Genomic DNA, 245,281 nt, shown 5'->3' with positions numbered 1-245,281 from the left:
TTTTTTTATGAATTACCATCGGAATTAAAATCTAGTTATATTATGCAACTAACGTAACATTTCTTCCTCTAAAGATACTTTCATCGATTGTCCCCTCTGTCTCTACATAATCTCTGCCCTTGAAAATAAAACAATAAATGCAGTCCCGAATTGCACACATACATACCACAAGTAAGTCAAGAGTAAGGTCATGGTTACGCTTTTGACATTCGGCCGTTTTCGGTTTCGTTCGCTGCGTCTGGGCATGTTTTCTTTTTGTAGTGTTTTTATTATGTACTTTAGGGGCAGAGTTAGAAGTGACACACCTACATTATTTCTAATTGGTTAGATTTATATATATCCCATTGATGAAATAAATATATTATCAGTGAATTCTGTTTCGTTTTATTTTATTGCTTTTTGAATTGGAAATTATTTCTAAAACAAATATGTCCAGGTTTGTAGTAACCATAGACTATAGAGAAAGGAAATCCACTTTGACCTTTGATTTCAACATTTATCTATTGTCAATTATGTACCTGTAAGTCAATGTGCACTTTAAGAGTATTTATATATAATTATCGTATTTATTTATGAAAATTTCATATGCTACACGACATTTGAAGTATTCTTTTTCGGTTGACTAATGATTCCAGCTGCGTCTTATTTGTTATCTATTATCTTCTTTTCTTTATAATAACGACATCGAAAAGATTACTCATATTTGGTCGTAAAACCGATAGTCAGCCGATGACGTTGTTGTTAAGTACCTAAATTTTTTGGTCAGTATAACCGGTGTGTTGTTATAGACGATGGTCATCGTTATCTGTTTGACTGTATTTCCTATTACCATAAACAAAAGTCCTTGAATAGTGCGTGCATAAGTAATGTATATATTTATTATTTTTTTTAAACTAACCTTTCTTTTACAACAATGGCATTAGTATCTATAATATACTTATGTTAAGGAAATAATATTAAGAAAGTACAAATTTGTTATTTACTATTAACATTTTATTGTAATAATATTGCTTTTATGAATTATAAAAACGATTTAATTGATATTCGTTTTGTTTTTTATACAAGGTGGAAGCGAAAATGAAATCCGTAGAAGAACCCAGATGACCAAAGAGGCATTGATAAACCTGTTAAACAGATTTTTAACATTGATAAAAATGTTCTAAGGAAATCCCTAAAAATAAAGACGAAATTGGTTATTTTATATTTGATTTTCATTTATAGCGCTGAGTCCTGGACAATACGGACAACCGAAAGGAGAAAAATGGATGCTAAGGAAACACACGTGTCCAAATACGTCGGGTACAAGTTAAAAGTCGTCTTTCGACACTTTTTTCATCTTCACTGGCAAGGGCACCAGAACTCGAGTCGAATCACCATCACCCAGGCGCAGTAGTTTGCTGAAGACAGGGAGAGTGGAGGAAGATGTGAGGCGCCACTAATTCGTCTTTCAGAAATAAAGAGTGCGACTGAAAAGATTCCTTTTGAAATTAATTAAATTGATAAATTAAATTAGCATTTAAAAATTATTATGAATGTACTTAGAACAAGAGTTTTTATAACTTTCTATCTAATTTCATGACTCAGATTGATTTTCATGTACCAAAATCTATTTTTTGGAAGTTTAGCAGTTTAGTCACTTACACAGTATAAAAATCTGTCTTATATATTCTAAATACCAACTAATTTTAAGTAACGATACGGTGTTATCTTTTCGACAAAGCTTGTTTTAAAACGTCGTATGGCGATTGATTTGATTTGTTTTGGTTTGGATCACGAATAATCCTTTTTTTCCTTATACAATAAGAATAAAAAAATCATATATTGTCGAGTTTAGTGTTTCGCTTTTTACTCTCGACAAATATATCCACAAAATTAAGGCCGGTTCAAGACGGGTTTTGGCGGCATTCGTGGATCACGTGCGCCATTTTGAATTTTAACATTTGTGTTCTTTTTTTAAAACCTCAGCCTTGAACGCAAGTGGCACCGCCCGGAGCTACGAAAATTTAAAAACGAAATTATTCCAATACTTTGTAGTTTGTGGTTATCTGTTTTTGTTTTTTTGTACGCAATGACAGTTGGCCGATGTGCTGTCAAATTATCGCGTAACTTTTGTCATAACATTTCATTTTCATTCAAAACTGGGTTTTGGGGTTAACAAATAATAGATGGAAGTTTAAATGATCATTAACGAGATCTTGCGGCTTCTGTAAAAAACTTATGGGTATACTAATACATATTATTTTATTCAGATATAGGTAATTAAGGTGCATATAACTTGAATTATGTTTCTTTATTTCAACTTCAATAGAGCGGAGAAGTTTTACTATGGTAAAATCAGGTTTAAATTAAAAGCGGGTAAAAAAAATAGGTTTTTATATAAGTACTGATTCTGACTCTCTAAATTACGAAAAAAGATAAAAAATCTCTACGGATATTTTTTTGACTACGTTGTTATAGAAATTAAAAAGGTTTTAAGAGGCATGAAAAGTAATTATTTGCGTGGGAAATGTCGTAGTTTTTGTTTTGTATAAATGACGTATTATCAAAACATCTTAATTTTATGTATATCCTCGGTAATTTTCCTATGTCTAGGTATGTCTAAGATTTGTTGTAACTATGCTCTGCAGGACCATTTCCCACGTGAATATTTTTTTCAATTCGAATTAACAGTTTCAGTTAAGCTCCAACGAATAAACAAACTTTACCTACTTTCCGCTTTGTAATATTTGTAGATATCATTGTAATTAAAGAATTTTATAAAGGCGTAATTTGACTTTTGACATGGAACGGAGGTAAACCACAAAACAAATAAAACAAAACACATCAACAAATGAAAGAAATTTATTGTATACAGGTTTAAACATCCTTGCACATTCGTACCTGCCTAACCAGCCATTTCATTAAGATTATAACGTAAAATATAAACGTCTTAAGGTAGGTATTACATAATATTAATATGAAAAAACATTTCTCCACTTCGAAATTACAAGATACATTATACGTAAAAAAAGCATACACATGTGTGTACAATTCCACATTCAAATCAATTTTTGCGTCGCCTAGCGACGGTTTTTGGACGTCAATACAATTTAAAAAAAAACGTCAGTCGAATAAGCTTAGCTTTCCAAAGACCTCTAAAAATTTGACTAGAATACAATTTTATGCCAATCACATTTTTCTGCCAATTCGTAGAAATGAAAACCACTGTTTACTGAGGAAGTATAATATAAATAGCGATAAAACAATAAAAAAATTAACAAAGACGTAATGTATATTGAAAATAATATTTAATTAAAACTTGTTAATCAAACAACAATAATAATTTGATCTTAGTTTCCCAAACATTTCCAGTTTAATTGGTCCATTGCGTAACTCATTTATCGCATTAAGAGAAATTCCTCAGCAATGTGATGTGATCCAAGCGTCTAAATAAATACCTTGAAAATATGAATTTACACTATAGGTTCAATAAAGTTAACATTATATTTAATATGTCTAAAATTAAATGCTTTGTGTTGTACATAATTTTTAAACGTAGTTACACGTCCCGTTGCAAAACCCTCTCGCACGATTATTCTATGTATAAAGTATTGTAATACAATATTTTTTGTTTAAAATTAATTGTCTAGAAATACATATAAATGGAAAACAATTAGTGAAGCTTATAATTAGAAAAGAACGTAACTTACGCCATTCTGCAACCAGAGATTGCCAACATCTGCGGTTGAAAAATGACATCTATTTACAAGGTACAGTCACACAAACAAACAACATGTGTTTACGAATGCTTAAGAGCTGGCAATGTCTTTTAAGTTGAAGGATCTTCGTTGCGACTTAGGACCAAGTTTGCGTCTGCAAATTGTCACTTCACGAACGAAGGTCTCTTAAAATGCATATATTAGTATAAGATTGCACACAGACACCACCTCACCTCTATCAATTAAATTTGAATAAAAAATGCATCTTCCTTTCATTGTCTTTTGTTCCTGGAGCGTAGGCTCCTAGACTAAACCTATTCCTTATTGAATTTATGAAAAAAATTAACAAAATAAACTTCTACCGCCCAACTCTTAATCAAATGTTACGTTATAACTAAAATTCTTAACTATGTGGAAAATGAACAATATACAATAAAAACGATTCACTATTAACCCAGTGACCTCTAGGATATTTGGAATGACCAATTATGATGGATTGTTGTGGGTTGGCGTTGATCACTGTTAATAACATTGTAAGGCGGCGTTTATTTGTACAATGTACAGACAGACCCGCGCTAAGCACTAGGCATTTTTCTAGTTCATATCAGTCGCAACTCTCTTTACTCGCGAAGGCGAACCTGCACAAAACAATTACATATAACATCTCAATATAATTATATAATATAAGGTTATTTAGAAATAAAGCCACTTAAAAATTAACTAACGTTACAAAATAAGATTAAACAACATAATGATTTGTTCCCGATGCACGAAAATAATTAAAAAATCTATTAACATTCTAAACGGAATGTCTGTTTTAATCTACATTCTCTTTGCAATGTGTCCCTTCCTATTTCTGTACAAATCTTATACAAAATAACATTCTAGGCTAATAACAAATGTCTAGCGTCGCACATTATTGGAATTCGAAATTTAAAAATGGAACAGCATAAAAACGGCCATCTACTTCCGGTTTCGGCGATGATTTCGCGCCATTTTCGCGCAATTTTTATTCAAACATTTTCGTGAAATGCGGTCTGGTGGAATTGTAATAAACGATAAATGCAAATGACGGTTGTTCATTTCTTACAAAAAAGGGTAGTCAGAAACAAAAGGGGTTGATAAACATGCTTTCGACTAGTAAAATTTTGAATATAAAAATTTCTTGTTATTTTCCTACAGAGCCTTGTTCGACATCTCGGCATTGGATATGTATGGCGATTCGGATATTTGGCGTCCCACATTAAAATAATAACTTCGTCCCCTCTAAAGAAAACCTAGTCTATGTCGAAATGTCGATTACAAACTCCTTATTCTATTTTTACAATCGTGGTCAAGAAAAATGTACGACAATAATTTTTAACTTGTATATAATATATGTATAATTTAGTTACATACACAATACAAAGATTTCTTAATTTTGTTGAGGCTCACATTTACACATAACTTACATAAGTAGTCGTATGATAATTTATATCCAAATATTATTTACCTAATTTATCTCGGGAGAGCGTATACATTTCACATTTCATACCTCCATAATATACTTTCGATTGAACACCAAAAAATGTCACAAATTTGAAGATATCAATTTTTTTGAGATTTTTGCGCTAATTTTTAAAGTTGACAAGAATATATTAATGATTATTCATATTTTTGTATAGTCGATAAAACATTTAAAACTTGGACCATGAAAAATAAGAATATATCTCCTTAAGATACGATAATAGTACATAAAATATATATATAAGTTCACTAGTATGTATTTATGTACGCGTATTGATACGACGCAAACCGCATTCGTAATACCTAAATATCACATTCAGTAATATGGAAATCCACGTGCTAGCTTAGACACAGTTAAAATTACTATTTTTTACAAAATAATAATTGCACATAAGTCCGAACTTAGCTTTCTCGAAGCTCACAAAAGTACGTCTGTCCCTCTCGTACCGATACGAGCCCGTTGGATAGAGAGAGATAGTGTGACCGTTCCCGCCATAGCTAATAATTTCATTCAATATATTACCTATCTAATTATAAAAACACCGCACAAAATCTGCGATTTAATTTACTTAATAACATTTACACTCATAGCTAGCTTTATAATTAATTTGTTACATGATTTATTACTTAAAAATATTTAAATAGTTGATTTCATAACATTAACTTTTGGTTGTCTTTACTTAAAACAATTTCAAAAATCGAGGTTTTTGGATTTGGGTGAATTTTGGACAACCTGTCTTCGTGACACGCAGTGTTATTCTGATCGTTAAGATTTCACAAATAAAACAAATGCAAATAACCAGGCCGGCCTGACGATTATAAATAATAGTCGGGCGTAGCAATCGCAAGTAGTCAGAATAACACTGCGCGCCACACATCCTCGCCCGAAGACCTATCCGTCTCGGGCGTCTGTCTAACACTATTTAATTGTGATATTGCATTAGTAAAGCTGTGTTATATTGAACTGGTTGTGACTTTAGGTAACTATTGTGATATTTGGTGATACATGTGAACGCCGGGCGGGGGGAAGCGGAACTACTAACGCATAAATGCACAAACTAATCCCGTAAAAAAAACTTTATTGTCACTACAACAGTGGAGTAGTATACGCGGGCGCCGCGAGACGGCTACGGAATGTACTTTACATTACTATCACAAGCGGTGAGGCGACGGCGGCTAGGCGGAGTGTGGCGGCGCGGCGGGAGGAGCGGCGGGCGATGGCGCACGCGGCGGTGTCGGCGTGCCGTTGCGCGGTCGCAGCTTGTCGGCGCGTAGCCGCTGCACCGCCTCGCGCATCTCAGCCGCCAACGCCAGGTCGGAGTCCAGGCGAGGGCGCCGGGCCGCCGGCTCGTCGTCCACCTCTCCAGCCAGTCGCCGCGCGAGGCTCGGTGCCTCCGCACGCGGCTCCGCCGTCAGCCGCTGCAGCAGTGCTGCACCCGGCCGTGCCTCTAGGCTCGACCGGATGATGCCCTCGAGGAACCCGTTGGCCGGTGGGGCCTCGCCGTGTAGTCGCCGCATCATATGCGACGTGTAGAGGTCGGACGCGGGCGGCGCAAACCGTGCTCCCGCCCAGAACGGGTAGTTGGCCGGATAGCCCGGCGCCTCAGGGCCGTTCAGTCCGTTCGTGAATGGCTTCGTCGGTTTAGGGGGCGGTTTAGGTGGCTGCGGCTTCGTTTCCTGCGGCGGCTTAGGCTCCCTCTTGCGGGGCCGCATCAGATGCCGCTCTTTGACTTTGTATTCTAGAGTGGAATGAGGTACACCGTAGTAGGAGCCAGCCCGATGCACGGACATCTCGCCCCGCTGGACCGCCTTTACCGCCTCAACGAGGCTGTCACGATCGTAGTTTCTGTATTTACCTCGTTTTGGTCTCGTGCCTTTGCCACCTTGGGCGGGCTGACCGTTATTTGTCGCTTTGGAGTTGCTGGGTACAGCATAATTTCTTTGATTATCCGGTGGCGTTTTTATGACCGAGACGTGTCGATCGGGCGCCCTCATGTAAGACATGTCAGGCTGAAGCGGCCTATCCAGAGGCTGTTGGAACTTTTGGCATATGCTCTTAGCTATGACGTCGCTCATAGACGTGAATAAGTGTTGTGAAGCCGCGGGTGGGTCGGCGTAGACGGAAGCCGGAAGTAGCAAAGGTGATGGGTGATTTAGGGACGACTGTGGAGGTAATATCGGCGTGATGGGCGTCACAGGTGTCGTGACGGATGTGGCTGGTGATGGGCTCTTATCCTCTGGAGGAGGAAAGGAGGGAATTTTGAGGATTACAGATGAAGGCGTGTCTGGCTTCTCGGGGTCACTATCCTCGGACTCAGGCGCTTCTGGAGTAAGGCCATGTTTGTTGACCTTGTTTCGTAGCGTGGACCGTGGGATGCCGTAAAGTGCTGCGGCCCTGCGCGTGCCCAATCCAGATTGGATATCCCTCAATGCAGATTGAAGATCATCTTCGGTGTAGTTCCGCCGAGTGCTATTGCTTTTGCCCTCAAGAACAGCTCGTTTTAATCTGTAACAAAAAAAGTAATTTGTAATTCAAATATGCTCTAAATTGGAGTGCGCTGTAACGTTGAAATTTCAAATAATTCCAACCTAGTTTCAAAATCTTTGTTAATACCACGAAAGTGACAAAATGACGCATCATAATATGACAAAGCGACGATGTTTGAATATGTGTATTTGCTTAATTCAGTTGTAACACATACGTGTTGATTAAATTCAAAACAAAAAGAATCCAGGAGGTAAATGAATCATAAACTATATGGGTCAACAGCTGGTCAACGCTCGGCAATCTCTCATTTTAAAACATAATTCAATATTTCAAAACATTCCCTGTTAAACCGAGATAACGCGAAATGCGAAATATTTACTTGTCCACCCGATAACGGTCTACTATGAATGCATCTTTATCTTTTCCATTCGTCTTTTATTTCCGATTTGATCCCCATCGAAATTGAACACTGAACCTCGATTATACGGTATAAATTCGTTCGCTTTAAATCGACAGTCTTCGGTTTCATCTTGCATTTTACTTTCTTATTTTTCGCCACCGTTGACACGGAATATCGGACCTTATTATAATGTATTTGGGTCATTTTTTCCCTTGTCGCTGTCGCTTGTGCAGTGAGGATACAAGGTCGATGCACCGTCGACTATCACTGGATTTTTATTTGTTTTGGCGAGTCATACGACCCACATCGCGGTCCCCGAATGAATTTATTCAAGTATCGATTTGATATTGCGCATAATATCGAAGCTGAAATCGAGACGTCTTCATTTGATTCCAGATTCTTTGAGATGAATTTAGTTGTCTTATAACGAGGGGCCGTGGTCCGTTGATGCATGTAACGTAATGATGCCTTTGTGCCCTTGTTGATGGATGAGTAATTTTATGAATTCTATTATACTAGAAAATTCAAAAGGAACTCAAAGAAGATACATGATGTATGAATAACATTCAATTCAACTTTAAATTACTTCGAAACGTTAATATTTCAGAAACGTTTAAAAAATATATAATAAGTGGCAAACGAGCCTGCGGGACGCCCAAAAAGGGCAGACATCTCAGCCCATAGAAACCCATTATTAGTGAGTGAGTTGCCGGCCTTTAAGGGAGGAGTACGCTTGATTTTTTAATATGTAGTTGGAGGGGTCTCAGGAAAGACCCCCACCGGAAGTCGATTCCACAGTTCGCTAGTTCGCTGAAGAAAATGCCTTGTGATACGGACTGTGGAAGACTTCCAGCCATCCAGGTGATGTTGGTGAAATTTGGAATTCATACGAACTTTTGTTTATTTCAGCATTGTAATAGAACTGTAGGTACTACTAACTTATACTGACTATAATATCAGTAATCACACAGTAAAACATTTTTTTCGATATTTTATAATATGTAGTTAAATTTGAAAATATATTTTTATATCCCAACAATGAAGAATGGCAAGAAAATTCAGAATTTCCGTGACACCCCATTTCTTGTGAAGGCGAGAAAATTTTTTACGTGCCTCGTCAAGAGGGCCATTGTTAGTTCATAGTTCATACTTGTGTCTTGTAATGTCTAGTTTTGTCACGCGATTAACCAACTGTCAAGAAACTGGAAGGTGTTATGATTATTTATATGGTGCTAGGCATTAAAAAAGTTTAATTTCTTCCCGTCACAGTTTTTCTATCTACAGTAAGATTTATTATTAAAATTAATTAGTCTTAATACACTGTAATGATTTTAGGTGCAAAAAGATTTTGTTGTAAACGATCCGTAATATAGGTATAGCATGTATCAAAGGTTTTTGCGAGAAAAAAATAAACAAAAGAGAATTTTAAAGAGATGCTTTAGTAATGAAACACTAAACTTTTGGAACAAAAAATTATAAAGTTATTTCAGCATACATTTCGAGTACTTGAAAATAAATCTTAGAAAAACAGAATTAATCAAAATAAATAACCCGTCCATATGATAAGCAATTTCTTTCGTCATCCATTACAGGCCAATGACACGGCACCGGTTCTTTCACTCAATATTCACTTGAAATCATCTTTGATGTTTTATGAATATTCTTAAAGATCTTTGAACTGTGTGCCGCCATTTTTAAAACCTAGGTTAACAACACGTTGCTTCAACTGGTCAACAGAGCGGTCCTTGGATCGATTCCTTGGTCAAATAAAATTTGCATTGGTAAATGTTTAGTGAAATTTTAGTCCACCGAAGATTTAAACACAATAATCATTTTTAACAGACTATTTTAAAATGTTGTCGACGTGTTTTATATTGGCGATTAAAAAGAGTGGCGGAGAGTTTATTGCCAGTTCTTATCTTTCTTTCTACGCCCTTGATTTGACAACTGGCAGTAAATGTAATAAGAAGCATTTCAATACATTAAATTTCTTTTTTTTTTTACGTTCATAAGTGTACATTATGTTACCAACATGAATAAATGATTTTGAATTGAATTGAATTGTGAAAAGTGACAGATTTTCAATTTAATTGATATATATAAGTTTGATTTATATCTTTAATGTTTATCGTTAATCCAAATTTACATAAACATACATATATTAGAGAACCTATGAAGGAAAATACTAATTGTAAAGTTTGTTAGTATTATTTATATTCAGCATAGGTACTAAATCGAAAGAATAAATTAATTAAACCAAAGTTGTACTGAAAACACAATTAACGTTGCTTAATTAGTATAGTCTTTGGATATTATGATTAAATAAAAACATTATCAATTATATCCAGACTAATATTAGTAAGATCTTTTTTTTGACTACGTAAAAACATTCGCATTAAAGCGATTCAAAACACTCACCGCCTCATAACGCCTCAATTTACGTGATGTTATTTCTCGTAACAACTTTCCCCCCACCCCCTACTTTTGGCGAAAAGCCTTGCATCCGTGCCAATTTCCCTACATACGTTCCGATGTTTTTGATAACGATGCATTTTATGCGATTTCATAAAAATATGCAATGTTTATTAATATTCAGAGAAATTTTGTACTACACCTACGTATATGATATTTAATATGAACAGTGCTTTTGGCCTGATAAAGAGCCACCTAGAATTGGAACAGTTTGAAGAAAATTTCGTGTATTTGAGTCTGAAAGAGATCTGTTGTCGGATTAGGAGCCGCCTATGGTTTGGTTATGTTAACACTGTTACGTCATAGTTTGAAAATCTTGATACTTAATATAAAAAAAATGATATGACGCATCGTAAATTATATAAGTCCAGATAACTGCAAAGAAGAGCCTCTACTATTTGTTGGAGTGCTTGTGTGTTATTAGTGTTACCTGAGAATAGATAAGTAAAATAATGTTTATAATTTAAACAAATTACATGGTTTTTTGGTTTTTAAACTTTATTCTATAGATCTATAGTTGCAATATTTGTAAATATGTCAGCACGTCTAAATATATATCTCAATAATAACTCAATTATTTGCTGCATTGCTTTTTATAACACCATTTTATCGGTCTTTATATATAACTATCAAATCAATGTATACAAAATATTACTATTTAATTAAATTTATAATAGGACTATTTTAAAAGAGTTAGTATGGAGGTTCTTGCTCATCCTCCATATGAAACTACCTTTTTAAAGGGGGCAATTAGAGTAATTTAAAAAAAAAAAAAAAAATTTGTAATTTTGACAAAGTGCCTTAATAATAATTTGATTATAAACGGAAAATTAATGCTAACTAATCAACGATTTCAACCTGCATAACTTTACTCCATCTCCTACTAAAAATGTATATACATTAAACAAATGAAATTAGTTACTGATAAGATACGAATGGACGTTGAATTATTTTTTCTCTTTCTATCATAGCGTTGGCAATACTTTTTAATTTTCCTTTAAAAATATTCGTGCGTCCAGCAGGTTGATGAACCTCATCAGTTTCATAGTTTAATGGGTACATTCACAGGGCATTGTTTGTGCGATCCGGGTGCAATGTTTCAATAGGAAACGACATGGTGAATTTAAGACTGGATCACACTGAGCCAAAGATGGCAAAAAACGTATAATAAGATCTAGTGTATTACACTGTAGATTTCAAAAAAGGGGATTAATTCAAAATTGGAACAAACGGAAAGTTTGAAATGACAAGTGATATGTCAACGTTCCAATTTTAATCTGACATCGCATATGCTAGAGGTATGAGCGAGATGTAACGGAGACAAAGATATACATGTGTGAGGATGGGGGAACTAAAGAACCAGACGCAGCCAGTTGAAATATATATTTATATATCTACTCATAACATTTACACAATTACACAAACGTAAACAATCGAAGAGAAAACAAAAGACAAACGTGGCTCATGCCATAGATATTGTCAGAAAACTGTCAAAGGTAATAGAAAACTGTAACAGTGTATGCAAGATTATATAAATCATACACTGTATTGTTCTGTTTATAAACTGAAGCCGAAATGCCATATCAGCACTTCCGCTTACTAAATGAATTATAAAAGGCTCAGTGTATAAGAAGCCTTAGTAAATAATGTTCAATATGAGTTGCGTATAATGTAGTTGACCGTGTCAAATTCGTATCGTTTCACCGACAAGTTTGTTGGTTCAATTATTTCTTGCATTGTAGCATAGGTCAAATACCTTACAATTTAAATTAATACTTGATACGTCTACACGGTACAAAGTCTGATTTTTAATACTTATAAAAAGAAAATAATGAGTCTAATCTTCTTAAAGGATTCGAATAATATTTCTCCCTTATCTTTTTCTAATAATTTTATAAAATGTCACATAATTGAACACTTAAACGGTTTTGCGTTCAACCTTCAGGTTTTATGCCATGAAAATGACATTTTTTTTACTGTATAGATGTATCGGTTTAGTTTCCCTTAATAAAAAAATAAAATAGATATTCACAGCCGTACACAATTTGTATTAGACACAAGTATAACATGCTTACATAATTTAACTTACGCGGGAATAAAACCCTAGTTTGAGAGTTGAATATTTGGTGGCTTCAGCGTCCGACTCTCATTTTAAAGGTCAGAGGTTCGAACCCCTGTTGTGCACCAATGGACTTTCTTACTATGCGGGCATTTAACATTCGATACACAAGCGTTAATTTTTTTAAATTTATTGTTTATTTCGGAAAACAAGGTTCCATATCTATGTTGGTAATTACAACTTAATAACTTAAATCTAAGTGTTAGTAGGTTTACATTATATTCATAGTAAATGAGAACAGTTTAGACAAAAATTCAACGGCGTGTGTCAGGCACAGAAAGCTGATCACCAACTTGCCTAGTAGATTGACACGATCATGAAACAGATACAGAGATCTGAAGGCCAGACTTGAAAAGTTTGTAGCGCCATAAATTTATTTATTAATAATGAATAACAGTTGATAATTGCAACCATTTTGAAAAACAAATTGCTATATTTCCCTAGGCATTCGAATATTTTAACACCTATTCAAGTTAAATGGATTACATTAAGTATGACCTTAATGCAAATGCTATCGTTCTGTCGATCTCCTAATTTTATTTCCAACATTCAAGGTTTATAGTAAATTGATTATGTGGGTGCTGTTAGTACTAGTTTTTGTACTTTTGCTTTTAGTTGACCTGCTTTGGGAGATGTGAAAATTGTTTACAAATTATAAAGTAAGCACAGCCTGGTATTGAACGTTTGAACGATGTATAAAAAAATATGTTAATTCGTTATAAGTAGGTACATATGTATTACAATGTAAAAGATGTGGGAAGCCTTTTAAGTAAAAAATTATGTCTTCCAAACCTGGGATACGTAACGACTACGGCAAAAAATCTATCAATCATCAGTCCTGGTTCACATTCACATTCTTTAGGGTTGACAGTGTCTTGAATTTCATGCAGCAAAATTGCTTTTAAAGGTTCTGCAACTAGACATAAGTTAGACGATATATACGAGCCATAGGCTTCTAAGCGAATTCTTAGACATATACAAGGACACTTTGATGTTAAAAAAGTTAGCTCACATACGATATTCGATATCAAGATAATTCAAGCACTCTCGTTAGGTGTCAAAGAAAATCGATCTTAAAAATATACCGTTTGATCGACTATAACCACTCGAGTCGTGACCGCGCCTTTAATACAGATAACTATCACACTTGATAGTTTTAGGTTAAGTGATTCAAATTGCTTCATTATTTTATTTCGCCGTAACATTGCCATATTACATAACGATGATCAAGAAAAACTTATACATAATAAAAAAGAATGTATAGTTAATAGAGAAAGACTAGCTACGTTAAGATTTCCTGTCCGAGGCTAGTTAGTCCATTTAACGTATTAAATACTTGATACTTAAAAGCTTGATATAATAAATTATACATAATGATTTTAAGCCACAATGGAAGGCTATATAAATTTTTGGGTTCACATAACTATAGATTACGCTCTTCCGAAAACTATATCCTTGAAATCCCATCTCATAACTCCTCCTTTCATGGAATTCACTTCCCGTCACTATTCGCTTAGCTCCTTCTCTATCTTCCTTTAAATCTCTGCTGTATAAACATTACCTGTCCACGTCATATCCCTAACTTGCGTACTAACTGACGTGAGACCGATCTTGAATTGGATTATCATGATTCATGTGCAATTTTTACTTTTTGATTTTTTTTTCTCTAGATTAAGGTTCTATAGATTAATATAAATACATTTTGTTTTTTATATAACTTCTGGTTATTCACTTCTTGCACTCATCATTTTTTTATTTATTGTTTTCTTTTCTTACTAGGGTTGCCTGGAAGAGATCGCTTGTTAGCGATAAGGCCGCCCGTTGCATCCCTTGTAATTTATATATATTGTGTTATTTGTGTTTCTTTCTAGCAACGAAGTGTGAATAAATAAATATATACCTAGGCTAGGCTTACCTCGCATTATCCTGTCCTTTGTTTTCCGGCGGTGGTGTGCCGCTGGTGCTGGAAGTAGACTTGGCGCTTAAGTCCAGGGGTTGCTCCGCTATGGTGGGAGAGGCGCTTCCTGCACCCACCTTCTCTGCGTCTAGCCTAGAACGTAATATTATCACATCAAAGTACGTCTTTGAATTCTATAAATTAATTTTCGTATAAGCATGTAAGTAACACTTATTATGTCAAATGACATACCAAATATTTTATGAAACTCAAACACAACATCTTTCACTGAAATTCTTAGCACCAAGCATTTAATTCCTTCCATGAAAATTTGTTAAAAGTTCGTACTTAATATCGCAATCAAAAAATATTACTGATTTCATCGTTATATTCTCTTAAGTATAAGTTTATAAAATGTTTAAAATTCAAATTAATTGAAGTATAATATTTCAAGAGCCCCAAAGCCCAATTAGTAGCCAATTTCCCATAAATGAAAAACGCAAGCATCGTAAGGTTAAGAATTAAAAATTTCCGACTTTCTAATATCTCTTGAGAAACGATTATTTATCTATAAGGAACCTCACCTCTCATCACAATTAATAGAAAACATTATTACTATTTCATTTGCTTTACCGATGTTTTAACTGGCTTTTAGGTATCGGTTGGCTCTAACGATTTTTGTACGCCAACGACTATCGCACATAATGAGGATTCCACATAAACCAACTCATGGTGTCTTGAGACGAAGTTAGAATCACTGACCTATGCGTGGTCTCACTTCATACTTTTTTTTATGCGATATTTAGTCAAACCGAAATAATATTCTCTAGATATCGAATATCGTGACACGGAGATTTTGATGATTATTGACTACGTGTTTTATTAGTTAATTAAACGGTTTAAAAATAAATCAGTGGCGCTACAATCTCTTTAGGTCTTAGCCTCAGATTTTTGAATCTGTTTCATGATCATTTTTAATCTAATAGGCAAGTAGGTTATCAGCCTCCAGTGCCTGACACACGTCATCGACTTTTTGGGTCTAATACATATCGGTTTCCTAACGATGTTTTCCTTCACCGTTCGAGCAAATGTTAAATACGCACATAGAAAGAAACTCCATTGGTGCACAGTCCAGGATCGAACCTACGACCTCAGGTATGAGAGTCGCACGCTGAAGCCACTAGGCCAACACTGCTGAAACGGTTTATATACATATGTATATAGAAACTGTATTTTATGAAGATGCTAGTATAAATAAAAAAGAGCAGGAATATTAGTTTTCCATAAACTTTGTTTACTGATTAAATTTCTCGTCGAATTGATAACTTCCTACAATGTTAAAGTCGGTTATAGCTACACAAAACATTGTGTCGCAAAAACTTTAATTATATCGTTTTACACTTAGCACGTTTATGCATAAATAATCTAAAAACTTAATTAATTTACACTGAATATTTTCCTGCTAAAATGATCACGACATCCTATAGATTAATTTAATTAATAACATTCTAGGTTAGGTATAACGGTAACTAGGGAAATAGGTTATTTATATATTTTTCGGTTTTTATAAAGAGTTGATTTTTGAATAATTACTTAGCTTATATTTAAATTTAAGCTTAAAACGATTAAAAGCACATATTTTTTATTATGACTATAATTAAAAATTATATTTATAAATTAGGCAACGTCTTTTTTAACAGCAAATGGGCGGGAGGCCCATTTCACGATAAGTATCGCCCACGGCCACAGCCTTTGTTATTTTTGCAAGTAAATAAGTATTGTAAATAAAGGGTAGAACCACAAAAAAAAGCAAAAAACCCCATTTCATTTTCACCATCCATCGCGGTCGAACGTATCAATACGAAATATTCAAAAATAGAACTAATCAAAACTGATACAACTCTGGTACACAATAGACCTGAAACGTTGAATGCTGCATTGAGTGTGTGGCAACAAAGCGGTGTTGTTGTCAATAGTTCTGATGTTTCTTGAGGAATATTGAAATTATTCGATGTTCAGCTGACGTAGGCCTCTTTTGTTTGTATTTAGGTTACGTTGACATTATGAATTTAGCAAACGGTGAAAAGTAGAATACAAGTGCACAAAATGCAGTTTTTTGTAAACTAGTTACTGATCGCAGTTACTTGATTAAAACTTAAACCTGTTAAATATGCCGAAAGCCCGTCTCAAAGGATAATTATTCACTTATTTCTAGCTTTCTTGAGTTGCTTATCTTGATGATAGGAATTTCGCTAACTAACTGTATAAGTGAACCTTATTTAAACCATACTTTTTTTATTTTTTACTTTGTTAGTGTCAATATATTTCTAAGAATATTTTTATTTTGAAAGTTCTCCAATACATGTATCTGTTATCGCTTCACAGCTTTTGGTATACGTTCCACCAGGAAGCTTAAGACGCGTATTGTGAGGAATGAATAGGATCGTCGATATTTATCCGAAACCGGCTGAGATTGTCACACATCCGACGGAATCGATTCACATGTGCTCATTTCGATGCTTTCTTAAGGCATTCAAGCATTTATACGCCAACGACAAAATATTATTCAAGAACCGACAACAGGACCTAAAACTGTTGTGATCATCAAAAAGATTTAATTATCGTTTTAATCGATATAGCTTTGAAGTGAGTATATTTAACGATAGAGTAAAAATATGTCTTTGTGAATTTTTCTAATAGCATTTTACTTCACACCAAAAACTATGACTTACAGATTACTGGTTATTCCGCGCTACTTTCGCATGGAAGGAGAAAAACGTGTTTTATTTACTCATTTACTGTTATAGTACTATACATATAAACCATCCTTTTGAATCTATTTGTGTATTAATAAAACATATTACATTCGTTGCGTAGGTAATCTTAGGACTAAGATTCAGAATCTCTATTAAATTAATAGATAATAGAGATAATAGAGATAATAGAGAGACTCTATTAAATTTGTTATTATATGAGAAGCCCCACAGGGGTTTGTATAGCCATTGATGATGATTTGATCATTGATATGAGTTAGAAGTGTGAAGACTACTCTAAATTCTATCAAGAATCACTGATTTTTGCTACTATTTTCCAACCTTTCCCCGCTAAATATTTTATTACATCTTCCCATCTGGTTGGTGGCCGTCCTTTCTATTTTCTTCTCACTGAGCCATTCCTAGAAAGTCTTTTTGATCTGTCATGAAACAACTAAAACCATCCGGTATGTCAAAATTTTGCCGAATATTTTTCAGTTCGCACTAGAAATTTAGTTCAAGACTACAGGTAGCAGAAGGCGACATTGTTTCATACTTAAAGATCTTCCTCTTGAATTACTGGCTGAACTAAATCTAAAAGCCGTGCAGCGGAGACTGGCTGGTCTTCTACTTTGTAATATACATTGGCCAGTAAATAAATAACTAAGATATATGCTATTTCCTGAAGTTTAGTATTATCATTGTCTGTATTCAATAAATCTTTATATAACGCTGGTATTCCCTTATATGAACCAAAAGATACGGTTAAGTTAAAATCAGTGTTATTATAATTAGTGGCACAGTTGCAAGGTAGACAATACCTTTTATCATTTACATAACAAATGGGACTAAATATTCAACCTTGGAGAGCTCCGTCTCAAATTGATTCTTTGTTAATTTATTCGAATTGTCGACTTAATGTTTACGTAATGTGACTGAGTTCATTTTGTTCTAAAATCCTAAACATTTTATTAAACAGTAAAAATGTAAAACTGTTTATTATATAAAGAAAAACGACACGATACCTTGCAATGTTATAATTTTGATATTTTTGCGGCAAATGGTTGATCAGAGCTGATAATTAAAAATACTGAGTTGTTTTATTTCAGAAGTATATCTTTATGGATATTATTAGTTTATGAATATTTTTAAATACTGCTATCGAAAAGATATTTAATTTGTGCGCCAGTCGTTGTGATTGTGACATATTTCCATGGGTCTGGTATCTGGCTGTGCTTTCTTAAGTTCTCATGTTTTCTATTCTATAATATTGTTTTATAGGTTTCTAAATGTCCACCTTGTAACAAGTACGTTATTTGAGTGCAAACAAGTTGAGCCAAAAACCAGATTTAATCATATTTTATTTTACATTTTACCCGACTAATGTCTCGACTCAATAAAAATCGAATATAAATTGAAACTGAATAATTATAATTTTGAAATATTCGTTTTGCTCGTTACATTCGAGTTGCCAACAATCCAATTATATCAAAAGTAGAGTCATAAACCGTTAACGATCCGGTATCGGTATCCGTTCTCCCAAATGTCATTTTTACACCACTTTTATGGACTTTTAGGAGATTACTTTTGGTCATAAAATAATGACGGTAGATACTATGATAAAAGCAGTGTTGGCTTAGTGATGTCAGTATGCTACTCTCATCTCGGAGCTCGTAGGTTCTATTTCCTGCTGTGCATCAATGGGGTTCCTATATGACAATTTAAAGTTTGCTTGTGAAAGTAACATTCTGAGAAAACTGGCGTGCCTTAGTCCCCAAAACCTTGATTGAATCTCAGCCCCGGATCATAAAATGTCGTAACGCCATGATCACATATATAGACACAACTTTTAGTAATATTGACGAGTTAGCAACGAATCTGCATACAACCGATATATGAAAACATATCGTTACATAACTGGCATATGTCATAGCTTTACATCAACATAGTTGTCAACATCTATTTTTATAAATGTAATTGGAGGCAAACCGGAAACAGTCTCTCCTGAAGTTATGTGAAAGCCGGCATTTTAAGAATTAGTACGCTCTTTTCTTGAAGAACCCTAAGTCAAATTGATTTATACTTTAATGGTTTTATGAAATGAAATTAATACTTTAATGGGCAGTTGGTTCCACATAGAGGTGGTACGGCAAATTGCCTTAAAAACTCTAAGTTGTGGAGCGACGGACGTGGTGATACGGATAGTATTTCGTATTCTGTATCGTTTGTCTAACATATTATGCTGACAACGAATTATCTTACGGACATACATTGTGCAGAGACGATGTGAACTTGGGGAAACTGATCGTGTTTTAAAAAACAGAACACCACGTGGCCGTTCACCAACAACAATGGACCAATTCAGTGAATCACTCATAGTCCTTAAAACTGTACTCTGTAATAAAAGCTGGCGCCGGATAGAAAGTGCTGGCAATAGATAGACGTTTAATTGCTGACCATGACGCTAAAAAAATTAAAAAATTCCTTACGATCAAATCATGATAGTATGGGCATTCAAATAGGATAAATAAAGTGTTTCATCTGTGTTCTACACACATGCGTGCGTCACCAATATCTATCCATATCCAAATCGTGGGGTTTGAATCTCGGCTATGGGCTTATCGAAATGCGAAATTAATACCTAGTTATAAGATATAGTAAATACGCAAAAAGAAAAGGCTACCTTACTCATAATAATAATGGTGATATCAAGAACTAAAGAAAACAAATAGAACCTTTAATATCAAGGGTTGAAATTCATTTTTTAAAAACCATTCAAAAGACACTAAATGCTTGTATTACTGTAAATTTATATAATCTAAATAAAGGATCGATTAATCCGTCGGTGTAACGATTGACCTTTAGCGACCAGCAATAAATTTTACACTATTTAATATTCAAAATAAACACTCGTTAATATTAAACCAAACAAGCTGTTTGACATTGACAAATACCTAAACTATATCGTTAACACAGCTTGAAAATCTATAGTCGTTGTTTAAGAGTCCTAATTTTGAATCCTAATGCAAGCAATCAATTTACTGTAGGGCCAAAATATAAGGACTGATTTTATGTCTCTAAAAGAGGCTCATCGCAGAGGAATCAGTCATCCACGTAGTCCTGGATTGCGAGGCTATGGCTAAACAACGTACGAAAATCCTCGGAACAGTGAGGTCGCTCCGTGAAGCCTGTGAATTGCCCAGGAGACTTCTGTGCTTCTGGAAGGAGCTGGGCTGGCTTAAGTAACCAGGGCTTTACGCAAAACAGACCAAATTCGAGTCTAGTTGCGGAAATTGAGCCTACCTACCTAAAACCTAAATCATCGGAGAAGTGAAGTCGCTCAGTGAAGTCTTCTGCACTTCTGGAAGGAGCTAAGCTGGCTTTGTTAGCCAGAATTTTACGCACAACCGATCTATAGGACTCGCTGGGCAGGCTGCTTCTAATTAATTTGCTATATTTGTTTAAAAATAAGTGTTGCTTGATGATTTGCTTTTTCAAAAGAGTATCGAGAGTTTTTTTGCCGGCATTTTCTCTCGGAGTAGATCCTCTGTCTTTGCCGATCAGTAGGGATGCCTACATGTTCAAATTTAATGACGTAGAATAAGTGAAACCTATCTATCATATGTTTCATAATTAACGTATTTTTATTTTATTTTTTATAATGCAGAAACTGAGTTTATCAACCTTTAACCTTCTTTTTAAGTCTCTATTATGTCGCCATTAAGTTTATTGTTAACCCTAAACAAAAATCTCTGTAAAAATCAAAACCGATTTACTGATAGTTTTCATGTGGCATCTGTTATTCGATTTTAAATTAACGATTGGCTGTTTAAATTATTATTTTATTACACGCAATAGTAACGATAATGAAAAACCATACCTAATCAGATTAAAGCTAGTTTGCCCTTGTTAACGATAAACGTGTATTAACGGATTAAAATCAAGTTTAACTAAAGAAAAACCTGCTCTTCCGTATTAAGTAACTAGTCAAGGATTCGTAGTTCATTTCAACTGAGTTAAGATTGCATCACATCGTTAAATCAAGGAAAATATACTGCAACTTTTTTTTCTAACCAGTTTTAAATCTTTATAAATAAAAATAAGTATAAGAATACGAGAAAATGTATGTAATTTTTTAAAATTAAGAAATGAAATTTTTGTTTGTATTACAACAAAAATCTTTTCGTTTGCCTGGTGCGGTATATGGCGTAGAGTCCTGAGTGGTTCGATTTCCGGTGAAATAGTAATTTAAATTTCATTGGCTGATCATCTACTTGCTTGTGAAGAAGAATCATTGAAGTATGTTTTAAGTATGCGAATATGTTTGTTTACTTTATACAGTATTAATTTTGTCTTTAAGACAAGATCTTCTGGACTTACCATTATTTATATTGAAACAAGTTGATATTAAACAATTCAATGCCATTAGAAGGGCCACAATATTACATCGTAAACAACCATTCGTTATTCAAAATATCGTTTATCTAACATCTATCTATAACTGTAGATATGTTGATAATTTAAACTATAAAAGTGGTATTTAGATTTGAATTAAATATTATTTTGGTAATATTGTAATTAGCACCATCAACCAAACAGTTAATATATTCTGTGCTCGCCTAATATCTTACTTCAACAATTGTATTCCACAGGCTATAATAATAATAATAATCTTTATTTATTTTCTCACAAAAACTTCACAAAACTTCATACATGATAAGTTACAACTATTTATTAATGTATGTAAATAATTGTCTTTCTTCTTTTGAGGGAACGAATATATGACGAATAGAATAGAATAAAAATTCCATTTTTGGATTCACCCTGAAATTCCGAACAAATTGTGCCCTTATCTATAAAAAAACTAGCGGATCCGACAGACGTTGTCCTGTCTACACGTCATTAATTTCAAAATTTCAATTTTTAATAAGCCATTTTGATGAAAATTATTATTCAAATGTTATGACAATATCTAACGATCCAGCACATGGTCACACACGATATAACACAATGATAACAAAACTTTTTTTAAATTTCGGGACAGATTAAAATTCGAATATTATTTAAAATTTGACACTGCGATGGTAGCGCCGTCTGTCGGATCCAATGTAAAACATTCCAAAATCAACAACAACTAATAAATTGAAAATTAATTAAAAAAACATTGTCCAGCGGACAAAATTGTGAATCTAAACCATTCCCAGATCCCCTTGAACACACACAAAAAATTTCGTCTAAATCGGTCCAGTCGTTTAGGAGGAGTTCAGTCACATACACACGCACACAAGAAATATATATATTAAGATATCTTGATACGCCACCGAGTAATTTACATCTAGTTAAAAGTGCTGAATAAAACGCCTTTAAACGTTTTAGATAAGTCAGCTTTAACACTATTAAAACAGCTTAAATTTTTAAATGCAACCGCATCAAAGAAATTAGGTCATACGTCATTCATTAAGATTTAAGATTACTGTGGCCTGGCTTCATAATTTTTAAAATATTGATATTTTATAGTGAATCTAAGTAGGTCACGCTTGTATTTATTAATTCTTTAATTTATTTGGATAATGGATTTAAATATTCATGGTGTTACTGATTAAATGCTATGGTAATACAATAATTATAAAACCTTTTTGCACAGTTTCACTAGAACCTTTTGCGAAAACATTTCGGGAAAACAACTCTCCGTGTGAGTGTTTCGAATAGAAAAACCTACGAACATGCAGTTTTTTTAATAACATTTGCCTAAAAAATGGTACCTATTCATTTGTAACTACGTTTATATTTATAACATCTACAACTTTGTCATAGATTTTCAGTAGTAAGTTTTTTGTGTTTAAACGTACCTATTTATTTCTTTTCTTTTAAAGGGGTGTATCTAGAGGTGTTAATATGCCTATATAGTAATTTCGTTATTCCATATGTCACGTGGATTAGGTCAGTTATGCTTAAGCCGCCATTTAAGACAGTGTCGACAATAAAGACAGTGAATACTATTATCGGTTTTCATTTGTATACAACACCAAAGTATGATCTACACAAAGGTACAATGAAAAATGGAAATCAAGAAGATTTTACAATTGGGAAGGTGATTTGTCAAAGGGACAGCGATGGTTATTTTGAAACAGAACAATAATAAGAAGGCACTAGCGGAGGCCTATGTCAAAGGCAATCCCGACGAAAAACCCGTATTTTGTTAAAATTTATAATAATATTGACATTTTTTAAAATACAGGAGTAATTTTTTTCTAAAGGCATATATACTCTAAGAGATTATCCAAATACAAAAACTTACCTATCGAGCGGCGGTCTCGGAAGCCTCTGCATCATCCAGGCCTGCGGCAGCGCCGGCGGAACCAGCCCCGAGCCGAGGGCAGCCAACGCAGCAATCATCTGTTGGAACTGCACACACATCTCCGTGTAAGCCTGATAGATATACCCTTACATTAAACCATAAATATACTTTATGATCTATGTGGCTGGATTTATCCGCGAGTCTTCGTGTGACGTGACCAGTCCATGGGTGGCATCACTTACCCTTTTTTATATAAAAAATGCCCACAGATTTGGGTATACCGTAAAACTGATCAACTTCATTTATCTAAGTTAGTAATACTAAAATGACTCATAATCGTCCCGATAAATTTTTATTTATCATGAATCAATCCATGTCAATGAAAAATTCATTGATGGCACTTCGTTCTTTTATAAAAATTTAATAACAAGAATAATGCTCCAAAAATTAAACGCGGAAATTTATTGTTGTAAAGAATTTTATCCTATTTTTAGCAAAACTTATGTTTACATATATTGTCGTACATATTAGATAGAGTAATATGTATGATGTTGTAGACTAAATAAATAAATAAAATATTGATCTGAACCAGTATTCCATATTCAAACATAAAAATATAAACCCCCCACAATTCCCGATAGCAATCATAATAGAATGTTAGTCCTCCCTTCAAAAGACCATAATAATTAAAACGAAGGTAAACGCACCTTAGAAAACTTATGGCGCATGGGGGATATAAAAAGCATGGTCTTATCTAGGTCAAAGGGGTCTTAGACGTCAAAGGATTCAAGGGGCCACAGATTATGGTAACAACCATTAAAAATAAGTGAATATCTATTGTGAATGTTGATAGCGTTCTGTCAGTAGATAACATACTATGTATTTAGAAAATTGAATCGAACATATATAAAATTCTATCAATTTTAAATAACGATATTAAGCACAACTTCAAAGGACACCTTCTACGTAAGGAGCGGTTTATATGAGGCATTAGTTTTGCTTGTTAAATATCTATGTATAAAAATTATCGATCCAAATTTAAAAATGCGACCTATTTTTAAAGATTAGATATTTTGTATAGATTAAATTTCATAGACTATAACTAAAAACATACAATAATCTAATTATTTTTATTTGTCAAATTCTAAATGCATTAATAGTGTAGTAAATACGTTCGTTATTGTACCACGTGGTTTATCAATATTTAGACAAAACAACAAAACTACCGTCATTTCAAACACGAAATCTTTTTAGTCTTTCAGTTTTCGTTATTTTCAGCTAGTACGTTTAAGCTATTGAAAGAGACTACGGGATTTTAGTTTAGCATGATAAATAAGTTTTTGTAACTAATTTTAAGTTTGATGAGCCGCTCCCTATATTTACATTACTTGCATACCTGTGCTATCGCTTGCGGGTTCTGCCCCTGCAGCTGCAACTGCAGCAATTGCTGCAGCAGTAGTGGCCCGCCAGCGGGACTTTTTGCTCCCGACAAGGAACTGCTATCCGATTCCGATTCGGGACTCTGGAAGAGAGAACATAGATTATACATATGTATTTGTCACACTCTTGACAAATAACTTTTAATATTTTGCGTAATCAAAATCAAAATCAAAATTTATTTATTCAGTTTAGATGCGACTTAAGGCATGCTTATGAATGTCAAAAACGTTTACAAAATTCGCGAAAGAGCAAAACTACGCCATCCGTTCGCAAGACTACCAGGAGGTCTTGTTCTGAGAAGAACGGGCAAGAAACTCAGCAAGTTTTATCCTCCTTTTACATACAATAATTCAAAATAAAATGTCATAAACCACAACGTCATTTAAGTTTTGTAACTTCTACAATCTAGAAGGCATAAAATACTTATTAACCTTACCTAAGCTAATATTTAAAGTTACTGATGTGTCTCATAAGTATGAAGTTCGAAAGAAGCATATTTGTTATATTATATATAAAAACAATTGGATAGTTTGTTACATGTGTTTTTTTAACATTGCAATATTGAAGCATTTCCCATTAATTTTGGACTCTTTAAAGCGGATTTTGTGGCTTTAAGGATTTTGTGGCTTTAAGGATTTTGTGGCTCTGCGAAGTTGTAAGAAGAAAAAAATTGCAAACATTTGGAGCCAAAAACAAAGAAATTAATATTACCCATCACAAGAACCTACTTCTAATTAAATTCCATTGTTTAATGACTTAAAACAATTATTACCAATTGTATTTAATAGATTTAATTATTAAATTAACCTTAATAAAAACCAAATCATTAATACAAAAGGCGAAAATTCGATTAAAAATAATGCAATATAATTAGATTGACGTAAATGCAAATTATATTTAATTATAGTTTGGCGTATTTATTTTCCTATTGTGTTAATTATTTTATAACGTTCCATTCGAGCGTTCATTTAGAGCTTAATTAATAGGAAAATCGGTAATACTAAAAACCGATATTTTTACGTTTTAGCGAGAAACGGAATCGATGTGATGTATGCTAAAGCTAGCGAATTGGACTATTGACTAAACTCCGGTATTAAGAAACTTGTATGGAACACATAAATTTCTATCTGCAAAGGGTACCTTCTAATGTAAGGAACGGTTTATATAAGTGGCATTTGTTTTGCTTTGTTCAATATGTATAAAATTATCGGTCCAAATTTAAAAACACGACTCTATTTTTAATGATTAGATATTTTGTATAGATTAAGTAACTTTCAAAGACTTTGAATAAACAATACGATAATTACCAATTTATATATTTTAGGTCATGTTCCGACCTTAACATTTTAAATTTCTCTTTAATCAATATTAACACTGAGGTTCTTACTTAGGTGTCATGAACTCTGTGAGCATGATTTTGGCTCTAAAATCGACATTGTGTCAGTCACAGTAGGCTAATCACGTACTATATTATAATTTTTAAAAAGTTATATCAGGCACTATACAAAACAGAATAAAATGTTATAATAGCAAGTCTATTTAAATGAGATAAAAATAACATTAGTGATTACGCTGAATTCTTAATATTATCCAAATATTTTATATTTGTCAAATTATGATTATATTTATTATAGAAATGATTATTTCCATGGATCATAGTAGCGACAACATGTACTAATTGAAAGCAAAAGGTGAAATGTACCCGCACGCATTATTAAATAAAATTTGGTTTCATCATTCAAAATTTTCCCTTTTATTTACTTACATATAATTCGTTTTCAATAAAATATATTATATATTCGTTTAAAATGCAATTTAGACAGGCTTAGGAGAAATTTCAGCGAAACATTGGTTTGTACATATTATAAATTTATATATTTGTAGAACGATGTGTAAATTTATTATGGAGATAAATTCATTAAATATTAATATGGAATAGTTATCCAAAACAAACATTTAATTGCGTATCTTGTAAGATTTATTACATTAAATTCCATTCTCACGGATGTTTTTAAAATGATTGCGTTAGATCTAATTTTCCTGTCATGATTTAAGATGATTTTCCGCTTATTACGAAATTATTGTTTGCCCTTACAAGGAAATATGACGTGAATATTTTATTATTATATTTTACGAAGCAAAACTATTTTATTTAATACTAACAATTATAAGAAATAATTTATGAGTGACTCAAAAGCAACTAGACTTTTAGTTCAGGTATTTCATCAGTTATTCAAGAATTGCCGTGTAGTCTAACGGAAAAATAAACCTGAATAGTGTAATTAGCGTTAGCACCGGACCAATCAATAGTTAGATACGTAAATTATATGTAGCAGGATATTCGACGGTTAGAAAAAAGGGCAATTGTGCCTTGACGTTACGAACGCATTAATAAAAATACTATTCTAAATTCAAACCCATTAACCGGTTCTCACGACCGCCATTTTGACTCGTCCTCGACCGTCATTGGTCGAGGCCGCGAGTTTAGAATTAGAATGTGAACCCCACCATTTGGCGAGCGGTAAATTATGTGTGGCCAGTTTTTTTACGTTCCAAGTTCAAATAATGGAGTTCAAACAGCTGCCGTGTAGCGCTATTCTAAGCAGATGGTGCATTACGTATTGTATAATCTATGATTCTACTTTTTTCTATTTAACCGGTTCTAGACCCCTATTTGTTAGATAAATAATGAAACCTGCTGAGACTGCATTTTGTAAGTATAAATTACAAGATTTTAAATATGAGCCTTAACTAAAAAGATTATAAATAAATCATAGATAAACAAGAAACTATACTTTGACAAATGAAACAATTATTATTTCCTCGTGGGTACTTAATGTAAGAATGCATTTGAAATGTTCAGTGGTTTTAGTTGATCAAATATGATTTCACAGCCAGTATTTAGAATCGTATAAAAGCAACACATCTATTTAAAAATACAGTGATACCAGTTTCTAGTAATGATAATTGTATTAATCCATTTTGTTTTTGACTGACATCCATGTCATTTCATATTACATATATAGTATATATATATGAGACATAGCTCGATTTAAATTCTTATTGAGACATTCAGTAATATAGTTGAGAAATATTTTTTATTCCTAATTCATAAAAACTTTTTAAATTGTAATTTATATACTAATAATTATTTTAATTAAATATCAATTTCCAAAGAATATAAAATAAGAATCAGTACGTTTTGTATGATTGATAGATATAGGCGATATTTAAATGAAAAAAAATCAGTGGCGCGACAACATTTTTTGTGGCTGAGCCTCAGATTTCTGAATGTTTCATGATCATTTGTCAATCTTGTAGACAAGTAAATAGTTTGCCTCCTGTGCCTGACACCCCGTCAACTTTCAGACAAGTCTAGTCGGTTTCCTTGTTGTTTTCCTACACCGATTGAGAAATTGCTAAATGTGCACCTAGAAAAGTTTATTCGTGCACAGCCGTGAATCGAACCTACGATGCGATCAGATGCTCCCACGCTAGCCAACATCAACTGCTTATATATGTTATTCAATAATATAAATAGGGACTATTTTTATATGTTAGGGAACATATAAAAATGTTAATCTGTGGTATTGTTCTTGTCTATAGATAAGAAAGTATTTAGTCGTTGTTTGACAAAATTCAAAAACATTTAATTATGTAGGTATCATATTGTACACTAATGAACGTTAAAAAAAGATATATATACATTAAATGCTTCTAATTTTAAATTAACTGACAGTTCTCAAGTCAAGGGCGTAGAGCGGAAGAGAAGAGCTCCGCCACTCTTTTTAATCGCCAAGTTTTTTCTTTTACAGGAAGACAGGAAATCCTTCTGGCCTCTTGGCCTTAAAACAGGTCAAGACTTGACATTAGGATTTTATTTATTTGCAGACTTTCTTAAGAAATCCCTCACTAAATCGAGCTACCATCTAAGACCAACTATTTACGAAACTCGGTTATGTATCGTATACCTACAGATTACAACAAAAATTACCAGCAAATATAGCAAAAATAGCGATATATTTAATGTGACTAAAAAATTCATAAAAAAGATTTAAAAAAAACTCGGGTACTTTACTAATAATGGTTTTGTTTGTTCCTTCATATTAAATATATGAATCAATCAATCTTAGAACTGTGCTTTATGTTTCTGTTTCAATGTGTATTCCGTTTTGGCTTTTGTGTGTAATGTAATTGTTTGAATATTATTTAGTGATTAGCTGTACCAATACTTAAATAAAATAAATTAATAATTTCCAAAATTGGAAATTTGGTTTTAGCTTGGAAATTACTTAAATAATTGGTAATAATAAAATATTTATTGACAGAAACATGGACTTGTTTAATTTGTGAATAGCATTGAGCTAAGCCAGTTCAACCTTGAATATTAAATAATAGATTGTCTAGTATGACGATCTAAATAAATAACACTTAAATGGAAATAATATTCATGTTTTTCTAACTTCATTTTCTAATATGCATAAATATTATTAAAAAACCATTAAAATTTAACAAAAAAATAGACAAAAATTTATTTAACAGACTTGGTGAATAAATATTATTAGTATTAGAAGCGTGTCCTTTTATATACTTATTCGACTTAACATCAATCTATACTATATCTATTTCATTTAATTTATCTGAGTCGGTTTTTAATCGGACTATTTATTTTTTCAACTGTTAATCCTTTTTAGGATGATATTAATACTAATTATTAAATAGTGAGTTATTTTCATTATTATCACATACAAATCATTATCAGAAAAAATAAATTTCATTTTGACAATTGGTATAACTATCGAAGATTAGATGAAACTAACCATGAAATCGCCTCATGTTCTGTTCCCATCCATTTCACACTAAAAAAACTAAGAAAAACAAAACACACTCAATGTACCGACTTTGTTTTCATTATAACATTTCCGGCACTTAAACACGAAAGCGCGCCATTTAAATTAAAAAAACACACTTAGACGTTCTCTTTTCGAAAAAGTCCGAAATGTCAAAAGCGCGCGCTCATTTTTCTTTTTTACGAGCGGTAATGATTAGTAAAGGCGTGCGTACACTGAGGCTATTTGGCCGCACGTGTACGGCCGAGGGGAGGGTCTGACACGTGAATTTTCCTCGGTTTCCACCCCTAGCGGACCGCCCCTGTAGGCTTTTCTGTCCGGCCTATGCTGTTTAACCGATCGGATATTAAGTGCACAGGAGTCGCTCAATCTGTTAATTAATTTATTATACTTTTTTTCGCATCATTTACCCGACGAGAGCTTACGGAAATATAATTGCGCAGATATAGGTACATCTTAATTTATACCAATTAGACTTTTGTATGATTTTATAAACGCGATAAATCCACTTTTTGTACAATTAAAATTTTAATTCGAAGCTATAAAACATACAATTACACCAGTAAATCATTATAGCATGCGATGGTGTTATAACACGAAAATTTAAGATCACAAAAATGAAGAGAACTGAATTAATTTTACGGTTGAGGTAGTCCTGCTGTGTAATTACACAATACATTCCCTTAATAAAACGATAAAACTAAACCTAGCGATAAAGATATTTTTTTATGTAGTCTTCGATTGTTTTTTTAAATTTACAATACTTTTCATAATAGTGAACGCATCCAACAAATTTGAGAACTAAACAAGAGTTGTATTAAAACTATTGAAAAAAGTAGTGAATACCGAAATAGCACTGTAAAAGTAATGTGCGTACATGAAACAGAGTCATTATCGTTTAGTAATAAAATTAACGCATGTTATACGTAAATGAGGAAATTTATAACAGCGCAGTTAAAAATTATCACAAACACAAAGCGGCACTCGACTCAAAAAAGAACAATTATACAATATCCACTCTACTCAATTCTCTGTCCGACCACTGCCTACTTTTATACTGTACGCCTACGCTTACTATTTCAGAACTAGCGCTCGCGAAAGTCAACTTTATACCTAAACTACACGGTTCAAAATAAAACAGAACAAAAATCAAATGCACCCCATCTCTTTCCCGCGTATTAATCAAAATACAACTCTCTACTTTGACGTGGAATCGCAGCAAATGGATAAGGCATTGTTTTGAAAATTGAAACTATGGTTAGCTACCGACCAACGTACCCGGAGCTGCGACAGCCCCCTCGATACGAGCGATCGCGTTCGGATCACTGATTTGTATGAAATCGCGAGGGTCAACCCGGCTGGTTGTTCTTCTTCTTGGTTTAGACAAGGTACCTACATAATTGCAATTGTAAGGGTTTTACAATAAACTGTAATTATGGCCAGACAATGATTAGAAATGTTGATACGGATGCACTGTCGTTATTAATTATAAGAATGCTTCAATATTTTATAATGAACCCTTATTTACTTTGGGTGCAATTATAAAATACCGCGTACAAACTGAACGGCTGCTACACATCGATCCCCGGGAGGTTTACTGAAGATTCGAGAGCAAATATGTGTACAAAGCTTAAGTTTGCAATAAAACCTTACGTCAACGTTTTTTTTTCAAAGAGCTTTCTATAACATTAATTCTATCGATAGATGGCGCTCTAGACAAAGTAAGCTTTGATAATAATTAATGAATAGGGTAATTAACTTAATTACGCTTTACATTGCAATAAATACACAAAGATAGAGAGGCATTTTTGAATTTAGAATGTTTTGTCTTTAAATGTAAGTAATAAAAATATATTTCATTTTATTGACTTTATCGATGTAATAAACATAAAATCAATAAATAATTTACTCACCTGCATCATTAAATAAAAACAATATATTGCCAGTAAGCACTGCTAATGTATATTCCGTTTAAGGATCGAATATTTATTAAGCAAAACAGTAGTATTGTGATGTCATTTTTCCCTGATTAATCATCAACAATGACAAATTAAAAAGCAAAACTTCCAACTTATTTTCATTTGAACCACAGACAATGTTGTCTGTGTGATGCCTGTCAAAATTAGTGAAAAGGTTATTCATAGTCTAGTCTGGAATACTGAAGATATAACTGTATATTTTGTTTTGCTCGTTAAGTTTTTGTGTTGATTTCTAATTTGTCTATAATTTCAACAATTTCCTGATAAATATTGACGTTAACTAATCTTTATACTAAATTATTTGCCTAAACCTATGCAGACTAATAAAATAAAAAAATATAAAGTGGACAAAACAATCGTACTCATAAATATCATCATAATATATCAAAGCTTATATTGTAAATGCTGAAATATTTATTTTGATAGTTAAAATAGATAACAAGTTTATGTTACGGAAATGTCGAGGGAGGTTTTAATACAATCTATTGGATAAATATATATGTAAAAATATATCAACCCGATCAGGAAAAAAAAGCAAACGGCTCGGCCAATGGAGACCGCCGATACGTAAAATGTCTCATTATTTACTTGGGAAAAGGAAGAGCGAACTGTTAAAAAAACTGATTTATTAAAAGTAAACAAAGAAGACCATACTTTGTCAATTAAACAAAAACCTGTAATCAGTGTTTTTTCTTTTTTCTTACATAGAATTAATTACCCCTTTTACTTTTGAGAACTTTTCTTAACTATACTAATATGATGAAGAGGAAAGATTTTTATACACTCGTTTGTAACGAATTGGCTCAATAAGTACTGGACCGAATTTGAAAATTCTTACACCATTTGAATGCTACATTATCACTGATTATTTAATTGCAAATAATTCCTAATAGGATCCCTACTAAAATTACAATAATGTTCTCGAAGGAGTAAAAAAATAACTTTAAAATATCTTTCATCGCATGTGCTGCGTAAACGATTGATGGTAGAACAAAATAATGTTACAGAATATCAAAGAACATATCTACAAAAATATTTGAAAAATAAATATACACCCGTGCGAAGCCGAGACTGGCCGCTATCTTTATCTTTTTATGTGCGCAAGGTATCCAAGCTAACCGTGAAAGAGTTGCATTACTGATGGTGCATCACAAACTGAAGCTTACTGGGGCTGACATGGAGGGAGGATGGTTAATAGAGAGTCCAAAAAATGTAATAGAAGAGTTGGTAGCCCGGCCAAACTTATAGGAAAATACAAGACTGTCAAGGCACCTTGAGCGCATGGGTCAAGTTCAGGCGGTGAAGGAGGTCTACATAAGCCGGCCTAAAGGTCGAAGACCAGTAGGTTAATCTATGTACCGCTGCATCAACAGAGTAGAGGAGGCCCTGCTGCAGCTCAGAACTAGCGATTCGCGGGAGAAGGCTCAGGTCGGAGCGCTGGAAGATTCTCATTCTTGGGGACCAAAGTACTTCTTAAATCGCAGAGTTAGTTCCAAACTTTTTGTTTGTAACTGTAGAATGATTATCAACAACTATGATGAATTGAACATATTAAAACAAAATTATGATTGGCGAAAAAAAAGAAGGAATCAAAAGATCATGAAGAAGATTATTGTTTTCAGACCCAAAAACAAAAAATGAGGAAATTATCAAATTATACCAATCCATCATAATGGCGGTGTAAGAATGTTCGTTAAGTATTTTTTAAACGTATCTATAATGCGGTTAATTTTTAAATTCAGTTATAAAGATGCCTCAATAGTCAAATATTCATTGTTTTTTTAATAATTGCGTTTTTACTTAGTTCGTGACCAAATTGTAAAACAAGCCGTCACAATAAATAAGATTAAAAAGTCTAGATATCGTTTATTTATGCTATCATAAAATTCACACTTCGCTTTTATATAGCTTTTTACATATTTTCAAAACTTGAAAGTTTTTTGCCACTTTAAGTTATGTGATTAATATTCACAATTACACAGTTAATATATTTTAGTCTGTACATTTTTAAAACAGGGTCAGTTGACAGTGTATAAATTGTATTTTTGTTTGATTTAAATATGGTTTACTGCTGTCATAAATGAATTTAATATTAATTACTTATTGATGAATTTATTAATAAGAAAGTTTACTTTTCAACTTGTCAGTAACATACAATTTATATTCTTCTTCATTCTAAATAAGCTGAAAATTGTTTACATAAAACAAAGTTTAAACATATTCTAAATCCTTCACAATTAGGTTTACAAGGCATTGTTTTGGGAGCTACTGTAAGCTTTCCAGCTTTTCCCAAGGAGATACAAACTTTCAAGTGTTTAAAAGTAAGATCACTGCTCCCTTAGGTTCGAGCAACGAACCATTTTTAATTTTATTTATTGAAAAAGATATACAACTTGAACTAAAATTAGTTGAGAAACACTTAGGGTAGTATAACTTACACCTATAAAAACTTATAACTATTTATACAGCTAAGGAACTCAAATGTCAGATATCTCCTTGCCACACTTGAGGCTGATAGTTTAAATTGTTAAACTTTAATTATAAATTAGGTCTCCGATATCTTGTTCTCTAAACTGCATTCTCATGGACGGGTAACTACTGAAAACCGTCACCGCAATGATTACTAGAAGTGTGTGAGCAAAATCATTTAATGACTGACACATTCACTGACATGCTTAGAAACATGCTGGTCCTGATCCATAGGACAATCACAAAGCCCTGACACAATCAATTGGTTGCCGATCTAATTTTACATATTATTTTTGTTTTATAATACTGCAAACTGTAATTATTTTATTTTTATCTCACACTGATTTTTTATTACTCTTTAATGTGTAATATTCTACGGTTTCGGTATATAATCAAAAGCCAATGTGACGTTTTATATTACTTAAAAAAAAGTCGCTCCGACATCTTCCTCCGAAAGCCTAAGATTTCTGAATCGTGAATATATGTTTTTTTTCTAATAAGATGTTTTCCAACAATGTGTGCAAAAAGTTCACATTGACAGGAGGATTGGTATTCAGAAACCTTCAACCTCAGAGATGCTCTCATATCATGCGTCTCTGATGCCAGCAGGCCATCGCTGCTCTGCTTATATCAAATTGCGCGAATTTAACTAAACAATAGTTAGCCATTGTTCGTTTGATGATATAATCGTTAATAATGATTTAACACGAGAACAAAAGGCCAAGGGCACAATTATCATTTTGAATCATCGAATGATTGAAAAATAATAATAAAGTTTAAAATCTAAGAATTCTGAATCATAATGATAAATGACGGCAATTAAATTTGTTATGGCCAATTTTAATTTCGAATAATTTAATTAACACTAAGTGACTTAGGATCAGTAGGATCAGGTTCTATATATGTTCGTCATTTATGCTCAGTCTTTTTGCTATATTAAAACTATTTAATTTCAATCTTTAATATTTTAACTTACCGAAATCATAGAATACTAATCTCTCATGTTAGACGAAAAAGGTTACAATAAATGTTTTCATCATGCTTTCAAGATATTTTCGCGCTTAATTTTGTTTATAAATTAGAGTTAAAATTTATTAATATTAGGTGATAGACAATATTTTGTGCGTTTACAATTTTGTTTATAAATTTGAGTTTTTACTTTTGAAAACCTAAGTTAAGTTATTACTTAGGTTTGAAGACAGGAGTTGTTAATCGTAGGTAAAGGTACTATATTCACAAGCTTCTTAATAATGTGAGTTAGCTAAGTTCAAGATACAATGGAATATATACAATTATACTTGCAATAAAAACTTCAATATACCCGCTTTTTTGCATTCAGTAGAACTATTACTGTGTACTTAGCACCACACTTATACCGTAATAAAATAGACGATTGAAAAAAAAACATTCCTATCGACTTCAAGTGTAGCGAGCTATTAAATTATTTTTTTGGCATAGTTAACAGAAAGACTGAGGCATTTAGGACTTAGTTTCTTTTTGTTCTGTGTTATCTTACATCTTCGTTTTAGTATTGTTAAAATTATAATTTTGGTGGTTTGTTTGTACCCAAAGCCTTCCTAACGTAAGACGGTTCAAACCAGTATGGAATAAACGAAATATTGTTTCAAATATTGGTGCCGTATTTTAAGTTCTGTGTGATTTATCATTGCTGTCAGGTTGGAGATTTTCAACCTCATACAATAAACACATATGTCCTCTGAGATTATAATGACAAGTTACTAACCACCAAACAATGCCGTACAGTTCTGAGCAAATCTTTTGTCTATTTTCACGTGTGTTTTGTTTGAGGTAAAACAATTTTTTTGCATTCTTCCATTTTTTTCCTCTTTTGTTTCTAAAATTCCTACCCAGGCTATTAACTACGCGTGCCCCCGGCATTCTTCGTTAGAAAACTTCATTCAATGAAAACATTTAGACAATGGTATGTTTAGAAATGTTGCTGAAATAGGAAAAAAAGAAATTACTTGTTGCTTAGTAATCTAAATGGCTGCGTAAGAATGGGTTTATTGTGGTTGTTAATTTCAAGGCTTTACTTCGTATTAAATGTATTTAAATTGCCTGCAGGCATGTGTTTATTAAAACTTGTATATTACGACGTTGCTTCGTTATTTTTTTTAATTCAAAGTAGTTAACTACTCGAATTGTTCAGAATAGTATTGATGATTTTACACCAATTTTTTTGTTTTTAAATAATAAATCCAAATGGTATTTCTTATTCGCTATATGCATATGAATGTGTTAAAATGTTAGCTTCCACGACCATAACTGATATATTTTTTAATATTGGAATAGCCTCTATTTACTTAGAATTGCTATCTAATATTTTTTTGTATTTCCTAATCTTTTGAAATAAGTTACACATTGGTTAATACCTACTTTAAAATAGTTAGTTGCTGCACCTTTAGTTCTAGCATATTTTGGTATATTTTTGATTTACTTTTTTACAGTTCTACTCCGTTTTAATCTTGTAGTTACAGTATTAAAAAAGCTAGATATCAAATGTCACACGTAGATAATTGTACCAGAGATTTTTTAAATTGTTGGATTAGACTTCGATAAATTATAGTTAATCAAAGGGTTTTGTGATTTTTCTTATCTATCCTATAACATTAGGTCACAGGCATTTCTAGTGATATAAAATCCATAAATTTGGTTGCACTATCTGTTTAACGAAACACAAGCCGACTTTCACATTCACGGTAGTATAACGACCTCAACATCAATCAGATTAATTAGGTCACCGAAAATGCGAACCGAATTTCCGAGGCGTTACTTACGTTTGCGCCGCCCGCCCTCACGTCCGCCCTAGCGTCCGCCCTGGCGTCCACCCCTTCCGCCCTGTCCGTCCGTTCTCCACGCTCGTCGACGCAGAAGTAGCACTTGTCTGCTGGTTTCCAGTCTGCTGGCTCCTGAGGCTCTACCTTGGGTGCCGTCGCTGGACGTTTGATAAGACTTTCGAGGATTGAGTCCTGTAATATTAAAACCAATGTTTCTGAATTCTATTTTTAAACATATCTTTGTTGTAATATGATATAATCTGCAATAAGGGAACGCCGATAGAACAATATTCAAATTAATCCAATATGAAGCAAGCTAGCATACCTACACGTTATATAATATATTATATTAATATTTATAAAAATGAATGAATATATACGGCCTAAATATAATACACTTCAAGAAAAATTGTAATTGAAATTAAACCTCATCTGAACAAGGTTGGCTAATATTGGTACTTTAAAAATTCACAATTTACAGAAAAAGTTTCTGATTGTAAGTTGAAACCAGAGATCATTTCTCTTAAGTGTCCAACTATTTACTTAACATTGACGCTTGCTATAAAATCATAAAGCCTATAGCCAAATATCGCCAATTTGAAGCTACTTCTACAAATACTTCAAAATATTATTTATGTAAAAACATATCAGGGTCTAACCAAGCATGAACTCTTACAGTCTTGGCTTTCTTGAAGAAAAATTTAAAGCAATTTTGACCTACATTGTAAACCTGTTGTTAGCATCAAATTTGCTCTATTGAAGTAAAGAGCTTCTTAGCAGGTAAGTAGCTACTGCATACCTTGTTCAAGTTTTTAGTAGGAAATATACCAACAAAACTAAAAAGGAGAAAATTATTTTCTGCCATGTCTAAGAGCAAAATTTAAAATAAAACGTTTCTATTAGTATGTAGTAAGCTTTTAGGTATGTTAAAAAAGCAAAGGCTAGATTATATGCTTCAATACACACGTGCGTCTAAATCTAGATACCAACTGTATAGTTCCTGTTTATTGATAAATTTAAATAAATAAATTAAAAAAAAAAAGAACCTTTCTGGCCGGTTCGTCGGCCTCCTCTGACTCGTTTATCTGCTCTATGGTCTTTATCTTGAGAGCGGGCGGGTGGTCTGTGGCAGGCATGGATTCGTCTCCGCTTGACTGCTCGCCCTCTAGCTGCTTTGGAATCAATGCGTCTTGATACAGTTTCCATTTTCTTCGACCCATCAACTCCTCTGCCACCCGTTCTAGACCTGTAAAAACAAGAGAGATTAAAGATTTAAGTTAACATAATTTCAATCATAAATACGCTAAAACAAAAGAACACAGTGATATCATTTTTTTTTATAACAATGGTAGTTTATTATGCAATTTGCAGATATTATCTACCTTTTTAATAATTTAAACATTCACGTAGTGCAAGCCCGTAAAAGCGAGTTTATAATCAACGAAATCCAATAGACCATCTCTTATTTGCATTTGCTTGTTTATTTAAGTTTAAAAAGTAAAAAACTGATTAAATTTGTAGCAAAGGGTGACCTCTAGTAGCCAAGTTATGAACTAATATTTATTAATATAAGTTGCGAACTATATTCATAATTAATGCCCAACGGTCAAGGTTCTTGATAAGTTCGAAGATATCGCTGACGGGTGCGAATTGAATTATGTCTCGATGCAATTCAAAATGTATGCAATTAATCTTATATTTCCAATTATATATTACCAATAGTGTCATTCCTAAGGTATTTAATTAATAATAGTTTTATGTAAATTGACTTAAGAATAACGAGTATTGCTGAAAGAAAATACACGAAATTCACTCTATAATAATTCATATCTTGGATTTTATTTGCTAGTTTCATATACCTATTCAAAGGTTAAAAATTTAGTCGATATCAATTTTAATTGCTTGGAATCACTTTGCTGTAAATGAACAAATAAATACAGTTAATTTTTAGTTAATTTAACTAATATTGCCTCCATTAGACTTTTAATTTTTAATGATAGAAACAGGAATCTTTAATATTCTTTAATAATGTTTCTTAAGAAAACATTTCTTTGCATTGCCTTTCCACGATTAAGTAAAACAACCCCCTTAAACCTCTTCTTTATTCATGCATATGTAAAACACTATGTAATAACAAAACGTGAAGGTATAATCATATAGGTGCAGGTGATATGATGATTGCAGATCAATTACAATATTTCCTATGTCGGTAAATGTCATCAGCGCCATCTATGTTTGCAAAAAGGATAATTTCGCAGCTGCGCCAGCGATTAGGTTGGTTACCTCTGGAATGTACTATTTTAATTAATATAAGTCGTTAATTTGTTACGTTTAAATTTTTCTTGGTAGGTGTTTAATAAATAATGGTAAATACTGACGAACGAATATAAAAAAAATCTATATGGACGTATAATTTCTATGAGTTCAGTTTAGACAATAAGTACAATATTTTACTTTAAATTATGAGATCCATCTATGTAATGATAAAAAAGAGAGCGTAAATTTAGTATAACACATACAAAAATAATGATTTTTCGGAAGATCAGACTTCCGACGTAAAACATTTTTTTATACAAATAAGGGCAAACCGGCAGTTATGTCATATGCCGCCCAAGGACTCTCACACTGTCAAAAGAGTCGCAAGTACGTTGTCGGACTTTTAAGAATTGGTACACTTAAAGGACCTTAAGTCGAATATATCCAAATACCAGCTTAGACAACTAATTTAAAGGATTCGTTACCAAAAAGTGCATAGTATTAAAATGATCAAGAAATAACTGAAGCAAAACACCCACTGGTTCAATATTATAATTAGTGCCAACGAACCTACACGCTGTAATAAAAAAATAATTACACATTACGTATTCGTAGTCGCATTGAAGAGCGTTAACTGTGCTTTCTTGTTAATGGCTTGTCAGAGGTAACCAACCTTTCCATTTTTATCTTAACGGCTATAAACAAGAATTTTGTTTCTCTGACAGCCAATTGACAACACCTTTATATGTTGTATGAGACTTACATCTATACTGAACTCGGTTTTGTACCTATGGGGTATGTGTGATGGCGAAGTTTAAGGTTGTTTGCGATACCATGAACCAGAACCAGTCTGTTGAACAGATCCCCGTCAACAAAGACGTTGCGTCTACTGAATGCTGTCTGATATATATATCCGATACTATCGACATATTTAGGTATGTTCACAGAGTGAGTTCAAGTGCGATAATGTGTATATTATTTATTTAATTTTTGTCGACATTATGGCATTGGCATTGTAAGGATATGTATTTTGTGAATGAATAAATATTTCATTGAGACATTTAAAAGCTTGTTAATATTAATGTTATTGTATATCACGAGCTTAAACCTTAGCAGATAAGTAGATACATTTGGCCTATATCTAAGACAGATAAAGCTTTAACATACATAACAATAATAACAAGTTCATTGAGAATTATAACCCAAAGCAAGTACTTACGTATATAATATGTTAAATTATTTTATCAGCTCTACCCTCACAAGAGTCGTCCCGTAAGATAATAAGATCAATAAATTTTAATGCGATTCACTAACTACAGATTGTTTAAAAAAGGCGCAGTACAGTTGCAGATGAGGCAAAAAGACTTGGAATAACTTGGCGCGAGGTAAAATACGAGGCCTAAGACTTACCGCAACGGAGAGCATTGTGGACGACTTATCAATTTTTTTTATAGAACAGGTGCAAGTGACAAGGCTCATGTAGATACACTATTAATGTCGCGAATGCGTTGCCGGCCTTTTAAGAATTGGTACCCTAAGTCTTTATATAGTACCTAAATAAAAAATGTTTATTTCGCTACTGTTTTTAGTTTCGCTCAAAGTTACGCGAATTTAAACTATAGGTAGAAGAAATAAATGTAGTAATTTAATGATTAAATTTAAGGTAGCGTAGTCTTTATATCTGACAGCTAAATTTCACCACACGTTTTTGGCAAAAAAATTGACTTTACGGAAGTGGTCACAAGTCAAGGTTTCATTTCGGGAAATGGTAATATTTCATCTGTCAATATGTAGGAAATTAACGTGAACACCTCGACTGTTGAACTTACTACCCGGAAATTGATAAATAAATTCAATTCGTAAATTCTTTAACTTATATCTCCAATTATACTGGCAGAAATAATATAAATTCCACTTGACTTATCGAAAATAAGTTATAAACAAAATTCTATCCAAATCCAATGTCATCTGTCAGACATTATGAAGGAAGTTTTAATTCTAACATGTTAATTTCAAACATCGAACTTCCGTGTTTGAAGCTGATTGGCTACCGCAATAGAAGTAACACATACTAGTTGAATAATTTATTGTCAAAATAACATAACAACAGTATACAAAGGACATACGTGCGCTGCCTACTGATTGGCTGAAACTGCGATTAGACTGCGTCAAGGCCGCTGACTCAAACTAACGATTAACATGTTATAGACTTAAGCGATTTGAGGACAGTTGTTATTGTCCATTTAAAGTATTGTTTGTATATGGAAATCTATATCCATTGTGAAGCCCGGATAAATATTTTATTAATAAATAGTTTTAACATATAATGTATGAAGTTTTTGTGAGATAATTAATAAATATTATTAATAAAATTTACTATGAAGATGATATTGTCATCCAAAATTACAATTTACCAGAAAACTGTGAATGCAGAACACTACTAAACAATATTTTTAAGTTTATAAGTTTATTTACTAAAAAGTATAAATAAAACAGAAATAAAATTCTTTAATTCCAAATGAAGAAATAGATATAAATTTTAGAAAATTTTAATTATTAAATCCAACCATTTGTTCACCATGGGTCGATTAAATACGTTGTTATGTCATCACCGCTGAGATCAATAATGGTTATCAGAAAATTTTGCATGTAATAGGTTGATCGTTTATTAAAATGTATAAAATTAAAAATATAAATAAAATCATTTGGCACAACACACAGTTTTTAAATTACTCACTCAGTGTCGCGATAAGCTAATCTTTTGTTCTCAAAGAGCTCTTGTCAGTCGAGCCGCGAAACTCGGCACCTCCAGAGAGACGTGGATTCATCCTCTTTTGTGCCCATTAAGTAGTATTTTACTGTTTAATTTTTGTTGTATTGTCCTTTAGTTTTCGCGATATTAATATCCCTTTGAAATGTTAAAGTTTAACGCTCTATTGTAGCTTTTACAGCAATTTTAAGTGTAATTAAAGTTCAATTGTAAATGAGAAACTGCGTAATTATTGTTACGATTGTATTTTAATCATTTATACATTATCAAACAAGACTATGAGTCAATGCTGTACATTTTTCTCACTCAGGCTTTTTACTTCTGTAACTCATTGCCTAGGTATATCGTAACCCCGAGAGTATCGCCCGACGCAGGCAATTTCTTTAACTGTTATATTGCATTGCAAAAAAACATTTGTTCACGTTTTATTTGACTCTATTAAGAGAGATTTATACCAATAAAAACGTTCTTTACTCGTATTTTTTAATATACATTTTTGGAAATCTTTCATCACTTGCTATGTCAATAACACAGCAACTTATTTAAAGGTTAGTATTTAGTAGTAATATAGTATTATGCAAAAGTTAACAGACAGATTAAAAGTAGCCAAACGGTCAGAACATACTTAAATGCCATTTTTACTCTGAAGTACTAAAACGCCGACCGCGTATCAGTTACCCCACACAACTATGATTCAATACGGAAACACCCGTGTCCTTGTTTGGCACATCTCAAATATGCGTATAGAATTGCCAGCGTTATTAGCGTTTAATTATCATTATTAAGTAATGCCCTTCTGAGGCGATTTTTTAGATTTATGGCCTGACTCCATTCTTGGCTATGAGAAAATATTTGCTTTATTACGAAATTGCATTTTTTATACTTTACAGGAAAAACTAGCTAATTTACATTGAACATATCGAATTGTAATAATTGAATAGACCATAATGGTTATTAGAAACACTTATACAGTGTAAAATACACCGTAATAAAAGATTTCTGTCCTAGAAATCGGTCAATAACGTTCGTCTGTCATTTATAAGTAGTAAATTTTATTATCAGTGAAGCCCTTTTCGGTAGAACTTCGTTATTTTGAACATCGTTTCTAAGCGCCATAGTGCAGAACGTTATAAATTGAACTAGTCTTTAGAGTTGTTAAACTATTTTTTCTGTATCAAGACATTTGAGAGCACTCAAGACTGACTGCAGATACGAATTAGAATGTTGACTTAGTAAGCGATGCTCATTAAAAAAAGGATTTCTTCCATTAGTTAATCAGTTGATATTTAACTGAATTAATGTTTTAAGATATATTATATTTTTTAAATCTTAAATTTAATATTTGTGGTACTGTTTGTGATATTGTTTTTGATACTTTTTTGTTTCAGGATGTTAATGTCTTTTGTCCACATATTAAATGAATACCCACGCACAGAATCAGTTAAATCAAAGCCAAGGCCGGCCGGATACGACGTCTTACGGCCGCCATTTTGTAATATCAGCTGTTCGCCCTCAGTACGTGTGATAACGGTTACAGAGATCATCAACCTTTGTAATTACTGAGAAATGGCAATGTCATCTGTCGACTTACCAGCGTAATTGTTTAGATGTGACATTTTGATAAAGACTTTTCCATATTACAGGCAAATTAGTTACTAGTTTAAAGGCGTCTAGTCAAATTGAGTTTACATGGTAATGAGTCAAATGTCAAAAAAATATTTTTGAAAAAAAAAGAAATAATTTCAATGGTGTATGGATTGTATTTAAAAATTCTGGATTTATATTTGGACATGTATCTAAAAATTAATGTTCCAATACACAACTGGAAAACCTCTATCTACTCAACCCAACTATACCACGTTATATATGTATTAAATATTTTAGACTAGACATAAAAAAACAATATAATTAATTATCTCCAAAAACACTGTTTTTTAATATAATAGGGGAGCAAATGAAGCTACAGGACGCCAAAAAGGCAGTCATCGCAGCCCATGGACACCCTCTAACTTTCAAAAATTGTGGATCGCATCTGACCCCCACCGAGAGATACTATAAATTACTACAAAAGAATGCCTTGACATTGAACAAAAAAAAAACAATAATACCAGAGACGTATAAGTGACCAAATAATACACACTAGTGAAAAGCTTTTAGATGTCAAAATAACTGATTTCCATAATTAAAAGATGCAGTTTTTCTGACATCGCTAATGAAGTGTTTTGAATGCATGTTTGTTTTTTACGCCTGACTGACTATTCGATAACGTTTTTTGATTTTATGAATTATTACGATTTAGGTATATAGTTATCTATATGCTTTTGCTAAATAGTAAACATCTTCTTTAAGACAACATAGTTGTTCAAGTTTTACTCAGACAGATTTTCTGCATTTAATCCCCACCTTCCTCTTGTCAGTCAGTAAAAAGTAAGCAAGGCTCTAAAAAATAATAGTACATACATCATTTGACGTTTTGTAAGAATCCTCAAAAATAAATTTTGTTTGTTTTTGTTTCGAGTCTGTTGTGTCTACCTACATTTTTGTTACTGTATTTGTTTTTGAATTTTTGTATAGGTACCTTCTGTGCGTTCTAGTAATAATTATTTAGTCTCTTGTAATGTTTTTTTCTCAGTAAGCGAATTTTTTTTTTATTCCTATGAGAAATAAAGTTATTCTAACCGTGTGTAAATTTTGTTTTCAAGCCATAGGGTGGGTAGATACTATGTGTAAAAAATTTAATAACTGTTGACGTATTTACCAAATAAGAAAATCAATGACCCCCCTTCCCCCCAGTTTGCTTACGTAATACTTGAACTGCTCCCATATACTATGTTAATCATGAATGCAAATATAATTACGTTCCATGTAAATTTTTTTCACAATTTAAATACAAAATAATAATGTTAATTAAAGTACTAAGAAAAAGTTCTGACTATTTACTTATATCCAAAGTCGGTAATTTTTAATCACACCAAACCGATCGTAATTAAAGCACGTACCTCTTATTACCACAATTAAGAGCAATAATTGTACAAAATAATCACATGAGAACATAGAACCATTACCGACACTGATTATTCACAATTGCATAGCATTGCCATAAATGAAAATAAATAATTAAAGGTTACGCGCCTCTGGAATCCGACTCAAACCATTTGAATGAGGAATTAGAATAAGATGACAAAAAAAGCATTAGAAGAAGAGTGCGATCGATGCGGGAATGAGATAGCCTATAATCGAGCTTTGTGATTGGCTGACCAGTTTTTATGCCTTAGTTCCCCTAATATTTGTATCGCTAACATCTGCTGGGCCGATGGTTGTTTGAATGTGTACTTTAGATTATTGGTATAGAACGTAATTTGCAAGTTAAATTATTTGTCGGTTACGATGTTTTAACACGGAGTTCGTTGTAACCTGTTAGTAATTTTTTTACCCATCTCCAGAGCTAAAAGGTCAGTTTTTAACGTCCAAAAACTTAACATAAATTTCTATTGGTTGACAGTTAACATGCTGGCTAAGACACCACTGAGCTATGATGATCTAATAATTCTCAAAGGAATTATAAAAAAATATTATTATTAAAAAGAAGACAAACACATATTACAAATACCAGACATATATTTTATCAAAACTAATCTTTAAAATACTTTAAAATAAATAGTATCTTAATTGTAATAAATAAAATTATGTCTATATTATATACATTTTGTATGAAAAAACTTTGAAATGATTAATGAACACAGAAACAACCTTATTATTATTAACCTTACCCTCAAAAACCTTATTTTAATTACCAAGTTTTTTCAATAAAATTTTCTTCATTCGTATGTTCTTATAATATGTGTCCCTCAAATTTAGCTCTAAGTAACTGGATATTTATCAAAATCTCATCTTTCGTTTGTATTCTTGGAATACTAGATAATACTTTATACTGACTACGCGTTTCATTTCTTAAACTAGAATATAATTCAACCAGAGGAGAGGAGTAGTCAGAAATCGACAACTGATTCTCTGATATCTCTTCAAGATGATTTGTCAATCTAATAGGCAAGAAATCAGCCGGGGCCACGCCGTCGACTTTTTGGTTCTAAGGCAAGCCGGTTTCCTCACGTTTCTCTACACCGCTCGAACCAATATTAAAGGCAAACATCGACAAGTCCATTGGTGACAGCCGGGAATCAAACTTAGGACTGTGAGTCGCACGCTGAAGCTACTAGACTATCACTGCTCCAGGCAAGCCTGATTCAAGAAAATATAAAAATAACCTCAAACAGTTGGTATCCATAGAAAATATTCATTTCTTTCACAAATATATCTTCGTTATGCTACTGTAACTATGATGTGATTAAAAGCCGTTACGACAATCTATCAATAAATCAAGTATCAATACAAGAACAAAAACATATCCGTTGCTCAAGTAAAAACGTAGCCTTATTCGGTGTGACGCGTCATTGATCGCTGTGAGATTTTAATTTACTATTCTGTGTTTAGTGGTTGAGGCCAACCATTCGAGCCTCAGTTGTGCATATGAATGTATGTCTATAAAAGATTTATTTTGTTTAAATGTTTTCTAGATAATTCCCCAACTACTACATAGGGGGTAATAAATAGCTTACGTAAATTGTATTCGTAACCCGGATGATAAAACACAACTACTACTACTAAGATGCCTCTTAACCTATTGTTGAACATTATTTCCCTTAAAAGAAATATCAAACATTTAGTTGTAACGTCTCTGGTTTAATTTAAGGCTCGCCTGAATAGCTTAGTAAAACGCCTGTTTCATATATGTTAGAATATTTATTAATTCTTGTCGGTGGGTAAAAAATAATTAAAACTAAACAGTTCCGTTTTTATCAACTTACTTGTCATAAAGTAAATGTTTATAGCAGTAATGACACAGTTTTTAGAAAAATTATTAACTTGAATTACGGCAGTACCTACGTGTTATTGTAAAAATACAGTTTACCGGATTACAAGGCACTAAATTAACGTATTTTAAGAATTATTAATGTTAAGCTCACATCCTGGGAAAGAAAGAATGTTTTACTTAAAGATAAAAAAATCCCAAAACTGTAATAATCGTTTAACTGATTTTAAAAATTTGATTAAGTAGACTGTATTCTGAAAAACGATTCGTAACAGCTACTGTCTGATTTCTAGAAACGGTACCCGGTTTCGAAATAAACTAGTCTCAAACAGGTGAATCACTATGTATAATAAATTCATGAATGTTATCTATGACCTATTAAAAATATTGAATTGAAATCATAAACATAGTTGAATGAATGAATAATGAACAGGTGTCGATTGCGTAATGTCACCATGATTAAATATCGCAGTTAGTAAATAACCATGCTATTAAGCGATAATGGCAGTTTCGATCATTTCTTGTTAAATAGCAAAGTGTGTTTATGTCTGAACCCAATTCGACGTTTAGGCTGGCAGCATACGTACGGTTTCCTCATTATGCTTCCTAATCCGAAATTCTGATTCGGAGACACGAATGCATACCTTACATACAACATATTCTACTAGGCGCAAACGTTCTTAAATTTTTCGGACGAAAAAAAGATCCCGATCAGGAAACCTAATTAGGGAACCGTACGTGTGCTGCCAGCCTTAGAGTCCTTCAAAAAAAGAACAGAAAAAAATTCTTAAAACGCACACGCCCTCTGAAATTTTGTCCCTGGGCGATATGACGTAACATCAATTGAGTCTCCTGCCCGTTTATGTTCTAAAAATGGCGCCCCTTCTTTTAAATTATTAATATATTACTCTTTTAAATTATTTCAATTATTAATGAAAAAGAATCGCGAAAAAATATATATCACAATTGTCTCTTGTTGATTTCTGTTCATTATTTAACAATTGAATTTTCTTTATATGTGTTCATACAACACTCGTAAATATGTCGAAGCATCGTGGGGAAACCGCCGTGTCTTATATTCAAAAAGTTTAGACAGATACGGGATTCCTAGGCCAATGATTGCAAGATTCAACCATCATTTCTGTCTTCACTGGAGTCAGAATAAGGTCTTTCAAGGGGCTATTTCTTCAGGCACGTAGATAATTGGTTTTGTCAACAGTATGAATAAACATTTACATCTTTGCTATGACACAAAATCACTCTGCCAGCTGTCAAATTATAGTTATAACAGATTCAAAATAAACAATAAAATGTGTGACTAATTACCAAAATAGGAGGTAACTCTTTGAACTGTATGTGTGTTATTAAGAGACATGTGTGCTAATTTTCATAAGTGTGTGTTTGTCCAGTAATGTAATGTAACAGTCCGAGTTATCCACTCTGGGACATGAATAGCACAGGTAAATACGTGTACACAGATTAAAAAACTTTATTTGATATTTGACACGTTGTTTACTGAACTATGTACTGAATCACCAGACTGATCGAACTATTTTAATAAAGTGGACATTTTGTGCAACTTTTGTGTGCTCCAGGCAAAACTATGTACAACAGATCTGATTGAAATAGTTAAACTATTGTCACGAACTCTCTTTGTAAATAAAACTATAATAATTTTCTATCATTTAAAAGCTTTTACGTGCTTAAAGAATGTTTTTAATATTCTTGAAAATATTAATAGTGAATTAGTTTGAGAGTTTAGGATTTTAATAAAATTAAAATTACATACGATTAAGAAAATTGTTCTTAGTTAGAACTAGGATGCTAAAAATGTATATTATTTTTAAATTTGATAAACATTATAAAAGTATTATGTTATGTTTAAAGAACTTTATTTCTCATTACAAAAACAGAAATATTTTATTTACATGAGAAACTTAATATTAATTTGTATATAGTATATACGAGCGAGATACACGTCGCCATTAGCCGTAACAATTTTAGTCAGCTATGTTCATTCTAACATGCATCTTTAATGCCTTTTTGAATTTGTCAAACACTCCAATATTGCGAATTTGAGATAGTAATTGGTTAAATAATTGCACACCCTCATACCTAATAGATTTTTTCAAATAATTTGTACGCGGCTTCGGTAAGATAAGCAAACTCGCTCGACGAGTATTGCGTGTCGTTGTGTGTTTGATTTTTTTAAACGACAAGCAGCTATGGATAGAGTTATTTAAATTTTTTTTTATCAAAATACAGGTGCTATATACATACAGTTGTTTAATTGTCATAATTTTGGTTTCTTGGTAGATTTTATTAGTCGGTGTTAAAAAATTGTATCTAAATAATGATTTTATTAATTTATTTTGTAGTGTTTGTAAGTTAAAAAAAGTATTGCTTAAATAAACAAAATATTAAAGTACCAATCAATTAGGTACATATTCTTATTTCCGATAAAGAGGCGATCTGTCTTCTGTGCCTATCTACAAACCAGATTTTTTTATAATAGCAAAAAACATTGATTATCGAACCCAGTAGCTTTGCATTCTACGTCACATACGATAACCACTAACCCAGACTGAAAAAGAAAAATATCCCAGACCATTTGTTAACATAATTACATATCATTATGAGCATAACAGATCATTGTCAACTTGGCAGATTAAAATGAAACCACTAATTTCTATTAATAACAATTCAGTAGGAAAAACATTTCACAGACCAAATGGCTTTTTAAATGGCTACAATCAGAGTGCAAAACAACAAGTGCCTATAATTTAATAATTCGAGCATAACTTGTAATTTCGTAATGTTGGCATCAATTGCTAATGACAGTTTAGCGCGCAAACAAAAATGGCGAAGGAACAGGGGGAAATTTTATTGGTATTTAAACAAACAAACATTGAAGGTACTGGTACTAAGGTCTTTCAAGTAATTCTATCGAACAACTAAATAAAGTTGAACGAGAAAAGACAACATTTATTAACACCAAATTAAATAATAATACTTACTTAATACAATGCCTATATATAATAAACAAATACCTAATCATACAAAAATTAAAACTGATGTAAATAATGTAATCAATGCTTAAATAACCGGTTATTGAGTCGGTAAAGCAGATTTGCTTTTAAAATATACAGATTAATAGACAAAATACACGATGTCATAGTAAATACATAAACAAGTCATTGTAGAAATACGCAGTTAAATAAATACTATAAGGTTGTATCTAATTGACGAACATTCTTCACTTTGACATTCGTAAAATACCACTTTACTTTGATAAATTACCTAGCTATAGGATAATAATATGTCAGATGCTAGAATTCGAGGTCACAAAGGTCAACTTTCTACCTAAACAGTGGAATTACGCATTGCACTGGTGGGAAGCGCAGTTTAGTGTAGTCTGTGTAATTTATTATCTGTGAAAAATACATTGTCTTTACCTTTGTGATTAAATTTAAAAATGATCTAAATTTAAAAATCATATTACGTCTACGTTGTTTATGCAAAAGTTCAGGACAATATTTTAAGATTAAACTCTATATTGCGTAACTAGATGGCGTCACTGTTCACGAATTGTTACGAAGTATGTATTTGTTACACCGCAAAAATACGCGTTTTCCAACTACATGGACTATGAAAGACAAAGACATAACTAAACAAACGTTTACGAAACAAAATAATAGTAATTTTCAATACTTTTTCCTTACTATACATAAATAGACACATTACACTAAAAGTTATATTGATCTCGGTTCAAAATATTTTTAACCTAGGTATTATTTAGATAAATAAACATGCGAGACATCATATCGCAGTTGTATTAGAAACGATATTTACCGAAAAACATTTATCACACATTAACGTTATCTGGTCGAAAATTTTGACCAATAGCACGCGAAGTATTCAGAATGGGCGTTAACCGCATCATTCGGTGCGTCATCCTAAATCGTGTGGTCATACAAGGTCACACCGATTTTCCGGTATTCGAAACACTACCTATTTCAATAGTCACATTTTGAATAACAGCTCCATGTTTAACTCAAGTTATAACACACTGAAAAATTAATAACGTAAAAAAAAGGATTCCTAAATTTGAAAATCGAATACACCATGCTAATTATGTACCGTCTGATCACTCATCCCGGTTTATTAGCAGTTTAAGATCTATGCTGTTTAGTCTATGGTGTGAGTCATAACATCACTTTAGGAACTTATTTCTAAATAATGCAAATATATACCTATCTATAACCAAAGACTAAATTCTTTCATAAGACATTAAATAATAGACATGTTTTAAAATATAAATCTGATATCTGTAATTTCATACATCGGAAGATATTATTGTCGTTCGGTGGACATTAATATTGGAGCAAGGCCGCGGCCTTGCCAGCTTCGGTTACATTACAATGTTTATTGTAATTAGACAATTCACACTTGACTATAATATGTTTAGGAGAGAATTGGAAGCCCTATCTTCCTATAGTATTTCGGAGCTCAAAGCACCAAGCAGGCAGGCATCTGCTCATCAGTGTCAGATACGCCAGAGGTAGTGGTTTAATCCCACAACACATTTAGTGAAGAACATCAGAAGTGTAGGCTGCATCCAGATTATTTAGATTATTTAGAAAGCACATTTATCGAAACCAATTGACATAAATATGTATGATGGATAGTACTATATTGAGGTCCTTAATAATTGTAATATTTACCCCTATCAGCCCCATCCACTCAACTAACCCTTAGTATTATTAACCCTACAATATGTCATGTCATATTTTTAATATTTTTGTTGCCGGTACAATTAGTGGGCATTAATCACGCGGGCTCGTTAGGGTTGACAATTGTAATTGGGTCAATACAAAAGCGATGTCTCGTTAGAAATAAATGGAACATTCCGAAACGTATGAACCGAATTATAAAAACCGAACTGTAGACAAAAAGCATTGCAAGATTTGCTATCGTCACGTAAATATGATTATAAAAAATAATTTACGCATGCCTGAAACAATATGTCTGATTTATTGCTCGAGAAGACGAGAAGTTTTATATATCCGTACTTTTTAAGGCATTAAAGGCCCTGAACTTCCCTGGTAGTCCGAGAAGCGGGTGAATGATACCCACTAAACTCAAAATACCTCGGGAATTTCCAGCAACGAGGTAGTACAGTTATAAGTATGTTTCGAGGTATTTAAATTAAAAATACAAACAAAATACAAATTGTGAAATTCACACAATTCGACTTATAGTCCTTCAATAAAAGAGCGTCCCAATAATGCCGGCAACGCACTAGCGAGCTTTCTGACATAGTGTCCAGGGGTAGAGTGTCCAGACCTTTACATCGGGTGAGCCTCCTGCCCGTTTTCCAAAAAAAAAAAACAATATAAAACAAAACAATAAAACATCATAACTAGGTACAGTTTAAACAATAAACACAAATACGTATGCAAAAGCTTTGAAATTGAACTAATATATGTTAACCTTGGTTCGTTAGTATTTAGTCGACAGTCAGAACTTCTATACAAATTGACACAGTGGAGTGTTATTTCTAACAAATGCGTGGCCTTCACGCCGCGTTTAGCACCTACTTAACTGGTTGTTTTATCTAAACAAACATAATACCTAACACAGTTTCCTGTGAATTTATAGAGGACTCAACAAGTGAACTCAAAAGGGTGAAAAAAAGTGCGTGCGTACAAAGTACACATGTCAGAAGTGAAACTTTTTTGTAAATTACTTATTACTAAGGTAAAAGCCCCAATAGATGATCATGTACCAGTATATGATCACTCCATATACATATTTATATATGTGTTAATGATAATATAAATAAATAAAATTGTATTCATTGCATTGCATTCTATCCGTCGCCAAAAATGGATTGTCTTTGTAGTTGCAGATAGGAGATCGATCGACTGAAACGGTCTGATCTCGGATTGTTTTCAATCTGAGATTGTGGATTAATTGTTGGGTTCGAGCGTTAAACTGAATATGGGCGAGCAAAGAGAAACATTGCCTTAATAGGGACTGTGTAAGTCACGGTGGGGACCAACAGATTTTTTCTTTGTATGTACGCAATGTTTTCCCTAAATCACATACAGTTTTTCTATGGAAAATTTTCGATTCGTTTGAGAACTAGACTAATGGATGTACCAATCTCATCTGTGGATCGCTTATTCCAGCTAGTTGGCATTCAAGTATCCTGATCCAGTTACCTGGCGATGAAAGGATCGGCTTAAAGGCGGAGGTTATTTGCAGTGGTACATATGGTCGTTTGGGGTACCGTTTCAATTTTTAACCAATTATTTAAAAGTATTAAAGACATTCGCATTTATTTATGAAACAATTTAGGGGTCAGAAAACAGCGTACCAGTTCTTAAAAGGCCGGTAAAGCGGCCTTGGGACAATATAAGTGTCAATTATCACCATTTGAACCCTGTAACTTAAAATAAATATTGTGCAGGATTTTTAAAACTGACTTATAGGCACATTTTCATTTATCGTACAATCACAAAATGCATATAATCATATTTTCATGCAACACGTTGCATTTAAAACCTGCAAAATCGGCTATACAAAAAACTACTTACAAAATAGTTATATATTAGTGCATAAGCGATAATTACTGAAATTCTAAGTATAATACTTGACATAAACATGTGCAAAACCTTGATCCACATTGAATATTTTTAAAACGCACACAAACAAGTCGCAAATTAGTCTTCTGCTACGCCCATACAAACATATTTGTATACGAAAACGACCAATGCCATACGCGCGTTAGAATCATGTCAACATCTCTATTCCATTGGCATAGAGTTTCAATTACACTAGCCAACTCACGCACACATACACAGCGCCAATGTCACGAAATCTAGCTTGTTTCTAGGTTAGAATATGCGCGGGCGCAGTTGGTGACAATGATTTTGGTATAAACGAAACTTGATTGAAATTTATCAAATACATATGCGTTCAGTATCTATAGGTAAAAATGGTTTTTATGTACCTTTGTACCAGCTACCCGATGTCTCAGTATGTCACTCTAAGATTATGTTATCTGATTTTTTGTTATAGAAACTAGAAATAAAATAGATTGCGCAATATGCACAGACGACGACAATTCACAAAACTTTGAACAAAATCAAAATTTATTTATTCATTTAGGTAACATAATGTACACTTATGAACGTCAAAAAAAGAAATATTAAATGAATTTAATTTTACATACACTACCAGTTCTCAAATCAAGGGTGTAGAACGGAAGAGAAGAACTGGCATTAAACTCTCCGCCACTCTTTTTAATCGCCAAGTTTTTTTTACATAATGTTTGTAAGGAGCTGCAACCACTAGACCATGTTCCATATGACATATTGAGTAATAAAGAATAAAAAAATAATATAATATGAACAGAAAGAATAACAATAATCAAAAGAACAAAGATTAATTGAATGAAATCTAAAGAAACAACTTTAAAGAGAAAGTTTCGAACTGCACAAATTTTCAGACGAAAGTCTTATCTTAAAGTATCCAAATCATGGCTACCACTCAACAGTGACCTTGCTAGCGCGGCCTAGACAACGATGCCATTTATTTGATACTCGGGACCTGTTGTACGAATGCACACGATTTTGGTCTCTATGAATTATTTAAAACATTTTAAAGTGGCGACAATTCCATAGACCCTGTAGTTATAATGAGACCAGCAATTTCTGTACTTGCAATTAAAATCTGTAATTGGTTTTAATAACAGTATTGAATGCTTAGTACTGCGAACGGTATATTTTAGATCTCCCTACTGCGTTTTAATATACGTTAAATATTTTTCGTGTAATATCATCGTGGTGGCGTAAAATGGCCATTATTATATATTTATATTATAATATACCTAAGCATATGCTATTATCGATGCATATACTCTTTCTATTGCTCCTTCTCTCTGCGTATTTTGCAACTATCGCAACTGAGTAGTTATTAATTAGATATGTCAAAGATTATATCTTAATATTGTTTAATAATTATATATTCTTTGAATCTTAAATTTGAACCTTACAAAAATTATTACAAGGAGTCCCTTTAGGCAAGGTTCTAAAGATATGGCAGCGTTGGCAGTTTCAATAGCTAATCTTAATTAATTCTTACATTATATCATATAATCAGGATTACATTAGGTTCATTACATGTACTACACGACCTCCGACGGAGTGAAGGCCTATTCCAAATTCTTCCACTGGTTTCTGAACCTCGCCACCATTTTTCAATCCTTCCCCGCTTTTATTCCGTTCTCTCTTTTTTCTTCCCACTAGGCATGAATAGGTTTCTTTGACTTATCTGTTATTACAAGCACGGACAATGTGGAAAGACTATTTCCACGTTAACTTTTTTGAATGCTTTATGTTTGTAAGTCACCGTTTTTAACTTTCTTTAAATTTCAACCGATATATAGAATGCTCTAAAGCCTTTTGACATACTTAAATCTTCTATATTAACGCCTTATTAAAATCATAAATTCTCAAAATCAAAGGGATATAAGCTAGTATTAAAAACAACCATTCTGGCTCTAACCAGAGACACATTACAGTGTAATGATTACACGGATTTCCCAGTTTCTAAGTACTTTAAATCTTTACATCAAATTATTTGTTGAAATAGGAAAAATAAATTATAAAATAAAAAAAACTAATTTCTAGATTAGCGTGCCCACATCCGGTCGCTAATTAGTTTTTTGTTTTATTAGAAAAACAGATTGGTTATCGCTACGTATAGCTAAAGATATGTTAATTATGAAAACACCTGCTTCCGTTAAAACCAGTTCGAGAGAGCTATATTTTATGATAGTTAAATATCGTTTGCGAATGAGAATAATATGATTTTTATTAAATGTACCGATAGCGTCTAAAGTTCGCCAATGACGCCCCAAATGAACACGGACCATATCCGGGTAACATGGTGCGGCTTTTTACAAATATAACGTGCTTTTTAGAGGGACAAACGTGCGAACTTGACGCCCAAAATGGGCATTCTTCGCAGCCCATTGACACCCAAATTAATAGGTGAGTTGCCATTATTAAACTTTACTGATCCCTGATATCATTGTTCAGCTAATCCTGGGCATCTTTTCACAATTATATATAAATGTCTGTCTAAATAATAATATCTAAATTTATTTCAATAAATAAATTTAGACATTATAAAACTTAGCATTTATCGACTGTTGCTTTAAATGTCATGTCATGTCAGACAAGCTAGCACCACCTATTCCAAGTCAACTACTTATAGTGCCCATCAAAATTGTGACCACGACATATTGTGTTGAATAGGCTGGTTTGAAGGTCATAATTGTACACGAGTTTAAATAATGAAGGCTTATTTAACAGTACTTATGTCTAACGCAATATTTAGCGTAATCCGACATACATCCATACAATAAATGTTTGATATAAGTTTTATGACGTGATAATTTTGCCATATCTGTTAGATTTGTGATAAGACTTTGCGAAATACTTGTGACTTTGAGTATAGTAAGGCAAGTAGATAATATATGAATTTAAACAGCGAACACATTTCGAACAATCATAAAAATTCAAATAAAGAATCCTTCACGCAGTAATAGTCAATTGAGAGACTGCGTAAAATTAATTTGTATTATAAAACAGACGCAAGAATGTTTGATAAGCATTATTTAATCAATTAGGAAGACAGCGAAACAATATATACCTACTCTGTGTCCAAAAATGCCTGAAAAATTCTAGTATAAAACTTATAAAACCTTTAACTCCGGACAGACTCAGTTTGTGACATTTCCCGGATCTAATCAAGTTACAAATTTAAATTTCGAAAGATTTCCTACTTGTAAAATATACAAAACAATTTCCGCAAATAAATAAAATAAGGCGGAAATGTAGCCTTGTTAGTCACCTTGTATATGGGTAGAATATTAGATTTTCCTTAGATCTCTCATTTTTCCGCAGATCTGTTTGGCATTTTGATTAAAGTTGGTAAATTACCCTGTTTTAGTTTATAAACATAGCTAGGTATATAGCGTAAATGGCATCCGAATATAGATAAAGCAAAATGAATTGCAAAGAATAATTTTGTAGTAGATACAATTTTTTAAGTAAAAGTTAAACCTTAAGAAAAATTGTGTATACATATTTAACAAGTACCTATTATATTGTAATAATGCGTTTTGATAATTTATATTTAAATGATTTCGTTGTTACAACTGCCATATAAAGAAAGCAATTTTATTCAGCCCTTTTTTGTAATGCACTGAAATAGATGTCACAAATTTTTGAAATGATGGAAAATATTTCATATTTTTATTTGAAGCGACTGTTTCATATTGTTATATTCAACCAAAAAAAATATATCTTTATTCTAAATAATTCTGAACAATTCTGTCTCTTTTTAACATGTTTCCCAAGAATGTGTTTTCCAACGCATTGCAAAAGCAGTTGAACCCTTGTAATATTAAAAAAAGTATGCAATAATTTATTTTAACGATGCTGAAGATTTTATTAATGATTTTCGCAAAAACATTTGTTTCGATTAATTATTACTGATTAAATATAGACCTACTATGATGTTGAAAAACACTAAAATGAACATAAAAATGTACACATCGCATGTCTTTATGTGTAAGTTAATTTATCATTAAAATAAAAAATGGAGGTTTGGAGGCAATATCATTTAGTTGATCTTATGTCAATTATAACTCGCATTTTTTCTTTAAAATAATAAATTGATATAAAACCTATTAAAGTACCAAGTCAACCAGCAGACGAGGAAACTAATAATAGCTAAGTAAACACCTAACCATTTGTTAACCGATTATTTTAAGGAAAATAGCATATATTTTATGTAAACATGTTATCATCAACCTATTTTGTTATAACGCAAATAATATTAATATAAGTACATATTTTTTATAGCACTCGTTGCACTGGCACTGCCAAAAGGTTCGCACCACCACTAACGAGGAAATTCCGATACAATTCGACTTAGGGTCCTTAAAAAACAGAGCGTAACAATTCTTAAAAGGCCGGCAACGCATTTGCTAGCCTTTTGACAATGTGTGATTTAATATCAGGTAATTCCTCCTGCTCATTTAGCCTCTGCTGTATATAAAAAGTTGCGGCCTTTTTATAATTGGTACGCTATTTATGTCTTTAACAGAAAGAAGAATTAAGATTTGATTGCCTTCATAGAAATCAATCGTGTGATCTTTATAATTAAATATGTACTCAATTTATATATTTTGTGTAAAGTCAGGCGGATGTAAAATTGTTGTTCAAAGTAATCTAAAAATCTTCATGAAGATACTTTTCCTGTAACCTAAACTATTGACAAGCAATGAGAGATGGATTAGTTATTATATTAAACTTTTGACCCACACTATTTTATTAAGCTTTGTGACATTGAGTTTATTAATATCGAAATTTAAAGAGAAGGTAGTTTCAAAAACAAATACCCTCAATAAATAAAATTAACATCAATAAACGTAATTTTATGTCACCTCGAATTTTTGTATGCTTAATTACAGTTTATTAATAAAGTCATTAAAGTAATCAAATTTATAAATATTTTCAAAAGGTGAACGTGTTTACAAAATTATTGAAGTACCTGTTCCTTATAACACAAAAATTAATCACAAAAAATGTTTAAAAGTTTATATGAATGTAATATGTGTGGATCAATTTGAGAATTCCTATGGTTTTTATGCAGAGAAAACTTTAAAGTTTTACTAAGTTTTTCTTCGGGAAAAGCATTTTGCCAATTCTTCTCCACATGAAATTACCTTTTGGAAGGGGTCCCCCTAGTAATTTTTTAAATATTTTAAACTTGTAAATTTGATTTTGTATAGTGCGTTTCAATAGGTCTATTTAAACAAATGATTTGACTTCGAATTTAAGACTTCGAACAGTCTCAATGGGGTGGTATGCGCAGCTACTAAAAAAAGATAGCCTTAGTAGTATCTAATGTTCGCGGAAGCAGCAAATTTCTAAACAAGAGTATAATGAAATAAGATAGAAACAATATAATAACCCGCTTGTTTTTTGTTTATTTTTATTTTATCCAATTAAGTTTAAACATACTAAATTTTCAGAAGGAAATTTTAATATTTCAAAGCATAGTCGGTATTAAATATTAACAAATTAATTAAACATTTGCCCATAATTTCTAGTTTATAGTTTAAAAAGTTATATGATTTTTTAAATACGTTAATTTGAAAGTTTCGTATGACGTTGCGCGATATTGTCACTGTCATTCAACCTACAAGATAAACGTGTCAAAGATTTCCCGCGCTTAGACACAGATTATAATAAATTAAAAAGCAAACGCCACAGAGTAAAAAAATACAGACGCGCTAAACGTCATTAGATAGATAAAAAACAATAAACCCTACAGTGATAATCGTTTTAACACGATTTAAGCCATGACTGAGCAAAATTCTCTTGTAATCAACCTAGCTTGAACGCAATGATCAAACATGTTTCAATTAACCACGCCTGCTCGCGTCGGGATTTGAACCAATGAACCGTTACACTAACACACCACGCTAATTACCATGAGCGTGAGCACTAATTCCGCTTCTGCTCACTAGATGGCGTTGAAAGAAGATAATGTATTTACGGCGCTGTCACTGTAAAATTAATTTTGGATGGACAATTTTGTCACAAAAAACTTAACATTGCAGATGCCCTTTTCAGATCGCTTCAGTTTTTTTTGCAAATATCGTTTGCAATATTTTATATTATCTAATTATTTATTACAAAATCCTTCAGTTTGAAGTTAAATAATTCATTCATATGCACTTAACATATCACATAGAATATTGTAAGATAGATTTTTCAATTATTTAAAAAAACATTAATATCACCGATATTTAAGACGTATTAAACCATAATAATAAATTCAGTGTAACTTAAAATTAATCGAATGCATATAAAATGTATGTAATTACTTAAACATTATAAGCTAGATGAATGACCAGTATAACTTGAGCTCTACTCGTGAGTAGGTCATTGCTAGTTGTTCGAAGGCTTCTAAGGAATTGGCACAGTGTTTTAGGTAGAGGTTAGCAAATAGTTGCGCCGATCATTCGAATGCTGTGTTATTCTCACAATAATTTACTGCTTGAAGGGCACGTGTTTGATTTTTCTGCAAAAGTTCTAAAATTCATCTAATAGGAAATAGAAAGTTATTTTAAATAACTTTCTATTTTCAAGAAAGCCATTTACAGGAGCTTTGATAACAAAAATAAATTTAAAGGTTCTTCATTTAATTTCACACAGTCACGGCCATATATTAAACAAACGTTAGAATCGTTTTAATTCGCTGTAATTATTTTAACCGTAAGTTCAAAATGACCAGTTTGGTGGCGAGCGTAGGTACCTTTCACAAAGCCACTTAGTTTGGCGACAGTACACGCTCCAATTATTTTCTACTGAATTGTGCGCGTTTCTAATAGAAACACGACACTCATGTGGAATTTAATTGGGTTTATAGAGCTGTCTGAGAGATATATTTCTTATTATGACATTTATCAAGTTTGGGATGTGTCTATTTATATTTTAGTCTATGACACGAAGGAGTTCTTAATTTAAATTATATGCAATCCTTTTCCACTAATTTTTTTCATTGTTTTATTTTTTTATGTTCAGAAAAAAGGTTTTATTTCCGCGACTATTGCCCAAAGTTACAAGGGTAGATTGGCACTTAACTTACACATGATAATTTCTTTGCTACTCCGATAGCCGGGTTAGACATACCCAGCAGTACATAACAGCTCGCAATAAAAACACTGTAGGTATTAAGAAAAGTGCTGTCAAAGAGGAAAACTAAATAAATAGATGAAATTATTTAACCTTGCAAACCGACCTCAAACGTTATCAATGCACTACAAATGTAAGCTTTTTATCGCTGAGAGATAGTGACCATATATCTATTTTATTAGGGACAGACATTTTTTAAAATTAATTTCTTGCAAATACATAAATTTTTATAAACGATTGATATTTATATAATGTATTCTTATTTAGTTACTATACCAAAATAACATACATACTTGATTTATTGAAAATAAATTATTATTTATATTATTATTGAAAATTACAAGTATTTTTTTAATTCTCGTTTACTACAATTGTCATGTATTTAGGAATAAATAGATTGGAACTATAGAAAATACATTTTAAATAGTCCAATCGATAACCCTCTCCTTCCTTATTTTGAAGTCGGTTAAAACTTACTATTACCTACAACTATTAGATTTCAAGTATTCCTTGCGCTACAAAGTTTCATATTATGATATTAAAAAAATTCGTGCTTAGGCCACAATTAATGGAAAGAACTTGAACCATCTTTCATTTATCGGAAAAGAGGTTTATCTACTTATTTGTTATGAAATGCATATTTTTTTATAGTTAAATAATTTAATAATAATTAACTGTGGTTTAATAGACAAAAAACCGAAGGAGATTATTACTGGGAGGTTTTTTTCTCTCAACACATTGTCTATAGTATTACATACATAATATAATACATTTAGTATTATATTATTCATAAATACTACGAAAGTATCAAATTTACAAGGTTTTAATACAATAACAGTAATAAGTTAATCACGTTACGATTAATCATGTCGTAAATATATAGTTTCAATACCATTAATAAAACATTATTAATAGTCGCGACAATTACCTGCTTACGGAACTGCGTTTCACTGGTTAACGATACAATATTTATTTTGTATCGTTAATTAAACGCTTATTAATAATAATCTAATTTAATATCTAAAGAAATAAGTTATATAATTTGTTGAAATAATAATAAAAATATATCTGTAGCGCTACAACCTTCTTTAGGTCTGGGCCTTAGAGTTCTAGAAATAAACATAAACATAACATTTATTACAAACAAAACCTACATACAAAACACACATAACCATACAAAATAAAAATAATCAAAGAAAAAAAATGATAGATATCAAAAACCTGTTTCATGTTCCGGTTTCATTCGCTTCGTTTCAAATGTGTAATAAAGGCAAGTGCCTGTGCCTGACGCACGCCGTCGACCTCTTGGGTCTAAGGCAAATCGGTTTCCTCACGATGTTTTCCTCTGGGTATCGAATTTACGACTTCACGGATGATAGTCGCCCGCTTAAACCACTAGGCCAACACTGCTCTTATTAATAGAATCGCAATAAAACATTGTTTTTTTAATTTTATCCCGCGCCCTATAAAATTATATTCACCATTTAATTTCAAAGAGTGTTTGTGCATTTTGGGTTTAGACAAAACTGCACTTGACTGTTATCATAACTGATAAGCCGGTTTATGAGCGACGTCTAATGTTGTATGATAATGCCTAATGAAGCTCACATATTATTTTGTTTAATACCACAGTATACAGAACATTAATAGAAGCAGTAGGGAAATTTTATCTATGGTCTTTATTTTAGGACAAATGTATATTATATATATCTAAGTGTTAAAAAATATTGTTGGTATATAAAATAGGCCACCGATTTATAGGTGAAAGATTTCCATGACATGGTTGCCAACACTTGCCCTATATTTAAATAAACGTTATACACCTAATTGTGTTAAAACATCCATGAAAACGTTTTATTTTACAATAATATTTCATCAACGTATGTGTTACAAATATATTATATGAATATAAAATAAAAAGCTACACACTTATATGTGAAAAACTGTCATATTATATTTTTTTTAAATTTGTAAACACGTGTTACATGTAAATCGCGTTTAGAACTACGATATACTATGTTATGTTAAAGTAATAACAACGTTTATATCCGACCCTATTTGAAGCATAATCTATAATAGCCAGAAATAGAGTATTGTCGATTATTACAACCTTTAGAACACCGCCATCTCTTGTCAATTTGTAGAAAAAGACACCTTTACCCACGTGTCCTATTAAAAGTTTAATTAAAAGTACAATTTTGTGGAAAAGAAGTTCATTTTCCTCAATCGATTGCCAGCGAGACAAGAAAGGAGTCACTTTGCAAAACAAAAGGCTAAAGTCCAAAGAAAAAGTCCCAATTACGTTTCACCCCTCCCCCACCTCTGCCTGACCCTCGTTCGCCTACCTACTCCTTGCCACCCTCATACTGTGTGGCCAGGGAAAAAGCGGTTTCATATTTCACGAATTAGAATTAACTTGAATGCTAACAAAAGTTTTGTGTAGCACTAATTATATATCATTATATAAAAAAATGCATCAATATTATCTTTTATAAGGCTTATATAATGTTGATATTACAAACTATTCCTTATTTTTGGAAAACATAGTACTAGGCTTTTTATTAAGTTATTTTCACGTTAAGCTAAAAATCGAATAAACAATTATCAATTTGAAATAATTAAATACCATTTATTAAAATAACAAATAATTAAATGTATATAATTTATAGAAAATACAAATTTATTCGACTAAAAATCGTTGAAATATGACAATACTATTTTTATTAGTTGTATCGATCCGTAAATAGAAATTATTAAGATTAAAATTTAACAGAAATCATATTTCTTACGACTAATAAATAAAGTAATAATTGTCCAAAAATGGCGATACAAAATTAAGGTCAGATCGTAAAATAATTTTGTATTGTGACTTTCAAATTTACGTAAATGTTCTTGGATATTTTTGGATTATGATTGTATTAAGTTAATTAGAACCAAAATTCGGCTCGAGTATTTATTACTTTACATACTTTATAAGTACATAGTTCCAGTGACCCTTGCTGGTGTTCCTCGTTCAACGTCTAAGTATCGCTATACAGCGGGGAAACGCTTCCCGCGTTAAAGGTACACTGCATCAGGGCCCAAACTTTTTAATTTGGTTTAATTTTTTTATTTATTATTATTATGTAGGTTAGGAATATGAAAAAAATATGTAATTAATAAAATACATATCAATTACATATATGTTTGAGAAAATGAACATCGATAAAATTAATTTTTCTATATTTGAATTTATAGGAACCAATAAACACTAATTAATTATGTTCTTTTTTCACTTACCACAATTAAATTACTAATTATTTGAATCGCGGATGCCATAGCCCCACATGATCCCCAAAGAGTTTTATTGCAGTGTCCGCGGGAAGTAATTTCGTAGGTCCGACTTTTAGTTTTTAAGAAAGTTCATTTTCTTCAGACATTTTTATATATCTCGATGTTGGGGCAAAAAGCAAAGTTTCCTCACTTCGCTTTTTAGCGCTTTCGAATTAACCGACACAAAACTAATTTGTTCAACTTTACAGATTTCATTTATTTTATATACTTTAGTACGTTCCTGGATTTGATTCCCGCGTGGCGCTTAATTAGGGTAGACGAGAAAATTTGAATATAATGTAGTTTATAAGGCGTTACAGTATATTCTATAGTTTATTATTTTGGGTATAATTTAAACGTCAATCTTCAGAGCTAACACTGTGCTTAGTATGACTTCCACATGTGAAATGCGGTTGACAATAATCAAAGCTCGCTTCTCAGAACTTTTATTTTACATATTTTTAATTTTTCAATACAACGCTTCAACCTTTTTTGCCCTGAGCTTCAGAATTCTGTATTTCGTGATCATATTTTGTCAATATAGCAATCATAGGTGATCAGTCTCCTGTAGCGACACACTCCATCAACTTTTTGGGTCTTTATCAAGTTTTCCTCCACCGTTCGAGCGAATGTCTAAGAAGCTTATTGGTGTCCAGCCGGAGATGGAACCTACGACCTAAGTGATGGGAATCATTAAAGCGCTGAATTTAAATTTTCCATTTTAATGTAAGGTAAGGTTTAATTATTTTAGAAACGAGCCACTTTTGATAACTTTACTCGACATTTACCTCGAAAAATGTCTGTCAAAATCTATGGGTATAAAAAAAATGCCTTTCAAATGAAACCTCATAACAAATCAATAAAAGCAGCTCTATATGCGTTAAACATGTAAAGAATAATACAATCATTACCACACGTTACCGCTAAACAGGCAATCAATGCAAATTCTATAGAGTCGGGTACGGGACGGGGTATAATGGAACGATTTAAATGCAAGATACGAAACCGATCAGCGCAGATTTCGCACATTTAATAAAATTGGTCTAAATAAGGGTTCTAATTGTGGTTCGGTTGCTTTAAAAGTATGAAGTGGTAGTAGTATGAACAATGAGATTTTTTTGTGTCTTGACTGTAATAAATATTTATTTACACACAAATATCATATCCAAACCTACATAGTAATAATGATAGTTAAAAAATCGAACCAGCCATATTCGAGTTCTAAATGGTGAAACTACAATCTGGGTTTTTTTACTAAATAACTTTGTTTTATAGGAATATAGGTTAAGCATGTGTTCATAATACAATTTTTTTTGCAGTAATTAATAATAAAATTGTAATGAAACTGTAATAAGTATAAAGATTTTATCTCCAAGAATCAAATCTGAGCATTATGAACGCTGAATTCGGCGAGATTCCTCCAAAATACAGAATCTCAGACACAAAAGAATTTTGTGATTTGTCTCCTCTCTGTTCAGTGAAGTTTGTAATAAAAATGTAACCTTTAAATGTAAGACGTTGGATAATGAAAAGGCTAGTCTTATGTAGCCGCACAAAACGCGAAATTAGTAAAAATGTCTTAATTTTCTTTTGTGCCGCGACGAAAACTGTATCAAAGGAGTCCAATTTTGTAAGATAAAGGAGCTTTGTGCATTTTCGAGCGTATTTCTTACAAACTCGGATTATTTAGGCTGGACTGAAGACGGTAAAAAACTAATACAACCCACTCGCTGCATCAACTCTTTTTTTCTACCCACTTAATTTATTAAAATAAAGAATAAAATATGTTTATTATGCAACATAAGATAGACAGGTATCACTTATTCCACGTCATTAAATTTGAACCTGTAGGCATCCCAACTTATCGCCAAAGAAGACAGGGGTGTAGGCCGAGAGATATTGACAGGCAGACGCAAGTTTGGACCTGACTATCATCATCGGACGTCGTGGCAGAATACGAATTTCCACCCGTATCACTTTCACAACTGATTGTCAATTCGACTTCTTCTTATTCGAAAATACCCTACAAATTCTTACAAGGCAAAGCTCGCTTGCGAGCTCTCTGGCAATGTGAATGTCTATGGGCGGTTTTACTTAACACCAGTTTGACCCCTAGTATACAAAAAAGCCATCCAAAGTTACATGTTATTACTGATATTAATTTTCAGTAATAATTAAAAAAAAAACGTCAATAACTTTTTTCTTAGCGTTTAATTGTTATTCTGTCACGAGTCAAATTCTTGCGATACAATTCTATCAGTTTTATCAGTCAATCTTGCATATGCTTTGATATTAATATACTAGGTATACCTATTATAAAAGAATCTAACAAAATAGGGGTTTAAAATTAACAACAGTTATAATAGTATTGAACCGTATATTTCAGATTCTTCGGAAAAACAATGATTGAATAGACAAAACCGCAGACGAAAATTAATAACATTAAAGGAAATCATTAAAGGCGGATGAATCAAAAAGTTAATTTTCCATCAAATAATTCTAGGAACAAGTCATTAGTACATTCCTAGTTATTTACTAGTTTAAGGATGTTATTTAATGATGAATCATCATTACTATTCATTATCATTAAAACTTAGTTTTACAACATGCATAGTTTAATAAATAGCAATTCTAAAATTCTCATACTGATTTTTAAGGTTCATTAAAATGAAATTTTATCAGTCTTAATGTTTGCTGCATGGTCACCCAGTCCATCAATACTAAAATGCTTGTTTTCGAAGAAAAAATAAAAAAGAGTCGTTCCTTCAACTTTGATTATTCCCTTTGGAGAAGAGTCTCTTGGGCCGTGGGGCTAACACAGGCCCTAATTGTAAGTAGATTTAAGTTAATGGCTGGTGATAGTCACGGTGACCACGAAGCAAAGTATTGCAATACAGTGAGGTATATGCCACGGGGACCAAATCATACAAATTTGTTGCTTTTAATCAATGTAATATACATAATTTTATATTTAAAAAAAAAATGACTGTGTATATTTAAGGACTGAACTTGCGAAAATTTTACAGCATTGTAATTTAATTAATACCCTTGGGTAAGCCCCTTTATAAGAGGATTAACAATTAAAAAATATTAGTGCTTTTTAGATCTGGGCCTTAAATACATATGTTTTATGATTTGGTTTTTTATAGGCATAGCTATCAGCTGTACCTACGCTTCACCTCTGCATCACCGTACAAATGTTAAATGCAACATACACAGAAAGCCTATATGTACACAGTCGGAGTGAACCTACTATCTGAAGGACGAAGGCTGCGGCCACTAAGCCACTGATATTATGTTCTTAGTGTAACTTTTATATAATAGATTGAGGACGTTAGAATCAGGTCTTGTCCAATGTAAATCTACAATGAATGTCCCTATAATGAACTGATTTGCTGAACCAGATACTATAAAGACACAAATAACGCGCGTAAACAGAACAGATATAATCTGTGCGCTGTCAATCACGCACGCTTAAATTTTGTCACGCGTATCGATTAAAAAAGGGTTCTAGAAAAACGCACGTTCGTAATTCAAATCTTTTCGGCACACATTGACACTTAGGCACACATGCAAATTTCTACACCCACACCCACGCACTTACGCACATATGTAAATACTTTATCTACGCGATAGACCCTTGCGATTTTTCGCCTAGGTCCCTGTCTAGGTTTGTAACGAACCTAGGGTGCGCCTAGATCATGTAGGGTCAGCAAAGTAATATTTTTTTTTATTACATTTACTGGCTGAAGAAAAGGTTACTTTTATGGAATTGTACTATGAAAAATGTTTTTTTTTAATTTAGGGCTTCTCCTCCTCTATGATGCGTAACATAGTATGGTGTTATTTTACAATAATATGTTGTGATTTATAATAACCACAGGAAAAATTAACATCATTAATAAGGCATTATTAATAATATATAAAAATAAGATTCGTATATTCTACATATATAATTTTTAGCTTAATTTCACAAGGATAAAATGTTTTGTTCAAACCATAAACATGTTCCAAGACTTTTTTTTAAATTTATCAATGTGTAATTCTTTAAATCCAACACAAAAACTTGACAAAATTCCGTTGTATTAAGACAGACAGCATCGATATCGATACCAAAAAGACTATAATTAATTTGCTGTCCCTACCAAAACCGAACCCTCTCTACCAACGATTTGTTTTAGAGGTCATCGCCCTCTATCCGTCCTCATCACTCATTAGGCACACGCACCCTCCGTCTCGCTCGCACGATGGGGAACCGCCTCCGGAAGGTAAAGGAAGCCATCTGATTTTTTTCTGTAATAATTACCGGAAGTCGTATTTTTTTGGAAACAATGTTTTTCCGGGAGGTTTTTTTAATTAACAAAATGAGGGGCGACCGAAATGGTGATTAGTTTTGGGGTTCACTCGGAAAGGTATAAATCTATTTCTATTTTTAGATGCCTTTTTGCTTTAGTCTATTTTACAAGGGAGACGAACCCGGGGTTTTGTAGTTTACTCATGCGTCAAGTGCCCGTATTATTTACATTTCAATGCAAATCTAACACAAATTACAATTAGTATATACAAATTTGGTTTTTTGTCATACGAGTTTTTTAAAATCGTTTTTAATTTAGATAATAAGCATTCATTACACAATTAACAAATCGGTTTTTACAGAATCCAATTTTAACTCAACATTTTTTATTAAATTTAATAAATAATTATGAAAAATCCATATTTCAAAATTATTTATTAAATGTACAATAATATATACAGAATAATTAACGAAGTTCTCCTTTCAATTAATCAGAATTTACATACAGTAATTGCAGCATGTAATATCAAAACTATTTCCAATATAACACCTTATGTCCCATGGGGCATAGGGCGAAACTTAGCTAGTTAGGGGAAGCCCCTTTGAGAGCAGCAAATTAGGGGCCAATAGAAAATATTAGAAATCGAAAGGGTACTAATGTTTATTTATGAGACACCCATTAAAACCACAGTAAATTAAAATTGTAAGTACCTACCTAGATGTTATAAATACATACAGTAGAAAGTCAATTGACTAACATATTTCTTATACTTCGTAGAAAAAAAAATCTTCTTTATTTAGTTGCAATATTTTTTCTAAATAAAAACTCAGTTACGTATAAACTATTTATATTAATACAAATATGCCATGACGTCATGCAGTCAAAATTATACCTACGGAAACTAATAAAAATCATTAATTCATTTGAAATAGAAGCGTTAAATCGCGTCTGCTAAGTTTCCTAAGTGTATATATGTATGTTTGTACATACATTTCTGGGTAACTCATATCGAGATTTTAGTGTTTAGAAACAACTAAATTATATTTCATAGACATTTAACTATAAGAAAGAAACTTAAACAACAATATAGAATTAACTCTTAAAGCTTAAAAACGGAAAATAAACCGTTCTCTCTCATCCATTTTTAAACAAAGCATCTTCCCAACAAATGTCTCTCGCAAAATTTATACAATATAAAAGAAGACTTGAAAAACGATGCACGATGTTTTCCGAATGACAAATAAACTTTTGTTCAAAAAAAATCTAAAACCCTGAGAATAATGAATCAAAGCCTATCATTAAACTAGTCTATCATTAAGTTTTGTCTATATCGGCATTTTACTGGAAAAAAATTTTTTTTCCGTAACCGATAATTCATTAACATTAAACTTAAAATACAAACACTAAAATATTTTCTCTACATTGTTGTTTTAGTTCCTTTATGAAAGCGATTTAAAAATGGAATACTTATTTTTTATTCAAATCCACGAGCTACGGGACATTGATACTTAAGTCCAAACCTATAAGTAAGAAAAGGCGTAATCGAAAAAGCATTGCCGTAGGTCAGTGACCCACCCGTCATTCATTCCAATTTCAAACTTGGAATTCCGCGCGAAGAAGCCACGCACACACACAAAACGCACACCAATTGAATATTTTGTATTTGTGGGCCACACACATACACACCTTATATGGGTCGTCTCACAAACACAAAGAACGCTTTCATAAAGTCGTTTGAAGACAATATATTTAAATCGGATTATTCAGGGCTACCAACCAAACCATAGCTTGGCGCTATCCGCCACTCAGCTTGTCTATGATGCCTACAAACCTTCACAAAATATATGTAATTATATATTATATATTATGTAGTATATATTATTATATAATAAAATATAATATAAATATATAATATAATAATATATAATATATATTATAGTAGTTAATTAATATTTTATTTCATTTAAATTTGCAGTTTTTTTTTAAATACCGATTATCCTATAATTGTAACTATATCGTCAAGATAGTAAGCTTTAATATGTATAACTTGAAGGATTGTCACGAAACATCCTGTATATTTAAATCAGATTATAGATTTACAAGCCACATGTATGTAATACGAATTTGTTTATGAAGGCATGAAGTACTAGCATATTAGCAATAAACATAATACCGCAGCAATCGTACGAGATCTTACAAGTGCTGGTTCATTTTAAATGTAATTTTACAAGCTATATTTAACTATAATTCAATTTGAGATCTGAAATTAAAAATACTTTGTTGAGCGGTTATTTGTAAAATTAGGCTTGGGTCGAAAATAAAAACTCTGTTGACAGAATAAAGAATCCGTCTCCCCACATTTGGTTACGGAACTCCTTTTATATAATAAGGTCGTAGCTGCAATAATTACATCATACAAAACCAACAAAAAGAATTAAACAAATCAAAATGTATAAACAAAACGTTCGAAATTTACAAGTTCGACGCACACACGTCAAATCGAACGTCTCAATTCGAGCACGCACACTCTTGTATTACACACACAGGAGCAATTGTGCGTGAGATTGGGGTAGGTCTGGGCAGAATTGGGGTGGCCGAATGTTGAGTTAGGTCCGGGACAATGTCGGATTGTATTGTACACATTTTTTCTCCTTTATTTACGCTTTTGTTATATAAGTACTATACTCAATGAAAAATAGAAATGTCAATTATCGATATAATTGAATGCTGTGCGTAATTAAGACATGTAAAATTGTATGCTTAATGAGTCTGAAGGGCTTATAGATTTCGTGAGAGCATGACTGATGCGATGGAGCTACACTTTTTTTATAGAGGACAGACGTTTGGTCACTATCCCAATGTAAAGTTAGATGTGAACTAATGGAGGCTTGAAACAACCCATATCATACTGGATAAGGGGGCAAGTAGTTCCACTCGCTGTTTTTATAAGCAACGTTGAACCAAATCTTGCAGTGCGGAACCTGTCAACAACGAAGGCTTTTTTGTTTATATGGCTGCTGCTAAATAGTTTTCGTGATTAGGTATTAAAATAGTACTTTGCAGTTTGCACAAGCAATATTATGTATTATCTCAATTACATCACGGCCACAAATGCCAATGTTAATAAACGTTGGCAATGAAACTTTCGGAATGTAAATAAACTAGCTAAAACTAACTCCATTTTATAGATCAAAGGTCAAATGTATTAATAGATTATGGCTAGAAAGGATTCTAGATTATTCTTAATAGCTCACTATTTACAAGCACCCAGTTTAAGCCGTACAAAATCGTTTAATTATTAATTTGCTCATAAAATGGCAAGTTTAAGGCAAACATGATATAATTTTTTAAATAAATTTGCCCTTAAATTAAAATAATATTGGTATCTATTTGATGATCATTGATCAATCTAACGAGCAAGTAGGTGATAAGCCTGCTGTGCCTGACACACGCCGTCGACTTTTTTGGCTGTAAGGCATTTTAAGGTTGAATCACGACGTTTAATTTTACTTTTCCAGCGAATGTTAAAATGGGGTAAGAGTCTCATGCTTAAGCCACTAGGTCAACCCAGATTTCTTCAGGTTTATTAATCGGTTAAACAGGTATCACACATGCGAATCTCTAGTCAAAACTGCGCTGGTGTATGTGTGAAACGTGGTAACACACCTGACAAAGGTTTCTGGATATCTACTAGCCCAGAGGATCTCCCATGAGAAACCATCCTTAGGTATATTCAGTGTCATCATCGGCAGTTAAGCAAGAATAACAAATACCATCCGTATCACATCAATGTCCGTCATTCCACAACTGAGCGTCTCTGAATACTGTTTTTGCTCCCTACTGCTATGTGGAACCAGCTGGCCACTAGCTTTTCCGAACCAATTCGACGTAGGGTCAAGAAAAGTGCGTACCAATGCTTAAAACGCAACGCACTTGCCTTCTGGCAATGAGAACGCCCATGGACGTCGGTATTACTTAACATAAAGTGAGCCAAAACAAAGCAAGTCTTAGCGCAAACTATGACTTCCGTTTGTCAGAAACATAAAACCCCTAGATAACAATATTCGTGGAGTTTGAGTTCTAAACCTCAACCTATGATAGTTGACAAATCTGTGTATCGTTTTTCTGGTCCAACTTGATTTAATCTCAAGTCAATGCCAACTAACACTTTAAGGCGCAACCTTGTTCTGTTTTAACCAGTTCAAACTGGTTTACATCTACTTTTTATTTACCGCTATGTACGGTGGGCATCTAAATGTGATCTATTAAATTGCTAGTGTTCTTGTCTTCCTATCTAATCACTTATTGGAACGAATAAAAATCTTAGAGCGAATTATATTTCGTTAATAAATTTACTCTATACCAAAGTCGAAAGAAATATTTGTATTAAGTAATAATAATTTTTTATGCTAATCAAAGATTTAAGTTGGCTGGTAGATAGTACCGGTGACCCCAGAGTTGGCTATCCTCGCTCAACGGGTAAGTATCGCAATACAGCGAGTAAATGCTGCCAGCCTTTATAAGTTAGCGTTTATTTGTTCTTGGCGCTGAAAACAAATATAAATAATTGAATGGCTTCATTATTAATTATTATAAATATAAACCCAGATTTATTATAACACAAAAAATATAATATGAATTTATCGTTTCACAAACATAACCACATATACTTAGCAATATTATATTTACTTAAAATGCGTTGCGAATAGTTACTGACCGATGTAAGGTAGCCTAGTAATGTGAAAGGTAGTGAAATTTCTTATTAGAAGCTTTTAATTTCCACTTAATTATTAAATCTTAAGAGTATAGTAGTTAGAGTCAACCTTATCTGATATGCATAGAAAAATATTAAAATATTAACAGCTCATAAATTAATAGTCTGTCTTAATAAATTAAAAAAGTCCTTCGATCATAACTCTAGATATAGATAGATCTCAGAAAAACGCTATCCCACGAATCCGCTTGATACAGGAGTGAACGATCTTTGACAAAAAAAATAATCGCCGTCCAATACCCTACGCAGTACTGAGCGACCGTTCGCAAAAAAACCATGAGGTTAACGACCTCGCCGCGTGTCCTTCGCTACGAATACGTGCGTGTGTATATGTGCACGCATGTACGCATTGTCCGTCTCTGTGTGCGTAATGCGTTACACATGCTTCTTAATTTTGTCATTACGCCGGCTCGAAATTGCCGTCTTTTTTAAAAAGTAATTCGATATAATGACGCTTTTCGATACGGTTTGTGGATTCTCTTTTGTTTGACGAATTGCTAGATTAGAGAAATTGCGGGTTTTTGTTCTATCATTTTCTCTGTGTGTGGCTGAAATACTTGAAGCTTGGTACTGACAGGTAAAAAGACAAATAGTGCAATGATATTAAATATGTTAGGAAATCTCATTTTGACGGGTTGACTCTCGAACTGTGACCCCTATAAAGTAGACAAAACATCGACATCGTAGTTTCGTATTGAAAAAAATACATTCTAAAATATTCTTTTTAGATTATAGAATTGCCGCCAAAAAAGTATTCATGCAGGAAAGATTCATTACTGTATTACCGAGTAAGAATATAAAAAAAACATTTTCTTTGAAGTCTTCACTGTACAAAATATGGATATTAGATAAGGTTAAATTAAAAAATCTAATGCTGGCAGCATTAATCGTGTCAATTAAGATAAAGGGCACATGACAAACATACACGGTAAATATAGGCGTTGTGGGACCACACCCGTGTGAACGAGCTATAGCTTTTAGCATTTAATTATTTTATAGTGACTTTTGTAGACTTTTCAACACTAGGTTTCTATTTAAAATACCAGGCGTAAGTGCTACGGATAGTGGATTTTTCTGCACAGATAAAAATGTGTTATTTTTGAATCAATTCAAAGTCAAGTCAAAATTTATTTATTCATATAGGTAACATAATGTACACTTATGAACGGCAAAAAAAGAAATATTAAATGAATTTAATTTTACATTTACTGCCAGTTCTCTCAGTACTCTCCGCCACTCTTTTTAATCGCCAAGTTTTTCTTTACACAATGTTTGTAAGGAGCTGCAACCACTACACCATGTTTCATATGACATATTGAGTAATAAAGAATAAAAAAATAAAAAACAAAGATTTGTCCTATATCAGTAGGAGGCATGGTGAAATAGGAGCACGCACTTACATACTCGTGAGAACAACACGCAAATAATATAGAATCTTATACGTGTTTGTTTGCAGGAATCTTTGAAAATACTGAACGATGATGTTTCTTTCACTAGTAGAAGGTGTTACAAAGATAATAATTTAGCAATTCGTAGAACTCTTTAAATATTGAAAATTCAAACCAGGTACTTCCTGTGCTTGTTCATCTTAGACCAGAAGCATATTTTCTCAAGCATGGCCTACTGTCACGCAAAAACGTAATGACTTTGTCCCACGCTTGTCACGCAAATATTTCCATACAAATTTAATATGTGATATTGAAGATAGGCTGCTAATTGTGTTACCTGAGGTCATGCGTTCAATTTATGGCTAAGAACCAATGGACTTTTCTATATACATTGTCGGCGTATGTCAGGCGCGTGGGCCTGATCTCCTACTAACCTAAACCCGAATGTCAAGAAATAGATGCAGAATCTGGAAGAAATCCCCAAACAATTATATTTATGTAATTAAATTTATATTAAGAATTTTTTACATATTGATTTTTACCTTCTTTAGGTGTTAATTTTTAATGAAATTCATCGTCAGTTTTCGGTGTTAAACATAATGAGAATCAGAAAAATGTTTTTTTAATGTTACATTTACTGTTAACTGGTCAAATAATTTGTACAAAATGATTTAACACAGATTTATGCTTTTTATTGTCTTTTTTTTTATAGAACAGGGGGCAAACGTACAGAAGGCTCACCTGATGTTAAGTGATACCGCCTAATTATCATTATAATTAATAATAATAATTAGCCGATAATCTAACACAAAACAGAAGAACTTCAGTAATGCGTTTCGAGACATACTCATATGTTTATATCTTTCAATGACGATTGTTAAGCTGGTTTATTTGAATAGAATAAATAATATATAATTTAAATGAGAAAAAATCTTTAGTTTAACATGAAAGCATTAAAAGTGTTTCAGATTTCTTTGATTCATTGAGTACTTAATCTCATTATGGAGCTTTCTAAAGCTGTAAAGCTTAGATCAATGTTAGTACTCGATTTGCTAATGAAAGTCTAATGTAAGGTGCTCTTCAATATACAATTCGTTACGCGGATTTTATTTATTTATACACTACGGAAAAGAATTGCGTATATTTATACTTTACTTATGTTAATTATTATTTAAGTTTTGGATTGATTGAATTTGATTAACAAAAATCAGCTCTGTGGTGCATGTAGCGCCATCTAGTTTCGTTTTTATGAAACTTTTGGAACGTAAATGTACGAGTGTGGTGAGAATTTATTGCAATCATGAAGTGAATGAAGTGTTAGTTTTAGATATAAATTTGTGATGTTGTACACGTTTGTTTTTAAATAAAAACTATTTTTAACATTACTCTTTTAACAAGGTCTACTCTTACAAAAATTAAAATAACTATAAAATTACATTTTATATCGTAATTCGGGCCATAAAATGTATTTTGAATAAATATGTTAAAATAGCATGAAAATTGAGTTTCAATCTACATTCTCTACGTATTTTAAGATAATATTTTCTTTGCTATTTATTCATTGAGTTAGGGTATTTAACATAGACAACAGCTTATAGACTAACCTACTGAAAACATAGCTACTTATCTATTCCTAGTTTTTCATTATTATCAACCAATTCACATCGTTATCTGTCCTTATAATCCCACATACATTTCAGCGATAAATTTAACGGCCTCAGTACGACTTCCTGATTGGCCAAAACAATTTGTTATCTGTTAACATCCCATACGTTCCAATTTCAAACGCAATACCGCGCGTCGATAAATGAAAAATTTCAATTTCGATGAATAAAATCCGAGTAAACGAACAATGAGCGCGCGAATCTAGCGTTCTATAAACAAATAGAGCGGTCGGCCATTTTGGTTCGTTAAAAACATTTTAGAAGGCGGAACTAGGTTGGGGTTTTTGTTCAAATTTCGAACCGCGGCCCTCCAATGGCGCGCGCGGGCGGAGCCTGTCAATTCCACTGACTTGATGTAGACAATGACTTTTTGTTTTTTTTCGACATTCGATGACTTCCGTGTAATTTCGGTTTTGGTTTTTTCCGGAATGTTGATGATGATGACTGAGAGAGTTTCACTGATAGAGTGTAATATAAAGTAAGTTGTCTTTGCTTACTTAAGTAAATTTATTTTCAAAACTTATTTATTATATAAGGACTTATCTTTAAGATAATTCCATAACTTGATTTTTAGATCACATAGGCCTATAGGTTACGTAAGAAATGAGATATTTTTTTAAAATCCATAATAACATAAAAAAAAATTTCCACTAAATCTTTACAAAAATGTTGCCGCCTTTTTTTATTGTTTATAAAATATAAATATAAATATTTACATATAAACAACTTCCATCAATAGGAAAAACCATAACATATGCATTAAATATATCTACTTGAGTTAATAAGTAATAGTTAACAGTTAAATATAGGATTTAAAATATATTAAGCGAATAGAAAGCGATTTTAGAAATCTTCGATTTATTATACTCCCCGAATCCAGGACTACCAATACTTATTGCCTGCTGAAGGAATTTCCTACATTAATCCGGCTACGGGACACCATTAAAAAACAGGTTTATATTAATCAAATACCGTTTTACCTTCAGGAACTTCCTCTCTCACGGGTATCTCACCTGCCTCATTGATTGAGATCTTGTGACTTTAATAAAAATAAATTTAACTCTAAACTATCAGTGTTTCAAACTCAATAGTTAATTGAATATAATGTGTATATATGTATATATGTTTGTATGTTCATAAAGTACTGTACTCATTACAATATTCCTGAGTAATTTAGCCTATAAGTAGTTTTCTTAACTGTTATAGAAACTTCGAGAAGATACGAACTACCCATACGAAAATGTGTCTAAAAGAAGTCAAATAGTGTATTTCTGTTTTTTTTTATAGAACTGGGGCTAACGGGCAGCAACTTGATTTTAAGTGATACCACCGCCCATAGAAACTTTGTTATTCAGATTTATTATTTTTAACATCGCTCGAAAGACGGATTGAAAAATAGAAAGTTATAAGGAAAGTATGAAAAAATAATAATGAATCGTTTTTCTAGAAGGCAATGGTAGGAGACTGGCATTTATGTTAAGTGATGCCTCAGCCTATGGACACTCTCAAATCTCAATGCCAAAAGGCTTGCGAATGCGTTGCCGGCCTTCAAAAATTGGTCTTCCAAGAAAAGTTCTGTCTTGAAGAACTTTAAGTCGAATTGGTTTAGTCCAACTTTTTTACCGGTTTAATATTAATAATTCAATATCCCTTGATAAGTCACTATCTTAAATATCTACCTTCGTGAATACCAGGTGCAAAAGTAAAAGAAACAAACATATACCTACTTGGAGCGTCGCCAAGTCGAGAGTGAAACTGAGATGAATTTTATCGCTTGTACAGTTATATGAATGGAGCCACGATCTGTGAGAAACGCGTTTGCGTCTTTTTGCTCCACTGGCCAAGGTGTATTTGATTCTATGTTTTATACTTATTAACACCTGTATGATTTAAAATAGTTGAATTTTAATTAAGAATTTCTGCTATAGCTAAACAGTAGTGTTATATTAAGGGTCTGTTTCACAATGTATGGATAAAGTACCAAATAGCTATGCAACACATAAATTATTCGGAAGATAAAAGTTCCGAATAAGAAACTTCACTTTTCATGACGAATCGCGCTATGACAGTCGTGAAACGCAACGATAGTGTTTATCCTACATATAAGCACCTAATAAAAAACTTATTTGGAACTAATGTTTTGACACACAAAAAAGCAGTTGTCATCAGCGTACATCATGGCGTAATCAGCGGTATTGGAACACTGTACCAGCTGTACCGTAAGCTTAGTCAAGGGCTTTTATTCCAAAGCTGTATAAGTCAGAATAAAATCCCTCGGTATCACCTCTACGTCCTTCGTTCCACAAATGAGTGTTTTTTAAGGTAGTTTTTGCTTACCGATGTATTTCTGTACCAATTCTTAAAAGGCCGGCAACGCACTTGCAAGCCCTGTGGTGATATATTACTTAACATCAGTTGAGCCTCCTACCGGTTTGCCCATTGTTACATTAATAAATCCGAAAGTTCTGTCTTAATTATAGTAAAATTATTTTACTTTGCGCTACAACAAAACATAAAGGGTACTTACAAAAAACTTAGCATATTTATATGTCGTATAGAGCTCTGGTAAATCGTGTTACATTAATGCATCTTTAGGTTATAAGAACAACGTCACGGGAAAATGTGACGTAATAAGGTTGAAAATCTTCAATCTATTTATCTTATACGCGTGCAGCATCGCTCCGGTTATTTTCCCGAAGGGATGTTTGACCGTCTACGATAGGATTTTATAATATTGGATGTGGTATATTCATATTAAATTGAGGAAACAATGTTAGAGTTAGCGCGTTTCTCTAAAAATATGTCCCTCCACATACACAGCCGAATTAGGTTTTACTAAGTGAAATATAAGTGCCTTACAGATCACAGGTGGATGAAAACTTTAACTACATGAAGAGACCCACCAGGCAAACGGTGCACAGGCAGACCCTTCGCTCGATGGGATGATGATGGATGCAAATAGCTAGGGATAGAGAAAGATGGCAAGCCTTGAAGGAAGCCTTTACCGGAGAGGGTTGATACATACCTACTAACTGTTAAAAATATTTACTAACACGTAACCAGATCCAGATCTTACTGGATCCGGAAAAATTCACGCTAAAAATAAATAAATAAATAAGTGAAATATATTTAATAATTTTTACTGACTTTTCCTTTTGTAAATATTGGCACCTTTTTGTTTTTTTATGTATTCCATCTTTGGCGTAATTTGGTTAGCTGTAGGTCGCAATAAATAAATAAATACTTTTCGTCTTTTGTTTCAATTTCATCATTATCAAATACAAGGCAACTCCTATAAACTGCTTCAGTGTAAATCATATATCTGGTTGTCCAACAAGTTTTCTAGTAGTACCTAACCTACATTTAATAACTCAGTAGTTTTTAAATCATAAAGCAATGAATAAGACAATTTTACGCGGTCAAAACGAGTCATAATTTCCTTCCTTCCTTAATGACTAGTAACATTTCATAGTGCATATTCTACAAATCACACCAACCTATTGGGTCTGGGTCTCCGATTTCTGTATTAGTTTGTTAAGGGCAAGAAGGTGATCACCCTCATGTACCTGATACACGCTGTTAACTGTTTGGGTCTAAGGCAAGTCTGTTTCCTCACGATATTTTCCTTCACCGTTCAAGCGAATGTTAAATGCGAACATAAACACAAAGTCCATTGGCGAACAGCCGGGGATCGAACCTACAACCCTCAAGGATGAGTGTGCACAATTAATTTACAAAAAATATAGCTCATTTATTTATTCAGAAATAGTAACAGCAAATGATTTTTTTTATAATTACAGCAATCAATGAGTCTAATTAATTCGATTTTACTAAGACAAAACCTGATTAGCCTCTATCTACCACAGCATAAATATAATTTATCAGAAAAAGACGGAAAACTTTTTTGTTCAGTGTTCAGTTAGACTTAGTCTATACGTTCAAATTTTGTCAAAATTATATGAAATAATGCCTTCTATGACAAGTATTCGATACAAAACACAGAGTTGGTAATATATAATATCTTTATGACAACAGTGTCTTTTCAGTTTTATCTTAATCTAAAACTCAAGTATTCTATAATTATGCACAAAACAATTTTTGTAGAGAGTTCAATAAAAATATCTTTGGTTTTATTTTTAAAACGAATAAACACTAAAATCTACTAGACCTTGAGTAACATAGGCTTTGTTAGCAATATTACTAGAAAAATAAAGCAGGCGCCGATAGAGGCCGCTAGTAAAAGGTTGTAGACGCCTTGTCCATTGCTTAGTACATGCGTTGCCCCCGTCTTGGCAGTTTTATAGGTCGTGGCGACGTCCACTCTACGTCTCTATCGATCCCTCCCGAACCGCTCTTTGTCTTAAAAACACCGATAACCTATTTAAAAACTTCATCCCGCTGGCTTCACCATACATTGGATTGGGTTCTTATACGTAACTTACGGATAATGTTACACATACTACTAATATACTACTATCTAATGTATTCAAAATATACTTACTAATGTTAAAAACTAAAATAAAATATAAAACTTTTGCGCGTGTGTGTCCTTTAAAAAAAATATTATGACGTTCGATATTTGAATAAAATCGGAGACGGAAACAAAAAATTCTTTTTTAAAATTTACATTTCGATTAAGACAAATTTGTCAGATTTTATGTTTGCAATACCAAATATTTCATTAAGGAAACGCAATAAATAAACCTTGAACACCAACGAGTTTTGAAAGGACCAGCAAATTAATACTTCATAATGCCTGTTATACAATTGTTTATACTTTATTATCACAAGTATATTGAGTCATTGGCTTTTACCTTGAACCAACGAACATGGTTAGTAGGTACAAGGACCTACTTACAAACAATGCACCGTTATGAGCTGTCAATGCATAATTATTTCGAAAATAGAATACTTTTTGGTTCACTGACCTTATCTATTAATTTAATACACTTCAACAAATATTAAGCTTCACTAATATTCGTGGAATTTTTTTGTAACTTTATAAATCATTTAAATCGAGGTGGTTGTCTCGATATTTGAAAATAGAACAGCAAGGTCAACGAACTCTGGTAATAGATTGGTTGTCAATAAAAACTTAAGGTCGTCGCCCTGGATGTCCAGACAGAGTTAATACAATGTATTTTCTGTGGCTAAATTCAAAGTTATAATATAATATCTATTAACTGCTTGTATAATGACTGACTTATGAAAGCGAATCTTAGTTTACTACAGAGAATGTAATGTGTAAACTTTATAAAAATGCTTTGTTCTGAGATATAACTTAATGTAAATTTGTACATATAATAATCTAGTATATAAATTTACAAAACCGTAAAAGCATTTGTATAAACAATAATAATGAAATATATTGCAATAAATAAGTCAAAAGTCCAATTTAAATGATATTAGGAAGCAATTTAATGATAAACACAAGTGCAAAGACCTCAATATTTTTTTTCTATTGCAAAAGTTAAAGTATATTGACCCGATATCATATCACAAATGGCGAAATTTATATAAATACTTTTTATTTGTTTTATTGATATGTTTATTTTATTGAGTTTGATTTATTTCGACATGTATTACTAAAATGTAATGTCAATTACTTCTCATTAAGTAACGATACCAGTTCAGATAACAATATAACCGAAATTCTACAATAATATTATTTATCTGTTGAATGTTATAAATCTATTCCAAGTCTAATATAATCAGTTCATATTGCACTCACCTCTCTTCATAATGTGAAACGGAATTAGCTATCTGTATTCGATTTCTATACCTAATCTATAGTTTGTGCGACTTTGTAATTATTTTTATTTACAAATAGAATTTAATTTTATTGGTACTCTGATCCAATTGATGTTTTTATTGCCTGTACAGTAATAGTTTAAATTCCGAATTGCTAGCCATATTTTCATGGTGATAGATCAATCGAGCACGAAAGATCCGCTCGGTTAATCGAATATAATAAAGAATATTTTTAAGTTTTGCTCTAAAAAATCTAATAGGGCTGTCAGACGCAAACAATTTTCAAAGATTGACACAACAATCTCTTCTAGAAATTTAATTGTCTTTAGAGATATGACAGTTTTTAGAATTAAATAGATATGTATATATTGAGTATTTGTTTGTTACTTAGCACATTATAACTATGTACGCATGTATGTTATTACTTTACTCTCACAAATTATCTACCATTATTTGTCAAGAGAAGTACAGAATTTTGAAAATTTTTAAAATGCCGTAGAGACGCTAACCCTTCGGCTTTCTGGTCATGGTGCATATAAACTGGTGGTCCAGGGCTCGATTTCCGGCAAAACAATATTAATCACCTACTTGGCATACACTAGCACCATTGAGAGTTGTAACTTAATGTGTAATCTATAAGGCATTTAATTAACCTGGAAGAAAATATTAGTTTTATTGAGATGATGATGATTAAACCCTTCAAAACATTCCTCGCATTATTAATTTAACAACATTAAAGTTCAATCACGCAAAGCGAGTCATCAAGCCAATTTCTTATCTGCCTGAACATTATCTATGGTAATCGCAAAAAAATGACAGCAATTCAAAAGGAGAACGCCTCAAAGCCGTTTGACAGCCCGCGAAACCTGCCCTGCCTCAACCGCGGCCAGCGTGGGGTCGTTAACCGGACATTTATTTTGTTTTTTGCCCGCATACAAACTAAATGCACACAAGTGCGTAGATATAACTCAGGGCTGTCACGGTCAAAATAAAATTTTAAGACAGACTCTAAATGCGATTAACAACAAACGACGCATGATAGAAAATCTATGATTAGATTTAAATATTAGAAATATTTAATTAAATTAAGATCAATTCTTAATGTATCTCATGATTAACAACATGTTTGTTATATTTATATTTACCAAAATTAACATAATGTATCTTATATAAAAATATTGTGACATATGCCGCAGATATAGTATTATGTATGATGTGGTAACCTTCAATAAATAAATATTTAATAAAACCGGCTGGATAACACGTTTTTTCTATAAAAATTAATTTATCAATGACAAAAATAGTTAAATAGTTAGAATCCAATAAAATATGAAATAATACTTGCACAGACTATATTAGCAAACTTTCCAATATACCATATAACTCGTTATTAAACTCAACTACTGTGAATTATGAAGTGTTCATAATTATAAAGTGTCAACCCTGAATAATATATAAAGCATAACTTTCGCATCTGACGTCTCAAACGGGTCCGTAACAGGATTCCTCGGGTTCGGTAGCTTTGGGGCGAGTTTAGAAAAAAACCTAAGCAATTTTTACATTATGTAAAACCTTTTCTGTTCCCACGTTTATGTTTTTGCATAATGAACCAATGATGTTTAAATTAGATTCTAAGGGTCAGTGTTTTGGACCAATGAATACATGTTTTGAATTGGTATTTACATAAAGATTTAAAAACGTGATAGCTTTAGCCAACTTTTATGTTTAATTGATTGTAGATTATTATCTTATTATTGTATATGAGAAACAAACAATCTTATTGAATGTTTACGTCTTAAATACTGTTGCTAAAATGGCACTGATTAATTTGGATTTTAAAAAGTGAAATCGCATTAACAATTATATCTCCAGAAAACAATATTATGCGTCCTTCTTCCAATAGAATTTAAATATTAAAAAGTAGAATATACATTCGAACTTTACATTACATATTGCAATTGAAAAACGACTGTCATAGAAAAAAAACAAAAAAGTTTCATTAGAATCCAAGTCGTAAATCTTGCAACAAAAACCGCAGCCACTCTATCAAAAGGAAATTAAAAAATAAAAACGGAGCATAGACAAAACAAAATGGTGGCAACAAATGGCCAGCCTTAGAAATGGCGGGTTTTTGTCGCGTCTTATTTCTCGTTTTAACCTCTAGACGGATGAGTTGCATCACTTTTTACTCTGTGGAATTTATTTGCCCTCAACCTGATCTACGCCATTTTGGCTCAGCAACTTGGAATTATAGTTTGTATCATCAGTTTCTAAGGGCTAACAAAACGATATTACATATGCAATGAATAGCGTTCGATAAGCTAAAGCCGGGCATTGAATTATGTTGTACAGAGTACTCTGAGATTCAGGGCCTAAAATCAAAATTAGTCTAAAGGTTCGAATAAAATGGTTATGACCATCTAATAATATATGAATAATTTTTCTATTTATGGAAGTAGACAATCCTGAGTCTCTTATTTTAAATTTAATTTAGCCATAAACGTTAAACAATATTTTAGACATATTATCTGAAATTAATGTGATGTTCAGTGTAAAAAAAATATTGCCTATTCAACGGTATGAATCATGTTTAATATCATAGAGGGAATTTTATTTCTAATTCCACTCTATAGATAACGAACATGACAAATACTTTAGTAAAATATTATACATATTGATATGTTTTGTTTCAGACAGATCACATTTATTTATGACAGTTCAAGACATTGAGAATAATAATAACAAGAACCACTGGGATGACGTTGTATTTAGTAATACCATACCATACCAATAGCGCTACAACCTTACCTGTTAGGTCTGGGCCTCAGATTTCTCTATCTGTTCTGTGATAATTTCTAATAAGCAAGAAGGTGATCAACCTTCTGCGCCTGACACACTCGGTCGATTTTTGAGTCTAAGGCATGTAGGTTTCCTCACGATCTTTTCCTTCACCGTACGAGCATGTTAAATGCGTACATAGACAAAGGGTCCAGTGGTGCACAGCCGGGGATCGAACCCATGAACCCAGGGGTGAGAGTCGCACGTCAAAACCACTAGGCCAACCTCTGTATCAAGTAATACTATACAATGAATAGTTTTTGAAGTCTTATACTCGGGCATGAAAGATTCTTTCGTCTTTTCTCATGTGATAACTAGGTAGGCACATTTTCGACAATTATAAATCTAAAATGCTGTTAACTATTAATACCTATGACGATGACACACTACAAATTAATCATTAAAAATTGTAAAACAATAAATATTTAGTCACGATTGTTTAAAATTGGTGAAATAAACAAATTGACACGGAAGCAACATTCTCGAACTATGCGACACACATTTTGTTTACATTTCCATTAGTCATCGTAAATGATTTGTGTTTTAAGAAAATATTAAAAACATGTCCTCTTTAGGCAATAATATTTAAATGCTGAAGCAAGATTAAAGTCCCGTGGGACATGCAGCACTCATTTCTGTGTCTGTATCATTACTTTTCGTTAGCCAAGTAGTTGCTCTGCCTTCTGTGCCTGACAGGTCTTGCTTCAGCGTTACAATATTAATGCTGGTAATGTTTATTACCTTTGAAACCAATTCGGAAAAATCATCTCTTACAACAACTTGCGTATATATGGTTTGTATTCCAAAAGTAATGGCTATTTAAAACAACAGTCATAAACCACAGACCAGAAAACAATAAGGTATGGGAACCTCGCCTGAAGGCCTATGACGTCACGTAACCGAATTTTAAATCAAAAGCGTGGTGTGCGTGTGTGTGTTCGTCTCATAACTCAATTTATAATGAAAACATCTGCCTCCCAACATCCCGTTAAGTTGCGTTTAGCATGGTATACGACTTTGCGACTAATTCATCCAACGCTTTGATAAAAATCGCATTGTCTTAACAATGGAAGATACAGCAGATAAACTGGATTCATAAAACCTTATTGTACTGAAGTAAAGCCTTTTGCAATCATTATTTTGTATGGTTTCTTTTAGTATTATTAGAATTGTCATCAATATTCATCAATAAATTGCGTATAATTAAAAAGAATTACGTAAACCTATCTCTTAAAAAGGATTCAATTATAACAATATATTTTTAATAATTTCTTCAGATTCTTTTGAAGATTTAAATTTTTACTATATTGCGCAAGATACTTAGCGTAAGATACGAAACGAGACTTATACGAGACAAACATAAGTCAAGACTCCCGTAAGTCAAAAATGTATAGGAATTTGACACATGTCATAGTTCGCGCTAAGTTTCGTTTCTCATCCTTAGTCTTATTTTTCCTTATTCTTTCATAAAGACCACATTTATTCAGAACAAATTCAAAATCAGAAGCTTGGAATTCGTGTTTAATAATTGACCAAAACGTATCTTGAAGTTGCAATCAATACATACCATTAAGAACAGGCCTTTACCAAGGACAATACATTGACCGCGGCCTCCAGACGAAAGTAATGAATAAAAAAAAACAACTTTCGCCGTCTCGTCTCCCGCCGAAATTGACTGACCTCATTTCGGTTTCTTCCTTGTTTTATTTTGACGAAAAGCGGTAATAAGGAACGGTGGGGTAACTTTTAATTTTTTTCGACTTGTATCCTTTAGCTTTAAACTTAAATTGTAACATGTTATGTCTAGATTATGGCCGACCTATTTTATTAATAATTTGAAATTATCAAACAAATGAAGCCTAAAGAATTCTTCAACTGTTTATGTAAAAACATCTGTGTTATAATCTTAAATATATAGTTTTTACTTATTTTAAGACAAATCTTTATGACTTAATATGTACATATATATTATAAAATAAATGTTTTTAGATTTTCACCATATATCATCATGATATTTTTATTTAGATATGCAACTGTAGTTCATATATTTACTTAGTAATTCACAAAGAAATATAAATTTAAGTTCAAAGTCCAAAATGAATATATAAAGAGATTTTAAGCGGATGTCAATTGAACATATCCTTGAGTAATTTTTGGCATGAATCAGAGCGACCTAATTTTAGCCGGTTATTTTCTCACACAAAGAACAATTTTTGTTTTTTTTTTTAATTTAAAGGAAACAAATTTGAGTGTTTTAAGTATATATTCTTAATACTTAAAACACTAAAATTTATTTTCTTGATGATCGCGGACATTTCTTAGTACAAAATAAAACAGTTATAACTATATTATTATCGTTAAATTTATCGTATTTTACTTAAGAGATTAATGCACACGCATTGTTATTACTTATGAATAAAACAAAATGTAATTATTATTATTATAGTACAAGCTACTCATTTATGGGAGGAAATTTGATACAAACACGGGATAAATATTTTTATACACAAAAAATATGGTAAAAAAGGAATCGCATTTTATTACTATAGTAAGTTAACTTTTTGCAACGAACTTTATATAAGGATTGAAATCATAACTCCTCTAAACACAGTTGGATAAGGCGTGAAAGGAACAATGTAGAACAGTTAAAGAACAGGTGTTTCGCTGAACGATTGATCTGATCTGTAAACCAGAATACAAAATGGCGGCCCTAGCATTGACCAAACGAAGCTATAGAATGTGTTATCTATGATCTATGAATATATTCCCTATTGTAAGCAATATTTTGTAATATTTTGTATATTGAGAAAAGCCTTGAATTATTTTATATAAAGGAAATGTGCTTTTAACAGAGCCTATTTTGTTTATCTTAAATTAACAACTTTAAACTAAAAAAAATACTTAAACACCCTAAATCAAACCGGATAGTAAATTCTCGGATAAAAAAAAATCTGTTGCTGAACAAAAATAGACTGATATTCAATGTAAAATTACCGGGACGAAGTCAGGGCGTGTCGTTAGTATATTGATTACATGGTGATTTTGAAATCAATATCTTGTCTAGTTTTTTCATTCCTTATAATAACGCTATTTAAGTACTCTTTATCGATCTATCTAATAGGAGGCAATCGGATATCTTAAGGAGGCCTACCTGATGTTAAGTGATACCGCCGCCTATGGACACTCACATTGCCAGATTCGCAAGTGAGTTGCCTGCCTTCTAAGAATTGGTACCTATGCTCTTTTCTTGAAGAACCCGTAGTCGAATTGTATTAAAGGCTATTATAAATAAAACTCCAATGCTATAAACTATAAATAAGTTCTATTAGATAATTTAATATTAAGTGTTAAAAGAATCATCTATAACCTTAAAGCATCTATTAGAAACACTTAAATATAAAATTAATATTCCAACTAAAAATAACCTCAACATTAGAACGTGCTTCTAAAAACCAAGATGGCGGACTGACAGATAGTAACATTGACAGTCGCGTCGCCTTGGCCGGCGCATGCGCAAGGACTCTGTGTCTAGTGCACTGTGTAATCACGCGCAAACTTGAAACTTGAACTTAGTATGCTTGCTAGCAACCTCTACGCAAGTTTATTCAATTAAGTAATATCTACTTAGCGTCCGCGAAAAGGCTCTTCGTAGCATAAATACACTAGAACTCGTAAGAAATAAGAATACTTAGGTTTTTCTTCTATATATCATTTAAATAGGTTTTATAAAACAAAATGCCTAAAAAATCTCAATGCAGCGAGGAAGTGGCAGAGGAAAGGCACATTTCCACAGAAACAAAGTTTTTATATTTGTTTTAATTTTCTATTTATTAATTTTTATTTATTATTATTATTACTATTTTGTGAATAGTTATGTAAATTACTTTAAATTAAAATTTTCTTATTGTGAACAGGAATTTGAATTATTAAATATATCAATTATAAAACGTTTCATTAATCTGCTTAAAGTGGTTGAACATTAATTCCTTTCAAAGATTTTCCTTGTTTAAAGGAAAATGTAATATTTATTATAACTACTTGTGACGTCAATATGTTCATGAAATATATAATTTATTTATTGCAAAAATGTTAATATTAATTGAAATAAATCAAATTCTTACAATCTCTTTTATGACTGGTGCAATATAAAAAAATATTAATGTTTTTAAACTGATATGTTCCGGATATATTTTATCAGAATTACACTGTTCAATATTAAAATTAACCATGAGTTTGTTTTTTTTATGTTGAAATAAATATTTATACAAAAGTATAAGGTACCAATTTTTACAATTAACAATGTCACAATATTTTAATATCGATATTAATTTTCTTAAATCCTTCTGGATAAGGCATTAAAATTATAAGTCAAATACATGTATACTTCAATAATTGTGCTTGAATTTTAATTAAATCAATATTATTATTGTTATAAATAATGTCCTTTATCGCATTATAAATCTCATTTTAAAAACCAAAATCGAAAATAATTAAAGCAATTAATTTTTAATTGACAAAAACTTAAAATACAGTTTAAAATATAACAAATTATTTCGCATTCCTACTGTCACATTAACGAAATCGAAATAAATGATTCATTAAAGTAATTCGTTTTTATTACGACGTATGCAATTAACAGTAAAATTATTGAAAAAATTCGTTGCCGTAAAAAGTTCCGTCGGTAAGTTTTAGCCTACGTCTCTACAAAAACGTAGCGGCCGTGACAAAATTATCAGAAAAATTTCATGTTTTAATCAAAATTAGATTAATACCATAAATACATCGTCTAAAATGACAGGTGTTGAAGTAACAAGTTTTTGTGAAATAAAATTCAAATTTTATTCTAATTTCAAATTTAAATCATGGAATGAATGAAAGTTGTTTTCAAAAAGTTATGCAAATAAAAGTTCTAAATTCAAATATGTGAAACATTCTTTTAAAATTGTAATTCTAATACGTTATTGAATATTTCTATCGCCATTGGCCTTCGAACAAAATATAGGTTGCAATTTATTAACGCACACACGCGCAAACCACGCATACTCATAAACTTCGTTATAGAAAAAGAGTGGGACAGATAATATTAGGTGGGGCGAAATGGTGGGGGTTAGTGAGAAAAACGCAAAAAATGTGCGTGAACCCTACGCACACTACAATCGTGTACACACACGCACACCAACATACTAATACAAGATTAAGGGCACAATACGAAGGGTCGAAACATATTTTGATTTATTTTGTACTCACATGCGTCAGAGGTGGCCTGTTCCTCCTCGGTCCAGTTTGACACTTCGGTGGTAATTTTTGAAAAAGTAAAACGAAAATTCGCAAAAAAAAACAAAAAGGGTTCCAATTTCGTATCTCGGTCACCTCATCAACACAGCTTTCGCACTGTCACTTGACGCACATATTCTCACAAAAATATATAACTTTTCTAAAATAGTTTCGGGTCCTATGTTTCGATATGATATGTGTACATTTCGCACAGTAAAATCACTATAATCCCAAAATATGTCGCGCGATATGAGTAAAAAAATTTTTATACAAAAAAATATTTCTTTTATTATTTAGTATACGTGTTTTTGGAGGTTTTTAGCGGTTGCCGCGTGTTGTGATGGTAGGGAGCGGAAATGCGACTCTCTGCCGATTGTGCATAGACGGGACTGCACCGACGGCGCACACAGTACTACTAGACCGCGTGCGTACTTAGCCATTACCTTGTATTTACTGCCGAGTGCAGCGGACTGCATCGCCTTGATACTTTGTGTATTTCACGACGCTCCGAGCGTTCAACGAAAATTCAAACAACATAACACTGAAATTGTATTAAACTTTTAAAGAGTTCATCGTTTATCTGGATATTTGATATATTAATGATTAACTTCAGCTCAATCGCTAATAAAATCGATTAATATTTGTTTAGTGGTTTTTCTCAATGATAAAAGGTCGTAAGCATGTAAAATTAAACAAACCAAATGAATACTAATAAAAGATATCAGTTATTAAAACTTATTCTTATATTATGTTTCGTCAAAGTTCCTAAGAGCGTAAGCCTAAGTATCAATACTAATCGAATGCAGTAAAATGCACACATGCGCAGAATGCACGTCATTCACGAAGTGCATCGCTGTGTGTGTTGTATGAACCTTGAGCATTTAGTTCTACTTACTTATCCTTTGTATTTATCCGAACTTCTTAATTCAATTTAAGTCAGCTATAAATTCACGAAAATCTTAGGAAAAATTAAGAGAGATCCTTTTTTCGTATCGTCACCGCGCGTGTGTGCATAGTAATTTTGTGGTGTGCTTTTTTATCGTTTTTTTCTTGTGGTGTGAGTGCGTTCGATTGTGTTGAGGTGAGGGTGTGTGCTGTATGTGTGCGTCGTTCTTGTAAGAAAAGGTTTGGTGAAAAATTTTGTCCGAATTCATATAGATGGCGCTGTGACGGAGAATTTGAATTAGAGAAGTGTAACCATTATTTACGACAATTTCAGAGCTAAATTGGTGTGAAAGATTTGTGTTTCGCGATTTTTATGTTTCGTCATTATCAAACGCAAATAACAAAGTATAAAAATAACTTTTATTTACTGTTTGCCCTGTAACTTTAGACTTTTGCGAGTTACGAATCGGTCTTTTGTTCTTATAGATATACGTTATTTACCAAGTATGTTACACTGCGTTTACTTGGAGGTCCTGGATTCGATTTCCTTAGATTTAAGACAGTCTAATCGCCAATTTGTCTAATTGAAGTATTTCTATTATTTATTATCGTATATTCGTATTTTATCTCGTATTATTTATTATACTGTCTCAAAACTAGGTTCACGTCATGCTTATTGGTATTGTTCAGACTTATATTAGAAAATGTTTCATTGCTACGTTAAAACTAGTTTTATTATAGATTCAGGAAATAAAAAATAATAGTGTTCAACCTTCGTTTTATCTTGCAAAGTTTATCATTCTTTGTTTAGCTATAAACGCAATGGAATAAAATTATATATACCTACCTATACTGCTGACAAAGAGACGCTTTAGCGTTTGTCTGTTTGTACGACTTATAAAATGATGAATCGATTATGATGAGTTTTTAAAAGATATTTGATATTTTATTTGTCTCTATATTTTCTATTGATAGTTTTTAATTTTAAAATTAAAGTCCTTTACTGTTAAACTACTGAATAAAAAAAGATGATGATTTTGGTCTCTGTGTTTGGTCAAAAATTATTTTGTAATGACTGTCTGAAGTCTGACCGACTGTACATCAAAAGTTGACAGTTTTGCCAGTGAGTGAACCATCTCGGTTAACGCCCGCGTGTAATGCTCGTGCTATAACCACCAAACCATGGAGGCAAATAAAGGATACAAATTAGATAATGAGGAGTTGAAAGCTAAACGTTATTAATAGATTAAGGTTCTATATATTAATATAAATTTATCTTGTTTTTTATATAACTTCTGCACTTCTTGCACCCATCATTTTTTTAAATTTTTTTTATTTATTTCTTTTCTTACTAGGGTTGCCTGGAAGAGATCGCTTGTTAGCGATAAGGCCGCCCGTTGCATCCCTTGTAATTTATATATATTGTGTTGTTTGTATTTATTTAGCAACGAAGTGTAAATAAATAAATAAATAAATAAACATCAAGTGGCCCAACTCGAGAGCTCACCAGAAGTTGCTTTAAGTTAGATGGAGGATGACCCACGCGGGGCTACATTATCTTAGACTACTGGGGATCTGACTTTAAACCGGAAATACCCATTTGTAGAGGTGACCGAAATTTAACGATAATCTATACTAATATCGATGAAAGATTTGTATTTTTCAATTAAACTCAGAAAGTACTGTTTTGTTCCGTTTATATTTCTTATATTGCTTCACAATTTTTTTTATCCCTAAGTAACATCATTTATTTTATGTAAAATAATTCATGTGCGAATATTTATTATAGATAAAACTAATGACTTGGGCAAATGGCACACAAACACCATTATCAAATTTCAAGACACTCTCTGTAATAAAAGATTAGAAATTCCCACAATCAAATTCAAATTCATCTATTTCGCAGGTTACTTAATTCACTAGGTATAATAAGTCATTTGGCCCTAACTATATAAAAACAAATTTCTCAGAGGAAATGTCAATGCTGCAAATCCATCGGAATCTTTTTTTTTATAGAACAGGGGGCAAACGGGCAGGAGGCTCACCTGATGTTAAGTGATACCGCCGCCCATGGACACTTTCAACTTCAGAGGGCTCCTGAGTGCGTAGCCGTTCTTTAAGAATTGGTACGCTCTTAATGTAGAGGACGTCGCCACAATAATACAAAAGCTGCTGGAGCCCACGAACATAGGCCCTTGCCCCACGTGAATCTCGAGGCCATTCATCTCCTTGACACCACGGGCCTAGTGATAGGACTGAAAATAAAAAACCACTTAAACTAGTGAATTAGTGTTAGTGCAGTGAGTAAAAAAACACAGGAACACTGTAATCCCATAAATAGAGACTGCTGATAGTGTCATTGTACACTTTATGTTAAATATATCTTAATAAATTGGGTTGGACTTAAATTATTAAATTAGTTGAGCAAGATCGTAATGTTCCATTGTGTCTTAGTAAAAGTAAAGACACATGTATAGGAAAAAAGAGATATATCAATTATATCAGAACCAAGGCAAACCAGTCTGCGAGACGCCCGAAAAGTGCACCCCATAGACACCTATTTTTAGTGGGTGCGTTGCCGGCCTTTGAGCCATTGGTGTATTGGGAGTCGAACCTACCTCAGGTATGAGAGTCAATTATTATATTCGTTTTAAAACAGGTAGAATTCAAATTTGAATGTTGTACATGTCAAATATAATTCAAAAAAAGAACGTCCCTACGTCATATCCAAATATATTTCAGTTGAGTTTAGTTTCCGGTCGAGTGAACATGTCAGGCACAGCCAATATTTTTCTTTAGTCTTTTTTATTGAATTTTAGGGTTGACAGGTGTTCTGTTATTGTGGAATTGTATAAATTAAGTTATTGATTTAGGCTCAGAATATTCTTTTAAGTTAATGCTGTCTTAGCTTATTTAACATAATTAGAAGGATATACGATCGACCTTTAATACATGTCGAATCGAAGACGTCTTTCAGAAACATATAAATTAGTATTAACGTGATATAAGATTTAAAAACTAAATGTTGACTCTAAGTATATAGTCATGTCCCACAGCGGGATATTGCCTATTCTTGGATTACTCACACTTATTCTCTTAAAGCTCAACCTATATTTTTTTGGTCCTATTTTATATGTGACATTACTCTTAATTTAACATCAATTATAACATGAGGCGATTTTTAATTTGGAAAACCTTACAGCATACAAAAAAAAAACAACAGAGTATCTAGAGATTTCACTAATGAGGGTAGAATGATTTTTTTATCAGTATTAAAGAAAGAATTTCTTATAAAAGTTGATAATACCCGTAATCCCCTTTATCTCATAAGTAAATGTTGAAAATGGTGATGTAATAAGAAACAAAAAAATAAGAAAAAACAAAAAACTAGTAATAATAAAAAACTACAAGTGATACATTATATAAATTAAAACAATAGAGTATCAACGTAACAAGTATGTATGTGTGAACAGAAGTAAGGTAGTTTATGAATGAATTCCTTTATTCAAAAATTAAGAATCGAAGGCTTGACAGCGATGTATCGGACCTTAAATCTAATTATTCGTAGATGTGCTACGGTGGGTCTACAAGCACTACGAATCCGGAAGTTACATTTGCCGTTATACTTGCCCTATTTGATATAATATAGAATATAAATTTAAACAAATACTTAAAAATTTTAATTTTAATTACTTTTCATTTCAGAACTAAGTTTGGAGTATATTAATTTTAAGTTGATTTTTTTTATTGTGGTTAACAATTATCTATTTTCTTGTTCGTTTTAAAATTCCATAATCCTGAATGAGAACATTTATTCTTACATGCCATAGATTTTTGATCCGATATAACAGTTTATGTTTACGTGTTAGCCGAAAGATCGATATCGTTACACCTACACCTAAAAAATTCCTTTATCGATCTATGACGTCACGGAAGTGAAGTGGTATAATATGTTCGGTATAATCATTCTACAATAATTTAAGTATTAAGTTTTTTATCCGAAAAACGATTGTACGATAAGCATATTATCCAAAATTGCAAAACTATTCTTACGTTTATACGCAAATGTATTCACTATTGGGTTATTATGTAAAAAAAAAGACTAGGCCGATCGAATTTTATTCGGCACCTAAAAGCTTGTATTCCTACTAAATCGTTTTCCGGTTGGAAAAAGGTAAAATATGACACGGCTAGCGCCCGTAAATGTTAAATCCGCTTTATTTTCGTCCACGATTGTAACAGCCTGTTTTTTCTTTTTTTTGGATAGTTGGAAATCGGTATAGCTTTGGATTATTGTCTATGCAACTGGTAGTTCTTTTTACAAAATAGTTTTTATAACATTTAATTTAAATTAGTTCGGGTACTGCAATTACGCAATAATAGAAAATTTAACCGGTTTTTTATATATTAACTAGTTTTTTTTAAGGAGCACGAAAATATATGTTACAAAACTATCTTTTAAACTATTTTTAAAAAAATTCTATGACTAATATCTGTTTAAATTGTTGTATACTATATTATAGTTCAATTTTAAAACGAGACAGCCTTAAAATTGTAAAGAGAACAATTTTAGTTCTTAATTCAGTTACAAAATTTAAAAGCATCGTTGTTTCAAATGTAGGTCACTGTAAAACGTTACATTCAAATATAGCGATAAAAACACGCTAAACATTCGCTAAATAAATGCAAAACATTAAAAGAACATTTAAACATAAGCGGTGAAAGCTAAGAAAAATTAAAAAAGCGCCTGAAAACTTTCAGATCAATGCAGCGTCTTAAACTAGAAAATTTTTACGAAGCCGCCATGACAGCTTTTTTTGTCGCCGATCTAAGATGGCTACCGGAAGCTTAAAACAAAAGAAGTGATCGGCCCCACCCACTATTTAAAAATAAAAAAATAAAAAAAGAACGTTCGAATCAGTTTAAATCCTCAAACAATGCAGAACAAACATTGACATTTAAAAAATGGTGCGTAAACAAAACTCATTCGAATTTTCCCGGACCGGGACACGTAGAATGATATAATCCCGCAAAGCGAGCATGCAAAGTACAACAGTTTACCGGGAACAGCATCCGTCGACCACTTGTTGAACGCCAACTTGCCAGCACCAAACTTCACTACGAATCTTAACCTATATTAATTACGCAATTATACGGAACTTTAACAGGAACTGTATAAGACTATCAAATAACTAACAATTACAAAATATATCGATCTCGACAATCAAACACTGCACTTCCAACGTCTTAAAACTCGGGGACACTTGAGCGTTACTTGTAAGAAAACGTGGAAAATTGTTACGGAAATGGCATGTGAACGGGTGGAACGTTTTTAAATATGACCGAATCGCGAACCGGATGTGAATTGATTGGAAATTTTTGAATTTAGAATTTAGTAATTGAGGAGCGGAGGAGTTGCATTAGTGCACGCCGGCCTAGTTGCAACAGGTTGTTTGGCCGAGGATAGCGGAGCCGCATGCGCGCTGCGCCGACCGATGCACTCCTCCACAGTGGGGACACCGAAATATCCATAGCGATAAAACTTTAATATTTAGGAGGAATTCTGTACTTTTGTAGATAGATGTTTTTTTTTAGTTGATTGTTAATGAGTAAACATTTAATGTTCCGTGTTCTTTTAAATATATGTGTGTATGTATTGATACTGTAAAAAAACATGTTTTCATATAAAACTTAGATGTTTTACTAAGATAACAAAAAATGGCTCAAGCATAACTTATATTAAAAGTCTAATAAATACTAATGTTAAAAATAATCGTGTTTCATGTTCATTTGTGCTGTTATTACTGCGATACTGGATTTATTTTTATGAAACTTTGTACGGAAGTAGGCATTGGTCACGTGGTCTACTGTTCCTCATCATTGTAGTTCCTCAGAAATCCAGTTCGTTATTAAAAATTTAGATATTGTACATTAAGATTTAGTTAAAAACATCTGTATATACACTGTACGCACTTATAGATACAGCCTGTATATTACATACAACTTGCCAAAACAATAAATATTTTCATAGTGAAACGTAAATGCATTTGCGGTCATTGTGGAACAGCCGTCTTTTGCCCTATAATCGTATAGAATTAGGTTCGTCGCAAGCCTTATCTTAGCCATAGATAGCGACGCAATCCTAACTGCCGGATCGAACTATTATATCTATATGGGCACAACACTATGGTTTAATTATTCCATTTTTTAAATCTAGCTGTGTTTGTATAAGAATATACACATAAATTATTCAGTAGATACATAATACCGATTCGAGACATATTACCGTAATAATATAAAAAAAACGTATTCAGATGTCAATCTAGAACCAGTGCATAATACTATAAATAACTCATTTATCTTGTGTATTTAATATATATATTTAATTATTTCCAAGTAAAAAGGGAAAAAAATATTTTTGCAAAAAAAAAATTTAATTTTTTTACAATCAAAACAGTAAACCTTGACCCAAAAATATTTTTTTATATTTCAGGTTAAAACATTTAATTTATTTATATTTAAAAAACATGAATTTTCAAAATCGGTTTAGTAGTTCAAGAGATCTACACAATTATTTGAAAAATAAATTCACGTCAAGATAACCCACCGTCTCTATCAATAACAGCGTTATTATATTTGATAGAAAGAGAAAGTAACAAGTGAATGACTAATATAAACAATCGACCATCGAAATTTCGAGATAATTATTCCAAGCCAAAGTTTCGATATCGGCCGAAACTTCTCGAAACCGCACTGAAGTCGACAAATTAAATTTACCCCACATACCCGTGCACGTCAGGCCTCTCACATGTATGGCTATTTTCAAGTAAATCGACTTTAAATGTACTTATTAGACCATTTTAAAACTTTAGTATTATAGTGCCGTTAACGTAAAACGTTTTGTTTATTAAAAGGCTTTGGAGGCTCCACAAGTCCGATAGTAATCAAATTAAGGTCTCACTGGCAGTGCCTTTGATCTAATCGTTCGTAAGTGAACCTTAAAATTATGATTTTTTATTAATGCTCTTAAATTATGTTAAAATCGTGGAAAAAAATGTTTCTAATAAATTTAAATGTTCTAGAAAACATAGTTGTTGCAAATATAAAAAAATATTGTCTTAGTTATTAATAATGTTTTATCATTTTTTAAGTTACATATAACGAGAAAAAGTCATGTATAAAAATGCCATCTGACATTTAAACACAAATTACTACCATGGTAGAGAAAGAAACAGAGATGAAGCTTTACGAGAAGTGTCTTTTTGTTAATTAAATCGTATAATTGGTATTTAAAGATTACTATCAATGCTTTAGGAATCCGACTCGAAGGACCAAAATATTCCTGGAGAATTCTATGCTGTGCTAAAGAGAGCTAGCTGCGTCTAGCTATATTCTCGTGACGATTTTTGTAATTGCCACGCTTTAAAAACTAGGAAAGTCTGAGTGAGCAAAATGTGCAGCCTACATACAACAATGACTTAAGATGTCCTATGGAACATAGTGAAATAGTTGCAGCTACTTACAATCATCGTGTAAAACAAAAAAATTAGCGATTAAATAGAGCGGCCGAGAGCTTATTGCCAGTTCTTCTCTTTCGTTTCACGGCCTTGAGAACTGGCAGTAATTGTAAAATTAGAAGCATTAAATATATATTTCTTTTTTGACGTTCATAAGTGTACATTATGCTACCTATATGAATAAATGATTTTAAATTATACAACGGCAATATTCCCCTACTAATCACAACATACAGAAAAATTCTTCAAGCTGTGGAATAACTTTTGGTCTTAGAACATCCTCGTGATACGAAATTCCAAATTTAAAAACATTAACTTATTCAAATCAGACATTAAAACCAGCACTCCAACTTTGTAACAGAAATACTACGTTTTATTGCCATCTTCAGGCCGACAGTGCCGAACTTCACTCTAGGGCAGCTTTACGCAATATGCTTTAAGGGCTGCATTAAACAGGAAATTAATGTTATAAATATCTGTATTTTTAACTCTGGGCCTCAGATTTCTGTATCTGTTTTATGATCACTTGTCAATCTAATAGGCAAGTAGGTGATACTCCTCCTGACACCGGCCGACGACTTTTTGGGTCTTAGGCTAAGCCGGTTTCTTCATTATGGTCCTCATCACCGTTGGATCCCAAACCCCATTCTAGACTTAATGTAGGAGAGTTTAGAGTCGTATTTATAATGGCTAAATGTAAAAAAATAACATTATGTGTGTAAGAAAACAAGTAATTTTATTGAACTATACGAACATCGTTTTTTTGTAGAACGGGGCAAAAGGCTCCTCTGATGTTAAGTGATACCTCCCATGGAATCTCTCAAAAGAAGAGATCTCGTGAGTGCGTTGCCGGCGTTTTACGAATTGGTACGCTCTTTTCTTGATGGACCCTAATTGGGAATCTTTCGTAAATAATTCAGTGGTCTGCTGGTTCCACATTGTAGTTGTGCGCGGCAAAAACTGCCTTAAAATATATAAGAAGACTGTCTACTAATATGTTACGCAAATCTACACTAATATTGTAAAGAGGAAAACTTAGTTTGTTTGTTTGATTGTAATGAATAGGCTCATAAACTACTGGACCGATTTTAAAAATTCTTTCACCATTCGAAAGCTACATAAATTTTTAACAAAAATAGGGTTCCGTAAGATATTAGGGTTTTTCGGTAAAAAATCAACCAAAAAAGTTACTTATTTTGCGTACCTTGCCTCAACTATTAAAGATAGAACTATAAAATGTTCTAAGTAATTGTAGATATTATAAATGTCTAAAAATTCCGCGACACACTATACCTATCTATGTCGAGTGAGGCACAATAATGAATGATATACATGGCAAAACGACGTTTGCCGGATCAGCTAGTGTAATATATATTAGAAATCGCAAATGATTTCCCTATTAACGCATAATAAACTCATTCAATTATTATATAATAAAAAGATCTTCAATAATTGTATCCCACCTGTACTTACATAAGGATCTTAATATCTTTTTATCTTAAATTAAAAATCATTACGTATGTAAATGTTAAAGGAAATAAAGCCGTGTGAAGGTGGCTTAAATACTTTTATATCATCCCTAAAACTGTACGCAAATATAATTCGAACAAGTTCAACACTAAGCGCTGTTTATTCAGACTGCATAATGAATTTATGAAATAACTCCTGCTTTTCGCTAACTGTGGACGCAATTCTGTGCCCGTCAGGCGTTACTTCTAACATTATTGAAAAGGTTTTGTATTGATACTTTTATTTTCAATACAACTACTTTTTTTTATTATTTTATATATCGTTTGCATTTAAAGTCAGTTGCCCTATAACTAAATTAATTTTTGAGTACTATTACGCATGGAAGAGCTTGTGAGCACTTAAAGAAGTCATGAAAAATAAGAAAACAAGCATGGTAATTAAAAGAAAGGTCTTCAATACTTGTACACTACCTACTAACATATGGATCACAGACTTGGGCGCCTACTAAAGCGCAGTATACAAAGCTACAGGTGTGTTACTACACTAGAAGAGGATTAAAATGGGAATTTGTGTAAATGTAAGTACATATAAAATGTATCTGAATAAAGGCTATTTATTATTATTATTATTACTAGTACGCAGAGTTAACTAGGCACCTCGCCAAGTATCATTATCACCAAATCGGGTGCCAAGTTGATTTGTGCGTGTAGTACCTTCTACATACCCATATATGTCTTTTGTACCTTCTTTCAGTAGAACGAGTTTTAGCCACTCACCGATATCCAAATTCAGCGTTCTGATAAAGTTAGGTCTGGTTATCCATACATACTTTGAAATAAATTTTTATAATTCATTTGTTTTGCTGTTATTTTTCTTGGTCCAATGTATTAATTAGTATGCCGAACTTTGGTCAGCTTTTCAAATAAATAATTAAAAATGGTCTCAGATTGCATGCACTTCTATGATCATTTATTTCATAGAAAAGTAGGTGATTTATTTCATAGAAGATGGTAGGCTTTCAGTCACACACATTTGAGGCATGCCAGTTTCCTCATGATGTTTTCCTTCACCGAACAAACGTCTGTTAAAAGGATAAATAAAATTCATTGATGCACCTACGACGCGATGACAGTGCCTAAAATCACTACTCTTAAATAATAAGGGCCTGTTTCACAATGTATGGATAAAGTACCAAATAGCTTTGCAACACATAAAATATTCGAAAGATAAAAGTTCCGAATAAAACTTCGCGTTTCATGGCGAATAGCGCTATCTAACAGTTGTGAACGCAAAAATACTGGTTATCCTACCAATAAGTAAATAAATAGCTTTTTGGAACTTATCTGGACATTGTGAAACATATCCTAAGACATATAAATTATCAATAAGGTTTTTAATCATTTTATATTTAGAATTTTGTATTTTTTATGGTACTTTTTTTTGTTACATATTTTTAAGAAAGTGTAAATAAGAAAAGATATGGCGAAGTTATATTGTATTTTACGGATCTGTATACATAGTATTGTATGTTAAGCGACTAGATACGGGAATTATATTAAAGGCATCATTATTGGAAGGAACTATATTTAGATTAATTATAAATACAAGCTGTGAGAATATCAAAAAATATTGTGATTTCAGGAATAATAATGGCTTTTTATAGCATTTTTGCAAATCTTTCTAGAAGTTTCTGAGTTCGTTCGTTACAAACATACGAAAATAAACCTTTTCTTATTAGTATAGAATATAATTTTGCTCGTGGCTTTTCGTAAAGGCCAGTTGCCAGTAATGAGTACTGAGAAAGTATTGTTTTTATCTATTCTGGGAATATAGTCTCTTAACATTTTCATACAGCTAAGTTAAAGATCCGTATGAAACCTTATCTCAAAGAAAACTTATTGACTCGTGCAGGGTTGTCAACCCGTAAGAGTTTTTAAAGTCAACATTAGGGTTGTCAAATTTTTTGTAAAATACAGTATGACTCACCGAGTATATAAACCATGTTTTTGGTCCAACGTTGCAGTTCCTTGCGGATCGCTCGTCGTTCCTGCTGACAGCGCGCGAATGAGCACTCCGCCATGACAGACCGGCAACCCTAAAAAAATATGTTTAGATTTCAAATATGGTACGATTGAAATGGGGCCTCAGACATTAATTAAGTGGTTTGATACATATTTCAGAAGTGTGTGTTTTGAAACATTTCAATATTATCCTGGGAGTCGAACCATAGACTTTTACTCTTGGCAACTGGGATGTACAATATTATTTGATATTAAACTTCCGTTAAATATTTGATATTCAAAATGATTTTTTATCATTCCAAATATAAACTGCGATTAACTACAGAGTTCCGATGCCACTATAAGACCTCCTTAAGACACACGTTCGAAATTCAAAACGAAACGTTCGATGTCAAAGTATCGACTGCGCCGGTCAATGACCCGACCTAACGGAATCCTGCGAAAAACCTCTCTCATCAAGGAACCACCCCCCGAATATACCCGAACCCCCCCAAATCTGGCCCCCGAATTCTTGCTGAACCGTTTGTAAGGGCGAGTTACTTGCTTGATAATTAACTGCTAATTTTCAACATGTTAATGTAGCAATTACTAATAAATTAATATATGTATGAAATCAATACAACAACTACTTTTTATTGATTACTCTAAATTTGATGTGAACACTTGTAATCGATCCATATAAATGTTTAACTGTGGTTCGTGTAGGAAATGATTGCAGACAATAGTCTATGGTTCCATTCATAGAGAATCTGTCAGCGGTCGAGTCAAGCAAAGGCGCGACCAAACGCGCCTCAATCCCAAACTCCAGACGGGGGAGGCGGGTATCGCGAAACTATTCTTATTTTAAAATCTCCACGGAATTATGCCACGGAGATTCTTATTTTAAAAATATCACGCTCCACCGAAATTTTCTTATTTTTTAAATTCAGTGGGGGGAGGGGGCAAACGCTTCCGAAATCCACCCGTTGCTGGCCACCAACAATTACTTCATTTTATTATTCAAGACGTCATAGCCGAGCGAATTTAAAAACGCCATTCGAAATGAATAGAGTTTAAATTTATTTTTTTCTATATGGTTCGGTTTTTCTTTTGGATGGTCGCATTCCTTTCAATGGATAATTTAAGTTTCGATATTGTAACTTTCAACGTTATAACGAGCCGTTTATTGTTATGACTTAATCTAAAATACCGAACTAGATTATTAATGTATTACTTTATATAAATTGTATTTTACTAAAAATTAATAGCAATCTGGTAGTATAATATTATGTACTAGAAATTTTCAACCTAAGTTCAAAGATTCAAGGGCACCAGCTTAATTGATTTGGCAGTAAGCTAATGTTTGAACGACCCACGCAAAAGTAACGTTGTATGACAACCAATTTCCTTTTACAAATAATAAAAAAAATATAGCTGAAATTAAGAGATTTTATATAATTATCTGTGGTCCGGCCAGACCAACTCATCGATGACACTTGCGTTCCTTTTTTAAAAATTTGACAGGGGACCACCCTCTCCCTACGGCGCTGGCCAGTTATGATATTCTTATTTTAAAACCGCTCGAGGCGTTCGGTTTCCGTTAAGACTGTGTGTGTGAGACGTTACACACACGTCCTAAGACCAAGATATTGAATTTATTGGGAGGTTTCTTTGAACGCAGATTTCTACTTTGAATTTTGATAATACTTAATCCTGCTAACTATTTATTTATATTCCAACTTTAATTTATTATTAAAATTGCTTTGCTCTGTGTAATTATTATAATGTGAGAGATTAAAATGCTGATTATACTATGGTTAGAAGAATACCTAGTTTAAGTTTAACTCATAGATACTTTATCACCGAGAAAACCATATTTTACATAAATTATATTTATAAAAAAAAACTTTTATTAATTTTGGCTACAGACTACATAAAACTTTTACAAAATAACTTTTACAAAATAAGTTAATTAGCCAAGAGAAAATTTTCGACTAAATTTCGTCTTAAAACCGTCGTGTTAATTAACTAAAGCTTAAACTAAAATGACCCGTATCTAGTAAAGGGTTAAATGACGCTTTTTATAATCTTAGTGAGAAAATAATGGGAAGTAAAGGAAAAGCCTTTTCAATGTCGAAATATTAAAATTTAAAAACCTTGCAACCACACCTTTTTTGATAACCAATGCTTTTACGCATTCACCATACAAAGGATAAATAAATATTTCTTGTTTTCCAGATAGCCGGGTTATATTTCGTCTCCCAAATTTTTTTTTTATATATCCATGGCCCATTAAATCGTAGCAGTGTCTTTTAACTAGAATAATGAAGCGTTACTTTGTAATAGGCCCTTTACATCGTCCTAAAAATACTGATATTTTTGCCATAGACTCAAATTGGGATCAACCATGTACATCAACAAATTATCGTATTGTTAGATTTGTTACTAACGTCCTAAGTGAGGTCTAGCTTCCGATTCGAAGTTTGAATCTACAAAAGCCTAACCTATAATAAATATGTTTACACCGTAACTCACCAGTAGACAGCTGATTCAATTTGTACAGATAAGATGGTTCAAACCCCCGCGTTTTTAACGAGCATAAAAAAATTGTGGCTTAAAAGTAAACAATAACTAACTTTAAAAATAAATATTAATTTAAAAATGAAAAACCTGAAAGGATAGAATTCGACATTTAAATTATTATCGAACTTTCGTGCAATTCTAAATTCAAATCGTCGAACGCAGACAAATGCTAATTTCACAAAAAAGGTCCGTCATAACAAAAAATCGCCAATAATTTCCCGGCAATTTCAATCGCTGTCAAATTTCGGTCTCCCTGTTTCCCCCGGATCAATTTATACCCGTCCCGCTCCGCCTTAAGATACCCGGCTATATCCGTCTCCCAGGATAACTTCTAGAACTGGTACAGCTTACGCGAATAACACGGTATGTGAAATTGTAAATTATAATGAAATAATGTGTTTTATGAGTTAGCCATCGTATTTCTCTAACTATGATGTAGTATAGGAATACTAAATCAAACACTAATCAAAGCAATCAATATTCCTGGGATGTTGTAACTCAAACAATATACATATAATGTCCATTATAACAACAAACTAAATAAAATCTATAATATATGTAATCTATTAAAAAAACTGCTTTTTGTGTATATTTTGACAATTGACATTTAGTCTAGCCATGACCTAGGGCAATGTTACTTACTACCTTATTCGTCGGGAGTGTAGAGCCATTCTCCCGCGGATATGGCCCGGATCTTATTTTTAATCGGTGTGTGTGTGAGACGTATCGATGTGTGTCTGATGCCCCTTGTGGCGAAATTGATGTTTTTAATTAGTTCGCAAGGGTTTGTCGCATATATTTATTAATTTCAATGTGGTTTCTGTTTTTGCTGTATCTAAGTTATAATGGATTTTTTCCATATTGGTATTCTTCTGCCGATATCGTATAAAGATGGTATTGAAACTATATTATAAATTTATGAATATCAATAATATATAATACCTTTTTATATTTTAAACTAAATTTTATAATTGTACTTAATCTGTTAAGTTAAGGTAAAATCTTGTCATTCTCTTTAAAAGTGGCAGGCGAAAATAGTAATTGACATTGTCATTGTCAACAACTAAGTGTTAAAAATATTATAAAAAAATATAGTGTTGAAAGCTCAACAAAAGCCATTTAAATATGAACAAGCCATGGTTTTGAACTTTAATTGAATGCACGTTTCGTTAAACAATTTCGCGAAAGTTGGCTCAAAATGTAAAACTATCCCGCTCAAAGTCGCCTTTGTTCGAGCATTCAATAGGCGGGAAATGGAAGTTTTCGCGGCATTTTGAAAATTTTAAATGACAGATGTCAGATTTGAATTTGGAAACTTTCAGAGTTCAGCATTGTTCCTAGTTAGTTTGTGCGCGTCAACGCTCACATGGGTTATCTTGGTTAAGTTAAAACTTCAATGTGAAGTGAACAAGAAGATTCGTATGAATATATTTATTTATTAAAGTTTTCTACATCATCCATAGAACTATATATACGATGCCGTAGATAAAATATGCATTTTACAAACTCTTCCATCAAAAGTGTATGACAATTTATGTATTACAGTAACTCATGGCTGCGATGTTTTGGGTGTGGGGTTTTTAAATCCAAGATATTTATAATTACTGTTTTTGCACGGTTTAATAAGCAAGTCTTGATCCTTAACGCATAGACTGGCGTTCGTCGGGGCTACGTCATGTCTAGAACATATAATACACGTCAATAAAATTGGAGTTGTCTGGAAATGTTATCACTATAGATTAGAATCCGGAACACAGCATTTCGTAGTTGCCTAAATAATACTTTTGCGTATATAGGCACAGCTTTTTCTTGCTAGTACTTCTTTTTAATATTAATGATATCGAAGCTATGTAAAAAACATATTTAGTCGAAATGTTCCTTATAACATACAAAACTGACGTAAAAGTAATAACTAAATAATCTTTATTTATTCTCTCACATATCACAAGGTTATTATGATTAAACTTAGATGATAACATTTGTAAGTGTACGTGAGAGACTGGTCTCTGTAACAGGAGACTTAAGTGACAGACAGTCAGCCTAAGTAAATGCTAAAAGAAAACATTGCAAACGGAGTCGTAAAAATAAATTTGGTGTGTGTTTGTATGTGTGTGCGTGTGTGTGTGTATGTGTGGGCAATTGAGTGTGTTATAGAGTAACAGTTATTAAATATTCTGTTTCATCATAACTGAAATGTCATGCCATGCGTATCATATATTACGAACAGAAACAATGAAATAGTATTTCGTACAGACAAAACTAACAAAAATCCAAACTTTTTCATAGGAAAGTGATAACACGAGCGAAGTTAGTTTGGAACTAGTTGAAAACAAAGCGCAGTCGGCGCAACAGGTTGTATATACAGAGTGTATATATCTTCGCAGTTTTAGCTTGTTCGTGGAACTTAATTTCAGTGGAATAAACATCTCTGTGATTATTTAAGCAGTGTCCACAATCAACTAAGTTTCCAGCAAAGTTCGACCATCGTATGAGATTTTTTTAATAATTTTTAATGCAATAATTTTAATAATATGAAAACATTATTTTGCAATTTATGTATTCTTAAGTCTTCGTGGCTTAGTGTTCAATTGCCAGTTATACGATTACAGAAGGGTACATACACTTAATATATACCTACAAGATACATAGCCAAGTCACATATTATAAACATTAAGGTATACAAAACGATCATGGATACTTGCAACAATCAGCTTGGAAATGCGTGCCTCCCAAGTCGAAATGGTTCAGAAATATAAACATGTGGAACCAGCTGCCCACTGAAGTATTTTCGAACCCATTCCCTTTCTTTCGAATTTGAGTTCATTCAAGAAAAGAGCCTACCAATTTTTAAAGACCAGCAACACACTTGCGACACCTGTCACGTGTCCATGAGTGGCAGTATCACTTAACATCAGGTGAGCCTACACATTTGTTCTATGAAGAAAAAATATAATTTTTACTATCTGTTTAATCATTCATTATTACACAAAACCCACCATCCAAAGTAGTTTCTCTAAACGAATTAAAATTACGCATACGTAACAGACTGTTATATTAAAAATTTCATTAATAAATAAAGATTTCATTAGCCCATAACCGAATCTCCTGGATTGGGAGGGGTTGATTCCAAGTCGTGGGGGGTTAGGGAGGGGTGTCCTCCGCGCCTGTGTGAAAGAATGCAAGGAATCAATACAGCGGTGCACGTTAAATTGCCCCAGCTTCCTCATAACCCCCTCTATGGGGGGGGTTTCTTCGGGATTATATTTTGATTGAACTGTTATAAAAACAATTGGGATAATTGATGTTCAAGAAATAGTTTTTATGGACCTGAAAAACCTTCTATAGGTCTAGGCGTATGTTAGAAGTTATTCTGCGAATCAAGGATTTTATACGTCACCCAACAATTAATATTCGTAATTTATATAATTTCGTCGATTTTTTTACGATTCCTATCAAATAGTAGCCGCAACCACCGTTTATACTATAAGTTATCCTGGGTGGTGGAATGGTTGGCGTAAGAGACGGATTACTCATTATGTAAATACATATGTATTATAATTACTAATATCGAATCGTGGAATAGATTTCAGTTAAATGTCAAATATGTAAAAATCAACTAGCTTATTTTGCGATTCGTTTGTCAAACCGGTGTTAATCACATTAATCGATCATCGGTCCTTACGTTTAAACGCGGAGACCCAAAGCTCGCTAGCTAATTGCTAGAGCTTTTTGCTAAAAGCTATTTTGCGGAGCTGTTTTAACATAGTTAGGCACACAACTCTGGCACTGCGATAGAACCCCGGCAAGTCAGTAATTTTTTTATATTTATACTAGCCCATATGAGAACCAAAATCCTCGGCGTGTATACAACATAAGTAAACTGCTCCTTGCCTCTAGAATCTTGAATTATCTACGAAATATTTATGGGTTTCTAGTTTTAGATTCAAACAATGTTATTTTTACGTTGCTTAGTTTACTCAATATCTATTTATGGCTTATAATTATGGTTAGTTGTCTAGGTAAAGTTTCACATTACAGCTGAAATTTTCCATGAAATGTATACACACATACACAATTTAATATATACATTAAAGATTATGCCTCGTTGGACCCTTAGTCTACTGAAGCTACATACAGTCGCAATATTTTTGTGTCAAGAATGATTTTCCCTTAAAGTTGGAGGATACAAAAACTGATGAATCATCTAAAAATAACTTATGAAAAATACTCGTAAGTCGACTTCAGATATTTGATTATTTAAGGCATAAAAACATATGAAATTATTAATTAAAATACAATTTTTTATTGACTATTACGAACATATTTTTAATACTATTTTATCATTTAAACTAAAGGCTTCACATATCCAAGGCACCCTTCGTAGTCATAGACTGAAAACAGTTAACATAAAAAATATCTGTGGGAGCTCGAACAGGTGTATTTAAAACAAAACAGCATTTTCATAAGTTGTTACTAACTTAAGATTTGTTTACGACTTGGGTTACAGAGTTCTTGCATAATTCTTGCTTACACACGTTGTACCTTATAAGTCTGTATATTTGACCTGTAATATGCGTAATATTATCTAGATAACACCGGAATTTGTTTTGTTCTCGATTCGATACTGTCCTTGAGTGGTTCGGAAAATATCTATAAATAAACGAATCGCGTATTAAGTTTTTCGATATTATTTATTTATATTCAATCAAATACATCAAAACAAACAATTGTAACATATGGTAATGTTTTATATCATAAACAAAACAAAATATAAACTATTATAACTATCTAAACTTTTTGAATAATTAATTTTACATTTAAATGATTTTACATTACCTACCTAATGTTTATACCTTATACTCTAGGCAAAACAATTGACCTACAATTTTAACTTTTTTATTCGAACAGATTATACTTAAGTTTTTTTTAATCTGATTTTTATCTACTATTACCTCAACCTATATACTAAAACTAATATATATTTAATTTTGGACATTTAATAACTTAAATGTCCAAAATTCTTCATAGGGAAATGTTTGACATCACTTGAGACTGTAATACGAAGTACTAAGAAGCCAGACAATACAAAAATGCATATTTTCAAACAATATCAGCGAAGTCTTGGCCGAAACTAAGAAAATTGTCAACTTGAACGTTGAACGACAAAACAGTGAATTGTGGATAGAAATGAGCCATCACCAAGACAATGGCAGGAAAAACAGTGGGGCAAAATTGGTCATAATGAGAACCCCCACCCCCCATTGGGGTCAAGCGGGAAATAAAATTTTAAATTGGTGCCGTGAAAAAGACAAAACGTGCAGACGGAGTGGGTAGGGAGAGTGTACACTTGTCACGTTTTATTTATTTATTCTTATATCTTATATCTTACATGTATTATTACATAATACATGTAAGATATTACATGTAATATTTAAACACGAACGAACACAATAAAAAACAATATGTTTAATAGACATTTTTATTTGGGAGTCTTAATCCAACTTTGGATAATACATAATAATGTAGAACATACATTTTGATTGGAGTGTAAACCCAGCCCCATATTTAAGCTCGACATCTTTGGCGCAGGCCTGCGTATGCGCATTTTCACCTCATTAAAAAAAAGCACATACATTTTATAATCTTTGATGAGATGTCTTTCTATCATAGGAATAACGTAATGTTTTTAGACAAATAAATATTAGGGAAATAAATATATATATAGGGACGTTGAAGCAAAATATATTTTTTTTTATATTACAGACAATCAAATTTGAAATTATTTAAACAAATAAATATCCAACTTACCACGCAGAACAAGTCGTGTACAGGGTCCCTAAGAACAACGTCTAGCTCAAGAAAAATTAAAATAATAACCATAAATTAAACATGAGCTTTATATTCTGAATTTTACTTTGTTATAATTTTAATCATAAAATATCCGCCATTTTGATGTATAAAGAATATTAATTAACAAAGTTCCTTTTCATTATTTGAGTATTATTTCTTTCATTTACTTATTTCAATAAATGTTTTAAACGAACAATTCTTATAACGCCGGCATGGCACTTGCGAGCCTTTTGGCATTGAGTGTCCATGGGCGGCGGTATCACGTAACATCAGGTGACTCTCCTGCCCGTTTGTCCCCTGTTCTATAAAAAAACTAACTTTTACTACGGTGTAACTTGAATATTGCCGTATTTCCGTCAAAGGGAGTTAGTCAATTTGAAAATCATCCCGTAACATAAAAACCTTTATACAACGCAAAACAAAGATAATACCCAATCTACCCTAAATATAGGTGAAATGGAACAAGTTATACAAATGTCTCGTCTGTCTGTCACAGAAATACGGTGGCCTTTTAACCCACTCGCAGGGAGCTAGGGTTGCTACAATTTACATTTGTTTTTATTTATTTACATAATTAGGCTGTAGATTAAGAAAATAATTTAGTGCTGTTTTTATTTGTAGAACGGGGCAGTGGAAGGAGGCTCACTGATGTCATGCCAATGGACACCCACACCACGGCTCGCAAGTGTTTTGCCTTACAAGAATTGGTTCGCTTGTAGGACTCAAAGTGTGACTGTGTTTAGTAGTATATAGGTTGTTGGCTACCCAAATAAATAAAAAATAGCGGAGTTTTATGTGAAGATTTGAAGCAGAATCTATAATATTAGTTTGCACCTGGTAGGTAAGCCCAGAGCTGGTGCTCGCTCAACGAATACGTATAAAAGCTAGGGACCAGACTATAGTAAATTATTAGAAAACTATTAACAAACCCGAATTAAACACACTGTATTTTTTACTACACGGAACAACCCTAACGATGTTTATGGAACAAAACCCGCTAAACGTAGCAAATGAAACTGATTGTTTTAACGTCTTTTTTATGAGTCTGTTTGTCTTCTATTTTATTGACATTTTATTTTGATAGCTTAATTTACTGATACGCACTCTCTTGACTATTATAAAAGCTGTTAAAACTACTCCATCTCGTCACTCGTTTGGTTCTGCGACCCGGAAATGTCTTGGCCTCTGATAAAAAAATCGATTATTCTATTTTTGAATTATGGTGACATACTTGTTAGTCTTTGTTTGTTTCCAACATAATTAGTATACGAAATGTCAAAGCTTATAATAGCCCAGTATAATCAGTAATACTTCAATATCTTTATATATAATAACGTACGTACGTACGTATAATACGTGCGTATGTCACTGAACTCCTCTTAAACAGCTTGACCGTGCCCTTGATAGTTTACATTCACAAATCATCTCGGAAGATAGCGCTGCAAACTGTCATACTTTGTTTAATATCCTAATCGCTTGAAATATCATGCATATAATAAAATAATTTATATCTATGCCAATTCAATAAGAATATATGTGTCTAATAACACATGTGTAGACAATTTAATAATGTACAGTAGTCGTCAACTCACATAGAAATACTAGCGATAAACCAAAACCCATGGAAGGAAACATCAATAAATAAGACAGAGGAATGTATCTAGCATCTCTGCGTGCCTCAAGAGAAATTTAAATAAAAATTGCGCGTTTTTTTTTCAGATTATGCAAAGCTTCAGAAACTTAAAACAAAACAATCACAAAGATACAAATTAAAATAGAAGAGCAAACCAATACGTTCTAAAATATTCGCAGACCACAAAATTCAATTTACACGTAGGAACTCCTTCCAGACGAACAAAATGAAAACATGCTTCGGGAAAAAAGTGGGGTCGGGTGGGGGTGGAAGACGCTGGATGATTAATTATTAGTTTGTGTGTGTTAGGTATCTTGGTGTGCATGAGTTTTTAGATAAGTTTTTTGTCGTTTTAATATCCGGTATTACTTTCTGATAAATTAATATTAAAAATGTATTAAGTATCTTACCCTTGATGGCCTATTCCGCGTCATATACATTTTCCTGAACACGCTGAGACAATAAGTTTTTACACATTCTTAAAAGGCTGGCAACGCACTTGCCTAAGTGTGAGTGTCCATGGGCGGTATCACTTAACATCAGTTCTCCTGCCCGATTGCCTTCCAAATATATTATAACCAAAAAGAAAACAGATAATAGTGCTACATCTCTTGGTAAGGTAGGAGAAAAAAATCTCTCTCTCTACTTTTGTATGTCTATAATCATTTGTAAAAGCAAATCATACCAGATAATAATACATAAAGATCTTAATTTTTATATAACCATTTTAAATAGAGCAATCGTTTAGCTTCATACAAAATCTGAAATTGCGCAATACTAACGAATAGTTTCATATATTTCTATTCTTAAATAAAGAACACCAAAGACAATTTTCGTGCTCTAATAAGATATAAATTGCAAACCCCATAACGTTTGAAATATCGGTTGTAATTTCTATCACAAATATTTAGATGTATCGTATTGAATGTAATTATATGAATATATCTGTCAGAAGCTCTGAATCATAAATATTAGCACTAAGTTGCTTTCAACTATACGATCACCTGTAGCGCTGCATAGTAAAGGAACTGTGTAAGACTGGACGATAAAACTATATTAATTTTGTATTACACTTTATTATTAAGGTACACATAAAATATTCTAATAATAGCATCCCAATAATGACTTAGATAGAAACGATGAATGCGCTTAGGAAAGACAACTGTATATATTGAGCTCGGGTCGAGTAGGCCTGTCACACCTGAATCAACTCCAGGACCTACTAGGGACAGGTCAAATGCACCCATGGTGAGTATGAGTGGATGAAGCGAGATAGGTGTGTCAGGAGCGTAGCAAGTGGAGATACGAGTGTCTCTGCCTACCCCTCCGGGACAAAGACAAGACTTCTATTCGAATTATCTTGTTATTTATTTGAATTATATAAGGTTCGGTTTCTATAATTGTCTATATTCTATAATTACGATATATATCGGGAAAAATTAATGAATCTATTTGTATATAAGTCTATAATCTAAAAAAATTATAAATTATGATTAAATATTATTAAAGTCACAAGATCGTTTTGAGCGCTATCAAATACGTCAAACTTCATCAAACAGAGAAACGGGTTTACAGCTCCTGAAACTAGATTGAAGTTGTGATTGACGTTGCGACATTAGTTTTCTTACTTCTTATAGTATAGTTATAATTTAAAAAAATTGTACCCAATAATATAGTATAGTCACAAAACCTAAACTGGTTGTCATAAAATCTTGTTTGTGATGACAATCGTATAAATAATATGACGTTGACGTTTCGTGTTCTAGCTTAGAGTAAGGTGTTTGACATTGTATGCAAACGAAAGCTGAAAATCATCAAGCTTTTGTCGCATGAGTCCACGATCACCAAGCAAATATAACCTGAGTATTATCTGTAGCAGTAGCATTGAAAGCCAAACTTTCAAACCGTCGTCATACTTGTAAATTGTAAAGTCATGTAAATGATTTATCAAATTTATAGTGAAAGAGTTTTATGTAACTAGTAAATAATTTTACATTATAACATTACATAATTTGCTTACATTTTCATTACCTTCAAGGATCTTTCACCATACACGATCGCTAACCTGTAGCACAATTAATACAGTGCGTAGGTTTCGTCTTGTAATGAATTTAATTAATAATCAGTACATCATAAGATGTATGAACACTCAAACTGTTAGTTGATTATATACAAAACATTTTTTACATTCAAAAGAACAAATAGCTGTCATGTATAGTGGTTAGCAAGACTATATAGCTTTTTACATAACAGTAGTATTAACAGTAGTATTTGATTAGCGTTTAAATCTTGTAAGTAATAATTAATAGTGTTAATAGATTTCTATTCCTATATAAAGACCACCTATAGTATATATATTGCAAAACCCATAATGTTGGAAATATCGGTTGTAATTTCTATCACAACTATTTATATGTATCAGATTGTACGTTATTATATGAATATATCTGTCAGTAGTTAAATCATAAATATTAGCACTAAGATCATGTACTATTGCTCAAATTCCAATTACCCAAGTAGGTAAATAATAAACAGTGATCTTAAAATTTGGACCCAGAATCTTCGCTAAGCATGTTACCTCTATAAATGTTAATTGTAGCTGTTACATATGGAAAAATAAAATTAAAATTCATTTTGTGAAGAGTGTTAACCAGGTCACAGAGCAAACGAGAACATGTTTTAAATAATTGTTCATATTCTGTTATTAACATTATAACATTGACTTTTATATGACACGTCTTAAGACTTTAATTAATACTTAATTAACCACTGCAGAATTTCACTAAAATGATTTGAAGCAAGTGTATTTGAGTGACAAACGTTAATTATCGCTAAGATATATTATGAAGGTCATATTACGTAATATTTCCTTGATTACACAAGAGCACGTGAGAATTTCGCTTCGCAATTATCTATTGATTTCCTTTTAATTCTAGATAAAAAAACATGTAGATTTTAATTGGCTCCAACTAAAAATTTTTTTTCACAAACAGTATGAAGTGTATTTTACTATAGACTACTGATTCTCTACCTTCAAATAAGGCAATGAAGGCAGCACATTTTTGTGTATACTTTACTTACTATTAATTTTTTATAGGAATATATACACTTAAACGTATTCTCCAAATACAATAAAGTTTCAGGAGTAGAACTTTGGACTTTCTAAAGCTTTGGGCCACGAATGAACTCATTAAAACAGAGGCAAATTTCTTTTTAAATTTTGTTTACAGACGACATAAGGGTACATCAAAATTTTTAACTAGGACAGTGAACTTTGTGTGAGCTTTACTTAACTTATTTAACGCAAAAACACTGATTACAGTTTTTCTCTTAGACACATAACCTACTTCGCAGCAGCAGAACATCTTTTAATGCGCGGTACTAATCTCACTGAGTATAAAGGGTAACAAACAAAACGCAACTCTTTAATTAAACACTGTAAAACCGAACCAAAATCAATATAGAATACATTAAAAACCTAATTAATTATGTACGAGCATACAAAAACAGCACAAAAATTGATATAGGGGTGGCGTGGGGAGAAAAGCTATCGATCGCTCGAACCACCCCGGGCATAAGTATAAAAAGCGTAACAAATTTTCGTCTTAAGAAAAGGAAAAGAAAAAATGTATACAACCCCCCTTGGCCCCGGCGGGTGTTCCCGGGGGGTGGAGGGGGGTTTTCTCGCGATCTCGTTCTGGCCTGGACGTAAGATGTTGCAAAGAAATTCTTTGTTGGTGCAGTTAATTAGATTGGGTATGCAATTTTTCGGTGTCTCTTGGCGTTTGAATTGTGTTCTTTGCTGTGTGTTGATTCAGTGGTTTAGACTATAGATTAAAATTAAAGTTTAAGCATATATTTTCGCTCAGAACAGATTTTGTACGCATATTATCACGTAATATAATCAATAGCACCGACTAGTCGGCTTTTCACACAGGGCTGAACGCAATGAAATATTCCTTGAGATTTCGAATCTAAAGAAAAACTAAATCTATTTCAGTGCTGACGAATCTACTTTGACGAACTTTTTGGTTTTAATTTATGTCAAACGATTTTACTATCTATGTTCCAGACGTTATTTTTTTTGTGTTATTAAAGACTAAGAATATGCAAATAATTATCTACCTAGAACTCTTGGGACCTAAACACGATGCAAACTAAAACTTAGGAGGTAACGAGAGTTCTGTGTCTGGGCTAGTCTCCTACGTTACGTAACTACCCACGTCTAATAGAGACGGTAATGTTATACTTCAATGACTTTACATTGTAGGTAAATAGTCAATTTCCTACAATAAATGAATTTATTAGCAAATTCGTATACGAAAATATGCAAATAATATTACATATTTTCTACCTTATTTGCTACTGATAATAACTCTTATTACGTATTAAACTAAATTATAACAACAATTAACACTAGTTTTGTACTTATCTGACCTTCCTAGAGCTCGTATTTATACACATTATCATAGTAGATAAACGGGGACTTCAAAATGGCTTCCAAACTGTTATCTATCATAGAAACAGCGTGTGTGGCCTAGACAAATTACTAGGAAGTGTTTTGACATTGCGGGCGACCTTGACAGCCGCTGCTGATTGGACGAATTTCCAAAATGGCGCCGTCGCCCGCGCAGACGATGTCATTGTTTCTGATAATTAGATGACCGGTTTGGTGTGTTTTCAAACGAATGTTAATTTATTTAGCTCGTTAGAACGCAATTTATTTGCATCGGCCATGATGGAGCCGGTCCTTTTTTAGAATATTAACTATTTGTAAGAAGTTTCTTTGTTTTATTTTAAATATTTTTTACGTACATTTTGTCTTATATCGGTATTAATTAATTATCTGTTCTACCTACGAGTGAAATACGGTGTTATAATTAGAAACTAATGTAAAACAATTACCAATAATTTGTTTCTTAAACTTGCGTTCTGTTTTTTTAAACAGTGTAGGTACATATTTTTGGTTGCAGGGAAACCCTAATTAGAAATACTTTCTAACTTTGCTTTTGCTTACTGATTTAGGTGTCTAAGTAAATAAGCTATCAACAATTCAATATGGTACCTATCAATTTAAGCAAACACAAGTTTCTAAGGTCAAAAGTCTAACTTTCATATATTGGTAACCGGATGGCTCAGCTGATGATTTATGAGAATATATAAGGATATATTCAAAATGTCATTAAGATGCTAGATAGCATCATGTTCTTAAGTAATTTTTATGTGTAGTTAAACGCTGTTTCAATAAATTACTTTTTACGTTAGCTTATTTTATATAAAAGAACTATATTATTAATTATTTATTAAATTTCACTATGAAATGGAGATAATGTAAATGAAATTAAAATTCAAAGTCATTTATGTTTTTACATTTATAAACGTCAATAAATAAATACATATTAAATACTTCTAATTCTACATTTACTGCCAGTCCTCAATCGAGGGCGTAGAATGAAGAACTGGCAGTTAACTCTCCGCCACATTAATAATATTTAATCGCCAAGTTTTTTGTTTTACCAAATGTTTGTAAGCTGCAAACCATTACACCATATTCTCTCCTAGGGCAAATTGCCATGAAAGCGATATTATAATAGAGGAAATAAAAAAACACACAATCAGCCATATTCAATTAGTATGCAAATGTGTAATAATAATAAGAAGCAATTACATTACTTAAAAAAAGAGATAACTAGATCACTCAGATTACAATTTTTGCCACGTATTACGATTAACAGCATTACAGAGGTAAGTATTCACAACAAGTAGTTACCATACAAAGTTTGAAATTTGAATATCGAATATTTGAGTTCGAAATTCGAAACAGTAGACATTAAGCGATTAAAGCCGCGCAGGTTTCCGTAAGCACGGATAAAATGTGTTCCGGTTAACCGGTTAGGGATGTCCCAATGTACACTAGGGATGTACACAGGAATTAATCGAATATTGAGAGTTTCGTCTTGTTTATAGTATTGCGGTCTTGGGTTCGATTAAATTTATCTTCTCTATGTAGAACTTAATTTAAAGCTTATAAGTGTTTGTCTAGACAATATTAGAGTTGGGTGTTATCTTTTATAGAAACAAGGTAAAAAATCCATGACGCTTCAGCAATAAGATTTTTGTATGTGTTATGATAAATTGTCAATCTAATGGGTAAGTAGTAGTATCCAAGTAGCCCAATTGAGAGAGGACTGGCTATCTCAGGAGGAGGCCTTCAACTATAGAGGAGTTTTTACAGAAGAATAATAGTTTAAAAGTAGGAAAAACTAACAGAACTAAATTTAGGATACAAATTTAAAAACAAAACTAACACTAGTATGTAAGTAAACTTAATTAATTCAACTTCTTGTTCTGCTGTATGAATTAAAAGGCTTTTTTATTTTATGTTATTATAATAGGTATGTAGGTGATCAGCGTCCTGCCTGCCTGCCTGCCTTTGGGTCTAAGGTAAGCCGGTTTCCTTACAATGTTTTTCTTTACTGTTCGAGCGAAAGTTAAATGCGCACATAGAAAGTCCATTTGTACACAGCTGAGATCGAACTTACGACCTCAGGCTGTTCAGTCGTACGACGAAGCCACTGGGCCAACACGGCTGAATTAAATCCAAACTTATTATCTTCTACACTCATTTGAAATCAAGCCTATTTTTTTGTATACAATATGATATTTTGTATTTGTCTGTTATTTATTAAATATTAAATTGTTAATGCAACCGAGGAGTAATTTAGCTTGTGGAAGAATTTCGGCGATATGTCGAGGTGACACAAGTAAAATTTCGTATTCGTCGTCCGATGGCGAAACTCAGCTACTGGTATTAATCCAAAGAACCCCTCTTAAACTTTAAGGTTTTACCTACTACATTTTTTGTTCAAATACTTTAAGCCTTCATGACGTCAGGCAATGAAAATACTTACGCGAATTTGAAAAACGAGAGAGCAAAAACAGCCGCAAAATGAAGATGTTTAAACTTAAATAAAAATTAAGCGTATACAATGGTTTAAAAAGTGAAAAGCTAAATGTTTTACGCTGAGTCGCGTTGCCAAAACACAAGACAGTGAATTTGTAACCCGGTTTGGCCCGGTTGCGTTAACGGGTAAACTTACCCGGCTACTAGTGTTGAGCGGAATATATCGATAGTTCTTAAAGGATTTAATGCATGTCTCAAACATAAGGAAAACTAAAACAAAATTGGACGAAGATTATTGTTTATTATTATATAGATTATTGTCTAAAAACACAAAAAATCATATACAAAGATATGAATATTCACGTATTTATCAAAGGTTTATAATGATTATATGATTATTTTGATTATAGAATTCTATACATAAATATGGTATACGGTTTAATATTTTACATTTTCTGATTTTTTATTTAAATACTGTTATGAAATCATATGAAAAAACGTTTAATAAATATGTCTGTCTTAATATTAATGAAAATACAAAATGAACAAACTTATTTATTTGGAAGAAGTGCTTTGTATTAAGTTATTACTTTTTTCCATGTAACAGGAGGCAAACTCTTCTGATGTTAAGTGATACCGCTGCCCATAGACACTCACATTGCTAGAACGCTCACAAGTGCGTTCCAGCCTTTTAAGAATTGGTACGCTTTTTTCTTGAAGGACCCGAAGTCGAATTGCTTAGAAGACACTTCAGTAGGCAGCCGGTTGGACATAGTGGTGGTGCTTAATATCGATATCGATAGTTTAATAAATCGATAAGATGATGCACTATTCCAGGCAACACTATTTACTTTAAATCGCGTTATATTACAAACAGAGAATGAAACGTGCTGTATTTTCCTGAAAGTTTCATAGTCTACAAAGAGACGAGGCTAGCTGACTAAAAAATAAACTTTATAAACAAACAATAGAGTTCAAAATCCTTTGTTCTTAATAAAAGGTTCTGTATGTTGTTTTCGGATGCAACTTATTTGAGAAAACATGCTGGAACGAGACAGAAATATTGGATATGTAGGTGTGTGAGTGAGTAAGGAATAGACTAAATTTACGAAGCCACAGGTGGTGTGCCTCGGGTACAGTCAGCGAAGAGATTGGTTTATATTGAACTAAACGCAATTCCTATTTACTGGAAGTCTTTAATAAATGAAATAAACTAATATTAAAACGTATTTGATATAAAAAGGATAATCTGACGCAAACACCAATACACATGAACCTACGTTCACGAAATTCTGTATGAATGTTGCTATATCTACGTAAAATTTATGCCTATAAGGGATCACAGTGGTTCTGGAAGAGATCGCCCAAAAGCGATAAGTCCGCAAGTTGCCCTCCTATTCATTTAATTGTATTTCTGCAACGAAGTTTTAACAAATCAAATAAATAAATACATATTTATATGTATTAATGGCATGACTCGTCATTAACTTTTTTGTTAAAACCATGCACCATTATTTCAATAATTTTTGAGTGTATTTGTTACAAACATAGATCGCCAACAAACTGTTATACTGTTTAGCGATTTTTTGATGTTATTGTAAGTGTTTGTCCGTAAAAAAGCCGGCATCGCATTCACGAACTTAGTATTGCACCCTGCGCAACCTGCCCATTGTAACGTTTTTTCTCAGAAAATTGTGTTAAAGTTTGTATGTATTAAGTGTCTAACTGGGTCATATAAACAATAAAAAGCTTTCAACGTACAATAGATGTAATTGATGATATTACTTATTTAAAACCACGTGAGAATTTCCCACTATGTAAAAGCATTTCGAATTTATTCCTTTTAAGGTACTTTTAATACTAATGAAAGCTTAATAAGCTATTCATAGAACTTTCAATTTACTATAGCGGTTTTATTTGAATAATTTTTGACTTACTCCATAATTTGTGGTGTCATTTTTAAATTATCCAATTCGTGTTTATACACGAATTTGTCTCTCGTCGTAACTAACAGAGTGGAGGGCACAAGATCTCGTTGATCCGATTAAGTACTGACCCCTTACAGGTCTTACCATCATCCAGGTGCAGAAGCTTGCTGAAGACCGGGGAGAGCGTAGTCATTTTAGAAATAGAGTATCACTGAAGAAGATTTTCTTTTGATGTTGACAAACACGCCCCAGATTCAAATATATTTTTATATTTGAATGTCAATATTTGTATATATAGGTAGTCTATTAAAACAAATGCGACCTTTGTCTAGATTCTGTGTCCTTAAATGGTAAACTGTAAATGCAAAAACTGTCCTTATTCTACCCTTTGATTTGCCTTGAGCATTTGCGAGTCAAACTATTCTTATATGTTACAAGGTTACCTAGGATTATAATTCTGATATCTAGGTTAAAAATATATTTGACATAGTATTGTCTATTATTAACATAGCTTATACAGATTTAAAGAAAACTTATGATATCTTAATATATATATTTCTTGTGTGCGTGTGTATGTGACTGAACTCCTCCTAAACGACTGGACCGATTTAGACGAAATTTTTTGTGTATGTTCAATGGGATCTGGGAATGGTTTAGATTCACAATTTTGTCCGCTGGACAATGTTTTTTTAATTAATTTTCAATTTATTAGTTGTTGTTGATTTTGGAATGTTTTACATTGGATCCGACAGACGGCGCTACCATCGCAGTGTCAAATTTTAAATAATATTCGAATTTTAATTATAGTCTGTCCCGAAATTTAAAAAAAGTTTTGTTATCATTGTGTTATATCGTGTGTGACCATGTGCTGGATCGTTAGATATTGTCATAACATTTGAATAATAATTTTCATCAAAATGGCTTATTAAAAATTGAAATTTTGAAATTAAAGACGTGTAGACAGGACAACGTCTGTCGGATCCGCTAGTATAATTATAAAGTTATAATAATACATAGCTTCAATCCGGTAAAGAAGTGTTTTCTTTAAATATATTTGACATATATATGTTCAGCGCGTGATAGTTCTTGCCCGAGGGTACGCATAAGACTGGCTACATGCGTACTCTTCGTCAAATACAGGAACATTTATTGAGCCTGATGCTCCGATTCGCAGCCTGTCTTCGGCTTGGGGTCTGCGTTTCTCATAAATGTTTCTGTGGCAGTGATGTTGACATGCGAGGACATCAAGGACTGTCATGCCAGTAAAATGCAGGCCGCTTCGATATCATACGCCGGTTCGTTGCCACTGTCAACCTGCCAAGTCTACTTGAGCCGACTGGTATTGCAAGAGACGATGGCAAGAGACCGGACGGTATTGAATTCCTTGGAAGATGGGCCGGGTGCTGGTATGGGATGCAACCTGTCCAAACACGCTGGCCCCTTTCCATCTACATGGAACTAACAACAGATTTGGTGTGGCCATTCCCATTCGGTGTCGAGGTCCTTGGGGTCCTAGCGTTATAAGGATTCTTAAGGAAGTATCAAAAAGGTTTGTTGGTAGCTACCTCGGACAAAGATTTAGTCTAGCTATTCAAAGTGGAGACGCTGCCAGTATCTTCGAAACCTTGCTTAAAGGGACTCCTTTTAATAATATATTTTAGTAATAATTTTGTGTTATATGTTTTATCTGTATATTTCAAATATTACGCCGATTTACGATCTTAAAGTTGGAGGTAAAATTTTGCTTTATTCATTACATTACTTTTACATTCACATACGAAACAGTTCTCGTAAATCTTACAGATGGGCTCTTAAACCCATTAAATAAAATAAACCATGAACTCTAAGCCAAGTCTAACATGAACAGACAGCTGAAATTAAATAAATTTATGTAAGCCCACATACAAATAATTTAAAAAAATAAACCACAGCACCAGGGAGATTATTGACCATTAATTAGGAGCAATGAAATTCGGTTATAGTGTCCTTACTCCAACCTTGTCGCTCACATTGAGTTAATGCTAATGCAAGTGAATCTAGGACTAATTAAATTTCAAAACGGCCACGGATACGAGGACAGATCTTTGATATAGGCTTGTGATTAAACTAACCTGGGGCGAATATATGAAAAGTATAGAACTTTCAATGTCCTGGAAACTCCTTCCAGCAGTTCAGAACCATCCTCAAAATTGCCTATGACAGCCATAGGCCATTTAGAAAGCCCTCGACTGCATTCCAGATGAACGTCACCATTTCCTCTTATCAGTTATATCAGTGGACTGACCGTAGCATTTATGATACAATTAAACCAAGCCCTGAAATACCAGCATATATTTAAATGTATATATAATGTCCTTATCAAATACTCCTCTCTAAGTCAGTTAAAAGCTTAAGATGTCTCAGTACACTTTCGCACGTGAGTGTACGCTAACTGTTGCGCGGGCTCGGGGCAGACAGACGTGACTAAAACACTTGTATTGTATTGATTTTGTTCGATCGCGACTGAGACGGTTAGTAAGGCTTCTTTACATCTCCGTCAACACTAAGTTACGCATGTGTCTTATATTGGGATAAACTCAAAAAAGGCAAAAAACAGTTTTATTTCCCTATACTTAAGAACTGAAGAGTAAGTGACTTTGTGTTTAGATAATTAGTCAGAAGAATCAATGCTGAAAATTTCCTTGAATGATGGAATGTTTTTCGGTAATAAAATAGAAGATTGGCGAATTATGACACATGAATTAGTGAGATCGTTTCAGTTGTATCTAAAGTATTTTTTTGAGATTTAAAATGAGGCTTTATTGTTGTAACACTTTAAAGGAACATTATCAATCTGACTGCCGATTTTATACGTTACATAAGTACCTTTTTATATACAAGTAGGTGATTAGACATATGCCTATATAAATTTGGGTTTTAAGTCACGTTGGTTTCCCCACGATGTCTCCCTTTACCGTAGGAGGTGTTAAATGTGCATATAATAATATGAATTGCATTGATTTGAACGCAATCTCTGTTAAGTGTCGCTGAAGCCACTAGGCCAATTCCCACTTGAGTTTAAAACCCAAAATATAATTACTTAAGTATAATTGAAAAAAAATACGTATTTGAATCTACTTATTCCACAGATTAAATCTATAGGTTATTGTCTGGAATCGAACAAAAATGCGATTCAAATATTTATGTCGTTTCTAACGACACTTAAATGAACCGATAGAATAATATAATAATAGCTATCTATGGTAGCGGCTCTTTTGCTCATAACTGATATCTAGCCTGGACGAAGTGCGTACTTGCTTTACATAATACATCAGAATAATCGTTTTACGTACAAAAGATGTTTGGTCAAGGGCGCCCTACTGAAACTTGACCCGATTGTTGATTAATTCTTAGGCACACGATAAATATAAAGTACACAAAGACAGTATTACACTAAAAACATACATACGACATATCAAAAAAAGACAAAACAGAAAATAAAATAGAACACAATAGTTTAAAGAAGAAAAAACAACGACATTTATGATGAAGTTTACAAGGAATATTTTTTTTTAATATTTAAATTAAAAATAAAATTTGTATTTAAAAAAGATCGTTATGATTATATTTCTAGGTTATTTAGTTGTAAATGTCCTTTAAAACCGTCAAAGAGTCTCCAATGCTAAATGCGTATGATGAGAAAACCGCCATGTTTTCCAACTAAGATCGACGATATTGTGTAAGACACTAAATACTTGCATATGAAGAAAAATTATCATAGTTATACAATACCATGTTCATGTAATGTATATTTCAATACATTACATGAATAAATCTTTACTCTCAATTATACTAACATATTAATTGGTATCTTGTTGAAGATACCAAAAGATACAAAGAAGATCTTAATTATTAAACAGAAATCAATTATATTTGGTTTGTCTAGACGAAATTAAGGAGTTTACAAAAAAACTGGACAAGCATTGTCTCGTCAAAAGTGCCGTTAGTGGGGCGAAGAAAATCAATACGGGGTGGGGTTTGGGGCGAAGGGGGGACTCTAAGTGGACATCGGGTATTTGTCTGTTTATGAATACGTTTCTCAATGATTTCACTTAATGGAGTTTAAAAATTGCACAATTCCACAACTCTGTTTTTTTTGGGTCTTAGATTGGGGTATTACATTTTTTATCATATATGTATGTATCTGTTTTGATTTTATGTGGTGTTTTAAATTCTGATTATAGAAATTAACATAATGAAATCCATGCCCTCTATCGGTAAATTATGTTACTATTTGGATTTCATTCAACTATTGATTGGCTATAGGTATCATGAAGTGACCTAACGTTGATTATATCGTCATAGGATTGACTTTACGATAAGAACGAACCAGGTTAGGTAAATACACGTAATGTTCAATTCTACGATCGGGCAATGACATATATATATATATATATATATATTATATAGAGAGAGAGATGTATTTCTTGTCAAATCATAGAAAACAGAATGCTCTTTATCAATACAAGTTATCTTAAACTTTGTGATTTTACAATTTTGATATACGTTTATAACAAACTTAATTATGTGTGGTAAAATAATTAACTTACTATATATATTAAACTAGTTGACCCGGCGAACTTTGTTCCGCCTTAATGGCAATAAATAAGCAGTTTGGGTTTTTTTATTGGAAAAAATACAAAAAAATTAAATACCTACATTAATCATTCATTATTATTTCTGTATTTTAGTACATAGGTTGCTCTTCACTTAAGTACCTTGTGATACACATTTTTTCATTTTTTGTTTTATTATCAGGCGCAAAAACAAACAACGCTGATGGTCTTCCGACCCGTGAACATGCCACGTATAATTGACCATGGGAAAAACATGAATGTTCTAGATTTAAACCACAAACTTTTAAGGATTGGCCTTGTGATTTGTTGATGGTCATGGCAAATGCAAGACGTATCGGAAATTGAAGTCTTTTAAATTCAAACGGCATATCGGTTGGGATCATCGGGATCCTCGGAATAAGAACTTCCTCACCTTTGAATTTTCCTATCATTATCGTAGCGTAAATTACATTGTTCTTCAATTTTCTAACCACCAAACGCATACCATTATGTAGTTCAGGTCATCTACATCTTTATTCTTTTTCTTCTTTTTTATCAGTAAGCAATGTAACTCTCATGTTTGTTGTCAGCTGCAGTTTCGTCACATAGCGCCATAGATTTGAAGATTTGAGGCAAGCGTTTATTTCGTCGACAGCCGTAGATCTTGGAATTACTGGCAGTATTTGGCGGAAATCGCCAGACAGTAAAATCATTGCTCCTCCAAAACATCTCGATTCATTGCGTAAATCTTTTAATGTTCGGTTAAGTGCTTCCAATGCACGTTTATGCGCCATTGTGCATTCGTCCCAGATGATGATTTTCGATGCCGCTAAAACTTTGGCCATTGCTGAGTGTTTTGCAATATTACACGTTGGTTCTCCAATAGTTTGAAGATTTAACGGTAATTTTAATTCTGAATGAGCCGTACGGCATCCTTCTAACAATGTGGCTGCTATTTCAGAAGAAGCAACTGCAACCGCTATGTTGGATCTCGCCCGAACAGTTGCTAAAACTAATGACATGAGGAATGTCTTGCCAGTTCCACCAAGGGCATCTAGGAAATATAAACCACCATTTTCATCATCGTTTGCCTTCATTAAAGTATCATAAACTTCCTTTACTCGATTAAATGCGTCATTCGACAACAACAACAAATAGAGACATTCATCATTCTTTGGATGAACTGTATACATACGACCATACCGAGTTTTATAGTTCTCTTCACTGTTTATACGAATGGGCAATAGCACTATCATTATAATTAAATTGTAAATTGTAAAAATAATTAAACGTATTTATTTAATAGAAATATTTTGAATATTGATTTCTTACAAATATCAAATTGTCATATATACGTCATTACATAGCTGTCATTATACGTCAATTACATAGCTATCATTTGCGTTTTATTATTCCAAGTCTGATTCTTATTTGTTATACCACTTTTTATAGTGACTGACGTTTCATGTCAAGTCCCACGGGAACGCTGTCGAACGGGATAAAAAGTATCCTATGTCCGTCTCCTGGCTCTAAGCTACCTCCATACCAATTTTCACTCAAATCTGTTCTTTCGTTCTTGAGTTATAAGTGGTGTAACTAACACGACTTTCTTTTATATATATAGATTAAAAATAAGAATACTTGATATTGAAGAAATAGGTAAAAAAAAAAGGTTTTTAAACCAACCGTCTTATTTATTGTTTGTTTTTATTATCTACAACGTAAGCAATTAGAAATAAATTCCATAAAAATAACTGAGACTGTTAGGCGCTGTGTATAAGACATATTGCCATGAAAACAATAATAAAGGTGTGTGCGACTACTTGTTGATTCCGGCTCGTTTCAACCTACATTCGTACGTGGACCTTCCAATTGGTATAAAATTCATATTGTTCAATATATACAATGTAATAAGGGTATTTTAACCTGTGTAGATTAAGAACATAGTGATCCTAAGGTATCTTTTACACAAACATCAGTAATCCTTGAATTCACATAACTTTAGAAAAAACCAGTGTCGCTACAACCATTTTTAGGTCAGGGACTCAGATTTTTGTATCACGTATGTATTTGTGTACAGCCTGGAATCGAACCCACGACCCCAGGGATGAGAGTCCGATGAGTCCACTAGGACAACACTGCTCAAGTTTTGAGAAGGGGGATATTGAATCAATTTGTAATGTTACAGCGAATCAAACACATGCTGGTATGAAGGCATTGAGGTTTTGTTAATTATTTTATTTATAAAGCTTAGCAACGCTTGGCACACTCATAAATAGATACCTATATAAAGAAAAAATACGTGTGTGAAAGGAAAATAATATTCTCACTCATATTAAAAATTGATTCATAAACAAATCTACTAAGGAATAAAGAATTTATCCAAATAATCCATTTCGAGTAATAAAACGATTGCGTCAACTATTTTCGGCCAAACTTCTATAAAAACACATTGTAGCAAAGGCATTAAAATGGTTTTATTACGTTATTGGATTTTATTTGAACGAAATGGCTTCCCTTTGGTCAATATAAGTCAAATCCTATTTTAACATCACTACGCGTTCGTTGTGTATGAAATAATTTTACAGTAAAATGATTTTTATCTATTTATTTATTGCATCAACAAAGTAGTCACTAATACATGCATGTAACACAAACACAAGCCTCAAGCTTATACACTAAAAAATAATTAAATTAATATAAAATAAAGCAAAAATCATAAACATTACAAAATTAATCTAATATCCCTGATAAAATCCTAATTACTAATTAGTTGAGCCGCTAACTTATGTTGAAGGAACACCAAATGAATGAATTCTAAATGAAATGCTATCCTAATTATTGCTGTAAATCTTGCGTCTAGTTATTTTCTCGGGATGTAACTCCGATAATCACCACGTAAGAAAGTCTACGTCAGTCTAAGTCAGCCTTGGCCCGTACAGTTGAATCATCATAATATGAAAGTTCGTATAATTCAGGATTAAATTTAAAAATACAAATTCTATTCGCCGGATGTATATATATTATGAGTTTTGTAAAGTGCATATTGTAATGGTAAAACAATAGATAGGAATTTAGTATTCTAAACATAACCTATTCTATAACGAAGGTCACCGTTTGTTTCAAAACCCTTTGTGAGAATATCCATTTGAATAGTCAAAAGTTATAAATATTATGTCATACCCTTGATTCATAAGGCGCAGGATACTACTGGAAGGTTTAATCTAAATATTATGCAATCCATCAATTGTATAGATTTTGGGGTTATTATACCACTATACGTATATAATTTATATTATACATACGTATAGTTTTAAAATTAAGAAAAAAATTATAAGATTTGATTTAATAATTCAATATTCCAATATTTGTCAATGCCATTTTTAAATCACGATTTGTCTTTAGCCTCAAAATAGGCTTTAGTTTCATCGATTACCTTTTCATCAGCGCACAATTGCTGGCAAGGGAGCATTTTTCTGAGGCCTGAGGACAGGAAAACGCCACTAGTAACTAAGTTCTATGGTGGATGCAAAATTTACCGAATTCTTCTCAATGCGGTTATCGAATTGAATTCTTCGGTCTTTTGGTGTGAAGGACAAAATTTTATATTCAATAGAACATTTTACTTATGTATCTTTCTTTTAATTTTAGTACCTCTTCATTATTCTAATGGGAATGGGCGTCCGTCTCTTCAAGCATGTCCCGTGCCAGCTGCAGAATATTGCAGTGGCAATACCCGTCCAAACCCTTACGTTGCGAAGCCATGATTTGGTACTTCTACCAATACCATAATGATTATTTGAAGGCGGTGAAGCGGTGATGGCGCAACACGTGGCCCATGTACGCAACGTTTTCTAATGTTCTGCATAAGATTTTTTGACATTCCAACTCGTTTCAAAACCTTCTCGTTGGAGACTTTATGGGTCCAGCTTATAGGAAGCACGCTATGATACCACATATTATAAAAGCTATCAATTATTAAATTAACAAGCTTTTAATTTGGTCTGTATTTTCCACGTACGTTATTTAGGTAATAAATGATTGTACAACACAAAAGACAAGAGAACTTATGATTTTAAACAAAAAATAGAGTTCACGTTTTAGCCTCAGGTTTTCTTATAGCCAATATGGCAATGCGTTTAACAAAATTTAAATGCAGGAAATGGTGTTCAATATGTTGATTTCGAAGTTAAATATTGGGTCAAGCTATTGAATAAGTAAGCAAGGTTAGATTATAAACGGTTTTCTGGTGTAAGGTGAGAACAGAAATAAATTTGTTATTATTTTAAAATATTTCGTTCTTGACTATTATTTTCGTCATCATACCGATTCAAGAAATGAGAGTATATTTTTTTATCTATTATATATAAAAAAATCGAAAAAAAAAAATTGTACACACTTATTGGCTTCTATTGCGAAAATTAATAATAATTTAAAATATTAAAACAATCTCATCTTACTCGCTAGTTCTAACTGATTCATCATTCGTAGACTAAAGTTATACTGTCCAACAGGTTGGTTTAGCATCCTGGCTCAGTGTGTTTTATATATCGTTAGTTATCTGATAAATATCCTTGGGAGATTTCCTGAACATTAAGGCTTTTTACATAAGCGTAATAAAAAATATATATTGAAATAACAAAAATCAAAATTCATTGCCTTCTTATTATGTGAATTTAGAGTTGGGATGCAAATTCTGAATCGAGTGCATAATATTCGTCTAGACAAAACTGCATTCGAGGACACCCCATTTTTTTTACATATATTACGAACTGACCTACAAATATGTAAAAGTTTAATACCGCGAACATATCTGCGGATATGTCCAATTTTTCTAAACAAGTAGATGCAGCAAATGTTAAAGTTTAAATGTGTTCGAAATTTAAAATAGTACCTTTTTTAAATTTCGAATTAGACATTGCATAATATAGTAAATATTAGGACATTTTTTTTGTCTAATTCGAAATTTAAAAAAGGTACTATTTTAAATTTCGAATTAGACATTGCATAATATAGTAAATATTAAAGGACATTATTTTCAATAGCTAAATATTTAAAATATATTTTTAGCTAGGAATACCAATTTTGGTAGCAATTTTAGCTAACACAACGTGGATACTTGACTCTTATACAAACCTTTTATAAGAAATAATAATAATAATTCAATAAACCAATATTCCTGAATCTGACCTCCAATAGACAACGATGGCGGAACGAAGCGCATCACATCTGCGCCTTCTATTACCACATAGCGATCATGATCGCTCTGTCAAGAGTGTACCGAATAAGAATTCCTGAATCAATTCCTATGGCAGTTTAATACAGGGTTCAATAACAGGCAAAAATGGCCAAATAAACGCAAAAATATACTTGAATAAAAACTAATGATAAAACGTAGCGTGGCGTTATAAACATATTATTTATCAATATCATATCATGCAATTGCGTGCATTTTATATTTCGAGATAAACAAAATTCCTTTGAATCAAATAACGCAGAGCCGCGTGAGAAAAGTAGTCTAAATAATTTCGCATGAAACACGATATGATGGCTCTTGTTCTATGTATTAAAATGTAGATTGTCTGTTTCGCTTTCGATATATTAAACATAAATTTTTATCATTATATGAGAGCTTAGGGTTTTGAAACGAATATTATAGTTCACTTAACTATAAGGTTCAATCTAGACTTTCCAAAGGACCCAGGTTAGGAAATTGCTGAAACACACGAACTTGGATTTAGGTTTGGGCCTCAAATTTCTGTATTTATCTGATATAAATAGGCAATAAGGTGATCGACTTTTTGGGTAAAAGGCAAGCGATATTTTCCTTCACCGTTTGAGCGAAGTTCAATACGCATATAGAAATGGTGAACAGCTTGCATCGAACCTACGACTCAAGGGCTGAGTCACACGCTGAAACAGGCAATGACTACTTTGCCTGCGTCGGTCAGGAAACACTTTTTTTTCTTTAATTTAATTAAAGCCCTCTGACAATTAAGAAACTGTTTAGGTATTGGAGACGATTGTACGAATAATTGTATTTCCGGTATTCTAGGCTCCGTACACACTGCGTATACAACGGAGACCTTGAGGAGAGGTTTTATTCACGAAAACGCCATGCAGGTGTAGCCTTGTGCCTAATGTACAAGGTTCTATGAATACTTGATAGTTGCACTATTCCTACGAATTAAAAATATGAGTAGGTACACGGTTTCTTTATCTTAATCTGAAAATCATGCTTGCATTGCTACTGTTATGCTATGGAATTGACAGTATTTTTTTAAATATAATATAGAGCAACAATACCAAATGCAACTCATATAAAAAAAATATCCGTTTTTTTTTTGGTTTTTTTGCACATACATGTGTACACAAATGTGAACTGTAAACTTAAAAAAAACATGGCGTAATGGGCGACTACTAAGTCATCACATCCTGACAACCCAATATAATACATACTACCTTATAACACTACATTTTGACTGGTGGTTTATAAAAATTGCGTGTAATGTTAAAAACGTAATTACTACCGTATGTACAAAAAAGCAGTTTAGTTGTGCAAATACATTCCTCTATATTGGTTAAGTATTTGTGTCAACAAAAATTATGCAAATGGAGCCAGAACATACTTAATATTTGAAGAGAACTGTATATTTTTTCACCGGTCATATTTGCTATCGCGACATATAATTCTAAATGAAAATCTACCTTGCAATACCCAAAGATTTAGCAGTACTGCCTTACTCACTTCAGCGTCTTTCGACTTTTTGTTACTTTGTAGATTAATAATATTGTAAATACTATATAATTAATTAATTATATTTGCAAGCACATTATGTATGTGACATTTGCATGGCTATTTTCATATGGCTTTATAATTAATCGATCTAAATGTACCACTTTGTTTATTTAATATTTTTATAAACATTAATAATACAATTTTTAAACAAGTTAAAATAATTTTCTATTTAAGTGCATAACCTAGAACGTTAGTACCAAAACATTGTCCTAGATAGGGTGACCTTACTACAACTTATCAAAGGACATACCAGTTCAGCTACAATCTTTTAGCCAACATATTTTATAGTTTTAACAGCTATGAATCAGGATTATTATATCATTTATTCAAGGTTGAAAGTAGTTTCATAACTCTTTGCTTCAAATATATATTATGTAATATTTTAGTCAAAACAAATAAGATAATACATAAAAATATACCTAATAACTAACCTTAAAATTTAATAATTAAAAAATATTACTAAAAGGAGTCCCTTTAGCCAAGGTTCCGAAGATACTGGCAGCGTCCCCCCTTTGAATAGCTAGACTAATTCTAATTCTTATTATTATTATTATATTTATGTATAAGTAATCTTACATATACATATCATAAACAACACTTAAGATAATAAACAAAGCCAAAACAGATTACATTGTTAAACAAAATATACGAAACAGAATACTTAAGTACATTCAGAAAACTGGGATTTAATTTAAAAGACTATATTGTTACTGCTGATCTAAATAATAATAATATAACTCAAGATCTTGTTATTTGCTGTATTTCCTGACAGACACTTTGGTATGGTGGAAAATATCTACGCCTTCATAAATTGTATTGTTGTCAAAACCAAACATTGGTGAAGTACGCAAATGATTTGAATTCGTACAAGGCACATGGCCTAGGAAAAAGTCTTGTCGCATACGAGGGAAGAATTCGTGATATAATTAATTTTATTATAAATTAATATTTTACATTTCTTAGCTATTGGCATGGCTTAGGGGATCTTTTATGAAACACTTAGTGTTAAAAATATCGGGTTTAAAGACCTACTCGGCCTCATTACAGAATCTTAAGTTAGTACGATACTTATTACCATGGTAACCATTATTTTGATATGGAAGTTTTATCGTAACCATGGCAACATGAAATATATAATTACTTAGTTTTTGTATAAAATAGGCAAGAAAGGGGCAAGGCTCTTCTGCTCTTAGGGGATATGTACACGGCCAGAAGGCACGTAAATGCGTTGCCAGCCTTTGGTTTGTTTTTTTTTGGTTCGACAAAAAATACCTTAAAACGCTCAGTTAAGAAAATTATTTGTGAACTACACTCACATTTTTGTTTTAATCTCCTTTTATCAAAGTTGGTTAAAAGCATCGCACTTGACGTGACTATTAAACGTTGACGTCATTGAAACAAAACATCACGCAGTGTCCAACGCTATTGCTAGTTAGCCGAAATGGATACGAACAGAGATATCTATGGAGACTCAATTAAATTATTTTTTCAAAGATCTATAATTTTGATACCTTTATTTATATTCATGGTTATGATATTATGTTGGTATAGCAGAGTCAGAGTATAAAAGTCCCTTAACCATATGAGGCAAACATTTTGAAGTTGTATGTTTTTGTCGTTCGGTTGTGCTCATTAGTAAATTTAATCTAATTATCGATATAATTAATACCCATATAAAACTACAGATAATTGAGGAAGCATTTGATTATAAATCTTTTATTACCAACAAAAATGTACATTAATTACAATAATATATTAAACATGAATACATAGACAACCAAATTTAAAAACATTGCCATATGTCTGTGGCAGTGTACCTTAAAAGCGTTTCCTCGCTGTATTGCGATACTTATTCGTTGAGCGAGGAAAGCGCCAGTTCTAGGGTCAATGGACTATCTACCAGCCAACATAAATAAAAAGTGAATATTATGAATAGGAACTTTCAAGAGTACAAGTTCACTCAGTTGTCAAATACATCTTATGACTTATCATTGTTTCCACAGCTTATTCGAACCTAGTAATATGTATAGTAATAAAATATACCTTGCTATTTCAATCGCTGTTTATTTAAGCTTTTGTGGGTGTTACATACCTGTAAAGAGAAAATCAAATTAGTTATTTTTCAATATAAATAACAAAATAATACTACAATACGTGAAATGATTTTAATTAGACTTTTTAAGGATGGGCCTCAGATTTATGTATTTGTTTCAAGGTCACATCATTGGTCAATCTAATAATAAATCAGCCTCCTGTGCACACTCCGTCAAATTGTTGAGTCTAAGACGAGTCGGTTTCCTTAGGCGATTGTTTATTGCGCACATACAAAGAAAGTCCATTGGTGCATAGCCGGGGATCGAACATTACACCATAGGGATGAGCTTCATACGCTGAATCCACTAAGCTAACACTGCTCTTAGTTTTAGGTACACAGTATACTTTAAAAAATAAGGAATTTTAAAAGATACTTTTACTATTTTACAATAAAAAGTATAGCATATCTACTCTATCCCACCGCTAGTCTTTCACTCAGTAAATCGCGTTGTGCTGAAAAATGTTGAATTTCGTGGAAACAAAACGAAGGCTAATACGAAAAACGAGACTGGAACAAAAAAGAATGGAATCGATGGAAAAAACGACATCGCGTGGCTGCCGTTATTGGGATTTTATCATTCCATTGGTATTAAGCCTTACCGTTGAGGCTTTTAGAAGGTTCTTTCGATCACAACCTTAAATATTGACAATTAAAATATTCACGAATAATGACTTACTAAAGAAGCAATGGAGTATCTCAAAGTAATTTTGAAGCATGACCATTCTTTTAAAGCTGATGTGGTCTACCTTATTTACTGGGAAACGAATCTACGACCTCCAAATGCACGCCAAATGGAGGTAATGTTTTGTGCCATCTTAAGTTAAGGAGATGAATATGTTTTTTTTTTCTGGAACAGGCTCTTAACATCATTAAGGGTCGCAAGTGCGGTCTTTGCCGGTCTTTTAATTGGTACACTGTTACACTAATATCTTAGTTCTTTAACTACGATTGATAGGTTAGTTACCTATCCTATAAAATACCTTATATCAGGCTTTGGGCAAAAAAAAAACATGTTAATGACATGCAAAAGGCACTACACTAAAGACACGCATAATTACACCACAACCGAATCTTTTTGTGCTCTGATACCACAGTTTATTAGAAATGCAGTGATTCATTATTTAATTGGTTTATGAAAATATGCTTTAACCATTTTAGACATTCTTCTAATGTAAATAAATTAGCTTAGTCCTTTACAAATAAAAACCTTGCCAACGCCCGGCACATTTATACATTGGTATAAGAAAAATAAAATACAATATTTAATATGATAATCACTTAAAGGCAAACAACAAACACGAAGAATTATTTTAATTATTATATATTTAATTACAAAAAAATAAATAATAAATACTAAACGAAAATTGATTCTAAACTATGAGGTGAGCCACTATGGATATCCAGACCTAGCTCGTTTCTCAGGAAACGTGTTCTTCGGAAGTAGGGACAAATGAAATGATGGGATATCTGGAATATCTGGAGGGTATACGAAATTTAAACTTGTTGAAAAGATTATGTCAAACAATTGAACTTTAAATCCAAACGAAATATCGATTATTTTCTACGATACACAATATCCTCAAGTGCGCTAGGCTGGTTTACCTAGTAACATTGAAAACCTATGTAAATAGGTACAATAATTATATACACAGATACACATATGCAACCTTTGGTTAATATTTTTTTATGAAGGAGGAGGCAAATGGGAAGTAGGCTCATTTGATTTTATACCGCCACCCATAGACGCTCACATTACCAGAAGAGTGCGTTGCCGGCCTTTTAAGAGTTGGTACGCTCTTTTCTGAAAGGACCGTAAGTCGATTGGTTCGGAAATTCTTCAGTAAGTAACATATCTTCTAATTTTACATTTACTCCCAGTTCTCAAATCAATCGCGTAGAACGGAAGAGAAGAACTGGCAATAAACTCTCCGCCACTCTTTTCAATCGCCAAGTTCTTTGTTTTACACAATGTTTGTAATGAGCTGCAACTATTACACCATGTTCCTCATGACATCTTAAGTAAACAAGTCATACTTTCGCTAAACACAGTTCACTATAATAATTTAGTACTGTGGGTATTTCGGGCGTCATTACGCACGGCGAGGCTCTATTTCGGCCCTCAACGATTTCGCCCTTTTTTACCGTTTAAATATAACCCGCTGTGAAATTGCACTATCCGTAATTATGCTGAAAATTTCAGGCTTGTACGAAATTTTTCCCTACATCCGACTGGACGAAAAGACGATATTTCAATGAAACATGTTTAATAACAATAGGATAATGTTATTCTGGCGTTTTTGGATTGATATCGCTGTAATGAATTATGTAAGCAAGAAGTATTTTTCTGGCAACGCACACGAGCCCTCTGGCGTTGAGAGTAGACATTATTAACATATGGAGGGCCTCCTGCCTGGAATGGTTAGAACTGCAAGGATCTTTACTTGATATTTCGTTTTACATTTCCAGTATTTGTCAGGTTTTTTTATATAGAACTGGGGCAAACATGCTCATCTGATGCCCTCTGCTTTCTGAAGCTTTCAGGGCTCGCAATATACCTACGTCGTTCAGAAACACTTTTGTCTAATTCATAAATGTCAAACGAAAGTTTATAATCAGTGAACTATGTTTATATTCATTGGTTAAACAATTAACCAACGCGTGACTAACTGATATCTATAAAGAGTAATAGTTGAAAGTAATGTCCTTAAGGTGTCGGCTAGTTGGGATTCGATTCCGTGTAATCTCGTCAGGATTCGCTGACTGCAGACGCCGGTCGCACATTTGTGTAGCGTCAGCAGTTTGTTTACATTTCTATTACGTATTTAGTACATATCAAAAAATTCGAGTGACATACTCGAAAAACCTCATTCTGACACAATTGAATAAGTTCATTTGTTTATTTTAAGGACAATTACAACCACAGCACATACGCTTTACATACTTTAAGCGTATAGGTAAGGTATTTAAACAAAATGTTATCTGTCATTATTTTTTATTTTTATTATTGTCATTTTGTGTGTTACTGTGTGTGTGTTTTGTTAGTAATAAATGCTGTCTATGACTATTCCTTACGTCATCATGTAAAAATCGCTAATTCGATTAATGACACTCATCAATCAAATTAGTGATGACCGATACGACTTGTTCAAGGCAAGAGATGGGCTAGTAGAAGAAAGTAGTTGGGATTGTGGAACGTTCGGGATCCGCCGAGGAACTTAGAGAAGCAAGGCAAGGCAGTTCAAGTTATTTACAACCAACCGACAGAAATAAAGTAGCACCAGAAGAAGGCTCATGGCCCAGTTCCAAAAGAGTATATTGCTATTAATTTTAAAAAGATATTGATCCTGTCCCTAATAAAAGTATGGGGGTGTGTTGCCTAATTTATGAATATGCTAAGCATAAACTTTGACAATATTAAGAAGCTTAAGGTCGTCTAAGGGAACCAACTATATTTATCTGTATAATCCTTACCTAAATGTGTATGAAACTGTCGTTGCTAACCCTCCACGCTTCCGACGAGTCGGAGCCACTTTTGACGTCACTGTCCGCAAATTCACGTGCTTTTGTGTTTGCATACCTATTACGGCGAGTTTTTAGTTTTTACCAACTAAAATATAGGACGTTATAATTAGTTAATTGGTACGTTTACCCTACACTTGGCTATGAAACTTAAATACTTGAAGTGACCGAAAAAAATACACATATTGTTTGACTATTGCTACGACAACAAGGATTTTTTTTTTGTTTTTACTTGTTGGTACGGACAGCTTAAAAAATCTATTATTATAAAATAATAATAATTTGTTGTCATTGTGAATGATGTAAGAAGTAGGTAAGTTAATGTCTTTGCCTATTATATCTTTCTTATAAAAACTTGGCGATAAAAAATAGTGGCGGAGAGTATATTAGTTCTTTTCTTCCGTTCTAGTTTGAGAACTGGCAGCAAATGCAAAGCATTTTATATAGTTCTGTTTTTGACGTTCATGCGTGTACATTGAATTTGAATTTGAACTTATATCTTGGAGTAATTTCATTGGACACTATTGATGGAAATATATGTATTTCTGTAATTGAAAAATGATAACTCGTACCGTAGTATGTAGCGACTACTGGGAGGCCAGAAGCGTTTTGGTGAAGGTCTTGTAATTATGAATGCATATTTTTAATTTTAAAAACAGAATTAAAATTTCTATTTGTGTAACCTCTATAAACATTAATAATTAATATGAAATGCTTTTACAAATCTTGCCAAATATATTGTCTATTATAGTTTCTGCGTCTGTCCAATATTCATATACACAAAACCATAAATGAAAGAACGGTATCACCTAAGTGACTTAAACGTCACAAAATAGTACGGAACTTTAATTTCCTACAAACGGACAATGACGGGACGAACAATAGTTTTATTCAAACGGTATGCATTGTGTGAATAAAATATTTTATGGATTATTCAATTAAATAGAAATGTCAGCTACCATAGCTTAGAGTAAGTTCAAAGATTAGTATCTCCTATAACTCCTGAAAGTCAATGTTTCGGACATTAGAGGATCATACTTAGCGCTATCAAGTCTTAACTCAGAGTCCCGGCAAAACAGAGGATACGTTAATATTAACTTACAAAGTTTATTTTTCACGCATTATACATAGATAGACATGTCTAGATGTCAAATATAAGTTTTTTTGAAGCAACAAAATGATCTACCCTAGTAAAAACTTTTTCGGCTTTGACAGTGGCCAGTATTCGAAGAATGAATTCTTAATTCAAACATCAGCTCAAATAGACTTCTATGGAACTGGCGCGGAAATTTTTGTTATCTTTTCGTCTTCCCCGAATGGATTTTAAATTGAGAAAGCAAATGTAGCAGCGCTAAAATGGCGTTTTAAATAGGAAATGTATCATCTTTTAAACATAAAAAACTTGTTTATTAAGAGTATATTATTATATATTATAGTATATTATTAAGAGTATATTATATATTTAATAAGAGTACAACCTTTAATAAATCTAGATAAATAACTCGAACGAAAACTTTTCCCAATTAATTAGGTACCTCTATGTTAGAAAATTAATCTTTTGATGTAATCATCAGCCATAAAAAATCGTATATAATCATATTTTTTCGTAAATTACGTGTATATAGTCAATCTAGATTATGTTAATTGGTTGATATATCTTAAATAGTCATACACACTTAATTATATTCTATCAGACATCTCATTTACCTTTAAATCCACATACAATATTTCATAATTTTGCGCATCCAAAAGAATGCGACATTTTAAAGACCCCATCTCACATTGCCACCATAAGCGCCGTGATAAGAGTGCATTGTTTTAGGACGTGTCGATTTTCGATTACGTCAGACGAATTTTGGGACTGGGCCACAGATTAAAAAGTAAAAGTTCATACACATAAGTATTTTTAATACATTTTCTTGTTAAATCTAATCTTTCGATCTTTGAGCTATTTTTTTGCTATTTGTGGATTACTTTCCATACTGGCCTCAGATATTACGGTTACCTATTCATTAATAATACGTGTACGTGATTAACCTTACCATACAAATACAACGTACATAGACCCTCCATCATTAAGTAATAAAACGTGAGAAAAACGCACAAACGCACAAGACAGAATTCAATGTAAAGATCAAGACCCTTTATTACGAAGAAAATGACAAGCGGCGCGCCATTTATAAACTAAAATACATTGACCCATGTAACAAGGGATTAACAACCTTATAATTAAGCCAATACAAGTGCAATTAAACGTTGGTATGGCTCCGATTATGATGGATGTTAGAACGTAAATGTCAAACCTTAACCTCAAAACCGTGACGACGCCATATTAGTTACGTTCGGGCATTCTCGCGTCTATTCGCGCGCTGAGTAGGGTGTCGCCCTGAACATATTTTTACGGACTTAACATGCAATACTTGGACCAAAAGTATAATATATATAAGGTACTTTAATTTTGTTCCAATAATACCTGAAACAAAAAAGTATGATGTAAACAGCTAATCAGCTAATCACTCAAAGTCCTAACTCTTATATCAATCATAGGGCATACGATTTTTGAACGTTATGATGGAATAAAAACACTTTAAAAGTTTGCTAGATTCCTTGTCTAGTTTAATGCATGTAAAGTGTATTAAACAAATAAAGAATGTGTGTACATAATTTTGCTTTATTAATACAATTATCTTAAAATTACGAAGCACGTCAAACAATATTTCAAAAGTTGGTTAAATATCTACTTATTTTTAAAAATAATAATATATCCTTTATTAGGTAAATTTGTTAGTTATTTCTTTTTCATAATTAATACTTATATATATATATTATAATGATCAATGCATATTACAATTTATTATGTACTTATTTTTTATTTCATTGTTTTTTTCGTGGTAACGTTTGTTAACTATGGTAAATGTTTGATTGGATATGCAATTTTCGGATTTTCTGCGTAATGTACCCAATTGTTTAGATTGATATAGATTGAACTGATAAGCACATAAATAAATAAAAAGGCCTGTTTGGAAAATAATCATGGTCGCCCTAGCAATCGACAAATTTAGATTGGCCTCCCTCGCTGTTACTGTTTAATATGACATAATGGTTGCTATTGGTGGTTGTTTAGAGGTCAAATTGTGTTGGCCGCGTGACAGTACGCTGATAACAATGACTTGTGAACCGAGATAGGGAGTGTAATTGATCAGATTGGGTACGTTTGATTTATTTAGACGCGTATTGCTAGCTACTAAGGAAACATTACATTATTACTATGTCTGGCATATTTTTTGGCATTTTGCTATATCTCTGAAAAGCAATTTGGAACATTCTATAAAGGTATTATTTCATACAAAACGAAATTTTCTAAAAGTCATCCAAGTAAAAAGAAAGCACATAAAACCTCCATGTGTGTAATAGAGCAAAATAATAGAACATACTTTCGCGCGATGTCATTGACTATCTATGATAGGGGAATGTAGTCTGTGACGAAAATTGCCGCCTAATTCAAAACGTCGAACGTTAAACCATTCGTCAGTGGGAAAGCGGCTTTATAATCAGTTAGTAAGAGCGCGAATGGAATGAATTTAAAATCAGTTAGAGCGTTCGAATTTCAAAAATGACTAGTCGGGCCTAATGACAAGGTTAAGTATGAAACGCAAAGAAACTGGTTCTCATTCGCTCGGCCGTTAGCATAGACAAAAAATAGCGGCCATCTTGGACATCGGATGATGACTTTTCTTGCTTTTAATACACGGATGTGATGTAAGAAGTTTTCACTGCGACTTATCGCTGTAAATTGTCGTTCCTATATTAGATGATCAGTGAATTTGTGAATTTGGAACGTAAAGTAGAAAGTCAGAAAGTTTAGAAAGACAATGCTTGGTGGGGAAATGTAGAAATGACAGATATTAAATTGCTTGGCCTATTGTTGATTTTATTTTGGTTTAATAATTGTGCCGCGTACGGTAAATTTTCTAGGTATATATTTGGTTTTTCTTGTTGGAGAAATCTTTGAATTTGAAAATTATTAGACAAACTTATGTTCTATTCCAAACACCATTTAACAAAATCGCATAAATACTAGAACATCACGTAACAATAGCATTTGGGTTACAAACTAAAAACCTATTAATACAAACACGATTTTTACATTATTTCGGGGAAAAATAATTTGAAAGGCATGCCATGCTGGCAACATTTGTTATCGTTTCGGCGGTGCGACACGTTGGGGCTTTTTAAAACTGATATTGGCTTCGGTCACGGAAGCTTTTGTTAACCAAGAGCTGGGGAATTAATATTCGAGTATACCAGTGACTCACTAACCGACGAAAACTTGGAGGAGGCATTTTGACGCAAGTTTTACGCGCATCTAAAGTACACTTAGAGGAATTTTAATACATTTTTCCCATTTAAAATTTCTCAATTTCTCTCAGCCCATGGAATCTCAATGCCAGAGATCTCGCGAGTGCGTTGCGGGACGTATAAGAATGGATATGTTCTCTTCTTGTTAATCAATGTTCAACTTCCCTGAATTGAATTTAAATTTATATTAACAGTAATTTTGTTAACTTAAATATATGTCAATAATATCGTACTTTATCCAAAAATCTTCCTCATTCGTCATTAATTGCAAAAATTTTATTGATACTTTGGCATTGCATTTTTGAATTAGTCAGAGCATATTATGATACAGGGAATACAGTTAAAACAATTTAAATAGAATTGCATTTTAGAAAAGCACATGAAATCGTACTTTCACGTTTTACCTTCGTGTCGGAGTGAAGGGTGATATTTTGAAAAAATGACGTCAAATAGCAAAAAACAAAGAAAATGTTAATTTAATTAACCTTACTTGCTTTTACAATTTTTGTGTTATTGCTTATTGACTATTTATTAAACGACGAAACACATACGAAAAAAACTGATTTATAAATAAATTTCCTTCAATTAGTGCTGTATTATATTTCACACTACATGTAGATTTCACTTTGATATTTTTCTTACAGACGAGATACAACTTTAAAAGGGCCCACACAGGCAGGATTCTTCGATAAATTGTCAGTGACTTTTATTTACTTAACAAATGAGATTCTCCTTAATCAACACCAAAAGGCCGACAATAGAATTACAAGCGACAGACAGATATACAAATGCCAGCTACAAGCTTTCTGGCTGTGTGAGTGTACACGGACATAAATGACCATCAGGAAAATCTCCTATAAAAAAATTCTTCAATCCTCCCCAATCTGTGACAACACTTCGCCAGAATTCCTTACCAAAACATTCGGGAAACACAGTTCACCTACTTCCTTATCAAAAATATTAAGCGACCGAATACAAAACGACCTATTTGAAACAAGGCATAAAGTTATAACTATTGCCATAAAATTAAAAAAAATGAACTTTCAGAGTCAGTTCGATTTATCCTCCCAGTATATATCTATAAATATATTATTAGTAACGTGTGTCACAAATACCTACTTTTGGGTTTTTATGAAACCGATAACAAAAAATGCAGGCTGGTTTTGTGTTTTCATACAGACACGATATATGGGTGGGCCGCTGGTATTGACTATAAATATATAATTAGTCATGTATGTCACAAATTCGTGAGACGATTGCTAATAAGATAACGTGACTAAAATAAAGGCTATAACATTAAAATAGGAAATTCAACTTGGTTTTCTTGAAATTTCTTATTAATTAGCTACTGAACGTACATTTGAATAACATATACTTATTAAACAATGTTTTTATCAAATCTAGATTTATAATTATATACAAAGTAATCATAAAAATCATAAACACAAAAATTAAAAAAAATTAATATGTTTATAAGAACCTAATAGCTCTCATTACAACTTCTTATATTTTATTCTGTTAAAAGATCAGGTTAAAATCAAACAAAATACATAAATTTATTTTATAGTACCTACAAAATACATATTTTTACACTTATTGCTTTAATGTTGTTAAGAGCAATGTTGGTCTACTGGCTTCATCCCTAAGGTCGTAGGTTCGAATATCGGCTGTGTCCGCTTAGGCTTTCGTATGCGCATATAACATTTACTTGAACGGTGAAGGAAAATTTCGCAAGGACGTCAGTGTTCGTCACCCACAGAAGGCAGATTACGTACCTGCATATTAAGAAAAAATGATAAAAAATCTGACGCAAAAGGTTGTAGCGCTATTCTATTAATACGATATGATTTGTGAAGGGTCTCCGGCCGATTAAAACGAAAACCTAGACGCACTATTTAAAACCTAATCCCCAGGAAAATAGGTTTTCGCAGTGCAAATGTAAATTAAATTTAAGGGCATTGTCATAGGCTGTAACACAAGTCGACGTGATTAAGTTATCGAATTAAAAATGGCCGACGTTCGCTGTTTGTAAATACTATTGATTTTTTTATTAGGCTGTATCTATTAAACAAATTTCGTAAATCATTTGTTTTTTTCGCTAATACTTCTTAACATGCTCTTTCAATAGATTGACTAATTTTATAATAATAATAAGCCTCTTTATTTATATCGTATATACATTATACAAAAATAAATGTGTTTCCAATTTGATTACCCTAATCTGTGACCGAGAGAAAGCATCCTCCAACGTTTTCCATCATATTTATTATTATTCTTATTATTCTTGATTACTCAAGATGTCATATGGAACATGGTGTAATGGTTGCAGCTCTTTACAAACGTTGTGTAAAAAAACTTGGCGATTAAAAAGAGTGGCGGAGAGCTTACTGCCTTCTCTTCCTCTCTTCAGTAAACGTAAAATTAGAAACATTTAAATACATTAAATTTCTTTATTTTGACGTTCATAATTGTACATTATGTTACCAACATTAATAAATGATTTTTGATTTCGATTTAATTGTAAGCCGTCATAAAAAAAATTCCAGCTACCTTTTTAACCTCGTCGTCCCATCGTTCTTTTGGTCTGCATTTGTTTCATTGTGCTTTTGGGCCAGTCCATCCAGTTACCTTTTTTGATCTAAGTGTAAATACTATGGCAAATTTCTGGCATATTCTTGAACAATCGCAGTTTTTATCTCGGAAATGAAACAGTAACATTATTTTTAGTTATGGCATTTAAATTTTGTAAACGGACAGAAATAGCAAAAGCCCTTGATAATTTTAATGCTCAAAATAACTTACGATGTAAACAGTTTAATTTCGAACCAAAAATACTTTAGTAATATAAAGCTATAATTTATTGCTTTTACGTATTAATTTTATATTATACTGGTTATAGCAAATAAGCCCGAATGTGCTGTTTTTTTTTATAGAACTACCTCCACCACAGTCTTAAAACTCTTCTTTTTTTATAGAACAGGGGGCAAACGGGCAGGAGGCTCACCTTTTACAAGCCCATGTACCGGGTGTCTCAAATTAACGTAGACTAATGAATTTAATATTTAAATATTTTTAATAATTTTACTAACATAGTTATAAGTTTTACTATACTAACAACATATGGACTTATTAATTTGTCTGAAATAAATGATTTTATTTTATGTCAGAATTTTTTATGTAAGTTTATTATTAGTATAGATTACTGATTTTTTGTAATATTGTTCTACACATATCTTACCTAAAACAATAAAGAATAGGGTTTGTTTACTATTACAGTTCGTTATATTTATAGAAAAACAAAAAAACATAACGCATAAACTCATAAGTCATGCAACGAGCGGCCTTGTCGCTAACAAGCAATCTCCTCCAGGCAAAAAAAATATAATATTCAACCTTAATCCAAAATAATTCAATAATAGAATAAACTAAAGAGCTAATCTCACGGATTCATGAATTTCAATGCAATACAAAAGAATAAGTAATATAAGGATTATAAAAGTCACGATTGAGCACTATAAAGGGGATAAATATGGTCATAGACAATATGGTGTCAAAGTTGAATTACTACGGTATATTTTAGTCAAGGGCGGATCCCGCTTTGGCGCCAGGAGGAGGTCACATAGTCGTGGTCAAGAAGAAGAAGGTCAAGAAGTCAAGAACTTATACGTTTGCCATTATACAAAGTTATTATATTATATTTAATTAATTAAATATTGAAGGTATGTAGTTACATAAAATCTGTATGGTGACAAAATATTGAAATAAAATCATTAATTGAATAGTGGTCCACCTAAGTCCTGGAACCAGCTCAGGGTCATGACCCCCATGACCCTGGATCCGCCGTTGATCGAAGTTACATTTTTAACAAAAAAAAGTCAATCAGATATTTATGTTCTATGCATAATGAACTCTAAAAATTCAAGTGAATTGAAATCCAAAGCAATTACGTGTAATGGCATGTCATGTCACAATCGTCCAATGTCCTGCCGAATGTGCTACAAGCGATCGATACTAACAAGGAAATGCGAGCACTAAAGAATATTTATGAAGCGTGAAGTTATTTTGTTTATAATAATCAGAAACCTTTTAAGGTCTGAGCCTTAGATTTCTGTATTTGTTTCACGATTATTTAACAGGTCAACTCAGCTCTGCGGCTCAGCTTCCTGTGCCTGACATACGCCGGCAACTTTTTGGGTCTACAACAAGGCGGTTTCTAGAAATATTAAATGCGCACATAGAAAGTCTATTGTTGCACAGTCGGGAATCGAACCTCGATCGATCTCAGGCATGAGAAACGCACGCTGACCAACACAGCTGCATTGTTTATAATCTTATATCTTTAAACGAGCAGTTATATATATATATTCCAAGATTCCAATTATATATACATATATATATATATAATTGGAATCTCGGAATCAACTCAATGATTTTCATGATACGGGTAGAATTTCGTGTTCTGCCTCGACGTCCGATGATGATACTCAGCTGCTGATATAAATCCGATCAACTCCTTCCTTAACTTCCGTACCTACCTTCTTAGTAAAATTAATTTAAATAAATTTAAAAAGTCAGGATAAATTCCACGACTTATTACGCCTCCCAAAGAGGCAGTATGGGTTGGAGGTTAGAACCAAAATCTAAGTCAAATCAATGCTTCATTAAAGGAATCTCATCAAAATAATATAGTTTTTATTATATCTGATTAGGACTTTTTAATCTAACCCATTTTTAATGAAGAACAGCTAATTTTTACAGTATTCTCCGGTAGAGGTGAGGAGATCAGAGGTGATAGGTACTACTAGTAGAAAATATAAATTGTTTGATACATGACAATTTGCTACAGAACGTGATTTTTATTCATTTTATTTTCATCGATTAATTGATAGCTCAATAAACTATTTGGTTATTTTTTGATAAAACAATTATTAAAATTACAATGCACATGTTAATCATACTAAAACACTATGTTGTAATAGTAAACTCATTTAAATATATAATGTTAAATAGAGATATAATTTCTATTGTAATGGCTTTAATTCATATAATATAATATATGTAAGATATAACTAAAAAATAAGCCTTAAAATCCACTTTGTAGTACCTATGTAGGTATTATAGACGGTGAATTCACTGACAGAAATGATAGTTCCATTTAATTCTATAATGACATAGCGTAAATAGCAAAAAACATAGCAATAAATTTCCGTAACAAAAACAATAAGCGAAATATATATATCTGAAACCTAAAAAACGACAGACGATAAACCTCATAAGTTAAAACAACGAATGAACGATACAAAAATGTCACTAACTAGTGAACTAGTTCGTCAACCCGAAATTGACGTGTTCAATGAAATTTCCACATAAATATAATAAAATCATACGATCATAAAGACGATAATCGCTCGCAGCACTCACCGCACAGAAGTTAGCTACTTTAATATGCACCGTGCACGCGCAATCTAGGAATGCAAGCGACTCGCGTCAAACTTCACTACAGTGCAATCAAGTTCATAGATTAAGATTGGCGTTCCAATAGCATAAATTACCTATAACTGTAATTAAATCGCGTTTGAAATACGACGGATAGCTTACCTTATAGAGGCAATGCAGCCGTAGTCCATATGCACTTGAACAAAAGGCTATATAGCTCCAAAATATAGTTCACTAACACTTAACTAGTTTATATCTAATTTTGCACTATGACATCACAATTAGTTTGTACGTAAGGCACTAGGTCTAAGGTCTAGATCACAATATTGAGCAACAATTTTCGTCCGACGTCTTCGAACATCAGTCAAAGAAGACACTCGAAATTCAAAATTTCCACAGTTCGGTGATAAAATTCAATTATTTTCGCTCTTATTGAGTCTTTTCGCATTTTCGGGTTGTTATTGCGAAGAAGCGACGCGCGTGCGGGGGCAGCTCGCGCGCAACTGAATCTTGTCGTAGGTTAAGTTTAGTAAAAAAACACCGCTACTTCAATTTTCCGCGTTCTTAACTAGGCACAGTTTTACCGCGCCAAAAACTTAACCCACACACACTTCACTATCATGTTTTGACAGCTCCGCGAATAAGCCATGTGTTCACTGTTCGAATGTAGAGGGCGCGTTGGTCGATGCGAAAAAAAGGTATTAAAGCCAACGACACAAACTAGCAACGCGCGTAAACACAACGAAATTACTGCCACTTTTCATTATTTTATTTCGCTATGCACTTGCACCGTCCGACGTCACTGCAGCGCGACAACACGTCCGTCCCTCTCGCTCGTGTAGCGCGGGAATTATTTTTTTTATGGGAAACGTCAACGTCAATTTTGAATTTTCGAATTCTACGTGCAAAAAGGTTGATTATATAATGGCGCGCTGGATAGATCGTGCATGCGTGCACAGAACTGCAAAGGCACTGAGACTAGATGACATTCACAGAGGCTTACTCAAGTTCATACGGATGCAACGCCAATAAACTATTTGCAATGTTGGTGCGTAATTTTAAGTACGTGCTATTTAGACGAAATTTTGTTTGAAAATCTTTTTCAGGTCACATTTGCCAAAGACAATAATTAATATATAACACGTATCTATAGAAAACTAATTGAAGTATTTAAATTGTAATATGCTTGTCTACATAAAATAACTATGATTACGAATTCGGAGAAATATCAATTATTTTCGTTTATTCAGCAGTCAAATTGGTCTTAATTTGGTTTCAATAAATCAATTATTCATCAAAAGTACATTTTCAGTGTCTATTGTAATTTATGCAGCGTTAACGAAATAAACGAAAACATAAAATGTAGGTCATATAGATATTACATTATTAGACAAATAATGAAACAATTAGGTCTTTTAGCAATTCAGCATACTTTGGACTTCCTAAGTGGAACATTATTAATTTAATCTAGCTATTGCGAATTGTTTTCGTAATTTAAAGAATTCATAAAAATAACAACGTCACGTACATATATAAGGAAAACTTCATAATGTCCGAAAAATATGAATTACCTAATTAAATAAGACCTTGCCAATGTAAATGATAAAAAATTATGGCGTAGCCTGTATTATGATTCATTTACACGAGTTTCTTTCATATAGCATGTCTGTAAAAACGATTTTTTTAACTGTTTAAACTGAACTTTAGTTCAAATGAATTAAACAGTTAAAAAATAACCGATATTTTTTTATTTGACGTAGATATTTACGACTTACTGTCAATATTAACTTTGAATAAACATTTTTGGTTTCCAATTAAAAATCTTTACTTTAACACAACATTTTAATAATAACAAACTGTTATAAATTTCACGAATTAAATTTTCAAATTCAACAAGAACAGAATAAATCACAAACGCAAAAAGACTTGACAGATGCCATCAAACTTCGCATTTCAAATTCAAATGACTTCCGAATTTAAAATTGGAACCGTGCGAATTTCGGCTTCATTTTCATTCAGCGAAAGTAATCTTTTTTTTTAGTCCTGCCGAATGCACTGGCCTCGGAGCGATGCAGTGTCATTGACCCCGAGTATTCGGGCGACGTCCATTTAAGTTGGGAAAGGTCAGGCTTGTGTGTACATTGTGTATGTGTGCGTTTTACTTTCGCTGTTCGACAATACAAATTTCCTTTTTTAAACCCGTCTGGAGCTTTGCATTCTAATTTTGAACTGTATTGCCAATTGTCAAACATAACACGCATTTCATCAATATAATATGTAATGTATTTATGATAATAAGAAGTACATAATCACAATATTATATTCATTTTTAGAATATGTCCTCTACTTTATAAACCGGTTGTATACCTACTATAGATATAGGTTACAAATATAGATTAAATTTTCCTGCACATAAAAGGAATAAGTGAATCACAGAATTCTTTCGAAAATGTCAGCGTCTCATGCTTTGAATATTTTCGTCAACACCAAAATTTGCATTATTAAATTATTTAAATTTTATATGTTTATAAGCATACCTAAATGTTTTCCTATTTCACAAATATTGTATATAAAACTAGTAGACAAAGTAAGTGTAGTAGATTTTACATTAATCATTTAAATTCAATTTGAATTATTAAATTTGAAACAGTATAAACAGAACCGTAATTAAAGACGCTATTCAAACAAAGAACAACATTCACCCGAATTTTCTTATCTTATCGAGTGTATCGTGTCACTGACCTGCCAATTCTGCTCAAATTGCGAAAGGTCATGGTACGGTATAGCCATCTCACTCACTCGTTGGTATTTTATATTCCTGTCTCCGTCATTACGGTACAGGACAGGTGCAGCCAAAAGTTTAATTGATATTGAACATGTTTAGACTTCTTGCGTTTCTTGGTATAGATAAAAGTATAATTGTTTTAATTGTTATGAGTCTTGATATAACTAGTTCGTATGAAATAGAAAAAGTCTTCACACAGCAAAATGGTTCCCTGAGTGACTGATGGCAGACAGTTCATATTTTAAATTTTATCTAAGAAAATTTCCATTTGAAACGACGTTTAAAATATGGACCGATCTGTTAAATGATTTGGATTTGCAGTGAATATTTTATTGTCGACAGAGCAATAGTGACACATTTTTACATACACAAAAATTACTCGCACAATTATGCTTGAGGCATTTCAAGGTGAATCCCAAATTTTAGCTGAACTGTTTCCTTATTGTCATACCGAAGTATCCTTATTTTCGGCAATTTCTGGTAAAACCACATCTTACCACGAAAATGTTATTTTGAAGGAACTTCCTAACCGTCTTACGCAAGTAATTAATCATCACAGTTTACCGCATACTAACTGAGTTTGGAGACGCTGTGGGTTGGTTTTAAAAATGTAAAAAAAAAATTGTTACGATACGTTTCGTCGGATTTTCGCTAACAGAATATGAACATGATTTGAAGGTGTCAAGAAGTATATATAAAAAATATATTGTTCGAACAGAAAACACCAAATCTTCAAGTCCCCTTCTAAAGATATAACTTTGTTGGCAAAAATCATGAATCAAATAGCCAATACAATAATAAAGGATAGTCATTTGTTTTACTTGGCCAAAAGACTTTGATTATTATTTGAATAAATTGTTACCTTCCGAACATCACGGTCCAGTCCATGCAATGCAATCTCTTGTGCATATAGAGTCTGCACGGATAGAGAGAGAACACATCTCAATTCTCAAGTAATTTATGTCTTCTCATTTCCATTTGATGCTTACTAACTTACTACTGAACTAAGTAAATACATATTTCGATAGGCATCTTAAAAATGTATGTGTGTGTATTAATGTGTAAACACAAGTAGATCTTACTTACGCCCAAACCCAATTACCTATCTCAATTCATATTTTACCATCTGAGATGGATATCTTAATACAAATGTTGTAAAAAGTGTGCCAATTACGATCAACGGATTGTAATAGCCATCTGTCGATATAAGCTATCCGTGGTAAGTCAGATTGGTATCTGTGGATAGACCTTTGTGTGTATATGTCGGCACAGTAGAACTGTGCCTATATCCTTCATTGTCATTTTCTATCTTAAATGTTTTACAGTTTGTTTGACGGGTGAAACAATGTGTATAGGTTTTATTTACTTTATTTGGTTTACATTAACAAATATGAGTGTAAACTAGGTAAAATGAAACGACACAGGGAAAAGATTGCATTCTATCCGTCGCCAAAAATGGATTGTCTTCATAGGGTTTGGTTATTACAGATTGGAGATCGATCAGATAGACAGATTGTTTTCTATCTAAGAATGTGGATACATTATTGGGTTCAGGCGTTAATGGATGCTCAAATAAATATAATCAGGCAACCTTCGCACAACTTTTGCCTGTATGGCAGTCACGGATGTTGATGCGTCGAATCAAGGTTAAAATATTCGGATCCAACGTCAAATCTGTGCTCTATGGGTGTGAAACGTGGAAGGTCGCTAACAACATCTCTCACCATTCTTTATCAACCGCTGTCTTCGCAGTGTTATAGCAGCAGAGCACTGCCGAGAAATCCCGAATAGCCAGCAGATCAAGCGACATAAGTGGAATATACATACACTCCGAAGAGATTTCAATTATATCCTCAAGCAGGCTCTTGATTGGAACCAGCAAAGAAAGCGGAAGCGTGGCCGTCTCAGGCAAACCTGGCAAACAGTTGCAGATGAGATGAGAGAGAGAGAGATGATAAGATGATAAATTATAATAACATAATTTGATTTATAACCAATAAATACATTTGTATATCAAACAATTGAATAATTATTTTTTGTGATGAAATTCTCTCCATATTCCAATAAACATTGCATTTCATAAAATCAAATAATTACCAATTCATTTGACATTGCACATAGATCAACGCACGCGCAGATTAATGATAAAAATACACTATCTATCTACAATTGCATTTGGTGATAACGCTTATCAGTCGGCCAATTTAGAAAAATATTGTCCTGTTAGGGTTAATGACCTCGTTTAGGGCCACCACGTCCTATAATTCAATTTCTATTTTGAACAGGAATAACTATTAACGCCGGTAATCAAATCAAAAAAAAATTGTTACAAGTTAAGCAGTCTCAAGAATGGTTACTACGTAAAATCGGATACGATGATGTTGTGACCGAATTAAATAGTGAGTACAAGGGGTACCTACTACATAAAAAGCAAATCACAAAGGATTCGTTGTGTATTTTGTTCTGACATAAACGTGCAGTAAACTGTAAAGCAAGAATAAATTTCAGGTGAATTTTCGTCATGACTTTATTACTGGCAACCCTATAATGTCTGGCTACAGTTTGTTTAGATTAACAAAATATTACATTTCGCATCGGAGTTTACTGACCAGGTGTCCCAATGTGTTTATGAAAAATGAGCCTTATAGACCTGTATCTGAATACCTGAATAAATTTAAGGAAAGGAAATCTTCGTAGAAAATTCGAGAATGGAATTGGGAATGACATCATTTATTCATGTCTCTTTGCGCAATGTGTAATGTGATTTTCGAAAATCATCCGTGATGGTTCGATATTATAAGATCTGTCAACTGTCAAATGCATAGTTGAAAGATCGTTGAGCAAGAGGTAAATTTTAAATAAATGTAAGATATAAATGTTTTGGCCGGAGTTGAGTTACAGAAAATTCTATAAACCAGTTTTTAAAAATAATTTTTAGAAATTCGTACAATGCAAAAGTGATTTTGAAAAGAAGTAATTAATATAATCACTTCTGTTTCTGACACTCACCGCCGACTACTTGGGTCTGAAACGAGTGTTAGATGTGCACCTAAGGAGCCTAATGACGCACAGCCAGGGATAGAACCTTCGACCTCAGGGATGGGAATCGCTCGCTGAAGTCACACTAAACCAACGCTACTCAATATATGAATAGATTTGTTAATTATTAAAATGTAAATTAACTTACATTTACGTATATCAACTATATGATAATTATACAAGTTATATTGGCTAGAAGTTAAGGCGCAAAATACTTTTTGAGCGTATTTGTCCTAAAATAACACATATCTTGAAACCTTCCTGTATATCAAATAATTCTTAACAATTGTAGGATTTACCTTAGTGTGCGTTATCTGGCGTCACTGACCTGCCCAATGGCAGACGAAATACGCACAAGCCCTCCTATAGAGAAGAGGAAGTTTGTGTAACTTAAGTTTTGTTATACAAATGTGAAAAGATTTTATTGACCCTTGTTGACCCTTAAAAGGTATTTTTACCAACGTTTGATGGTATTGCTTGGCTCCATAAAATTTACTTAGATTGAATATTAGGTATAAAAATGTTTTTCTTTTCTCTCAGTTAGTTGTGTTTTCGATTACTTTTTAAATTGTTTATTAAAAAATTTGTTTATTTTTTTTAATGTATTAAACGACAGAGTACAAATAAAACGGCAGGTCAATATTCAGGGAATTTAATAATTTAAAAGGAATTTAGATGAAATTTGTACTGAGATGTACCTAGCCCTTGACATCAAGGTCAAGGATTAAACCCTGTGTGGTTGTTTGGTGTATTCTGTACTTTTAGTTTAGTTATAATGTTTAAGCTAGAATAATAAAAAATAGTATCAAACATAGTAAATCATTAAACCTATTTTTATTTGGCTAAATATAACTAACCCAATTTAGTTTCTGTTTATCTGCCCATTTTACATTTACTCCTACGGAGGAAAACATCGTGAGGAAACTTTATACACAAAATTTTTACGGTGTGTGTCCGGCAAAGAAAGTATACATAATATATCACATACTTACCTACTAAAAAATCATGTCATGATCAGGAAACAGACACAGAAATCCGAGGTCCAAACGTAAAATGTTGTAGCTTAATTTTTAACTACTATAAATATCCTAGTATTTATATACAATATCGTCTTGGTTTTCACTTACCATTACGACTCTTTTACATTTACTTATTTTAATTGGACAAGGGGCAAACGAACAAGTGGACTCGCTAGGCGAACACTTAAGGCTTTAAAAATTGCCCTAATCATTATTTCTGGTGAAATAATATAATGTTAAGACTCAAAAAGGTAAAAGAATTTAATTTCTGTATGTAGGAAACTTGAGATTAAGTAATTTTCAGATTCTTCTTTCTGTCAGCATTGGTTAAGCTTAGTAGCTTCGTAAGCTTAACAATATCTTTCACACTAACATTATCAGCTGTTAATTAGTGAATTCTAAATTGGTCACATTTATATTGAACTGATTATTTCATGGACGGCCATCGTATAGGTTCATGGCCCATATTGAAAATAAAAGCATATTTCACTCACAATATTCGACTCATAAAGATAAAAATTATCTTTGTGTCGAATATAAATGTATTTTTTTATAAAATGTGTGACGCCCCGATTTCTCCTTATATTTTTCATGATCAAGCTTAAACAAGTATTGTTTCTTTCACCAAAATCCACCATTCCTGTTAGTTAGTTATTATAGGTACTTTATTAACAAAAGCTTGCAAGCGCTCGGCATATTGGTACATAGAGAAAAATAAAATACAAGATATTATGTGACTACTAACTAACAAACACGGAAAAAAAATACTTCAATTCATAAATTATAAAACTATAGGAAAATGAATTTTAAAGTGTGAGGGGAGCATCTATGGATATCCAGACCGAATTATTCCAGACCGCATCCATCCCAATATCACAATCAATCTGGATAAGTTTTGGCCAAGACGCTTTCTTCATGACCCTCATGTAGAGGGGTATGTAGAAGGTATACGAAATTAGGTTAACGGTTGGAGTAATCAACCTAATTCTTAAATAAAATGCAAACGATATATCAATTAATTTTCTACGATTTGTCGTTGACAAAATCTTAAAGCCTGGTTTTGTGTGTCGGCGTTTTTTCGAGCTGCCACTGGAGAAAAGTATGATAAATACCAATACCAAAATTTACTTACTTAGTAAAGTAGTTTGTCACAATTCTTTTTACAAATTGGCAAGCTGTGGAACGGATCCTATTAAACCTGGATACGAATTCCAAAATTAAAAAAAATTCAAAATGGGTATTCACGGTGTAGTGCCTTGTTTAGATTTGATAAGAAAATTATTAAATCCATTGTTTTGCTGTCTCTTAGTACCTAACATACATTTTTTTTTACAATCAGCGGAAAATAAACTCTGTTAATTTCACATGTGAATTAATTAAGTAACAATGCTAATATATTTTTCGGAACGCCCTTCGGATTATTTGAATTATTTTTTTCTTGAGTTAGTGTGCTATGTAATTTTGTAATCCTTTTGAAGTTTTTATATTTGTTATTAATTATATTATGTTTGAGGAGGTCGTTCCCACCGACGAGGCCACATAGTGTTTAAGCAGTGTTGACCTAGATTCTTGAGGTCGTAGGCTCGATTCCTGGCTGTGTACAAATCGCCTGAACTATGAAAGAAAACCTTGCAAGGAAACCGGCTTGCCATAGACCCAAAAAGTTGACGGCGTGTGTCAGATATAGGAGGCTGATCACCTACTTGTCTAATAGGTAAATGATCACGAAACAGATACCTACATAAATCTGAGGCCCTAAAGAGCAGCTGATTTTTAATGCACCGTACCAAATTATTAGGTTACCATACGGTAGAGTATGATAAAGGTAATCAAAATATACGATCGTATTGTCAGCCGATGTCTCATCAAAATCGGGTTCGTTGACCTCGGCTGACTCATTGTACACATACTTTACCATATTTGTAGGTCTTTATCAATTCATACCAAACAGATAAACCTTGGGGCATGGGACATGGCATCGTAGTTTTGTAAAATTCTATATTTCATTTCTGATTTTTGAAGTTGAACTTAGTCACAAATTATTTCTTTATAATTTTTATGATGTTAAGTGATACCGCTTCCCATAGACGTAGAGAGTTCGCAAGAGCGTTGGCAGCCTTTTAATAATTAATACGTTGGTACTGGACCCGAAGCCTAAAAAGCCATACATTGATACAGCGAATCAATACGTATTTATTAAACGCGTTTAAAACCTATACAACAGTCAATTAATTACCAGAAGGCAGAAGGACTTTGAAAAACTATATATTTAACTCTATTGTCATGTTAGCTACAATTAATTATAGATGAATAAATTAATACGCCGTTTGACATGACACAAATGTCATGGCAACTTTGTTGCAGAAAAGCCATACTAAATGTTCTGTGCGTGACAAATTATTTCCAATGAATAATTTACTTATGTTTGTAACCCAGTAGGATACAAATCAGATACTCTATGCCTGTTTTAATTATCTATTATTTGACGCAGCCACGACACTAATTCTTTCTTATCACAAAAAATAATAAATGCGTAAAGAAAAGGTGAGACAGGAATATAAGGGTTCATTGGTTTGATAATTAAACGGGTGATTAAAATACAATTTATTTATTGATTATAATAATAAGCGAAATTTGTTATACGAACAAATATAGTCATGATATCATCACAAAAATCCTCGTTGAATAAATTAAAATAACGTGTACTATATTTACGTACTACTTTTAATAAGTACATATATATATATATAGATAGCAGCTGCGTTAGAATAGTTTATACTAAAAATTGTTAAAACAACTCTTCAAATAATCCTTGTAAGCAACTTAAGAGAAATTTTACTTTAGGTCGTGCTAGGGAAGAATACGTTTCAGTCATCGTGTGACCATAACCTACGCAATACGCAGGACCGGCGGGGCAACCGCCAAATTTGCGTTCAAGGTCACTGTGACGTCATCGCCCTCCAAAACCCGGGTCAATGACCGTCGGCCATTGCGGAAACTGTTGCGCGCGTTCGGAATTCAAATTGGGGCCCTTTGTATGTGTGCGTTCGATGAACTTAATTTGTGTGCGTTTGAGGACCTTTTTTAACAAAGGAGTTCCCTTTCATTTGAATGTTTTCTTTAATTACGAGAAAAGTTTTGCTGTGACTAATTGTATTTAGTAATAGGTATGACAAAATAATTGGTAGCTTCAAAGTTGAAAGTTAAGTCAAATTATTTGTGCTTAATTTTTTATCTACAGAAATATAGTTGAAAATCACGCAACTGTTTTTTTAAGCTAAGATAGCTTAAAAAATACCTATATACTAATAAATCAAACCATTAATAAATATTATATAAATAAGTATTAGCATACAAAGTCTTTACATGTTAACCAAAGGCGCCATGATTCTTTTAAAATAAATATAATAACTAGTTACACCCATCAAAGCTCACAAAAAACTATACAATGGCAGCCAATCATCTAACGGTGTTCAAATTTCGAATCTCGAGTGGGGAGCGTTAGACGCACACGCACGTAATTTGAGCCTTTGGTCGTATATATTTTTGATATGGTATAAAAAACTATGGTATAGCTATGCTAAAGTTTTCGGATATGGTAGAAAGCATTGAATAAAAAAATTATAGTAATTTTCTGTATTGTATTGTTAATACAATACAGAAAATTAGAAGTAATATGCTTAATTACTGAAACAAATAGTGGTAACGAAACTAGAAAAAAACTTTTGAATCAAATTCATAATATATTTTTTATATATTATTTTCATACATGTTAACTTTTCGTTAAATCTAGTACAGTCCTTATTAATATACGAGATGAATAGTACGCATGTTACATATCCCTATTTAATAAGTATAAATACCAAAAAAGGCGACTGCAAATTACGCAATTTCAATATTCATATTCTACCATACTCAAGCACCATATTCAAGCATAAACCTTGGCATACCTTGAAAATATTCAGCCATATTGGTTTATAAAAAATAATAAAGCATTCTTTTTTCAAAAGCTGGTTCGAATTTCAAATAACTAACGTGTTAGATGTAAGCCCATTTACGGAAACCGGTTTTTATTCTATAAACGGTAATTTTACCTTTTTTGCGTCGATTCTTTGTGCGCTACTGGTTCTTAAACAGATTGTTATTGAGAGATAAACAACTTATCTATAGGAAATTAAATAGAGGTAATTCGTAACAACAAAAATCAATCCCATCTCCTGGACTTTGTACATTTATAACTCATTAATATTTATCTCTTTCTTAATAACCAATGCGAGGAAAATTATCCCAATTAACTTTTCATTGTTGATTTATAGTCATTCATATAATAACGACTGGTTTTAATATAGAAACCGGAACGTATCCGTCATTGTATAGTAAAGATTGTATTTATATTGAAACTTAATCTAATAAACTTATAAGTAATGTTTCCAAAATTGTTAATAAAATGCACCATTCAAATTACCTACAAAAAAACCTAAATTTCTAATTTCAAACCAGCCAATAGGATGGAAGGGGAACTCGTCAACTAGGATGCGCGTGAGTGGCCAAAATTTTTACGCACACACATGTACGTAACTATCGCTCTTATCGTGGATTTGATTTAGATTTTAGAGCATAGCACGCCTATCCTGGGTTCGATTTCGGCGAACCAATAAAAAGTAATGTTATTAAAAATTACTTAACTTGTATGTTAAGGTAAATACAAAAGTCTTATATCCTTCTTCGAGTGAGGTAAACGTATTTTCTGCCAAAATTAAACTAATTATCAAAGGTACTATAATCTAAAGTTAGTATAATGATTTTTGATTCATAGAAGTAGTAAATGGTGCTTTATTATACACATATTAATTTCTATACTAGTTTTTGTCATATATATATACACACAAAATCCTGAGCCCATTAAAAAGAATATTAAAAAATCCGTAATAATAGACAAATAGACAAAACAATTTCAATTAACACTATTTCAAAACTATTATCAAATCAACCAACCAGCGTATTTAAAAAGTTCGACCATTCAAAATCAGAAGTTTTTTTCTAATTTCAAATTCACCAATCAGGGCTCCGTATACCAAGATTGCGCCTGAGTGGCCAAAATTAGACGCACACATAGAAATGTATGTGTGCTATTAGCATTTGAATAGGTGTCAAGAACACGCAGTTAGAATAATTTATTGGTTGAGTTGTGAGGTTAATACCATGATTTTTTTTTCATTTTACTTTACATATTAGTTTAGCTTACTTTTTATTGGCAGCATTTTTTTAAATAATTGTACGCTGATACATACGATGATTTTAATATATAATTGGGCAATAATGTCACATTTGTAATTAATTCACATTCAACTGTTTTTTTGTTAATATTTCGTTAATTGTAAAATTAAAAAAATGTAAAAACAGTAGAAAAATAACAAATAACATGTTATTTTTTTGAATAGAATGATGAAATAATTTTTCTTAAAACTTTCTAACAAAAACACGTAGGTAAAACTTTTTTTTTTTGTGAATTGCAACTCAAATCTAGTGCTAAAATCTATGGTTAAATAAATAAATTATTAGTCATGAACCAAATTATCTTTACTTTATAATTATTTGATTTTAATCTCCTAAAGTATCGTTACTTTAATGTCCTATTAGGTACCCCTAGGTGGGGCAGAGTGCTTCCACAGTGAGTCTCCATCGCGTTTGGTCTTGAGCCTCGTATTTCATCTCGCTCCAAGTCCTACTGGCTCTCTACCTCGTCTACTACCCATCCTCTTGTCAGCAAAAGTAAGCAAAGCTCTCAAAAATAAATAGTACATAAACGTATTAATTTTTTGTAGAAATTATTGAAAATGCATTTCGTTTTCAAGCAAAGACAATCTGAGGGTAATATGAGTAAATAACTACTGATGACGTAATCACTAAATAAGAAAATCAACACCTTTAGTGCTTACGTCATACTTGAACGGGCCCCCAAGTCCATACTAAAGCAATTAAGCTTGAGCTATTTAAAACAACAATTTATGCACTAATTTTATCGAAATATCTGTTTCGTACAACAGGTCTCAAGCGTATTTTATAAGTTAATTTGGAAAGTGGTCACAGTAAGGATAGAGTAGCCGGAGCGGGCATTAGAAAGTTTACACTTGCCGGTAAAGAGTATGAAACCGAATCTACTCTGAAACGTGAGGATATGCAAATTATTGCTATAACATTTTATCAGGCGCTTTTTTCCGTATTACATATTTATTATGATTAAGATTTATTATAATAAGCAACCCAGTTTCGTAAACCTTGAAAAATGATGTCTAAACCTTTCTCATGAATCATTCATGATATATGTCAAAGTGCAGTAGGTAGTCACATAGTGGCAGAGGACTTGTTTCTACATATTACCTACTAGCAGACTCGGACAAGCGTTGCTGTGGCTAAGGTTTTTGTTATATTACATAGTAGTAAGCTATTCAAGGGAAACGTTAAGAGGACTTATATGAAAGGTAGACAGCTTTTGTGAAACGTTGGTACTTTTAACACAGCGCCATCAGAATTGTATCAAATAATAAACAAATATTTGCAATTAAATAATATTGCGGGTATAAATTGAGATGTAACCTATCTTATCCTTTAAGTTAGATCAAACTGCACACGGTGTGCAAATTTGATTAATATCGGTTCGGTAGTTTGGAGGCCATAGCGGACAAACAACGTGACACGTAATCTATATATATTAAGATGGTAGACATGCTATATTTTCTTTAGAATCATATAATTCTTATCGTTAAGCAGCTTTCATAAGAAGCTTTTTGGTTTTTTATTTTTAGTCTTTATTCGTTAATCCCTAGGTATTTACAAAAAACGTGGTTTTCTTTTGGTAAAATAATTTGTTATTTTGGTTCGGTAGACCCTATACAACAGAAACTTTAGCCTTTTACTGTATTAGTAAGCAGCATATTTCTAATTTTGGTATTCGTACTGGTGGTAACCGGCAAAAGTAAAACGTGTCTACGCTGAATATACTGTCGATATAATTTTTTGATTTAAATTATGAATGTTCAAACTGGGAGACGTAGTTTTTATAAAAAATGATTCATTAGTCTGTGTCTATACCGCCGATAGTTGACAGGTATTTTATTTATATTTTTATTGCTTAATAAAAATGTCCTGAAGTGTAAAGTGGACTCGCAATTTTTAAGTGTAATTATCGCCGTCCGTCAGTGTCGTACGCTGACGTCGCACATTTGTCTACACACTAAAGAATTCTTCTTTAACGAGAAAAACCCCACTAACTTTATAACTATGAACTTAAATACATTACTCATAAACGCACTATAAACTTCGAATTAGAGTCTCAGGTTCAGTTATCGGTTTTATCAAAATATTTCTATGTTACAATGTATAAAAACTCCACCTAAGCGACTGAATAGTTTTTGATGAAATTTGTGAAGAATGGTTCAGATTTAGAACTAAATGATATTTTTGTTGTAAAATATAACGCGAGTTCGTTAGAAATTTCAAACAACCAGACCCGACATTTTTTAAATTAAGTTAATTATTTATGATAGCAATGATATCGCAATAAGAGATACGTGGATCAAATTTCGGCCGGGATTGAAACATACCCATACCTCAAGGCTCAAACAACCAAACATTATTAGTAATAAATTAATATTAGTAAAAATAATTTCACTGCACTTATACTTAAAGCACGGAAAAGTGAAAATTTAAAAGCAATTCCCAACACATTCTGCGTTTAGCAAGCAGTTTCAGTAAATGCTGAACAAACAATAAACGCCGAATTTCTGGCGAAATTCCACACTATCACTCCAAATTGCTTAATTAGCTTAAAAGCGTCTGGAGACCAAATCATGAGAGATAGCGAGTTGTAGATCAAAATGTATTTTAAACAAAACTTATCATTTACTTGGATACAAGATTTGTGATGTTTTTATGTATTTAAATAATATTAAAACAAAGAAGATTCTTATAAACTAGACTCCAATTTCGAATTCCTATTTCAATTTTTTTGCCGATTAGAACGCTACATTATCTCTGGAAAGATTTTATACATTTTATCTATATCTATGTCTGGTGCGAAGACATTTGATGGCTACAATAACAATGATGACGATACCTTGCGAAAGATATATTTAGGTAACTTCTCTTCTTAGTTGGAGACTGCGGTCAGGGATGCTCTTCACCATTATTCCGTAACTTAAAAATTAATTCTGGAAAATATAATACACGTATAACACAACAGAAAAATAGAAAGCGTGAAAGAGAAAAATATAACAAAAGGATCCAAATATATTAAAAATATACAACCTTCTTGCTTTATTAGGGTAAAGAGTCAATGAAACAAGTGTAATATAAATCACAATTAATTACTTTATCTCTCTCTTTCTATTTGTATGAAAAAAAAACATTTACAAACATTACGTATAATTTATTCTATATAATATATTAAATAATTTATTTTATAAATTAAATAAATTATTACTTACAAGGCGTCTCTAGAGCCCTCAAACGCATGTTATACGCAACCCAACATAAAAGGTAAAGTTTACTCTTCCGCTTATGCCTTCCACCAAGGTCCATTTGCCTCGTAGCGCAGTTGATAATGGCGCGAAACAGTACAAATTATAACAAAAACTAAACAATGAACCTTTGATCTCGCATACAGTATTTTTATTCTTATTTTACGTGACATAAATTTATTAAATACAATATACAAATACCTTTTGATTATCTTTTCTTTTAGTTATTAAAAAAAAGCAGTAGGTAATTTTGACAAAGAAGATAGATTGTATAATATATTTTTGTATACACAATAAATAAAATGAACAACACTTGTATATGGGAGTACAAATAAAATACTTAAAACTAATCATGAATGTTAATTACTTATATGTTAACATAATGAAGACATAACATTTAAATACTTTTTTCGTCTGACTGAATATAAAATAATAGATTATGTATTGTCGATGCCATGCACGCACGCACCAATTTTATACTTTACCTACAGTGATCCGTCATCTAAATCCAGACACAAATAAATAGAACAATTTACCGAGCAGTTATCTCCAGAAATGATAACTAGGAATGTTACGCCTCCCAATTTAGTGTAATCAAAGTTAACAGATTTAGCCGGCAATTTGGCGGGAATGTGGAGCATCCGCCCACAGAATACATATAGCCTCGTGTGCCACTCAAAATTAATTCCATAATCGAACTTTGAATGGAATTCCTCTTTAATTTGAAAAAAGAACACGGATCAAATTTACTACGATAGGTTTTACGTTCGATGATGTTTTGTACACCTACCTAATGGCAAGTAGCCAGGGAACGTTTTTGGTTACGTTTGATTTTTTTTCGAATTTTTGGGTCTATGGGATGCGAGTTTCCTCACGGTATTTTCCTACTTGCAGTCAAAACTCATGCGAGTTGAGTTCCCACGTAATAAACTCATTGGTGTACACCCAGGTTGTTGGCCATTCGTTGTTGGTTGAATGAGAGTCACATACTGATAACACTAGCTTTAGCTGTCCAATTTAGAAAATATTTAAATGTTAAACAGCCGCATTGATTGTCAATTGATTTCAAGTACTTTTTTATTGCGATAAAACCATAATAATAAAAACTTTATTCATGACAAATAGGCTGTGACAAAATTCATCTATCGCTAGGCCGCACACAAGGGAGTCTGTGTTATGGGTTACTTAGTCAGTGGTACATGGTAATTTTATGAAACAGTTTTTTCAGAACAAAGATTTAGTACTACAATGAATGAAATACAAGTCTTATAAGATATTAAAAATGTGCGAATGGGTGTGTGAGTAAGCATTTGAGAGTGTGGCTAAGTGTATGAAATAGTTTTTGGCACCTCAGTCATGCCAAGATAAGTAAATACTCTTGTGTAGAAATCCAATTGACTATCTCAGAATCCATAGTTTGGAAAATTTTATTGTGCCCCTAAATGCAAAGAAGCGTTGGCCAAACACAGTCCTTGGTTTTGGCGTCGGGAATACAAAACCTCTGTTTTAAGCTGTGTCTGGATTTGTTAGTCCACGGAGTTTGTGATGTCTTAAACAGATCGCTATGATAGCTTTCTTATAATAATAATAATTTTTTGAGAAAATAAATGTATTTTCTCAAAAAACTTCACTTTGACAAGTTAAAACTATTTATTAATGTATGTAAATAATTGTGATTCTTCTTTTGAGTGATTACACCTGTGTTACAGGTCATCAGGCCTCCACCACTTCGGATCGACAAAAGGTAATAAATAATTATAAAATATTAATAAAAAAACAATATAATAAAATATATACATTTATCTTTTCTATCTATGATTTATATTTACAGAAAAGGTTTTTGTTTCTAAGTGGAATTTGAATTTGGATTGGCTCTAAACTTATATTACATAAAATATATATAACTTAAATTTCTGAACGCAACCACTACAAGAACCACTGAACTAGAATTCACGTTCAGAAATAAATATTAATTAGTGCACGGCGAAAAGTACACGCGTATTAGAATTAGACATTGTTAGGGCTTCATCCGTGCTAAGTCTATTTATTTTGCGAGCTTTTGAACTCGTAACTTCACTCTTTTATTTTTTCGTATTTATTCTACGCTTGTTTTATTTTATCCATAACTTTTCGGATGAAATTTATGATACAAATACCTATAAAAATCGTTTTTTATGTAATAGGAGGCAAACGAGTAGAAGGCTCACATGACGGTAAGTGATACCGCCCATGGGCGCTCACATTGCCAGAAAGCTCGCAGTTGTGTAAAATAAGATATTTTGCCCCGTAAAATATTTGAATTTGAGATTAAATTATTTATCAACAGATTTAAGTAAAAGTCTAACATAAAAAAACATAATTCCACAGTTTCTATGATAACTCTAAACGACAAATACTTATATGTGATTCCATATATATCAAGAGGAAAAATTATTATTAACATGAACATATTGGTTATGCTCTTCTTAGTTAGTTAGCTTATTATTCGTTAATATAACAGAACGATAACATTGATGCGACATAATTTGCGAGACTTCAAATTACTACAAAACATATTCACATTCTTTAATCAAAGTAGACTACGGCCAAAAAAGCCTTGGAAAAGTTTGAAGGTATAAATATAAATAAATATATGTACACCACAATATAGATTTTAATGTACCCAAAAATCGAACCCAAACCTCGTACCTATAACCAGTGAACAGCCAGCGTCAGTTTAGCCGTATTTTGTCGTACAAATCTTATTAGTCATTGCGCAAGTACTGCACCAAACAAAACTAACGGGTTTCTTTGATTAAATTCAATTTATCCGAGTTTTCCTCCATTTTCCACGGTTGATTAACTAATTACCTACTAATTATTGAAATGTGATTTTGTTTTAGGTTTTCTCGAATGAAATTAATTAACCCTTATTTAGATTTTATTTTGTGAGCCCTAGGACTAAACAGGCTTTCAGTATTTACTGGATTTTAATGATCAATAAATAAACGAACGTTCTGATATTTATTTTATGGCGAATGGTCTAATTTTGTATGTTCTCTTAAAGTTGAATCCTTCCAGGGCATTTAATCCACTTGCAGATATCTAAAACTTGTCTTGCTCGAATTTCATTTATTTTTATGGCAGTCTTTATTATAAACCATATAAATAAAATAAATCAGTGGTTTTTAGGTCCAGGGCCAAGCCTCAGATATCTATGTCTGTCTGATAGAAAGTCCATGCACAGCCGAGATCGAACCTACGACCTCAGGGATGATAGACGCACGCTAAAGTCAATAGGCCAATATTGCATGCATAAAAGCTAATACAGCCACGAGCAAGCGGGAAACAGATACAGAAATAATCTATTTATGATTTTTCCTGTGGATGTTCATAAGTCTACTTGGACTATTTAGACCTTTCCAACTTTATTTTTGTTCTCTTTGGAGAAGAGACTCTTGGGCCAGAGGTTCAAGTGCATGGACGGTAATTAAAGATTTAAGTTGGCAACTGGTAGATAGTATCGATGACCCCAGAGTTGGTGCTATCCTCGCTCAACGAAATAGTATCGCGAGGTAATGCGGCCAGCGTTTAAGGTACACTGCCACAGGGACCAAACATCTTAAATTGGTTTTAATTTTCTATTTATACATTTTTAATTACTTATATTGTTACTATGTACCTACGTTGAGAATATTGTAAGCGCTTTACAAGTGTGTGTAACATTAATACTTTAAATTTCGACAATCGTTTTTTTGTAATCAGACAGACAGTCTTGCTATTGATTTGACTGTTTGAAGCTCACGGAGAGATCCTGAAAGTTGAGAAAAACTCATCGTCACTGGCAGAGTGAAGGGCACCAGACCTCGACAAACACGGCCTGAAGGCCTGAAGGCCTGAAGGAATGAAGAGTGCGACTGAAGAACTGAGCTCAAAGTTCGGGTTAGTGGTTAAGCCTGCAATTTTCAAGTGAGTTTTCGGAGTCGATCAGTTTAGGTGCCTTTCATGCCACTATTCATTGCGTGCGCACTGGAATCGCTGAAAAATAAAATCATAAAATGGTTTACTTTAAATAGAAGTAGGAAATGAACATAATATCGGCTGATATTCATACGAATGTATCGTATCAGTGAACCCAAATGTAGCATTGCTAGATGAATTGAAATAGATTACCAGAACAATTTTTCTTGTGCTTTGGTTTCTAGAATCGAATTCGAAATTCAAAATAGGGCTGTTCTTTTAACAGGAGGATATCCAACTAGCAGGATACTCCTCAAGTATTAAGCGGTACCGAGGCCCATACCACAGTGCCAGAAGGCTCGCAAGTACGTTGCCGACCCTTAGTCCAATTAGTTCGGTAATACTAAAGTGGGCCACATAGTAGTGGTAGTGGTGCCTTAAAAAAAGCTCAGTTGTGAAACAGCGCACGTTGAGATAGTTATGGTAGGTATATATATTATATTTTTGTCTTTTGTACATCGTATGAATTTCTCTATATCTTTGACTTCTATTTAGTTGTATTGTTACTTACAGAGCACTTTTTATAACGTTGGCAATATTGTAATAATATTACAGTTGAATTAATATTTATTCAATGTGCTAAGTGCAACATTTTCCGAACTCCGGTTTATATAGTAAAGACCTAACCTCTAGCAGAAAAAAATCATTTGCAGATTTATGTGGTTAGATGGCAGTTCGTTATTGAGTAATATTAAGATTACAATATTTACCCACTCACTTAATTACATAAAAATATTTTGTTTCATATCTTTAATGTGTCTGAAACTTGACCCACTAAAACACTTCTCAAATGCATTCTGCATATCGCATAGGAGTCTTCTTTATGACTGGGGAACATCTTTCTTATTGATCTCAGTTTAGCAATCTTGGCTTCATCCATCGCCACCAAACTCTTGAGGTTGTGAATATCGACTAACAAAAAAGGTGATTATTTGATGAAAAGCGTTTGGTACACACAGAAACCTGAGGACAAGGCTAAGTAGTTTAGCACTCTGTTATTGGATACTCAAGGTAGATTTAGCCAAATAATATTAAATATATGTGTACCTTCTAGTTCTTTATATCGCATCGGCACAGTAGCGATGTCCACGCGGACATTATCGCACGTGTTGTTGTCACAACTTAGTGTTTCCGACTTAGCGGGACTATTCGATTTTAAATTCTAAATCACTATATCACGAAGCTTTTCACGTAGAAATAATAATGTATGTATCACATATTCCCAACTAGTAAGTGACGCTTACTATGAGCTGTGTTCTAAAAAGCTTGTCAAGTCTGATGTTAGATTTAATTTTAAGAAAGAACATTAATTATTTGATTAAAGCACACACACATTTAATCTTAAATATGCCGAACACAGCTTTAATTTCCTGTCAACAGCAACACGAATTAGCAAGCTGCACTAGAAATCTTATAGAGAGGGTTAGACCAAGAAACACAACAACCCTAGTAAACAGTAACTTAAGTACTTACTTATTATATATATATTATAATATTTATATATTATATATTGTTTATATATATGTATATATATATATATATATATATATATATATATATATATAAACTGTTTAGGTACAAGAAATCCTTTTTTACATTTGAAAACGTATCAAGATTACTTTACGAGTGCTGAATACGTAAAGCGCAACATTGTTTGATTCATTCATTTCATTTATAATCAATAAACTATGTTTAATTATAAAATGATTATAAATATTTTGTAATAACGGTGAAAAGCGCAGCGTTGGCCTAAAGCCACTGCTTTCGTGTGCGATTTTCATACCTGAGGTCGTAGATTTGATCCCTTCCATTAACTGACTTTATTTTGCATAAATTTTTTAATCACAAAAGAGAATCATTTATCACAAATACAACAATATATACCTACATCTAAAGGCCAAGATGTAGTCGACTGTAGCGTCCATACATCAAAATTCATTATGTTTTTGACATACGGTAGTCATAGACAATTAAAACATAGAATTTATCCATTGCATGTATTTGTACTGTGTATTGCTTAGTAGTTAGAGCCATATTAGGCATACCAGCTGCACCATCTGCCACAGGTGTGTATCGAACCTAATGCCAGAATTAGAACTGTCATACGGAAATATTGAGCTAAATTGCTATAGGTTTCTGTTCAATTCTAGATTCGAACTTGAGAATAAGTTTCTTATTGTCCGCTTGTCTTGTTTATGGTACATTGTGTATTGTATTCAAATATGTGTTCAAATAAAAAAATCGTACACGAAACAAACTCAAGAATTAAATTAAGGAAACTAAAAAAAATAACTTCTATACCTACTAGCATATAGAAGATCTTTTGTTAGTTCACTCAAGCGATAATAAAAAGGTACCTATATTGTTATTCGTTAACTAATGTAATACATAGGTATGTGCCCTTAATGTGGCCCTTGTGCCACAAAAAAAGGGCAAACACACAAATATACAGTATTTACAATATTATTACCTACTGATAATAATAATTAAAAATTTATAAATAACTATAGATAACATTTTTTTAACTGCGCCAACTTTTATGCTTGCATAATGCATAGGTAATAGGTATATATGATAAAAATATATCTGTCTGCCAGTGATGTATTGTAAAATAAGAAGTAGGTAAGGGAACGCATAAAGGAAGCAAAAAAACTATTTTTTTATTTTTAGAACAAAGAAAACATGATGTCTACTTGATTGAAAAAGAAAAAGCAAGATAAATACTCCCTTAGTCTTCTTCCGTTTTTTTAATGTTTTTCAAATCCGCAAATAAAAACAATAATTTACATTTTATATTGAAAAAAAATAAGAGAACATCGTTGCACCACGTTCCCCACCCAATATCCTACTCAAAATATCCGCATACTCAAAAAGTGGGGCTTTCTCTAAATATTTGGGCTTGTATCTGTTGTATCGTGATCATACTATGCCATGAAATAAATGCAATATAAAGTAGGAATACCAAAAATGTAATACGTAATAGTACTATGTATGTTCAATCTATTCTATTCTCCAATCTATTTTTAAATAATCGTACATTACTTTGTGAAGTTTCGTTTACTTTATAAAAATCCTAAGATACTAAAGTAGGTATTTACATAATCCCTGCTAGTAATGTAATAAGTTTCATTCAAGACATAAATCTAAGTACCAAGACTAGATTATCTGAAACACTAGTGCCTAATGCGAGCACTCACAGTTTATGGCCCTATAAACTTGTATGGAGATCTATCTATTAGAGCTATAGTCACTAAGAAACTGGCTACTGAAAATCATTGGCGTGATAAGCTTATATATACATACACATTACACATCCTTCTGAAGCTTGTATAAAAAACTTTTGCATCAATCACCTATTGTAAAGATCGATAGACGAGTCTAGTAATGGTAATTACAAAATTTAATTATTCTTATTACAAGCTGAGCCGGCCTAGTGGTGGGAGACCAGTAGGTCTGCCTGGAGAACAGAGTCAAGAAGGACCTTCTGAGGTAAGCCAGCAAAAGACAAATGGCGCTGGAAGATTCTCTTTCGGAAGCAAACCTTTTTGGATCGCAGAGCCAGCGCATTTAATTAAACAGATAGAAGATGGCTCGAAAGAGTACCTATCTGGCTCAAAGGAACAGAAAAAAGAACATATCTCAGAAGAGATATCTTAGATTTTTTTGATTATGTGCACCAAATATGAAAAAGTGTATTATTATTATTAATCTCTCAATGTCTGGAAAAAAGTTTAACAGTAAGACCGCCTATAAACACGCATTGACAATTTCTTTTATAGTTTCGAGATGTATATAAAATGTTATTATTATTACTTTCCATCACGTAACAAGGGTGGGGCCATCTTTTTTTTTTTAATTCTTATGGTCAGATTTAATTCAATATCATTTAAGCTATGTATAGAATACAATCATTTGAACGTAATTATAATCACCGTCGTTAATTTCTTTGAGAATCATTCCACCGTATGCGACAAGATACTCACAATTACATATAAGATACTCGCACGAACACGAATTCTGCGTAATTCGCCAATGTTTCATGGTTTTACTATGACACTTATTATTTGGATGTTGATATTTTCCATCTCACCGAAGAGGATGTGAAGAAATATTTGAAGATAGGGGAAGACTTTGACTTTGAATGATATAACAATTTAGTATTTTCTTTGAAATATTTCATAATATATTAAGTGTATTGATTGTCGTTTGTTTAAAGTTAAATTTCAGTTTTCTTTTGTTTTCCTTAATTTTTGTTTATTATTGTAAGTACGTTCATAATTAATTATGTTTTCTGTTTCATATATATTATTTATTTATAGTTTTTAGATTTGGCTTTGTATATTGTCTGTGTGTTTTGTTTTATAATATGTAGGTATGTGAGCTGTAAGATTACATTAAAACTCAAAATATGTTTTTATGTAACATATAGACATATGTTAAGTTAAAATCTAGTTAAATTAACTAAAAATCAAAAATATATGTACTTTATAAGCTTTAACAAGCACGTACTTTTCACATATTACCTGACACCAATGTTGAGTGCACCAAACAAAAATAAAACAGCCATGACCTATCCCAACTCAGAAAAAACGGTGTCAACGCACGCGCACACATGCGCAAGAGAACGGGATTGATGCGCACACGAAAGTAGTGAAGATTTATTAATTAACTCGCTTTTTGAAGCGACTTCGCTTGCATCAATCGCTCCCATCTTGTGTATCAATGTATGGCTTTCATATTATATATTCATACCGAGGTAGATTTAGGAAGTCTCATACTGACATTTGTGTCTGACCTATGGCCCTACGTGATGCAACTATAGTAGTGGTCGAGCTGATTTTTATGAATTTTTCTATACATCTATATAAATATAGGGGAGAATATAATTCCTTTTAGATTGTGTCATTGACAAGTCTAGGTAATTGTCTATGGAAGATGTCTAATATTTATATTTAATTCCAACAGACAAATATACCTCGGAGCTTCGGCTTTCCTCGCTCAACGTATAAGTATCGCAATTTAGAGACTTTTAAACTTTTTTTTTTACACATTTTTAATTGTTATTACTATGTAGGTTAAGAATATTGTAAATAGTTTAAAAAATATATCATCTTGGAGATTTCCATTCAGTGTAGGTGAGTCATGAATGTCTGCCAAAGGCAGGCAAGGCCAGAACATATTATGTACCTACTTCCTTAATTTTTAAAGTCAATGTCAAAAATCATTTATTCATATACGAAACACAATTAAACGATTCTAATTTTACATTTACTGCCAGTTCTCATATCAAGGGCGTAGAACGGAAGAGAAGAACTGGCAATAAAGTCTTAAAACGTCAGTCACTACTACTAATTGAAGATACGGTATAGAAATACCGTGTCTTCGTTCATATTTTTCTTTGATAATACTGTCGCATTCCACGGAATATGCTAAGATAGGTAATTATTTTTAATATAATTACAAGTAATCATAACAATCAAACATACAGTAGAAACCTAGACAGTAATAATAATAAAATCAAACAAATTTTAAAAGTTTTGTCCTTGTGGCAATGTACCTTTAACTCTGCATTTTCTCGCTGTATTGCGATAGGTACTTATTGAGCGAGTAAAGCACAGGCTGTGGGGTTTATTTAATTTTTTCATCATATTCATTATTTTCCGGCTGCTCTGCGGCCGCACCAGCTTAGAAAATTAAATCATTGAGTGCTCTTTTCTCGGATCCGAGTGGAGCGGGGAGGACTGATTCCCCTGCGCTGAAACAGCCTCTGCACAAGGTCTGTTGCGCCAAGGACAAAGACATGTTTATTAAGGTGGCTGCTGCTAGTACACCGCTGATTTCGATTTGTTGTATTTTTTCAGGAAAACTATTAATAACGTAGAAAATTATTAATATTATTATTATGAATACGTAAACAAGTACTAAGTGTATGTGCATTTGTTATGTTTCTTAAAGACCAAAATTCCTAACAAACTTAACTACAGATTAGACTGAGGTACGCGGTGAAACGTAAAAAAAAAAGATTAAAATCTCGGTTATTTCTCGAGCATTTACCTATAATTTAAGAATCTCACTTGCACGATGCGCCGGCGCAAATTCGACGCGGCCTTGATGTCGGTCGTCGACGTGCTTTTTATTCGCGAAATAAGATGCAAGATCGCTGGAAGTGTTTTGAAACTAAAAATTAACAAAGAAAAACATTTCATCGAATATTAAATATTAATTTAAGAATCAGAACGATTAAGTATTACAGCGAGAAATGATATTAGCGTTAAAGGTACTACTATGCCACAGGATTCAAACTTTTTATATTTGTTTAAATTTTTTCGTTTTAAATTATTTAAATATATAAAATCTCATATGAGATTATAGATACGTAATCATGAAGAATGAAAACATTGTATGTGACATGCAAGATGGATCCTGTCATCTGGTTCCATAAGTAATATAAGTCAATAAAACTATTTATTTATTTATGTTCTTTTTTATTTATTTATAATTCGTTGCATAACAATATAAAAATTAAATAAAAAGGAGTGCGACACCTATTTACTGTATATTACATGATTCAAACTCTATTAACTAAACAAACAAAATTTTATAAAGTGAACAATATATTTACAGGACAGTTAGACACCTATTTTAATTGCATTTTTCTATTTATTAAATTAATTAATACTTTATCTTTTGTAATTTACAAAACACATAACCATATAAAAAAACTTCCACGACCACATTCTATAGATAATAAACAAACGTCAAAAAAAAACAACAAACAGGAATTCGCGCGCTTTTGTAATAAGACAAAAAACTCAGGCCAAACGTTGCTCTAGGGTCAATGGCCCGCTCACGTCATTCTTATATTGCATTTTGGCCAAACGAAACAGCGGAACTAGCGCCATCTCTCTCACACAAACGAACCCTCCTCAATAATTTTGTGCGATGAATACAGATTATCTCATTCGTACATTTTGAAATTCGGTATGTGAATGTGTGTAACAAAAATTATTTTTGCGTCGCATTGAATGCAAACAATCGTTACATGAATTTATATTGTTCATGTTTTATAGACTTTTATGATGTTGCATTTAAATTGTCATATTATGAACACTTCGTAGATTTTGTTACCAATATGAGAAACATAAAACTTTTTGAGATTTTTCCTTATAATAGTACGTGATTATAAGACTATTTATTTATTGATCACTGTGAATCGTAAATTAATCACAATGTGCGGAAAAAGTAAAAAAGTTATAATCTTCCATTCCTCTTTTAATTCAAATACTAACCATTATTTTTTATACCACATTATTTTTAAAACATATGATTTAATAAAATATATAATACTTTTATTCAAATGTAAAAATTCTGTATAAACATAAAGCCCTTAATTTCTTAGAAACACATTTAAATGTAAGACGCTATGTTACGGTAGGTCGTGGCTGATGTCAATGTGTGTGTGAATACGTGAAACGATTTTTGGACAAGTGTTGAACCGGATTTGATACAGACATTAACAATTGTCTTTTAATCGCAACTCAAAAATATAGGTTTGTAATGCGCCCTTTATTTTTACGATTGAGTGAAGTGGGGGCATAGTGCAGACACATATATACAGATGTTTTATTGATATATATTCAATATAGGTAGCCTTTTGTTCCGTAGAATAGTCTCTTTTTGGGTCTAAGAGGAAATTTCGTGTTTCTTGTTCCTTGTTCCTTGTAGAGGCCAGCAATGAAGTTACTGAATGAGTATAAATAGCCTGCGAGAACTGCCATTTTCGGCATCCAGTCGTTTCGCCCCCATTCTATAACTAAGCGGCGTTCGATGCCGCGGTAGAAAAAAAAATGTCAAAGTGTTGTGAGAAATTTATATCTGTGCTTTGAGTTTGAGTATTTTCGACGTCGCAGTCGATAATCGATTCCCAGCTCAAAAATATGAAAAATTTAATAAGTCACAAAAGTTTGATTTAACAGGTTTGGCCATTGTTAATCAAGACTTAAAGTTGAGTACAGTCTTAAGATGCAGGTCTAAGACTTTATGAAGGGGTGCTTGACCGTGACCACAAATAAAAGAGTCATATCCTGTCACCTGCTCCGCTAAAAACTCGTCTAGGCCGGTTTCATAAATTTCATTTCAACTAGTATTTTTAACTAATTTTTCATTATTGTATTAAATTAACGGACTATGGGTGTGTTTCCTAACGTAAAACCCAAACCCCAGTTAGGAATTTGTTTTTAGTTTTTTATATATGTTTTGACATTTTAGTGTATTTACGTTGTGATTCCACTGGTACCTACTACTTATAAAAAAAAAACATTTATTTTTATTTTTACTATGTAGGTTAAAATGCAAATACCTACTATATATTTATGTTGGAAATATTTTTTTATAAATTTCTTAAATAAATTAATAATATACATACATGTCATCGCTTGAATTAGCTACGTAGAATAAAATTCAATATTGAATTGAAAATAGAAAATTACCTTAAAAATATTTATATTTACATTATGTAAGCGTAAATTAATTAGCAAGTTATTAGGGATCAAAGATATAAATACAATGATCTAAAGATAGAAAAAAAAGCAGCCGCTGATAAAACACACCGCTAACGAACGGCGCTTTAGGAGGCATGTCGCCTGCGGTTACAAAAGCAGAGAAAAATGTTATTTTTTTCCACTAATCACACATCATAATAGCAACCTATTCTGTAATTAGTGACAAAGCATTTCAGGTCATTAACCCGAAAGGATTAGCAAAGAGTTTATTGTTTATTCTGTGTTGATATAAGGGGTTGATTTCAGCGCACCGCCAATCGGTTGTAGATAGGGATGGTTGGGGATATTAAGCGGACAGCGCTTAATAGACAAATACAGCGCTACTTTGCAAAACGTTTTTCTTACGTTTTGATTTCTCGAATGCTGAATAGCTAATGGTAGTCCTGAAGTGTAAGATTGTTTCCTGCAGATGGTAGATCGTCGCTAAGGGTTGTGACCAGGACATATCTGGAGCGGACCTGTTCCCCAAGTTCTCATCGTATTTCGCATTTCGTTGGAGTGCAGTATGATGAATATAAACAACGTGTGTATATATGTATACGCGTTAGAAGTTGTTCATTGGCGTAACAAGATTAAAATGTTCTTAAAAAATATCTTTTGCCTTATTCTACGTTTGTAGAAAAAACTACACTAGCTATAGAAAACACTAATATGTTGACTATAGCTAACTTGATGGTGTCGGGTTTTTGTGACGGGGTGCGCGCGCATCGTAAAAATTTAACTCTCATTTTCCCCAACGCGCCAAAAGAAGTATAATTTCAATAAATGTAATAATATTTTATGTGTACGATTAAAAAATGAAGGGTTTTATAAAAAAAAACCTATTTGCCTCACTAACTTTTCACTTAACCTACCTTTTAATAGCTATATACCAACATATGGAACATGTTGCTATGTCATCCCATAGAGTCCGCTTTTCCGAAATAAAATTTTAGATTTTAGGTTTTTTCATACATTTTCGACATCCGTCCAGCCGTCTTGGAGTTTTGTACTTAGCAACTTAAATAATAATACTCACTTAGAAATACATTTTGCATTCATGTCTCAGTCTTCCCAAACCAGGCACTAGTATATCCATTTCCTATTATTTTTTTTTAATTGAGTTCAGTAAAAACAATCATAGAAGACCTTGCCCTAGTCTTAGGAAAAACAGTTAGCAATTGGTCGATGTTTGTCTTTCGTAAAGTAACTCCCTAAGTATTCAAAACTTAAAAGTTAGCAGTTTAACCACTCTTGTTTTGAGAGGTATAGCAGAAATAATTTTAACATGACTGTGTTCTTTATGTATTGTGAGCGCTTGATCAGGATAAAAATATTAGTATATTTAATTACAGTAAACTTTACAAACTATGGTCTATCCAAACAGGTATTTCTTACTTATTTGTAGCATATACTTTAGAATATAATAAATGTTACCTAATTCATGTAAGCCTTTGAACATAGACAATAACATACCCCTCTCAATAGTCGGATACGATTCAAGCGCTATACTTATCTATGAAGCGCTTTCCGCTGGAGGATTTGAACCTCCCCTAGATGCATCCCCACATTATTACAGATTGATGAATTACAGCCGGTCATTCAACTTTAATACATAAAACTGCGCCTAGATAGATCTATTTAAGCCCTAATTGGCTGGGGAGAGTCCAAGAACTAGGATATAACAAAACCTTTTTTATTAAATGCCTTTTTTCTCTTTTAATACGCCATGATTACTATCGTACAATCTATCGTAGGTTTTATAAAAGAACTACCTATCCAACTTTACAAATAATCTATATGTACATTGCAGAGATCGCAAAGGGCTCTGTTGTAGGTGAAGCGTACTTATTCAACTTTTGATTTATTCAATTCAAGCAATTCTCTTAGCGTTCGCCAATTTTCTTTCCTTAGAAAACAGTATTTTTTATAGAATAGCGGCAAACGGGCAGGAGGCTCACCTGATGTTAACAGATTCCGTCGCCCATAGACACTCTCAATGCCAGAGGGCTCGCGAAAGCATTGCTGGCCATTTAAGAATTGGTACGCTCTTTTCTTGAAGGGTAAGTATAATGCTAGTCTAATGTATTTTAAGAATGTACTTCTGGAAGAACCTAGTATATAATACACGTGAATGTATAACTTAAAGTCAGCTATACAATAAACTTAATGAGATCTTTAATATTTACCCTAAGTTTTGGCCAGTGCATTAAATGAAGAAATTGAATTACTAGTACAAGAACAATCTAATAATTTTTAATTTTTACAATGCACTTACTCTCTGTTACTCTAGGACTCTCCACCTCCAATTCCATCCATCTCTTCCCAAACATCATCACAGTCATTTATTTCTGGTTTTACGTTTACCTGTATTTTTAGTAATATGTCATAGGTTTTAAGTTTTTACTTGTTATGTTTGTATTAAGTTTTTAGCTTAATTTTCTATTCTATTAGTATTAGGTTCCTATAAAAATAAGAAATAAGGAAATAAATAAATCTCCTAAGAAATAAAAAAAAGTGAAAATGGATCAGACACAGAAATCTGAGGCATAGACCTAAAAGGTATTTACCAACGAGAGCATATAACACAAATTAAGGATTGTAATTTTAGTTAATCAAAAAATAATATCAAAAGGAAACTTGAAAATAGTTCACCCCGCGATAGTTACGCGGCCCTCAAACCTCAAACGAATTTTTATGAAGTACACTAAAATTTAAATCACATTTCGTACGTGTGAGGGGTAAGATCAAAGCTCACCAAAATAAATATTAATATTCTCGTTTGTGGATTGTAGTGTCTTAGGGTTATTACAGTAATTATTTTCAGCAAATGTTTGGTACGACGTTTCTTAGCGTTGCGATAACAATATTGAAACATACATTTTTACAATGTAAATTACATAAATTCTCTTTGATTGAAATCTATACTGAGGTTATAACGAAAAGGGTTTGTATTCTAAAACGTCACTTAAAGTTAAATCTAGTCTCGAGAGTGTCAAACAATTTTAATTTGTATATATTTATAAAAGTTCACCACATCATACATAATGCTATATCTACAGTACCTATATGTTATTAGCTATATTAAGATATACTAAGTACAAGTTATACGTTTGTTGTTTGACAGCTCCAGACAAGATTGTGACCTCAGAGTTAAAAAATCTGCAAATTGACGATATATGTAAAACTCGTGTAAAATCGTTTGTTACCAAAATCCTCTGTAACGGCTTCAACTATATTTTTGTGTATATTAGGCAGTTTTATATATTTAACACACACAAACATTTTATTTTTTATTAATAAAAAATATTTTAATAATTTCCTCCCTTATGCCACCAATTATCATTTTTTATTGCTATATTAGCTCTGTTTTAATCATTATATGATAAAAGAAAGATTGGGAGGTCAGCCGCATCCACCGTATTCTTAAAATTTGGCGCCCAACGACTTGTTCCTGGTCCCAGGCCTCAAAAGAATGTTCACTGGTCAGAAATTTGTTCTGATGAAGAAGTAATCACCGCAACTGCAGCCTATTTTGAGGCTAAAGACAAATTGATCTATAAAAATGGTATCGGTAAATTGCATGTATCGACTAATGGCCTCGAAAGCAATCGAATAAACAAATTCAATTATACAAAAAACAAATGGGTATGCCTACAAACTTTTCCACATGTTAATTAGGTATATAAAATTATGAAATCCCTACATTTCGCCTATGCGTGGTGTATCTATGCATTTCGTAGGTTATTCAAAATTTGTTTGGTGTACAGTGTGCCTTAAAATAAATATATTTTTATTGATTAAGAAGTAGAATGATTATGTAATCTAAAAATTACTACAAATTATTATCTATAGGAAAAGTAAGTAAGGAAAAGCTTCGACTCATGTCTCCGCTGTGCGTTCAAGAATTCTTTAAACTTAAAAAAACCTCCATAAATACCGGTTTTAAAACTAAACTAAATCTTCTGTCATCTCCAAAGTCATATTTTAAAAGTTAATTATATAAATTTCTGATAAAAATTATCTGGAACAAAAATTCACTGCAAGATTATAATCCGTAAAAATCGTCCCCCGCCCGTCCGATGGCTACATACACTAACCTACACTAATGTGAATCGTCTTGTCCGCAATGTGTATGTGTGTGTGCATTTCGTAGGTTCGTTCACCTCTCAGTTAGGGAAGTTGGGAATAGAGGTGTCATGGAGTCGATATTCGATGTATTTTGAAATAGTTTTCTGATTTAGTTTAATATTTTTGAACTAAGGTACTAAGTAGAAGTAATAAGTGGATAAAGTGAAAGACGTTATAAATTACAAATACCGATTGAATCCTTCGGGACTATATAATTATTAGTATCTATGAGTCTAGGGATAGAATTAAAAACATTATCTTTTATTTATTTTATTTATTTATTTATTCACACTTCGTTGCTAGAAAGAAACACAAATGACACAATATATATAAATTACAAGGGATGCAACGGGCGGCCTTATCGCTAACAAGCAATCTCTTCCAGGCAACCCTAGTAAGAAAAGAATACAATAAACAAAAAAAATGATGAGTGCAAGAAGTGCATAACCAGAAGTATTCTTTTATTTATTTTACTTTAACTTTTATAGCTGTAATATTTGATACATATACTAAAGTGATGCTAATTTAATAACTCTGTAAAACATATAAGTCGTAGATGGAACAGAGGGTCGCCCACAGTGAGTCTCCATCGAGTTCGGTCTTGAGCCTCGTATTTCACCTCGCTCCTATTCTTTCTGCCTCAAATTGCCACGCAAAAGGTTAGCCGGGTACGGCTTATTAAGCGTGTGCTCGGGGATATAATTGGGATCCCTTCTGAGTGTATGGCCAATCTATTTCCATTTGCGTCGCTTGATCTGCTGGCTAATCGCGGTTTCTCGTCAGCGATCCCAAAGATGCTCGTTAGAGATCTACTCGGGTCAGTAGATACCCAGAATACAGAAAAAACATCGGTTGACGAAGACTTGGAGCCGTGCGAGATGTCGTTTTCGTCCACTAAACTAAATCTGAATATAAATAATTTTGTTTTTATACCTAAATCCCTTTTAGTATTTGAAAATAAATAAATAAAAAATGATGATAGCATCGACTCCATTCCGTTCCCATGCGTCCGATATTTAACCAAGTCGCGGAGTTGCATTTTTGCAACGCACGCACTTGTCGGGCCCGTATGCGTGCACACAGACACACATACTTGGAATTATACATAACAGTAAGCGCTCGATAATAAATATAATGACTTTTTGAACGAGCCTGTCTTACGAATGTAAAATTTAGTTTTTAAATTGAAACGTTAAGAGAACTTTTGCGCTGTGATAAAAAGTATAGTAATTCCATCGTAGTGTGACGCCATTGGGTTTGTTCTGTTCTTTTGAGGGTTTGATTTCCGGGTGAATAACACAAAATACAATGGTCATATTAATACGTATGCAAAATACCATTTTGGATTACAGTCTTGTATATTTTGAAAAGCTTACTCGTCGTCTAATTTCAACTGTAATAATTAATAATATAAATCTTCTGAGCGCCTTGTAGAAGTTTTTTTGTTTTTTATGAGAATGATTTAAATTTATAATTAGACCGCTACTGATTAATGAAAATCCTAATTGGACGGAGCGATTTCGATGTTATTTTTTGTGTTTAAGTATAATGGTTTATACGTTATAGAGAGGCGCTAGTGATAAAAAAACTTATCATCAACAAATATGTATAAGTTACCCTTAGATTCTCAACTAAGCACTTGATGCTTGACATCGGACGCTACATGAACCTAACTTGTGATCGCAATTTATGAAAGTTACATAGAATAACATTATCGATTTTTCCTAAAAAAACCGTGTAAAAAACTAGTACTTATACAAAACAAAATTTCGTGTTATTCCTATTAACAATTCACACCTTTTGAAATCATCCCTTACACTTATCAAAATCACCCCTAAAGATGGGAACAAAACCGTCCATACAAATATTTAAAAAAAGATGTCGTTTAATAGTGAAGTTTTCATACAAACCTCGGTTTTTGTGATGAGTGTTACTGCATTATGGTGCCGAATATAGGTACCCGGTGACGCAATATATCTTGTAATTATGAACCAGACATCGACACTTAAGTTATAAGCGAATAGAATTTTATATTTTCTCCACATACCTCGTGTGTCATTCACATCAAAAATCATTTATTCATATAGGTAACATAATCTACACTTATGAACGTCAAAAAAAAGAAATATACATGAAATGCTTCTAATTTTACATTAACAGCCAGTGCTCAAATCAAGGGCGTAGAACGGATGAGAAGAACTGGCATTAAACTTTCCGCCACTCTTTTTAATCGCCAAGTGTTTTCTTTTATACAACGTTTGTAAGGAACTGCAACCATTACACCATGTTCCATATGACATCTTGAGTGATGATATTCATTGATATATTGACTCTAGATTTGAAATAACGCATCATGTGGTGTGTATATGCGTTCTAGTAACGCTGTTGACCAATCACAATTTAACGGTACGCGGGTTCCTTTCGTCTTTCGCTCTACATTCGCCCCCTGGCTTCATCCTGACCCTGACACAGGACACGAACGATAACGCATCATTTGGTGTGTCTAGGCGTTCTAATAATGCTGTTGACCAATGACAATTGAACGTTTGTGAACTTTCGTGTTTCACAATACATTGTCCCCCTCATCCTGACTCAAGACACAAGAAACAACTAGTATTTACGCGATAGACGCAAATTTCAGAAAGTTTTACTTAATCTGTATCTGTAAAACAATTCCGTAACAAAAATGATTAAAGGCACGCCTCAGTAGATCTATACAAAGCTAGCAACGTTTGGATTGTGGATAAATAATAATCGAACGAAAACAATATTCAAGAACAGATTTTATTTTGATTTAAACCATAGATAAGAGGACACGCAATTTTATTGCCATTAGTAAATATTATTTACAGCTAATACGTTCTACAAAAAAATATAGGCGGTTTACTGACGATATTTAACGTGACAACGTCATACGAAAAGTACGAAGAGATGGTATGGTTCTACTCAGAGCGAGGTAACGCCGCATACATCAAGAGCGAGGTAACGCCGTATGCGTCATGTTTTCTCGTAGCCGACTCCATCGAATTATAAGACGTCACGTCAAAAAATACACAGTATAAAGTAGAAAATTAAAATCAATATATTGTAAAGCATTTATGAAACACAGTTTCCAAACTAATTATGTCATTCAATTTTTAAAAGTGTAAATTTAAGTAATAGCCTTTAAGAAATTATTTGCTTAAAAAGGCTTTATAAAGTCATCCAAGTAGTCCTTTTAGTAATAAGAATAGCTGCAATAGCGAGCATTTTAGTCGCAGACAGTACACGTTTATATGAAAAAACATTCCTTTGATGGCTATCAGTCAACACCATTCGCCGAAATAGTTTTTAGCTATGTACCGAAATGAATGCGTGCCAAATTCGAAAATGCTCGCAAAATTTTCTATATATTTCGAACAATGGACTTCACCAAATATGCAAATGTGCATTATTTCAAAAGACTTTTTTTCGTTCGCGAATTTCGCTTGATAGGCTACTAGACAATGTATGACTTTATTCGCAAATTCTACTTGAGGATATATTTGTTCATTTTTGTATCGAGATGTAAAATTCAATATTAATTTATATACCTTAGCAAAATTTAGGTGTGGTTTCACACACTTGCAATAAAAATCTTTTGCAAGTGTGAAAAGTTTAGTTTGACTTGTATATAAAGTAAAGGAAGTTAGTAAACTTTAGTTTTATATAAAAAATATAATTGTAAATTATGTGCCTGTCTCTGATAATAAAAAATATTTAATAAGCTATTGGAGTCTTAAATATATTTTTTAAGGCTGATAGATATCTGCAGGTATACCAAAATTTTATAGTTCCCTTCACTTCTTACCTAATAATTAAATAAGAAGTATCATAAAATCGCTATATCCCATAATTTAAGCTTCATCAAAACAGACCCCTTTATTTTGGCCCCATCGTATTTCGGTTCTCCAATTAGTAAACGCTAATTGTGATTTTTTTAATGAATTCCCAAACACGGCTGGTGCACTATTAAATTAATATCAAATCAAAATCAACTTTGTACCATACACACAAAGTCCGTTTTTCAATGAACGGGCAAACTAATCTTTTTCAAATACCTAAATCTGTGGTGTTAGAAAAATGTGGGGTCTATTATTTTTGGGTTCTAACGCCCTGTGATTGGTGTACTATTAAAGTTAGAATAACGCCCAATGGAATTGTATCTCTGCATGAATCGGCTTGGTAATATTTTACAGTAGCGGTGGCTTAGTGGTAAACAATTTTCTTCAGGTAGAAACAGGTTCGATGTCCGGAGAAAGAATCGTTGTTTTCGAAGAATTATCAATAAAATCGACACCAAAGAGGTTCAAGCATTAACTGTAAATACGTAATACTCAATACGTGTAATACTCAATTATAATATAATATTTACTTAGTCTGGCCATAAATACTGATACAATAAAAAATAAACAAAATATTACATTTGAATTTGGAATCTGTTATTGTTATATGATTGCTCATGGAGTTTTCTCATTTTGGCGCCAATACCTTGTATAATATTTTGCAAAATTAAAATGGAGTGGGGTGATGAAGAGAACCGAATCGCTGTGATTGCATTACATAAAGTAGGTATGGAGCCAAATGCAATTTTTAAAACTCTCCATACGCTTGGTATTAGAAAAATATTTGTGTACCGGGCTATTAATAGGTACAATGAGACCTCCTCTTTTTGTGACAGAAAAACATCTGGCCTTCCACGTAGTGTTCGTACGAAAAAGGTGGTCGAAGCAGTAAGGGAAAGAATTCGAAGAAATCCTGTCCGAAAGCAAAAGATTTTATCTCGGGAGACGAAGATAGCACCTAGAACCATGTCGCGTATTTTAAAAGATGACTTAGGACTTGTAGCCTATAAGACACGTTCTGGTCATTTCTTAACTGATAATTTAAAAAAGAATAGGGAGATAAAATTGAAAAAAATACTAAAGCGGTACGCAAAGAGTGGTCACAGAAAAATTTTGTTTACGGATGAGATTTTTTTTTTAATCGAGCAACATTTATAACAAACAAAATGACCGTATTTGTGCTCAAAGCTCTAAGGAAGCTTCCCAATAAGTCGACAGAGTGCAACGAGGGCACTATCCGATTTCAGAGATGGTTTAGTGGGGTATTAGCTATGAAGGAGTGACTGAGCCATACTTTTGTGAAAAGGGTATCAAAAATGCGGCACAAGTGTATCAAGATACCATCCTTGAGAAGGTAGTGAAGCCCCTTAATAACACCATTTTCAATAACAAAGAATGGTCCTTCCAGCAAGACTCGGCACCGGGTCATAAAGCTCGGTCTACGCAGTCTTGGTTGGAAATTAACGTTTCGGACTTCATCAGAGCTGAAGACTGGCCGTCGTCTAGTCCCGATCTTAATCCGCTAGATTATGATTTATGGTCAGTTTTATAGAGCACGGCTTGCTCTAAACGGCATGATAATTTGGAGGCCCAAAAACAATCCGTACGATTGGTAGTGATGAATTATTCCATGGAAAGAGTGCGTGCTTCTATTGATAACTGGACTCAACGTTTAAAGGACTGTATCGCAGCCAATGGAGACTACTTCAAATAAGCTTTTTATATTATAAATTGTTTTTTATTTATGTATTAAACTAACACACTGTAAAAGTAATAAATGTTATTTGCAATAGAAAAAAAGATATTTTTCATTGTTTCAGTATTTATGGCAAGACTAGGTAGTCTAATAACTAAGTTTAGTATTTAAGTAAGGAAAATTATTTAATAAATAATGTTTGGTGCGTTTCACTGATCAGGGTAAATGAGAGAAAGGCTAACTAAAAAGTCATTTACAACAGTACTACTCATTTATATTCCTTGTTATTCCTAAAAAAATATACATACTGATTTATATTTAACAGGATAAGTTTTCATAGTTACAAAGATTACAATTAGGTACATTTAGGTATTGAGATGAGTGATACAATTATGTTTTTTTTTGGAAACGTCTTATGTAATGGATTACTTGTCATAACTAGTTTACAAACGCGGATTTGTTCGTGCCAGGAAACCGTGCAGGATGACGACATCCGAATTGCTTTGCGCATATAAATTGTGAACTCTTGTACGAACTGCGAGCAGTGGTGGCCCTTCAGCGTATATCTTTCATCCCTGAGATGGTAGGTTTCATGCCCAACTGTGCACTAATGCACTATGTGCATTAACCACGCGTACGGTGAAGGAAGTCTTCGTGAGTAAATCGTGCCTTTGAAATGTCGCCGGGTGTCAGGCTGAAGGCTGATCACCTATTGTGTATAAGATAAAAACCATGGTGAAACTCATAAATTTCGTATCAGAAATAAGCGCCGATAAGTCTACGTATGTTTTTTTTTTAATTAAGTATACAGTCAGTATTATCAACATTAAGACAATTCATAAATACGACTGAAAATATCTGTGGGTAGAATTCTCTTGGTCACTGGGGGCGCTATAAGATTTTGGAGGCAAGAACCTCACTTGATACCACTGCTATAGACAACGATACAGCTATGCTTGCTATTGTGTCGCTGGGGTTTTATAAATCAAATATTTTAGCGTATTACTATACTTTCACTTATAGTAAAGCTTTAAAAATTACAAGCTCAATTAGATGATCTTTCTAATGAACTCGAAAATAGAAAAAAAGTTGCCAAAATACGAAACAAGTCTATCGTACTTTAAGTAATTCTTTGGAGAATCGTAAAAAAATAATTGATAAGTATATCGTTTGCGTTTTATTTAAGTTTACCCAACCGTTTAACAAATTTTAAATTTCGGGTACCCTAATGAGCAATCCCATCATCATGAAGAAAGCGTTTTGGTCAAACCTCACCGCTATCCAGATTGAGCATTTTGATAAATGAGCTATTAGTATATTCAATTCTGGTACCAATGTAACAACGTGCCGAGCGTGGGAAAATAATAATATAATTTATAAATAAAGTATACATTATTACTCAGCAGACTTGCTGTGTTGGCCTAGTGGCTTCAGCGTACTCTCATCCTTGAGGTCGTAGGTTCCATCCCTGGTTTTGCACCAATAAAATTTATTTCTATATTCGCATTTAACCTTGGCTTAAACGGTGAAGGAAAACATCATGAGGAAACCGGCTTACCTTAGATCCAAACTTTGAAGGCGTGTGTCATTAAGATCACCTACTTGCCTATTACATTCATATATCATTATCATCATAATGATGATGAAACAGATACAGAAATATGAGGTCCACACCTAAAAATAGGTTGTAGCGCCACTGACATATTTTGTTAATAATTTACTAAAGAAATGTTTTGTTAACTTCTTATAATTTTCGATGCATTATTTTTGCTTTCATGTAATTTTAAAGCTTAGCAGTGACTTGGACCAATCCCATGTCGTAAGTCCTTAAGGTATTATTAATTTAGGGGAACTTTTCGGTTAAGGCAAGCACAGCCTTATTCACAAAAATATGATTTTTTTAGCTAATTATAAAAGTAAGACTAAGTTGGCTTATAATCTCTCTGCTCTTGTAAGAGTATTTTAAAGCAATTTTTACATCAGATATAATATGCAAATGGGTCATATTTATTAATATCAAAGTAAAACAAAAGTCAATAAACTCAAACTCAAAATATTTTTATTCGTATAGGTAAACAAGTACGTATTTATGTACGTAAAAAAATATGTAAATTTACATTTAGGTAAGTCAAGGGCGTAGAGTTTATAATCGCTAAGTTTTGAGTCATACAAATTGTTTGAACTGGAGCAAATCAATCCCAAGGATCATTTAAGTATTTGTCACATTTATAAAAAGCTTTATTGATTAATTTACTATAAACGAAGGCTTTGAATTTATTTAGTGGGTAGTGTTCAAACAATACTCGAAAAGTGAATAGTTGCTGTCACTAAATCCTACTTAATATTCCAACGTTTATTTTTTTTATAGTGCCAAACGAGCAGAAGGCTTACTTGATGTTGAGTGATACCGCCACCCATGGAGACCCACATTGCCAGATGGCTCGCCAGTGCGTTGGCACCCTTTTAAGTATCGGTACGGTATTTACTCGAAAATACTTAATCTATCGGTTCCTTTTGCACAATAATAGATAAAGTAGCTATGACACCTAGCAAGTGAACCTCCATACGTTGATTAACGTTTTGCTTTCGAAACGTTATCGTCGCTACGATATCGAGTTGAGGTAAACATACGTGAATAACCCGCCTATTCTAGGTCTATGATATATGTGCACTGTACGTTAAAGCCCTTTCGGTGGGGAGTTATTCAATAGCACTCAACTTTTGTCTGGAGTTTTCGGCTATTTTAAAAAACGGTTGAAATCCACACCCTTTGCGTTATTACCAGTTGTAAGCAGCTTTATTCGCCTCGTAAATCGAACATGCGATTATTCAGTGAATACTAAATCTAGCCACAATCCGTGCCTAAACATAATTAAATGTCTGTTAAAGAGAAACATTCTGTGTCTCTGAAAGATACAGAATCTTTAACTATATCAAAGGAAAGAAACACTTTCAAAAACATAGATAATTTTTATTTCTAAAACTAGAAAATATACAAATCGTTTCCACGGTTATACAAATGACTACTTAGCGATCAATATGTGTATCACATATATATTTATATGATTTAGATACTTTTAAGTAAAACCTTCCTATTACTTTGTCTATCAAAATAACCTATAATTTGACATAAGTGTATGCGTCATATTTACATATGGTATAAGTGATACTATGTTAAAAAAGAATTGGTTGGATAAAATAATTATAGGGCATATCATATTTTTTTTATTTTTGTAGATTGTGATTGTGAAACTAAAATGTCATCTCGAAGAACGGAAGATAGTCATATAGAGAAACTGAACCAGCTTTTCTCCGACTCCGGACTGGAATGCCTTCGGTCTGCTGTTGAGTCTGAAGAATCATCTTCTGAATCTGGAGAAGCCGAGGAACTGGGTATGTTCTTAAAACATGTAATTAACCGTATCTTTAGTTAAATAATTAGAATAATCAGTTTATATTTTCATAAAAATTGTTGAATTTCATCACAAAATACAGGTATACCTTCTGGCTTTAAAATAGAGTAATTTTTGGGGGATACCCCAATTTTTCACATATCTTGTTTTTCCTATGAGAAAAATCCAAGAAAACTGAATTATCTTCTAAAACTACATCATTCTTGACCGATAATATGTCATGTTAGATCAATAATACACATTCATTCAATTTCAATTCCATCACAAACATTAACACAAAATAGTACTTGCCTGAGGCAATTTTTCTTAGAAGGTGAAGCAGAAATGAGTACTCATAACCCAGCTCCATACAAAGACTTTCGAGATATTTTAACAGGAGCTGAAAACGTGGCAATAACAATTATGAAAACAGGAATTTTAGATTTAAAATAGACGCTGTATGTATAATAATGGACCATGGACATGTCACAGAGCAGAAACTTAAGTCAGAGATCTCAAAACTTATACCTTCCAGGCAAAGTAGAAGAAGAACAAGAGTTAGTAGTGGAAGCTGACTTAATAGCTGACATCAAGAGCCAGGTTGAAGAGGAAATAATTGAAGAACAGCCAGAGATTTTCCCAACACCCTCACTAAGAAGGGTTTTACCTGATCGATTGCGTAAGGTATATTTGATGATCTTTCTTTTATATCATATATAACGGGGGCCAAACGGCTCACCTGATGTTAAGTGATACCGCCACCCATGGGACCTCTCAACGCCAGAAGGCTGCCGGTGCGTTGCCGGCCTTTTACCAATCTGACCTTGGATTTTGGTACTTAGTATTAAAAACATAGATAAGATGGTCCAGTCAAACATTGTCCGCATAGCCTTGGATTCGCTCTTACTGTGTCCTGCCTCAGGCGATTGATGGTAGGGCCGAGGGGTTTTAACTTTTAGTGGGTATGCACAGTGGCAAGTCCCACATAACTATCCACCGCAAAGCAGTCTTGCCGCGGGAGGGTATTGGGATATGAACGTCATAAATTGAACGTCTTGTATCAATTTGTAGATGCTTTACAGAGATCAAGGAATTCCGTGCTTTGTCTACTTATAGCTTCATTACTGTATAATCGACTCCTTATACTATCCGGGAATGTAACTATTTCTAGATTGAAGAGCAAAACAGAATCCATGTGCTTCCAGAAGAGTTCAAAACTGACTTTGACTCGACCCTCATCCCGAAAATAGCTACCACGCCGCAACAAAGATATATTGATATACTGGGTGAATATATATATGCTTGTTGATTACCCTTATTATTTGAGTATATGACTTCTTTCGAAATTCTAAATCTAGCATTTCTTTAAGTGGACCCCTTGATTTTTCTCGACTAGACTTCAGTAGTAGTTTGTAATTGAATACCAGTTTAGCCCATGTCCAGTGAAGCACAACTATGTATGGATCTTGACAATTTCAGTAATTTGCCATTGGTCTCGATCATTTGTGCCTCTCTTACGTTTAGCATACTTTATAAACTAAGATAACAGGATATGTGCTGAATATTCCAGGTGAATTAACTGACTGCGTCCAATACAAGAAGAGTCTGGCTGAATTCTGGTTTCTGGATACTTTGGCTAACCTGCTCCGGCGCGCCCAGGACGATGAAATGGACAGACGTTAGAATTTTAATATTACCAATGAATGAAGAAAATGAATTCGATTGGCTTTTAGCAAAGTCCCTAGCATATTTTGAAATTTGAATTTACGGCACATTTAGTAGAAATTAAGGAATCTTTTATCACCTTTTAAATTTGGTTCATTTTTATAAACGTTTTAATCCGGTGTTGTAACTTCTCGCTTGGTATATATCGACTATATAGGTATATCTATCTATTATAGTAGAATGAAAAGAAATATGAATCTTTAATATTTGTTTACGATACCTGAAATGAGTTGCCTCGCTAGCAAAGCGGATTGGTTTCGGCCGTGGTAAATCGGTTGTGGTTTGCTTTTTTATAGCGTGTACAATCAAAATATTTAAATTAAAACCTTTGTTACAGCATCTCAAGCAATCCTTATCCTGTGGTTCTGCGAATGGATGAAAGAGATACAGCATTTTGACGCAGCCGATCGACAACGAATGTTAAAACGCTTCCAGGTGGGACTAGATCCTTTTTGTACAAACAATAAAATACAAAAAAATAACAATCATTTTTGAATAATAGGTTAAAGAACATTTAAGGTACACAGGTATTTTATTCTTTTTAACACTAGGTGGTTTGTTTTGACTTCACTTTTAATGCTTAAATTTCTTGTATATATATATATATATATATATATATATATATATATATATATATATATATATAATTATCAATAACTAAACTGTTTCATTATAATTAGATTAAATGAATACTTAAACGATCATAGTGCTTGGATATGAATTGCTTCAGTATAAATAGGTAACGCGACAGAATCTCTCGGCTGCATTTTCAGACTATGGGGCGATCGTCGACATCTACGACTTTTTTTAAATGTAAAGTGGGAACAAACCGTGATTCATGTGGTATCAAATTATTTCAGTATAATTAGTATTATTACTATTTTCTTGTGTAGCCAAGTGCACATTTCAAGGATCGTCATGCTCACTCAAATGTCATTGCTTGTGGCGGCGTCCATGCGTCGGGTTGTCTCTCTCCCTAAAATATGGCGAGGGGGCCAATGGCTGGCCATGCGTCATACTCGTGAACGGGTGCTACTTGTGGTGACTGGTCGTACTTGAATTCGTGTTTGCGGTGATATTAGTTGTTTATACTACGTCTTTGCGTGTTGTTCTCACGAGTACGTAAGTGCGTGCTCCTATTTCACCATGCCTCCTGCTGATAGAGGACAAATCTTTGTTTTTAATTTTTTTAATTTTTTTTATTTTTTTATTCTTTATTACTCAATATGTCATATGGAACATGGTGTAGTGGTTGCAGCTCCTTACAAGCATTGTGTAAAAAAAAACTTGGCGATTAAAAAGAGTGGCGGAGAGTTTATTGCCAGTTCTTCTCTTCCGTTCTACGCCCTTGATTTGAGAACTGGCAGTAAATGTAAAATTAAATTCATTTAATATTTCTTTTTTTGACGTTCATAAGTGTACATTGTTACCTACATGAATAAATAAATTTTGAATTTGAATTTGAATAATGCAACCTAGAGTTTGGGTTTTCATTAAAATAGACACCTTTTCAGTTTCCAAAAACCTTCAGGAGGTTCTTGTCCACTGCCAATGTTAAAAATTGCGTCAACAACAAAATATTTGCTTACTTCATAAAATTTTGCTACGATATCTAGTCGTGCATTTTTTTTCTCTAGCACAACATGCTATCAGCAGCCAGGTTTATTGGAGATGAGGAACACCTACCAACCCCGCTGGAGGCTGGAGTTTTCTATAAGCCCTTGGAAGAAGTGAGCGTTGACACATCGGCGACGTCCCGCCAGTCACGGCATCTGGTCACGTTTGAGAATGCAGCCTATGAATGTTCAATGCGAGATCTGATAAACATTATGCATTATATTTATGACTTGTAAGTATACTAGGGGTGTTAAAGAAAATGTCACGAGTACGACGCAATTACCTTTAATTGATTGTTTTTTTTCGACGAGTCACTTTACAAGTTTATATTTATATTCTATACAGTAGAACTCTAATTATCCGAATTAATGGGGACCGGGACCCATTCGGATAATCAAATATTCGGATAATCGGTTTTTTTTTAAATTGCCATTGGAGAGAATAAACGCTACGTTTTGATATTGCACTATTTTTTATTGAATTAAATGAAAGAAACATGAAATTTTCACATGATTTAAATATAAATAAAATGTACTTATGTACAAGTTTAGAAATAAAAATCATTGTTTTTTAAACATCTCCGTCAATGTTTGGACAATTTTTTGTGATTCGGATAATCGGCGATTCGGATAGTCGGAGTTCGGATAATTGGAGTTCTACTGTACATACATTTTTCTTAAGCCATTTTTTATTAAATCTTATTCCCATCCAAAATCCTGTACCACGGCGACTACTGCATCTTATCTTAAATTTATGGTCCTTGAGATGATGCTTTAATATCGGAAATAGGCAGAAACTGCTGAAATAGGCGAGAATGTTCCATCAATTCGAAGGCAGCTTCTTCACAACTCTGCTCTAGTGTGCCCCCCGCGCACAAGGTGTCTATCAAGGTTAAACGAAACTACTATAGGTAGTGTGCTATCCGTTGCTTGCGTATTTCCTCACAAAACTTTGCTATATGTCCTGCGTTCAAAGTTAATTGTTGTAAGTGATATAAATCTTAAAAAGTGTACATAGAAGATACGCCTGCAAAAATATTTTTAGCAAATACGTGATACACAAACATTGAAAATTTGTTCTAAGTACATTAATCTCGATGTTAACGTCCATTCGTCTACGTGATTTAATTTTGCGAGTAGCATTCAAAACTGTTCTCATGAATTACAAGACTATTTCTTCCAATTTTTACTTTTAAAATTATTATACGTATGGGACAAGTATTGTATAACGTTTCCTTTTGAAATTCATTTCAGATTCAGTACAGACTACCAGTACGACATTGTTCGCTCAATTTTCACCTTTAGTCCTGAATATAATTTAATTGACACGCCATATCAAGTACAAAATCCCAAACGGTTGTTTGCGCCTCTCAAAATAAAACCTAAGAAGGATAAGCCGAAGAAGGAAGGGAAACCGCAGAAGAGCAAGAAAAAGGAAGTGGACACCGAGGAATATTTAGCATTGCTCGAGGTATAAATATAGCGGGTAGTTACAAAAACTTTTCAACGTTCGAAATGTTCACAAAAATTTTGGTGATTTATGTTAGCAGGATTTATATTTCTCTCAAACACATTAATATAAAATAATGTATTTTCCAGCTCAGAGCTAGAGATGAAAAACTTCAGGATGAACAGGAAGAGATAGATAGAGAGAACTGGCATCGTCGGCAGCACATTCTGCCATTGCAGTTTGCGGCCGATGACGCATTCTTTGATAAGTACTGGCCACCACCACCGCCAGAGCCTGAACCAGAACCAGAACCCGAGCCAAAAGGCAAGAAAGGAAAGGGAAAGAAATAGGCAAGAAAACAAGTGGTTATCTCTAGTATATTAAATGTATAAATAATAAATACTTCTAAACAAATACCCTAATGGTTTTATTGCTTTTTAATGTAATAAGAAAATTCCTGTCAATCACATATGATTTACGTTCTTGCCCTGTTCCATGTCGGACATTTATTTCAAATATAGTAATCAAATTTAGAAATTTTATGGCCCTACATGTATTGCCCCATATATAAATGGGTTGAGTTGCATGGGCAACATAGCAAATACATTTCTTGGTCTTGCTTAAAAACGGTGATCAGGCTTCTATAACTATCGATCTTTGGGACACAAAGACATGCCGTTTCCTATTGAACTGAAAATCTAGAAAATCTGACCATTTAAGTGACTTCTCAATTTCTTTTTTTATCTAAAAAGGGCGATGTATATATTTTTTTTATTTATCATACAATCAGTCTTTGCGACTATAAGTAAATACGTTGAGTGCTCTTTGTGATGTATAATAAAAAAATCATTGGAATAAAGGTATTTATTCTATCGACAGCATATACAATGTAGAAGAATATTTTTGAGTTTATACTACAGTAGACAGTTGCAAGCTACACAAATTTAACACCTTACTACAAAGTCATTTTATTATATTTAATACATACTTGAAACTTGGCAACTTCTGGCTTGAACGGTGTCACCGAATAGCAAAAACGACGCCTACACAACTTTTGCCAACTTAGCAACAAAATTGAATTTTAAATTAAAATCTATTTATACCTGTTACTATAAATGAAGACACTTAATCATTACGAATAAGTCTAACTTATATAAGTTTATATAAACTTTAAATAATATTGAAACTATTAATTTTACAAAATCTTACAAATAATTATAGAACAATGGCAAATTAATTACATTTTAATTACCGTACCGTAACATTAAAAAAACAAAATCAAATTAAAACATGTATTTAAAGTCAATGAAAATTGTTTTTTTATGACAGAAATTTTATACAAATACATGTTTTAATTTGTTGTTAGCGAACATGTGCGTATTCTATTTATGATATATTGTACCTACAAAGCACAAACTTACACTAATTTTGGTTAATAGACAATCACATACATTTGGTCTTTTATATTGAGCAACACACAATATTCGGCTTAAAGCAAGAAAATATAAAATGTAGAGAAACATATCTTTTTATTTACTCAACAACAAATTAAAATTGGAATGTGGCTATTAGATAACAAACAAAAATTTGTCTACCCATGATATAAAAAAAACTCTAATAAATATTAAAATAATATTTAGTACATAATATATCACTGAGAAAAAATTGTATAAAATAATATTTCAACAAGTTAGGCACGAGAGAACTTCTAACATGATGTAAAAACTTGCCCATGTCTATTTCACTAGCAAGTATTTCTTGTCCCCAATTGAATAGTTTAATATGTATTACCGAGAACTATAATATGAGAAATACCATAATTGCTGAGCATTGTAACGGATGCCTTACCAGAAGCTTCCAAATTATATAAATTTTTTACAATAATTATGTGTTCGAATTCCAGGTAAAACTGACTTTGGCTAAGCAGATTTTTACAGGGACATTGACAAGCTATAACCAATTTAACACCTATGTCTTTTGGTCAACCATAATTAAACAAGGAAACATTTAATTTTCTTATAATAAACAACAGTCAAAAATAAGACATGCCTTTACCATTTGTATCCATCAATCTGAAATTCAAACATTTTAATAGTCATATAAGGCTCACAACAATTGTGGTATTTGTGACATGTTAGGGCATTAATAGTTATTTTTATTTTACTTGGCAGTGATATATAGCTTAACACTAAGGAAATTCAGATATTTTTCCATACACAAAACAAAATCTACATCAGTATCACACTAAATTTAACTGGCCAATAGTATAAAAGCCCCTTTTTAAAAATGAGATTTCATTTCCAGTAACACATATATATATACATATTATTCCTACTATAAATGCACGAAAAGTTATATTAGCATATCATATACTTATAATCTACATAATTGTAAATGTCTTATACTGGTTACAACGCCATCTATGCAGAAGGTTTCTAACTAAAAGTATTTTGAAGATCTAAAATCTAAATGAAAGAAATTTTAATTAAATAAAATATTTCATTACGTTTTGGTGTCCAACTAACTTTTAATAAAAAGTCAAACGTCTTAATGTTTATCTCTTTTTGTATTTGTTTGTTGAACGCCAAAAAACCAATACATTTACAACCAGTTCGCAAGTCAAGGGCGTAGAGAGGGTAAGAAGAAGACAAAACATATTCACATTGTGGTAAACATATTCACTTACAATATAAAATTGTATATATGATAACTTTTTTCGAAACCGGTACTGTGTACCTATTTGCGAATAAACAATTCTTGACATTTTTAATTTAAAAAAAAAACACAAAAGTCAAGTCATTACAAATGACATTGACAATTGACATACATGTGAAGACTGTTTGAATTACCAATATTATTGCATGTTTTCCCAATGTTTATCTAAATTTCAGAAACCAGTTAATCTTGATATATGTGATTGCACAGATAAACTTATATTATTTTTTCTATCCACGATGGCACAGAGCACTGGTCTTGTTTTCCGATACAAATTTTTAACACAAATATTATGAATACATAAAAATATTGGTGGTTCAAATAATTATTTGTATTAAATACGTCATTAGTAGATAAGAAACGAATGTTACACAAGCAATGAGACATATTTTTTTTTACTAAATGTCAAGCCTGATAATTATTTGTTTTAGTACACTGAAGGAAATATTTACTTATTTTAGTAGATGTTATATGTGGCCCATATAAATTTGGTGTCAATGTGACCATATTACTTCCTTACCATTCCATGATGTCACCATTTCAATAAGTCACTATTCACTTTACACTTTGTTCACACTTTAACACTTAAAACCGGATCCATATGGCACTAGATGTGAATGGCAGGCTCCGGGTTCGATTCCGGTCGCTACAGCAGCGCGCGTCTACATTCATCCCTGTACGCGCCTGCCGAGCCCCGGTTTCATGTTTGCCATCTGTAAGTTTCAATTACTGGGTTATTTTTGTATACACTATATTCGGACAAGAACCATGGTTCAAGATTTTATTTATTCATTACATTAATAGGTGACCCTAAATTGATTATTTTGAAGATTCAATAAAATTTATAGATGTAAAAAAAATTACATAATAAAAACACACAGGAAATAGTGTTAGTATTTTGAAAGTACTGTCAAAGAATTATATAAAAAGTTTCACATAAACAAACCTCAACTAGAGGTTAAAACTTGAGATAGTTTGGGCATAATTAAAATTGGATAAATATTTATACCTGTACCTGGCTTTTTGCAACTCAATCTGTCCCTCGAGGGTCTTAGCGAGGTATATAACAAATAGTTGTGATAATGCAACCCCAAGTGCTACGGAGGCTATAGTGTAGAGATGCCGTTCGCCCCATAGTCGAACGATTTCTATACACCCACTTGTCCATACTCGCTTGCTCGCTTCTGCCACCTGAAATTTTTTGAAAAAAAAAAATTTAATAAAAGCAAATATTTTCAAATGTTCGATCTTATTTATTATATAAAATCTAACTACAGTTAATAGCTTTAACGACGACATCATTTATAACAACAAACCGGTTATATTGACCGAAATGAAAGGTCCCGGCTGTATTTTATTACATAAGGTTCTTAATAACAACGTCATTGGCTGTTACGAATATCGGCTTTTACGGACAAAAGAGTAGGCCCTTCGATGTCTTTATAACAGATTTTGACTGTAATAATAAATCAGACTTTTAACTTCATGGCATTATCACAAAACATCACTTATATCAAACTGAAATTAAATTAATTTTAAGCTGACTACATAATCATTATTTTTTTTCGAAATCATATCATATAAAAGAATATTAACCTAAAAAAAAATTATAACGAACATTTTGCAGATTTTGGTAAACTTCATATTATTCATTTTATTACTAAAACAGTGAAAAAATTGATACAATAGAATGACTAACGAGGAAACAAGAGTTTTTCGATAACACCAAAAACTACCGGACGCATGTGTAGAGTTATCTCTTATAATTTGTGGTAAATTAGATAATTAGTAATGAAGTTGTGCATATAAACTCATGAAAAACCAATATAAGCTTTGATATATATTTAATAAAACAAAAATTACTTTACTTAGGGTTTAAATAATCTAAATATAAATGAATACTAATGGGTTTATATTATAATAAGAAAATAAAGTAATTGTGGATTTTTGACATAAAATAAACAAGATATTTTAAATAACCTAAATGTGCAGTAACAAATTTAAAACGTCCTTAAGTATTTGTTCAATAGGAATGCGAAATCTAAGTAGCGGAAGTGAATTTGTTTTGCTATATATTATAATCTTAATATAATATGTACAAATTGTTTTTTAAATACATCACGCACTTGAAATTCGAAAACCATTGTTCTCAAGATACTTTTAAATATAATCTGTACAGACGATAAATATATTAAGTCTATGTATGATATATTCATTTCCTATGAAGTATATGATTCATTTCCTAAAATCTGGCTCATGAGACAAAGTTTAAACTGTGTACAACAAATTTGTATGTGTTAAGCAAAATCTGTTAGTAAAAACTATAATAATATTGGAGATAAACTGACAGTCAGAATATTTCTCATTACCCTCAATTATTTGTTTTTGGCTACATTTATGATGTTTGATTAGTTTCGTTTTGTCTGAAATTTAAATATTTACAGATTTTTACTTCATTTTAATTTATAATAAATAAATGTGCTTACCGGATAGTTTTGGACCCCATACCCACACATGATGTTCACTAGCCCTGAACTTATATCCGTTGGGTTGATACAGCATGAGTAAGGTACACCACATTTTTCTACTGATGGGGAAGTACAGTTGAAGTATTCATTCTTTGACCAGTCCATGTAACCGTCTGATGTGAGACCGCAGCAATGAAACTAATAATTTTATATACATTAATTATAAAAAAACTAAATCTAATAATGTTAGCTAGCAATATCCTTACATATATGATAACAAAAAACAACTTTTTTAAGTACCTAACTTGACCCAACCCAGACCGCAAGGTTATTCTATGAGCTTTACCCACTAAACTGTGTCCCTATGATTAGGTATTATAGTATTCTTTGATATAACAAAAAGAAAATGATGGTTTAAATTACTTTTTTAAGAATCGTGTCAGGTAAATTTTTTACCTTGTACAAATCAATACAAAATACTCATAGTTATAGGCAGTACTGCAATTATAAATAACAGTATTACACACAACTATTATGGTTTCTGTAATTTAAAACAATTGTTTCTATTTTGTATTGTCACTGTGATTGGTATAAGCCAGAGAAATTGTAAATTTACTTTAAAATACTTACATCACTCTGTGCAAAATCTATGAAATTCTGCAAATCAGGGTCCTCTCTATATGAGTGCACAACTCTCTCTGTGAAGCTTTGCTCGATAAAGCCGTGAAGGGATCTTGGAAACACAAAGCCACACACTGCTCCTCCCATTTCCACTAGGAATAGTATCAGTAGGCAAAGGGAGTACTGAAATTTATAAAAGTATTAATTTAATAAAGAGATTACAGTCATAATATAATTGATGTTTGATATTAATATAAAATTAGATTACAATTTACCATATAGTGTTCCAACTTAAAATTCTCAGAAACATGAGGTGTACTTGTTTCCACTCAGCAATTTATTATTATAAAACACTATTTTTTGTAGTTCAAAATTATTACACAATATGTTTTTGTCAGTACTTTACATTTCTTTGTGTCAGTTTTATTTTCGGAGTGTCATAAAATAATTCAGTAAACTCTTTTCAACAATCTCTTGACTAATAACTTAACTCAGTCAAAATAAGGTCTTATAAGTATTTTAAAACACAGTTTCAGTACAAATGAAAAATTACTTATAGTCCACCTGAATGAGTCAAATAAACATTTATAGTTTTAAACTTACAAACTTTAGCAAGCAGGTATTTTCTCTCAAAGCTCCAATGCAGCCAGCAAAACTGACAATGAACACCACACCTCCCATCAACGCAATCAAGAGACTAATATTTAATATTAAGTCATAAAGAGTATCCAACTGAAATTAATATATATGTATGGTTAGTTTTCAAATAATAAACAATAAATTGTTTTAAATAAACACAAATTTAGAACTTTTTATCACTTTACCCTTTTTAGTTTAAATTCTTTTGATACAAGAATTTTTCACATTTCCAATGTTTTCAGTTACTCATAATGGAAATAAATGTAACTTCTCCTACATAATAATTTCTATATATCATATATTATGTGATTCATTTGCAACATCTCCTAGGGAATACTGATAAGTTTCTAATCAATATAAGGAAAAAGTCAAGCTCACAATTGACTTATTATTAAAAATGTTATAATTACCTTTATAAGTCCAGTTGCCTGCCACTTATCTATAAATGCATAGAGTCCAACAGCAACTACTAAACCTCCTAAAAGCTGAAACAGTGTAAGTGTTGTCAATGGGCATAAAATATAAAATTTGTTCAAGTTTGAGAATTGTCAATAGTGATTAAAGGCAAACTTATATTCATAAAAAGTATACATTTCATAAACATGGAAATATTGATGATATACTGAGTGGTATCTTATTTTACATAATTTGGCTAGAATGACCAACAAATGATTGTGAAGGCACATTTGAAAGCTGATGATCTCATCGCGGTATTCCACGTTAAAAATTATATCAAAATATAGAAAATGCATTATTTTGATTAAAAGTTAATTCAAATTAGTTCCAACAACTGACGACGGAAGCAATTATCATTTTGTTCAGTCACATCCTTCGTCTCTCTAAACATAACATGTATACAATCGCACATATAATCCGAATGAATGAATCACACGAGATATGAGAACAATGGATGCAATTTATACGTTAATTAAGAGATATTATTAGAAATCGTTATTGGTATTAAACACCTTAAGAGTTTTAATTAAGCAGAACTATAAGGAACTTACCCAAAATATAAAGTTTAATACAAAAATCATGTATTTTACACATCCACTGACATACGTAAAATTCGGTCCTCTTCGCCTTGCATGCATTTTTTCTTAATTAGTATTCACAGTTAGGGAAATAATAAAATATGATTTCTGTTTTATAGAATATTGATATGGAAATTGAAACAATATATACAAATATCGATATTCTCAATTTTCACGAAGTATTGACACAATCACAAGTAGTAAGTACAGAACCATACTCCATAGCCTGGCCATCGGCTTTGAATTTAGTGTCAGTTGTCATAGATTATGTAGAGGTTTTTAATTTTGTGTTGGTAGCGTAGAATAAGTAGATAATATACTAATGTGTTGTGATAACTCTGTGCTAAAATAGAACCAGGGTACAGATTTTGTGAAACCCTATAATTCTTAATTCTTATTTTCTACCCTTTTTTTCATTTATTTTTCTTATTATCAACATAATCTCTTTTAAACTATCATTACAAATAATACAGTTCTCTTTCTGCAGACTACAGTACGGTGCTGCCAGCTGCATTTAAATTGTAATTCGTTGTCATATTTTTTTATAACTTTGATAAAGATTTCAATATTCATGTTCATCACTCATTTATATTCCTACGAATTCTTCTATATTATTTTTGTTTAAGTATAGTAGGTACCCTCGAATTTGTATTAGTATAATATTTGCCAGATATAAAATAATTTAGGAAAGAAACGGCAATACCGTTTTTAAACAATATGTATAAATGTTTACATAGAATTTTATTTACAAACAAACTAAATAGGTAATTAGTCATTTATTCAATTATCTCTTTGAATGAACATACGTTTAAATATTAGTATCATTCGTAAATTAGTGTCCTTCGTCAATCCACATTGTTCTGCTGGGTGGCTCATAGTTCGGCTCAATAACTCGGCTTCTTATGATTTCTTTGTATATAAAAGCTGATTTCCTTGGTGTACGAGTCTTTTCTGGACTCTCAAAGTCAACTTGGTACAGACCAAAACGTTCTCTGAAAAATTAAAGGGACGAAAATTAAAATTGCAAACCGTTTTTCAATTTAAAAAAAATCTTGTAATATAGGTATGATTTTTTAAGTTTGAATAAAAAATAGTGGGTTGTCTGTCTCGCATGTTGTAATGTTGCCATTTTTGTCACGCATTATAGTGTAATTTACCTGACGACGAAAGAAGAATAGGGTCAAAAGAGTTTATTCCGACCATAATGTAAATTTATCTTGTTTTATTTTGATGTGTAGTATTCACATCACAAAATGCTCTGTGTCCTCGTTGATGTTCGCTTGTTGTTTTAAGCATTTGAAACATTGAAACCTACAGTTGTGTAAAGAATGTAATAAATTATTTAAAAATTCATGTTTGTTTAAGTGTTTAAATTAAAATATTATCTAGATATAGAATTGAAATGTTATTTGGGATATTCAAAAAAAAATGGAATGCTTATTTTTCTTTGTATTAAGGCAAAATGTATACTTTTCTGATACAGAAAGCTCATCAACCTACAAGTCTTTAGGCCGAGTTTTGGAAAACACTTACAGATATCCTTCCATCCATTCGAAGTTATCAATAAGACTCCAGGCCATGTAGCCCTTAAGGTTTACTCCTGCCTCTAGCGCATCCAAAACACTATTTAATGCTGCTCTATAATAGGTGATTCTGCCTTCGTCTTCCAGACCAGTTTCTAGGGTTGTTGACCAGCCATTCTCAGTGATGTAGAAAATTGGATCATTGTATTTACTCTTGAGGTGCGTTAATACATTATAAATACTGTTTGGTGCAAGCTAAAAAAATAATTTTAATTGTAAACTGCGAAAAATTAAAGTAGATAATTTAAATAGGCAGGCAGGATGAATTATTTATACATATTATCCGCTAACAACTTTAAACGTATTCTATCAATTAATGGAGAAATGTGTCTATAAGCCGCTGGGACGGTATGTACAAGATATTCAATTTTTATACAAAATAATATTATATAAATCATACTTAATCTGAAAATGTAAAAAAAATCTTCAAAAAGGTTTAAAATAAAAATATTAGATTAAAGATATCATGTATTTAAACAAAAGTAAAATTCATAAATACCTTTAGCCACCTGGATGCTGATTGCGGCCACTCCGGGGGAACATAGCCGCCAACGTCAGCATCAGAAAGAAGTGATGGCGTTGGGTACCATTCTTTGTATTCTTCATTCGCCGTTACCAAGAAAGCTGTGTAGTGATTAACACCGAAGAAATCAAAGGAGCCTCGAACGAAATCTCTCTCTTCGTCGGTAAATTCTGGCATACGAGATCTAGGGTAACCCTGCTCCTTACTCTTCCTCTCCACGATTTCAGAGAGTTCCTTTGGAAATCCACCTTGTTCCGAGAAAATTGGTTCGGCATAAATACCCCACTAAAATCATGTCAATTCTTACATAATCAAATGCTAATTGTTCAACAGTCAATAATAATAATATTTATGTAAGTCGTTTTTTAATAAGGCAACATTTGAGAAATAAAAAAATATATCAACTTTCGTTGCATAACAGGGTTTAATACCCCACATAAATAAGATCAAGGCTATCGATAAGACACTTGAACTTGACAAGAGATATAAGAAACAATCTAATCTGTGAAATGTGTCACAATACCTCGGCCTGTCGCTTTATCTCCGCAGCGAATTGATCCTCTTCAGAATCTGTCAAAGGCCCAAACCAGTTTACACTTATAGTTATACCACATTTGCCATTTTGAATGGGTCTAAACTCCTTGTCATAAAGATGGTATGCTCTAGCATTCGCTATAACCAATTGTTTCGCACAAAGGTAGGTGCCAACGTCTGTTGCATTCAGTCTGGGGGCTTTTGTGGTCCCACCGTAACCCTCATAACAAATTTCCCTCGGCTCGTTAAATGTGATCCAATGCTTTACTCTATCTCCGAAGTTTTCAAACACAACCCTAGCATAATCTTCAAACCATTCGGGAAACAATGGGCTAACAAAGCCACCTAGCTCCTGCAGTTTCTGGGGCAAATCCCAATGATAGAGAGTGACCAGCGGAGTAATGTTATATTTAAGCATTTCGTTAATAAAATTATTGTAGTAGTCAACGCCCGCTTGGTTTACGATATTGGCTTGACCATTGGGAAGTAATCTAGACCAGGAAAGGGAGAACCGATAGGCGTCTAAGCCAAGTTCTCTCATGATTTCGACATCGCGTTTATAGTTATGGTAGGAGTCGGCCGCTTCGTCACCGTTACTTTGATCAGCGATTACTTCTGGCATTGTGTGGGTCATGTGGTCCCAGATATTTTCACCCTTGCCTGGAAATTAATGAGTAACGTTCATCTTCGTTATATCATTTACATTTATAGAACACGAAAATAATAGGACTATTGTGACATACGTCTACAATTTAGATCCTTGTTCATGGTAAGTGCAAAATTTCGTACTTTAAAATATATCTTTATATGTAACCCGAATACACCATAAATGGTATTTAAATTCATATATTTACCGTCAGCATTCCAAGCTCCTTCCACCTGGTAGGACGCTGTGGCAGTCCCGAAAAGGAAGTCATCAGGAAACTTCCTCTCATGTTTCGGGTGAGCGTAGCAGTTCGCAAACAATATACTACGATAAGAAAAAGATGAAATCAAAATAAAATACGTAAGGACTGTCTGCTGAATCAGTTTTTAGTGTATTCGATGCGAAGAAGTAAATCTGCAGATATTAATAGGTGGTTGACATCAAAATTTTTCGGTATCAGTACAAAATGTTTTCTTGTATGTTGTAGTTACGTTTAATGTGTTTTTTTTACAAATTTTGCGTAAAAAATTAAACCTTGTGTAATTGACGCAAGTTTAATGTTCTCGGATTAAATATCCATATAATTGAGACAGACTCAATGATAGAAGTTCTAATATTCACTCACTAATTCTTGTCTATTATATGTTTGGAGTGCGAAATGGTTAATGAGGTGCAATCTGCATGAAAGAGGCATCATGTAAGCCTCTTTCAAAACCTATGTGTAGTTCCTAGTTATTGGAATTGCATAAACCTTAGAAAACAAGTACAAATAATATGAGAAATAAATTTTTGTTTCAAGGCATTAACTATTTAACATAACTTGTTTATCTAGTTTATATCTAAATTGTTACAAACACGTCACGCAGTACAGATGAATGAAAAGAAAATATTATATTCAGAATATAAAATATAAAGTATCAGACTTTTCAGGTCTGGTTTCTGTAAATTACAGGCTTTCTTTAAAAAAAAACATATTTTTTGTCACTAAGTGCCTAAATTATTGGTATTAGGATTATTATGAAAAACAGAAAAAATATCACTTAGTTAAATAAATCTTAAACCCCTTAATTACGAATTATGGTTGTGCTGTACCAGAAAATATGATGAAAAAATCATAACTTTAAATCAAAGATTTAAGATATGTGTGAGGCACACAGAGCTGCCCTCTATAACATCCAATAACGATCCGTTTTGTATGAAATATCTTATTTGTTAAAGGAATCTCGGTGTTGGCCTTAAGGGCCTTTACAGCTCAGCACGGGCTGTTTTAGCGAGCTTAGCTCGGCCTTAATGGGATGAAATATCGATGTAGTTATCGGAATATATACCACTGATGTCGCAACGTTGGTATCGCGTAGTACAAAAAAAAGGTTCGGCATCGTTGTTCGTAAAGCTATTGGAAGTACAGAGGGTCCTGATCGCATTAAAAAAATTCGAACGAAACAAAGATTTTATCTAACCCATTGATAAGATTAGCAATAAATAAATAAATTTTGATACAATTAAAATGTGACGTCAAAAATTCATGTATCGAAAAGGTTGTTTTATATTGATATTCAAATTACATAAGTATTTAAACCAACAGCAAAAACCTTGATCACATAATAAACATTTCTAGCAAAAATACGTATATGAATCTATAAACAATAAAATTCTGAATTCCTTACCTCAATACGATCAGCCTCATCTCTACTTAAGAGAGGGCTAAAATCACCTTATATACCACCAAACTATCAAACACACTTAAAATAATCAGATAACTAGGATTCAAAACAAAAATAATGATAATATCATTCAAGATATTGCAGCTTCATCTTGACTCGCCAATTGATTCTACAATGGCATTACCTTGGAATAAATCAATTACATTAAATTGAATGATGTAAACTGGTGTATCAAGGGAGGTGAGTGGGTCATGTTTAATATGTTGATAATGCAAAAGGCTTTACAACTTAAATGTCAGACCAACGGTGCACCGTATGGACGACTCGCTGGAACGGTTTGGCAAACATATGTTGGCAGTCCGCAAAGGCGGGCTGATGATGGCATAGTTATATGTATACAAGGCTAGTGGCCGGACTGACAACATACGAAAGAATTGAGGAAGTTGAAACAATGGAGGCTCTAAATTAACACTTTTAAATTAAATTTACTCAATTTCTAATACTAATAGATCAAATGCAAATTCAAATTAATAAATAATTTATTCATGTATGGTCTTTCATCGAAAGCTTCTAATTTTACATTTACTGCCAGTTCTCAAATCAAGGGCGTAGAACAGAAGAGAAGAACTGGTAATAAATAAAATACTCTTATTAATCGCCAAGTTTATTTTCTTTTACACAAAGTTTGTAAGGACCTGTAACCATTACACCACGTTCCATAATAAAGAAGAATAAAAGAAATTAAAAACAAAAGTTTGCCCTCTACCAGCAGGAGACATGGTGAAAAAGGAGCACGCACTTACATTCTCGTGGGAAAAACACGCTAATACATAGTAGAAACAACTAATATCACCGCATACACGAATTCAAATACGACCAGTCACCACAAGTAGTACCTGTACACGAGTATGACGCATGGCCAGCCATCCGCCTCCTCGCCATATTTTAGGGAGAGAGACAACCCGACGCATGGACGCCACCACATGCAATCACATTTAAGCGAGCATGACGATCCTTGAAATGTGGACTTGGCTACGCAAACAAAGGTAAGCTTCAGCGTTTCTTTAACCTTATTATCTATTTAACAGAAATTATAAAGGATTCGTTATATAGAACCCGTGGTTGTTTGCTGGCAAGGCTGCTGTACTTTAGGTCATGGTCTGCTTCGTGATCATTATTTTTCTGAATAGGCAAGTAGGTGATCAGCCTTCTGTGCTTAACACATACTGTTGATTTTTAGCTCTAAGCTCTAAGTTTCTTCATGTTTTCCATCTCCGTACGAGTTTAATTACACATGCAAAAGAAAAATCCGTTAAGGCATAGGCCGGATTTAATTCACAACCGTTGAGAGTAGCTCAATACGTAATCCGTCAAGTCGAAGATTTATTACAATGCCGTCACGTTGACATTGAGAATTAAGAATGAAAAAAATATCGTTTCTATGAAGCAAATTTTACAAACAATAGGTATTATTTTACTTTCGATTTCTAACTATGGTAACTTTTCTACGGATACCCATCAAAAATCTTGCTATTGAAAATACTACTTAACTTTTACGGGACCATCTAAGTTACGTATATCTCCTGAATTAAGGGATATACGAATATATATATATCGTAATTACGAACTTCAGAAATAATTTAAAAGACTTGGCAATATTGTGAATCATGACAATGAAGTTTATGAGGTGACAGAGATATGACTAATGACATAATATTAATATTGACAGACAAGATTAACACCAATGTCTATCATTGGTGTTAATCTTTGTCGCAAAGCGGTTATCAATAGAACATAATATTATTAAATGAGACCTGGGAGATAATGAAACTAATTTATTAGCTACAAATACCTTTTTACGGTCGGTTGGTTTAACTATAGCTTAGCCTCGAGTAAATTATTTCTATTTCTTATTGTTGACACTTGACTTTGATTAAAGATAGAACATGATTTTTTACTGTGTATAAATTACATAGTTGTTCAATGTTATAAATGTATGAATGTGTGCATGTAAGTAAACGAAAGTCATTATCTGAACAATTATCAGTTGATAATATTTGTATTGTCAATGACGTGGTAGTACTATAATTGAGTTTAATTAATAGTTGTGTGATCATCGCAGAATTAACACGCGTTTGTGGTTATGAACGAAATTTAAAATGGGATTGAAATATATATTTATTTTAACACTTTGGTAAGTTATATTTCTTTTACAACTAATAATAATAAGGAAAACCTTGGAAAAAACGATACAACCAATTCATTTTTGTTTACTTAGTAATATCGAATTACTTAAGAATCTAAAATATCTTATCCAATGAGTCCCGCTCTAGTGTTCGACGTTTGAATTTAGATGAAACAATGTTAATACAAAATTTAATAAGATTTTAATTTATATCGTATTGAATACTAACCAAAAAGTATATATTATACTTACTCGATACGAGCAAACTATATGATTCATACAATTTATTGGAAAACTATAAGGAAATATAAAAAAAAATATTTTATTATATATTCAATTATATGAACTAGGTACTTTTAAGCATTTATAGATATATCTTTCCTCAATTTAATTCGGTATTTCATATCTAAATTCAAAAATAGAATTCGTAATTCTCAAATGTTGCGTATTAAAGACTTCTAAATGTAACTAATATAGGTACCCACATATTAAATTTTTTCAACGGATATTCTAAAGTTATTTCGAAAAACACATTACACTGATATTAAACTGTATTTCAGTATATTACATACAAATGCGTGGTCCGACAACAGGCTTCGAAGGTTTAACAAAGATTTTATGTTTGGCGTTGCAACATCCGCCTACCAAGTAGAAGGTGCCTGGAATGTCGATGGTAAGTAAAAATTACATCCGCACTTCTTCAGTCTATGAAAATCTAGTATCGATGAATTAATAATAATAGACGTTCTTACAAAATTACGGACGATACTACAAACCGTATTAATTTATACGTTTTCAATACTTTACACATTTATTACCTACATAAGTACATAGCGTAAGGACAATAAGTTGTCCTTGTTCCTTATTGTCCTTGTTCTCAAAATTCTTATATAAGTTGTTTTTCTTGCCATTATGTAGATATAGATCTTTGTTTAACAACCTTTTTAATCTTATACCTACGTGCCAAAATATTTTCATTTCAATCAACATTTTCTCCTTCAACATGAAATAAATGATGGTGTCTGTCTATAAGAACGCAACGCAATATACTCAATTCAACCAATCGATTTTTTAACGGATTTCCAAACACGAAATTTCTGCGAGGGTATCCTGAGATCGTAGGTTCGATGCCCAGCTGTGGAATTCCCGGCTTTAAGACCTACAACAGTGACGGCGTGTGTAAGGCACAGCATTCAATTAAATTGACAAATGAATATGAACAGGTACAGACATCTGAGGCCCAAATATAAAAGCAGAGTTGTGGTGCCGTTGGTTTTTGAAGCTGCGGGTAGACGAATATAATTATGTTAGTTAAAATAAGTATATAAATTTAATTAATAAAATAATTGTCGTAGGAAATTAACTATAAATGTTTGTATGTATGTTTGTATAATATATTTTATTTATAATAAATTAAAATTAAAACATCGTGGGATTTTCGCCTACATTCCTGGAGTGTCACAGAAATTGATAAAAATATAATAAGACAAACGAAAACCGTACATAAGTATTGCATACTAACATTTATTACGTACAAATTTGCGTTATTTTTTTTTAGGTAAAGGTGAAAGCATGTGGGACAGATACCTCCACACCCGACCTGACGTGATAGCTGATGGCAGGAACGGTGATGTCGCCAGTGATTCCTATCACCAATACAAACGAGATGTGGAAATGTTGCGTCAACTTGGCGTAGATCACTACAGGTTTTCGATTTCATGGCCGAGAGTGCTTCCTACAGGTGAGCTATGACTTATGGATAATTTTTACGATCGGTTCTATCCTGATTATTTTTCAAGCTTTATCTGTAGGGAAACATTTTTGAGCAAAAGTTTCCAGGTTTATCCATCCTCTACAGTTACCTATTGGCTGTTATATTGATTCAAAAAATGTTACATCATGGCTATCAAACTATCTAATCACCTTCCCAGAATATATAGTTCACTGCCGTGTAATGCTTTCAAGGGGAAGGTCTTTGTAATGTGGGCGGAATTTAAACCATAAGTTTTGACAACAATTATAAATAACTTAACTCATTTTGTCATGATTATTACTATGCCATTGGCATGCCTATTTTTATATGGCCGATTGTCAGTTTTTATATTTAATCAATCTTAATGTACTAAGAAAAAAGAGTTATACACTTCCTTTGCAAATAAACGATTTATATTGTACATGTTATTGTTAAATGCATAACTGTTTGAAAAATGTTTCTCGATTAGCCTTTATTATATTAATTAAGGTAGTGAAAAAAGATAATCACGATGATCGCCGTGTATTGAAATTTCTTGATTGTTTTCTTCTTAATTCGTTTTTTTAAAACTTATATATTGATGTTTTGGCTTTGTGCTCTTAAATAAAGTGTCCAATTTTAGGGTAAAAGAATAACAATTTTTTTTAAGAATTAAAATTAGTTTTAATTCAGTCATTGTGTTGTATGAGACTACATTTTTGTAGTTTATTTAATAAATATCATACACTCATTTGTTTAATTTTACGTAAAAAACGGAAGACTAAGAATAAGACATTTAATATTCGTTTAAAATACCTAAACGGCTCTAAAAACCTTGACCATACAACCTTTGTAATTTGGCATGTAGTTATGATATACAATTATAAATCTTTCGTGAGTATAAATACCTACTTTTGTTTAAGGTTTTACAAACATTAAAAACGAAAAAGGTCTCGAATATTACGATAATTTAATAAACGAGTTGCTTAAGTACAATATAGAACCGATGGTCACGTTGTATCACTTTGATTTGCCCCAAACTTTACAAGATTTGGGTGGATGGGCCAGTCCTCTAGTGGTTCAGTGGTTTGAGGATTACGCCAAAGTCCTGTTCGAAAGATACGGAGATAGAGTCAAGTACTGGATAACTATAAACCAACCATCGTTTTGTTTTGAAGGTATGTATTTTTGTCTTTGATTGCCACTTCGTAATTTTAACTTCATTTTTTATAGTTAAGCAAAATTTGGGAACATAGTTACAACATCTATGTTTGGTGGCGTCTCGTCTGTTCGCTGGTCTTGTCGATATGTTATAGGGACGGCAACCTCTTAATATTATACAATAATTATAGTATAAACTTAACAGCCTCTTTGACCTCACATATGTCCTAACTGAAACGATAATTTGCCATCGCCCTCTGACATATAAACTTATTTCGTGTAGTATCTGTTACATATTGTATACAAATATATAATTGTCATAGAATGCTCATTAATACTTCCTTTACGCCCATGCGATCAATCTTTACCAAGCCACAGGTGAGGAGAAGGTTCTTATTCATTTTACATTTTAACTTTTCAGGGTATGGAGGTATAATGGCTCCTGCACTCAATTCTAAAGGAATAGGAGATTATATGTGCCTGAAACATGTTTTACTTGCCCATGCGACGGCCTACAGACTGTATGAAAGGGAATATAAGAAGAAATATAAGGGTATGTAATATATTATTACACTATGGCAACCAAGAGGCCATACAAGAAACCGAGGTAGGCAATTTAAAAGGTGGGCCGACGAAATTGTGGAAATGGCTGGAAAGACCTGGACGAGATTGATACACAATAAGGAGGAAAATGGGGGAGGCCTTTGCCCCTGGGCACACAGAATCAGTTATCGTAGATTAACTGATTCTTAAAAACAATACCTGTAAATAAATAAATAAATAAATAATATATTATTAAGCCACAGTGTTGTCCCTGAGGTCGTAAGTTCGATCCCGGTTGAAAACTAATGGTCTTTCATTCTATGTGTGCATTTAATATTCGCTCGAACGGTGAAGGAAAACATCGTGAGGAAACCGGCTTGCCTTAGACCCAAACTTTGACGGCGTGTGTCAGGCACAAGAGGCCGATCACCTTCCAATATTGGATTGCCAAATAAACCTAAACGCTATGCTATTTGACTCTTTTTTTTTGGATTTGATAAATTTAATTATGAAAAAGTATAAAATTTGCTAATTTGCTGAAAGCAAATAGCGATCACAGAAAGTATCACCGATATTAGTGTAAAGTAACAAAAGGAAATCAATTCTGTGCTACATCTATAGTTTTTGTATTTTATTTATTGGAAAATTGAAAAACACCCTATCAATAAATTTCAGGTTCCGTCGGCATAGCCTTATCGCTGAACTACGGTTTCGGATTCGACAATAAAACAGAAAATGAAGAGGCGGCCGAAATTTATAGAGATTTTACTGTAAGTTGGATAAATTTTTGTTTATAAATACAATTCAGTGATTATTTATATGGTTGTTTAAAAACCATACGGTATTTAGGTACTATTTTATGAAAAAGATGAAGCGAGAGATAATGTATGACAAGAAATATTGCAACTCGTATTTCTCATGAAAATAATACGTCAAATTTTACACCTAATTATGTAATTTATCTTCTTTGAATAATTCCCAGATCGGTATGTACATGAACCCGATTTGGTCGAAATACGGCGATTTCCCCAAAACAGTGAAAAGCAGAGTATTGAAAAAAAGTAAAGAGCAGGGATATGAAATTTCGCGTCTACCCACATTAAGCCCGCAGGAAATTAAACTTTTGAAAGGTAGTTTTACAATGTTCTTTTAATCTCCTTCATTCGGTCTACATTTAATTCTAAACTATTATTTTAATTTAAGATTGGAGTTCAAGTTCCGGTACCAATAGATTGTTATTCCTATATTAAAAAAGAAAAAAAGGATGGATAAAAAAGGATGAATAGTTAAAGGAGAAAGTGCATTAGCCTTCAAACTAACTTCTTAACATATGTTGTAATGATTTTAGGTACTTGACGTAATAAATTCTGCACTAACAATTTTATTACTACACTTACAACTTTCGGTTTTAGCATAGGACAGGTTGAGAAGATCTTCGTGGATGTTTGAAGTTTTAAATCAATAATTAAAATTTAGTTTTAAGAAAGGTGTTTAAGGATGAAGGAGGAAGAAGTACCTATCGCGACGAAACCCACTATATATGAAAACGATCGGATACTGTTGCAATCATTGGCCAAGATCCATTTATTTCTATTACTATTATTACTAATAAATAATCTGAATTAAGAAATAAAAAAAAATCTTTTTCCAGGTTCAGCTGACTTCTTAGGTGTAAATCATTATACGTCAGTGTTAGTCAAACCTCAAAATACCGAAACGTTTGAAGTACCGTCATTTGAAGACGACATAGGCGTCGAAATATCGCAAAGTGTTCATTGGCCACAATCAAAGAGTTCATGGCTGAAAGTAAGATTTTTGCAATATTAGGGTAGTTTAAAAAATATTAATTCCTTTTCAAATCATTTGATAGTTGACAAAAAGTCATTCATAAAACTTATTTTTAAATTTTTTTTAATACTTTCAGAGTTCCCCATTTGGAATCTACCGCTTATATATGTACATAAACCAAAAATACGACTACCCTCAAACATTTATAACCGAGCAAGGCTGGTCCTCCGAGCCGGGTCTGAACGACCGAACGAGGGTAGATTATTTAAGGGAATATTTAACCGCAGTTTTATTTGCTATTGAAGATGGAGCTCAAATAAAGGGTTATACCGTTTGGAGCTTGATGGATAATGTTGAGTGGGTTGCTGGAACGAGGTTAGTACATTTAGTTAAAATAAAAGCCAATAGGCAGTCCATACAGAGCGCACAGCCTCGCGAGGCATTTGCCGAGGAAACTTATCACGAGGCTGCTGCGCGTGGTAAGCCTGAGCCTCCAGGGTGCGCGCGGCAAACGAATGAGACGCCTTTGAGCAAATCAAAAAGTCGACACTCGATGGCTCGGTCGTTCGGTTGCCCGCCCGTGGCAGAGCGCGCGCTTGCCTCGGCCGAGGCACGTCCACACTAACCGAGCTGTTTCGCGAGGCATTTGCCGCGCGGATGCTCAGCCGGTATGGACCCGCCTAATGAATTGTATATACCTACTGATGTTCTATTTCTATGACAACAGATCTTAACTTATCTAAATTTATTTTCACTCTGATATATAAGTATTATCGTGAGTAATCCTCCTGTAAGCGACAAAAAAATTATAATGCAATAGATTTTCAAATAAAATAGCATTTTAAGAGATTCCATGTAGCCTGTAGGCTCACTTTATTATTATATCGAATCTAATTTAGGGTTGCCGATTCTGTTTCAACTTGACGTTGATGTATGGGAAATGAATGAGTGAGACTTTATTAATAGCATATACAAAATAAATGTACTAATCAAATACAGTTAATAAAGTTTTTAAATATTTTTTTTATACTAAAATTAACACAGCTAAGCTGATGTTTGAACTGTATATTGCTGTAGACTGAGTAGGTAATGTATTTATTCCAAGTGTAATTATCAAATTTGAATTTTTCAGTGAACGTTTCGGTCTATTTGAAGTGGATTTTGAGTCGGAAGAAAAAACGAGGACAGCCAGATTGTCAGCACTAGTGTATAAACGTATAATACAAAAGAGGATTGTCGAAAAAGATTGGGAACCAGATAATTGGAAAATATCTATAACACAAAAGAAGAAAAAAGATGAATTGTAAATATATTTGTAAATTATAAGTGATTCATTAATAAAAATTTTTACAAAGTTATACCAACATTACTTTTATTTATCCCATTACAATATACAATTATGTAAATAAATAATATTTAAATTAGTTTAACGTAATCTTTCTCATTGTTTTTTTTAGTTATAACGTTGTCTAGTGCTAAAAATATATTTAAACTAACGTGTTCTTGGTTAAGTAGTAAAATCACGATAGCCATCTATTGCCTACTTTTATTAACTCGCTAGATGGCGTGTAAAGCTGTAAGCAACGCTGATCGACAGCATTTATACATTTTTCTATTTGTGGAATTGAAAGTTAAAATAAATAATAATTTATTTTGTAATAGCTCTAACATAAAATGGTTGAGAGTTTTGACAGGGATGTTCTTGACACATAATCTAAAATAGAACCAATTCTAATTTTCATGGTATAGCTACTTGTCGCTAGAGGGCGCTAAAAGATGTTTTTTTTGATTGATAAATTAATTTTTCCTTTTGATAATAGATAGCGCTACACAAAAGTGTAAACATTTACCTCTATAATTATGTACTACATGTATTTTTTACTCTACACAGGTGTGAACCTTGATATGTTATAAAAAACCTTTTTTTCTTAACTATTTAATTACTGCAAACTTATTTATTGAATAAATAATTTGTTAATGTTAATATGGATAAAATCTTTAAATTCGTGACATTTAAATATATGATATTATGCAGCCCCATAACCCCATGAATCATGGAAGTTATGCTTTTATTCATTCATATTTTTATTTGGCCGGTCTCTATAATAAGTAAAATAAATCATTTTATTTTTCGCCTACATTTATATCGTTAACTTGCATATCGCAGCAGGAAGAAATGTAATATAAAATACACGATAATATAAAATGTATGATATTTAATCCATGTTTAGGTTTATTCTTAAAATGGGATACCCCGTACTATAGGCAAGCAACTATAGGGACGATTACATATGAGGTATAGTGTAGGTATAGTATACACATAATATAGTTATTTAAATAATTTTCGGAGACAACATATTAACTAATTTAACAACTGTGTTTAATAAGTTAGTATTTAATAAAATTGTGCATCTAATAATTTTTGTTTCAAGAAAACCTAAGGTACTCGAACGCTAGTTATTTATGTAGTTATTACGGGAATAACTCGCTATTTTTACATTGCAAACCTAAATGGGAAGCCAGTGATTTATATTTTCTTGCGTGATATGTTATAAATTTATTTATATTATCCGAGAGCTGGTGATTTTTCAACTCGACTCGCGCCGGCTTTCTTTAGACCCGAAAAGTCGACGGCGTGCGTCAGGCACACGAAGCTAATCACCTACTTGCCTATTAGATAAACAAATGATCATGTAACAGATACAGAAATCTGAGGCTCAGATCTAAAAAGGCTGTAACTGATTTATTTTTATATATTTTTTATTTTATATTAACTATTAGTTCTCACGAGAAAAACTGTCATGAAAAACTGCGCCACTCTTAATCGGTAATTCTTTTCGTTTTACAAAATGCTTGTAAGGAGCAAAAAATAATATAGACTATTGTATCACTAATTTGTTGAGTAGTTTCAACTCTTTCCATGCAAGTGCTCTTACTTACTTAAGCCCTAAACCTAAAATAAGTAATGGTCAGGCATAAATCTAGCGGCACTTTTATGTCTTAATAGATACAATATTTGTATCAAAACATTAATAAGAGCATTACGCAAACACCAAAGGGAATCACTTTGAATTCGGTAGCTACATAGGCCTTTGTAATTTACGTTATATAAAAATAGGCCTTATCGTCACATACTTAATACCATTTTCGCTTATAATAATATAGGGCGCCACCCGCCGCGTCTGTTTTGAGTTTGCGATTTTTTTTATCGCATCGGCCCTTGTACTATTTTTTGTTAGTTATTGTAATGAGTAAGCAGCGTAAATAATGAGTGTAAAAATTGGATAAACTATTGTTAGCTGGATAAATTGTTACATAATCTCTTTATACTCCATGTAATTGTTTGGGATAATATAAAACTCGATCGAAAGTGATCGAAGTTTTTGTCTAAGTGCTTTGTGATATTTTGTTACTGCAATTGAGAATGCGCTATATTTTAAGTAACATATTTGTATAGAGAACTGATCCGCGTTTATCCAACCATCGAAGAATTCGTTGATTCTTAGAGATATATAATACTATACGTTAAGTTGCTCAATAATTTATACATATAACGAATTTGTATCCGCAATAATGCATTGACTTAAAAAAAATGTTTATATACATAAGCCGATTTTGTGTTAAGTTTTAACAAGGGCTAGGTATATCTAATAGAAAATCATATACTTTTTTATGTAAGTATGAAAGTACTGCAAAAAATGTTTAGCCACCGCTCATATAGATAATAAAAGAAAAGTGCGATTTATTACATTTTGTGATCCCTGTAATTCATATACAGTAGGTATATAAATAATATAACACAAAATGCCTTCGTATGAGGGGAAGCTTTTTATTATATTTACCGACACCGTGAAAAATATAGATGAACTGAGGTGACGCGAATTGGATACACTACTGTGGACTTGGCTTTTATAAATCCTTTAAATATTATATGACTCCGATGCTCCAAAAAGTAACACACACATATAACAACTTTCAGCTATATTCTTAAATATTATATGCATATGCTCACACACATATTCAAATCGTATCAAAATCATCGGACGTCAAGACAGAATACAACATACTGTTACGAGCTAGGGGATCGGATAGAAACTGCCGTCGATTTATTCAAGGGTTTATTTCAATAAAATCTACGAGGAATTCGTTTACACTAATATCTTGAAATTACGCACAGAAAAGCACTAATAACACGCACAATGAAACACTGTCACTAATCACTTAAATCACTCAGTACTTTATCACTGGTATCACTTAATCGCACTTTTTCTCTTCGCTGTTTATCGCTTGGAATCGCATTCAAAACTGAACTGAGTGGTCGCGTTTTGGCTCGCTTATATATCCCTGGGAAGAATCTCGAACGATGTTTCCGATGTTTACGAGAACTTTCTAGGCGGGAGCGCTACTGAGTAGCGATCGCCTAATTCTAGAACGCGCGTACTTGCTATCTCTTTCGCACACTGCTACGTGCTTGTCGTACGACGTTCTAGAGTTCTCGGTCTAGCTTCGAGAAGGTTCTTATCTTTTCTCTCTTTCGCGTATCAAACAGTGCTTGTCCCACACCTAGAAAATTCTTTCTAGAATATTCCTTCATCAAAGGGTTATAACCAGGCCTGAAAACGCCTGAAAACGGGTCTACTGAAAAGTGTACCATTCGTCTATGCGTGCTCTGAAACCGACTGAAAAAATGTTTCAGCCTCCTGAAAACTACGGCAACATTATGTAAATTTCGATTTTCTAATATGTGATTGACCCTCTCCTGAAACGGTCATAAATCATATTTCAGCCTGCTGAAAAGTTCTCTAAGTAGTGGAAAAATCTAAAAACATTGCAGTTGACCCGTCTTCGTAACACTACCCTCTCCTTAGACATGCTCGTCCCGAGCATCATCACTTCCTTTCATCATTATCCTTTTCCCTCGCGACCGAGTCTGCGAATCCTTATCGCCTGCACAAGCTTTACATTTCTTGATCCAGTCTTCTACATCTTCACGATAATTAATCCAGTAAAATATTTCTTTAACCTTCCTAAGAGTCCCTTTTACTCCTAAATGTCCACTAGATAACTCAATATGACACATTTCTAGTATGTCGCGAACCTTGGATCTTGGCACCACTAACTGCAAATGATCGCCTTGAGCATTTTTCAATTTGCGACATAACACTCCATTATGTAGAACTAAACTGTCCCATTCAGCCCAGTAACTCTTAGTAGTGTTACTTGTAGATGCAACTTCACTCCATTGTGGCTTGACAGCTGAAGATTTCATCCAGTCCAGAATTGGTTTAATGTCACAATCCTCTTGCTGTGCTATCTGCATCAATCTCCCACCGAAATCTGAATGAATGGTAGCTGTTCGAAGCATCCTCACGTTACCATCCCTTCCGTCCTGTTTGGTGACTTTTTCACTTGGCCTTTGAGACGCATCATCTGAACACCTTCTTAGCTCTCTTTCATGGGTCGATAACAAATCAGAAAATTTCTTTAATTGCTCCTCTGCCTTTGCTAGATGTATTGATAAGGCTTCCTCATAGTTATCCGGAAATGTTCGAATTGCGTTCAATTCTTGTTGTTTACTGGCCTGTCCGTCCACATCGATTACTCTACAGATGTCATAACCACAATTTGAAGAATTGCCTTTTAAGGAGACTTCCTGTTCTCCACACTTGAAGATCCCTTTTTCCAGATCTATTTTACATTTGTAAAACTTCATAAAGTCTAACCCGATTATACAGTCATCTACTATGTCAGCAAGAACTACCTTGTGTCTGTAAAAACGTTCACCAATCTTGAAGGTCGCGATACCTTCTCCCCGATCGGCTATGCGTTGACCCGTAGCTGTAACAAGCTGTGCAATTACTCTAGAAGGGTTTCTAGAAAATGTCTTCAGAAGTTGGTGTCTGATTACTGTTCGTGAAGCTCCAGTATCAAGTGTCACATTACACTTAGTTCCATTGACTTCTCCGTCGATGACTAAGGTATTTCCACGTCTAGCCTTTACATCCCCTCGGAAGTCTTTCTTAGGGCACGAAAACCTCATGTGCCCTACTTCCCCACAGATGTAACAGGTTGGCCCACGTTGGGAAGTACGTTTTTCCGTGACAACCCTAATACGGTTAGGTCGAGAATCCTTGCAAAATGTTTCCACTTCCAACGCATGGGCAAGAGCATTCTTGAGGTCCTTATGATGTCCTAGGTTCACAGCCATTCGAATTTCACGGTCACGAATACCGTCGACGAAAGCTTGAACCAGCATCTTGTCTGCAACGTCTGGTGAGGATGCGTAGGCTTTCCTAACCAGCTTCTCTATTTCCAGACCCCATTCTTGCAAGCTCTCACTTGGTCGCTGCATTCTCTCTCGTAATTGAGCCCTGTAAACTGGCTCTAAATGTGAGTCTCCATAACGTGACTCCAAGGCATCCAGCAGTCGCGTCAGCGTCACGTCTCCTGTCATAACTTCCAACACGTCCAGGGCTTCACCTCGCAGTCCCAACATAAGGGCAGCCACAGCCTGATTATCTTTCCAACCGTTTATCTTGCATAAAGCCTCAAACTGTACCTTGTAGGCGTCCCAAGAAGAAGAACCATTAAAAGTAGGTGCTTCCAGCGTTCCAGATGATTCCACAAATCCAGACATCTTAAGGCACTGAACCTCCTTTTCTAACTCAAGCAAGCGTTTCTCCTGTTCGGAAAACCTACTGTCCAGGTTTTCAAACTTTGATATTAGAGTCTCCGTTTTCTTTGTCTGCATCTCCGCATCTGCTGCAGACACTGTCACGAACTCCTCTTGATTCTCCCTTGGAGTAGTTGGCATTTTTCTATCCCCAATTCTGACACCAAAATGTTACGAGCTAGGGGATCGGATAGAAACTGCCGTCGATTTATTCAAGGGTTTATTTCAATAAAATCTACGAGGAATTCGTTTACACTAATATCTTGAAATTACGCACAGAAAAGCACTAATAACACGCACAATGAAACACTGTCACTAATCACTTAAATCACTCAGTACTTTATCACTGGTATCACTTAATCGCACTTTTTCTCTTCGCTGTTTATCGCTTGGAATCGCATTCAAAACTGAACTGAGTGGTCGCGTTTTGGCTCGCTTATATATCCCTGGGAAGAATCTCGAACGATGTTTCCGATGTTTACGAGAACTTTCTAGGCGGGAGCGCTACTGAGTAGCGATCGCCTAATTCTAGAACGCGCGTACTTGCTATCTCTTTCGCACACTGCTACGTGCTTGTCGTACGACGTTCTAGAGTTCTCGGTCTAGCTTCGAGAAGGTTCTTATCTTTTCTCTCTTTCGCGTATCAAACAGTGCTTGTCCCACACCTAGAAAATTCTTTCTAGAATATTCCTTCATCAAAGGGTTATAACCAAGCCTGAAAACGCCTGAAAACGGGTCTACTGAAAAGTGTACCATTCGTCTATGCGTGCTCTGAAACCGACTGAAAAAATGTTTCAGCCTCCTGAAAACTACGGCAACATTATGTAAATTTCGATTTTCTAATATGTGATTGACCCTCTCCTGAAACGGTCATAAATCATATTTCAGCCTGCTGAAAAGTTCTCTAAGTAGTGGAAAAATCTAAAAACATTGCAGTTGACCCGTCTTCGTAACAATACCATCCATATCAACTCGATGTCGGTCGTTCTACAGCCTACCAACTCCTGCCCGTTTGCCTCCTCTTACATATAAAATTAAAAAAAAAATCTCGTACATGCACACATACTTAATGTCTTATACAACTTTTTTAATTATTTGTAATACTCATACTACGTTTTCTTTAAAATATACCACGTAATAGTTATCTAGATAAGTCAACACAGAGACTAAAAGAAAGAGAGATTGCGCGCGATGGGCTGACGAGTATAAAGAAGTTGGTGAAAAAGATTGGGAGAAAAATGCTCAAGAGAAAGAGAGACGGGCCAGTTGGAAATGTCTATAAGGTAGTCTAGTAAGAATCTGTAAGGTCCTTGGAAAAAAAAACTGTATATCAATTTAAGAGTGTGTATCTTTTGTAAATGTGGATGAATATTTATAATAATTATACGTAGTGTAATTCTAATCCTAAATAAATTTATAACAATTTTTAATATAAAAAAGCCATTTCCATATAAAATTAAATGTAAGATACGCCTCTCTTGTCGCCCCTCAGATTCCTGAGAATCCGCTTCTTGACTTATCTTTATAACTTACTTGAGTAATACTCAGATATGCACAGTGAAGGGGAGAGAAAATTAACAGGCATTGAAGTCATTTTTAACTTGGATAAATGGCGTTGGGTTGCAATATCTGAATACCAAATCACAATTATTGCCTTTTTTATAATTTCCTTAAATTAAAGGTACTAATTTAGACACCGAACAAGAAGCAACGTTTACAAACGTCCTATTTATTCAAAATGTAAATGGGGCATTTGAATAAGATTTCAGTCTAATAAAAATACTTATAGTAAAAATAAAAACGTGGTAGGTATACCTGTATAACATATAACTTACTTAGTTAAATCAATGAAATAATTTCGTATAAGTTACAAAAAATCATTTCAATAGTTTTTCCGCGTCGTTAATAAAACAAATCAAGTGAAAACTAGTTGTAAAATAATGTACGGAGATTGAACTGCGAGTTTTTGCACCAGATACCTGATATATAGAAACGAAAGCTTAACAAACAAATTCAAAACATTTGTTACAAACTCTCGCGGTAATTCTATGAATAAATTCAAAATAAACCCGTATTTAAAACTTATCTATGCGCGTATTTACTCTATAAAATAGTATAGGTTTTGTATGGTTTTAAGAACAATGATACGAGACCTGTGAAAGGGACAGGATCTTTGATACGGTGCTGTGTAAGACATTACGCGAGTTTTAACTTTTATATAAAAACTTCTCAGATATTTTTTTGCTAATCTGTGTTGCCAGATTTTTTTTAATAATAGGAAGGAAACGCGCAGGAGGCTCATCTGATGTTAAGTGAAACTGCCGCCCATGGACAATCATATTGCGAGAAGGTTCGCAAGTGAATTGCCAGCTTTTTATGTTTTTTTAGGACCCTTAGGTCGAATTGGTTTGTAAATAGTTTTGTGGGTTCCTGGTTTCACATAGTGGTGATGCGCGGCAAACATTGCCGTGGTCCCAAGAAGTTGAATAGCCTTGACACTGACATGTTGGTGGAGCTTTTGTTCATGGCCTCCAGCAATCTTTTTGATTATTGTGGTGACATCGTCTTCTTTAAGGTCCCGATAGAGGTCATCATTGGGAATGTACCAGGGAGCATTGACTATTTCCCTGAAAACCTTGTTGGAACATGTCATTGTCATCCACTACAGGAAGTTATGTTCCTATGAAGCTTCGATTCTGTTCAGAAATCATCTGCTGCACAGTGTTTATAAACAAGTTTTATAGATATAGGTAATTTATCTTCACATTTAGGTCAAAAGGTAAATATTGTCTAACAGACGACGGCCATGTTAGTATTGTCTTGTCTGTGATTGGCTCGCTCGGCAATGCAAAGCAATACATTTGAAATCAAAATAGTTTTTTTTAAATTAATATGGTACATTTTCTACGGAAATTTATTTAATATTTTGGTGGCTCGTAATCTCTCTCTCTCTCTCTTTAGTGAATATGTAATTGTCGTTGATTACGTGTTAATATAAACTGGCTTAAAGGTTACCTTGGCAACCTAGCCATAATTACTTTAAAATGTAATAATAAAAACACGGAATACGATTAAGACGACACTTTTCCTCTAGTTATATAATTACTGAACCAAGTACACTTTCCTAGTATATGAAATTTAACGGTCAAAATAAGGTTTTTTCATACACATATTAACGCGTTTACACACCATAGAGATTTGATACGTCCCTAATCTTTTCCACAAAGACGTCGCCGAAAAAGATGCCCCATATTACAAAATCTTAGCATATTGACCGATTAGCCAACCAAGCGTCAAATCAATTGTTGGATAACTCTTGAATAGTACTTAAGTGGTTTTATCGTATTAGACTCGCACTCCACTGATACAATAGCACAATACTGTGTTGTGCTGCGCTAAGGGACTTTCAGATTGCAGGCGCGAATCGTGCGTTTTAAATTTAAACTTTTTCATTTACGATGTTTATGCTTATATGATTTATTCCGCTCTTTTAGAAATTAGTCCTACATTAGACAAGAAAAATATTTACGTAAATACTCCTTTCCTTCTTAATAAAGTGTACCTGGTGTGTTTTTATCTGCACAATAAGCCTATTGAAATATTGACTTATATTGTTATTACTATACCATATGTCAATACTCTATCATTGAAATAGTACTGTGATGTAAAAAATAATATAGCATCATCATAGAGAGATAAAATATCTTCATATATAAATATAAATCCTTGTTTTGTTTAAGAGTATTTGCAAATAGTATAAATTTTGTTGTAGACATGTGTACGGGAAAACGTCTTCGGTGCCGTTAGTATTTTATGTTTTACTAGACAAACCAGTGAACTTCCTATCACTTTCATAGATTTGTGTCAAAACTTAGTACAAAATGATTAAAATAGACCAAAGAGATTGGCTCTCAGACTATAGATATAAAACGCAAATTTGTGAAGGTTTCTATAAATATATGACAACCAAGAAACAAATGTTATTCCTAAAAGACATCAAGCAACTGTCATTTTTAGTATTTTTCTTTGCTAATTATTGATGTTGTTTACTGATTTGATATAATTGTTTTATTCTATGTTGTAATGTGTATTAGAAACTTTAAATTGAAGCAAGCTTAAAAAATGTAAAGGTTTTCTTGCAAAAACGCGTGGCGTGGTTTGTCTGAAGAACCTTTAACAAAAAAAGCGTATCAATAAGATTGTAAGGACTTAACTAACAACAGTGACCGCTGACTTACAATACTCAGTGCGGTCTATCTGATCTGTTATTGTGGTAAATTGTACAACTCTTCTTTATTTTTTAGAATCTTTATTACTAATTTTTGTTTTAAACTTCGTTGAAAGAATACAATAAAATTAAATTACTTATTATTAACGGCGGTATCTTATGTTCCATAAAAAAGTATTAAAAAAAACTTATTACTTTCCATTTAAGCCACTAAGGTCGTATAATATTTTTTTAATGTTATTCCTATAATAGAAGTTACTTTCTGTATAGCCATAATTCGGTTTCAATTCTTAAGCGACTTTAAAATACTCAGGGTTATTGGCACCGACCACCAAAAATTGGATTACAAGGCTCTTCTTCATATTATAATATTTTGATAAAATAACTCAAACTTATCTTCGGCGTCTCTATTCTTGGGCCGTTGGGGTCAAGTGCACAGGCGCTAATTAAAGATTTAAGTTGCCGCCTAATATATAGTACCGGTGACCTGGTGCTTTCTTCGCTCAACGAATAAGTACTGCAATACAGAAAGGAAATGCTGCCAGCGTTAAAAATGTATTTTACTTTTATTAATTTTTAATGCATTGATTGTAAAGTAAAATATTGTTCTGGGACAGGTGGAAAACGATTAGGCGGGTCACTTTAAGTGTATACAACCGCCTATGGACACCAGCTAGACCAGAAGGTTTGCAAGTGCATAGCCTAAGAGTTAGTTTAGCTTTTCAGCCAGATCTGGCTGAATGCGTTGTTGGTAAGCCCAAACCTAATCACGTAAATTATAATGAATACTACCATGAAGGTAACATACTTGATTTAGGAGGAAACGACGAAATATTCGCGGCGAAATTATGGATAACAGCCATCTAGGATCCTTCAGGGAAAGAGGGTACCACTTGCTAAAAGGCCGGCAACGCACTCGCGAGCCTTCTGCCATTGAGCCACCATGGGCGGCGGTATCACTTAAAATCAAGTGAGCCTCTTGTCAATTTCTATAAAAAATAGCTTATAGTTTAATTTAGTATTCAAATGTGTGTTTAGACCTAAGTAGTACTATAATAGTGTAGTTATAATTCTTATATCTATATATTTGTCTATGGTATCGTCCGGACATTTTTATAAGAATAACATTTTAAAATGAAACTATATAGCCCAAATGTATCTTTAAATTTCTGTCTCCGGGATTATCTTAAGAATGCATTATCTTTAAATCTCTGACGCAATGACAATGACGCAGTTTGCTAAACACTGATAACGCTTCTGCGCGCGCGCACAAAGATATCTTTCGGCTAGTTTGCTACGGTTTTAGGGATCATTAGTATTACGGAAAACCCTATGAATAGAACAAATTTAAGGAATATGACGTGTTATGTTTTTAAAGTAAATCAGATTTAAATACATAAGTTAATATATGGATCTGATATATTGACTAGATCTAGATATTTTAAGTATGTTACCTAAAATTATTATGTATCTTACATCTGTCACTCTTTCTTTGCGATGTTCGCGGTTTGCTATTCTAATCTTAATCTATTGATTTAATTGTAAAGAAATATTGAAATATATATTAATGAATCATTTATTTCGAAAAGTGGTACATTTAGATATATAATAAAACTTACAATCAATCATTTAAAATAGGCATGCAAATTGGATATTAATTATCATGTCATAATAAGAAGTTATGTTATTTATAATTTTTGGCAAAAATTGAGGTTTAAATAGTCGCCTACGCTATGAAAGCACTTTGTCTTCGAGAATTTAATCACCCCATTCCCCTCGGAAGGTGATAAAATAGTTTTTTGAATACATCGTGGTGGTAGCACCACGATGTATTCAAAAAACTATTTTATCCAACATGGCTGTGGGTGCCTGCATGTAGATGCAGGCACCCACAGCCATGTTGGATCCGTTGGTATATAAAGGCAAATTTCTTTAAATTTTTTCAACAATTTTGGATGAGCCAACGCCCATAATAAACTAAATACCGATTACATGATGATACATCTCTTCCGGCCTTAAAACTAAAAGGAGTCGTTATATATTTCTCCACATAATTAATTTAAATAATAGTTTCTTCTCAACTCTTGCTAGACAGATACCAATGTACGGAACCCAGGATTAAACACAATTATTCGACACACATATCTCTAATCTATTCCCAGTACTCTATCTATAACGATCAGTGTTACCAGAAACACTTTTAGTGACAATATTATTTGGTAATGCAACACCGATTCTAATGACATTGTCGATTTTTTTCAATGAAAGCAAAAGTGGAGGGATTATATGGTCGGGCGATTTCATGCGATTTAAGGATTTACATTGAAATAATTTAAATGTCTTACAATTTTTAAACGTAAATTGTACAACAGATTTTCATTATCATTGTACATATAGTGATAAAATGATTTTATTAAAATAAAATGCAAATATCGTAAATTGTTTCCGGGAATTTAGCCATTCGTTAAGAGTCGGTTTACCATATTATCCTATATATGTTTAGTAGTGTAAGCTGATATAATATAGACGTTATTCCTAGTAACCTTTGCATAATGGTGTAGGCTGATACGAGCCATCCTGGATTTCTGACGATGTTTTGCTTCAGAACCAGCGAATGTTAAATGTGTCCAAAGTCTGCTGCATATAATTGCTAGAGACCTATATATGAGATATTGTTGGAATTGTAAAAATATGTGTTGGAATAGAGTATGGTCACATACAAGTTTCGAAGCTGTATATGGTAAGCATCATAAATATATATCTATTTGGAAATTTATCGGAAACTAAAGTCGAAATCAGACAATTCCAATATGGGACTAGTCACATTAGCTTTTATTAATTACTTTTATGAATTACCGAGAATGAAATGAAATCAATTCATATTAAAGTGGAACATTTTGATGCGTAAAAATTAAGAAAATAAATATTATTGTATCACAAAAATGGGCAAACCCAATTTCAATAGCAACCCACTCATATCGATACTTAGCACGGTCACGCGCCGGCCATTAGTCGAGTAATTTAATGAGAGCGCCCCTAATGCCTTTTATTTGGTAATGTAACTTATACTAAAGAGGTCTTGTGTTACCTTTGATGGCTTTATTTGTATTTTTAATCTATGTTCATTAGAACATACCATTTTCAAATTTTATTTACAGGTTAAAAATCAAATTGTGTTCGTAATTTGGGTTTAATTATAACGATATGACTAAATGTAAAAATTAGTGTAAACTGAATAATATACAAATTAAAACATCCACTCTGTGTAGCAATTATAAGGTGCGATCGCGTAATAATAAAGCTAATATGAGAAATTAGGTTTCGTCTCTTTCTGTCAAATTCTGTTTACGCTGTGATTGAAAGAGAGGTAAGGCAGCGTAATTCGACTGATTTTATGATTATTGGGGTAATTTTTGAAGTTCCTATTATATAAGAACAGAGACAAACCGGGCGGGGTGAGACCGCCTATGGGCTCTTCCAAATGCAGACAGTTTAAGAGTGCGTTGCCGGCCTTTTTAATTGGCACGCTCTTTTCTTGAGTTCAGAAATGAATTTTATGTTATACTCATACTTTACTAACAATAAAATTATTTTTGTTTATAGTTAGAGAATATATGTTCTTTTCGTGATTTGCTGTTTCAAATCATAAATTCAAAATCAAATTATTCTCAAAAACGTCAAAATTAATGGCGTTAAACATATCATAATAATAAAAAATATAAAGTGTAATTACGTTTTATCGAATGGAAATTCTCATCTAAATCATCCTTCGAATATATTTTTTTACCTACGCTTATGAAATCCTAACAATGTAGTCACAATATGCGTTCCATTTTCAAAATAACCCCATAATTAAGCTTAACAAATTATCGAGAGGCGCCGCGTGCCACAACCATGTTTAGACAAGGGTCCTTGTAACATTACCTCTCAGTACTATAAGTGTATGGGAAAATCTACTTGCGTAAACTAATATTTTTATTTTTTGCAGGGGAATAAATTAAGTATTCACTATAAGTATATTTCATACGCTACTTTGTAATTATTATATTTTTATCTATTTATTATTATATTATTACGCAAAGCAATACCGAATGCGTAGAACGAAAAAGGGAGCTGTTATTTATTTACCTCGTTAAATTAATAGTTCGTCTAAAACAGGAACATAAATTATTAAGGAGTCAACAGGCAGCCTTACCACTAACAAGCGATCTCTTCCAGACAACCCTACTACCAGACAACCCTTTTCATAAAATAAAAGTTATATTTTTATATTACAGGAAACACTGTCGTAAAATTCCATCTATACTAATATTATAAAGAGGAAAGGTTTGATTTTTTGTTTGTTTGTATGAATTGAATAGGCTCCGAAACTACTTGGCAGATTTGAAAAATTCTTTCACTGTTGGAAAGCTACATCATTCCTGAGTGACATAGGCTATATTTCATTTTCAAAAAAAATAGGCATCCTTACTAAAATTACGATAACATTAACATTTGTTTATTATTTGATACAATTCTAACAGATGGCGCTGAGTTAAAGGTAGTTTATAATATCATAAATGGAAAAGCAATTAGATATTTTTTTACCTTAAAATAAACTTTATTCTATGTAAACGAAGTCGTGGGCATCGACTAGTTTCTCAATAAATACATTCTCAAAATGATTTGTTTATTAAAGCAATATATTTAATAAATGTCGATATCTAACGTAGGCATGAATAGCAACCAGCCTTAGTTTTAGTATCCATCCGTAGCTATAGGATTTGTGATCTAATACAAAAAGAAAGCATTTATGTACCCCAAGAAATAAGAAACGAAATCACGCTAGAACCGCAAAGCTGTATCATTACCGACCCTCAAATACACTGAAACAATATTACCAAATAGTTGAAGATATCAACAAAGCCAGACACGTTTGCCCATTTATTTTCCATTTCACGTACAGCAACACCGAATGCGTAGAACGAAAAAGGGAGCTGTCACAAAATGGTGTTATTATCTGTGCTAATAAAAATTCAGCGCGCGAAAATCCCTCGAACACGATTGGATGACCGTCCCAAGAGAACGTATGCCATTGGTCGGCCTCTGTTTATTCCATTTTCAAATTAACTTTCACCGTCGCCGCTCGGTTGGCTTGAAATTTATTCGATTCTCATTTTATTTGATGCTCACAAAGTATAGAAATGATATTGGTTTCTGTATTTGTACAGAAATATTAATCTTATCAAATTGAATATAATATTGTAATGAAGTAGAGGATCCTTTATATTTGAGTAGGTTTGTAGATTTAGATTTTCTTCTGAAACGTACTATTACAATCTTAACTATAGGTTACCCGTATAATTTATTAACATTAGAGTCTAAAAAAACTTACCAAGTATTTCTTTTAAGCTAAAATAATCTAAATCTCCTCATTTTTAAAACGATATCAGTCAATAATCATTAATATATGCTTGTTACATTATAACGCAAATATAAAAAGAGCCACCGGCAAATTATTGTAAATAAATGAAACTTAGTCGAGGATTTTGCGTTCCCAAAGAAAATATCGTGATAATGAAACTAGTTTATTACAACGCTTCGAGTCTATTTGAACCGTGTACATAATATGATACCTATTTAACTTTCCCTTTTTTGATCTTTTATTAATATTTTTATTGGAAAAGTTGATATACTGAAAGATGTGACTCTTCATTTAATGGTATGTTAAAGGTATGTATATGAAAAAACATTGAAAACGTCAAGTCAATCATGTAATAAATACGCAATTAGATCCTTTGAAAAATGTCATTTAATTGTGTAGTCTGTTCGAAAGAAAACACTTTTTACATATTTGTATACACTCACTTATTATAAATTAACTGTCTCCGTAAAACTCGAAGTTGTATAACTATAGTAAAACTTATTCGCGTTTTGCCGTTAAATACAAGTAAAAACACAGAATTATTACTTATTACGTGATTTCACTAATAAAATTCATTTGTGCACAGCCTTAGTCAAATGATCTTAGTCAAACGATTCTAACAATGCTCTGAAGTCTTCGCCAATGATCATTATTTCTTTTAGGAAAAGTATGTAGGTATGTAATAAAATTATTATTCTTTCCTATACATACAATTGTTTTGTTGGTCCTGTATGTGTACAACCATTGTTCTATAAAATAACACCTGATTTCCCTCAAAGCCTTTCACATTACCAGCCAAATTGGAACCCGCGTCGTAATTTCGACTCAGGGCTTAGGGCGAAATTGCGTTGGGGTAATTTGTGCGCAGAAACTGGCAACACGGTTGTTAAACGCGTTTTTTACGACCGGTGATTCTTTTTTGTCTGTATCCCTTTATGAATAGCTATATTGTATTAGTAGAACAAGTTATTAAGGTACTGGTAATTATTGACATGTTGATCTTTTTCTTTTAAAACAAATTAAAAAAAAAATTGAATCCTTATATATTTAAAGGAATTATTTGTGCAAAATACAGAGAATACAGTGAATACTCGGTTTATATGTTTTTTTGAACTTAATAACATAACAGTGTAATAACAAAATATATCTTAGTATTAAATTAAAAAAAATTAAAATCATTTAATTATTGTGGATAAATGAAAAGCAAAAAAACAATGAATACGTGGCCTATCAGACACGCCGGTTCTTTTTTTCGGACAGACTATCAGGAATCTCAATTGGTTTATTTCAGTGCAATAACAATTTTTCCATATCATAACCTGAGCAATAAAATAAGCAGAGTTGTGAAGCAAGCCGAGCATGATATTATGCAGTAATACGTATATTACCATTATCCCCACATACAGATGTATACGGATCTCATAAAGTGTGAAAAAGTTCAATAAAACTGTTGCAAAACTATTATTGGCAATATTGCCAATATTTTTTATTGCCCATATTTTTATACTCTGTGGCAAGTCTTCTTCGCCCGAGGCTGAAAAGCGCGGGACGCAGCTAATTACTTCCCGCCTTTCCGTTTCCCGCGCATAAGCGTTTCCGAATGAACGAGTTATTCCAATTTTAAAAATTGTAACTTAAATTCAATGATAATAGAATGCAGTGGCTGTATGGCAAGTTTCCTTCGCCTGGAGCTGTCAAAGCGAGAACTGTCAACTGTCACGGCTAATTATTTCCCGCTTTTTTCGTTCATATTGGATTTATGGCATGGGTTATCTTTACAATATTTATGTTATAAAATTTTGATAAGTATACTTTTAAAGATAATAAGTTTATAAAAGATTGTATCGTAAAATGAGCTGAGGTTTTTTTAATATCTGCAATTATTTTAATATAAATAAACATAATAATTTACAATTAATTAAACTAGGGGAGATACCAAAGGCCAAAATCAAGATTGTTATTATTGAATGACAATAAAAACTTAAAAGATGCACGGAAAGTATTTAACTACGATTATTTAGTTTAAATGCAAGTTTTTAAGAAAAGAGGAAATCTCTCTCATCTCTAAACTTCAGTAAAAGTTACATAACGTGTAGGTACATTTTAATAATGATATAATCTATTATTAAGCATATTCATCACGAAATGTACAATTTGATTAATAATTATGAGCAAATGAGCTCTGGGTTCTGAGTTGTCAAATCCAGCAGTCTAATAGAATCGGTAAAAATAATAAGAATAGGTATATAGAATGGGTAAATCTTACCTATCTTATCCTACAACATATGGGTTTGCGCATTTAACAGATAGCTGGCCTAGGCTTGAGTTTGCCTTCTAACGTCAACTTTCAAAGGAGCTGGGATGATACTCTTGTAAATTTTAAATTCCAGACTTATTAGTCTCATATCAACCGTGACATACCGTGAAAGGTTGAGCTGAGCGATGATTGGCTTAATGGACACTGTACCTTGAATTTCATTCAGCCTTCACTGATTCGTGCCCATGTACAACACTAAGTTACTTTACTCTTGTGAAGTAAGCAGCCTTGCCATTACCAAGCGTATTTGACGATATCATACGCCGCTCTCTTACCTCCGTCAGTATTCCAGCCATTTTGCGGCTGGTAGGATAAACGGTAAAAGTCCTCCAACTTTTTCTCTACTCCAAAGAACTCCTGAGCCAAGGGTTCTAGTGAACAGGCAAAATTTTAGTTGAGCCTAGTAGATAGTACCAGTAGACTTTGAAGAAATTATGATGATTTGCTATTTTAAAAGAGTGCCGATAGTTTATGACGCCCGCGCCGGCTTTCTTTCTCGGCCTACACCCTCTGTCTTCTTTGCCAAAGAGTAGTGATATCTGAGATACAAATTTAATAAGTGATACCTTTATCTTATATTCCATAATAAATATATTTTATTTTGTTTGCGGTGCTTTTTTCGCTCAACAAATAGGTACAATACAGCTATGAAAATGCCATGGAGACCAAAACTTATAAATTCATTTTAGAATTATACTTATCCATTTCTGATTATTACTATATTGGTTCAAAATAATGTATTTGTGTCTTTTCTTTTTAAAATTGCAAAGTACCTCCGTTTTTATTTTAGCATTTATCTAATTCTTCAACATCTTCTTTTCTATAGTTAACATATATCCTAATAAGAAAAATTTTGTGTTCAATTTCGTAAAACTATCTAAATTCTAATGTAAAATGACAACATTGAATCTTCCTCTTACGTGTCTTTCCCATTGAATATACAACTTCAAAGTATGTACAGGTAAAACATTTCGATAAGAAAGTTTAGCAATAACTCAGAGATGGCGCAAACCTCTCGCAGTTAATTAGAGGACGACTCGTGACGCAACTTTATTCCAAAGCTTTCATTTAAGAGCTATACGTGGATTGGAATGTTTTGATACTTGGTATAAAATATTATATATTTAACAGTTTGTAAATTTTTCAAATTTTTTTAACGATATCATCATCAGCTGTATTTGGTTCATTTCTGGTTGTAGACCACTTTTTCTCCCAATGAGGGAGGGATACAGATACCCTGTACTGACATCCCTGTAACTACTTGGAGCCTATCTACTAGACGATGTCATCATCCACCTACTTCGAAGGCTGTCGCGCGGTCTTTTGTTCTTCCGAGGTCTCCATACAAGAAGCCTGTGGGTCTATCGATTCCTGTCCATGCGCGCTGTACTCTGACTACGTCGCTCACGCCGTTCTTCAATATATACTGAGTTAGAATGTAAAAAATAAAGCGCTCAATACACTTAGAACTGTTTTTAAGTGCCAGGTTAGGTTAGGTTAGTACCTACTATTAAACTGAACGGCAGCAGTAGGGATCCTGGGATTTTAGAGTGTGGCCATTGGTCAAAGGGATCTATAGTTCAATCGAACATACCACAGATGTAGGTTCTTAAACCACAAATATCAATATAGCGAGTCGCGTTATAATATAAGAGTTTATTCATGCTCTTAAGAAGAATATCTCAAAGGTGTAGCTAAGTTACAATATGGGTGTACAGTCGTGTACACAAAATATATGTAAATTAAATAAGTCTTTTTATTTTCTTATCAAAGGTGGTTATCAGCTGTTAATCAAATATTGAACTGTTAAAATCTTGAATACATATTTAGAAATTATTCTACTTGAAGAACAACTATTTTAGGATACCTCATTCAGTTGAGTTTTCGAGTAGTTGAGTGAGAGTTCTCTCAGTTCAATTTTCTATTTTGCTCTTTTTTCTTTCGGAACATTTACTCGTTCGATAGACTGATTAAATAATATGTCAACGTTCACACAAACAAAATATAAAACATTAACATGTAAACTTGTGTACACGAGCGTACAGTATATTTGCTAAGATGCTTGTCTCCCGCAAATTTGTCCGTCGCTTCTTAACGTTTAAATCTTGTATCATGCCTCCTCCCCTCTTGGATTAGTGAGGATAAAGAACCTTATTTTAATACTGCGTTGCTTTTAAGTAGATTTCATCAAAAAATTATGAAATTATACCAGTATTTGAATATTTTTTATAGTTACGGATATTAATGTGAGTATATGTTATTATATATAGGTCGATTATATTTCGAATGGAAAAGTGTTTTTCACCTTAGTCTTTAATTAGAGACTTTTATTAGTTGAACTTATATAAGCAAAGAAAAATCTACATTTATTGTCGATAAATTAAAATTTACAACTTACAGCACAAGTTCAGATTACAGTTCGTATGGTTTGAGAATTGAGCGTACTACTTATCTTCATGTGTGTGCATTTAGTTTCTATGGTGAAGGATAATATTGTGAGGAATGTTTTGGTGTAGAAGGCTTGTTCATTAGAAACAACTTTTCACGATATAGATAATCGTATCCGAGGCAAAGACTAAGGGTTGTAGCGCACAATTGTACTTAAGATGTCATATGGAACATGATGTGATGGTTGCAGCTCCTGACAAACATTGTGTAAAAGAGAAAACATGGCGATTAAAGAGTGGCGGAGAGTTTATTGCCAGTTCTTCTCTTCTGTTCTACGCCCTTGATTTGAGAACTGACAGTAAATGTAAAATTAGAAGCATTTAATGTATATTTATTTTTTTTTGACGTTCATAAGTGTACATTAAGTTACCTACATGAATAAATCTAATAAAAAAAACAATATTACAGTAATTGATGTCACAAATATCCTCGATATCGAAATATAACTAAGATGTTAACACTTGTTGCGGTGCCTTGTAACTTGGTTTCTGGTCTAGCCCCTCACTTTTTTTTCGTGGGGAAATGTTTTTCTAAAGACTTCTTCTGGACTAGCCTCCCACTTTGTGGAAGGGGTGGTAGTGAGTGAACCTTGAACTTGTATATTATATATATTATAGAATGCAATCGGGACTTATTTAAAGGAAAGTACCTATGCAATGAAGATGAAAATATAAAAAAAATTGATAAATAGAAAATTAGACAAATTTAAAAAGTTTGGTCACTTTGACAGTTTACTTCTTATGCGTTTTCTCGTTGTATTGCGATACTTATTTGTTGAGCGAGTATTTACCAGGTTAGCCAACTTAAATGTTTTATCAGTGCCTGTGCGCTTGAACCCCGCGGCCCATAAGTCTACTCCAAAGGGAACAAAGTATCTTAAAAGAATTAATATACATATTGTTACTATTCAATAAAACTTTGTTTCAAAGGCACGGGCACATCTTAAGTGCATTACCGCTCTCATAGTAATTAGTTTAATGCTTTTTATTTCTAAAAACTAATGCGTATCCATACTTAATCTAACGTTAGACTCAAATCTCGCTTGAACCCGCGTCAAGAAAGTCTAAACAAGTATATTTTAAGTAATTATAAGGACTAATCAAGCCATTAATTACCATTAAACCCATGTTACCCTCCCTGGAGATGTTTATCGTCAATCTGATTACAAATATTTCTTTGAATATTTTTGTGAAACACATACAAATATGTTCTTATATATCTGAGGTATTAATTGAAAAAACGCCATTACAGCTAAGTTACTTATATTGAGCTTCAATAATATTCAAATAATATTTGTTAGAATGCGCTTATAGTATGGTATGGTAGTGTGTGTGTACTAGTGGTTCTACAACCTTTTGGAATTGGGCCTGAGATTTCTGTATCCGCTTCATGATCATGGGTGTTTTCTAATTTCTAATAGGTGCTCTGTCACCCAGCCAACATTAATATAAATAAATCTTTATAGGTAAATTTAAATATTTTAACGCAATTACAATCCCTACCGTAATGCATAGGAAATTGTCACAAATGATAGATTTACAAACCATTCTGATTTCAAATCACACTGTTCGATACCACAGGGAATACGAATCTCTTGGATAACTTTTAATATGAAAAATGCCATTATCATAACCAAACAAAGATATTTTTATATTAAAATTGCGTCTTCTGTAATAAATAAACCTATTAGAAAAGACATAAGATTGAAAATAGTACACGGTTTTCTGTCAAAAGCAATGGAAGTTTGTAGCAAAACCATCCAATGAACAACCAATAACTGTTATGATATATAAATACAGTCGTAATACGTTCAGATAAGGTCTCGTTTTGCTTATTTTTTTATGTTTCAGAGTAAATTAAAGTAATAATATCTTTCACCCAACTTGACATACCACTGAGAAATTGTTTAACATTCGATGCGAACCATTTTTTCAATAAATATTAATGAGTTTCAGTCTATTGGATTTTCTTTTCCCGCGCTTTTTGATTAATAAAGTTTCGTTTCCAGTTGTGTGAGTTATGTAAATATTGTCTATTATGTTTGGTTTCCATTAAAGTTTTCGCGTTTTAATCTGGATGCGCTTTTGAATTTAGTCTATCATTGTGACAATATATATTTTTTTAAATGGAATTTCAATCGATCATGATATGACGATTTATTTAAAAATTCCTGTTTTTTTTACTAGACTCATTGTTGTAATAAATATGAAGGCAAGAGAAGAAATACTTATAGCTAATATAATAATAATTAATAATAATAGCTAAAATAATAGAAAAGCTAAGTATATATATATATATATATACTATATATATACTATTATTATGTTGGGTTTTTGTATATCACTGGTAATAACAAATATATAGACAAGATATAATACATACAGATTTTCTTTTAAGGTCATAACAAAAAAAGGGCATATCCTAAAGATATTCATAAATCTATTCACCTTGCTGAACCCAAAAGATTTCGCCCCAAAGCACGGACTTCAATCAAAATGGAGCGTTCTATTTTTTTTTTACTCGAATGACAAAGACCGAGCCGTCAAATGCCATTGCTTAAATGAGAACGCAGTCATTCGCAAGTCTGGTGAAACGGAAAAATCATCGAGTGAGAAAAAAAAGTAAATGTCATCGCCTTTTGCCGCGAAAATACACTTCAATTTCACTGACTATCTGATACTCGGTAAAGTAATAAAATTGGATTTCATACCGGACATTGGAAATAAAATATGAATAAAATATAATAAATTATTTCCTCTCTATTTGGAAAAAATAATAATGATAGTTAAATATTTTACATTAATATTATGATTGAATAAATCTAATCACTATCTCCTTATCGACAACTGTATCATTAATTATTTATATATTATCTCTGTATAAGGATCTAATATATATAAGAAGACCCCTTCTGAAAGAGATAATTAGTAGTGATTTCTAAATTATATAGAAGATCTATATTAACCTGCTATACTAAATACCGTTCCAAGAAGAATAATTCCCATGCACGAAATCTAACATGGCAACACTCAATTAATTAATCTTAAAGCGTATTCAAACGCAACTCAAAAAGCAATCAATCAGACACATGCTAAACTCCTTTGCAATCAGAACCCTCGTTATTTCAACCGGGCAACACTAAATTACCAAATAACATGTTGACGACAAAACGTTTTTCAATCTTCTAACAATATTCCCCCAAAAAGAGGTCTCTTTTGTATGCTGGCCCCCAAATGCCAATCTGAGGAGATTGCTTTTTTTCTTTTGTTAGTTCTGAATGCGTATGTAGCTACGCAAGCTTTGTAGGTGATTAAATATGGCGCATACGTCAAAATGCGCGCCAAATCCGCCGTACCTCGGTTACCACAGAGTATAAATTGAAATGTCATTCGCGGTTCTATTTGGAAGCGTTCGAGAAATGAGGATTGTTTAATGGTTTCTTCGTTCTGAATTGTCCGGTGATTAATTTCTTTGAATGAAATCATTTTGGATTACTCTATCAGTTAATGCGTGACTGTTGCGTGGGTTTTATTTCTCTTTGTGTTACCATATTAATGTCATAACAGGCCCAACATTTATAAATTTAATTTATATTATTAAATTTATTCTTTTATACTTTCTATAACTTTTCATTGTTTTATTTTATGAAATAAATAAAAAAAGGATGCATGTATGTTAACTGAAAAGATTTAAAATGATAGATATGCATTAAAATATTGCAATATTAATACCAAAATATGAAGTTTTATAGATAGCCAAATGCCTTACAAACGGAAATCAGAAATGAAAAGAATAATTAAGGCCTAATATTTATAAATTCCAAAAAGAAACGAAATAGGGGGCGCTTCGTGTTTCAACGGTCATTCATTTGAATTCGAAACTCGAATTTCGAATTGAGATTGCAAATGGACTGCGTTCTTCTTTGTAGCGTTCCAATTTTGCTGATTGACGCTCTGGAGTTCGATTTTCAAACGGCTCAAAGACTTGCAGTTTGGCTGCGTTCCGTTACAAGGAAACTACAAATGGGCCGTGAAACCTGTCACAGAATTGCAACTTGTATTACATTTTAAGGGTGCGTTTACATTTGATACTATTAATTTAACTTTAAATAATGTATTTCCTATTTAGATTTGATATATAAAAAGAATATCGTTTACATATAATTTACTATGAAATCTATGACTTTATCGTTAGATTCTGTTTTACTTTTAAATTCATTTTTAAAGCCCAAAGCTTATTTGAAAAAGATTTCGGATATGTTTAAATAAATAGTCATAAAATAATTTTAATCTACTTAAAGGTGCTACGATACGCGTAGCACTGTAGTAGAAACGTGTGCTAATATCGCTTTAAACATATTTCAGTACAAAAAAATAAGACACTAACTTTGTTTCTAATGCCACATTAAAATACCTTTTTATGACTAAGAAAAGATTCGCATCTGTGAAACTAGTATTGTCTTTTATTAACATACCTTTTACACATTTGAAGAAAACACTTTTATACTGGATTGAAGCTATGTATTATTTAACATAATTTTATATTTTTCCGGCGTTTTACCGTAACCACGCACGCTGTAAAGTACAATAATACAAAGCTTCAATCCGGTAAAAAAGTGTTTTCTTTAAATCTGTGAAACTATACACCCCGATATAGATAATAAATTGTTTGACAGTTATAATCCACGTCTACACATATGCGATAACAAGAGCACAGGTAAGTGATAACAAGAGACCCAGAACAAAACATTGTACACGCCAAGTAGTATTTTTATAAATAATCCAAAATCGAGAAAAACATAAATTTCTGTACTCAATACTCGTTCACTCACTAAGTAAGGGAATGAGTACAGAACCTTACAGGTGAATGAGATTAGTCCTTCGATTGAAGAACGAGATTGCAGCTCGTGTGTCAGCTTATCTGGATCCAGTTAGTGCTAGTGGCTTTTACTTTACGAGTACTTTAATTAATGATTCTGTTTAGAAACAAAAAGGGTGATGTCTGTCTGTGGCATCTGCACTTGGAACTAATTTTAATTTAAAAGCAATTTTAACTTTGTTCAGTTGACAAAAGTAAAATTAACCAAGTGAGAAAAATCTATATGTAAGGAATTTCGCTGGTGTTATCTTTCACTGGCGTGGCGTAATCTGTTGCTGTAAAAATCAAAATGTAGTTTAGTTTTTATATACTATCTACTTAAACGTAACCAGAATTCTCCTTTACCTTCTATTAGATGACTTCGAGACACGACACTTTAAATAATTTATAAGAATTTTAATTAATAAGAGTTATAGTTATTATTAAATAATAAAACACATACAATACCAAGGGTGGTATATTTATTAATGGCGGTTTCAATATTAAAACATATTTTATTTTTGCTCTCAACCATGGGGACAATCAAATACTTGTGAAAATATGTCACGAGTAAAAATGACATTAGACCTTTAGAAGGCGAAACGCTAACCAGATCCATGCAAATTCCTCAAAATCGATGGATGTAATCATAAGTTAAAGTATCACTATGCCTATACATATTATTACATCGAAAGTTATGTGTAAGTAATGTGTTGGAGACCTGCGGCATATATGTCACCTTTTCCAATCAACTCCCCAGTAAAAGAGAGCCGTCATAGCTATGACCTAGATATTCACAAAAGCCGATATTTTACGTAAAATTTGATGAAAAACAAGCCTTTATAAGTTAAAAATATCAAATGATATTTTAAATAAAAAACGGTATTAAACCCATACAAGCTACAAATTACGGCTTGGATTCCTAAAATCAATCTCAATAGAGTTCAGTTAAATCCAAATGAAAAAGGTGTCAAAGATCGAATTTACGATTCGTTATACGTAATCGCAAATCAGGGGGACTCCATTTTGCGACGCAATCAAAAGTTAACCATATTGTAAAGCCTTGAGCTACAATTTTGTTTGTTGTTAGCGGTTTTCCAAGTGGATCCTCCAATTCAGTTATTGTATATGAACTCACTCTGCGGTTTATATAGTAAGACACATAACTTGATAATTCAGGCTTCGAACCTGGAGTAAAAATTATAACTTCTGACAGTTAGCATTTATTTATTTTTATCATAGTACTTTATATGCAGCAAACTAATCGATTACGAATACGTCATACAATGTTTTATTTACTAAAAATAATACTTCGAAAAATGTATCATAATACATGTTTGAGCAAATGTTTGTATGTAATATGTATGGCTACAATAAATTATTGTATTGGCAGAAATACGGTCACCTCTCCGTTTAATTACATATAACACATACTACAATCTAAAGTAAGTATATTTTATTATTTTCTTTTTTCAGCCAGGTCTTAGTTGAATCTGAAAAATTTATGTAAAATCATAATGCACGCACATCAGAATTTATTTTGAAACATTTGAAAGTCGAATCAATTTTAAAACTCATCCATAGATTAAGCCGTACTATAGAGTCACCCTATCATAGACTATAAGCAAACGATGAGTGCTTAATGTAATATTTTTATGCGAGGGCGGCCCCTAATTAACTTTATAGCAATCAGTTCTCGTGACAATTACAATTTAATATAATTATTCGGGCGTGGTTTTTTATTGTCTATTACTTAAATAATAAATAGTTTTATTTGTCTTGATAGGTAACTCTTTTAAATGTTTTTAGTAACCGTTTTGAACCATTATTTTTTTTATGATTAGCCATTACAGATGATAGTCATGACTATATTCTGAACATGGTTAATATAAACGGTCCTATTTTGTATGGCCTTTAAAAATTATTCAATTTTTAAATGTGCTTACAATCATAAAATACACTTTACAGATGCGTATTAGGAACATTTTTTACAGGCTTGTATGAGAAATCACATTCGAAGACCCAAATGTATGTTGTATTTTTGAACGTAATATGGGCCTGTTTTCCTTACTACGTACCAAATAGAACGTCAAGTTTTTATAACTCCAGGACATTGAAAGACACAAGTGAGCTATCAGCCCTCTGTATCTATCCAAAACAATTATGTTTTTGTCAGGGATTGCCTCAGGTACTCACATCCATAGAGCACATGCAATTCTAGCGATATTAACGAAAACAAATCATAATTAAAGCCTAAAAGCAAACACACGTTCAATCATAGAGCATTTTACGCAGATATGTCAATCGTAAAATTTTAATCCCCATATTAGGTGGACCTCTAATAGGTCGGAATGAAAAATATGTGTCGGGCCATTAGGAGGTTATTACGTCCCGCGGGCTTCCCTCCATTGGACGGCATAATGTAACTGGGCAAAGAGTAAAACTCAGATATGTTAAGTTTCGATTATAAAATAATTGAGGAAACCAGAAACACTTACACGGAGTATAATAAGATTTAGGTGTACTTCTGTTTCTTCATTTTAAATTACCTTGATTTTAAATATGATAGATTTCTCCATCCATTTGCTCAGTTATTCTGTAGGTATTATAAACAATAAAATTACAATTTTCTTTGTTTTTAACCTGAAAGATTTCTCGATAAAATATTGTAGCGAGTTTTGTTTAATTCAAGAATATAGTTATTAAATCTTAAATTGTTTTTCATTGAAAGCAAATCGAGATCATTATAACCTCTTTACTCTAATTGACGAATAGTCTATAGTCTATAAAAGCTTTATCTGATGTTTAATCTGTGTTCGCCCCCAATGTTTGGGCTTGGTCGAGAGGGTCGGATTTCGCGCCATTTGGCCAACTGGTCGTGTAATAGTCCTATTAGGACCGTGTTACAGTAAACAAGTTTATTATATTTATTAATTAATAAAATATAGAAAGATAAAATAATTTTCATTACATAAATATGTAGAATAAAATAACATGTTAGAATATAAAATTACATTTTTGAGTGTCAATTTTTTGATTTAACTGAAGATTGATCCAATTCAGAATTTATTGAAGTTATACGTCTTTTGGCGCGTTAAAAAAAATTGAGTGCAACATTTTATCATACGCGCACACCCAGAAGTTTCTTCTTCAATCGTAGAATAAGGCTAAAATGTTTCAAAGATTTTTATCTTGTTACGCCAACGAAATATAACTTTTAAAGCGTGTAAAAAGTATACACACGTTTTTCTTTTTTCTTTATTTACATACAGAATAAGCTAACATTATTAATATCTTATGAGCTGAGATAAAAGAGTATGTTATACTAAATACATATCTCGTATTTTTTTAACATAATAAAAACAATCTGTACATGTGTGTAATTAAATTGATTTCCATAAAAATATCTGACATAACCACGTTTTCATTAGTATATTTACAGTAAGGATCTAAGGATAAATGTAAAAAATGGATAAGGGAAATAAATAATTAATTTAAACTAAATTAGAACAGTATTATAAAATTCATCAAAAAAATACCTTCCGTACGGGGTCCACTGTACGACAATCTTTACACACTCTAATGCGCCAGTTCAGTCAGTATTGTCTATTTGAATTTAGAATAAGCTTGCTCGAAATTTGAATTTTAAATTTGGTTAAATTTGTTTGGTGTCGGTAACTCACTTGACTGTTGTTTAAATTTGCAAATTAAGTTAATTTTGTATTAAATAGTTTCATTAAAGGTTTTGAACCAAATAGTTTACGTTTCTATTAACATGTTTATTACTTCTAAAGTAACGTTAAAAATCTATTGTACATATAGTCATTCTTATATACCTAAAAAAATTAATTGTATTAAAATTGAGGCCATTTACGAATAAAAAAAGTATATACATATTATAAACGAATTATTAATCATATATGAACAGATAAAGTAAATAATTTAAAGCGACGGAAGAATATTGTATCAGACATATCCAGCCTCTTTGAAAAAAAAACGGTTTATTAAATGTCACAAAATTAAAAACAAAAGAGGGACAGATCAAAGCGACATCAAAGGGGGTTATCACACGTTACCCCAATGTGAACAGTAATTACTATATTCCATAGATCTCGGGGTCTTATAATTGGATGGGTATCAATCTCTGATATTTAAGTATTGGTAGCTGGTGCCCGCAACTTTGCTTGTTATGATTGCTTAGGCCAGCCTAAATAACCCTTTAGAGATTTAAAAATGTATCAAATTAGTTCCACCAATCTTTATTAGTTATATAACACATTGTTAATGTTTATTAAAGAGCAGTGTTCTATCATTTGTTGGAGCATTCCATTCCTGAGTTCGTAGGTTCGAACCCCGGCAGTGCTTAAAGCTCAAAGTACTCGATCCGACGTCGATGGCTTGTCTCGGGCACATAAGGGTGATCACCTACTTGCTGTTAGATAAAATAAATGATGACGAAACAGATACAGAAATCTTTGAACCTATAAGGTTGTATTTAAATTTCAGAATTATTATGTTTGTTAATGAAAGTTTCGTTAATAAACCAATTTAAACATTCTTACTATTATATTGTAACGAAAATAATAAATCCCTATTACATTTATAAACAATTTGACGGATAACTCAATAAAAAACGCAAACCACAGACAAAACAACTGTCAATTCCATAGACACATGCGATCCCGCGGGAGACGTTCCCGGGAGAGTGTCCCGGGAATACAATCCCGGACTCCAAGTAATGACCATAAACAGTAGTTAAATGATTGAGAGGGTGTCTATGATGAGGGGGAAATGTGATCTGAAAGCTTTGAGTTGAGTCGTTTAGGTATTAAAGTGATTTTGCTATTTGGGGACTGATGATAAAATTCAGTTTCATTAGAAAAAGACATCACAAAATAAATAGATCACAAGAGTGATACATATTTATGTATTTTGAGGAGGAAGCCACAAAAGCCTTTGCTGTCTATAAAATTACTTCGTCTACCCTCTAGATACAATATCCTATCATCCCATATGTCATTCCTTTCAGAAGACGGCATTTTGGCCAAAACCCACCGATACGTTAAATATAGCATTTATTTTTTTATGTACCAATGTATGAGTGTGCCGAGTGATGTAAATAAATAAATAAAAATTACACGATTAATACTAATTATTTAAAAAGAAAAATATATTTGATATTATTTAATGAAAATTATTGAAATTCATAATAAATGTAATCTGTCTGGCCGCACGAGTTGAGTTGTGTTTATGTAATAGGAGGCAAACCTAATGTTAAGTAATACAGCCCATGAACGCTTACATTACCAGAAATCTCGAAAGTGCGTTGCCGGCCTTTTAAGAATTGGACGTTCTTTTCTTGGAGCACATTTAGTCGAATTAGTTCGGAAATATTTCAGTGGGCATCTGGTTCAGCAAAAACTGCCAGAAGAAACTATTTTAATTAGAAGCTAATTAAGCCTCTCAGAAGATATAATATTTTCCTGCATTAACGCCCGTAAATAGAATAAATAATTAAATGGTCTCATGATTGAGCACAATATCATAAAATAAATAATAATAGTAACATAAGTTTGTTAGAAAACTACTTATATTTTTAAATTTATCTCTGTTTTCGTAAAGAACAATAAAAAAGCCTTTAATTTCTCATAAGACTTGTAATTATTGATAAACAATACATAACCATATCATATATATATCTTTATATGATTTTTATAATCCTCGGTACTTGGTTAATCTTAATTGAGATAGGTAGCGCCACATTTAGGGTTGGTAATTGTCGAAACATGTACGTTTAATGAGTTTATGACGTCATAATTGAGGGGGGCGGCTAATGGGGGAAATATGTGCCATTTAAAGGTACTGCTGAATTGGGTTTATATATGAATATGTAAGTATGTAAAAGGAGTATTAGCGTGGTTAAAAGTGCGATTTACCCTTGAGTTTTTGAGTTGGTACCCAAAGTGTGTTCAATTTTCTTGTAAGAATTTTGAAAGAAGAAAGAAAATTGTCTATTACAGTGATG

The 245,281-nt window shown here is 32.6% G+C and overlaps 5 protein-coding genes across 9 annotated transcripts; 2 read left to right on the top strand and 3 right to left on the bottom strand.

Annotated features, from left to right (window-relative positions):
* Positions 1-2,823: 2,823 nt before the first annotated feature.
* Positions 2,824-148,675, bottom strand: LOC111002879 (mushroom body large-type Kenyon cell-specific protein 1). Of its 3 annotated transcripts, none has more exons than XM_022273149.2 (8): positions 147,882-148,675; positions 102,005-102,113; positions 38,214-38,413; positions 37,168-37,359; positions 25,028-25,153; positions 23,632-23,762; positions 14,599-14,733; positions 2,824-7,710 (listed from the first exon to the last, which is right to left on the bottom strand). In XM_022273149.2, exons 2-8 carry the CDS (start codon positions 102,096-102,098, stop codon positions 6,381-6,383), a joined length of 2,208 nt encoding a protein of 735 aa, XP_022128841.1. In that variant the 5' UTR covers positions 102,099-102,113; positions 147,882-148,675; the 3' UTR covers positions 2,824-6,380. The 3 variants fall into 3 exon arrangements, with proteins under 3 accessions (XP_022128841.1, XP_022128842.1, XP_022128843.1); XM_022273150.2 differs by having other exon boundaries at positions 23,632-23,738; XM_022273151.2 differs by lacking the exons at positions 102,005-102,113; positions 147,882-148,675 and adding an exon at positions 90,120-90,554.
* A 39,886-nt stretch (positions 148,676-188,561) lies between these two features.
* Positions 188,562-193,850, top strand: LOC111002895. The gene is made up of 8 exons (XM_022273178.2): positions 188,562-188,703; positions 189,238-189,386; positions 189,874-189,988; positions 190,273-190,380; positions 190,765-190,862; positions 192,065-192,276; positions 193,298-193,514; positions 193,643-193,850. Exons 1-8 carry the CDS (start codon positions 188,568-188,570, stop codon positions 193,841-193,843), a joined length of 1,236 nt encoding a protein of 411 aa, XP_022128870.2. The 5' UTR covers positions 188,562-188,567; the 3' UTR covers positions 193,844-193,850.
* Positions 193,851-194,342: 492 nt separating this feature from the next.
* LOC111002894 (tetraspanin-33) lies at positions 194,343-201,208 on the bottom strand. Of its 2 annotated transcripts, none has more exons than XM_022273175.2 (7): positions 200,944-201,208; positions 200,347-200,421; positions 199,901-200,029; positions 199,307-199,480; positions 198,695-198,874; positions 197,218-197,399; positions 194,343-196,921 (listed from the first exon to the last, which is right to left on the bottom strand). In XM_022273175.2, exons 1-7 carry the CDS (start codon positions 201,028-201,030, stop codon positions 196,909-196,911), a joined length of 840 nt encoding a protein of 279 aa, XP_022128867.1. In that variant the 5' UTR covers positions 201,031-201,208; the 3' UTR covers positions 194,343-196,908. The 2 variants fall into 2 exon arrangements, with proteins under 2 accessions (XP_022128867.1, XP_022128869.1); XM_022273177.2 differs by having other exon boundaries at positions 197,224-197,399.
* Positions 201,209-201,731: 523 nt separating this feature from the next.
* LOC111002878 (myrosinase 1) lies at positions 201,732-206,050 on the bottom strand. Its single transcript, XM_022273148.2, has 6 exons — positions 205,924-206,050; positions 204,465-204,580; positions 203,600-204,270; positions 203,053-203,361; positions 202,504-202,748; positions 201,732-201,962 (listed from the first exon to the last, which is right to left on the bottom strand). Exons 1-6 carry the CDS (start codon positions 205,941-205,943, stop codon positions 201,803-201,805), a joined length of 1,521 nt encoding a protein of 506 aa, XP_022128840.2. The 5' UTR covers positions 205,944-206,050; the 3' UTR covers positions 201,732-201,802.
* Positions 206,051-207,741: 1,691 nt separating this feature from the next.
* Positions 207,742-214,664, top strand: LOC111002881 (myrosinase 1). Of its 2 annotated transcripts, XM_022273155.2 has the most exons (11): positions 207,742-207,930; positions 208,043-208,114; positions 208,666-208,778; positions 209,664-209,846; positions 210,761-211,015; positions 211,420-211,551; positions 212,217-212,311; positions 212,524-212,671; positions 213,193-213,347; positions 213,466-213,704; positions 214,462-214,664. In XM_022273155.2, exons 2-11 carry the CDS (start codon positions 208,080-208,082, stop codon positions 214,634-214,636), a joined length of 1,530 nt encoding a protein of 509 aa, XP_022128847.2. In that variant the 5' UTR covers positions 207,742-207,930; positions 208,043-208,079; the 3' UTR covers positions 214,637-214,664. The 2 variants fall into 2 exon arrangements, with proteins under 2 accessions (XP_022128847.2, XP_022128848.2); XM_022273156.2 differs by lacking the exon at positions 208,043-208,114.
* The last annotated feature ends 30,617 nt before the right edge of the window (positions 214,665-245,281 follow it).

The sequence above is a fragment of the Pieris rapae genome, chromosome 2, assembly GCF_905147795.1.
Source record: "Pieris rapae chromosome 2, ilPieRapa1.1, whole genome shotgun sequence".
Classification (NCBI taxonomy): domain Eukaryota; kingdom Metazoa; phylum Arthropoda; class Insecta; order Lepidoptera; family Pieridae; genus Pieris; species Pieris rapae.
The sequence above is the reverse complement of the archived record's forward strand: the minus strand, read 5'-3'. Positions and strand labels throughout refer to the sequence as shown.

Excerpts from the sequence above, each read along its gene's own strand:
- LOC111002879 (XM_022273149.2), bottom strand. The coding sequence starts at position 102,098 with ATGGCGGAGTGCTCATTCGCGCGCTGTCAGCAGGAACGACGAGCGATC. Across the intron at positions 25,154-37,167 it reads TGAGGGCGGGCGGCGCAAAC|AGTCCCGAATCGGAATCGGA; the intron begins GTAAGTAACGCC and ends TCTCTCTTCCAG. Across the intron at positions 14,734-23,631 it reads CCGAGACCGCCGCTCGATAG|GCTAGACGCAGAGAAGGTGG; the intron begins GTAAGTTTTTGT and ends ATTACGTTCTAG.
- LOC111002895 (XM_022273178.2), top strand. The coding sequence starts at position 188,568 with ATGTCATCTCGAAGAACGGAAGATAGTCATATAGAGAAACTGAACCAG. Across the intron at positions 188,704-189,237 it reads TGGAGAAGCCGAGGAACTGG|GCAAAGTAGAAGAAGAACAA; the intron begins GTATGTTCTTAA and ends TATACCTTCCAG. Across the intron at positions 192,277-193,297 it reads ATGCATTATATTTATGACTT|ATTCAGTACAGACTACCAGT; the intron begins GTAAGTATACTA and ends AATTCATTTCAG.
- LOC111002894 (XM_022273175.2), bottom strand. The coding sequence starts at position 201,030 with ATGCATGCAAGGCGAAGAGGACCGAATTTTACGTATGTCAGTGGATGT. Across the intron at positions 200,030-200,346 it reads AGGCAACTGGACTTATAAAG|TTGGATACTCTTTATGACTT; the intron begins GTAATTATAACA and ends TATTAATTTCAG. Across the intron at positions 197,400-198,694 it reads ATGGGGTCCAAAACTATCCG|GTGGCAGAAGCGAGCAAGCG; the intron begins GTAAGCACATTT and ends AAAAAATTTCAG.
- LOC111002878 (XM_022273148.2), bottom strand. The coding sequence starts at position 205,943 with ATGAGGCTGATCGTATTGAG. Across the intron at positions 204,271-204,464 it reads AGGAGCTTGGAATGCTGACG|GCAAGGGTGAAAATATCTGG; the intron begins GTAAATATATGA and ends ATTAATTTCCAG. Across the intron at positions 202,749-203,052 it reads CAGCATCCAGGTGGCTAAAG|CTTGCACCAAACAGTATTTA; the intron begins GTATTTATGAAT and ends TTATTTTTTTAG.
- LOC111002881 (XM_022273155.2), top strand. The coding sequence starts at position 208,080 with ATGGGATTGAAATATATATTTATTTTAACACTTTG. Across the intron at positions 211,016-211,419 it reads ACCATCGTTTTGTTTTGAAG|GGTATGGAGGTATAATGGCT; the intron begins GTATGTATTTTT and ends TTAACTTTTCAG. Across the intron at positions 213,348-213,465 it reads CAAAGAGTTCATGGCTGAAA|AGTTCCCCATTTGGAATCTA; the intron begins GTAAGATTTTTG and ends TAATACTTTCAG.